Source organism: Delphinus delphis, chromosome 1, assembly GCF_949987515.2.
Source record: "Delphinus delphis chromosome 1, mDelDel1.2, whole genome shotgun sequence".
Lineage (NCBI taxonomy): Eukaryota > Metazoa > Chordata > Mammalia > Artiodactyla > Delphinidae > Delphinus > Delphinus delphis.
The window spans coordinates 89,272,650-89,561,007 of NC_082683.1; the positions used below are offsets into that span (position 1 = coordinate 89,272,650).

Here is a 288,358-nt window from a genome sequence, read left to right on the forward strand (position 1 = left end):
GGTGCCTATAGTAGAATGTGAATACAAGGTTTAAATGCTGCAAGGAGGAAGTGCCTGTCATGTTTCTAATAATATTAGCTGATGATTAATTAGCTAGTATCCTGTTTAATTTATTTCCTGCCTTACAACTCAGTAATGTCAGAGCACTTCTAACATCTCTATTTGGACTATAGCAAGCTTAAGCTTCAAAGAGGAGGTCTCAAATGAGATTCTAGCCCTTCATCTCCTTGTAACAGCCCTTATACATTGAGCTCTACAGTCTGCTAATGAGATCTAAATTGTGTCATTAGGCTGGTAGTTTGGTTTCATTATCACCAATTCTTTCAGTATGGCACCGTTAATCTTTCCAATTAGCCAAGGAAAATCACTGCCAACCAATCAGATAACTGGACTGATGAAAATGGTTACTCAAAAATTGTTACTCAAAATATGATAATTTGTTCAAAAAAGAAACAAAAAAGACATTAGGAAGGAATAACAATTCCAAGGGGCATGCATGGACATGGACATCGTTTTAAAAATAGGTCTGAATGTTGGGTTGGTTTGTCTTTGAAAATTCACAAAATAAAATATTTTCCGATGTTGCTAAGCTATCTTACTCTTTGAACACTTTCATCTTCTCTCTGATTAAGAAGGTATTCTGTACCATAGACTGTTACCTCCCCGCACACATGTATTTCACATGCTCATAATACACTTTCATTTTATAATGTTGTCTGCATCATCAAAGGAATATTAGTCCAGGCAAACCAAGTTTCAAACATGTTAGTTTTCTTTTATTGACATAATATTTAAAATTGAAACAAAGTTTTATTTCCTTAAAAAAAATAGAAGCAAGAGCTTCTTATCAATTGCCTGTGGTGCAATTCCCAGTTTCCCAGTTGTTCTTCACAGGAGAACATATCAATTTTGAATCAACAGAAATCTTTATAGGTTTCTAAATTTAACTCCAGATTAAATTTAACTCCAGATAAAAAATATGGGCATGGCCTTTCATGCATCAGGTTGCAATCATGTTGTAGAACCTTCTAAGGACAATGGCTCGTGGAAGAGCTCTTACTCATTTCATGGTTCTAGCCTCCCTAAGACCAACAGTTAATCATGCAAGTGACTGAAGTACAGTTCTTAAACTATGTTAGACAACCACTTTCTCTTGCTATGAAAAGAAATACCTTGTATTGCTTCAGCATTTACATATGGCAGGAGACTATTGAATAATGAAAAGAATTTATTACTTTAGCATTAGTTTTTCACTTTACTGGATATTTTATAAATACAAAATAGAGTTTTAGATCTTGATTCCTTTGTACATGGAATTTGAGAGAAACACACTTTCCTACTTAATGCCCTCTGTTTCTTTTGGTAAGGAGAAAATGATGACAAATTCTATCACCTATCCTCTATCATCTCTTTTCCGCTTTATTTGGCTTACTTAATTCCTTAAATCTTAACGTTCCACTACTATTTCTTAAGATACTTCTTCCATAACTCTCATTTATTACATGTTCTTCTATTGAAGTTACAAGATATTACAATAATAGTAGTACACTAAATCTCATATGCCTATATAGTGTTAGAATTATTTTCTCTAGAAAGAGACATTTTAAAGTAAGTTCTTCAATACTACCTTAAACTCATCTGGAACTAACTTCTGGAGAGTCAAAAGTTACTGTTTTGGAGCAGAACAAACCAAAGGGCATGGATTACTTACCTTGTATTATTTAAATACAGTCCCTTTGGTCTTACCTATCTGTTTATGCAAAGAATCTATCTGTCCAATATGTCTATGCAGAGAGTTAGAGAGGATTGAGAGAAAAGAGGATTTAATGGTATCAAGTGTCAATTTCAATGAGAAGTCTGAAGTCAGACCAAGAGATCTGGTGGGAGTTCCTTCCAAGAGATATATTTAAGTGGGATTTGAACATGGTTTAAAAGCTGTGATGAATAATTCTCCCAGGGAAAATGCATCTAATAAATAAAATTGCTAATTGAACTGTAATGCTGACCTTTAAAATAGTACACATGATTAAGTGCATATCATCAGAGTGGCCTTCCTGTCTAGATGTTAAGGCTTTTAAGTGTTTTATTCATCTCTGCTTATTGACTTTGGTTAATATATTCTGTGGATTTATGCTTGATGTATTCAGGAAAGTAGAAAAGAATTAACCACTCCTTAGTTTACTGTCAAGAATGATGAAATAACAGAGATCCACAAGCCTTTCATGGACTGCAGGTCTCACAGTGTTTTAACTATTTGGGATCTCTTCAGCAGTACCTCCAGTACAGCATCTTTGAGAATGAGTCTTATTTCTATTTTCTGAAAGGGACGCATGATGTCTTATAAATTTTACCCAAGAGGAACAAAATTCAACAAAATAGAATTTGATTGACAGGTACCAGCTAAGTACTTGGGAGATGAAATACAAGTGACTGAACTCTAAGAAGTGAATGATTGGTAAAATGCTACAGTTGTGGAAAACCAGTGGGTGCAGGAGAGGAGAAGGAGCGTCTCATTACTTCTCTGTGGAAAATGAGTTGACTAATGATGTTTGTAAGGATGTGCTGTATACCAGGGATATACATTTGCCAAATAGAATTCTCCCAACAACCTATGATATAGCAACTATTATTTTTCAAATTTGAATTGTAGAATCCTTGGCTTGCTTGGTGAAGTTAAATAACTTCCCCAAAGTCACAATGCTGGAAATCAAATACAGGTCTGAGAAGCTCCAAATTGATGCTCAGCTCAAGACTTTTTGGAAAACAAGGCAATACATTTTAATGAGTGAAAAAGAATAGGGATTGTCACTTAATGTATTGGGTGGGCCAAAAAGTGCCTTTGGTTTTTTAAGTAAAAATAAAAGACACATTTTTCATTTTCACCAGGAACTTTATTGAACAATGTATTCACCCTTCTGTTCCACTACTTTCTGCCATTTTTCAGGCAACTTCATAATACCATCTTCCCAAAACTTTTTATCTTCTTGAGGAAGAAACTGTTTGTTCCAGGTGCCTTTTACAGTCTTCCAGGGAATTGAAATTTTTTCCATTAAGAGAATTTTGTAAAGACCGAAATAAATGGAAATCTGAAGGCACAGTGTCTGGTGAATACAGTGGATGAATCAGAACTTCCCAGCCCAGCTGTAACAGTTTTTGTCTGGTCATCAAAGAAACATGCAGTCTTGTGTTATCCTGATGGAAGATTATGTATTTTCTGTTGACTAATTCTGTACAATTTTCGTCAAGTGCCGCTTTCAGTTGGTCTAATTGGGAGCAGTACTTGTTGGAATTAGTTGTTTGGTTTTCTAGAAGGAGCTCATACTAGAGGACTCCCTTCCAATCCCACCATATACACAACATCACCTTCTTTGGATGAAGACTGGCCTTTGGTGTGGTTGGTGGTGGTTCATTTCACTTGCCCCACCATCTCTTCCATTCCACATTATTGTACAGTATCCACTTTTCATCTCCTGTCACTATTTGTTTTAGAAATGGACTGTTTTCATTACATTTCAGTAGAGAATCACATGAGGAAATATGGTCAAGAAGGGTTTTTTTTTGCTTAACTTATGTGGAACCCAAATATCAAAGCGATTCGCATAACCAAGCTGGTGCAAATGATTTTCAGCACTTGATTGGGATGTTTTGAGTATGTCAGCTATCTCCCGCGTGGTATAACGTTGACTGTTCTCAATTATTGTTTCGATTTGATCTCTATCAACTTCAACTGGTCTACTGGACCATGGAGCATTGTCCAGCGAGAAATCTCCAGCATGAAACTTTGCAAGCCACTTTTGACAAGTTGTGTGAGTCATAGCACCTTCCCCATATATTGCACAAGTCTTTTTGTGCGTTTCAGTTGCGTTTTTGCCTTTCTTGAAAAATAAAGCAGAATATGCTGAAAATATTGCTTTTTGTCTTCCATCTTCAGTGTTAAAATGGCTACACAAAAATTCACCAATTTTGGGGCTTCCCTGGTGGCACAGTGGTTGAGCGTCCGCCTGCCAATGCACTGGACGCGGGTTCGTGCCCCAGTCCGGGAAGATCCCACATGCCGTGGAGCGGCTGGGCCCGTTAGCCATGGCCACTGAGCCTGCGCGTCCGGAGCTTGTGCTCCGCAACGGGAGAGGCCACAACAGTGAGAGGCCCACGTACCGCAAAAAAAAGAAAAAAAAAATTCACCAATTTTGATAAGTCTTTTTTAAATGCACGCTGATATGACAGCTGTCACATACAATCTAACAAAATTGTGGAAAGTGTCTGTAAGATGGCTACCAGAGCCATCTTATGGAAAAAAAGCGAACAAACCTTTTGGCCCACCCAATACAAAAGGGATGGAGATCAAAGTGAAGACAACAAGGAACAACTTCCACAAGGGTAGCATGAAGCAGGAAGCTTTTGCCACTTGAGATGCTTTCAGTCTCAGATTGAGGATTATTCTGTAAAGAACCAAAGATGTACATTGTACATTTCAGCTATGCACCATTTTAAAACTGCAAATAATTTGAATAGCTACCTTTATTTTCTACTTAATGTTCTAAGAAGAGATACACTTAAAGTCAATTGTCAAGTCAGATATGAATCAGCCTCTAATTGTTTTATATCTATTGCCTAGCTAACATTCTTTAAGTCATTTCCTACTCATTGCATAACTTAGCCTTGCCCCTTTTGATACAATTAAATTAGGATTCACTACGGAGCTTATACAACTACCACCTTCAGCTATTAAGAAGTCATTCAAGTGAGAATGGGGAGATTTTGATGCTGAATCATTTCTCATTTTGTAAAACCTATCAGAATGACCCATAAAGCAAATAGTGACCTATTTCAAGTGAGTTGTACAATAAAATTATTTGAATACAATGACAGTTTGGTATTTCAATTCAAACTATGCCCACACAAGTCCTGAGAACTGGTCTGGGTGTGACAATAGCATTTCACATGGTACTTTCTGTTCGTTTGAATATCAGAATGATTTGCCACAAACTTGTCATTTGTTTGCTCTTTTCGAGAGGAGGAAATTTCTCCCTCTAGTCCTCTTGAGTTCTTGTGATGGACTCATAAGAAAATTGACACAATACAAATTAACTGGAAGAAAAAAATTTAATTCTTGTGCACAGAGATCTCATAGAAACAGGACCTAAGAAGTGGCCAGAGCAGGCAGGTTTTATACTTTTATAGACAAAGAAACTAATTCAAGAGGAATTGACAAGACAAACTTAGGTTTGGGTGCTTAATTAGTAAGGAATTTAACCAGAATTTGGGCTTGGGTAGTAAATTAGTAGCAAAGTAACAAGGTTTGTTTATATAGGCTTATCAGTCCTGAATTCCCTATCTCTGGTGACAGGGGTGTCCCACCTTTGGATGCAGGCATTGCACTCTTCACATGGGAGATTTGTTTCCTGCTTTCAGGGGGACAGAGAGGAGGGTCAAAGTGTTCCTCTTGCTTTGACCATTTCTTAAGTAGCTTTAACTCAAAATAATAAATATGCCATTGAGGCATATTTTGAGGCAGGCAGCCCTGGACCCCAACAGCTCTGTTACTTATTGTTTAAGTGTAGAACAAATAATTGTGAACAGTGCCTCAGCCATAACTTATTAAATTGAGCCATAACTCAATTTACTCATGTTTGGAGACACTATTAGCATAAGAAATAGAGGAGAAAATAAAAATTTCTGTTTAGTTTCATTTAGACCAGGAAATAGCAAACCTTTTCTTGTAAAGGGCCAGTTAGTAAATACTTTCAACTTTCCCAAGGTTGGCCTTTGTCACAACCACTGGACTATGCCATTGGGGGATGGCAGCCATAGACAAAATATATAGGAATGGTTATAGCTATGTTTCAATAAAACTTTATTTACAGAAACAGGTGGAAGCATTTTGCCTCTGAACTATAATTATAATTTGTCAGTCCTTAACACAGAACAGCATGCTACCTATGGAAAAGATATGGTTAAGAATCTAAAAAAAAATGATACAAATGAATATATGAAATAGATCCACAGACATAGAAAACAAATTTAGGTTTACCAAAGGGGAAAGGGGAAAGGATAAATTAGGATTTGGGATTAATATAAACACACTACTATATATAAAATAGGTAACCAACAAAGACCTACTGTATAGCATGGGAAACTCTACTCAATATTGTAATAAGCTGTAAGGGAAAAGAATCTGGAGAAAAGATATATATGCATGTATATCTGAATCACTTTGCTGTACACCTGAAACTAACACAACAGTGTAAATCAACTATACTTTAATAAAAAAAAGAAAAAGAAATTGGAATTTTAGAAACATAAGAAATTTTAGAGGTTTTCTGTCATTCCTTCGTTCATTTTAAGGCCTGCAAAGAAGGAATGACTTGCCTAGAGCACCATAGGTACTCAGTCATAGAAAAAGGAGAATTCTGGTCTCTTAGATCACTGTTCATGCATCATGCATGCCTTGGTTGCCTCGGCAGCCACAGAGGAAAATGACATACCTGAGAGTGTGGAGGTACACCCTTTGGTAGCCTGGTAGTGCATTTTTCTGTATGTCAATATATGCAAAGATATACTAATTCAAAGGAGATATTTGGCAGGCCTTAGGGAGCCTCATTTTTTGTGGTCTGCATAGAGCTGCCTGCTCATTTATTCAGTTCCCTGAGCTGGGTCTCCTCTGTGACAGTCTCTTCATTTTTGCAAAAGATCACACAGCAGACATGCTCAGACTCAGCCCTTTCATTCAAGTATGTAGCCACACGGCTCACTCAGGCTTTGTGGTCTGTGGTACAGAGGCAGATGTTGGAGCGCCTTTCAAGATGAAACTTTTCATGTTTGGTGATAGACTGGAGTTGAGCTATTTTTAACTTGCAGTGAGTTCTGGAGATTAAAGCAGACAGTTGACTTTGGAACTAGACTTATTTTAGAGTAGGAGACTAAAAGTGGGAGCAACTTTCTTGCAATCTGTTTTTGCAAAGAAAATGCCTTGAAAATACTAAAAGCAAACTCAATATTTTGGACATGTGAATATGAAAATAAATAAATCAGTATAACATGGAAGTAGAAATTCTTAAGAAAAGAACAGTGAACATGGCTCTGATAAACATGGTGCTGATTAACAGTTATTGAGGGCTTACTATATGGCAGATATAGTTCTAAGTGCTTTCATATGTATTAAATCATTTATATTGTGTTCTGTACAAAACCCCTCAAAGCTCTCTATTATGTGCAAAACAAGTCCAAAATTCTTAACATGTAGATCAATATTCCCCCACATATATTTTTAGTACTTTTATTATTCTCCTGCATATGCCATATGCCTTAGACATTTGGTTTACTTGCTATTTTTAAAAAGCTTTTTATTATCTCCTCTGGGCTAGACACTGCTTAGGTACTGCAAATACAAAAAACAGGAATTACTTTTTACTTTTTAAGAGCTTATTGTCTAGCTGGGGAAATGTCTCTCAGCTATTTCTAGACCTTGTAAACTCAATTGGAAGGGATGGATGATGCTAAGGCCTATATTGAACTCTCACATAGTTAACTAGTATTGACCTGAAACGAATATATTGCCAGATATTTTTTTCCAGCAGAGATGGGTTTATTTGGGATCAGCAGAGGATTGCAATTTGGGGTCTGCAACTGTGGCAAGCCAACTGTGCCAGTCCCTGTGGGGCAAGGGAAGGGGAATGCTTTTATGGAGAGGAAAGGGAAGTTGGGAGGGCTACAGTAAACAAAGAGTCCATGGCTTTTCATTAGCTGAGTCCTTGCCAAGAAAGAAGAGGCATCTTTCTTCTTCCTCTTGGGCTGTGCTACTGTTCCAGGGCATGAGAACTGCCCCTTTCTGCTCTCCTAACTCTATTTAATTGAGATTTCTCTGTATTAATTTTTTACATTTTTCCCTTTTGATCACGATCTTTCTCTGAAAACATTGCTGATCAAGAGTCAGGTTTTCTAATTCAGCGGCCTTTTTCCTTCAATGTCAGGAAAAGCCTTTCCTGGATGGATTGCCTCACATTGGAGGGAAAGTGCATAGACTGGAAACCTATTAAGGTCACATTTGAGTAACAAAGAGGGGTAGGAGGGAGAACTCTCAGGCACTTTTTATCTGAAGTCCATATGTTATCAAGATCATAAACATCGGAGGTAATCTGAAGTGTTATGTCATTATCAAAAGTTTGGCAACAAACTTTTTAACAGGTCTAGTTTGGATATCTTGGGAAAGCAATATCATCGGAGGTTGTTTGCTTCAATTCTGGGAGATCATTACTTTCAGGTCACCAGATGATGTGCGGTCCAGTCAGGGTTTGGTACTTTCTTTAGGTGTGTCACGTGAATCCAAGAGTCTGTTCCTTGGAATTTGGCTACACAGGGTTGGTTAGCAGTACTTGATAGGGGCCTTTCCAGTGAGATTGAACAGTCCTTCCAGAGCTATCTTTTCCGGTTGTCAGCATCTCCAGGTTGCAGGGTGTGATGCTTAAGGTCTTCGTCTTTTGAGGGCATACTGTGAAAAGATTCCTCTACCAAAACATGGTTATTTTTTAATAGAAGCAGTTAGGCCTTTGCAACATTGAAGTATTTTCCCTTTTATTAGTAGTGGGTCAAATGAAACAAGAGCCAAGTGCATTGGGCGTCCGGTGACTATCTTCAGGGGTGAGAGTTTATTAGTTCCAAAAGGGTGGATCTGAGATTTAGAAGGATCAGTGACAATACTTTTGGCCCAGGTATTTGGACGGCCTCTACAAATTTTGCCAATTCAGTCTTAATAACGCATTAGTGTGTTTGACTAAACCAGAGGATTGAGTGTGGTAGGCACAGTGAAACTGGCCAAGCACCACAAACTTGTCAAAGCACATGGCTAGTAAAATGGATTCTTTGATCACTATGAAGTTTGAGAGGAGTTCCCCAGGTAGGGATACTCTTTTCCAAAAGACTTTAGCCGTAGAAGAGGCAGTAGCTTATCTGTAAGGGAAGGCTTCAGTCCAGTGTGAAAACAGACCATGACTAAAACATATTTACATCCATTACATGGAAGAAGCTGTATGAAATTTATCTGCCAGACCTTGAATGGTCCATTAATCAGTTTAAAATGTCCAAGAGCAGTACAAACAGGCTTCCCTGGTTTGTACTTTGGACAAGTGGGACAAGTGAGATAGGTGCTTTTTGTGGCTTTATTAATGTTTTCCCACCAATATTGATTCATGAAGGCTCTCATTTTGTTGAGTAGACCAGTGGTTTAATGCATGTTCAGTGGTGAAGAGTGGGAATTTTAGAGTCTTTGGTAAAACTGGCTTGATTTGGTCCAAACCAGAGCTTTCTCTTTTTATCAAACCAACAATTATTGAATTTCTAATCCTGTTTTTCTTTTTCTGAGGCCAGTTGTGGATCCTCTTTATCCAGTTTTCCTCAATTATAATTTGGGGAAATATCCCTTTGAACCATGAGATAGGTTTGACTGTTTTTCGTCCCTTTAAGAATAGCATTCCTTGCAGAAGTATCAGCAAGGTGATTTCCCTTAGCTTCCAAAGAGTCAAGTTTAGAATGCACCAATCTTAATTATAGCTAGAGTTGCAGGTAAAAGTATTGCATTTAATAATTCCTGAACATAGGGGCCATTTTAAATTTTATTTCCACTGGAAGTAAGGAAGCCATATTGTTTCCACAGCATTCCAAAATCATGAGCTACTCCAAAAGTATATCTGCTATCATTATAAATATTGGCAGTTTTGTCCTTGGCTAAGGTACAAGCCCCTGTAAGAGTGAATAATCCAGCCTGCTGGGCTGAAGTAGCCATAGGTAATGCTACTGCCTCAACAACACCAGAAGGAGTTGTAATAGCATACTTAGCACAATACTTACCATTGTCACCTTTTAAATAAAAACCATCAGTGAACCATGAGAAATCAGTATTACCCAATGGAATTTCCTATAGATCATTGAGAGGAGTCAGGAGGTGGTGCATCAGCGTTAAGCAGTCATGAAGGACTTTAATCGGTTGGAGGGAAGAAGAGTAGCTGGGTCAAGGTTATTACAGTGCAAAAGAATTATGTGAGGAGCACTTAACAAAAGGATTCCATAGGAGGTGAGGTGGATGGCTGAGAAATGTTGAGTGTGATGAGAATTTCAGAGAGCTTCTACTGCATGAGGTACAAAAATGGTTAAAGGCATTCCCACAATGATTTTCTCCATGGCCTTAACCGAAAGGGCAGTGGTCATAGTGGCTCTAAGGCGAGGGAGTTATCCCCACGCCAAGAGTTCAGGTGCTGGCTATAATAACCTATGGGTCGGTGGTGGTCTCCATGTTTTTGGGTGAGTACCCCAAGTCCATTCTCTTCCTTTTTGTATATTTAAAGGAAAAAGGAAATCTGACAGTTGGGATGCCCAAGGGCAGTGGGTTCATCAAGCTCTTCTTTAAGACCTTGAAGGCTATGTTGTCAGGTTCTGCCCATAAAATTGGATTAGGGTTGGTATTGTTGAGTAAAACATAGAGGTTTGGCAATAAGAGAGAATTTTACAAGCCAAGTTCAGCAGAGAAAAACCTTTCAGTTGGCACTTACTTTTGGGTTTTGGGAAACTTAGAACACCATGAAGTCTGTCTGAATCTAGGTGTAGCCCTTGTTCTGATATCAGATGCCCTAAATTTTCAACCTGGGTTTTGCCAAACTGCAAGTTTTCTTTGGATACCTTATGTCCTTTTAAGGCTAAAAGCTTTAGCAAGTGGATGCTATCTTCCTGTTAGGAGGTTTGAGAGGGAGAACAAAGAAGCAAATCATCCACATATTGCAACAGAGTAGAACCCCTAGGGAACTTTATGTCATCCAGATCAGCTTTCATGATTTGCAAGAAATAAGGACTCTCAGTTTAACTCTGAGGCATTACTGTCTAGGTAAATGGTTTTACTTCTCAAATGAAGGCAAAAAGGTATTGGCTAGCTTCCTCAACTGGAATACTAAAGAATGCAGTGCATAAATCAATTCTAGTAAAGAATTTGCTTCCAGTGAGAATGAATGTTAGTAGCATATGAGGGTTGGAAATAATGGTGTTGAGGGATAACAATGTTGTTTATTGCTCAGAGGTCCTAGACAAACCTCTACCCTTGGTCCTAAAGTTTCTCACTGGTAAAATGGGAGTGTTGCAGGGGCTCATACAAGGGATAATGAAGCCTTGCTTCTTGTCATCTTCAATTATGGACTTTATGCCTTGAAGGCCGCCTTTACTTGTAAGGTATTTATTGATTAATTCTGGGAGGAGGTTTTGAGGGGTTTATTTGAATTTTGATAGGAGGTGCACTGTGAATTTTGCCAACATCAGTTGGAGATTTTGCCCATAAGAAAAGTGGTAGCTGATTCAGTAGGGCAAATGATCAGTGATCCAGAATCAGTGTTGCCAGAAAATGACCTGGTGGTTGCCCAAGCCTGATCATGGGCTGGTCTGCTGGTTGTAATTCTAGAGACCTTTTAGTACTTTCCCAATTAGTGGTTTTCATCCAGTGTTGGGTCTGGCCTTGACTGGCAAGCATATGAACTAGTTGGTGTAAGTCAGAGAAGCGAGGTTGATAAGTTTGAATGACTGTATTAAATTTGTCAACAAATCTGTGAGGATCTTTGGTTACTTTAGGATAATATTTGTCTATGGCTTGTAGTTCAGTTTTAGTCCAGGGAGTATAAAAAATTGAGAGCTGAGCCTCTGGATCCTCAGAAGGCTTAATTTTAAAGGGACTGTTTTTGACAAGTTCAGAGGAAAAGGAGAAGTTTGGTGACAGACTTAGTATGGGGGATTTGAGAGAACAGTGGAGGTGTAGGCGGCATAGAAAGGAAGGAAAAAGATGGTGTCAGAAGTAGAGTCTGGCCTTGAGGAGCCCGGGAAGAGACAAAATGGTGCCAGAGGTGGAGTCTGAGACAAAGAAGCCAAAGAAGAAGAACCTGAGGCTTCAGGAGCCACTTTATCTTTCTTTGATCACTTGTTTGACTTAGTTAAAATCTTATTTTTCAGAGAGGCAATTTTAGACTCTTGATAATGTTGGGGAACCTCAAAATACCAATCGAAGTAAGCATTCCATTCAGTTCTGGAAATTTTTGAGCTATTGCAGTCCAGTTCATTTTTAAGGAAATTAAATTTGGAGACTTCAGAAGTAACCCATAATGGCCATTGATATTCTTAATTGCCTTTGGTCAGTTCAGTCCATTTAGTTAGAAATGTGCATAGGAAGGACTATGTTATTTAAACATAAAATTTTCTGGAGTAAGTAAGGGGGACATCCTCATAATACTTAGATAACTAGGGTTCCATTTCCTAGTTTTTCCTCTAGAGCAAAGAACAATTTTCAAACAGCTTACAGCACTAAAGGCTTAATTCAAACAACTTGTAAGCCAATCCCAGCAAGTCTTAAGGAGCCAGCTTGGTCCAGGAGGAGCCAGAACAAAGGCTTTTTTTGTGTTTTTTTTAAGCCATTCTCCAGAAGATAGCACTTCCAGAGGAATAGGCTAAAGACTGAAAAACCCAGTACTGTTTCAGAGGAGCAGCCTCTGTTCCCAAAGGAATGGGTGAAAGGCTTAGCCAGCTTCAGAACAGGCAGCGCCTGTTCCAAAGGAAATAGACTGAAGGCTAGCCAGTTTCAATGAAACAGTCTGATCTCAAAATCAAACCAAAGTGTCAAAAGAGTACTTGCATAAATATATCCCACATAAAGCCTGGAGAGCTTCAAATGGAAAGAGGGTGCGAGCTTGGATTCAGAGAAAGTTGTGCCTTCAAACTCCAGGGTCAATAAGAAAAGCAGTGAGGGACAATGGGTGGGTATTGTGCACAATTGTGGGTATTGCACCTGTTTTCTCACTAACCCCTGAGCCACTGGGAGTCTTCTTTAGTCCCTGTACAGGCCACCAAAATATTGACCTGAAACAAATAGACTGCCAGATATTTCTTCAGGAAAGGTGAATTTATTCAGGATCAGCAGAGAATTGCAATTTGGGGTCTTCAACCATGGTGAGTTTCAGGCAAGTCCCTGCACAGCAAGGGGAGGAGAATTCTTTTATAGAGGGAAAAGGAAGCTGGGAGGGCTACAGTAAACAAAGAGTCCTTTGGCTTTTCTTTGGCTGAGTTCTTGCCAGGAGAGAAGAAGAGTCTTTCATCTTATTGTTGAGCTCTGCTGTTGTCACAAGGTGTGAGAGCTCCCTTTCTGGTCTCCCAGCTCGATTTAATTGAGGTTTCTGTTTATTATTTTTTTAGAATAATAATTATAAAATAATTGTTAATCAATTACTATGTTTTTATCAGTTACAAGTTAATCATCAACTATATTTATTCCACATTTCTATCCCCTCCGTTCAAATATTAGATCCCATTTATGACTTGAACATTTTAAAAAGTACTATTGAATAGAAGAATACATGTTAGAAAGATATAAACTTCTTTAAGCTTATTCACATTTAGGGAAAGGGAAAAAGAAGTACATATGGAGAAGCTATTCTAAATGTAGGAGGAAACTAGGATTGAGTATTTGCATAAAAGAATGGAGAACTATCAGAATAAAAATGTAGTAAAAAAATAGAATATTGCAAAGTATCAAGAAGAATGAGGAATGAAAAAAGGACCTTTTTGTCTTTTCTCTGCAGATTAGTAGATTTGTAGTAATCGAAGCCAAATTTCTAGTGACTACTGAGGAAATGAGTGAGCAGGGTCTAGGAAGTAGTCATTTAAACAGCTTGCACTGGATGGAATTAGCTCAATATTAGCTTTAGGGGCAACAGAGGGTTTCAGTGTCCAGACTTTCAGCGTCTCCATCAGTTTATATTATCCACAGGAAGATCAGTAGGCTCTGTTTATATTAGATATTCTTTCTACATGAAACATTTGTATTTTAAAATGTTCTTGCCTTGATATTGTGAAGACACTATGGTCAATAGATCGAGTATATTTTGAAGAAAATAAACCCTACTGGACCCTTTCAAAAGATTTTGAAATTTTGGTTAATGATCCAAAGCCAGCTATCTTTAGGAATATGCAAGAGCTTGAAGCAGTCTATAGAAAACATAGAAGAAATAATGGTATTACTTGAAAGATAAACCTGACTTCTTTTTCAAGAGTTAATATACCAATAAATTCTTTGGACTAAATTTCAGTTATGAACATAGTTTTTTAAAAAAAGAGTATTCTTGCTCCATTCTCAAAGAGCATCATAACTCTAACACTTTTCTTTTCTTTTTTTAACTTTCCAAACACAGAGAACGTACAGGTTTCAAAAAGTACCAGGTCTCTAATTGGAGTCTCTTTGTTCACCTTAAGCAGAGTATGACTTAGGAGCAGAGCTGGCAGATGGCTGAATATTCCTCTCTTCTTTATTCTCTCATTTTTGGTAGGAGTAAATTAAAATTTAGCTCATAGACAACAATGTTTTTGGTAGCTGGGTTGTCTTTGTATTTCAGAATTTGGGGAGGGGAAGTTGTAATTGACATGTTTGGCTATTAGTGAAGAAAAGTTGAATTTTGAGATGTCTAAACAGCTGATTAAAAAAGCAGGGAATATCGAACTATTTGCTTAGTTTCCAAAGATTCTTTGTGACTACATGGTAGGCATCGTAAAAGTTTGCTTAGGGTTTCCCTGGTGGCGCAGTGGTTGAGAGTCCGCCTGTCAATGCAGGGGACATGGGTTCGTGCCCCGGTCTGGGAAGATCCCACATGCCGCGGAGCGGCTGGGCCCGTGAGCCATGGCCGCTGAGCCTGCGCGTCTGGAGCCTGTGCTCCGCAACGGGAGAGGCCACAACAGTGAGAGGCCCGCGTACCACCAAAAAAAAAAAAAAAGTTTGCTTATTATTAGGGCATGTAGTCTAACATGGCAGTATCTAGCCTTTAAATTTTGAGGGAGTTATAACTTTTCTTCAGAAGTTTGGAAACGTATTATCAAAGTATTATTTTGGCAGGACTAGTGAATAGCTGATGTTTTTGCTTAACTTGAAGTTATTCACTTTCTCTTTGGTAACAGCACCTTGATTTTCTTAGGGGATCACATCTTCTTCATGATTACTGCATGTTCATAAGGATCTGACTCTATCTCTGGGTTTATGGATGGACAAATAGACTATTGCATCTTCTGGCGCAAATGATTGGTTCAGGGTTAGTCATGTGACTTAACCACACCCAATAAAACTTTTCTGGAACTAGTAGGAAGAGAGCATTTTTCTCTCCACTAGTAGTTAGCAGTCAGGATGATGTAAGCTTGAACCTTCTGAGGGCTTCTGAAATCTGAGAATAAAGTCTTTAAAAAACAAAGCAGATGTTATGCTAAGTGAAATAAATCATATGGAAAAAGAAAAATATCATATGATTTACACATATGTGGAATATAAAAAATCCCAATAAATAAACAAAACAGAAACAAGCAAATAGATACAGTGAACAGATTGGTGGGTTACCAGAGAGGAATGGGGGTGGGGGTGGATAAAATGGGTAAAGGGGGTCAATTGTATGATGGCAGATGGAAACTAGAGTTTTGGTGGTGAGCATGCTGTAGTATATAAAGAAGTTGAATTATAATGTTGTACACCTGAATTTTATATAATGTTATAAACCAAAGTTACCTGAATTAGAAAAAAATCTGTCACCGCACAGTGTAAATTAGAAAAAAAATTAAAGAGCTGGGCTTCCCTGGTGGCGCAGTGGTTGAGAGTCTGCCTGCCGATGCAGGGGACACGGGTTCGTGCCCCGGTCCAGGAGGATCCCACATGCCGCAGAGCGGCTGGGCCTGTGAGCCATGGCCGCTGAGCCTGCGCGTCCGGAGCCTGTGCTCTGCAACGGGAGAGGCCACAGCAGTGAGAGGCCCGTGTACCGCAAAAAAAAAAAAAAAAAAAAGAAAGAAAGAAAGAAAGAAAAAAAAATTAAAGAGCTAATTTTGTGCTTAAAACAAAAGCAAAAGCAAAACAAAGCAGAGCCAAGAGATAAAGAAAGACCAAGTCCTGAAAACATCATTTGAATCCTGGAATCAGCCATATCTGATTTTACAACCATGGATTTTTTTTATTACATGAGCCAGAAAATTCTCTTTTTAGCTTAAACAACTTGAGTTAGGTTTTAGATATGTGCAACAGAGGGAGTTCAGACTGATACCAGGAAAGACCTTTCAGAAATACAAACAGCTACCCTTTTTTATCACCATTATTTAATTAAAAAAACATTTTCACAAAAGATAGGAAGAATTTATTGTCTTTTAAGACAATTCTTTAAGATAGAAATAATTTACTTTAATAAAATGATTGCTCTTAATGTTCTCATTTCTTGGCAAGCAAGTTAAAAACATATCACAGGGCACTGAGGAGCAGTGGGTCTAATAGAATAGTAATGGAATGGAGACTTAAGAGTCAAGGATGTAAGTCTCACTTCTACCAGTTAGTATTGGTGATTCTCAAGGAGTTACTTAAGTTCTCTGCATCGGTGCCCCCTCAGATTTTAACTGGAGTAAATGATTTCTGCATAGGTACCCCATATGCTCTTTATGAGGAGAAAGGTAGGCTAGTTTACATAAAAATGTTCAAAAGTTTCAAGTCACCATAATGCACATTTATTTCTTACCTGTGATTATGACTTGAGGACTAGATAAATTTTAATTTAATCTCTAGTGACTTTGGCAAATTAAGCTGTGCCTCTTCTTTCAGAGATTAAAACATTTGTAACAGTCACTACACTATATGCTTTCAAGTTTTGGCTAACATTTTGGGCACAATTTTATTTTGATATTATAAAGTGCACTTCTACTGAGTATGTTAGAGTTAAATGCAATAAAGTGATGTTTTTTTAAGAATGTTTACATTGTGTGAAAAAATGAACATATGTTTTATGGGCTAATTATATAATGTGTAGAAAAGTTTTGTTGTTGTTCATAGCTATGTGTTGAAGGATTGGTCAGCGAGCCATATCATAAACATTGTTATAATGAGATTTTTGTGCATGAATAAATCAAGCTATTTTCTATACTCAGCAGTTTTTTTAAAGAGACAGACTTGTTTTAAATGAATTTGATGACTAGAGTAAAACAGTTGACTTTAAATAATTTCAAGAGGCAAAACATCTGATATAGTGAAGTCCAGTGTTTCTTTACCAGGAGGCTATTCTCTTCGGCTTTGTTAATTTCAGAGTTCTAGACACTAGAGTGAGCTCCTGTGCATTCTGGGCCAAAGGAGAGAAATGTGGGTGTGTTTCTGTGGAAGAGAACCTGCTGCATAGTGGAGGACTTGCATCACATCCAGTCGCATTTGGCAGAAGTAAGAGGGAAAACAGGAAAGCAGATGAAGCAATTGCTGAGATTGCTCTTGATGCCCCCAAGCCTGCACAGTGTGTCTGTTTACATTGCTTACTGACTGCTTGCCATTCGGATGAGTGTTTCTCCTTCTCTGTTTGCCTTTGAAGTTTCCTATTGCCGGGACCAGAGGTAATGGACCATTTTGCACAATATATAGGAGCAAAGTGAAAGTAGCAGTTTCTCCTTCAGAAATCTACTGAAATATCACCTGCGGTGAGCATATGTTTAGCAACAACAAGGTCATATACTTGGCCATTTAAACAGTTTGATCAAAACCAAGGGCCCCAGTTTTTTAAGGGCTACAACTTCAATTATGACTTGGCCCAAATACTTCAGCACCTTTTTAATGCGGGCAGCTGTCAATCAGGTGGGCACTATTTCATTTTAATATTTTCCTGAATTGAGCTGATTTACTAATTCTACCGGTGCTGAATGTCTTCCATAGCTGTGCTTTGCTATATGGATTTAGCTGCTTCTAGGCTCCAGTGATAAATAGTGTGGTAGATAAAGCACGTGGACTCTGGAGCCATATTATCTTGAGGTTCAAATCCCAGTTCTAACACTAATTAGCTGTATGACTTCGGGAAACTTACCTAATCACTCGGTGCCTCAGTTTCCTTACATGTAAAATGGGGGCAAAGGCTGGTTGTGAAGATCAAATAAATATGAGTGACTGGTGTATTGTAAGGAGTCCATCAGTGTAAATTATTATTAAGATTTTCATTATTGATTATGATTAAACTTTGATACATCATTCAATCCTTTTTTGCTGATTCAGAAAAATTAATTATATCATCACACAATGATTCTGGGATGTTTATTGACTACATATGTTATGTTCATATCATTGTGATAAGTGCTGTTGAAGATAGCAGTGTGTCTTATGCAGTGTGTCTTATGCAGTGTCCTCTGTCTAGTGACTGGTAGAACTAATACTTGAATTTGGCAGGGCTTTTGACTGAATCCTATGCCCTCTGACTTACATGACCGTATGTGGCATAAAGGTAAATGTGATAGAAGTGGGCAGGATTGACATAGCTCAGTAGTGTGCAAGGGCAGCCTGGCTGATTCAGCTGGGCTTGCTGGAGTCATGACCACACAGCAACTCCTCAGCTATGTTTCTGCTCTCAGGGTTATCTTTGAAAATAATTTTTAAAAATTTCCACAGTGATAGTTTCTGGGGATATTCCCAAAGGGAACATGCTGTCTACTTTATTTACATTATAGGGCAACCAAGTGTCTATCTTACTTACAGAGATGGAAAGAGAAGCTTGCTTCAGTTTTCCTGGTGATGGACACAGCTTCCTAATATGGAAGGACATTCTGATTTTGTTTATATTTGTGATAGTCTAATTTAATTTCCTTTTCTTTCTCTTAGAAAGCAAAATATTCAAATCTTTCCTGGGGGAAAACGGTGAGGAAAAGAGTGCCTGTTGTCTTAGAGTCTGGTCTAAATCTTTCGTGCAGACTAGCCTGTGAACTACAATTGCTGCTGCTTCCAGGCAGTTTTGCAGGCATAGGAGATCTAAATTTCACATATCTGAGAAAATAAATTAGGGCCTTCTCCAGATGATGCTCCCCGAACTATAAATCTCCTTTGCAGTTTCAAATTCTATCTATATACCTTGGCATTAAAATTCATTCACTAAGGTAAGTTGGGCTAGAACAGGTGTAAGCAGTGATCACGGTTAATATAAAGAGGACAGAGAAAAAGAGATAAAATGGAAACAACAGAAACAGAATGAGGAAGCTGGAGAGAGTTAGGGGACAATATGAAAATAAACACAGAATGATTTATGTGAAGAATTTGGTTGAAGAAAGAGAGATGAGAACTCACGATTTTAAATCAGATCTCTTTATATGGATCACAGTGAACAAAAATGTGTTCAAATTAGATTTTAGCTAAGAAAGTAGATGCTGATGTTTAGCATTATTTCCTGAAGTTATTATTAACATCAACAGTAAGCATTCGTTTATTGCATCAAGGCCAAAATCAAGGTATTGTACTTGAAGCAAAGATGGGACTAAAGCATTGCAATCAAGGCTTTACCATCAGCTAAAGTTATGAGCTTAGACCAGTGGTTCTCAGGTTTAAGCCTAAACTGAATCATATGGGGGACTTCTAAAAACACAAATTACTAGGCTTCAACCCAGAATTTCTGATTCAGTAGGTCTAGAGAGAGGGCGCTAGAATTTACCTTTATGACAAGTGCCCGTGTGATGCTGATTGACGGGAGGCCATACTTTGTGAACCAGGGGCTTAGCTCATCATTGGGACCTACATGAGCCTCCTTTTCCTGAGGCAGAGAATGTGACAGAAGACTGTCTACCACTATAGTATTTATGTGTGCGAAGTCTTTTAAATGTATGTATTTTCTTAAAAAAATTTCTTTCATCTACATCTAAGACTATTTCATTGATTTGGCCTACTTTATTGGGAACATAATCAGATTATTCTAGTACACCAAGACTGTCAGTGGTAAATTCCAGTGTCCTCTTGGACATTTTGTATTATCAATAATGGACATAAATTTTATTATTTTGTTTTTTTGAGGAGGCAGAATATTGGCTCTCACTTCTTTTAAGATGATCTGTCTATGGCTATCCTTTCCTCTAGCTTTCTGATAGCTTTTGACAGTTAGGAAAATACTCTTGCATTAGGTGAATTCTGAAAATAATACTTCCACAGATCATTGATAATCCATTTTTCAACTTCTCAGAATTCCAGATCACCAAAAGGTACTACCCCTCCAAATAGTGTTATGTTTTTTACTTTTACACAAATTTATAAGCCTAAACACTTTACAAATGACTTATGGAGACTCCTGATTTAGAGATTATATGGAGTTCTAAAGGACAAAAATGTTATTAATTAAAAAGTAGTGGGGATTTGAATATATTATAATCTAATCCTCAATTCTCTCTCTATATATATATTCATGAATAAACACTTTAGACATCTGGGGAAATCAAATTATTATTTGCAGTATTGGAGGAATATTCTACATGTTTAAACACATTTTGAGTCACACTATGTTCTAGGCACTATGTCAATTGCTGAGGAAACACATTTAAATGAAAGATTGAAAAAAAAAAAAAGAAAAAAGGTTGATCCGAGTTTTTAAGAAGCTTAAAATAGATGAAGAAGACACAAATAACTAATTGTATATGATACAATGTGAAATCGTCAATGGGAGTATGTGCAAAATGCATGAGAACAGATAAATGGGTATAAAAATAGAGTATAAATGTGAAATCATTTCTAGAAAGAAATACCTCATAAGTTACCAAATAAGCATTTTAAATTATGTAGGCTATTCAAATTCATACAGACTATTAGCTTTGGTGGTGCTAAGCAGCAGAAATAAGAAACTGCCAGAAATTTCTAAGCGATTTTTGTTTTGCATATTATTGAGGCTTAAATAAGGATACTTACATTTTGAGTACCATATCTTTCCATCTATCCTTCCCTCGTTCTGAATGGGTCTACATGGTTCAATGTATTTGAAATATATGACCATTATAACTTACCATTATTCCTTAAATACATAAAGTGCTCACAATCTCTTAATCATAGATTTTTTGAATCTGGATTTAATAGTAAAAGTTGAAGCTGGAGGGCAAAGATGTTAAATTTAGTTCTTGAAACTATATAGTGTTGTTGAATATTAGAGCTAAAACTAAATTTAAGATCTTTTGATTTATAATATGAATGGAATTTCTGCCATGTGATATTGCTTCCTTTTGAAGACTGAAATGGAGTTGTGTTTTGAACATACTCAAAGAGGAGTAGGCTTCAGATGAGGAGTTTCCTAGGCCTGGAGTAGCAGTTATGTTGGTGAATGGATCTGGGTTGGAGAGTAAATTGTTTGAAAAGTGGAATTTGAATTAAAGTTTAGCAGTGAACCATGGAATTAGCCTCCTTTTAAGGAAATAAAGACTTTTAAAATTTTAAATATATTGTTGGAATGTTAAATTATGTCCTTTTGATGAGGGTTATCCCTGTTTGTGTGGTTTCCTGAACATAGCAATGGGTCTTTTCTTCTTCATTGACTAAGATGGAAGTTACTTGTTATAGACTGAATTGTATCCCCTCAAAATTCATATGCTCAAGTCTTAACCTCCAATGTGACTGTACTTGGAAATGGGGTCTTAAAAGTTAAATGAGGTTATAAGGATGGGACCCTAATCTGATAAGACTGATGTCTTTATTAGAAGAAGAAGAGGCACCAGAGATCTCTCTCCCTCTGTGTGTGCACAGAGAAAAGGCCAGGTGCGGACAAGCCAAGGAGAGAGGCATCACCAGAATCCAGCCCTCTGGCATCTTGATCTTGGACTTCTAGCCTCTAGAACTGAGAGAAAGTAAATTTCTGTTATTTAAGCTGTCTAGTTTGTGATATTCTATTATGGCAGCCTGGGCTGATTAATGTATTACTTAATAGTAAGAAATAACATATCTTAATTCTATCCATTTGACTTTATTGGTCTCTTTATTGATCTCAACATCTATATATTATGTGACTAGATGAGATTTTTTCTAAATGGATTTTTCTAAAAACATTTTTGAAAAGGACTTATAGGCTCCTTGGTTGAAAGGTTAGAAAGCAATTGTAAGAAACTGCCTTGTGAAAAAGATGGGATGATTCTCTATAATAATTAAACATGATGGACTTTTTGCCCTTGAAAATATCTAAATATTTATTCCCTGGATAATAAGTACTTCCTGGTGTATTTTAACTTTGTTTGCTCAATACACTTCTTAAATTCATATACAGCACGTGCTGTGACTAATGCAAACAGAGCAGCTATCAGATCCATTTCATTAAGAGATTAGATGGAGATGCTGTAAATTCCCCATGAAATTTTGATGTAGAGTTCATTCCTTAATTAAAAGCAAACAGCCTTGCTTTCTGGGATTAGACCACCTAATTATGTATAAAAAGAGAGAGAATATGTTGATGAAGAGTATTTGAGAAAAAAGGGAAGAAAATACCACCAGAGTTTGCCCTAAATAAATGCCATCCCAGACAGTGGAATACAAGAATTAAAATCAGAAGCACTTTTGAATAATCTATTCTTCAGATTCCCCCAACTCATGAAGAATAAAAGTCGCTAATCCTCCAGTGAAAGGCAGGAGTTGAGCTGATGAGACTTTGGGAAAAATTACAGATACTGAGAGATCGTTGATCCAGACTATAGAGAACAACTTGCCCAAATTTCAGGGTTTATTCTGACCTCCACTGCTAATTCGCTGCGTAACCACAGGCAAGTGAGTTAATCTTTCTGTGACTTCATTTATGCTGTTGTCAAATGGAAATAGTAACACCACTTCATGGGAATATTTGGAGGTTTAATTAAATTAGTGCTTTGAGCTTCTTAGATGAATGTTGCTATAGAGATGCAAAGTGCAATTATTGAAGTCATTTTTTCCTTTTCCTGTGTGAAACATGGTGATTGAAACAGATTTATTTTAATTGGAAAATTGACTAATTGTCTAAAGAAATGTTTCCTTATGGCATGTGATACATGTAACTATAGGTCAAACCTCTTTATAATGAGTTGGGTCATAATCTAACTCTTTAAAAAATTTTAAAAAATTTGTACAATTTTAAAGGTTATTTTCCATTTATAGTTATTACAAAATATTGTTTATATTCCTTTTGTTGTCCAGTACATCCTTGAGCCTATTTTACACCCATTAGTTTGTACCTCCCACTCTCCCATCCTATATTGCCCCTCCCTCCTTTCTCCATGGGTAACCACTAGTTTGTTCTCTATATCTGTGAGTCTGCTGCTTTTTTTGTTATATTCACTAATTTGTTGTATTTTTTAGATTCCTCATATAAGTGATATCATACAGTATTTGTCTTTCTCTGACTTATTTCACTTAGCATAATGCCCTCCAAGTACATTCATTTGCTACAAATGGCAAAATTTCATTCTTTTTATGGTGGAGTAGTATTCTACTGTATATATATGCCACATCTTCCTTATTTATTCATCTGTTGGTGGACACTTAAAGTTGCTTCCATATCTTGGCAATTGTAAATTATGCTGCTGTGAACATTGGGGTTCATGTATGTTTTTTGAATTAGTGTTTTTGGTTTTTTTGGATATATACCCAGGAGTGGAATTGCTGAGCCATATGGTAATTCTATTTTTAGTTTTTTGAGAAACCTCCATACTGTTTTCTACAGTGGCTCCTCCATACTGTTTCCCATCAACAGTGTACAAGGGTTCTCTTTTCTCCACATCCTCCCTGACATTTGTTATTTATGTTCTTTTTGATGATAGCCATATTGACAAGTATGAGGTATCTCATTGTGGTTTTGATTTCCATTTCCCTTATGATTAGCAGTGTTGAGCATTTTTTCATGTGCCTGGTGACCATCTGCATTTCCTCTTTGGAAAAATGTCTATTCGGTTCTTCTGACCTTTTTTTTTTTTTAAGGATATTATTATTTTTTTGAACATCTTTATTGGAGTATAATTGCTTTATAATGGTGCGTTAGTTTCTTCTGTATAACAAAGTGAATCAGCTATACATACATCCCCATATCTCCTCCCTCTTGCATCTCCCTCCCGCCCTCCGTATCCCACCCCTCTAGGTGGACACAAAGCACCGAGCTGATCTCCCTGTGCTATGTGGCTGCTTCCCACTAGCTATCTATTTTACATTTGCTAGTGTATATATGTCCATGCCACTCTCTCACTTCGTCCCAGCTTACTCTTCCCCCTCCCCGTGTCCTCAAGTCCATTCTCTACGTCTGTGTCTTTATTCCTGTCCTGCCCCAGGTTCTTCAGAACCTTTTTTTTTTTTTTTTTAGATTCCATATATATGTGTTAGCATACGGTATTTGTTTTTCTCTTTCTGACTTACTTCACTCTGTATGACAGTCTCTAGGTCCATCCGCCTCACTACAGATAACTCAGTTTTGTTTCTTTTTATGTTCTGCCCATTTTTTAATTGAGTTGTTTTTTTGATGCTGAGTTGTATGAGCTGTTTATATGTTGGATATTAACCCCTTTTCGGTCCTGTCATTTGCAAATATCTTCTCCATTCAGTAGTTTGTCTTCTCATTTTGTCAGTGATTTCCTTTGCTGTGCAAAGCTTTTAAGTTTAATTAGGTCCCATTTATTTATTTTTGCTTTTATTTTCTTTACTTTAGGAGAGAGATCCAAAAAATTATTGCTGTGATTTGTGTCAAAGAGTGTATAATCTAATTCTAAATTTAATGACAAAAAATGTAATCTGTGGCAAAAGACTTAGTTATTTCAAGAATTATTCAATATGTAAAAATTCTAATACCTTGAGGTAATAGCAGTGGAATCTGGCTTATAGTTTGGTCCACAAATGTGATGACTCCCACACTACAATTTATAGGGTTGATTCAGTTCCCCAGTTCTTTTTCTGGTAAATTGATTACTTTTTGCTTTTTGGTTTAAAAAAAAGAAAAGCAGTGCTGTTTAAGTAAGGAAGATGCCAACCTTCTGAAGAGAGGAAGTTTCCATGTGAAAATTTGTGTATATACACTCTTGTCTGGGGTATGATCATGTGAGCAAGTGGCTCAGGATAAGGTCACTGGCAGAGAGGAGGTCAAGGAATTGAGGGGCTTCAGTATTAGAAGATCATCTACAGTAGTAGTGTTAAAGAGAGTGACGGTAAAATGCAGAATTATGAAAAATAAGAGTGAGACCTGAGGGTCTGTAGATGATTCTACAAAGAGTTGTAACACGTGGTGAAACCTGGTGACAAGAGGTTCAAAATTGAGTTGTGGCACCATTAGGATGAAGGGACAATAAGTAGCAATGAAGAGCAGAGAGTACCCAAACTGACCTTCACACACAGGTGTTTGAGGACTGCTGGGAGAGGAAATAGCCCTCTTTTGAGAGGGGAAGTCATGTCCTTCAGGGAGAACCAGGTTTCTATTAGACCAGGTTCTGTTACTGAGCAGAGGTTTTCAGCTCTGATTGTGTACTACGATCTCCTGAGAAACTTTAAAAGCAATACTGTTGCTGAGCCCCATTTCAGACCAACTAACTCAGGATCTCTGAGGGTAGATCCCAAAGAACAGAATGAAAAATCAAACAAAAACCCAACAAACATCTCTCCAAGAAATTGAGCAAGGTTCAAAATCTAGTACCATAGCCATGTTTCAGTTTGATCAAGGTGAAGGGGACATTGAGAGTGAAGGTTAGAAAGGTAGGGGATTTTGCTATGACAGATTTTGAGTTCTAGAGGATGCTCTGAGTGGGAGTCAGAAGTCTGAAAGTGGATGTGCAATGCCATAGCAGATTGGAGTGACCTACAGTCCTAGGTTTCTTGGACAATAAAGATGTCAGACTTGACCACAGGCTGTGATCGTTGGACCGTGGGGATTGGGGAGGCAGAGAGTTTTTGCCAGGGCCACACAGAGTTCTCTGCCTTCCCTTTCACTCTTGCGCATTAGACACAAGGAGGATAGGGGAGGGAAAAAGCTTATTCTTAGCAATCAAGACCCCCTTTTGACCCCTGCCAATGGGAGTAGTGATGAGTTAAACCACAATCCAGATTACATTTTTTTTGTTTGCTTTATTTCTCACTTTTTTGGATAGATAACCAAAATGTCAACCTTGTTGAATATTTCTGTTTTTTTTAAAACAGCATTGACTAAGATACTTTATAAAGAATTGTGAATTCTTGTTTCATGGTCATCTCTTATGCTTAGGGAAACTGTATCTCAGGAAACCTATATCTCACATAGATGAACACGTTAGGCAGTAAAAATCCTCCTTTTACCGAAGGAGGATTCATTATTAGCTTGTAGTTTATAGATGGCATTCAGTAAAAGTGGAATTATATTGACACAGCCTTCCTGATGATGACATGAAAGGCAGGAGCAGTTCTCTCTGCTAGGGATTAAAGCTCAGCATGATTCTGTACTCTAGCCATTTGAATATCTATAAATTGCTGGTAAGATAAGACTTTACAACTCCTGTGTCTCTGAGGGTCTAGGTTATAGAAAAGAAAAATCTACAGTGTCAACATGAACTGAAGACCCTATATGGTTTAAGAATTTGGTACATCAATAAAGTGAACATAGCATATATATGTAAAGGATAACTTTTGGGAACTTATCTTCTTTTTCCTTGTTCTCTTTTTATACTATAGTACTTCTGTGGCATTTAGGGGAATCAGAACTTACACAGAACTGGAACATCAGCAAATTGTCCAGTACACCTAATTTAATCAAAATCAGTGCCTATGTCATATATAGCCCTTCAAACTTTATGCCTTCTTTACTCAACTCTGTTCCCTTAGGCCATTACATCACTCTCACAAGGCATTTATTTTATTTTTCTGGCTGAAGCAGTGGGTATAGGCAAAGCTCTACAGGATGTTTTGGGGAGACTCTAAAGGCAAGTTACTTATGACTGCAACAGATGTTGATGATTTTTAGGGAAATGCTGACTTTATATTGTGAATCTCTATCTCTCTTAGGGAAAAGTAAGGAATTTCCAGTTGCTTGCTAGCTATAAGAAGGGCTAAACAGCCTTGCTATAAAAGTGGAACAATAAAATTCTGACAAAGAAAAATCTAATGGCTATATCTCAGTTCTTATTAGAAAGCAAGTCTCTCTCTCAGTAGTTTAGCACTCCACGAGTATGAATAAAGGAAGCGATAAGAAATCCAACCCCAAATTTCAAAATACTTGTCTTTGTTATTTGATTTTTTTAAAAAAGGCTGACCACAGAAGTGCAAACAGATACTATCAATCTTTCCTACCATTGTTGGTCTAGCATCATTATTATTAGTAGTAGTGATAATAGCTATAGAAAGTCTTGTAATAAGCATATTGTTCCACTGTTACCTCTTGACCAGTAAAAAACTGAGGTATTTGGCTTGTGTTATTGTAGACTCAAGACTTGGAATTTCTCTTAATCAGCTACTTAATCATTTGTGTTTAAACAAACAAGTATTTAATTCTATTATGACTATAAATATAAAAAATTCAAAGCAGTTCAAAAGCTAATTAGGAAATAAGCAACTAAACTATATCAAACATTAAGATGCACAGTCTGGAGTTCTGACTGAGATAATTATTGATTTTCAACTACTGATTGATTGATTGATTCATTCAACCGTTATTTATTGGGATACTACTATATTCTTGGCACTAATTTAGGCACTGCAGATAAAAACATGATTAAGGCAACCGTGGTCCCTACCATGATGGAGCTTACTTGTTTGGCATTCTATGAAAAGTAGAGAAAATAAGCAGATTCAGTGACATGAAATTGAATCTTGCAGCTGCGTTTGATCAAGAAGCATTTAACAAAGTGGTCCATATCTGCCTCCTACTTTTATGAAATTCATGGCACACCTAGTCAAGTACTATGGACTGCAGCATTCATAAAAGCAGTCCCTAAGTCTGCCTTTAATTATCTTCAGTGTCCACAGTAATTAGTACCTAGCTTATTTAATAGGTACACCTGGAATTTCATAGATAGACCATACATATTTCCCCTGACTGAGGGGATGGATTGTCTCAATTTAGAATCAGCTTGTGTATAACCTAAACTTATTGTTTTCTTACTGAGCTTTATTTTAGTTTCTCCCTTTGTCTGATTTCTTTCCTTCCTTTTTTTATTACGCATTCTGATCCTAACTGTCCTCCCTTGTTTTGATGGAACTGAAATATTGGAGTTTCAAGAAGCTTTTGTTAGACATAATACATTTCAAAATCAGCCTAAAGAAAGCCCCAGGAAGGTTATGGGCCCCAAGGAGGAATTTCATTGTACTCCAGAGCTGTTTATTCTTTAACAAATAGTCCAGTTTCCTTTGGGGATTCATTAGAGGAGGTTCTAGTTTTTTTTTTTTTCTTTATTGTTATTTGACATTTGAAGTTAAGAGTTTTTTTGTTTTTTGTTTTTTTTTCCTGGCTGTGCCGCATGGCATGTGGGATCTTAATTCCCCAACCCGGGATTGAACCTGTGCCCCCTACATTGGAAGCACAGAGTCTTAACCACTGGACCACCAGGGAAGTCCCTAGAGGAGGTTCTATTTCTTAGAACCACTAGAAATTGTATCATTCCTCCAGAGCAAAATAAACAATGTGAGTTGCAGTGATATGTTGGTTAAAATATGGGGTTTATTTGAGGAGATTTTATAGCATCCTTAGTCAGCTTCTGACAAAGGTTGGTCTAACAAAACAGCTCACATATAGTTGGGAAAGTAAGTAATTAGACTGTAAGGTCAAGGACAAGGTTTTATGTCTGTTCGTTTTATAAATGTGACCTAGTCCTTCCCTGACAATCATTTCACCACATCACTGTATATTCCTGCAGAAACAAAAGCCACACATTTCCTTGCAAATTTGTCTGACTCCTGTTTTTCTTTACATTTTAATATTGATGCTCTGTATGGAATTATTTGGACTAAGTGAGCTTTACATTTGGCCAAGAGGCATTAGCAAAGATTCTGATAACAAGAGAGGAGTGAAAACATTCAGAATGTGGATATAAGCTTAGAGGAAAGAAGGCTTATATTATGCATGTAGACTTTATGACTGGGCCAGAGGAAGTATATTGGGTAATAATGGAAAGCACATTTGTAAATGACAGGTGGATTTAGTCAGAGCAGCCTGAAATTGATTTAATGGGAAACAGAAAGCTATGATTTCCTAATGAACAGGGAGTGTCATAATGCTTTATTGAGGTGAAACTGATGGAAGAATGCCGGTTAGATTTTGTGAGAAGAGATAAGAGACAGAAATATCTGCCAGCAACATTTGGCATTTTGTAGGTAGAAGATGGTAAGACCTTGTATTATTTACCTGTGACATTGGGGTGAGTCATTAAGATGGAAGAAAAATCCTTTGAAAGAAAAAACAACATATTTTTTTGTATTTTAGTGAGAGTTTGGGCATAGGAAATCAGGGTGGTGGAAGAGTTAAATATGTCTAGAAGATATTAGTGATATTATTGAAGAAATACAGTGATTTCGCTGGTCAAGTCAGCAACATAGAGAACTTACCATTTGCCAGGGAATACTATGCTAATAAATGATCCCAGGAGACTCAGAGTCCAGGATGGGAGGCAGACAAGTAAACAGATACTCACTTGTAGTAAAAGTGCTGTGATTGAGGCAGTTACCAGGTAATATGACAAAACAAAAAGGGAGCAAATAGCACAGCTGAGGGAATAGTTAGGAAAGCTTCCTAGAAGAAGCACAATCTAAGCTCATCTTTGAAACATGGGCAGGAATTAACCAGATAAGAAAGATACTACAGATAGTGCTATAGTGAGAAGGAATAGCAGGGGGAAAATGGTGAGGAGTGAAATCGAAGTATTTATTTGTTGAGGATGATGGAGGGTTGTGTGTATTGTGTTAAGGAGATTCGACTTTATTCCCTAGGGACACTTGTGTCAGAAAGATGAGCTCATTTATGGAAATGCCACCTTTATATTGATGGAGCATTTGCATAATAGGTACCACCTATAATGAGGGATCCCTATGGAAACCTCAAGCTCTAAAGGGCAGCTTTTGAAAACTACTGAGAGCCCAGTGCTTTCATTTACAGAAACCAACAAACTTGCTCAAAGACATGCAGTTAGATCTAATTTTAGAACAAATATTCTGCCTTCTGGAAGAGTTTCTTGCACTGCAGGAAGAACTGATCTTCACTAATGTTACTTAGAAGGTGCATTTACTTAGAACCATTGACAGATTAATGAACATCAGATTTCTTGTTCATGCACCCTCTGAAAACACAGAATAAGGAAGAAGGGGTAACACGTGAGAGGAGAATGATGACTCTTTCACTTTTCCCGGACCTGGTAGCACATGCCTCTTTGATAAAACCCTATTTGTTCTTCCAAGACATGTATTTCTAAGAGATGTCTTTACTTACAGGAGAAAAAAAGGCAAAATAGGGAACCTGAAACTGAGTGGGTGAAAATTTAAATGCTTTTTCCTTTTAAAAAAATGAGTTTTAAGGTGAGACTGCAAATGACCATGGTAGCTATAGAAATAAAATTTACTTTTGAAATAAAATTTATTTGAAGAGATCAGTTTAACCAAAGAGTAAATTAAGCTCCGTTTTGTCTTTATGCTTCTTATATTTAAAATCTGACCTTAGTAAGAAATGGAAATTTATTTTCAATACAATAAATTTGGAAAAGTTAATTTCTTAGGATGTTCTCAGAATGGAACAATGTTTTTAATGTTTTTAGATATAGGAAGGTGGTCACCTTGTCATTCAGTCTTATACTTCTTTGGTTATTAATGTTTACTGTGAGATTATTCTGTATCAGACACTGTGCCAGGAAATATAAGGAATATAACTCATTGTCCCTATGCTTGAGGAGTCCACACTAACTTGGAAGAAACAAATAATTAAAATGTGATGTAATAATTTTGATAATATAAGGTCAGTACTTTGAGAGAATGACGTTTTCTAAGCTTCAGAAATAAGGTGGTACTTTAAGTGAATTTTGAATGATAAATACAAATTTAGAGAGTAAGAGGTCAGTCTTAAATATGAATTATGAGGAAAGGTATAAAACCCACCACTTAATCTGACTTGGAAAGTGGGGAGCTTGTTTGATCAGGAAGTATTCTATAAAGCCATAGCTGATGGAAGTGGCCCTTGGCCAAAACAAAAAGTAAAGCTGATTATATAGGAGAGGAATCAGAGGTCAGTAGACAGAAGAGGTGTTTCCAAAGAGGGCATCTGTTTCTCTGGGCATGGAGATGAAGATTAGAGGGTTGATTGAATAGAGCAGGAAACAGTGAGTGAACCAAACAAATTGGAAGATAATGGTTGAGAACAAATATCTGGAATAGCATTGATTTAGATTTTAGATATGATTAGATTTATTATCATAGTAATCTGATAATAGAAGGGACAGGTGTGTTTAAAGAGCCAAAGGTGTGGTAGAAAACAAGGTTGTGGATGGGATGGTATTTTTGTTAGCTGGGGTAGGAAGGAAAAATAGATTGGGGGGCAGGTGAAGGAAATATAAGGATTTTGGTTTGAAACATACTGAGTGTGAGGTGCCTGTGAACTATCTATGGAGAAATATAAACATGGAAACATAAATGTTCTGTTTACTCATTTGTGAAATCAGATTGATATGTTTTGCCCTCCCTATTCCATAAGGATGTTGTAAGGCCTTACATGAAAGAATAGCAATGAAATAGCCTTGAAAAATGGAAAACAATGAAATGGAAAGGGTTCTTTATATTTGTTTAGTGTACATTTTCTAAGGAAGAATGGCAAAAAAAAAAAAAGCTAATAATAAATTAGTTATATATTTTAACCACTTTTCTGGGCCAGACTTTACCTGAAGGACAAGAATGTTATTTGAGTATAAGAACTCATTACCTATACGAAGACATGTTCAACTTCTTTTTCAATGTGTACTACATCTTCCAAGAATAGTTTCTAATGGAGTTTAATAAAGACATTGCACATATTTATTTTTATTATTTTTGGTTCATATCAGAGTGGAAGTTAATGAATGTCTTCTTAAGTACTTAGGGGAACAAAAAGAAATAAAACAAAATATCACTGATGGAAGCAGACTCAGTTATCTACTCAGCATGATTTTATCTGTATAAACATGACGAGTTATTTTTTTAAATAAAAATTATTTTTATTTTCTGTATCTGTTGATTACGTGCATATCAACCACAGTAGCTTCTAAACCAGGGCAAGTGTTACAGTCTTTTCTTTTGCTGTTTATGCGTTGCTGCGGTAGCTAATTTCAGAAGAGGAGTTTGCAGTTAAATTTGATGGAGCACACTACATCTCCTCAATTCCAGTCAGATTCTAATGGTGCTGCTAAAAGGCTGTGTTAGAACTGTAAGAGAATGTTCTCCAGATTCCAATAGATGTAGGACAGGCCTCATAATAGAGACTCTTAGCCACTAAATGTGGCAAGAGTGTGCTTTAAAGCTGGATCACACAAAAAAAATTGGATTTGGTCCAAATATAAAAAAAGTCCCTTTAGAGGTTTTGTTTTGTTTTGTTTTTAATAGGGAACAACTTAATCTTGGTGTTCTAATGAAGAAAAAAATTACAGGTAATACTAGGATGTTAATTTCTTTCCTCTCTGAAACAAGCTAAATTCTTGAGTATTGCAAGACAGATGACAGACATTCAGTGCTTGTCATAAAGATGCTTAATAAATTTGGGATTAAAATTTCATTGACATAGTGGTGATCTTTTTGGTCATGGCTTTCTTTGAGAATGTGATGAAAGCTGTAAGTCCCCTACATAAAAGAATGTACAAGCACACACTAAATTTAGCATATATTTTCAGGGAGTTCAGTCATCATCAGAAGTGTATCCTTGAACTCCCAAGTTAAAAAAACAAAAAATGAACAAAACAAAACAAAACAAACTTCTGAAAAGAGAAATATTAAGAAATATTTGATCCATGGATTTCTAGGAATGGAAAGGAAGAAGTAAAATTTTTTGTGTGGATCAGATGGTGACATTTCATTCCTTGACTGAATTTACCTTGACTATCCCACGTAAAGATCTCCTATCCCACCCTGCCCCCAGTAAACACCCAGTCACTCTTTATGAGATAGAATTATTCCCTTTATAGCAGTTAGTACAATCAAAACTTACTTTTCATTAATATTTTTGTTGCTGCTTGTTCTTACTAGAATGTATGCCCATGAAGACCTTTAAAATGGCTAATGCTTCTTTTCATCAGCTCAATTTTTGCTCCATTTTCAAGACTTTTGTCATATAGTATTTACTTTCTGATAGTGTCTGAATGATATGCAATATTTCCAAGTCTGAACTGTGGTAAGAATTATATTTTATGGCAATATTTTAATTATTTTTTTTAAAATGTGTGCAGTCTCTTCTGGGAAGACTATAGCTTTGGTAGGGATGTAACTTTGTACTGAACTGCATATGTGTGTATGGTTTACCAGCAGATTTCTTGCAGCTCTATTCCTGAGATCTCTTTCGTATTCACCATTTTGCTTCATATCTCTAACTATGAATAATGTTTTAAGATGGTTATAGTTATGAAAAGTACTCTGTACTCTTGACAAGGTACAACTTTATGTCCTTTTTCATATTATTTTCAAGTCATGTTTAATGTTAATTTATACTTGTAAAACTTATTTGGCAATCAATGAACTGAGCTTCAAAGAGGATACATCTTCTGCCAATTAGTTTGACGCTTTGGAGACAAGGCAGACTCCAAACATGATTAAAGTTGCTCTAACCCTGATGAAGAGGGATAAACTATATCACATAATATTAAGGTATGATTCAGAAAAATCAGCCTAGTAAAGTCAGTTCGGGGAGGATTTCTTTCTGACCGGTTAAATAGTAGAGTAAACGCTTTTCTTTATTCAAGAGATTGCCATCAATTGAATTCATTATTTGATAGAAAAATAACTAAAAGAGTTTGGTGAAGTTGGTTTTTCTTCCATCAGCTAATGTTTTCGCAGTGTTTTTTCTAGTTCGAGTTCAACAATTCAAAAGAACACATTTTATTAAGCTCAAGACCTTTTATGAAGAGTAACTGATTATGACAAACTATCAGCTAAGAGATTTACGCTGAGCTTACTTAATTTTAGAAACAGAAATCATTCCATGATCTTGATTTCAGTATGGATACAGCCTACTGAACTGAATGATATTTAGTGTCTCTGAGCCTTTCTAGAAATGACTGTTTCTAGCTATGAGCAGTCAGAGATTAAGGCTTTGTTTCAGCCTATAGCATCTAAATTTTAATTAATGCTCCCTGCCTATTGTGCTAGGTAGACCACTTTTAGTAGCTTTTCTCATGGTCCACTAATCATGTGATGATGGAGAGGCAAAGTATGTTTTGTCTATAAATTCACATTCTTTTATATTGTCATAGGAACTCAAATTGTACGTTTAGTAAAGGATATAATCATACCTACCTTGTCAAGTCAGCAAGATGCCATTTTTTATTCTTTTTCAAAAATATCCATATTTCTAGAAGGCTTGGCTTTTAGAAACTCTGTAATGTCAATAATTTTTCATATTTGCTCTAACTCGAAGGTATACTTTGAATTTTGCTATCAGTTTCATTCAAATTTAGCATTTGTAGAAGGAAACAATTTGGTAATCCTGAGTGCTCAGATAGGGTTTTAAAAAAATCTTTTTAAGGAGAATAAAGCTAAGGGATTATTATATGTGTGTGTGTATGTATATATATATATATATATATAATATGTATAATTATACATATAATTTACCTTAGTAGGAAAATAACTGGTTTCATTTGTTGATGAACATAAGTACAATTTTATATTTATACTTCTAAAATAATTCTGTTTGAAAAATTTGTAATTTTAATTTTGGTAGTAATTTTCAGATGTAAACGCCGTTTTCTTGTTAGGACTAAGAATCAATTTTATGAAGAAAAGATGTCATCAGAGAATACTATAGATTATAACGATGAAATGACTCTATGAGTATGATGATAGGAACCAGAGATTCTGAGTTCATGGTAAATCTTACCACAACCTTATCACTATATGGCATGTGGCATATAGGCACTTGTCATTATTTTCTTTTTTAATCTCTACATATTGGTAATGCACTAACACTGTCATTTTGTGAACTCATAGATGTAAGTGAGGTGCAAGTAATAAATATTATGATTCAAGTGCCACAAATACAAATGTCACACAAACATAATCAGACCATGATCATATTATTATTATTATTATTATTTTTTTGCAGTACACGGGCCTCTCACTGTTGTGGCCTCTCCTGTTGTGGAGCACAGGCTCCGGACGCGCAGGCTCAGCGGCCATGGCTCACGGGCCCAGCCGCTCTGCGGCATGAGGGATCCTCCCGGACTGGGGCACGAACCCGTGTCCCCTGCATGGGCAGGCGGACTCTCAACCACTGCGCCACCAGGGAAGCCCCATATTATTATTTAAATGACATGGAAGTTTGTTAATGATATGGTTAATTCAGAAAATTCCAGTTACACAGTTCACTTAGAATTAAAACTTTCTGAGCTTGGATTTCTTTATGGATTGGATTATGTGTATGATTTTAAAATAGTCATTATTTCCCTCATAAAATTTATTTTATTTGTTGGAGATTTTAAAAAAAGCAGTGATTAGAGTAAGTTCTTATTTATTTCAGGCACAAACTGATAATAATTTATTAAGAAAAATGCTTTTAAACTAAGTGTTTAATGCAAATTACATTTTTAAACCCATGTCAACCCCACTTCTAGTGACAATAATAAAATCTGTGCCTGCTCTAGCAGCACATACACTGTAACCTGGATGTGGTGATGAACCCTTACATAGAAAACAATAAAGTGCTTTACAAGCCGTACATCTCACAAAAAAGCTGTGATCATTGAGGTTTTGAATTTACGTGATATCATGTTACATTATTTTTTTAAAAAGTAATGAAGACCCAGATATCTGCTAGAGGCCGTATACTAAAAACTCATTCATTTCTGAAATTGACTTTCTTTCTTCATACAAACTCTTGATGTACAAAGTATTGACTGATTATTTTTGTGGTGTGTGTACAATGACAAGTGAGTCCCATAAGTTTTCTAACTTTCAGAAACAGAGGAGAACATATATAAATGTTTAAAAGAGAAGACAGCATTGCAGAAGAACCCAGAGTGGTCATTAAATCATGCTAATAACTTTTTGTAGGCAAAAAAAGAAATCTTTGTTAAATTTTAACAATTTTGAGATTGAGTTTTTCATACTACAGTTTTGACAGTGAGATATTTGAGAATGTTGTTTTACTTGTGACATTTGAAATGAATTACTCTTAAGTATTATTTCTTTATACAATGCCTTATCTGATTTATTGTATCCTTACTTTACAAAGGAAATGATGATATTGCGTATGTGTGAAACTAAACATTCACAACAGTTTAAGTTATATATTATTTATTATAGAATATGCTTTTTAAATTGTAAAACCAGCCCACACTAGTTTCCATAAAACTGCCTTAGGTAAGTATGTGGAAAGTACCTCCAAACTCAGTGATATGTTTTATATATATTGATTATATGTTTTTGGTGTTATTAACATAAAATATTATTAAAGCTTTATTTTTTGGTTACGGTATTTCTGCACACAATGAATCAGGGTAACAGGGGGTTGCTGTCCCATCTTGTTTTCTAAATTGGTTATTTATACAATAAACCACACAGACAACTCCCAAGTTTTCCCACAATTTTCTTTTGCACAGTCTTGCCAGTAGCTCTCCAAAATTTATAAGTCTAGATGACATTACAGAAATTTTATTTTTAAGAGTTTTCACATGTGCTTCCTGTACTTTTAGAGTCCTGACACAAGAAATTACATTATTGCCAGTTGTGTGTAAAATTTAAGTTAAAACATTAATATATTAATTATTAAAGAACAGAATTTGAATGTGTAATAAATGAGTAGAGTCAACTCAAGTCAGTTGTGACTCAACTGCATCTTTGCAAGCAACTATATGGGTTGCTTTCAGTGGAGTGATCAGAATAACTCATCCTTACTGAATCAATTTTAGGATTCCATGTCAGTAAACTGGGGATAAAATAAAGACTCTATTGTAAGGAATCTGGTTTGATTTTCTTTTTAGTTTATAATGCTTATGTAAAGGGGTAAGCTGAGAAGATACTTCCTTTTTGACCACTCTTGAATAGTGACCCATAATGATTACTGAGATTAAAGTTCAGTGTATTTTATAAAAAATATTACTTACTTTCACAGAAGTGAAGAGATACAGTTGCACAATGGTGGTTACAATGGTAGAAATACCTATTGCCAATAAAATGTTAGCAAGAGATTTAAAAATGACTGTACAGCACCGCATCAGAGAACTGTATAACAGCAAAATGATTAATAATATTTTCTCATATAAATAAGATCCTTAAATCGTTTTTAGAAATAAATGGGGGGGGGGAGTGCTTTTTTTTTTTCCTAATTCCTACCAAAATATTTTCTGATGTGGAGCAAAAGACAGTAAAAAAATGACAGAGTTAAAAAAAAAAAGACATTTCATGCATTTAAGCCACCATTAATCTCTGACTCTAACATAAGGCAGATGATTAATCTTTTGTAAAACTATGACTTTAGCCACTTAAGCTCATTTTAGTGCTTTTCATGACAAGGACATGATAGGCCTTGTAAATTTAGGAGTTAAGATGTGTTTCCAACAGGTTAGTTTATACAGGCTCAGATGTTTTTTGAAACACCAACTTTATAACAAAAAATGCTTTGGAGAAATGATGAAAGTTATTATAAAGAAAAACCAGAAGGGGTCCTATAGAGTTTATCACAGATGACACTGTTAGATCAATGAACACAAATTGCATTTGCTTATGTGTCATCCTCAGTCTTAATGATGTGGAAAAGGGTGACATTGAATAGGACCTGGTGACCATTGTTCCAGGCATAAAGAGCTCTATCTCTTGCATTGTAGTCAAGCATGGATATGTGAAAGTATTGGTTATGAAAGGGAATGTCCGTGTACTCATATGTGGAGGTTTTGGTGGAATAGGAATAATACACCTTGGCTCCAGTTAAGTGGGAGTTGGTGACATACAGTGTCCCACAGATCATGAAGGATTCCCCCGCACTTCTCTTGGGATAGCCAGTGCTCCAGCTCTTCATTACCTCCAAGGTATCTTTGTTAAGTTGGCTGATGACAATATTGCCTGCATTCTGGTTAGTTGCATACACAGCCCACAGCCCGATTTCATCAGCCATTAGGTCGATGTCAGAGAACCCACCCCATGTGTAAGGGTAAACGTTGTGAAAACCAGCATACTCCAGGCTTCTTTGGGCAAGCACTCTCCCCATATCAAAGCTGTATTTGATGATGATGTTACTCTGATACTTGTTAAAATAGAGTGAGCCATTGTAGACAACATGGTTAGTTCCTGCCCATTTGAACGGGAGGTTGTATGTCCTTGATTCGGCCCCGCTGACAAAGTCTGCAATTGATTTGTACTCACGGACAATTTTATTGTTAGTATAACTGTCCATGTACCAAACCTGGGAAGAAGGAAAAAATGGAGTAATTAAATTCTGTACTTTTTTGAGAATTCCAAAATAAAGACAGTGAGAATCAGCACATATTAATATCGTCATTCTCAGGCTCTGGAAGATTCTCTTACCACTTACCTGTTGCAGTTTGATAGTACTGCAGGCTTTGGCAAAGATAGTGACATGGTCTGTGTGGAAAGGAAACAACTAAATGTACTGCCTTGAAGTTGATTTGCTTTTTGTCCTTTCTTTTTTTGTTGTTTTAAAAATTTTTTACCATTCAGTGCATATCACTGAGTGAATCAAACATATATCAATGCAAATCACATCACTTTTTTCATTTACCTGATCAATTTGATTAGTAATAACTGCAAAAAATATCACGTTCAGAAAATTTATTTATTCCATCCCTTGCTCTGAAAAATATATGGCTTAATTTTGAGCATTCAACTTATATTTCCTTTATGGATAACAACCTTCTAGTAATACTTGTTCATTGGATCAGCTTATAGGTACAACCACCTTTTAATGAAATAATTTTACTAACTTAGCTACTAAACTTGCTTGGATGTAACCCTTGAAAATCCTAATGTGTACTGAGTTCTGTAATAGAACATAGATGGAGCTATGATAAGTCTCTAGTATATTGATTTTCATAATAGAGGCATTGCCAAATACCCTCTATGCTGTTTTCTTTAAAATTACCCCTAGATTCTAGGTATATTTTAGCTTGTTTAGTGAATTGGGTAGCTCTTGAGCTTTTTTACTTACTTAGTTTTTTTTTCACACTAAGGAGCAAATTCTAGAAGGAATGTACAGAAAAATTTGTATACTTGTAACTAGCCCTTTTCAAGAATAAAACAGTAATAACCAATAAAAAATTAGACTCACTATACTGATGAATTATAGGATAGAACATTTTACTAAAATAAGTTTGCCATGTATCTGTAGATATGTTAATATCATCAAACTGAAAATATTTGCAAACAGTGTAACACTTTTCAAGTTGAAACTAATATCCCTGAAAAATAATGGATAGTCTAGTAGGCATAAAGCTTAAATAAAACATAATTCTAAGCAAAGGCATTTGAGGAAGCAACATACTCTGTTATTTTTTTCAGATGCTAAGGGATCTGTCATCCAAGCGCCAAATCGGGTTCCAGATGTCTTGACTGTAACTGGGCCTGTGATTTTCATCAGTTTGCCACATGCTGAAATTAGAGTAACATGAACATGTTGGGTGAACATGGCAATAATTCCAACACACATACTTATACCAAGAGCAAAGAAAGGAATCCTAAAACAAAGCAAATAGAATTAATACCACATTCTGAATAAATGATCATTCATGTGGGATGCTATGCATTTAACTATAATTTGAAACATGAGTAGTTGCTTTTTCAGTGCTCTAAATCTAAAGTGTGGAATTTTAAAATGGGAAATTATTTATACAATCTGGAAAGAGATAAATGAGGAACGTCATTATCATTATACCAGTCCAGCTGCTGCTTCTAAGTAAAGAAGTCAGCAAAATTAAATTTTCCATGATGCTGTTTACCTGATCATCAGCTTCCCCTCACCTGACCCTCTCTGCTCATGCTTTGAGACTTTGGACTACTTATGCAAGCCAGAAAGAACTCTTGTTAAGTCGATTTTCAGTTTGTATTGGTAAATGAGCAGCTCCTGTGAAAGTTATATTTATAGAATATAATAAAAAAAATGTAATCACAATCTACCTGAAAGATGTAGAGTTTTGAAAGGTAAATGCCTTGTGCAAGCCTGATAGAGCAGCCCTAAAGATACAGGGAAAACCCCCCACAAAACTCAAGCCCTCATACCCTGTAGTCCCATGCAGTGAAAGATGTAGAGTATCAATTAATGTAATACATGATAAAAAACTAGTGACTTTCTTGAAAAATTATATTTTTATCACTCTATCTATGAATAAAATCTTAGGAAAAGCTTGGACTTCATAAATGCCAAAGTCTAAACCTAAAAGAAACCCAGGCATTTTGTGAGATTTTTACAACAGAATAATTTAAAAGTGATTTATCGTACACATTGTGAAAGGCAATATGACTGCCTGTAAATGTTGACTTTTGGTCTAAACAAAGAAATTTTCCTATCCATTTATACTCCTCTTTTCTTTGTGTTCTTTTTTTACTTTAAAAAAATTGTTCCATATGGCCCATGTTTCTTAGATCCTCCTCTGCCTATCCTTAGGACTGATAAATGTCTACTTAGTGCCTGTCAGTTCCTGTATGTTTGGAAGGGAAAGAACAGATCCCCAAAGCAAATAAAGGACAAAACTAATTGTAACTTAGGGCTTATCTTGCCTCATTTTTCTCTATGTGTGTTCCTCATAAGAATAATTTGTAACGGGCAGAATACTAAGCCATGCAGTTAGAAAGATGCTGAACGATAACATTATATTTTGTGCTATTGCTTCAGTGATAACTACACATTTAGTAATCTCCAGCTTTTCAGGAAACCAAAACCGAATATATTTTTTTCTTCTTTTTTGAAGAAACTAGATGTGATAGCATCTTTATATATTTTATATAAAGGAATTACTTTATAACTTCCTAAGACCTGTTAAACTGAGCAAATCAGAAGTCTTTGTGGCATTATCTATATTGAATAGCAAGATCTTCAGTTAAACCTATTTAGAATATATTAGCTCAACTTGGTATAAACACATGAACAATATGTGAATAAAATAGTATCAGTTTGAACTAGAAAAAAGTAAATGTATCCTGAAAGAATGTAAGTTGCGTATATTCGCTGAATGCACTAAACAAGTGAAAGTAATATGATCTTTAATGATGACCTACATAAATATTTCTAAATTCACAATGGTAAGTGCATGAAAATTTAAACTATAAGTATATGGAAATAAATAGAAAGACATTGCTCCCCCTAAAAAACACCACAAATAAAATATGTGACTTCTTCCTTATGCATGAAAAATAAATACTTTTGTTGACCAGAATACAAATAGCAAAAATAGATAAAATATGAAAAGTAACTGGCTAAGATGATGTGCTTTTATCTCCTTTATTTTGCAAAATCTCATTAAAATGATAGTAAAAGAGTAAAACATGGGGGAAAAACCCCAAAGCAAAGAGAATGGTACAGAGCCATTAGTGGAGAATAAACTTTTCGTTTTTAATAAATTTATTTATTTATTTATTTATGGCTGCATTGGGTCCTCGTTGCTGTGTGCAGGCTTTCTTTAGTTGCAGTGAGCGGGGGCTATTTTTGTTGTGGCATGCAGGCTTCTCATTGTGGTGGCTCCTCGTTGCGGAGCATGGGCTCTAGGCGTGCGGGCTTCAGTAGTTGTAGCACTCAGGCTCAGTAGTTGTGGCACGCAGGCTCTAGAGTGCAGGCTCAGTAGTTGCGGCACACGGGCTTAGTTGCTCTGCGACATGTGGGATCTTCCTGGACCAGGGCTCGAATCCATGTCCCCTGCATTGGCAGGTGGATTCTTAACCACTGCACCACCAGGGAAACCTCACTGCACCACAAGGGAAGCCCAGAGAAGAAATTTTTAACAAATTTCTGGAAGGCAAAAAGTGATGGAGAGTGGTAATTAAAGGTGTAGGATGAAATAAAATGCACTAGTGTCTAAGCATAGGAGATAAGAGCTGAGGATGGAGCTGCTCTGCCTTGAAGAGAAGTAAGGGACACCTTGCCATGACACACACGTGGTAGGAAAACTGATAAAAAGATTTACCATATATATTATGAATCTTTCCTGGAGCCTTGGGAGATATGTTTTCTATAAGTGTAGCATAGGTGGATTTTATAGTTGGATTTTTTAACCTAATGGGAGGAACCTTTGTCTTTTAACATAATATAGTTGAGGACTATATATGGAAGCAGCTCCTTAGAGGGCACACAGCCTTGTCTGGAAACAGTGTGGAGGAAAGAAGCCTGTAGAAGTTGCAAGGGTTCCTGATATACTAGGATGCTTAAAGTTGTCCTAGATCATTTTTATTAAAATCGTCTTTGAAGATGGTGGAGTAGAAGGATGTGACCTCACTCCCTCTTGCGAGAACACCAGAATCACAACTAACTGCTGAACAGTCATCGACGGGAGGACACTGGAACTCACCAGAAAAGATACCCCACATCCAAAGACAAAGGAGAAGCCACAATGAGACTGTAGGAGGGGCACATTCACAATAAAATCAAATCCCATAACTGCTGGGTGGGTGACTCACAAACTGGAGAACACTTATACCACAGAAGTCCACCCACTAGAGTGAAGGTTGTGAGCCCCACGTCAGGATTCCCAACCTGGGGGTCCTGCAATGGGAGGAGGAATTCCTAGAGAATCAGAATTAGAAGGCAGCGGGATTTGATTGCAGGACTGGGGAAAACAGAGACTCTAGGAGGGCACACACAAAGTAATGTGCACATCGGGACCCAGGGGAAGGAGCAGTGACCCCAGGGGACACTGAACCAGACCTACCTGCTAGTGTTGGAGGGTCTCCTGAAAAAGTGGGGGGTGGCTCTGGCACACAGTGAGGACAAGGACACTGGCAGCAGAAGTTTTGGGAAGTACTCCTTGGCATGAGCCCTCCCAGAGTCTGCCATTAGCCCCACCAAAGAGCCTGGGTAGGCTCCAGTGTTGGGTTGCCTCAGGCCAAACAACCAACAGGGAGGGAACCCAATCCCACCCATCAGCAGTCAAGTGGATTAAAGTTTTACTGGGCTCTGCCCACCAGAGCAACAGCCAGCTCTACCCACCACCAGTCCCTCCCATCAGGAAACTTGCACAAGCCTCTTAGATAGCCTCATCCACCAGAGGGCAGACAGCAGAAGCAAGAAGAACTACAGTCCTGTAGCCTGTGGAACAAAAACCACATTCACAGAAAGATAGACAAGATGAAAAGGCAGAGGGCTATGTACCAGATGAAGGAACAAGATAAAACCTAAGAAGAACAACTAAATGAAATGGAGATAGGCAACCATCCAGAAAAACAATTCAGGATAATGATAGTGAAGATGATCCAGGACCTTGGAAAAAGAATGGAGGCAAAGATCGACAAGATGCAAGAAATGTTTAACAAAGACTTAGAAGAATTAAAGTACAAAAAAACAGAGATGAACAATACAATAACTGAAATGAAAATTACACTAGAAGGAATCAGTAGCAGAATAACTGAGGCAGAAGAACAGATAAGTGACCTGGAAGACAGAATGGTGGAATTCACTGCTGCAGAACAGAATAGGAAAAAAAGAATGAAAAGAAATGAAGACAGCCTAAGAGACATCTGGGACAAAATTAAACACAACAACATTCGCAGTATAAGGGTACCAGAAGGAGAAGAGAGAGAGAAAGGACCAGAGAAAACATTTGAAGAGATTATACTCGAAAACTTCCCTAACATGGGAAAGGAAATATCCACCCAAGTCCAGGAAACACAGAGAGTCCCATACAGGATAAACCTAAGGAGAAACATGCCAAGACACATGGTAATCAAATTGGCAAAAATTAAACAAAAAAAAATTTATTGAAAGCGGCAAGGGTAAAATGACAAATAACATACAAGGAAACTCCTATAAGGTTAACAACTGATTTCTCAGCAGAAACTCTACAAGCCAGAAGGAAGTGGCATGATATACTTAAAGTGATGAAAGGGAAGAACCTACAATCAAGATTACTCTACACAGCAAGGAACTCATTCAGATTCAATGGAGAAATCAAAAGCTTTACAGACAAGCAAAAGCTAAGAGAATTCAGCACCAAAAAACCAGCTCTACAACAAATGCTAAAGGAATTTCTCTAAGTGGGAAACACAAGAGAAGAAAAGGATCTACAAAAGCAAACCCAAAACTAAGAAAATGGTCATAGGAACATACATTTCGATAATTACCTTATGCATGAATGTATTAAATGCTCCAACCAAAAGACACAGGCTTGCTGAATGGATACAAAAACAAGACCCATCTATATGCTGTCTACAAGAGACCCACTTCAGACCTAGGGACACATACAGACTGAAAGTGAGGGCATGGAAAAAAGATAATCCATGCAAATGGAAATCAAAAGAAAGCTGGAGTAGCAATACTCATATCAGATAAAATAGACTTTAAAATAAAGAATGTTACAAGAGACAAGGAAGGACACTACATAATGATCAAGGAATCAATCCAAGAAGAAGATACAGCAATTATAAATATGTATGCACCCAACATAGGAGCACCTCAATACATAAGGCAACTGCTAACAGCTATAAAAGAGGAAATTGCCAGTAACACAATAATAGTGGGGGACTTTTAACACCTCACTTACACCAATGGACAGATCATCCAAAGAGAAAATTAATGAAGAAACAGAAGCTTTAAATGACACAATAGACCAGATAGATTTAATTGATATTTGTACGACACTCCATCCAAAAACAGCAGATTACACTTTCTTCTCAACTGCACACAGAACATTCTCTAGGATAGATCGTATCTTGGGTCACAAATCAAGCCTCAGTTAATATAAGAAAATTGAAATCATACCAAGCATCTTTTCTGACCACAACGCTATGAGATTAGAAATGAATTACAGGGAAAAACACATAAAAAGCACAAACATATGGAGGCTAAAAAACACATTACTAAATAACCAAGACATCACTGAAGAAATCAAAGAGGAAATCAGAAAATGCCTAGAGACAAATGACAATGAAAACATGATGATCCAAAACCTATGGGAGGCAGCAAAAGCAGTTCTAAGAGGGAAGTTTATAGCTATACAAGCCTACCTCAATAAAAAAGAAAAATCTCAAATAAACAATCTAACCTTACACCTAAGGGAACTAGAGAAAGAAGAACAAACAAAACCCAAAATTAGCAGAAGGAAGGAAATCATAAAGATCACAGCAGAAATAAATGAAATAGAAACAAAGAAAGCAGTAGCAAAGATCAATAAAACTAAAAGCTGGTTCTTTGAGAACACAAACAAAATTGATAAACCATTAGCCAAACTCATCAAGAAAAAGAGTGAGAGTACTCAGATCAGTACAATTCGGAATGAAAAAGAAGTTACAACAGACACTGCAGAAATACAAAGCATCCTAAGAGACTACTACAAGCAACTCTTTGCCAATAAAATGGACAACCTGGAAGAAATGGACGAATTCTTAGAAAGGTATAACCTTCCAAGACTGAACCAGGAAGAAATAGAAAATATGAACAGACCAAACACAAGTAATGAAATTAAAACTGTGATTAAAAATCTTCCAGTGAACAAAAGTCCAGGACCAAATGGCTTCACAGGTGAATTCTATCAAACATTTAGAGAAGAGCTAACACCCATCCTTCTCAAACTCTTCCAAAAAATTGCAGAGGAAGTAACACTCCCAAACTCATTCTGTGAGGCCACCATCACCCTGATACCAAAACTAGACAAAGATACTACAAAAAAATTACAGACCAATATCACTTATGAATATAGATGCAAACAGAATTGAACAACATATTAAAAGGATCATACACCATGATAAAGTGGGATGTATCCCAGGGATGCAAGGAGTCTTCAGTGTACACAAATCAATCAATGTGATACACCATATTAACAAATTGAAGAAGAGAAACCATATGATCATCTCAGTAGGTGCAGAAGAAGCTTTTTACAAAATTCAACACCTATTTATGATAAAAGCTCTCCAGAAAGTGGGCATAGAGAGAACCTCCCTCAACATAATAAAGGGCATGTATGACAAACCCACAGCAAACATCATTCTCATTGGTGAAAAACTGAAAGCATTTCCACTAAGATCAGGAACAAGACAAGGATGTCCACTCTCACCTTATTATTCAACATAGATTTGGAAGTCCTAGCCATGGCAATCAGAGAAGAAAAAGAAATAAAAGGAATACAAATTGGAAAAGAAGAAGTAAAACTGTCACTCTTTGCAGATCACATGATACTATGCATAGAGAATCCTAAAGATGCCACCACAAAACTGCTAGAGCTACTCAGTTAATTTGGTAAAGTTGCAGGGTACAAAATTAATGCACTGAAATCTCTTGCTTTCCTGTATACTAATGATGAAAAATCTGAAAGAGAGACTACAGAAACACTCCCATTTACCATTGCAACAAAGAGAATAAAATACCTAGGAATAAACCTACCTATGGAGACAAAAGACCTGTATGCAGAAAACTATAAGACACTGATGAAAGAAATTAATGATGATACCAACAAATGGAGAGATATACCATGTTCTTGGATTGGAAGAATCAATATTGTGAAAATGACTATACTACCCAAAGCAATCTACAGATTCAGTGCAATTCCTATCAAATTACCAATGGCATTTTTTTTACAGAACTAGAAAAAAAATCTTAAAATTTGTATGGAGACACAGAAGACACCGAATAGTCAAAGCAATGTTGAGGGGGAAAAGCGGAGCTGGGGGAATCAGACTCCCTGACTTCAGACTATACTACAAAGCTACAGTAATCAAGACAATATGGTACTGGCACAAAATCAGAAATATAGATCAATGGAACAAGATAGAAAGCCCAGCGATAAACCCACACACCTATGATCAACTAATCTACGACAAAGGAGGCAAGGATATACAATGGAGAAAAGACAGTCTCTTCAATAAATGATGCTGGGAAAACTGGACAGCTACATGCAAAAGAATGAAGTTAGAACACTCCTTAGCACCATACTCAAAAATAAACTTAAAATGGATTAGAGACCTAAATGTAAGACCAGACACTATAAAGCTCTTAGAGGAAAACATAGGAAAAACACTCTTTGACATAAATCACAGCAAGATCTTTTTGGATCCACCTCCTAGAGTAATGGCAATAAAAACAAAAATAAACAAATGGGACCTAATGAAACTTAAAAACGTTTGCACAGTGAAGGAAACCATAAAGAAGACGAAAAGACACCCCTCAGAATGGGAGGAAACATTTGCCAACGAATCAATGGACAAAGGATTAATCTCCAAAATATGTAAACAGCTCATGCAGCTCAATATTAAAAAAACTAACAACTCAATCCAAAAATGGGCAGAAGACCTAAATAGACATTTCTCTAAAGAAGATATACAGATGGCCAAGAAGCACATGAAAAGCTGCTCAACATCACTAATTATTAGAGAAGTGCAAATCAAAACTACAATGAGGTATCACCTTACACCAGTTAGAATGGGCATCATCAGAAAATCTACAAACAACAAATGCTGGAGAGGGTGTGGAGAAAAGGGAAGCCTCTTGCATTGTTGGTGGGAATGTAAATTGATACAGTCACTATGGAGAACAGTATGGAGGTTCCTTAAAAAACCAAAAATAGAATTATCATATGACCCAGCAGTCCCACTACTGGGCATATACCCAGAGATAACTGTAATTCAAAAAGACACATGCACCCCAGTATTCATTGCAGCACTATTTAGAATAGCCAGGTCATGGAAGCAACCTAAATGCCCATCGACAGACAAATGGATAACGAAGTTGTGGTATATATATATAAAATGGAATATTACTCAGCCATAAAAAGGAACAAAACTGGGTCATTTTTAGAGACGTGGATGGATCTAGAGACTGTCATACAGAGTGAAGTAAGTCAGGAAGAGAAAAACAAATATCGTATATTAATGCATTTATTTGGAACCTAGAAAAATGGTACAGGTGAACCGGTTTGCAGCACAGAAATTGAGACACAGATGTAGAGAACAAATGTATGGACAGTAAAGGGGGAGAGTGGCGGTGGGTTGGGGTGGTGTTTTGATATTTTGGGAGATTGGGCTTGACATATATACACTGATTTGTATAAAATGAATGACTAATAAGAATAAGAAATAATAAATTTAAAAAAAAAGGGACTTCGGATCTAAGAGGGTTCAAAATAGCAGTGTAGGGAGATCCTGAACTCACCTTCTCCCATGGATACAGCAAATGTACAACTACATACGGAATAATTCCCTTGGTAAGGGACTTGAAAGCTGGATGAACAGAGCCTCCACAACCAGTGGTAAAAGGACAGCATTGAAATGGGTAGATAAGGCAGATGGGGCCTCTTGCTGAGGGAAAAACCAAGCACCACCGTGAAAAGCTTGTGAACCAAAGGTGAAGGGGACCCACTTCCTAATTTTTAAGCAGCTTCTGGAGGGGTAGAAAGCAATTGGGATACTACTTGGAGACCGAGACACTGCTGGGAGCAATTTTGCAGCCTCAGGCTACCTTGTTAATGCCTGTGCTGGTGGTTGCCATTTTACCATTCTTCCTCTAACCTGTTAGTGCCAGTGGATGCATCCCTCTGAAACCCCCACCCACCCCTGTGCCTTGGCTAGGCCTTATGGCTGACCAAGTAATATCTCTGTCAACCTGTGCCTTGCAGCAGCTGTGGCTGGGTCCATAGGTGTTCTAAGTCCTAGCCCCACCAACCAGTACATAGAAGCAGCTATGGCCAGGTGCCACAGCTGTTTCAACAAGCAGCCCTGTCCACTAGCAGGTCAAACCCACAATGATAGTGGGGTGCATGCAGCCCAAATAGGGGACACAAGTGAAGTGCCTAGCTCTGGTGGCCAGGCAGGATTGTGCCTCTGAACCCCTGAGGACATGTGCTAAATAGGGTCACTCCTTCAAGACTAGGAGAAATAGCTTATTTACCTAATACATAGAAACACATACAGAGATTTGGGCACAATGAGATAGAGGAACATGTTCTAATAGAAAGAACAAGACAGAGTCTCAGGGAAAGAACTAAATGAAATGAATGTAAGCAATCTACCTGATAAAATGTTCAAATTAATAGTCATAAAAATGCTTACTGAACTTGGGAGAAGAATAGATGAACACAGTGAGAACTTCATCAAAGAGAGAGGAAGCATAAGAAAAGTACCAAACAGAAGTTACAACTGAAACAAAAAAATAACCTAGAAGGGTTCGACAGCAAACCAGTTAAGGAATAAGAATGAATCAATGAACTGGAAGACAAAACAATGAAACTCACCCAGACAGAGCAGCAAAATGAATAAACCATTTTAAAAAGTGTAGTTACTGTAAGGGACCTTTGGGACAATATCAAGTGGGAAAACATTTCCATTATAGGCATCTCAGAAGAGGAAGCAAGAGAAAGGGTCAGAAAAATTATTTGAAGAAAGAGTGGCTGAAAATTTCCTAATCTGAGAAATGGAACAGGCATCCAGTTCCAGGAAGCCCAGAGAGTTCCAAATAAGATGAACCCAAAGATACACCAAAACACATAATTAAAATGGTAAAAGTTAAGCATAAGAGAGAATTCTAAAAGCAGCAAGAGAAAAACAACTTGTTGCATACAAGGGAAATCCCTTAAGTCTATGAGAAGATTTTTCAGCAGAAACTGTACAGGCCAGAAGGGAGGGGCATTACATATTCAAAATGCTAAAAGGAAAGAAACCTTTCAACCAAGAATTCTCTAACCAACAAGATTATCATTCAGATTTAAAGGAGAGATCAAGAATTTCTTAGATAAGCAGATGTTAAAGGAGTAAAATGTGTCATTAGAGGTATAAAATATGAGGGAGCATGAGTGTGAAAAAATAAAGATTTGGAATATGTTCAAATTTAAGTTGCTGCCACCTGAAGAAAGACAGCTATTAACATACTATGTTTTTATGAGAACCACAAGGTAATCACAAAGAAAAAACTTAACAGTAAATACAAAAAGGAAAATGAGAAAGGAATTTAAACATAACGCTAAAGATAATTGCCAAAACAGAAGGAAAGAGAGAAAGAGAGAAAGGAACAGAGAGAAGCACAAGAAAATCCAGAAACAGTGTACAAAATGGCAGTAAGTACACACCTGTCATTAATTACTTTAAATGTAAATATACTAAATTTGCCAATCAAAAGACATAGAGTGGCTGAAAGGATAAAAAAGCAAGACCCATCTATATGCTGTCTACAAGAGGCTCACTTCAGAAGTAAGGACACACACAAACAAGGTGAAGGGATGGAAAAAATATTTTGTACAAATGGAAATGAAAAGAATGCCATATTAGTCATACTCATATCAGACAAAATAGACTTTAAACCAAAAACTGTAATAAAAGACAAAGAAGGGCAATACATAATGATAACGGTAAATCTAACAAGAAAATATAACATTTATAAATGTATAGCCACCCAACAGAGGAGCTCCTAGATATATAAAACAAATATTAATGGGCTTAAAGGGAAAAATTGAAAGCAATACAATAATAGTAGGGAACTTTAATCCCCATTTACAGTAATGGATACAAAAATCCATTACAGACACAAAAATCAATAAGGAAATGTTGGACTAAAATGACACATTAGACCAGATAGGTTTAATAGAAATATCCCAACATTCTATTCAAAAGCATCAGACTACACCTTCTTCTCAAGTGAATATGGGACATTCTCCAGGATAGATCACATGTTAGGTCACAAAACAAGTGTCAATCAATTCAAGAAGAGTGAAATCATGTGAAACATCTTCTCTGACCACAATAGTGTGAAGCTAGAAATCAATCAGAAGATAAAAAGGGGAAATAATCATGAAGTAACAACAGCATACTTCTGAATAACCAGTTTGTTATTGAGGAAATTAATGGTGAAATCAGAAAATACCTAGAGACAAATGAGAATAGAAATATGACACACCAAAATCTGTGAGATGCAGCAAAAGTGGTTCTAAGGGGAAAGTTCATAGCAATCAGGCCTACCTCAAGAAACAAGAAAAATCACAAGTAAGCAATCTGATTTGACACCTAAAGGAACTAGAAAAAGAAGAACAAATGAAGCTCAAAATTAGTAGGATGAAGGAAATGATAAAGATCAAAGTAGAAATAAATGGAGTCTAAAAAAATAATAGAAAAGATCAATGAAACTAAGAGCTGGTTATTTGAAAAGACAGAACCAGCAAACCTTTAGCTAGACTAACCAGGAGAAAAAGAGAGGGCTCAAATAAATAAAATCAGAAATCAAAGAGGAGAAATTACAACTGATACCATAGAAATACAGAGGATCGTAAGAGACTACTACAAACAGTTATATGCCAAAAAATTGGATAACCTGGAGGAAATGGATACATCCCTGGAAACATACAAGTTTTTCAAGACTGAGTTATGAAGAAATAGAAAATCTGAATCAAAGATTACTACTAAGGAGGTTGAAACTGTAATCAAAAAGCTCTCAACAAACAAAAGCCCAGAACCAGACAGCTTCACTTGAAAATTCTACAAAACATTCAAAGAAGATTTAATACCTATCCTTGTCAAACTCTTCCAAAAAACTGAGGAGGAGAGAAATCTTCCAAACATGTTTTACAAAGCCAACATGTCGGATACCAAAGCCAGACAGGGACAACACAAAAAAGAAAATTACAGGCCAATATCCTTGATGAACACAGATGTAAAAATCCCTAACACAATATTAGCAAACTGAATCCAATAATACATTAAGAGGATTATACACCATGATTAAGCAGGATTTATTTCAGGGATGCAAGGATGGATCAACATCCACAACTCAATTAATGTGATACATCACATTAACAAAATGAAGCATAAAAATTGTATGATCATCTTAATAGATGCAGAAAAATCTTTTGACAAAATCCAACAGCCATTTATGATAAAAACTCTCAATAAAGTGATTATAAAGGGAACATACCTCCACATAATAAAGGTCATATATGACAAACCCACAGCTAACACCATACTCAATGGTAATCTGAAAGCTTTTCCTCTCAAATCAGGAACAAGACAAGGATGCCCACTATTACCACTTCTATTAAACATAGTATTGGAAGTCCTAACCCCAGCAATTAGGAAGAAAAAATAAAAGACAGCTAAATCAAAAAGAAAGAAGTAAAACTGTCACAGTTTTCAGATGACACACTACTGTATAGAGTAAATCCTAAAGACTCCACCAAAAAAAAAGAGAAAAACTGTTAGAATGGATAAATAAATTCATTAATGTTGCAGGATACAAAATCAATATACAGAAATTTGTGACATTTCCTTATGCTAATAGAGAACTATCAGAAAAAAGAAATTAAAAAAAATCCCTTTTACATTTGCATTAGAAAGAATAAAATACCTAGAAATGAATTTAACCAAAGAGGTGAACAAGCTGCACACTGAAAACTGTAAGACACTGATGAAAGAAATTGAAGAAGACACAAATAACTGAAAGATATTCCATGATCAAGGATTGGAAGAGTTAGTATAGTTATTAAAATGTCCATACTACCCAAAGCAATCTACAGATTCAGTGCAAACCCCTATCAAAACTCCAATGGCATATTTCATAGAACTAGAACAAATAATTCTAAAATGTATACAAAATCAAACAGATCCTCAATAGCCAAAACAATTTTGAGAAAGAAGAATAAAGATGGAGGTGTCACGCTCACTGATTTTAAACTATACTACAAAGCTGTTATAATCAAAACATTATGGTATTGTCATGAAACACATGCACACAGATCAATGGAACAGAGTTGAGAGCCCAGAAATAAATTCACACATATATGAAAAATTAATTAACAGCATAGGAGCAAAGAACATACTGTGGAGAAAGAATAGTCTTCAATAAATGGTGTTAGGAAAACTGGCCAGCCATATGCAAAAAAATGAAACTAGACCACTATCTTACATCATACACAAAAATGAACTCAAAATGGTTTAAAGACTTAAATGTAAGACCTGAAACCATTAAATTTCTAGGAAAAACTGTAGGTGGTAACCTCATTGCTATTGGTCTTAGCAGTGTTTTTGTGACTCTGACTCCAAAGGCAAGGGAAACAAAAGCAAAAATAAGCTAATGAGACTACATCAAACTAAGAAGCTTCTGCACAGCATGGAAGCCATCATCAAAACCAAAAGGCAGGGCTTCCCTGGTGGTGCAGTGGTTGAGAGTCCGCCTGCCAATGCAGGGGACACGGGTTCGTACCCCAGTCCGGGAAGATCCCACATGCCGTGGAGCGGCTGGGCCTGTGAGCCATGGCCGCTGAGCCTGCACATCTGAAGCCTGTGCTCCGCAACAGGAAAGGCCACAACAGTGAGAGGCCCGCGTACCACAAAATAAAAAACAAAAAATCAAAAAGGCAACCTGCTGAATGGGAGAAGATATTTGCAAATCATCTATCTGATAAGGAGTTAATATCCAAAACATATAAAAAATATCCAAAACATATAAAAATTCATACAGCTCAACAACAAAAAACAAGCTGATTAAAAATGGGCAGAGGATCTGAATAGACAGTTTGCCAAAGAAAATATACAGATGGCCGATAGGCATATGAAAAGATGTTCAACATCATTAATTATTAGGGAAATGCAAATGAAAGCCACAGTGAGATATCAACTTATGCCTGTTAGAATGACTATTATTGAAAAGATAAGAAATAACTGATGTTGGAGAGAATATGAAGGTAAGGGAACATATTCACATTGTTGGTGGGACTAAATTGGTGCACTCACTATGGAAAATAGTATAGTGATTTCTCAAAAAAATAAGAATAGTATTACCATATGACTCAGCTATTCTACATCTGGGTATTTATCCAAAGAGCATGAAAACACTAATTTGAAAAGATACATGCACCCCTATGTTCATTGCAGTATTATTTACAATATCCATTATATGAAAACAACCTAATTGTCCATCAGTGGATGAATGGATAAAGAAGTATGCACAGTGGAATACTACATAGCCATAAAAAAGAAACTCTGTCATTTATGACAATGTGGATGGACCTTGAAGGTATTATGCCACGTGAAAAATTCAGACAGAGAATGATGAATACCTTATGATTTCACTCATATGTGGAATCTAAAAAATGAAACAAATGAACAAACAAAATAACACAAAAGAAAACTGATAGATACAGAGATCAGATAGTGTCTCCCAGAGGGGAAGAGTTTACGGTAGGGGGAAATAAGTGAAGGGGGTCAACTGTTTGGTGATAGATGATAACTAGACTTGTGGTGATGATCACTTTGTAGTATATAAAGATGTTGAATTATAATGCTGTACCCCTGAAACTTTTATAACAAAAAATTGTTTAAAAAGTTAGGGATTCAGAAACATGAGTATAAAGGATGTCGCAAGTGAGATAGGACCCGGAAAACAAGAACACCACTGAAAGAATTGCTTAAGAGCAATTGATACCATATTCATCCTTGATGTGGGACCCCAGAAAGCAGTTTAAAAAATCTACAAAACTGCGTTAACTGCCTGATGAGACTTAGGCCAACTTATGAAAGCATTGGAGCTCCTGAACAAAGGTTCTTGCATTCTGACATTGGTAGTTTCCTTGCCTACTCACCATGGAATGAAGTGTCCATTCCTACCTAAATACAGAATTTCCAAGCAGATTTATTGTTCAGATCTTTTAAAAAATCAGTGGTTAACCAACGATTAGCATATGTTTTTGAAAAGCTTACAATAAGAATGACCAACATAAATGTGCAGAAAAACCAGACCACCATAAAAAGAGAATTCAGAGAGCAGAAGAAATCCTAGGGTCTTTAAAGAGATTTGTATATTGTAGACTATATACTGTGAAAGAAAAACACAAAAGATCTACTGGAAATTTAAGATATGATTTTATTTTTAAAAATAATAGGTTGGAAGATAAAAAGAGTTATCCCCCAAATTAAAAGAAAAAGATAAAAATGAAAATAAGACAAAATATATAGATGCATCTAGGATTGATCCAGAAGCTCCAACATCTGAAAAGCAGCTTTCTAGAATGAGAGGAGAAAAAGAGTAAAGAAAATTATCAAAGAAATTATTCATGGAATTTCCCCAGATACAAAACCTAAATATTTGGAATAAAAGTCTATACCATAATAAATGAAAAAATATTTACTCCTAAAAAAATTACTGTGAAATTTTAGAAGGTACTGAATGAAGTGAAGAAATTGGACCTTTTCACAGAAAATGTGTGACCTGGACACATGCAGACAAGAACTAGACTGACGTTAGCTTTCCATCAATACTGGATGCTTGAAGATAATAATCAGTGCCTTTATATTTAGGAAGAAAAATCAGGGGCAGATAGAATAAGGATGTATTCTGACTTGCAAACTTCAGAGTTTACCTACAATGCACTCTTTTTTAAGAAGTTACTTGAGGTTATATTGCAGCAAAATAAGCAAATATACAGACAGTGGAAAATCAGGAAAATATGATTTCTTGTTTCAGAGTGACAGCTGTGCAGAAGGCCTTGAGAACAGTTAGTCCAGAATGGACAGAATGTCTAGGAGGGTGGTCTCAGAAATAAGAGGAATTAATCTATAGAAATACTGTGTGAGACCTTCTAGGAAAAAACTGGTTATGGTGAAGGCAGTTATTGGAGTACATAAGAGGAGAATTCATTTGAACTTAACTCTAGTAACAGTCTCATTTGAATAGCACTGATGTGACATTTGACTTAGAGACATTGAAGTCCACCACTTAGCTTCCGAAGAACAACATAAGCATTGTGATAATAATGCAATCACTCATGTTTAACTTGAAGAATCAGGCTGTGAACTAATTACAGAATATTTAACAGACATTTCATCTGTTCTGTGATTATTGAAAAGACAAAATGTTTCCAACCATGATAACATAAAAGCATAGGTAAAGTTCACACTGTGAGAAAAGTAAAAACTGAAAGAAGAAATGATAGAAAGATGGGGGTATAACTGTCTTCGTATTTAAAAATATGGTGTTTAGAGAGTTTTCCTAGAGTTGAGGAAAAAATATTTAAATATAAGTGAATAGTTATGAAAGCATATTATGAGGAAACAAGAAAGAAAGTGGCTTTGGTTGGGCTATCTGTATCCTCACATTGCAGAGCAGAAAGTCAATAAACAATGTCCAAAACTGATAAACCAAAAAAAAGTGGAAAAAAGCATATTAACCACCTGAAGCCGTAAATTTAACCACCTGAAGCCCTAAAATTAAATGTGATTGCCTCTGGAAAGCAGAGCTGGAGGAGGAGACTGTTGCTTTTTATTCCAAGTCCTTTTTATTTAAGCATGTAATTTTCTAGCCATGCACATACAATATTTAATAATAATTTAAAAAGTTAAAATAGTTGTAAAAACTTAAAATCAGACATTAAATTTAAAAAGCAAAAATCACATTTATATACTGCCTATTGACAGATCATTTCCAGATTTTTATTTGTCATGCTTCCTTGCAGGTTTAGGAAGTAGGTGGAAATTGAAGATGTAAATAAGTCTCCAGAATTGGAAGCTGTGAATATTTTGCATTTTAATTTGGTTTCAGTACTGCAAGCACTAGTTTGAAATTGTGTTCTTTAAACTTCTAACTCTGTCTTACAATTGATAATGCAATCTCTCTAGTTCTTTTAATCTTAAAAAAATTAGAATCCACACTATGAATTTTAACATTCATCAGTTACTTCATATAGATGTTAAAAAAAGCTAATAAGTGATAACATTGGTTAGTACATTTGGAGGAGCTGTACTAAAAGATACTAATCATGTGATTCCAGTAGAAATGTTGTACATTTTATTTCAAAATAGTAAGTGATTATGACCTTGGAAAAATATGCTCCTGTTGAATAACTACTTTCTATAAGAGGAAAAATTAGTCTAAAATGTCTTGAAAAATATCCTTTAAAGATGAATGATATTTCATGGTCATTTGAAAAAAAAATACAAAGAATCTCAGACGCCAGTTTAAATTTGTTCTGGATATAGATTAATATAGTCCAAATATGAAACATAAACATAATGGAATGTTCATCCCCAGAAAACTTTATACCCAGAGGAAATGACCAAGTGGTAACCCAATCAGTAAGAAATTATGATGATGTCAGGTTGTTCTGTTACTAAAAATGAATAGAGATTTTGTAGTTACAAAGTTTGATACAACATTTTAGAGGGACAAACTGTAAAACTAAACCTCAAACTGTGGTTTTTAACCTACCTTATCATCAAAATTGGCCCCTTTGCCATAGGTGGCCTCTATTGCCTGAAGGCTGAAGCATAGTTTGGACAAAGCAAGAAGACACAAAGCTCATATTTCCCTCAGTCATATGCATATTTTAGATGTTGATTTGTTTTCTGGGTTTAAATGGGTTTAAATGATCCTCTGGATTCAGTTTATGTCAACATAACTTTAGTATGAATTGAGTTGGATTGGTTAGTCAAATCTGAATAAGAACAATCTCTGGGACTAGGATTCACACCATGAATCTCATGAATCAACATTTCCAGATACTGATAATGCATTGGTGGCTTGGGGTATCTTGGCTTCTGGGGTATTTGGCTCTAACCCAGTATTGTATCCATATGGCAAAGAGATACTGCTAAGCCTTGTAATGTTTAGGCCAGGAATTAAGACAGAAATTATACCAGAGGTTAAAGGCTTCTGACATCTCAACTAAAAATAAGTTTGCTTTCTTTTTGTAGCAGTAGGTTTTTCTCTGAAATATGGTAGAGGGTAAAATAAATAGTTATGATTTAAATGTAAAATAATTATTTTTTAAACAACCATTCACTAAGAAGTTATTATGTACCAGGACTGTGCTAGATACTGGGGATATAAGGTGAACAGGGAGACAAAATAGGTCCATAGGTTGTAGCTTCTTTAGACCGGTGAGTAGGGAAGACCTTTCAAAGAAGGTGATATTTAATTTGGGATCTAATTGACAACCAGGCAACCATGGATCCTTGAAGAGAAAGATGTTTAGTCATTGAATCAACCAGAAAAAGGTAAAGGATTTTAAAGTAATTGGAGGCATGGTTTAAGAAATCTGCCTGGATTTGAATCCTGATTTTCTCACTTATTCTCTGGAGGACTTGAACAAATTTTAACCTGTCAGTGTCTCGTGGATAACAGCAGTAATAATATCTAAGTCAAAGGGTTATTGGGAAGATTAAATAAAAAATAAATGCTAAGTGTTTTGATCAGTACTTGGTAAAGTTAATTGTCTAATAAATGTTAGCTACTATTATTGTTCTTGTAAAGGCCCTGGATTTGGATATGCTTGGTGAGTTAAGAGAAATTGAAATAAAAATGCAGAAAGCCAGTGTGTCCAGAACAAACTTGGAAAAGTAAAAGATGAGGTTGGAGAGTTGAACAGAATAAAGGTTTGTAAAATCAGAGTATTTGCTTTTTATTCTAGGTATGATGGAAAGCTATTGCAGGATTTTAAGAAGATGGGAAAGTGACAGAATGTGAGCTACGTTTAAAAAAAAGATCACTCTAGCTACATGTAAAAAATTAATTGTAGAGGAGATAGAGTGTAGGCAGAGAGACACATTGAATGTCATCACATTGGTCAGGTGGGAGATAATGAAAGTGGTGATGAAGATGGAGGAAAGTAGATGGATTTGGGTTATGTTTTTGTTTTGGTTTCTTTTCTTTTCTTTTTTAGATAAAGTCAGTTAGGACCAGGCTTTGGATTAGGCATTAGGATGAAAATTAAAAAGAGAAATTAAAGAAAATCTCAAACTGAAAAATAATTTAGAGATACTTGGTTTGTTCAGATGGTCAGATTGTAGTGTCATTTATTTAAATGAAATGCTGAGGAATGAATGGGTTTGGAAAGAAAAACCAAGAATTGGGCTTCCCTGGTGGCGCAGTGGTTGAGAGTCTGCCTGCCGATGCAGGGGACACGGGTTTGTGCTCCGTTCTGGGAAGATCCCACATGCCACGGAGCGGCTGGGCCCATGAGCCATGGCCGCTGAGCCTGCGCGTCCGGAGCCTGTGCTCTGCAACGGGAGAGGCCACAACAGTGAGAGGCCCGCGTAACGCAAAAGAAAAAAAAAAAAAAGAAAGAAAAAAAAGAAAAATCAAGAATTCACTGTGGTTTATTTAAAGTTGTTCATGATTATTATCCATGCCAGTAGAGATGTAGAGAAGATAGTATGCAGATGTAGGTAGGAGACACTCTTCTGAGACACAGTTTTGACAGTCTTCAGCACACTGAAGATAGTGAAAGCCAGAGCCTTGGAGAGAGGACATACACAAAGAAGAGGAAGGCATTTAGAACAGAGTTCTGGGACATCACAATATTTCTAGCACCCAGCAAAGGAGCCCAATAAGAAGCTATACATGGAATAGGAAAAATAGTGCAGTGTTAAGAAATCCTAAAGAAGAAAATGTTTTAAGAAGGATGATGTACTGACCTCTGGGGAATACAGAGGTGTCTAGAAAATCAAAGAAATAACATGGAATTTGGCAGCAAGGAGTCATTGGTGATTACAAAACTGAAATGAAGAGAATGTTGAGATCAGAAGCTGAGTTGGAGTTGGTTTTGAAAAGACTACACACCAAAGCAGCAGCTATAAAAGATTATTTTGAAGAAAAAGCAGAGAAAAGGGGGTGAAGAAATATAAGGTTGTGGGGAAATTTTATTCTTGTGCTGATGTTACTATTGTTGCTTAATAAAGATTTGTTTGCCTTTATAAATAATCTAGTAGAGAGGGAGAAACTTATGAAAGAGAATAATAAATGAATTTCATAAGCAAATGGTAGTTTAATCTATTTATTAACTATGCCTCTTTTAACAGTTTTGTTGTTGTTTGTCTCTGTGTTCTGACTTCCACAGTTTTCCAGGAAATGTTCTTTGTGTAGTATATTTCATCCAGGTTAGAATCCTGAGGTGGGTGTTAGGTGGTCTGGTTTCTAATCTAAGCCACAATATTAAATCATTGTGTAATATTGGATAATGTACTTATTCTCCAGGGTGGAGTTTCCTCATCTCTAAGATGGAAGTTCTGAAGCTTGACATTTTGTTACTCTAAGGGAGCATGGAATGGATATGGGATCAGTAGACATTTATGCTGATGGGGAGAAGGTGGTATTATTTGTGGTGGTTGTAAAACACACACACGTCATCAGGGTGATCATGATCATGGACATCATCATTATCTACCCTTACTCTTGGGAAGCAAAACACAGAAAGGGCTCTTGATGTTGATTTCTTCCCAGTAGAAGTTTCTCTTAAAAATAGTTATTAGAGTCCTAAGCTAAAATTCATCTTGTCAAATGATATTAGTAAAATTAGAGTTGCAGGAATTTATAAAAACTGGCCACTTTTTTATTTACAATTTGTGATAGTATTAAGTAAACACAGGTATTCTCATTCTAACAGAGCACAGAAATTATAAAGTAAAATAAACAGTGAAAGTCATTTCCATTTATTGGTTCCCCCAAACTAGCTTTTGTTCAAATACACATTATTTTTCTCACTTTACTTTCACTTTCTATGAGGACAAAAGAAGCCAGAAAGAAAGGATAATTTCCCCAAATGCGTGGAAGACAAATGTTCCTGCAAAAGTGGATGGCAAAGAAGGAAGCTGAGTCTTCCTTCATTGATTTTTTCCTGCTATGCTCTTCTGTCTTCAGTGAGACACATGAAAATATTAGCATTTTATAATATATTACACGTGCACAGTTCTGTATGTTCAGAAAATATACTGAATAGGTAGTTGAGAAAAGTAACCATTTTAATACTCTGATGATTTTGAAACATTAAGTTTTTTATCAGTTACAATCCATATTTATCAATAAGTAGCTCAGGAAAAGGTATCATTTGAGATTCAGCAGGAAGATCAGTTTGGATCAGTGAAGCATAAAAACCATCTTTTTGTTTATTTCTTTAATATATAATTGTACTTTGTAACATTGTGTACTAATAGCTCTGGATTTGAATCCTAAGGCCATGCCCATATAAATAAATTTAATGGAGTGGCAAATACGTTTATGAAAGAACGTTACTTCTTTTTACTTAAAGGCCATTGGAGAACTCATGTAGCAAGAAGTAGATATGATTTGATCTTTAAAGTCTATCTATTAAAGCTACTTAAAGTAAGTTTTTCTCTACCATACGTTTGATAGTAAAATCTATTTATATTATTTAACCTTTTATTTGTATGTCTAATCTTACCAACTATACTGCTGAAGGAAAGGTGGGGATAAGAATGAACATAACAGATGCCATATTGCATGGCATGGAATGAGTTTTCAGTGGGTGTCTGGTAAATGGGATCAAGAATAATATGTGTCTAAATACCTCCACCTTCCAAAGTTAACACAATTTTACTCTTAAATTTAAAAACTGCCTGAACTTTTTCTGAAATAAAGCTTATATTATGAACATATCTTTAAGGAGAAGCCTAACATCCAAACTAAATGGAGCAGAATTGCATTATGAAAACTGAATAATTTGGCTTGCCTCTAAAAACACAGGCTTTATATTGTTAAAAGGCTTATAGTTTAGTTGTAATCTAGGAAAATTTAGGACATTAAAAAGAAAGATAAACAGTAAATCAATTTATGGTAAAACAGGATATACCAGTTACCTCAAAAATGTGCTAAAATCACTAGGGTCTCGGGGTTCCAGAAGAATGAATCATCATCAGGTGCATGATACCAGAGAAATTGCATTCCATATTATAATCTGGAATTTTAGGAAGAATAGGACTTTTTGGTAAATAACTTATTTGAAGATCTACTCAATTTAATTTGAGGAGGTAGTCTTATAAATTTCTCCCATTATATTTCCAAGTTAAATTGCACTCTTATTCATCCCAGGCACACAGTTTGACTTTCCTGTTAATTCTTTCTTTCACTGAGATTTTCACTGTCTCTTGCTTTAAGTACTAAGTACAGTCAAATATCAGGTGTTTGGGGAATGAAATACTGCATTGCCATTGAAGAAAGAACAGATGGCAATAAAAACAAGGATTAAAAAAATACTGTGCTGCTTTTGTCTTTTTTTTCCAAAAGATTTTTTGTTTTGTAAAAGATATAGATGTTTTATCTTTGACATACACTGATTTATTTCTTGAAAGCAACATAAAGCTTTTTATTTAAAAAATAGTATTTGCTCTCAGAAACTCTGTAGACACCAATTTTTACCTTTTATGTTTCAGATGTTTTATCACAGTCTATAGAGATTCAACTGGAACAAGACACAGATGATCCCTGACTTCTCAGAGCAAGGACACCTTGTCTATAAGGTAGTGAAGATTAAAGAAAAGGAAATGGAAATTTTCTGTAAAATAGCTGAAGTGTCATGGGGGGGGTGCAGTGGGGGCATGTGGGAGACTGTGCCAGGGGAATTCAGCCATGTTTTAAGAAGGATGCAATCAGAGAAGCCTCCACAGAAAAGCTGGTATCTGGTCTATAAAATGAAAGAGGAAGCTTAGAATTTGGATAGGTAAGGTAGGGAGGAAGAGTGTTCCATGAAAGGGGAGAGGAAGTTCAGTGTCCAGGAGGTGAAGAAGCATGCACGATTGAGGAACTGAAAGGATTAAACTGACTAACACTTAGAGTGAGTGCCTGGTGAGAATTTGAGAGAAAAGGGCTAGAGTTAGGCAGAATCCATGTCATCAAGACAAATGAGGCAAAGCTATTTAGAATTAATTTTAAAGGAAAATCCCTTAAACAAGGTATAATATAATTAGATTTGCATGTCAAAAAGATTATTCTAAATTCCTAGTGTGGTAGACAGGGAATGACTTCAGGTAAGGAGAGTGGTTAGGAGGCCATTGTGGTAATCCATCTGAGAGGTGATCAGTGGTGCTGTGGACTAGGGTGGTGGAAGTGTGAATGCAGAAAAGAGGTGGTTTTGAGAAATTGTGAGGGAGAGGGGAGATGTGATTGCATGTGAGTGAAATTCAAGGAAGAATCAAAAGTGACTCTGACTTCTTTCTTTCTACAGCAGTTGGGTTCTGTTTACTGAGTTAAACTTACTGAGGTGTCCAGGGCATTTCTCTATTATTAGGTACCCAACAAAACACATCATGTGTGGGAAAGAAATCTCAGCCCTTGAACTCAGAAGGACTTGGGTTTAAAGTTGTTGCCTCCAACATGTACCTTTGGAAAATTAATTTAAGCTGAGTATCTATTTTCCATAAATTGCTAATAATAATACCTGACCCCGAGTTCTTAGAGCAATTAGGACTAACACACCTAAGAAAGCTGGCATAGTGTCTGTCAAGCAGTAGGCTCTCAGCATTGCTGTAGTTACCTACTTATGTGCTTATTGTCCCCACTATAATGCAATGCAAGTTTTCTGACGGTAGGAGGACACTGCCTGCTACTCATCTTTGTAGCCCCAAATACCTGGTTAAGTGCCAGTGCACACTGGGGAGTCAATAAATATTTGTTGAACGTACAAATAAGACTACTACCATGTAGACAATTTGGTTTCTCTTTTAAAACTAATTTGGCATAAACATGATAAAAATAGTAACCCAAGTTGAGATTACTTGTAATCTCAAATTTTGAATGCTGCTGTTACTTCTGTTAAACATGAAGGCTCAAAACTGTTTCTGTTAATAGAAGGATGCATCCTGTACTTTACTAGATGGCACCAAACTATTGCCCTAAAATAGAACTAACCCGAGGAAGTGTCGGGGGGGGGGTGGAGTTGGAGGGCTGGAAACCTGGAAAACCTGATTATAATCTACATTAAGTATCTATTGGTGATCTCAGGGGGTGTGCAAGAGCTTCAGCTGTGCTTTTCCAGTCAAATTCTCACATGCATACAATTACATTTTGCATGTCTAGGAATGTGATATGTTTTAATTAAACACAGGGGACTTTACTCAGTCCCTCATAGAGAAAATTAAGCACTTTTAGGAACGTACATTACTATACCTCATTCAGGCCACTAGGATGCATTTCTGTTGAAGCATTTTTTCTAATTTCTATTTTCTCTAAAACTTTAATTCCCTAGTAGAAATAAGCTGAATGGTGCCCTAGTGGTCTCAATGACTTGTGATTCCTTCAGCACCTTATTAAGTTAAACTTTGCAGGCAATGACACTAGTTTGTTTTTTAGTTTCTTAAAATTCATGTGCTGTGCACTGTGACATCTCCCCTAAAAGCAAATCCACTGAAAAGGTGAGTGGAAATGTATTCATCACGGCTGCAATTTTATTTTCTTTCCCCAGTCCATTTTTACCCTCTGCTAATTGGCTGTGTGTGTTTAGAGGCTTTTGTGAAGAATGAAGATGCCGTTGATAGATGAGCCTTACTGCACCTGTTGCTATATTGCTGATGTCATAATTATCCAATATCCCACTCTAGATCTGAGCAGCATAGCAACTGGATTTTAGACCTTTTTGGAACATTGAACCCCTGATACGTTTTTTTCTCTACATTTCCTGTGAATGGTCCTGATGTTATTTAACATCTGTTTTCTGAGTCTGTGTGCTCTGACATTTTGATATTCAGGCCCTTATTTATGAGATACTGCCAGGCATGGAATTAAGAGTTCACAGAGATAACTTAGTCCAGTCTGTACCAGTTTTCAGGAATTGTAAAATCTAAGTAAAATGTTAATCAAGTTATAACTTAGTACCACACAAAATTGTTTGTGTTTTCTTCTGTAAATAAATGTGCCTTATCAGGTACTTCCCTTGAAATTGGAGTAATTCTTTTTTTAATGAAAAATATGAAGATTCACTTATTTATTTTTTCAGGAACCATGTGGCTTTAGATTTCACAGTGTTAGGGCTGTCTGTCTCTACCTGGACATGTTTTCTACATTGTAATTAAGCATTGTGGTCCAGTTGATAGACATCCTCTCTGCTCAAGAGAGTCTCAGTAAGTGGTTTTGATCAATTGACATAAACACGGTATGATGGAGAAAAGTACCCAGTTCTTGGGACAAAAGCATAAATGAGTTAGAGTCATTGCTTGTGGCACTGGCCTCTGTACTAAGTGAATAGGGATTTGAGGGCCACTAATAATCTAAAGCATTATGATGTGAGAACTGTTTTCAGTATCTTATAAGGTCATATCAGTTAACTTAAATAGCAATCATCTCATTAAATAAGAAAATTAAATGCTAGTTTTATTGCTATTTGATATCTATATTGGTTGCTAGATTTAATATTTTTGATTAGTTAAAATAAAAATAAATGTTAACTAATTAATATAATTTATTTGACAGTCACAGTCTTTCAAATTTTGTGGTCCATGGGGGAAAATTAATAAAACAAATCTTTGACATATATTGCAGATCACAGTCCTGAGGCCTAAGGGCACCATAGAGACATTATCCATGGTTCAGTAAGAAGGAATAGGATGAATCTGTGTCTACTTAGATTAAGCCTCTTTGTCCCAAATATCATTTTTAATATTGTAGGAGATTCTGTGTTGGGAGTTATATGTGGATTAGTAAAAACAAATTGGGAGTTATGAAAGAGCTGAGAGGAATGTAGAATTTCCTAACTGTGGTGGACATTATTTCCAGCTAAGTAAACTCAGAGAGAGTGTATGTTAGAAGTGAAGTTCATTTGTAAAGTAGAGCAAATCCCAAGAGTTTTCCATGTTAATCCTTCAAAAACATAACTGGCACACTTTAAGGTTCAAGGTGATTACTAAGTGTAGAACCTTTCTGTTGCCTGTCCTTGTTTATTAGTTGAGGCCGTTTGCGCTAAGTAGGTGCCTGGACTTAGCATACAAAGCCAATGGCTTGGGTTTATTGTGAGATACTAGGAACGACAGAGTGAATAGATTCTCAAGGTCTTCAATGGTTCATCAACAACAAATGGACCTCTTCCAAATCAGATTAAAGCCCTACACAGATTAGTCCTATGTACTGTCATTTATAGAATATCTTTACCCAGATATTTTATGGGCTAATAAATATGCATTTGAATACTCCTTTGAACCCCTAAAGTAACTTTTAGGTATTGAGAGCACTAAAACAATTCTTGGTTTGGGATTTTCTTCTTGCCAGACATCATCTGGCAAGCTATAAAATGAATCTGTGCATTGAACTAAAATATTTATTTATTTATTTGTTTATTTGCTTATTTGCGGTATGCGGGCCTCACACTGTTGTGGCCTTTCCCGTTGCGGAGCACAGGCTCCGGATGCGCAGGCTCAGCGGCCATGGCTCACGGGCCTAGCCGTTCCGCGGCATGTGGGATCTTCCCGGACCGGGGCACGAACCCATGTCCCCTGCATCAGCAGGCGGACTCTCAACCACTATGCCACCAGGGAAGCCCCTAAAAGTATTTCTTGATTAAAAAAGAATAAAATATGACAGCAGAATTTCTTTATGCAGTAATATTTACCTATTTTCTGTTAGCAATAAACTCCACAACTTGAATTATAAAAGCACACCATATAAGGGAGTTTTTAAGTGCTGTATTAAATAAATGACTTTTCCCTTGCTTAATCTTAATCAGTCCTATGCCATCTTGACACAAATATGTAGCTAAAAGAGATCATTGTTTTGCAAGTAAAGGGGATTGTTCTCGGCTACTTGTTGAAATACCTAATATTTACTCTGTTGAAAGTTTAGAAATTGTTACTATGACTGCTTATAGAATTAATTTATTCAGCAAATATTTACTGAGAAACTTTTCTTAGTTTTCTAGGCAATGGGAGATACAGTATTTAGAGTGAATATCATAGACGTACTTATTCTTATGGAACAGAAGTCTAGCAAAAGAGACATCCAATAACACAAAATGATAATGAAACATGAAAAGTCCAATCATTGGTGAGATTTCAAGATTTGAGAGCACCTAGCAGGGATGCAGAGGACACATGGGGAGGGCAGTGAAAATTCAGGTGAGACATTACATTTAAACTGAGACCTGCAAAATGAATAGGAGTCTGTCACACGTGGCAGGTTTTAAGTATGTTTATTTATAAAGCAAGGATAAACAGGGGAAAGAGTGTTTCAGGAGAAGGAACAAACAGCTTCTCAATATGGCCCCATGGTTAGAGTGTGGAGCACATGTGACTGGGGGATAGTGTATGAGGGGAGAAATGGCAGGACCGAAGATGGGAGATGTAGGGAGTGCCACAATGAAGGCCCTCCTAAGCCATGGGCTGTATCGGACATAAGGGATTCATAGGAAATTTTAAATAGAGGAAAATAATTTCAGACTTGTACTTAAAAAAAATCCCTTTGGCAAAAAGGTGGACAGTGGGTAGAGAAGAGCAAGTCACGGAATCTATTGGAGTCATGATTATTAGGAGACCAGTTACAGGTGAAAAAGTATGGGCCTTGCATGATGAGAAATAAGGAGCTGAGGGTTGCTGCACGTGTGTTTAGCCTTAGGAGTTTACGTTACTGCCTTCTGATAAATTCTGTTAGATTCTCTTGGAAATCCTGAGATGACTGCAGTGGGGCCTCCAATGTGGTGATTCCCCACTTTGTTTTGAGGCTGTGATTACTGAACGCAACATATTGTATTTTAGCTATCTTTTTTTTTATCATTTGGATTGCACCTGTAAAATAAGTAGTCTTTAAAATATTTTTGTAAGTCATCCAAACTTTATTTTGTGTTTACATTTATGCTCTGAATGTTTCTTTACTAGAAATTGACTCTTTTTTTGAAATTCTTTACTCCTCTTCCCAGTTTATTTCCTATTCCAGGAAAGTTTTTCTTACCTTGAGAGAACACTTTCTATGGTTATTGAGTCCCCCTCACCTAACACCATCATATCACAGCATGTTAACAACTAAAATACTATTCCTAAATGGGTTTACAATCCCTCTTAGTCAATTCATGAACACTTATTTATTTCACATTGTTACAAACTAGTCCCATGATAACTTCAACTGAGTGGCAATGGAAAAGTTTGTAAACTCAGGCCACGTGGAACCACACATTTTAGTAGTCAAAAAGTAAAGTTCATTCCCCATGTCACGTGCTTGGCCCCTTGTAGAGTAGTGAATATGTATTTGAGTAGGTACCTCCTTTTTATTTCTTGAGTGGATCAGAGCAGCAGATGGCAGCTCTGCATAGTAGAGAAATTGTATTCATTTCCTTATCATTGCTGTTTCACATTTGGTCCCAGGGCAATGGCCTTTTCCCCAGTCTCTAACTTTCTCTACTGCCAGAAATGGCTTTCCTCTTCCGTGGCCACACAGTGATTGACCGTCACCGATAATCTGAAATAAAGCTTATTTCCATTAGTGTAGCCAATAGCATTGCTGTATTTGCCAGACCTCTTATTTCAAGCCACCGCGGTAACAGGGTGCTCTGAAAATCAGGCAACTGTTAGTCAGATAACCTTGAATAACCAGGCCTGCTTAAGCCATCAAGGAACACTTTTTTTTTTAACTGTTCTTTTTTTTTTAATTAATTTATTAATTTATTTTTATTTTTGGCTGTGTTGGGTTTTCGTTTCTGCTGGAGGGCTTTCCCCAGTTGCAGAGAGCGGGAGCCACTCTTCATTGCAGTGTGCAGGCCTCTCACTGTCGTGGCCTGTCTTGTTGCAGAGCACAGGCTCCAGACACGCAGGCTTAGTAGTTGTGGCTCACGGGCCCAGCTGCTCCGTGGCATGTGGGATCTTCCCAGACCAGGGCTCGAACCCGTGTCCCCTGCATTGGCAGGCAGACTCTCAACCACTGCGCCACCAGGGAAGCCCAAGGAACGCTTATTTTACACTTAGAAAGCAGGTGCTGGTTTCCCTAGAATTAGGAATTCATGACTATTTCCAAAATGTAAGAATGCAGTTGTCATTGAAACTACTTAAAAATGCAACCTGGACAAATGGACTGTTCTACTCACTTAGCTTTTTCATGCAGTCACGAAGTCTGGTTTCCAAGCTAAGCACCCTTTGATGTAGTTCCTCATAGTCATAGGCTCCAATTTCCTCCTGAATTCCAGTGAGGACGGCAGACAGATTCCGGATTTCCTCCTTGAACTGGGTGATTAACTTGGCATCTGTTTTGTACTGTTCCAGCACAGGAATCAAGGGCAGGAGCTCGTCCATCTTCTCTTTCAACTCCTGTGAAAAGCAGCCAATTGTATTCATGAGAGTCATTTAAACAGATCAAACAGCAACGTTCTTTTTCACATGATACTTAAGGGAGATTCTTAAGACAGATTCACAATTGCTTATTGATTTTTTTTTTTTTTTTTTTTTTTTTTTTGCGGTATGTGGGCCTCTCCCATTGCGGACACAGGCTCCGGAAGCGCAGGCTCAGCGGTCATGGCTCACGGGCCCAGCCGCTCCGCGGCATGCGGGATCCTCCCGGACCGGGGCTCGAACCCATGTCCCCCTTATCGGCCGGTGGACTGTTAACCACTGCGCCACCAGGGAAGCCCTGCTTATTGATTTTTGATTGAAATTGTGTATTTCGTGAGAATGTAAGTGGCTACATGATCATTAATAGTAATCCACTTATCTCAGCTTTTCAATACAAGAACACCTCTTTAAATGGTTACTTGCTTATGAAACAAATTGATCCTTATCATAATTACAAAACTTCCTATGGTAGCAGTTCGGGGTTTATGTACTATCTTGCTTTCTGGTGGCATTTTATAAAGTGAACAATGCATTATTTAGTTAGGAAATAGAAGCAGGGTCCATCTTCTAGTTATGAATTATTAGAAATAGGTCAAATATCCTGTTTAGTTAAGTCTATTTACCCATTAACTAATTATTAATAATATAGGGGTACTTACAGGAAATTTTGGATCCTGGAACAGCTTTTGCCTAACAGAATTTTTCCAACTTTGGGCTTCCACCACTCTGTCCTTCTACTCCTCCCTCTTTTTAATATCCTTCTTAGCACAGCATCATTAGGAAGGTAAGTTCAGCAAGTATAGTAAATCATGCAAAGCTTTTCAAAACTCAGAGAAATGTATGTTGCTGTTTACTATTTTGAATTATTACCCATTCTCCGACTTCATTTGCCTAAGCAAAGATAATTTAGAGCTCTTTATGTAAGGCAGAGTTGCTTACCAGTGTAGTGAAATTAACTCTTTCAGGGGCTAAGGTGCTCATAATTGATGTAATAAAAGAGCACAGAGTTGTTTGAAACTGAAACGTTGATTTTTGTCTAGAGAGCAAGAAGTATACTTTGCCAGCCCTGTTTCCCTCACTCCTATCTTGGGACTGAGCCAAACCTGCAGTTTCACTTTCAGTTTCTGAACATGTCACCTTTTTTTCCCTTCTTTTAACTTGGTGGTGGTGGTCAGTGAAAATATTTCATGAGTTTGATTCAGTTGTGAGTTTATTGCAATTTATCTCATTCGTTGAAGAGCTGTCACTGCTATGATCATAACAGAAACCATGCTGTATACTAACTAATTTAAGGAGCTGAAAATTGCATTTTACAATTACATTTAGAACATGTTATCACTATCAATGCATTAAAATAGCAGGAGCTCCCATTGCCACCCTGATTTATGGGCTTGTGTATCTTGGGGGAAATTTCCACTTGTTCTGTAAGATTGGAATGCTTAGAATTTGTCTGTACGTCCATGTTGAGTGGGAGGGGACAGAGAGTCTTAATGAGAAAGATTGATAAATATCACAGTCAAAAGGCAGAATTGCATAGCTTTGCTCATTTTAGTGGCTCATTTTGAAATAAACTTATTAGTTTGAGCATTTTGTGCTATCCCTAAAGGAAGACACAGTTGCTTCATTAGGATTTTAATGAGAAGAGTTCTGATGGTACCATTTGCTGCATATTATAGCAACTGTTACAATGAAGAGTTTTACATTCTACTATGGGAATATTGAAAAGAGAGTAATTCAGTGTCACAATTTTGGTGGCATTTTATTTCCCCTGAGCTAAAAATTATATATATGTGTGTGTGTGTGTGTGTGTGTGTGTGTGTGTGTGTATATATATATGAATTTTGGGGTCTTTTCAAAAATTTATAATTCAATTATTGTCAGTCAGTTCTAACTCTGGACACTTGTCAGAGAGCAATAGAAAGTCCAACTAATATACGTATCGAATACTTAAAAGATTAAAGTAGAATAACACAGATCTGTGCTTACTTATCCTTTCTAGAATTTCATTTTCTACTATGTTGCTCTTATAGCAAAGTGTATACCTAGACTATCTTACCCAACCAGGATTTCTTTATATAAGAATGATAGTCTCAAGTATGATAACGAGAACCAGCTTTTTTATCATAAAGAATATAGAAGACACAACCTACTTAGATTTTTTGATAAGCTGAAAAGGGTGTGCCAGAGGAGGATTTTCTTCCAATTTAAAAGTATTCTTCAATGTTAAACTTACTTTTGGAATGTTCCATTTCTTCTTCTCATATATGGCACCTCAGCAGCTGGAGCAAAATCTGACTCATGATCGGACTTGGTGAATAAATATATTCAACAAGCATATATTGAGCATTTAATTATTATTATTAAATTTAATTCAGAGAGCTAGAGTCTACCTGGAGAGGCGGTATAGCATTGGTATTAGGAGGCTTAACTCGGGAGCTGGACTTTGTAGTTCTGATATGTATTAGATATACGATCCTGGACCAATTGTGTAATTTCTTTGTACATCAGTTTCTTCATGTGAATGATGGGAATAAACACAGTGTCTACCTTATAGGATTGTTGTGAGGATTAGATTAACTAATATATAGTATATTTAAAGTGCTTGGAACTATGTGTTGAATATGTGTAATTCTTCAAGAAAATGATGTTATTATCATTATTGCTATTTGGAGTTTGACTTATACGTATAAATTCAGTATCCACGTGGATTACATGAACTAGGAAAATCAAAATCATCATGTTCTATGGTGCTGCCTAAAAATTAAGTTTTCTTATTGGTGGCTTGGCTTCTGCTAGGCAAACTTATAGAATAGGCAACTTTCTCTTTTTTTTTTCTCTCAGCCTTGTATCTTTTTGTTTCTTTGTCTCCTCTCTTCTCCCATAAGTTCCCATAGATGCACACCCATCATCATTTGTCACCAACTCTGCCAGCCCTGGTACTTGCAAGCTGTCCCTTGGCGTCACAGAGTTCTGTATTGTCCATCTGAACTTGAATGATTTTCACTCTGAGCCAGAAACCCCGAGCTTCTCTCCTTCTGTCCCCCTTCCTTTCTGGGAATGCTCCCTATGTGCCATAAGTACCGGCTGATCATTCCTACTTTGTTGATAGCCTCAGCATCACATCAGGCTCACGGTATTGCTCTATCGTCTACACCCTAACCCTGAATATTGAAAATAGACATTGAACATCTTTTGGTTTTCTTGATCTCCTCTGTAATTTAGTATTTCTGGGGAGGAAAGTGGGCACTAGTCCAAAACCATTTTCTTGAATATTGCCAAGCCCTGTAGCTCTTTACCTGAACTTCTCTAAACAAAATTAAGAAAAATTAATAATTCTTCCCTTTGTGCCATTTTGATGTTTATGCCTCTTTTTACTGTCAGATTTTACCTGCCTGTTTGTTAGTTGTCTTTCAAAGAAGAGAGATTATGCAGTATATACCCAGCAGAGGGCCCAACACTGCCTTGTACACAGTATGTGCTCAATAAATGTTGGTTAAAATTAATTTATTTGCTTTTCAGCCTTATACTCTTCTGTATACTCTTCTGTGTTTACCATTCCCCCATAATTTCTCTATTCTCCTAGTTTACTCATTCTCTTATTTCCAATAATCTTTAAATTTATTTTTATCTTCTAGGCCTTGCTATAATTTGTTATCATTTCTTAACCTTCTGGCTTTGCTTACTTCTCTCTTCAATTTAATCTCATGATTCATCACTTTAGCCCCCTCTCTTGTCAATACCCTGAACTTTCTTACCCTCTTGTCCTTCTGTTGTACATTTCTGGGAAAACTGTAAAACTGGTTCAGTGCAAGATTGTTTTTGATACCTTTCTACTCAGGCTCCCGAGCACCACTGAAGAAAACTACAAAACCATGCTAATTTCGGCCATATTAAACTGTGTCATGCAGAGACCCTGTTTCATGTCCCTGACTAGCTCCCTGCCAATCATAATTTTGTATGAAAAGCACTTCTAATGTTTGACCAAGAACTTGGATTCAGGCCCACTCCCTCACCATTAGCAGTGTATCTCACTTCCTAACTGACAGGGAAAGCAGAGGCTATTATGCTCGTAAAATCACAGTATGTTTTATAAACAGTGTGCTATGCCTTTGTAAGGCAGAGTATTTCTTTTTAATAGAGGTTCAAATGGCATTTTCATAGATTTTATTTTAATCTATGACAGTGTCATACATAGGTAATAAAAATCCACATAGCATGCTTAAAAGCATTGTTTCTCCATTTTCAGTGTTTCTAGATAATTACCAATAAACAGCTTAAAGTCTAAAAAAATGCTTTTTTTGTGGGACTTCCCTGGTGGCGCAGTGGTTAAGAATCCGCCTGCCAATGCAGGGGACACGGGTTCGAGCTGTGGTCTCGGAAAATCCCACATGCCGCGGAGCAACTAAGCCGGTGCACCACAACTACTGAGCCCATGTGCCACAACTACTGAAGCCTGTGCTCCTAGAGCCTATGCTCCACAAGAGAAGACTGCGCACTGCATCGAAGAGTAGCCCCCGCTCGCCGCAACTAGAGAGAGCCCGCGCTCAGCAACGAAGACCCAACGCAGCCAAAAAAATAAATTAAAAAATAAAATAAAATAAGTACTTTTTTGTATCAAATTGTGAAACAGCCCTTGTTTATGTGCTGTTAATAATGGTATTATTGCCTCTTTTAATAATTCATATTCTCTGTATTTCTCCTCATATTAGCAAGGCATAAAATCATCAGAAAATCTTTGATAAATTTAATTATTAATTTTCCTAGATTTACCATTGTCATACATATTGAAATGCCTTTAAATCTATCCAGAATCTCCACCTAGCTCTAGGAGGATAAGGCTCTTTTTATAACAAGTCTTCTATGCATTCCTACCAGCTAATGGTCAGTTTCAGTGGAGAGATTATTGATGTCCCCAGTGAATTTTGAACCTTGCATATATGGGCCGATGTACAGGTATTTCTAGCTGAGTGCCATGGTGGCTGTCCATCATACTCAGTGTCTCATTTGGACTGACAAGATTGCTGAAGCCAAACCTACTTGAAAATGCTTGGTCATTAGTGTCTTCCGGTCATCTTCAATCTGCCGAAACTTGACCTTCAGCCCTTTCATTTGGGTTTCCATTTTTAGAACATATTGGAAATCTCTCTGAGTTCTCAAGTTTAAGACTTCAATAGACTGAGACATGTTTTGAACCTGTTAAACAAGAACATTGGCATTATTGTCTGTTTACAGGTATATACAATCACTACTGAAGTAGGAAAAATGACATTAACATTAAAAACCGGAAGTGCCAAATCCATAATTGCATTTCCACAGGACATACTTTCAGAAGGCTAATTCTTCATGATAAACATTCAAATAATTTAGCAAAAGAAAACTGTACCTAGGCAGGAAATAATAAAATGGACATTCTAGCATTAGAAATGACTAAATATTAATAAGAATTTGATATATCAGAAAAATAAATTAAAAAAATAGAATATTCATTCCAGGGCTTAGTAAGCATAAGCTCTATCTATTAAATGTTAAGATAAGTTGTTTCTTTAAGTACTGACTGACTTCCTCAGGGTCTGGGATGCTTAGCAATTGTGGATGGTGGTGAAGTGTCCAGCAGATCTAGCATGCATTCATTCCAGTACAGTTACTTCAAGCTGCATCTGAAGTACTCCCAGGGGTGAGGCTGAACTGAGCAAGATGAGTGGTGGTAGCATTGGGACACCTCCTAACTCAGAGACCATACTGTTTAAGAGACTTGGAAAATGGCCACTGCATCAAGTGTTTGGTAGATAGGCAATAAACATATGTTAAGGTGATGGTACCATCCCAAGTTCATTGAGCCCCAGGCTATTTAGAAGTGGGAAATAGGTGACCTATAAAGCATGTAGAAATGAGGAAAGAAAGACTAATTCTTATGGCAGCAGAGTCTGGAAAACAAAGTGAAAGCCTCTAATAGGAGGAAAGCTATTAAATGAGTTGAGGAATAGAATATGACTAAACTAATTTAAAGGATACAATAGAGCTCTATACTTTGGTACTCACAGTATTGTCTACAGAGCAACAACGTTGGCATCACCTGTGAACCTGTCAGAAATGCAGAATCTTGGGGCCCACCCCAGAGGTACTGAGGCAGACTCTTCATTTTATCAAGATTCCCTAAGTGATTCTTATGTTTATACATTTTGAGAAACATTGCTTAACATGGAGGAATATACATGAGAAAAGTAAGTGAGAAAAGCAAATGTAAAGATCTTTATATAATTTGAATCCTTTTATTCTAAATAAAATTCACCTCTCTCCCTCTCTCTTTCTCTCACTATGTCTCACACGTACACACACACACACATAAACACACACTTGAGCACACTTATGTAAAAGAAAGGAGTATGTAAGCAAAAAACATGGAGAAAGATATGGAAGGATTAGAAGAATACATATTAGGTGGTTAAAATTAGTTTTCTGGTGGGGGGTGGTGAGGTGTGGGTGAGAGGAGAAGTAATAAATATTGTAGAAAGAGGTCCCTGGTAAATATTGTATATAAATTTTATATGCATAAATGAATACATGAAAGCATGGGCTCAAAAAATGGGATTTCAGATGAGTTTTACTTCATTTCATATATTTTTATGTGTTATTCCATGTATTTTAAAATAAGTATTATTTATGTAACACATAAAAAAGTTATTTTCATTGTAAAACCTTGTGAGTTACAAATAAGGAAGGGATTTGTTCAGAGACAATTTCTGTCATCAGGTAAGTCACAAAGCTAAGTGGACCAGCTAGCTTTAAAGAGCCCGTTGTCAATATATTCCTCAGCATTGGAACATTCAGAAAAGGCAGTGAATTCTGCTGCTTTGGCTTGCCTCAGTTCCTCCACTTGTTTTTTTTTTTTTTTTTTTTTTTTGTCAGAGAAGGTCACATTTTTCTGTTTCTTTTTCTGCTGTCTTGATCCATAGTCCTGTCCTTTATAAACCCTGTCTTTTCGGGACATACTACAGTCTAGCTTATATTAAATCTAATTGTGTAATGTGTGTGAATGGGAAGCAGAAAAGTGGCTGCCCTTCTGTAAACTCATTGAGGTTAGAATCTGTGTCTTATTCATACCTTTTATTCCCAAGACCTTACACAGAACTAGGCACAGAATAATTGCTCAATAAATATTTATTGGGTAAAATTATCTCAGGCTTCCAACAGTAGTAACATGTAGCAAGTATTTTAATATTTTAACAAAAGTATCTTTCTCCTGTCACTGGTTTAGCTATGGTATTACATGAGCCTCAAATGTTTCTTAATTTACTATCATTCCTACATTCAGAAAGCTTCATTTAAAAAAAACTTTGATGCAGTGCAGAATTACTGAGGCAACATTGAAAGCATGGTAACTGCATCTTGGATGAATGCAATGCTTTCAAAATAATTTTCAACTCCATTATGGTGAAGCATGAATAAAGAAAAGCCATTTGTGTTAAAGAAACTATCTACACATTTAAATATGACATTTATCTATGAAAACACGCATCTCTGGCATGTCCAATATTTTCCTAGGAATTCTGTGTACTTAGGCAGAATCCATACAATTAGAAAATGATAGGCAAGTGAGAGATCCTGGATAAAGTTAAAACAGCCTCTCTTATTTTGCCTCTAACTTACCCTGTCAATTTAATTTTCAACTTTGTGTTATGTGAAAATGCACTGAGAGAATTTTTGCTGAGACTTGATTGTGACCTTCAAGCAGAATCATGTATAATTATAAGAGCTACATTTGGGGTGATGGCTAGAGATGGAGCTGTCTAACTGGGGAGGATGGTTCTGGGCTGCCTTTTGCTTTTCCTGCTGGCTGTACCTAGGACTGTTCAGTTTCCCACTGGTTATGGAGACCCACTGAGAATCAGTTTCCTTGGTGATACTTGAGATTGGATCCCCATGATTACACTTGTGGGAAGGAGACTCATTCCTCTTTTAGTCTGCTTATCTCTGATGTCCTGCTATTCAGCTGTCTACACATGCCCCTGGGTAGACTGTCTACATAGTGTGGCAAGCTCATTGTTACTCTTCACTGATAATTTTTTGAACTCTTTATTTACCTTGGTTCTTTGTATAAATAAAACGTCTGAGGCCTTTCTGAACTTAAACACAAATTAACTTAGACTTTCACTCTCATTTATAATTAGTGTGGAGGCCACTTGAAAAAAAGAAGCCCTACAGTTCAGTATGCTTGGATAGCGTTGGGATTAACAAAAATAAACAGGGATTTCTTTACTGTAGGTCTTCACAGAACCTTTAGTATTAAACCATGGGACGGAAATCTTCAAGAGTTAAGTATCATGTACCGTGTTTCTTAAGATTATTTTATTGGAGGATGTCATCAGCATCCTATTCCAAAAATCACAGTTTAGGAAATATTGACCTAGACAATGCGGGCCTGTACAGAGATGCTACATAGCTAACAGACAAGCATTTTTTTTAAGTGAAAAATTTTAGTTTGTGTACACTAAGACCTGATGTATTGTGAAACCAATTGTAATTTTTCTAATATTCAGTAGTATAAATACTTATTCAAAATATTTGACAGAGCATCAGTTAAATAAGTGTGGGTACCACCAGTGGCATTTTGAATGACACTGGCATAGTGTTGAGAAAATGCAAAGTTGATCTGGTATGGCTCCACAGTCTACTGGTTGAGTGACATTGATAAGTTTTTTAGCCTCAAAAAACACGTTTCCTTTTATGTAAACTTAGAAGGGCAACAACCTCTGCTATAAGGTTTGAATGGAGCAGATACAATACAATAGATGGGAACTATTGTTATTAATATTATTCTCAATAAGAATATTCCCTTACTGTAGAATAAATCAATCCTTTAGTTAATAATGAAATGGGCTGCTTAACGGTCACGCTCCTATTTGCCATCTGGTACCTTGGATATTTGTAAAACTATAGAGAAGCCAGCAAGGGACTGGCTCAGTCTGCATAAGGAATGCTGCTTTCAGATGTTTTTTTCTTTGGGTCAGTGCAGCAAACCAGTGCTACTTACTTCCTTCAGGCCACTCTAAATAGTACACACAATTTATTATTCCTCTGTTTCCATAACACTACCAAATGGCGAATTTGATTGATCTAACCTGTGGTGACCTTGATTTTGTTAATAAATTTTGTTTTTTGTCATTTAGGTATTGATGCATTATTTTAAAACATCTTTATTGGAGTATAACTGCTTTACATTGTTGTGTTAGTTGCTGCTGTATAACAAAGTGAATCAGCTATACATATACATATATCCCCATATCTCTCCCTCTTGCGTCTCCCTCCCACCCTCCCTATCCCACCCCTCTAGGTGGTCAGAGTGCACCGAGCTGATCTCCCTGTGATATACAGCTGCATTTTTAAAGGTGTGATTTTCTAGAATTTCGTTAAAACGGTAAACAAATTGCCTATTGGATGGTATGGTCATATAAACTTCAATGATTGCTTCAATCAGTCCCCTTAGTTGTACTTTTCATACCTTATTCATCCTTTACTAATTCCTGGTTTTATCATAGCTCTGGAATACATTTCCCTCTGGACATGAAGAGAATAATATCCACTTTCTGACATTCATAGTTCATTTGAATTTTTCAGCTGATTTTTGAAGAAATGTCCAAGTCTATGTGTGGGTGTGTGTATGCAATGCTGTACTGAAAATAGTAACAGAAATAAGATTATCGAGTCTAAGAAAATGTTTCTCATCATAGTTGATGTAGAAAGAAGATATTTTTGCATAGAAAAGAAGATGGAGTAAAAAGTTAGTAATCTGAGAGGAAATACAAGTTAATAGAAAAGGAAAATTGGATTTAAAAGATGAAATCTTTTTACCAACATAATTTATTTCCCTAGTAACCAAACAATATTAAACTATATGTTTGAACTTTTTCATAGATATAAAGAAAATCTATGAAGAGAAGAATAATCGTAGTTCATATGTCATGAACAGTTTTAACAGTTGAGAGGCACGTTAGCTGGGGTCATTAACTTGAATGACAGTTACATTTGCTCTTGTTTAGGGGACAGATATTGAAGGAGCAGGGAAGACTGGATCTTTTTAAAAAAGAGACTTAAGAAGAGAGAGCAAACAGGTGATGATGAGTCCAAGGGTAAGGGCAGAAAAAGCAGACTAATCTCTGTATGAAAATATGAAAAAAAAAGTCTTCTTAAAATCTTAGGGCATCGTTATACTTCCAAGTAATGTACACTGAGGAAAGTTATTTTAATTATATGGCAGTGGAAGAGAATTACTGTAGCTAGACTTAAAATTGCATAAACTAGGGATGTCTGTATTAACAAATTCAGTGCTTTCATTTTTCTAGCTTCTCTTAATTTTCTGTTAAAGCTTCCTATTCAGTGCTATAATTGTGTAGATGATCATGGAAAGGATATTGCACAGAGTGAATTGTTGAGCATGATATCCTCTAAAAACACATACTACCTAATTTATCTTATTATCCCTGAAGATATTTAAAATTCAAATATGTTGTCATCCTTCCATCACTCTGGCCACCCCAGCTGTCCAACTATATTCAGAGGCCAACACAGTGGAAGTGTGAATGAGGAAATTGAAAGAACCATTCATTGTTTTTTTTTCCTCCCTAAACTAAACATAAATAACCTTTCATGAGATGACTTTCATCTGTGAAAGAGAATAAATCAAGGGCATTCTGCATTTGATTGTTATGGATCCAGCTTAAGTAAATTATATGGAGAGAATGCTATTGAATGAAATTGAAGAACTTAATGTTCAAAGGAATGACTTAGAAAATGATGTTAAATACTTGGAATTATTCATTATCTGTCCAGATAGCTTGCATATTGTATGCCATTATTTTAACTTCTCTGCAAGATTGTTAATGAGATCGAAAAGTATGAGCTCAAAGAGCCTAGTGTGATCCTGAAAGTTGAGGCTGAATTTCTGTCATTGAAATAACATTTCATACTATTTTCTTCTTAAGGAGAGATAGACTAGATATTAAGAAATATGACAGAAAACCAGTCTTAAGGCAAAATTGGGAAAAGTAAAAGTCATATAAATAGAACAACAGAGCAGGAATCTTGAGGTACTACTTTAAAGGAAGGGGAAAGCATTTATTTGAGAAGGGGTACAAAAATTGGAAGAACCCTCCTCACCATTACCTGCTTTCCCATAATTTCTTTTTCAAAGAATAGTATATTTCAATAAAAATATTCACAGGGGACAGAGGACACCTACCTTTTCCAGCAGCTGGCGAAGCTGCCTGCTTTTGGCATCCCGGGAGCACAGGTTTTGTTCTGGAGCAACCACTGTGCAAATGCATCGTCCATCAGGATCCTGTGCTGAGCTGTATACCTGCCACCCTTCTTTGGGACTAATCTGAGTCTGAGGAAATCAATAGCACAAAACACAGAAAACACAGACAAAGAGAGAAAGAGTGTGGGTTTGTATAATTGTAAGCAAAGCATGTTATTTTTTGATATTTAAAGTTTGTGATTTTATTCTCTAAAGTTAAAAAGAAAGAGATTAAATAATTCACATAGGCAGCACAGCTTCGTTCAGTTATACCTTCCTTTTCAGTGCTCAGAAGGAGAATCTTTTTCTTTTGATTCCATATTATTAACTATTTATTGATCCTACACCACTTCCTAATGCTTTCTGTCATATTTGGACAATTTAATGCAGCTTTAGAAGTATCCACTAAATATTCAATACTTAGTCACATATCACCAATCTTTCTACACAGGCTCTGTTAGCTTGTCTTCCTCAACAGTAAGTGGTAATTAGTAGTATGTATTTTTCTGATTATTACTCATGTGTGATATTCTGAAGCAAAGTCCTCTCCCAGAGAGCTTCCCATGTATTAAAGGGTCAATTATTAATAAAGCTGGAAAGGTATCACATGAGAATATAGGGTAAAAATAATTAGACCAGCATTGTTTTGCAAAGGATATAGAGTCTCAGAAGAGTTAAAGATAGTATTTTCGCATAGGCCACCGAACTGATCTTCCCAAATTACTTTTGTGCACTTGTCACCCAAACTCCCTAGAACCTTATCTTAAAGTGACATTCCTGTTCTCCTGCAGTCTGCCTCCTATTTATGTTTCTAGTTTTTCTGTATCTTCCTATAAGAAACTTCTTTCCAACCAAATTGGTCTTTTTGTGTCCTGAAAGCGTGCAACCTTGTTTCACATCTTTGTATGTTAACTCATTTTGTTCTCCTACTTGGAATACCTCTCTTACAAACCTTCAATTTACTCAGTCCTCATGGTTTCAACCTCTTCTGAAGGATTGTCTGTGTTATTCTTTAGGCACTTAATGTGTATTTTCTAGTATTATTATCTGTCTTTCATATGTCTTTTTCAATAATTAGTCCATATCCAGCTACAGGATATATTGGCTACTTCCTATCTGCCATATCAAGTACATTCTATCAAGTACAAAAATAAGTAACTTATTTTTTGTCTAGTTATTTTTCAGAAGAACTCTGCTTTGAGCATACATTCTTCACTATGCAATCAGAAGCTGTTGTGGATGTCTTAATGCACAGCCCAGAGAGACACTCATTCATTATTCCAGGTGCTGAGAGTGTCAGTGGCTTGACTCTCAACTGAGTTCTCTTTGGGGTTTGCTGAGGCTGAAGAATGCTGCCTGCTCAAGGTCAGACCCTGTTACACGGGATAGCTCACATCCATTGACTAGCTGATGCATGGGTACAAAGAACGATGCTAAGAAGTAGGAATAATTATTATTCCCATTTCACAGAAGAGAAAATTAGTTAACTTGCCTAAGAATGCACAGTTTGTATGTAGTAGAGCTATGTATGAAGCCAGAGCAGTACTGTCCAATAGAATGAGAGCCATGTGTATAATTTTAAATTTTCTAGTAGGCAGGTTTAAAACAGTAAAAAGAAACAAGTGAAATTACTTTTAATAATATATTTTATTTAACCCAGTATATCCAAAATATTATCATTTCAGCATGTACTCAACATAAAAATTATTCATGAAATACTTTACATTGCTTTTTTCTCCTTTTTTGTACACTCTTTGAAATTGAGTGTGCATTTTACACTTATAGCACACCTCAACTTGGACCAGCCACATCCCAAGTGCCCAATAGCCACAGTGCCCTCCTTATTGGACTGTATAGCTGTAGAATCTTGCTTTTAATTCCAGTGCTATGGCCATATTAATATGATGCTGAACATCCAGATAATCGTTCTTAAAGGTCAATCATATGGATATTGGAAAACCTACCTGACAGGTGTTACATAGACAGACCATCCAGTTTGCATCTGAGTTTCTTTTTCCTGTGGAAATATCAGATAAACCAGTGGGCCTCCTAGCTAAGCTCTGACTAACTTCTGCAGCTGGGATCTGAAATTCTTCAGTCTTTGTCCTTCCCTCTATGGTTTCCAGGGAATCAGCAGATAAGGAGATATTTCTTATATTATCAGGAGAAGAGGGAGATGAATTTTGTCTAGAAAAGAAGGTCTTTAATGACTCAGGCTGGAGGGGCTGGAACAAGGAAGGATGAAAGAAAGGCTGAGATGGGGCTAGGAACATGGAGGTGAATGGTGCCCAGCAGAGAACTATTTTGCACAATGCCCAGTGTTACTGGGCTGGTCTGTTTGCCTTTAGACTGGAGCACTTTGCCTGGTAGGAAGCAGATTCTTAAAAGGACTAAACCAGCCTGACCACTCTCCACAGAGCTGCCATAGTCTGTGGCATCTTCTGTCTTGTAATTTGCGGCAGAACAGATTTAGTCTCCTACTTATTCTCTCCCAGGCCCTAGCTCATCACATACCATCAACCAACACACAGATTTTTTCCTTTCAAGGGCTTTAGAGAAAATTACTGTAGGGTGCTTATAGGCATTCCAACAACAATCATGGGGAAGCTATAAATTATAAACTCACAAACTTCCAAAAGACGTCACAGTCCTTGTCCTTAGTCTCTAATGAAAAGGAAATGGTGCCAAACCTATCTTTTAGTCTCCTTTTTCAGATAGCTCATAGAAGTGTCCTATGCTGCCTTTTATTTCTGAGGTATTGGATTCATTATCATTTCTTTCTTTTGATTCCCCTTACTCCTTCTTTCTAGCATTTATGCCTGACTATGATTGGGACAGAAAAATGTACTTAGAATTATATATTGTTAGAATCAGATAAGATCATAAAGATAATCTTTTTATACTAAAGAAGAAAAAATGCAAAGAGATCATCTACAGAATAGAGATAGATACAGCTTAGCAGAGTAGTTTCAATGATGTAATTAAAGGTTTAAGCTGAGTAACAGTATGGAACAAATATATCTCGACATAGCCTCTACAGTTTCAACTAGGCTTTTCCTGACATTGGACACAAATCTCAAATATGTCAGAAAATTAAGGCTTCTCACTAGAATAAATTTAGCTTTTGTATAAAGGAGCAGGGACCACCCAATTATAATATTAAAATATCTTTAACAGCAGTGCAAATACTGATTATTAAAACTGGCATCATTAATATTGATGTTCGCTTGCCAGGTGTTTGGCTAACTAGTAAAGAGCTTATAATGTCAGGGCAGGGTGTCAGTTGCTCTCTGGAATGAGGGAAGCAGAAAAGGTGAATAGGGTTTGATGTTCATTTAGCATTCTTCCTGAAGTGTCAGCTTAATAAAAGTAGACTCCGGTTTTGTTTGTACTTTCAATTGTCTTCTTGTAAGAATTATTGAAAAGAGCCATGGCCTTATCTACTACAGAGTTAGTCTGAATGATCTCAACTATAGCAAGTTACCTCTCTGGCAAGAAAAAAGGTAACTCAAAAGAGAAAAAAGCTAGTATAAAAGATGAGTGCTTGACAGTTGTGTGGGTTTGATAGAGACTTCTGTGTCAGGTTTAGTGATAAAATAAAGGAAGCTTTATGAGCGTCTCTAGTGTTCTCTTTTATGGCACCCATATTGGCATTGAAAAGAGGATAAAAATAAAACCAGCTAAGACCTCAGGTGGAAAGAAATATTTAGATGGATTTTGGATACCAATGAGAAAAGACCTGCTCTCATTTTAACTTAAAAGAGCAGTTACTTAGGTGTCAGTAAAACTCATATAATAGTAATAGCAAACATTTATGGTGCTCTAGCCATTAGTTGGCAGTTCACATACATTACTGCCTTTGAATATCACAGTAACTCTATGAACCAGGTGATGTTATTCTGCCCATTTTATAGGTGAGGAAACTGAGACTTAGAGACAGTAAGGAACTTGCTCAAGGTCTTGTAGGAGGTAATCAGCAGAGCTGAGATTTGCACTTGCACAGTCTGATATCAGAGCTTGAAAGTTTAATCCCCATACTGCACTACCAGTTATCTGAAATTCCCTTTTATATATGATGAAGATAATTCTGGTAGCATTTTCTGAACTACCGTGAAGCTGACTACTTGGACCTGGAGGGTGCATATGGTTTATTGCTATCCAAAGCATTGCTGATCACAGTGATTACTGATGCAGTTCTCTTTGAACCTTTTGTGTTAATTAGAAGAACTAAATGAACTATTTAGCAGTTTTTAATATTACAAAACTCATGAAATATTTAGGCATGCTCTAAATAGAAGAATTAAAGTGATAATTTTAACAATTGGATTTCAAGTTTGGATTTTTTGCTTACAATTTAATTACAGAGCTATGCTTTATAAATACAAAGCTACTGTGTGAGAAATCTCTCAGAACGTCAGGGGCTTTGAACAGGAAAGAAAGATCCTGAAGACTGAGGTTAAAAATAAAAATTAAAAAAAATCTTGCATTTCAGCATGGTTTTCTTTTTATAAAACCCCTTCTCTTGTATTAGTCTCACTTCTTTTGAACCAACTACCCTTTGAAATAGACATTATCTTATTTACGAGGAAACTGAAACGCAAAGAACTGAAGCAATGTTTTCCAAAGTCACCCGTTTAGTAAATGTTATATATGGGACTTATACCAATTTTCTCCAGTGTTCAGATCAGAGCTCTTTATGTTCATCCTTTGCAGGTAGATTGCAGATAGATGGCCTATGTCCATTCACCAATAGTTGAAAAAACTTCGCTTTAGAGGAGATGCACCCAGCGAGGGCATTATCCAAACAATGTGGAAACAAGTAACAGTTGAGACTCCAAAGGAATAATTAGCAGTAAAGGCTTGGCGAGACACAAGTGGAGGGACAGGCAAAGGGACAGAATTCTGATTCTTTGAAGAGGACAGAATCACCTGGTTGAACATTGCTAGGTCTTATGTTTATGCTGAATGTCTGGGAATTTCATAAAAGTACAGACTGAGGCAAAGAAGAATAAGGGGTCAAGCTACTGAAAGGGGTGTACAAGGTAGGGGAAAATAAAGCAGAAAAAAATCCATTTACTAAAACCTATTCAATTTAGAGTAGGAGATACCTGATGATTTAGAGGAGATACCTGGTGAAAAGTCCTTATAAATTATCTGTCTGAGGATAGGTTTGGTCTCAGAGAATGAAATGTGGTTTAGCATGCTAATGACTTTAGTTGTGAAGAGAAGAAATGTAGGACAGGAATGATAGAGATGTTGACAGACCACACTAAAAGAAGCTGTGTTCTGGAGGATGTGTTAATAAAGATGTCACTGCATAGCAGTTTTCCTCCTATTTCTTATGAGACTAGTTGGAACTGAAATAAGAAATTTATATTCTTCACTCAAGGCAACCTCAAGGCTCTAAGAAAAACAACTGTAAAAACAACGACAAACAGTTAAACACAAAACCGAAGAACCCTCAAATTCAGGTTGGTTGATCATTCTTCTCATATTCTGGAAATCATAATGACTCAGAGTTGGGAGGGACTTAGAAGTCATGTCTGGTCCTATGTCTTTCCACTCAGTGACACTTCTCGTATGTATTCTCCTTGTGTTTCCGCTTGAACTCTGCATGATAAGGATTTCCCTGCTTCATAGGCAGCCCCTTCCATCGGTGGAAAGCTAAAGGACTGGCTCTGAACTTCTCTCTTAGTAATGTTCCCCCTTTTGCTCTCCTTCTGCTTTAAGTACTTAAGAGTAAAATCTACTCTCTTACCCATACCACAGTTCTACTCTAAAAAGGCAATTATCACATTCTCTGTGACTTTCAAGATTTACCATTCTGTTCTTTCATCCATTTCCTTAATTTGTTTAGTTGGTCTTTCACAAAATAGACATTGCCTAAGGATTAGGGGAAGAAAAACAGTGGTACAAAACAGAGAAGTCAGATATCTTCATCCAGGACTAAAAAAAAAAAAAAATTGGTGAGTTAAGAAACTTAGAGAGTATTGAGAGTTTGTATCAGAGTATTCTACTCATTATCCAAAACGTAAAACTGACTAAGGCATTGAAGTAGTTATTTATGAGGAGAAGCTGGCTAGACATTTGAAAATGTAGCAAAACAAATCACCGAAGCCCACAGGTCCCTTGGAGGCCTCTTCCCACCACAGCGGCAGGGCTGATTGAGAACAGCTGGTGTCTGCTAAATGTCCTCTGCTTATTTAATTATTCTTTTCCAGGTTCTTCCTGGTGTGGAATCCACAGTGTGAGTGATTTCTCAGAAGCTCAGCCTCAGGGGGAAGTTACTCTGCATCAGAGAGACATGCCAGAAGGAGCCTGAGCTTTCTCAGAGCCCAGGCTTTGTCTCTGCAGACACCCGCTCCTCCGAAGGCAGATGGGCCCAGTTATAGATTAGGAGGGGAAGGAAAGAAAGAGAGTGAGAGAGAGAGAACAGGGCCAAAGAGGAGGAAAAAGGGATGTTTCAAGATTCTAAGAGAAGCCAGAGGGCGTTTATTCCCCTAATAAGGAGCAGTGTTTAACTACTTACTGACAAAAATATCCTGGAAATTTAAAAACCTGTTTCAGCTTTTGAGACAATCAAACGTACACTGCCTATTTCAGAGGTACCTGCCATAAACAGATTTAATTGCCTTTAATGATTAAAACCCTATATTTCTTATTTTTGTTTTCTCAAGGTTATTTGAAACTACCATTTTAAAGAAAGACCATATTCATATTTGTGTAAATCTGTACTTTTTGCCATCTGCACATCCCACAAACACTCATAAAACAAATTTTAAGACCTACATTATTTATTTGTTCATTCATTCATTTTTTGGGGGGTATATACAGACTTGCAAGCACAGACTTTCAAGCTTATACCATTCGTACTGTCTAAAGTGAGAATGTAGAGTGAGAGAGTTGAGAAGGGCTGGACACCATAGCTCTACTTACTGGGAAGGGAACTGTCAGCCCTTCCATCTAAGGAAAGTGGAGTCCAGGGACATAGGAAACCACCTGAGATGGACAGAGAGAACCTAGTGTGGCACTAGGGACCAGGAGGGGCAAGGAGAGCAAAGGTGGGTGAGATGACTTCCCTGGTCAGGACTGCAGTCAGGTGACTTCCCTGGTCGGGACTGCAGTCAGGTGACTTGCTTCTACCCTTGATTCTGTCATTAACCAGAGAGGGGAAATCTCTTTAGTCACTTAAACATTTGGGGTCAGTCTTCCCACTTGCAGAATAAAGAGGTTGGATTAGATCAGTCATATTTCCAGCTAAGCTCCTGAGAGTTCTAAGGTTTCTGTGGAGGCATTTTGACCAGGGAAAGGGGTTGATTATGTGGGGAGGGAACAGATGATAGAGGCACAGTAAATGCCTCCCCCCAATAATTTATTATTTGACCCATGATCTGTTTTATATATTGGATTTCCACCTCAAGATTCATTCAACAAATATTTATTCTGAATGTATTACATAAGATTTAATTCTAAAAAAAAAAAGGCACTGCTGCCAAAAAATAGTGTAAAAATAACTGGCCTGGATAGTTTCTAAGATCCTTTCCAGCATTAACATTTAATGATCTTAATGTAGGAACTAGATTCATTCATTTCTCATCATGGGAATCCTAAGATATGAGCAATTATCTTGAATATTTAAGGTGGGGAAATTACTTCTGTAATATTTGGCACTTCTGTAAAACATGCACGCACACACACACTCATTCACTCACACTCACACACTTTTGCAACATGATTTCTCCATTCCAGTGAATAACAGTGTAAAATTTTCTGAACTTTATTTATTTTTTGTCACTCAAAAGGTGACTCAGTCGTGTCAGAACATTTGTAGACCATACCAATATTTTATATTTTTCAACCAACAGATTACTAATCAGAAGAAATCCATTTTCTTTAAATTACTAATTTAAAGAAAATGGATTTACTTTAAACTCATAAGAGAGCAAGAAGTTCTAAAAGAATCATGCATAATTTTGGAAAGTTGATTCTCCTCCATCAACAAGAAACAGGAAATAACCAAACCAATATCTGTAGACACAGAAATTATACATATCAGAACCAAGGTACCAAGTTTGAAACATAGCTTTTTCATGAATTGCTTAGCTAGGTTCATTTCTTGAAAGAGTTAATTCAACAACTAAGTTGTTAAAAATCACCAGGTACTTGAACATTGAGGAAATTTGGCTCAGTAAATATTAAATAATGTAAATTTCTTTGTTTTGTGATTGCTTATTGATGCCATGTCATGGTTTCTTTATAACTACAAATGTCTTTTACACCCTCCTGCCACACACATCAAATAGGGAAGGAGGGGAATCTCAATAATGGAGGCACTGAGGTACCATAAGTGGTTCAAGGGAGGTAAAAATATAAAAGCAGGTCAAAGTGTGCCTCACATGTGCTCTGCTGTTGCCCTGAGCACCAGGTTAATCTGGCAAATTATGTAATTAATTTGATCTGGCTCTACTCAGTTAATTACACGTTGATTGATAGAGTAATTATTATTAGTAACTGCAAACATATCTTCAAAATGGAGAGTTGCTTTTTTTTTTTCTTTTAAGTATCTGACTTTTTGTGATCTGTGGGAGCAGTCCAATGGTAAAAAACAGATAAACATAAAAAGGTAAAGGGCTCTGAATACTAATTGTTTCTGTACTTATTATTTGCTAGCAGGGAAATTGTTTTTCCAGGTTATTCCTTCTATTTGAATTTGTAAGCTTCTATTTGAAGAACCAATAGTTTTCATTTTTATTTGAAATATTTTAGAGTATTGCCAAATAAACCATGAGAAAAGACATTTGTTATAATGTGGGAAGGGTTAAAAAGCCACTAATCGTAGATGAATGAAGACTACAGAGTTAGACTTGTGACAGGAGAAGAGTTTATGAAAAAATTAAACAATACAGGGAGATGATTTTATCAAGTAAGTTTTCTGTTCGTGATTCTTAGCTCTCTTAAAGGATTTTTTGGTCATGCTTTAAATTGCTGAGTTTTTTTTTTTTATTATTCATTTATGTTTAAAAGAGGTTGGTTTCTCTGACTGAATGCATTTCAGTCACAGGAATTGAATTCCAAAGAAGAACCTGCTATAGTAAAACTAGATTAGCTAGAATATACCCTATAGCATATTCTGTAGGAAAAATTATGGGGATTTTACAGATGTTAAAAGAAGTAAAATAATAAGAAACAAAACATATTTTAAAAGAAAGAATTCTTCAAAACCTCAGAACAATATAAATTAAAGCTTTTCATTAAGAATTTGATGAATCTAGTATTTCCTTTCACAGCTAATTTCTCAGGCAGTTCGTTTATTCTTTGATGTAACTTTAAAGTGTTCCTAAAGGAACATCCATGACTAAAGTTACCACATAAATATTGTATTGTTGAAGAAGACCTGTAAATAGAGAAGCAAAATCTCAGCCTTTGCAGTTTACAAAATAAAGCCCACTGGTTTAATGCACTTACTTCCCAAGACGGCCAAACCCACCGGAGTGACTTACTAAGGTATCTGGCGTTGATAGCCTCGTGGTGTTCAGTCCTACCAAGGATGGGAGAGTTTGGGACATCCAGTTTGATATCATTGCCATGGTGCTAAGCACAGCGCCAAGCTTCAGCAGTGGAAGACTCATTGCTGTGGAGCTAATGAGTTTTCATAGTGACTGATTAAGATCCTGGTTCTGGGCTGGCAGCGGGAGGCGTGACTGCAGCACGCCACATCTACAGCATGAAAAGAGATCAACTTCCCAAGCTCTAATCATGCAGGGAAAGCTCACAGAACCTCTTTCCCTCACCCTCACAGGAAGTTCCCTGCTCTTCCCTTTTCCTCCTTTACCAGATACTTTGCTGGATCATCAAACAAAATATTCTTGATAGGGCTTCACTGGTAATTGTTAGAGCAGAGGTTGAAGGAAGGAGGAAATTAGAGCTTTTCCTGCTCCACTATATAGTCAGTTACCATCAACAGAGTTCGCTGCCTCTGGGATTTCTGTCAGTATAATCAGCTGCTCTTTATCCTTCATAAAAATACATAGCACCCTTAAATTGAGGTCTGTCAAAGCGCGCATTTCAAACACCAAATTTAATATCCACAGATTTCTCTGAGCATGGAAAAAGTGCTTTTAGACAAAACATGAAAGCAAAGTCTGAAAAGAATATCCAAGATGATTAGATAATTGAGTAAGAAATTATTTTTTATATAGTAACCTAAAATTAGCACTGTTGCCTCTTAAAAAAAATTGTCAGAGATTAATAGCTACTGCCTGTGGAGGACATTGCCCTAGGCACCTTACATGTGAACAGACAGAAAAGGCAGCCTTGGAGAAAAGCTCCTGATAAAGAAATTTCATAGGTTCCCAGTTTTGCTTTCACGAATGGATGCTTAGCAGTTTCTCAGGCACACAGCAAACTCAGTTAACTCTATTTTCACCTTGTGAAGAATGACAGACCAGTACCGCAAGTCTATGTCATGAGAGAACATGTGACATTAAAAAAGCACAAGACTTGGCTTCTGTGACTCCCCAGGGAGTCTGAGGTCTAGCTCCTTGTTCTCTTGCAGTTAGTTGAGTGACTGGCCAGTGAATTAAAACTCCTTGGCTTCACTTTTTTTTTTTTCCTGCGATATGTGGGGGGTGGACTCCCTGCTCTCCAAGGCTCCTTCCAGCTGTGAAATTCAATGATCTGTTTATTAGAATTCTGACGGCAAATGTATATATTGAATTTGCGGCTTATGGGTAATTTTATTATATTCTTTTTACAAATACTGCAAAATTGTCCACATCCAAATCTCAGGTCCCAAATGGAATAAATCAGAGGCTCTTGTCTTATATAATATATGTGGTTTAAAATAAAAATACAGAGAGAGGACATGAAGGGAAATGTGGGTGAATGAAAATTAAGTGAAAAAGAATCATATGAAAAGGAAAAAAATACTGTTTTGATTCCTTAGGAGAATTCTGGAATTGTTTGTATCTGGAAAGATATGCATTTTCCTTAAACAGTTTTGGCAGGAGAAATAAAGAGAATATCTTTAATAAAATTGAAAGACATATATATTTATAAAGGTGTGTGTGCCTTTATTCTTCAAAACAGCTTTAAACTGGGGTGAATACTGAGACTCTTCAAATCTTCCTTGCATATATTACCTTGAAATCCAGGCTACATTTTTTCTTTCAGAATACATCCAGATGATTTCAGCTGACCCTTATTTTTTAACCACAGTGCCCAGAAAACCAAATATTAGGTATTTTTGTCTTTTTCAAAAATCGTATCATATGCAAAATTTAACATAAAAGCACCATAGTTTATATATTAAACTTAGTATTAAATAACAGCATTCATAGAAAGGACTGTTAAATTTTACATTATTATTACAATGTGACAGTAACAAAAAGTAAAGTGGACATACAAATCTAGTTGTTTGAAAAATTACCAGGAACTCTACCTGACTTGAATAAAGGAGAAGAGTCTCTTTTAAGAGCTTAGCTTCCAAAATTGAAAACTAATATAAATGTAATTACTGGATAATTTAAGATGCCACATGGCAGATGGTAATTATACTTATTAATGAGCTATCAATCAACAAAATAATAGCTTCTTTAGAAGAATATAACATGAATGTCAGGGGAAACCAGTACTCTTATTTGCAAATTAAAAAGAAATGAAGAAATAAAGAAAAATACAGTATAAATGGAAAGCTTCTTGCAATTTCCCAGAGATGCAAATACCTGCACTGAAGAACTGAAAGAGAACAACAGTGAAAGTTTATGATTTGATGATGTTTATGAACAATGTAAAAGCTATAATGTGTGGTTTAAAAAAAAAACATTTAAATGGCACACATTGAAATAGAAAAGCTTACATTATAATGATTGTTAGTTATGGGAAATAAAATAGCTATGATTTGTAAAAGGTTAAATAGTTTGCATTGCTCTCATAATCTAGTAAATTGCTTTTAATTTCCATTTTATAAGTTGGGTTCTTGTTTGCAGATGGGGAAGCTGATTTTTCTATGTGGATGTAGCAACCTGTGTTCAGGGCAAGAAACCCAGTGGTTACAGAAGTCCCACAAGCATGGTGTGAATGTTGATGGAGTAAAGTAGCAAGAGACAAGGCTGGAAATACTAGCAGTTACCAACTCCCAGGGCTTCACGGTCAGCCAAAGATGTTTGGATATTATCTTGGATGCAATTCAAGAATTTTAAGCAAGACTGTGAAGTCATTAGTTTTATGTCTGAAATTATTACATTGGCATTTTCATGATGCAGGATAGGCTGATGGGGGTTGTAGGAACAGCAAAGCGTATCAGAGACAGGAACATAACTTAAGAGCATATTCTCATAGTTTAGGCAAGAGATGACGAGGGCCTAGAAAAAGAAACTGTTAGTGGAGCTCAAAAGGATGGATGCCGTAAAGAATTGGGGTGAAATCGATAGTGATTGAATAGATGTGAGAAGTGTGGGAGAGGAAGTTATTGATTAATATATTTATTCATTAGATATTTTATGGTAGACTTTTTATTACCCAGAGTGATTTCATGATAAACCTATATAGTAAATAATCAGTAAGCAAATAATTAATGACCAACAAAGACTTATAGGTAATCTTATGTAATATTGGCATGTGCTGTCATTGGAATTTTATTTTTCTTTGATCTGGAGCACGGAAGTTTAACATTGCTTTGGTACTCAGTACACTTGCTAGTCTGGGGACTACCGGTATGGTAGGTGTGTGTGTTGTTTTCTGGGGAACCTAGCTTGACTAAAAGAATAGGTGAACCAAAGTGACCTCTTGAAAAAACAAAGTAGACCCTTGCTAGCAAGGAGGAAAAATAGGAAGAGTGGCATAAAGTAGAGGAAGAGGCTTAAAGTTTATGCTAACTTCGTACTCAGTCACAGAGGATGAAGAGAATAATACAACTTTGCTGAGTGACACAAAGTCATTCTGGGTCTCTGGAACTAATAGTCCAACTCAAAATAGAGAAAAAGGACTGAGGTTCTTGCTTCTTCCTTCACTGAGAAGTCAAAGCAATTACAAGAGAACTTCCATAAGGTCCCATTACTCTACCTACCCACCTACCTCACCTGTGCCCACATGACTCTACTGTTCCACACATAAATTGTTTGTGTTCCTAGGTAAGATTGATTCCCCCACTCTGCACTAGATCAGTGCCTTTTAGACTATCATGCATAGGAATTACTAGGAGAGCTTGATAAGACCCAGTTTCCTTTGTCCCACCCTGAGAGTCTGACTTACTAGCTCTAGCACAGGGCCAAATAATTTGCACTTCTGACAGTCTCCTAGCTGATTCTCATTCTGCCATTCTTGGACCACCTTTGAGTAGACTGCCCTAGATCACATCCATCTCATCAACTCAATGACAGCTCTCTTAATCCTTTCCTCTCTTACTGAGATCAATAAATCTTCCCACTTTAATGGGCCATTCACAGCAGGATATAAACACCCACTTATATCACTCATTTTAAATACAAACAGGTAGACAGCAGTTTCCTGATCCTATTTTCTCTCCATTTATTTCCCCTATCACTCACTGTCCCTTTGCAGCATACCTTCCTGAGAGTTGTCTATACTCACCATCTTCAATTTCTCTTTCCCTAATCAAGGTTTTGTTCACATTTCTCTACTCCACTGATACGACTTTTATCAAGGCTACCAATGATACCATGTTGCTAAATCCAGCAGTCAATTCTCAGTCCTCAACTTTCCTGACCTATGAACAGCATTCATCAGACTTTTACTTTATCCTTCCTGAAATAATTTCTTCACTTGTGTTCAAGGATACCACATCCACCTAGTTTTCCTTTTACATTCTGACTTATCTTTCTCAGTCTCTTTTGTCGATTCTTCCTCATCTATATGCTAATGACTCCCAAATTCATTTCTTCCTCGCAGACCTCTCCTATCAATTCAGTCCTGTATATCCAATTATCTACTTGACATCTCCACTTGGATGGTTAATAGACATCTTAAATTGAACATGTAAAAAAAAATGAGCTTCTGATATGCCTTTCCCATCTCCAGCAAACAAAACAAAACAAAACAAAAGAAATAAACCAAAAAATTATATACATGCAACCATTCCTATAGTCTTCTTCATTTCAATTCCATGGTTGAAAAGTTAGATTTCAACCTTAACTTTTTCTTTTTTTTTCGCATCTCTTATCAGTTTCATCATCAGGTCTTTTCATCTCTACTTTCAAAATATACCCAGCATTCAACCATTTTACACCACTCTCAGTGCCACCATGCTGCTCCAAAGTCATCATCATCTCTCATCTGGTTTATTGCAAGAGCCACTGCTAATTGACCTTGTACCACGTCAGTCCTTTTTTTAACCCCCAACAGAGTGATTCTGTTAAATTGTAAGTCAGATTATGTTATTCCTCTTCTTAAAACTCTTTAATAGATTCCCATTTCACTCCTGGTAAAAGTGAGAATATTTAGCATGAACCATAAGGTTCTGCATGATCTGGCTTCCTCTTATTTCTCTGATCTCATTTCTTATAACCCTTCCCTTCACTGGAGTCACTCTGATTCTTCAGAGATGCAAGATAATTTTCCACCTCAGGGCTTCTAGTCTCTCAAATGTCTTCACACTTCCTTTTTGTTTTAATTCAAAGATCACTTTCTCATAAGATCTTTGCTGACCACACTATCTCAAATTTCTACACTTTTCATCTGATCATTTCATGTTGTCTTTTGCTGGTTTACATTTTTTCTCCTTAGAACTTATCACAGGTTGGGATCCTATATATTTTAATTATTCATCTTGTTATTTGTTTTATCCACTAGAAATAAAGTTCCATGAAAGCAGGAACATTGCCTGTTTTGTTCACTGGGGTATTCTCTATGCCTAGGAGAATACCTAGTACATAGCAGGTTATCAGTAAGTATTAAATTAATGCATAAATTAATATATTATTGTTTTGTTCCTGAACTTCCCTCATTGTAAAATGGAGACCATTTTAAATGCAAAAATTAAAATAGAGCCTCCCCCCTTTGTTGCAAAATGAGCCAGTGTAATATTGTTGCATTTTGCATGTGTGTTGTTACGTGTACATGATGAACGTATACCTGAGTAAAAAGATAGTGTAAACTTAAAAGTTAAGAATGCTTTTTCCTTCCAAATTTGATATTTAGAATGCAGGCACTTTTGGTCTAAGCCAAGAAGTACTGTCTCTCTTATTTTGACTTCTCTTGATAAGCCTCAAATCACTGGAACCCTGAATAAATATATGAAAGCACTCTTCTCCTCTTGCCTTTGGCTAATGAAGTTTGCCTCCAATAACATAGGGGAGGATGGAAGGGACTGTAGGCTATGGAAAGGATGAGTTTAAATAAAATGAATTGGAGAAGATGGAGATCTGAGTGTCCATTCACTCAACTTCCTTTCATTTGGCTCCTGGCAATCAATTAGGGACCACCTGTAGCTCCTAGAATTCAGTGCTTTGCCATTCTTGCCTTGAGGTTTCAGGGTTGTCTTAAAAGTGTTCACTAAAGAAAGAATGTATTGAGTGAAAAACATTAGCAAAATTCTCTAAAGGAGGGATTTCTGTCTTCTCATCTTTGCCTTCATCTGAGAAGCCGACTGATGCTCTATAAACCCGGGGGATCCTCTGTTGGCAGCTTTTGTTGCTACTTCAAAGGAGAAAAAAATGGATGTGTGCGGGAGGAATATATTCAGGGCAAACATGGTTTTTTGTTTTTTTTTTTTAACTCTGACTTTCTACTCAAACTTGAAGAAGTGAAAAAATATAAATCCAGGATTAGGCTAGAGGAAAGGAGGATGCAAAGTGGTGTGACAGAGAGACCCTCAGACTGTAAGGCAAAAGACTTAAATTTTGCATCACTTAGTCATTGCCTTGTTCTGGGTCGTTCAGCTGGGAAATGAAGAGATTAAATTGAATTTCCTATATAGTCCCTTCCATGATATAGTGCCATACTTAAGAGCTCAGCTTCGATCTTTGCAGTTACACAAGCCCCTCCTCGCTTTCTGCTCTGACACTACTGGACAGCTGGCTGTGTGACCTCCCAGAGCCTCGATTTCCCTATGTGTGAATCGGGGATAACAAGAGAACCTGATTCCTTAGGCATTTGTGAGGATGAAATAAACATCTACATATAAAGCCCTCATCACAAGATTTGGCAAACAAGGAGTTCTCTATCAATATTTGTCATCATTACTCTAGTGCAAAAGAAGTTTATGTATCTTTTCCCCATATTTATAGAAGAGAGAATAGAGATAGAAATTGTTAGCAATAAGGAGGTGAAGATCATCAAATTTTGTATAAATTACCAATGTAAAGGTTTAGCTTTAAGAGTTTTAAAAGAGTAAAATATTCTTGATTCCAGTGTGCTTGGTTCATAGGGATTGGCTGACAGCAGTATCCTAGAAAGGGTCTAAAGCATACCCATCCCACAGGCCAGCCTTGAGGAGCCACTTGTTTAAGCCTGTCTGCCTGGCACTGTTCTTAGAGCTTTATTTGTATGAATTCATTTAATTCTCACACAAACCCTATGAGGTTGGTATTGTTACTATAACCAGCTTATAGATGAGGAACTGAGGCACTGAGAAGTTAAGTAAGCTAGCCTAGGTCACACAGCTAATTAAAGGCAAGTTCAATATTTGAACCTCAACTGTCACATTCTAAGTATGCTTTTAAGTATTATGCACACACACACACACAAAACACATGCAATAACAGTATTATAGCAACTATTTATTTCAAGTTTAATCTGTTTTAAATAATTGGAATTATTTGGGGGAAGCATTGCAGTTTAGTCATTGCATGCTCTCAGTAAATGAATACTTAAAGCTGAGCACAAAAATTAAAAGTAATGTGTCTTACTTATTGAGTTTATCTTTGAATGTGACAGAGCCAGGTCAGGGAGTCACCGACTCAGGTAAGTGTTCAGTCCCTGCTTCATTTTCATTGGAATCTATTTTCAGGTTTTTCTAATTCCCCCAACTCACCAGGGCAGACAAGTGTTAAATTATTGCCAAAAGCTTTTCTGGAAGAAATTGTTTAGAAAGAGAGATCTCAAAGAGGTTGGAAAATTGCCTGGCGATCAGAAAGAAGACTGTTTCAGTGGTAGCGTGAAAGAATAAAATTGGATCTTGAAATGTGCAGTTTTCTGAAAGGTTGTTGTAAGTTGTTTCATAAAACTTATCTCCCTCTTGAAAGTTGAAATGTATGTTTAGCAGGAACCAAAATTCTGGTAGTAGTAAATAACCCCAAACATCAAAGTATAAAAGAAGATTACATTTATAGCTTGCTTTTTAACAAATTCACATAAACAGCAGGAGCTCTGCAGAGTTAATTTGTACGTAGCAGCATTAGCTACTTATTTGTCAGCATTGTCCCCTCATCAGTATGTGTAGTCAAAGTTGTTTTGTGATTTGAAAGAAAGCTCTAGCAGACAAACATAGTTAAACATAAATGTCTAAAGATCTGGACTTGAAACAAGTCAGGCAAGCTTCATCATTGAAAGAGTCGTGAGAGTTATGTAGTTTTATAAAAGGGGGTTGGAAAAACAGTTAAGGCCAGGTCATTAAAATAACCATCACATAGATGAAACTGTACAAGCTCATTACCTCATTTGCTTGTCCTTTTTTGTTTCAACACATTTAAGAACTACTGACCTTATAAAAACAGTTTTAGGAGGACAGAAGTAACTTGACTTACAAACAGCTCGCTTTGTGAATACTCATCTGAAAGGGGCCCAATGACATATATATGAACTTGACATGGATAAGTAAAAGAAAACTGTTGACAAAGGTTATCTCTTGTTATTGAAGTTAAATAGATGATTTTTTTCTGCTTCCTAATATTTTTTGTTCTCTCATTTCCCAGCTTAATTATGTATTATTTTCTGTTAGAAAAACATAAGCAGAAGTATGTCATTATTCTCTCATTGACTTTTAAAGGCATCGATCTGTTAAACATTTATTAAGTACATTCTTTGGGCCAGGAAGAGTACAATACTGAAAAATGCAAGATTAATGTGGTACAGCCTCATATTTTGGGTAATTTATCAATCTGAGAATGTAACAGACTATAAACAAATATGTACATATGAACTGAATAGTTCCAGTCTTACAGAGATATAGTGGAGGATTAAAAGAAAAGGAGATTGGTATCTTCTGGTGAAATGGTCAGGAAAAAGGTAGTGCTTGAGCTGGTTTTAAAAGTTTAGCTCTTAATTCTCTTAATTTTTAACTCAGGGAAATGGAAGTGTAGTTTACTATGGACCCAAAAATAAAATAAAATTTAAGTCATAAGGAATTTTGTGCAATGCTTCAAAGAGTAGAGAATTATATTCTTCAGCCCTTCCTTTGTCAATATGCATCATTTGTCCTAGTACATTTTTACCTCTCTTCCAATTAATAAAATAAAATCATGATATTTACTTAAATCATAATAATATAGGGCTATTGAGTGAACAAAGAGAATAGAAAAAATGAACATTATTGTGAAAACAGCATTTTCCTTGAGAAGGAAGAGAGGTAAATAGAAATATCAAAGCTCTTGAGGGACCTTGCATTATCAAGAAAATTGTACTTAAAATTACATGCACATGTCAACAGGGGGTAGTTTGAATTCTAATATTTACATATAATATGAGTCATAAAGCATATGGCTGAAAATTTAATTCTAGTATAGATGCTTCTTGTCAAGTGTCTGGTAAAATGTATGCAGATAGGGTATAGCATGAGGAGTGCTGGAATATTTGCCATTATTGAAAGTAGATTGTCTTTGCAGTGCGTTCTCTCTCTCTCTCCTTCCCTTCCCCTCCCTCCCTCCCTCACTACTTTTCCTTCTCCCTTCTCTCTCTACCTTCTTTCCTTTTTATCTTCCACCCTCCTTTCCTTCTTCTCTCTCCCTCTCCCTCCCTTTATTCTCCTTCCTTTCTTTTTCTCTTTCACTTTCACCTAAGTGTCCTGCACTGAAGTAGGATACTAGTATGGTTGCAAGGGCTCCCCAGGTGATTCTGATGTGTTCCCAATTTTTAACAGCCTAGGCTGTATGGCTACAATTTAAGCACAAATAATTCTAGTATTTTACACTTCAAATTTGGAAGTTTTACCTTTCTACTCATTCAACACTATTTAAAACAAAACAAAATAAACAAAAGTTCCCTTTTCTAAACATTCAAGCATGCATGCTTAGGCTATGTTTTACCTCTTACTGTGGTCGTAAGGTTTTCAAGAGGTTATTGAGCTTAAAACTGGAGACTGCTCATAACTACTGTTCAGTAATGGTAATGCATCATTCATGTGCACCTCATTTTTCTTCTAAGAGTGATTCAGAAACATGCCCATGATAAAAAATGTGTCCTTTCTTAAATAGTTTTCCTTTCAATAATATACTTATTAATATCAAACTACATGTATAAGTTAGTATTTTTCTATAAAAATTGCATTTAGAATTATTTGAGGAGCAACGTGTGTTTCATGGTGAATTACTTATGCATTCAATAGCGATTTATTGATCATCCTTTATATGCTAAACACTAAATGCTAGAGATCAAAGATTAATAAAATTCACTCATTTAGGATCTCAGAAACAAGAGAGAAAAACACATATAAAATAATTTCAATATAATGTGCTATGTAATTTGTACAAAATGTAGTAGGACATAAACAGGTTAGTAATGAATTCAGTTTGGGTGGGATAGAAAAAGCTTCAGGAGACTGTGGGTTTAGGTGGATTCAGTAGAATTTCCTAAGTAGATCAGGAAGGAAAGGCCATTCTACCCCAGGAACAGCATGTGAAAATGTACCACCAAGGTGTCAGAGATCACATGTTCTTTACGGAGCTCTAAGTAGCTTGGACTAGGGCCAGTGAAAAGCGCCTGGTGGGGTGGGGGGAGGGAGGAGATAGGATTGGAGAGGTAGCAGGGACCACCAGCTGGTGCTTGCGGCTCTCCCAGGAGATTAGATCTTACTAAAACTAGTCTTTCAAGAGTTGCAGGAAGGAGAGTGATAGCTAACTTGTTTGTTATTTGGGGGAAGATTACTCAGAAAAGGTGCAATAAATACTGGGGAGAGGGGTAAGGAGGAGATTGACAGCTGGGAGAGCAGTTAGGGGGCTGTTTGGATGCTCCGGTAAGAACTGAGATGTACAGAGGAAGGATAACACATGGGCTAGACAATTTACATAGAATTTTGTGAATTATTAGATGTGGAGGCTGACAAGAATAAACTCTAGATTTCACGAAACACAGTATTGCAGAAAAAGTGCTGGGGAATCATCGAGAACAGTGCTAAACATTAAGGTGCATATGAATCACTGGGGGGTCTTGTTAAAATGTAAATTTTTCTTTAGAAGTTGAGGGCAGGGCCTGAGATTCTGCAGTTTGAGCAAGCTCCCAGGTGGTCAGAGTGGCTGGTCTACAGACCACACTTTGAGGAGAAGGGGCCATGGAAGCCAACTAAGTGAAGGGCTGATGTGTGTGGACACACATCCTGTGTGATGAAGAAGGTACAACCAAGGAAAGAAAAAGGGTCAAGCTCTGCAAGAGAAGGGAGAGTGAGAATTCCCAGACACACATATTTCTCACTGAAAAAAGGGGTTCAGGAGTTCCCACCATCCAGAGATGGTTGTTAGCAGAAAGCAGACGTTTAAATTGAATACAGTTTAAATGGGCCCTAAAATTTCTTGAAAGTAAAGTTATAGTTAAAATTTTATCTTGGAAAAGAAAGATGAACACAAAATAAATTATCTTACAGTTGTGAGGATATATTAGCATGAATTAAGAATAGATGACGCTTTGTGTGTGTGTGTATGTGAGGTTAGTTTTAAAAAATATTGTCATCTGTTTTCACAGCACAATCATAAAGAGATTTGTTTTTGCAAAACTCTCCAAGGAGTTACCTAATTTTTTCAGGGCCTTTGATATTCAAATCATTATCTTTTAAAGAGCCCATTCCATAATTTCTCTCTTCAATTGTTAAAGGATATAAATCTGCCAGGCACTGTTTAATAATCCCCTTGTATTTTATCAGGGCAGTTATCTCAACACTTCCATCACTGCATGAAACCATGTGTCATTTGCATGATTTTGATTACCTTCCATTATATTTGCATTGAATAACATTGGATAGTTGCCATATATAAAAATCAGTGGTTTAAGATGGATGCCACTGTTAGGCAGTGAGGGATATTTTAGTGGGATCTGAGGGGTTTCATTTAAAAAGTGGTCATAATTTGTAAATATTTGAGTTTTGATGGCTGTTGCTGCCTTACGCAGCTTTACAATGGCAGGACTTGGGTAGCACGAACTCAGGGTTGACTACAGACTTAGCATGGGTGGTCACCCATGTACTCTGATATTGGGATGAGTGGAAACAGAAGAGGATGATGTTTTCACTTAATTCACTCATTTTAGGGAAGTAGTCTGTTTATGTGGAAAGGTTGATGCATTGTGTTTCTGCAGCTATGAAAATTGAAATGTGTTTGTTTGATTTGGTTATATTCTCATCCATCAGGGAGGGAATAATCAGGAAGTATCTGGAGTTCTGGGTACTGCCTGAAGTTACCAGTGTTAGAGTCTCAGTGAAGGCTCAGGGTATCCCCCAAACCCGGGGAACATACTGGATCCACAAAAGGTGCAAGCTAAAGGAAAAGCCTGAGAAGTTGCTGATTGGCAGCTGAATGAAAACAAAACTACCCATGTGATGGGGGTTGGGAGGTAGGGACACCTAGATTCTAATCCTAGTTTTTCATTTAAATTTAGCAGTCTGGCATACCTTAGTTTCCTTTTCAGCTCTAACATTCTCTGACTCTGTGTGCATAGTGTTAAGAGAATGGGTTTTGAAATCATATAGACCTGGGCTGGAATCCCAGTTCTGTCACTTACTATATGATCCTGACTAAGTTCTTTTCTGAACCTTATTTTACTGATCTTTAAATTAAGGATTTTAATATCTACTGATGAGCCCATCTGATAAAGAACATCAAGGACATACCTGTAGTCCAACAGAGTTAGGCTTATTAACTTGTCACATCAAGACAGGTGGCACACCAGAGGAACCATGGAGCATCTCACCAAGCAAAGGAAGACATAGGGTTAAAAATAGGACTTGAGGGACTTCCCTGGTGGTGCAGTAGTTAAGAATCTGCCTGCCAATGCAGGGGACACAGGTTCGAGCCCTGGTCCGGGAAGATCCCACATGCTGCGGAGCAACTAAGCCCATGTGCCACAACTACTGAACCTGTGCTCTAGAGCCCCCAAGCCACAACTAGTGAGCCTGCGAGCCACAACTACTGAAGCCCGCGTGCCTAGAGCCCGTGCTCCACAACAAGAGAAGCCACCACAGTGAGAAGTCCGTGCACCGCAACGAAGGGTAGCCCCCATTCTCTGCAATTAGAGAAAGCCCGCGTGCAGCAACGAAGACCCAATGCAGCCAAAATTAAAATAAATTTATATAAAAAAAAAGAGTGGACTGTTCCATTTTTACTGATCTAATTTCAAATAGCTAAGTTTCTGATAGTCTATGATTTCAGCAATCAAAGTGTCTTGGCCCTACATCCTCCAGTAAAATAACAAAAGCAGTATTTAGAGGTTGACTTAAGCTTGTACTAGGGCTTCCCTGGTGGCGCAGTGGTTAAGAGTCCACCTGCCGATGCAGGGGACACAGGTTTGTGCCCTGGTCCGGGAAGATCCAACGTGCCGCAGAGCAGCTAGGCCCGTGAGCCATGGCCGCTGAGCCTGCACGTCCAGAGCCTGTGCTCCGCAACAGGAGAGGCCACAACAGTGAGAGGCCTGCGTACCGCAAAAAAAAAAAAAAAAAAGCTTGTACTAATAAAATTAGACAATGCATGTGAAGTGCTGGGCACAGTCCTCTAAGCAATTACTACAATTATTAGTAGTAGTAGTAGGATTGCTTAGCTGTCCTTTCACACATAAACCTTCCCATAATAAAATTGGTGGTTGAGTTAAAAGTGCCCAGTCTTTAGTCACTAAAACACAACTTTGAAAATTTAGTAAGTCAATAAAGGGATTGAGTCCATTTATTTTAACATCTTTATTGGAGTATAATTGCTTTACAATGGTGTGTTAATTTCTGCTTTATAAATGAATCAGCTATACATATATCCCCATATCTCCTCCCTCTTGCATCTCCCTCCCACCCTCCCTATCCCACCCCTCTAGGTGGTCACAGACCGAGTCTATTGTTTTGACCTTAGAAGCCCAATGCTTTGAAAAGATGTCTGATTCAGCATAGTCACCTGTTGCCATTGAAAATACAGATTTCCCACTTGATCAGAAATGCTGCTCAAGGGGCTTGGAATGGAACATGTATTTGCACTTTTCAAAAACTCCTGGTTTTGATATCCAGTCAAAATTTCAGAAACATTCATATAACCAAAGAGGATGGGGAAGCAACGTCACAGTATACTATATACTATTCCCAAATGGTTAGGAGTAAAAATTTAGAACATCAAAGAATATGGCTTAAAGGTCATCTAGTCCAGATTTCGCTCAGTATTGAAATGCACGATGCAACATCCCTGATACCTAGATTTTTCAACCTGGATACTTTCAGTGTTGGTAAAATCAATCTTATGCTACTAGATGCTTTGATATTGGACATTTCCTATCATGAGTAAGTCCTTGTTGCCTCTCATATTCCATTCACTGTTCTAGTTCTGCCTTGTGTTGTATCAACTGTTGGTCAATATTATTATGCTCAGAACAGAATGAAATTCTCTGAAACATGCCAGGTTGGTCTGATCAGCCTAGATCAGAGAAGAGTAAAAAGCTTATTCATAACAAATGATGATACATTTTTTCTTTTGTAGGATTAATGAAATTTTTTGCAATTTAAATATATTATCCTTTCCTTTAAGAATTATGATTATAACTGACATAAAGAAAACATTTTCCACTCTAACAACTGATGTTTGTTAAAGTCAAGTCCAGTTGGACAGAACATGGTAATTTTGCACCTATTATAATGTATATCTCAGTGATGAATCGAGTTAAAATTTTCTCATCAGTCCACAGGATGATTTAAGATACATTTTATTTTTGAATCACCTTTAGAAGTCACTATGCTAGGGCTTCCCAAATAGCTGATCTAGAGAGAATTTCAGAGTCTTAAAATTTGGCTTTAGATCTCTAAGCATCTTCCTGATTGAGAAGTAGACAAATTCAGTGGGAAAACAGCTTAGAGGCCACCACTGCCTTTTCTCTTCTGTTTTATTGCTTTGAACCTTAGGTTAAAATTCAACTCTCTCCCCCTTCTCCTTACTCTCCTAGCAAACTCAAATATATTGGATTAGCTGATACACAATTTGTTAATTCAGGAATGATGTCAATATAATGTGAACTTAGATTGGTTCATACATGTTTTTTCCAAATTATTAACATTTTGCACCAAAAGTAACAGAAGCAAAGTATAGCAGCACAGCTGAACACAGCAAGCTGAAGTTACATGGTTCTTTACAGGATGATACTTTACCTAATGTCATGTTTCCTGACTTGATGTGGACATTCACTTTGTCCCTCTTGCTGTGGTGTTCCCAGATTGTGCGTTTTGCTCTTTATAGCTCAGCAGCCTCAATAGGTCCTTACCTCCCTTTCCATAAAGTTGCCTTCAAATTTTTTTGAAAGTTAAAATCCTGTGTTTACTGAAGTCCTTCCTTATTTATTAGAAACTAAGATATATTTTTAACTGTGTTAGTATGCTAGTACAGTTATTGTTTTGTAAGTTCTCTAATCAAATTCTGTAGGTTTGAGTGGTCTGATATAACCCATTATCGTGTAACCCTTGTTTTTTTTTTTTTTTTGCGCCATATGTGGGCCTCACACTGCTGTGACCTCTCCTGTTGTGGAGCACAGGCTCCGGACGCGCAGGCTCAGTGGCCATGGCTCACGGGCCCAGCCGCTCCGCAGCATGTAGGATCTTCCCGGACCGGGGCACGAACCCGTGTCCCCTGCATCGGCAGGTGGACTCGCAACCACTGCGCCACCAGGGAAGCCCGACCCTTCTTGTTTTTAATGCATGATTTTGGAAACATGATGTTTTCTTCAGGAATGCATATTTTGCATTTTATTTGCAGGGTGTTCAGGACTTCCCCAGCCAGAACTGGTGGAGGGACAGTATGGTTTGAAGGGTTTTGTGGGGCTGGGGTCCTCTAACCCTCACCCAACTCAGTGCCTGTGCCTCTTCTAACACAGACATTTGGGGTCATCCTCAACATCAGTGCCAATATGCCTCCCTAAATGTGAAAATCTAATGGCTGAATAGATGACACTTTTCCCTCTCAGGAATTTTAAGCCACCTCAGTACCACTACACACAGAGGCTGACCCATAAAAACAAATTCTCAGGATTCCCACATTTCTGTCCCATGTCAGTGGCCTCTATCCCATTCCACTCAGTCTTATCCAATATGGTTTTTGTTTTATCTTTACTCCTTGGCTTTAATTTCTTGTCTCAGGCCCCAAAGTTGATAATTATCTCTGTCCCCTCCATATGTGGAATTCACTTTGGCTTTCCTCAGGTGTTTGCACCATGAACTTTCTGTGTGGTTTCTTGTTTATTCTGTCTTTTCTATTCCAGTTCTAAGCACAATGGAGCCTTCTCGACCAGGCTGATTTCTCAGCAGTGTCTCTGGTTGAAACAACCTTGGCCAATCCTTAAGAGGAAGTTAGAAAGACTCTGTCATGGGAGCACAAAATGATATTTTTGATCCTGCGAGTTTACTTTCAAAGTCACCCTTACTCTCCAATAAGGCTATGTCTTTTCAGTCTTTATATCTGCAAAAGCAATCTATTTATTAGCACAAGCCCAAAGTGGAATTCACTTTATACTGCAGACTTCTAGGTCTTTTGTTCTTCTTTTATAATGTTTTTTAATGTTATTTTGTATTCTGGTAAGTTCTCCAAGTATGTAACATTATTCTACATGTGGGAGGATATTAGTATAGAAGGTAAAGGCTCATTAATTCTTTCAGATCAGTGGCAGGTCATTCAGGAATGTTTTGTGCCATATAACAACTTTCTACTCTAAAATCATTAGACTTTATCCCAGTGTATCTAACAGCCCCATAAAATCACAGCCTGGACAAATCCTGGAAGACACTGGCTGTGGTGCCATCAGTCCAGGGCTGGTAATGCTCACATTGACTCAGAGTTGGCAAGTTCAAGGACTACTAGGTCAAAACATGAAACTCAGACATTTACTTTACTAGATTTGCTTTTAAAAAGAAAATGAAGGGTTTTTATTAAAGTCTCTAAGAATTTACACAATACTTTTAGTTGGTTCAATGTTTATGTATTTGGTTAGAATCTTTCTCAAAGAGAAAGCTAGTCCAATGATTTGTCATTATGTGTAACAAAGCTGCTTGCATTTCTAAATGCACGGGAAAGAGAAAACAGCCATTGTATTTCATCAACAGAAGGAATCTATCAATATGTAGAGCACTAACAACCATTCATTTGTATATTTAAAATATAGCCAGATGAAATAAATTGTGTCTAATTCTCAGAAAACTGTTTTACCAGCCAAGTATATTTAAGGAAACACTATTTATGTTTGGTAAATATAAACAAGATACAATTATTTCTACTTTAAAAATGTAATTGCTGTTTTGGAAGTAGAAGCTCAGTACTCTTGTCTCAGTCAGTAGAATCACTGATTTTCATTAAAATGTATTTTTGTGCTGGACTTAAATTGAATAAAACTTCTTTGACTATATATTATTTATTTTACCAAAATTAAATACTTTCAATATCATTGTTCAATTACAGTAATTTACATGTTGAATCAATAGATAATAAAATTTTAAAAATATGTAACGCCACCTCTTAGCTTACAGTGATTAGTGCCTTAATCTAAATGCTTGACTTCATAAAATCATAAGTACTTTGTTAAATGTTATAGTATATTAGGAATGCAATCTGCATTTTGAAATCTGGTTAATGTTAATTTTAAAAATAGCTATAAAAGAAAGTGGGAAATTAAAGAGCATTTAATAGTATTTAATGTAAATTATGCAAATAAACATTCATCTATCCATATTAATGTTTTTATATATGCTACATAAAAATTTTGCAAGTTAGGTAATCATTGAAATGCAACATGTAATGACATGTAATGATCATTTATTTAGTCAAATATTTGAAGTAATTTTTTTATAAATAATAAGCAAAGCACAGTACTGGAATATGGCTTCGCTAATTTTAAGTCTTATATATGTGTGTGATTTAAAATATTTATTTGGTTTTACTATGTGCTGTGCCCGAGAGGAACCAAGGAAGTATATTACATTTTTTTTTTTTTTTTAACATCTTTATTGGAGTATAATTGCTTTACAATGGTGATGATGCTAGAGGACAATGCCATTCTTTAAAATTCAAGCACTTGGCTCTTTGCTTACATGAACAGTCGTGACTTTTTGGTTTGCCCTTCGTGCAGTCATGGGACAATGGTGTGACAACGCTTTGAAAGCAGTACTTTCATTTACAAGCCCCTACTACTAGCAGTTGTGTTACTAATACTTTACAACAGACTTTTGTGATTTGTTTGTATTGCTAAACCTGTTTTAATAATGAACCATTGGAGACCCATAGAGGTTAAAAACACTGTCACACAGCAAGGAGGCAGAAAAAAAAAAATTCAAACCTCTGGTTCTCCAGGTCTGGAGATTATAGTTACTGGTAACTTTATTCTTTGTGATCTTCTACAACTAAGACATTTTTGCTATCATAACTTGAGCACTGACCTAAAAATGATACACTGCCATTTCTATATTACAAAGGTGCCAATGTTCTTAATACCCATGAAGAGTGCTACTGTAGGAGTTTTACACCCTGGAGGCCGCACAGTGCTTATAAAGAGAATCTAGACTAGAATGTTATTCCTCAACCTGGTTGTTTTCATGTTAGGCAGTATTCTGTTTCTTGAAGAAGAATGAGGTCCATAATTATTTATCCCACCATGTTAATACAACTCAATGATAAAGAGCTTGTAGTCTAGATTTAGCCAGACCTAGGTGTGAATTCTGGTTCTGCTGCCTAGCAATTCTGTACTCTAAGGAAGTTATTTAACTTACGGATAACCTCAGTTACCTTATCTTTATATCAGGAATAAATACTACTACTTAGATGATAAAGTTATTGTGAGGATTACCATGGCATAATTGACCAGCTAAGATGCTTAGTGTAGTGTCTAAAATATACTAATATTAAAAATATTAGCTGTTACCAATGTTAAGATTCCCAAGAAATAGCACGTAGTCAGTGAATAATTGTGAAATTTTATTTGGTCAATTAAAAAAACAATTGCTTTACCTTTCCCACATAATGTGGATATTATGTCTTTGTACCTGGACATTTAAAAGATCTCTGAGATATCAGTAGCTCCAGGAATGTGGCTCACTGTTTTAAAACTCCTCTATAATTTATCAACAACATTGTGCTCACCTTTGCCCCTAACAATCTTCCCTGACACAGAGTTTCAACTATAGTGCACAACAATGGCCTCATTTTCCCTTACTGGTATCACTGAGAGTAGCGAATGTGAAATTATCCCTGCTTGACTTGGCTGCAGACAGCACAGTTGCCTCATCATACAAGTGTGGGATTTCCAGTTTTTCATAAAGTATATGTAGTCCCTGCCTAGCTTTCCAACTGCTTGTTCTACTTTGTCCTCACACATCACAGTATAAGACTCCCCAATTACTAAGTTTCTGGTTCCTCTGTGTCCTTAGATACTATTTCCTTCTTCTAGAATGTTAATGGACTTCTTACCCATAAAAATTTAACTCAAAGTTTGTTTTCTGTCTGAAGGTTTTCTCAACTCCTGCCCTTCAGCAAACTTAGGGGAGGTCAGAGAGAGATTTTCTTGCAGTGGTTCCCAGTGGGGGTAGAGGTAAAAAGACTCAGAATTACCTAGGGAGTTGTTTTTTTTTTTTTTAAGTATTTGTATGATAGGGGCGTTCCTTCCCACAAATGTTGTTGGAATGAGCACTAGAATGTGTAATATAAAAAATTTCCCAGGTATTTCTAATAAAGCATCCACTACTTCTTCCTGTAGCCTCAAAGAGAAGAACTGATTCTTGATTTGATTTTATGGCTCTCATACTACCTGGTTAGGGTATAGTCACATTATTTTATAATTGCTTATCTCTGTGTTTGTTACCCCACCAAACTTTTCAAGGGCTTTTCACCATTTTAATCCCAAGAAAGTATAGTACCTGATGGAAGTACCTGATGGAAGTTAATTGGTGCTTTTATTTTGATATGTGAATGAACATATTTTAGTACCATATTACTTATTTTATTGTCACTTAACTAGACACCTCAAAGTGAACAAAGAAAGTCACATTAATTTGTGTTTAGATCGATAGAGAGAAAAAATAGTCTATGCATAAAGTGCAAACACTTCCCTTCATAAGAAAGCCCTCAGGTCATCATCCACTTTAACTGTATACAGAACTATAAGGTTAGTTTGCTGGTGTTCTAGCTTACCAATTAGTAAATTGGATGTAAGAAAAGTGAATGGATTTGGTTGGAATCTTCTGCAGAAGGATGCACCATTTAGCAGCAAGAGTTGATAGTCAAACAGACTATCAATAACACAAATCCTAAAATAGACACCTAAAATAGCTGAAAAGTTTGGAGCGTTTTGATTTAACAATAAACATCTCCATAGATATGTCACTCAGGAGCAACAAAAATAAAACAAATGCATATTTATAATCATTCTAAGTTGTATTAAAATGTTAAATTGATTATAATAAATTGAAAATAGAATGTACATGAATATGCATTGATACATATTAAATGTACATCAAAATGTGTACATTGAACGTAGAATTTATGTTAAAATGATAAAAAATACATTTTAGCTATGTGTTAGAACTTAAGTAGCACACAGAGAAGTGAGGTGAATGTGTGCATAACATAATGTGATAAATGTTGCCATAGAAGAATGAATTATTTCTATGGGATCAAAAGGGGAGCTACTCACTTTGAGTTAAAGAGTTATGAAACACATGAGAGATGATGAATAAGTTGGTGTTTAAAGAATGGGTGGCTTTCTGGGTAGCATTTCACAGGAGTAAAATCAGAAGTACAAAGGAGAGCCTGGGGTACTTGGAGGAGTTAAGAAGCTCTGTGTTGTTGAATTATAGAGAGGTGAAGATTAGAGATGAGTTGGGAGAAGTTGAAAGAGATGGAAAAACTTGTAGGCCATCCTGAGGAGGTCTGAATCAATACTGTTGACAACAGAGAGGTAGCAAAGGTTTGTAGCAAGGTAGTGGTACAATTAGATGTATTTTTGTTGTTGTTGTTAAAATAAAATACAAAATGGAGACCAGATTTGAAAATTCCCTGAGCAGATAAAACCAGTTAAACCACATAAGGAAACCTAATTTAGCTTATCCTGCAATGCAAGTGAAACTTGGGTCATTTTTTGTAAATGCCTCTGAAAATCACAAATAAAACCTAAATTGTCTTCCAAAAATGGCATAAGATAACCACTTTTACCCAGTCCCCTGTCATTTGGAGAAACTCCAGTGCTATAACCAATGTTTGTAAAGAATAAACAGCCTCTGCATCTTCACTATGTTAAGTTGTCCTATTATGACATGCCTCTGAGCTTCATTCCACTGTTGGTTTGAAGACTCCCAGTTCATGAACTGTGCTTCTGTGCTCAATAAATTCTTACTAATCTGTTTTTTTTTTATTAATCTGGTTTGATTTTTGATAGTTTCTGGATTTTGACAGTTTGTTTTAGTCAGAGAACTCTAGTGAATGAATGGAGAGTGGATTTGGTAGGATGACTGGTTAGGTGACCATGGCAAGAGTTCAGGAAAAGATTTTTTTTTTTTTTAAGGTTTGAAAAGGACTGAAGAGAAATGATATATTAAAAAGTTATTTAGGGGCTTCCCTGGTGGCCCAGTTGTTGAGAGTCCGCCTGCCTGCCGATGCAGGGGACACGGGTTCGCGTCCCGGTCCGGGAAGATCCCACATGCCACATGCCGCAGAGCGGCTGGGCCCGTGAGCCATGGCCGCTGAGCCTGCGCGTCCAGAGCCTGTGCTCCGCAACAGGAGAGGCCACAACAGTGAGAGGCCCATGTACCGCAAAAAAAAAAAGTTATTTAGAAAGAAACGAAATTGAGTTATTAGTAGTGAGGTGGATGGACCTGGAGTCTGTCATACAGAGTGAAGTAAGTCAGAAGGAGAAAAACAAATACCGTATGCTAACACATATATATGGAATCTAAAAAAAAAAAAAAAAGGTCATGAAGTACCTCAGGGTAGGATGGGAATAAAGACACAGACCTACTAGAGCATGGACCTGAGGATATGGGGAGGGGGAAGGGTAAGCTGTGACGAAGTGAGAGAGTGGCATGTACATGTATACACTACCAAACGTAGGGTGGATAGCTAGTGGGAAGCAGCCGCATGGCACAGGGAGATCAGCTAGGTGGTTTGTGACCACCTAGAGGGGTGGGATAAGGAGGGTGGGAGGGAGGGAGACACAAGAGGGAAGAGATGTGGGGGCATATGTATATGTATAACTGATTCACTTTGTTATAAAGCAGAAAGTAACACACCATTGTAAAGCAATTATACTCCAATAAAAATGTTAAAAAAAAAAGTTATTTAGGGCTGATTGGAGTGGAGAAAAGAGTTAGGTGGAACACCTTACTGGAGAGAGGGAAATGAAGATGAGGCATAGGTTTGGACAGAGGGAAATGCATGCAGCTTGGAACGTGCCAATTATGAATAAAATACCAGTGGGACATCCAAGTGGAAATGTTTTCTAAGCAGAAATATGAATGGGAGATTTGGGAATTTGTTGGATCAGGAGATTCAGATTTGATCACTGTCACTCACAGGAATGGATGAATACTACCAAGACAGAACATACAGAATGAAAACAAAAAAGAAGATTATGAACAGAACTCTGAGATAGCATATCTTTAGAGATAAGCAAAGAAAATAGGGTGTCAATGTCAAAAGAAGCAATGTTGTGAAAGGTTAAAAGAGGAATAGGAGAGAGTTTTGTCCTGTGTGCCACGGAGAGAGTCACCTGTTGGATCAACAGTGTCACATGTTGCAGGGAAATGGAGTAGAAAAATGGTTATCCCATCATACAGTGTAGATGCCACTCACTAGTTTGACTGCCTTCAGTGGATTAGTAGAGCCAGTCATCTGAAGTGTGCAGATTGAGGAGCAAGTGGGAGATCAGAATGTAAACAACAATGTCAAGTCCTTTTTGCAGAAGAAGGGACTCAAGGGGAAAGTCAGATGAAGTTAAATTATATGTGGGAATATTCTTTTGATAAATAGTTTTGAGTGATTCTGAAATTTGAGGTTTTTCAACCAAATTTCTTACCCTGTAGTTCATTCAGCTATAATAAGTAGATGTCTGCTTGAAGTAAGTGCGATACTTTTCCTTAGAGTAGACTTGTTTTTAAAAATGAAAATTATAGATTTTCACCTTTTAAAAATAGTGTCTGCAGACACTAGCTATTTATCTCTCTTCCCTGGAAAGATCTCACTTGTTCTAGTTTAATCTCACTTTCCTTAGAAGTTAGACTTTCCAAGTTAAATGATGATGAATGATAATTATTCCTAATGAAATCTCAACTGGGCACCAAGAAGCTAGGCAGCATAGACTAGGGATAAAAACTATTATATCTTATTGTTTTGTAATAAGATAAATGTTATATCTTATTTATTTTTGTAATTATGATTAACATTTTGGTAACTTTTAAAATTCAAAAGCCTGTTATATCATTTTTGCTTTTGTATCAACTCTATTGTTAATTATCTCTCACTCTATATCTTAAGGGGTACATTGTGAAAAATAAATTTCAGAAAATATGGAAAACAGTGATTTTCAGAATCATTTTTTTTCCCAGAAAGGCTAATTTTAATTACCACAGAGCTATAGGTGCTACAGCTGAATGAGTGTATGGGTTACGTGGTCATGGGACACTCAAAAGCTGCTAGCTGAAAACTATGCTTCAGTGAATACTGGAAAGTTTGTAGATTTTCACAAACCAAAATAAGGTTAAGTCTATCAGAATATCAGTAAAATAGAATTCTTTCAGTATGAATAAATTTAAAGTAGGACTGAATAATACAAGTGTGATAACACAAATATGAGGAGAAGAAGAGTGTCTGGTGTCCTCTTGCATTTTCTGCAAGCTCCCCTTCAGTTGCTCTTCTGCGAATGTGTATTTGTTTATGAGGGCCAGAGGTGGAAGTATTAGCCTCAAGAAAATCCCTGAAGTGACTTAACGTTGAATTTCTGCTGTTTTATACATCACAATTTATTTTCTGTGGGGAAAATTGTCTTTGATATATCAAGTTCAGGCTTGTAAAATGATAGGCTAATAAAAATACAAGCTTATATATTAAAAATAACAAAAAATACAAATATTATAATCATATAAATCATTTGTGTAAGTTTTGTCCATTACCACAACAGGATATTTTAATGATGAATATCAAATTGGAAACTTTCCTAGCTTTTTATCTATTTAAATGTTCAAAAGAATTAATTTCTATAGGTAACTGTGTACACACACACACAGTGTACATGTGCACAGATGCAAATCAAAATAATTTCCAAGTCTGTTATACTTTAAAAAATAGATACATCTCAGACTAGCCCAGAAAGAAACCAGGAGAAGTTCTACATAACCACATGGGGTCCCTTGGTTAAAAAAAAAATAATGTGCTAGTACCTAATATTTTCTCTTGCAGGTTTCAAAGTCCTCTCATTCTAGCCTCAAACTAACTCAGAGTAGGACCCCACTTTAAAGAAAAAAAGTATTTTAGGAGGGTTGCAACTTTTCCATGGTTATGACAAGTATGTACAAGATCTTCATATTAAAATTAATTCTTCTGATTCCTAATGTATTTTTCTTTCCTAGTATTAAAGAATAGTTGAATGCAGGATCTTTGTAACCAGATATCCTTGGCTAAAATTCTGTTTTTACCATTTACTATCTTAGTTAAGTTACTAGTAGATCTTTTTCAGTTTTCTTTAATGTAGAATGGAGAAAATAATGGTACTCAGAGAGTGACTGGGTTAAATGATAAAATACTTGTTCAGCATTTTAATTTTGGCAGACAAGTTAAACACCTGTAATATTAAATATTATTTTTATTATTCCTGAATAATTTACATTTATTTATTAAAATAAGTTGTCTCCAAATTCATGATCTAGCAAAGAGAAAGTATCTTGACTTTTGAAATATAATATGCCGTCTTCAATCTTTAGTTTTTCATTTCTTCCTCTTACCTACATTGATCAGTATGTGTCGGCTGTCCTGAGAGCAGGGATACTCACCATACCTTTGTAATCCTCTAATTCTATAAATTGGGAAAAAGTTGGAATTCTTTTCAATATATTTTTACTGTCAATGGTTGTTCTGGAAAATGACTACTCTTCTGCCTGTTGACCATGTAGTTTTCAAAGACATTATATTTTGAACTATTACTGTTAGTAAGTAGACACATGTCAGACTAACCCAGAAGGAAGCCAGGAGAAATTTCAATCAATACTTCTTGAATTTAATGCTGTCTCCACTCCTTATATGCTATATTATGTTGGCTGTAGAGCTAACGCTATCATATCTGAAATAGAAGGTCTGATACAACTCTTGATCATTTTTGCCTGTATTGCAGGTAGCTGTTGCTATGGTTAATTTCTTTCTTGGATCTCTACTGTATAATAATTCTAATAATATAATAATGATTATGACAACAGTGACAAATATTCATTGAGCATCAGGGACTGTATTCGGAATTTTGATATATACTAAGTAATTTAATTATTGCAGAAATTGAGGCAAGTACCATTATGATCTTTTACAAATAAGGAATTTGAGGCTCTGCAATATTAAATACTTCACCCAGGGTCACACAGTACAACTGGTAGTATTCCATCCCCAGTGTTAGAATTGTTGTTCTAACTGCATTGTGATACTGTATGAGGTAGGAAAGGGAGGAGAAGGCAGATTTTCCCAAAATCTGACTTTAAGAGACAGGGACAGGGATCTGGTCTTACCTCCCCAGCTGCCTATACAGTTTCTAACTGTCTGGCCAGCCTATAAAATCTTCCAAGCCGATTTAAGTAATTTGTAGACATTATACTGAAAGTCATTGCAGAGCTTTAAATCCCAACTTCTTTTATTTGTGGATTAGACTTTCTGAGTCACAATGACTGTGAATCCCCTCATGACTAACAATTTCATTAAGTAGAATTATTTCTGACCTCATACTTCTTGATTAAATCCATTTAAAGAAACTGGTTTATGAAACAAAGTAATTAAATCCCGTATTAATGAAGAAAAATGGAATGACTCTGTATACACCAGAATTTTTAAATAGATAATCTCCCTTAGATTGAGAGGGAAAGTACTAAGATGTCAGTTGGTAAGCAATCTGAAAAAGTAATTAAAATACATATTGATTAAGGATAGTGAAGCTAATCTGTATGATATTGTAATGGTGGACACGTCATTATAATTTGTCAAAACCCATAGAATGTACAACACAAATAGTGAACCATAATGTAAACTCTGGACTTCAGTTAATAATTATCAATATTAGTTCATCAATTCTAACAAATGTACCGCGTTGTATCAGCTTGGGCTGCCATAACAAAATACTGGGTGTCTTGGTGTCAGAGATTTATTTTCTCACAGCTCTGGAAGCTGTAAGTCAGAGTTCAGGGTGCCATCGTAGTCAGGTTCTGGTAAGAGCTCTCCTGACTTGCAGATGACTGCCTTTTCACTGGGTCCTGACGTGGCAGAGAAAGTTCTGGTACCTCTTCCTCCTTTTCTGAGGGCACTAATGCCATCATGAGAGTCCCACCCCTCATGACCTCATCTAAACCTACTTATCTCCCAAAGGCCCCATCTCCAAATACCATCACATTGAGGTTTAGGGATTCAACATGAAATTCGAGGGGCACACAATACAGTTCATTGTATGCATTATTGCAAGATGTTAATAATAAGGGAAATTGTGCAGGTGTGTGTGCTGGGAAGTTGTATTTGGTAACAATCTACTTTCTGCTCAGTTTTTCTGTAAAACTAAAACTGTTCTATAAAATAAATTCTATTAATCTAAAAATTTGAAGTACATATTCTAGGACACAGGAAGATTTAAATGAGCAAACGTAAATCGCATACAAGAAGTGGCAATTTATAATCCCTATACTGAATTTTATAAAACAGTATTATTTCAAATATGCTGTTTTTTCTGTTATTAGACCATTTGTCCCCATCTTGTTAAATGTCCCCATTTAACAAGACCCCCAAAAATGTTTGCATGGAAGGGAATTGGAAAATATCATCAATGCTTATACCTAACTTCCAATAATCTTGTGAAAATGGCCTTGTCAATTTTTAAATAACTACAAGGAAAGACTTCAACGGCATCATTTAAGTGAGTGTCACAAACTAGATTTTAGTTGAATAACAAAACAATTTAACTTTGCTTGAAAAACAATCTGCTCAAAAATGAGGAAACTACTTACATAAATGACTGGTTTCCTCATGCTAAAGAGAATTTATCAGAGTTCTCTGATAGATTCAGTGTTGCTCTCCTAATTTATTTACTGTACTTCAGATTAAAGGATTTCAGAGGTAACACAAGGAGGTTGTAAATATTTAAAAGATGGAGACTTAGATCAGCAATTCCTAAGGTTCTCTCTGTTTAAAATGTATTTTTCCCTTACACTTAAAATGAAGATTGGGATTGTTCATAAATATTCATTTCATGAATATCTTTCCCCAACTCTCTTCCTATAGTGGAAGCCACCTACTCTGAGGAGCCTCAGAGTGCAAAGCATGTTAGAAGAAACTGGCATATGCCAGAAGGGAGCGGCGCCAAGTGTTGGATGCCTTCTCAGACTCCCTCCTCCATACAGCAACTCCAAAGGCACCTGGACAGTGAACACAGAGAAATGATAGGTGCTGGGCCACTACATAATGGTATGCCCTCTCAAACGCTTTTACAAACTTATAGTTTTTAAAGTATTTCTATATCCTCTGGGAGGAAGAGTGGCTAAAAAATAAACGTTAGCTTCAGAAATTTAGGGTAGTCAGTTAAATAGCTCTGGCTCTGTTGTTTTGTTTGTTTTAAGATAAAAATGAGTTTAAGCCAATCCAAAGTGAGAGAATTTTAATGTGAAAATTCCAAATTGCATATTGTCATTCATCTAGTTTATTAAGCTTTTCTATATTTCAGATTTTCATTTTTTTCATAATAATCATTCTACCTTAATTCTGTATATCAAATTTTTTAGGCGACTGCATGGTTTGTCTAAGGGTTTCAGCATAGGCTGTAACAAACCATTGCATCACATAATTGATTTTAAATTGCCTTGTGAGAGGTAGTGTCCTATAGTGGGATGAACATGGGATGAAGTTGCCATATCTGGATCCTATATCTAGTTCTGCCACCCTCTGATGTGTGAGATTTGGGTTAAAATTTTTGTTTCTCAAGAAACTGTTTACATGACATCTGAAACATAATCGTTGGTAAATGGATCCTTCATTGAGCCATTTTGAAGAAGAAATGAGCTTACACGTGATGGTTCTTTGTGAAGAATAAAGTAGCATGCAAAGAATAGTTATTAAATATGCAGATAATTACAATATTTGACAAGTAATGGCACAAGCCATGGTTATTTTTCATTTGTTGATAATTTGAAACAGTCTAGAGTTGAGCCAGAACCTTAAAATGTCAACCCCCGTTTGTTTAAGATAAACCCACAAGAGTGGCACCAGCAGAATTCAGTAGGGAAAAACTAAATCAGTCTCTTTTCATCCATCTTCCACCTCAGTCCTGACAGACTTCCTGACTCTGGTTAGGGTACCTTGACCTCTGTTTTATAAGGTGGAGATCAGAATACTGAACATGTATTTTGTTCTGGTTAAAGATGTTCAGATTTTATTGATGCCATTATTACATCTTAAAAACTAGTTTTGCAAAGAGCTGTATTTCTAAAATGGCATTAATAAATAAAACAAAAAATATGATCAGATGTTACCTTTGTATATTTTAATGTTTGTGAGAAAATGTTGAATAATCATTTTGAAATATGAGAAGGATGAGAAAATGATAAATAGGTGAAACTTATTCTGGGCTTGTAGATTTCAGTGCTACTTTTAATATCAACCTGTTTTTAATTAAATTCCCCCCAAAATTGTTGTATGTATGATAATCTTACTAAAACATGATCTTAGTTTAAGTATTTTAAGATAGCTTTGTTGGTTACATGGCACTTCAGTACTTAGACTTTTAATGAAATACATCTTTTTTCAGATTTTATTTATACAACACATTTTTCATTAAAGCTTAGTTGTAACTTTAATATCATTGTCATGAAGTCATAGGACTGTTCAGATTTCCTCAGAGTTTGCTGGATAAGTTTTCTCTGTTTGATAGTTATGACTGGTTTAGGATGTGTATGGCAAGGTGACATCACTTTAGTTGAAGCTCAGGAATTGAGAGGATCTCATGAGCATGCTCAGGAGGCATAGTGAGATTTAAGTGTCTTCTTCCTCAGTGGATGTCCCAGAGAAACTACAACTGAACACTAAGGCTTCCATTTCAATTCAAGAGTGTGAGCTTCTAGAAATTTACAAATCTTTGGAGAGACCCAAAATAAAATTTTATACCTTAGAAAGAGACAAAATATAATATTACCTAGAAAGAGAGGCCTAGACAATATTGTTAATTAAAGGGATAATATGGAGGATCATTTATTCAAATTATTGGTTCAGTGGTAATATGCTTCATTTCTGGGTATTGGCTGGTATGCTATGATGGTACAGCATACCTGAGCTAACCTTTGCCAAGACTGTTCCACTGTGGATCTTGTCAGTGTCAGAGGAACAGATTGTACAGTTACCATGGAGAGCCCACAAAGCACATAGGCATTCATGTATGTTGGTCAGCCCATTAAAGATATCATAGCAGAGAGAAATTGACTGCCAAAATATGATAAATTTGTATCCTGCACCAACTACAATTGAATAATGGTGCCATTTGTAGCACTGACGCTCTAACACTGGCTTTAGATTGGTGGTTGTAGGTAGCAGCAGGGATGGAAATAATAGAGGCAAGATTCTAGTGTCAACCTGGGCTCATGCCAGAAGCCATTACCTGTGAGCTACCAGCATCCTTAGTAGCTATGCATCTTCTGGGTCGATCTTTTGAGTAATGGCAGGAGAGTTCTAGGAAGCAAGCTCACGATGGTAGCAGAAAATCTTACTATAGAGCTTTAGAAAACAAAGGTAACCAGAATCCCTGAAAACTGATTCACAATTAGCCTCCATACATATTTGTTTGTGCTTTTAGGATCAGGTGTAATTTCATTAGCAGAGAGCAGTTATGCAAACATCATTCAGGTGAACCTCATTGCGAACTTTTATTAATCAATAATTATTGTTCCTCAGAGAAATCATATGAGCTGCATATATATTTATATATATAAACTATATATAAATATAGTTTAATCATATTTGTTGGCATATTGACCAGCAATGATTATGAAAGTTCTGAGGACTGTCACCAAGGGAGAAAAATGTGAAGTGGTAATTTGGAATGAGCTGAATTATCTTTTTATCCTTGAGGTTCTAACAAAATTAAAGGAGAGCTATAAAAACTTCATCAGAGGATGTCATGGGATCCTGGTGGACTGAGGTACCATTCTTTTTTCAAGGACTAATGAGAATCCACTTTTGTCTAAAACACGAAAAACATGCCTTAAGGTTTGTTTATTAATCACTATATTTTCTTTCCAATATCAGTTTTCATGGTATTATTTATGTGTGTCGCTGACTGTACAACAGAGTTTGAATGGTGAATTTCTGAATTTGTTCATATTTCTTCCTATTTTTCATAGTATCTGTATTTTACAAAATGAAAAACTATTCCTTAAAATAATAATCTTTCAACTCAATATTTTAGCATTTTGCTATGGTTTAAGTTATTTATTGCTGTGCTCTATATCATTTCATCTTCTCTTTCTAAAAGATTTCATTTGATATATGTTAGATATTTTATATGTCTTTCCTGGATTTAATGAGCTGTTTTGCCTTTTGATGCAATACATTGGGTCTGGTTCCAAAGTCCCTTTCTCCTGTCTTTCATCATGGCTGGGATATTACTAATTCACATAAGAAAAGAGGATTTATATAGAAGCCTAGATTTAGCTATGGATTAACTGAATGCCATTTTGATAAATGCAGTTCTGAATAGCAAATAGCCAGATACCTTCTATTCCATGTTCAGAAAATCTTAATTTATAGAAAACTGATACAAGGCCCATTTGGGAAATACATTTTCTAAAGTTCTTAAATATTTATAGTCAGCAGTAGCATGAATTTGTAAGAAGGAAAACTACTTAAATATCAAGTTTCTTCTAAATTGCATTCTTACCGTAAGGAAAATAGTACATAGTAGATGGAAAAAACTCAATTTTAGGGGATGTCCTCCGTCCCCTATAATCTGGGATTATAAAAAGAGCAGTTGATACAACAAACAGTCTGACATTTTACTCACAGAAATCCCATCTGTTTTTCTGTACTCTTGCCTAAATATTTAACATTATGTCCAGCTTTCTGGTGAAAACATGAAGGGATTATTAACAATTTCTTCACTGATTACTTTAGTTGTGAGCCTCAAGAAAATTCAATCCATATAATACAGTTTCATTAGTTTTTATGTACTGTACATAGAAATTTAGTCATATGAAATATTCATTATATATACACATACTTGATTTTGAGATACCATTGAGTATAAGATGCAACATTAAGATTAATAATGTTTTTGAAGAAAACTATATTGAACAAATATCAATTGTAAAATAATCCAATTTTCTGAAATGTTATATCCAAAAATATATGTATGTTAGACTCAACAAAAGTAGCACAGTTATTTCTACTCTTAGTATTGGTGTACATATATATTGCTTTTTCTTTTAAGAGTAGAGGAGCTCTACCAGTTCTGATATTGTTATGTAATCATATATTTTATGTCCATGTATATACTGGATTAGGGTAGCCCTAAAAATACTATGCGAACTTTCAGTGAAACTCCCATTCATGTCTATGTCAGTGCTGTCTCCCAATCCCGCAGCCATGGCTGCCTATAAGAGTATACTGATCTGGCACCATAAAAGCTTCTGGAACCTAGAAAACTGCTTTAGTTGCAGGGACAACACTGATGTGAACCTGGAAGGGCAAAAGGAGGTAAAGTATGAGAGTCCAGCTATGACTTTGACATCTGATGCATCTCTGTGCAGAAGACAGCAATCTAGGCCCTCTGGACAGTGCTAGGTGACATTGACCAATTATCGTTACCAGTAGTGAGCAACCTTATGAAGTTCTGACCAATCTCAACAAAGAAGGGGTAGCTGTCAAGGCTGGTGAAGTCCAGGAAAATAGCTGGAGATTTTGTAAAGTCCAACCTCCCATGAAGGAGTCCAATTATCCTCTCTACAGTGACACCAGTGAGGATCATCCCTATATAGATCACACTGAAGATCAGCTGCCCTTTGGTGAAAGCCTAAATGGTACTAAGGCCTGGTCTTACCCTTTTAGATAAATAGTTCATAAATCAAGAAGGTGATGTGGATACTGTGATCATAGATATGACAAAAGTCTTCAGGAAACTGTCAAATATCTGAGTATCTCTCTGAAAAAACCATCATGGGGCGGGGGTGGGAGTTGAATGCACCGACTGGTATTCCAGTTGTCTATGAATTAGACAAGAACTTGAAGTACACCATACCCATGCATTTCCTGGGGAACCAGGTAACTTTAGGTACAGCCGTGGAAGCTGTAACTGGTCAGTGCAAAGTCTGGAAGTTAAGAGATCAGGAAGACCACTAACACTAAGAAATTTCTTTCTATCTACTGCCCCATTCCTATCATGCCTCTCCCTTTATGTGTCACATAGACATCTGTCAGAAGCTCATGTTGGAGCTACAGATGAGAGAATAGAAGCTCCCAGTCTCATTTCTCTCCTGTTTTGACTATTCTGCCTTTTATATCTGTTCCTCTCAAAGAACCTAGTCAAAATGTCTTCTGTCACAGATTTTTAGTTTAAGGCTTTTGGTAGTGGTTAATTTACCATAGATCTTGCTTGAATGAAGATAAGGAATAAATAAGTCATGGGGATTAAGTGAGCCTAAGGTTATTCCTAGCAGTCAGCCCTACTTTGCAGTAACTGTCCCAGGGGCCATTAGCATACTAGAGAAATAGAAGGAAAATGTAACCTATATTTCAATTAAAAAAAAGAAAAGGTCATGTTTCCACCTTAACCTGAGAGGAGTCTGGCTGGGATCAAACCTGTTTACCTGCTGTATTTACTGTTTTTTGTTTTTAATCTATGTATATAAGTCAAAAGAATAGAAATTCTTTCCGGATTTCTACTGCCAGTTAAAATAATGTACTCATACAAAATTTCAAGCCGTTCCTTACTCCACTGTGATGTAAGCTCCCTGACATCTAAGTGGTAGGAGGAGTATATCCTATTTTACATTTCAGAATCCCTTCCTCACTCACTGTTATGTGGAAGGTGAAATACCCTTAATACTTTTGATAATGTCCAGTTATGTCACCTTTTAAAGTCATGTTCTAGTTACTTGGCTTTTCCACCTGGGTCCAATACCAGTTTTAGTACAAATACCTGTCACCCCCCCAACTTTTTTGGCCGTAACAGTGTGCACTGATTTAGAAGTTGTGTTCAATTACATATATTGTATGTTACTTTTATATATTTGTACATATTTGTTATATCTGCATTCCTAAGAATGGGTACTTTTAGAGTTACAGATTAATGTGTGAGAGACAAACAATTCAGGACTTAATACATTCATGACACTAATAATATTGAGAATAAGAAACAAAAGAGAAAAGGGCAAGGGAAGAGGTTCCATTTAGGCTTACTTCTTGCTGTCACTTTTTTTCCCCTGGTTTATATTGCCTCTCCCTGTCTTTGGAACCACTACCATCAAGAGCCTTACCAAATAAGCAGAAACCTAGGCTTATGTATTAACATTCATTCACAGCACCATCAGTGATCTAGGGGAATCTGCAGTCTCCTTGGCTTCTTCTTAAATATTTTGTTTTCTAGGTTCATCTCTGGACTTTCTGGAGCCCCAAACTTCTCCCAACATCTAATTTTTCCTGGTCTCCTTGGAATTTCCCTCTTTACTTGTTATCTGTTTTTTCATATTTCTCTGCCTGTATGTCAGTAATGCTCTTTTTTTTTTTCTTGGATAATTTGAAGAAGTACCTCAGTTTCCCTTAATATGTATATAGACATCAGAAACAAAGGAAGAGGTTGAGCCCTTGTCTAAACGCTCAATTCTTTTCATATAAAAGGTATTATAAAAGCCCCAGTTGAATTTTTGAATATTCAGAGTGAGGTCTGCCGCTGAATTGGGGATGTGAACAAGAGAGAGTGTGTACAAAATGGGAAGTTATTTTCCCCTGATTGCATATAAATATGGGAAGGTTTTGTGTTTATTTTTCCCCCTGAGATTTGGAATGGGACAGAGAAGAGAAGAGAGGTAAGGGAGGAGAAAAATGAAAGGCATGAGAAAGAAATATAAAAGAGAAGCCCAAATACTTTTAAAATTAAGAATAAATAATAATCAAATTTAAATTGATTGTTTTATAGTATTGAATCACACTTTTTGGCTCAAAGATTATGTATAGAAACATAAAGTCTTGGGAAGGGGTGAGGCTGGATGGTGGATGTACTTGTGTACATCAAGTACACAAGTAAGTTGGTGTTTTACATCTGTTTCAGTCCCAAGGCCAAAAAAAAAAAAAAAAATTAGACTGGAGAAGGAAGAAGTAGGATCAAGGGCTTGGAATGAGTTAGGACAGTATTTTCTGGATCTTACAGTAGAGGAAGATCCCAGCAGATAGTTGTGGTAATGAATTTTCAAGAGTGGACCTTTGCCCTCAATGAACATACATCCTAATGTTAACATTCTTGTATATTCTCCTACCAAATTGAAACTGGGCTATTTCCATGCAGTAAATAAAAAAGGTTGCAAGTGCTGTGGAGAAGCCATCTGAGATGACCTCAGCCATCTGACTGCAGCTGCATGACAGGCCCTGATTAAAAGCCACACAGATGAAGCCCATCAACTCACAGAGCTGTGAGAGACCATAGTAAATTGTGTCAATTTTTTAGACACTAAATTTATTAGATACTAAAGTTTTGGGATAATTTGTTATACAGCAATAGATATTTGTAGCTCACTCCTTTACCAGTTTACTTATGAAACCATATTTTCTCTTTGATTATTTCCAATTCATTCAGCAAACATTTATTAAGTGTCATATACTATGACAGGCTCTTGGTATAATAAGGTAAATAAAATATCATATCATATTCCTCCAGTGGATTACACATGATGCAACCTCAATTATATAATTCCTTCTCTTAAGAAACATTAAGAGGGAAATTAATAAATATTTTAGTACTTGTTATTGGCACAATAAGCTATTCTTCTGCAATAAATTAATTTAGACCTCTTTTTCAAATTATTTATAGATAATTTTTAAAAACAAACTATAATGCAGTAGGAAAATATAGATATAGTAGCTTGAATCTTTGCATAACCTCCTGGTAGGAAAGGCTTTAATAATCAAGATGTGAAACTATGAACCATAAGTCAAAAGATTTAAGTATTTGACTCCATAAAATAAAAAAAACTTTATTGTGACAAAAGATACCATATATATGACAGAGAAAATGTTAAAAATCTTTAATATTTAAATAGCTCCTAGATTTTTATAATCAAAGTCAAATAATCCAGTATAAAAATAGGCAAGAGATATGGAAATGCAATTCATGGAATGAAAAATGGAAAAGAAATAAACATAGAATAATATATTTAAACTCACTAATAGAAAGCAACTCTGAAGTTAGTTTAACTTTACGATACTGGCAGTCTCTTACACAGCTTGTTTTTCGGAGTAGAGAAGGGAAGGCATGTGAATTGCTAAAGTCTTTTGTAAATTCAGTGGTGTCTATTAAAACTCTACCAGCCCCACAGTTCAGACGGTTCTGAGGAAAAAAATCAGTAAAGAAGGATATATGTACTATGGTTACTGCTGTTTTTTTTCAAACAACATGAATGTCAATTAACAAGATAGTAATTAAGTAAATTATCATACATCAGTACTGTATAGCAGCATTTAGCCCTTCATATGAATGTGTTTTATCCAAAATTCTTGTTATATTTTTAAATGGAAAAAAGTCAAGTTGCAGGGTAATTATGGTATTATTCATTTTCAGTGGTTAAAAAATAAAGAGAGGTAAAGAAGAAAATGTATATGTAATAAATTTGTACAAATATTTGGATATACTGATCTAGCACAGGAAACTTTAAGTACCAATATAATTCATAGCATTAATTAACTAAAGGGTAAAGATTATAGGGAGTAGAAAGATGCTTACTTTTTTCTCTGTATACATGTAATATTTAAGTGTCTTATTTTTGTATTTTTGAATACTTTTTTATATCATTTGAACCAACAATTCCACTTCTCAGAAGCTATCCTAAGAAAATAATTGAAAATTCAGGGAAAAAGTGTAGAGAAAATACCTTCATCTGTATAACAAATAACTACTAAATTGGAAACACCCCAAAAATCTAATCAAAGGGGACTAAGTAAATCATGTTGTAGTGCTAAGTATGATATTCATGGATATTAAAATTGTACCTTTTAAAAAACTTTTACTGATCTTATAAAATGATTATAATATTGAGTGGAAAAAGGAAGATAAACATTGCACATAAGTAATAATATTAATGCTTAGAACACATATTCTTACACAATTATGTACAAACACATACATACACACACGGAATGGAAAACAATCTGGAAGAAAACTGTTGTGATCAAATATTTTGCTAGGATTAGAAGTGACATTATTTTCCTTTCACTTTTTAAACTTCACTGTAATTTCTGAAAGTTTTATAATACGCATCTAGTGATTTTATAATTTCTCAAAAGAAAATATCATAACCAACGCGAACACACCAGAATGAACCAGGAATTTTGTGAATTTTTAAAATTTTAAATGAGAGTTAGTTGATTGTCCTTCCAATCAACGTAAAACTTTGTTTCTGATATCTATATACAGGAGTTAATTATATCGCACACTTATACACCATGCTCATTATGAAGAAAACAAAATTAAACACACAAAAAAAACCTCATAAGATTTGTTTTCATTGTGCTGAGTATAGAGAAAATCCTGAATTCTAAAACTCAGTGAAGAAAGAACCATTTGAGTCACTGCTTAAATCATTATAAAAACATACTCAAGAAAAAATTTGGGAAGATAGAATTTCTATACTAATGAAAAGAGGTAGTGATTCAGCAAATTCAAGACAACAGAACAGATTATCATTGTTGAAATAAATTAATCTTCAAGCAGCAAATATTTCCACTTTCCAGATAAAGGCATGAGTCTTTCAGACCTTATTTAATACATATAGCATAATTTTAATTTAGCCAAGTATTTGAGTAATCTGAAAATTTGATTTAATAAAAGTTTTTCTTCCAGGAGTTTATTAGTATTAGCTTAGTTTTCATAGTGATACAATAAATGTATCTTCCCCTGGACATTCAAAACCAAGGCTGTTAAAGCAGCCTTGGACATTAAAATGCAAAGGAGGGAGGGGAGGGGAAGGGGGAGGGGCAGAGGGAAGGAGAGGCAGTGTGGAGCCCAGGAGACAGACAGAGGAAGAGAGAGAGAGGAAGAGAAAAGACAGAAAAAGAAGAAGAGGAAGGGAGGAAGGGAGTGAAGAAAAGGAAGGGAGGAGAAAAGATATGTGAACATACTATAAACCAAATTTTTCCAAGTAAAATTTTTCAAGTTTTTAGAGTAAAAAATGACTTTTTTCTACAAAGCTTGTATTTTGGGGAAAAAAATTAGAGAAAAAGAGTGATTGTTAGATAAATGTTTAACTTTGGTTTATTCTAGTTGAACTAATGTCAGAACCCTGCAGATAAGTTTTTGGTAGGTGAATGTATTACTTCTACCCAGATCTCAGAGTTTAGAAGGATGTAGCTAGAGATCTTAAACTTGTACATAATCTGCCCCATGAATCAGTAACTTAGTGTGTAAAGTATGTAATGCCTTCTTCTTCGAGTTAGGGCAATTGAAATCTTTTACTGAGATTCAAAGAGGAAATTTTTAAATGGCCATTGTTTGAAAGAAATAATAACATAACCTTATTAAGTATTCCATATAAGGAAGATAGATAATGTATGAATAACATGCTAGTTATTACTAGATGAATATATTAAACTAAAAGCAATACAAATAAAATGTAAGCACCAGAAGAAAAGAACAAAAATACTGATGATCTACTGACCACTGTTACTCATAGAAAGCAGTTTTTTATTTTTGGGTCAGTTTCTTATAGAGTATTCTCATTTTAAATGGATTTTCCTTTCTTTCACTTAGGTTCACAAGTTGATTCAATGCTTTCATGGTGTGATAAATAACAAAGACCAGTATTTATATGCATTAGATCATCTACATTAATGGCAATTTCATTTTCGTAAAGCCAAGCATGGTGCTTAGCTATTAAAGAAAATACATGTTAGTAGCAAAATTTCTGATGAGTGTATGCGAAGCTATCTACATTTAATATTCACTACTAGTGTTTACAATTTCAAGTCTGGCATGGACATTATTTACTATGAAAATCATGATATGTAGTGATATTTCACTGTGTGTTAGAATCATATGAAATTGCCATTTTTAAAAAGATCTAGGGCTTCCCTGGTGGTGCAGTGGTTGAGAGTCCGCCTGCCAATGCAGGGGACACGGGTTCGTGCCCCAGTCCGGGAAGATCCCACATGCCACGGAGCGGCTGGGCCCGTGAGCCATGGCCGCTGAGCCTGCGCGTCCGGTGCCTGTGCTCCGCAACGGGAGAGGCCACAACAGTGAGAGGCCCACGTACCGCAACAACAACAACAAAAAGTTATAAATGTTGAATATGGTCAGTGTTACATGGTTTCACTTAATCCTTATTGCTCACAAAATCTCAAATTTGCCTTTACATGCACTGTGGATGGTAAAGTTAGGCACATTCAGGACAGAACAATACTTTTAATTTTTTCTAATGAGGGGCTAATTTAATTATATAAAGCTCACAGTCCTCATTAGCACAAGCTTCATATATTCTATGTTCCTGCTGGATAAGAATGAGGTTCTACCTTGGATGAAACTATTTTTTTTTATTATTTTTATTTTTTTTTGCGGTTCACGGGCCTCTCACTGTTGTGGCCTCTCCCATTGTGGAGCACAGGCTCTGGACGTGGAGGCTCAGGAGCCATGGCTCACAGGCCCAGCCGCTCCGCGGCATGTGGGATCTTCCCGGACTGGGGCACGAACCCGTGTCCCCTGCATTGGCAGGTGGACTCTCAACCACTGCGCCACCAGGGAAGCCCAAGAGACTATTATTTTTAATGATAAATGATTCTGCAATTTATTTTTCCCACCTAAACTATACAGGTGTGCCAAGCTAGAGATGTACTGGGTCTAGCCTCAGTTCTACACCAGAATGTCTGGAGAAGTCTGGGGAAATGATAAGAGTTTTTGTATTCCCCCCAACTATTCTAATAACAGGCTGGTAAATATAAGAGACCCATAGCAGATAACTGGTCAAATTTATTGTTCTTTCAAAGACTTCATCCACAGCGGCTTATAAAATAGCAACCAGTGAACAACAGACTTTAAGTTGAAAGTTGCATATTTATCTAACAATCCACCCTTTCCCTGATTATTTTTTCCAAAATACAACCTTTGTAGAACGAAAGTAGTCACTTTTTCCTCTAGAAATTTGAAAAATTTTTCTTGGAAAATTTGCTTTACAGCATGTTCACATATTTTCTCCTCCCTTCCTTTCCCCTTCTCTCTCTCTTCTTTTCATTTTAATGTCCAAGACATTAAAATGTTGAAAGAAACCCAATAATTTTGCTTACTCATATTTTAAAACCGGTGACATTTATATTGCATACAAAATGCAGTAAAAATTTGACTGATGTCCAAACCATTTTTAACACTCATGAGTTGCTCTGAGCATTATCATGTCCTCAGTAAAGAAACCACAGAACCTGATAAAACCCTACAGAAGAAGGAATCTGTTTAGAGGCAAATATTTGTCCTCCCTATTCAACCTATAATTATTTAACAAATTGAAGGTAGTCGTTTTCATAATTTGCTATCATTTTCACTCAATATTTTTAGTGAAGTATAACAGAGAAATAGGACATGAGTTTTTTCAAATAGATTGAATGCTAGATTGTGTGTGTGTGTGTGTGTGTGTGTGTGTGTGTGTGTGTGCGTTCGTTCATTCATTCATTCATCCATTCATACTACTAATGAACCTCAATTCCTGAATGCTTGATCCCTCCTGTAGTGAAAAGGATCTTTACAGATTCCTGTGAACCAACTTTTGGTCACTGAAGAAGCAGTCAAACTGACAAGAATGAGCACGACCAACAAAGATCCCTTCATTTTTGCAACACATAGTTTTAAATTTGATTTTCAGAGTCACTTAACGGGAGGTATATCACAGAGAACCAGAAATGTAAGCTAAGTGCTCTACTAATGACATGTTCGAAGGGAAATGATCATTCCCAATTACTATTTGATATTTGTAAAACAACCTCTTGTGATATTAACAGTATATACTGTGACTTATAAAATGGTAGGCATATAAATTATCTGGTTTATTAAATCGGTGCTGATGTTTAGTCCTGATAATTTAGATCCTTAGAATAATGTTTCAGATGGATTGACTTTTATTCACTTTACTCTATGTAAACTCAAAGAGAATTGCACTTTCTCAAAATGTGCCACTTTGCTACTTTCCATTTTAAAGAAAAATAGAGTTTATAGCATAATAAATGACTATTTTAATATTTGCCTTTGTGTCATATTTGAATTCTTTTTAAAATTCATTTTAAATATGTTTCACAGTCCAGTGAATGTAACAATAATACAAATTGTAACTGTTATTCAACAACTTAAACTATTTGTTCCATAACAGTGTAACTTCAGGCATCTTTAACAGGAGTCACATGTATTAAAAAAAGCCTTCTTAAGCTTGTCATTAGCATATTTGGAAATGTTTTCCCCAATGGAGCTGGAAATATATATGGCGTAGAAGCACATGAGAGATTTCTTTTTTTTGGAACTCTCAGGATACAGAGAACATGATCCTAGTATTGAGCTGTTTACCTTTCACAGAGAGAATAAATATGAATACCAATAGATGTAAACACTCTGATTACTCTCAGGTCAGTAGCGGGTAGAGTGACTAAATAAGATGAATGAGCACAGGGTTTTAACATGTTTATCTGCAAACCCTTTTCTGGGAGTCATTATGCCCTTGTACATGCTGCTAACCTTTTATTTCTAACCTCAGTTAATGGGATTTATTTCTTCATGAGTTTTACCCTAGCCCTGAACTAAGTTCCTTTATTTGCTTATTTGCTTGCAATCTGTTGTCTTGTTTCTGGTGGATTCTGCTACAACCCCAAACCTCCAGTTCAGTTGGTAGAGATAAATTATGCATTATCAGTACATGCTGACCAAATTATTCTTTATTCAGGTTGGGATTTTGACCTTAAACATGTGCTGTGCTACTTTGGTAGACCTCAAGAAGATTTTTTTGCTTATATTAAAGTAGACCTAAATTTCAGGGTTTATTCATCATTTTCCAAGAGTTTTATAGTCACCCCATGTATTAATGACAACTTTTAACTTTCTTTTTCCTTCCATTGAGAGCTCCATCCCCTCCTATTGGGCCCAATTCTGGACCTCTGATCCGTATCATGGTACCTCCTGAAAGGTGTTGAACTGTTTGACAGGGTCCTTGGGGCAGTGGTTTACAAATTGTGTGGTTTCGCTGTTAGTAGGTTTATTAAATTAATTTAATGGGTCATGAATAGCTTTTGAAATTAAAATGGAATAGAATAGGATATCAGATAGAATTTGATAATTCTTACATTTCCAGTGTAGGTGTAAGAACTCTGAAATTTTCATTGTGTGTTTGTGTGTGTGTGTGTTTGTGCTTGTGGAAATGTATTACTTTGGTTTGTGTTTCAAAAGCATTAAAGCCTAGAGTAGAGTTTCTCAGGCTTGAGTCATCAAATGGACCCATTTAAAGGGTGGATGATAATGATGATGGTAATGATACTACTACTACTACTGCTAATACTGTGGATAGCACTGTTTACTTAGATTGACTTTTGTAATATAACATATGTACAAATGTATGCAGCAAATATGTATAAAGATTAGGAATAGATTTATTATTCATTTTACTCTTATATAACTAAAAGCCATAAAAGTAAAATTTTAAAACTAAAATAAAATTTAGATTAGTAATGTTAATGTTATTAATATAACTACTTTCTTGACTTTAAACTGACCAGATGAGGTTTAATAATATAAAGATATATTGGCATCTTTTAATTTTCATTTGCTATTGATTCTGTCTTTTAATTTTGAGAATGATTTATCATCCCCGAATCACTGTCCAGGTCATTGTAGTTATTTTGCAGTTTCATCAGACATTACTGATGAACTGCTGTAGCTGGTATGTTATAGAAAGAACAGCTGCACTTTGTACACTCAGTTTGCACGTGGTACTTATTGCAGTTGTGCAGGTCTTTTTATTCGTGTTTAGCAAGCTTATGCACTCTGTATCTATAAGGTATCTCCATTCTCTGATCACATTTTTCTATTGGAACTCTTGGAAAAAAACATGTTTTATATCATTGCTTGACTTTGTTTGAGCCTCCCTCAGAGCAAATGCAGTAAAAGCCAAAAACCCCCAAAAAACAAAAAACAAAAAAAAAAGGTAAATGCAAGCAATAAATCCTGGGTCAAAATTAGGATGAAAGATGGTCACAAGATGATCTAAAACATGAGTCAATTTCACTCCTTTTCAGTTTATCTTTGAAGAAAAATCACAAAAATTAAAATCTATCACTGAACTTTCCAGAGTATATTCATGGAGCTCAGGAATTCCTTAGACCCCAATGTGGAAAACTTTCCCTGGAGGATTTCTCCAACTTTTTTGACTGCAGATGGATATGTGTGGGGGGGGTGTGTGTGTGTGCGCGTGCATCCATCCCATGTGTCCCAATTGTCTGTAGAAAAATAATCTGTGATAAAAAAAATATTGAAAGAAACAAAATGGTAACAATGCATGGATTTATATGTTTAAAATTAACAACACCATCAACTGTCCTAAAATATATATCACTATAAAAATATTAAAAAATAAATACCACTACCAGCACAAGATAGCAATTATGATGGACTTGTAACAAAATGTTCTTTGTAAAATGTATTAGAATTCCAATAATTTATATTAACATATGTACACAATGAATGTTGTAAAATGGTTAAGTATTATATGGAGAACACTAAATTACAATGCTAAGTATACTCTACTCCCTAAGTTTAGTTTGTGAATGCCAAACCTCTATTAATTCTTTTAGTACCTTGCTAGTATAGCCCTCAAGTGAGCATGAAAGTGAATACCAATGCAAAGTGTATGAAACTAAAGGGTGTATTTTTAAAAATCAGTTTGAGCCATAAGAGTCCATGTGGGTGGTGAACAGTACATTAGGAAACACTCCACTAAAAGTTTAAATATAGTATTAGAAATAGCTATAAGTTTATCAAACTTTAGAGAGGTTAGAAAAAAAAGATTGTTCTACATTAAAACATAAAATTGACCTATAGCCAATTAGTTCTGGAATGTAAAGCTAAGAAAGAAATGAATATAATTCAGGCAACCCATCTGAGGCAAACAGGAAAATCATTATTTCTAAAGTAAATGCAACTTTTAAGATTATGATTAGCAGTTATAGTTTGTAAGATCATTAAAGAAAAAACTCATCTCCTGATTCTGTGGCAAATTTTTGAAAGTCCTTTTGAGATAAATCATATTAACAATATATTTCAATCGAGTATCTATTTAGCTTGAAAAAACCATACATATCTGAAAGCAAAAAACAGTTGTTTTTGTTTTTGTTTTTTGCTTCTTGTCATTCATTTACCTGTTAGTTTTTAGACAGGAAAAAATTTTCAAAGGAAATGAATCATCCTCCCTTAATATTTATCCATATCAGAAATACACTTAGCTTATCAAAAAAAAAAAGAGTTTTAGAGGGCTTATTCCGTATTTTCCATTTTAGAAGGATGATTTTTAAATATTTAATTTTTTGAGCAAGTATTATAGGAGATAATAACAAATAGAAGATCTCATTTCCTTCTTTGTCAAAGATTTTAATATCGAGCCACATTGCATTGCTTCCTAACTGTGATTTTTCTTGGAAAAGAGCATATTTACTTCACAAGTAGAAATTTTCCCTTAAGTTTATAGTTTAGAAGTAAAGGACCCCAGTTCCTAAAGAAAAATGTTTCTTAACTGTGAAGTACATTTTCAGACTATGCCAGGATATAGGGAAAAATAACAGAAAAGTTACAATCTAGTTGCTTGGCATTTTCAAATTACATCATAATTTTAAAATGACACTTTAAGGAAAGAATTTCATGGATAAGGATATTCCAGTTGGGAAAAGTTAATGGCAATTCTGTGTGTTTTGGCATTTGCACGTGCTAGACAAAAACAAATTTGCTTTTACCATTTCTTAAAGCTTCAACGACCATAAAAAAGCAATAACATACTTAAAAGTGAATGATTTAAAAGTGTTTAAAGATGATTCAACCTCTAAATTCTAACCCAAGTTAGGAATTCTTAGGTCAGATATATATACAATTTTTTTTAAGTGGACTTAATATGACCTGAGTCAAATATACTTCAGAGTGCAGGATAAACTGGAATATTCAGTTTAGCTTTCAGTGGTTTAAAAAAGAATTTTTTTTCAGGATGTCTTGTTGGAGTCTAATTATAATAGCTACATTTTTACTTACTATTGGTTAAACACATTATTGAATTTAATCTTCATAAAAACCTTCTGAGGTGGATTATATAATCTCCTTTTGACAGATTAGGAAGCTAAGGAAGCTTAGTAAGGTTAAACTGCTCACCCAAGGTTATGTAACTGGTTAAGTGGCAGGTTCAGGATTTGATTTTTTTTTTTTTAATAAATTTATTTATTTTATTTACTTACTTTTGGCCGTGTTGGGTCTTTGTTGCTGCGCACGGGCTTTCTCTAGTTGCGGTGAGTGGGGGCTACTCTTCGTTGCGGTGCGCAGTCTTATTGCGGTGGCTTCTCTTGCTGTGGAACATGGGCTCTAGGCACGCGGGCTTCAGGAGTTACGGCACATGGGCTTAGTAGTTGTGGCTCACGGGCTTATTTGCTCCACGGCATGTGTGATCTTCCCGGACCAGATATCGAACCTGTGTCCCCTGCATTGGCAGGCGGATTCTCAACCACTGTGCCACCAGGGAAGCCCCAGGATTTGATTTTTGACTGATTCTAAACACATACAATAACAGCAGCTTTACTTGTGAAGTGATTCAAAGTTTTGCAGTTATAGTGAGTGATTAAATGTAATTCTAAATGGTATTCAGACTTCTGGGTGTTTAAGTGATTATATTTAATACTGAGTGATTTGGGGAACTAACTTACATCAGCAAGTATACATTTCCCATAAAAGAAAAAAAGAACAGAATTGGATGATAAAAGTAGAAAATCCTCAACATATATTTAATTAATTCATTCAACAAGCATTTATATGGGTACCACAGAGTGCACAAAGGGAAAAGGCAGTTATATTTGGTATTTATTGCTGTGTAATAAAGTACCCCAAAACAGTTGCTTTTAAAAAATGAACATTTACTATCTCACAGTTTCTGTGTGTCAGGAATCTGTGTACACCTCAACCGGGTGCCTCAGCCTCAAGGTCTCTCACGAGGCCACAGTCACAGCTGGAATTGTGATCACATCTGAAGCCTCAGTGGGGGAAGATCTGCATCTGAGCTCCCTCGTGGGTATTGGCAGGATTCAACCCCTCACAGGTCATCCAGCTGATGGTATCGTTTCCTCACTGGCTATTGGCCTGAGACTGCCCTCAGTTCCTTGCTATGTAAGATTATACCTAGGGCAGCTCACAGCATGACAGAAGAAGAAGGAGATAATAGTGAGGCAGAGAGTAAGAATAGGTGAAAAAAAGGATCAACTCAAAAATTTACTTCAGTTAAGGGGTACATAATTTTTTAAACATTCTTTTAGCGGGTATATAAGCAGAAGAAGTTAGAATACCACTAAGGTAGTTAGAATATGAGGTAAGTCTCTTTGTAACGTCATATTGAAAGAGTAATCCTATCACTTTTGCAAATTCTATTCATTAGAAGAGAGTCACTAGATGAGGCCCATACTCAAGTAGATAGGATTACATAAGGGCATGAATACCAGATTGGAATCTTTGGGGACAATGTGGAAGCCTCCTGCCAAAGCAATCAATATTTGTTAATTTCCGGTTAACATTTGGCATATGAATTTAGAGTCTTATGAATTACCAAAACTTTGACCTCATGAGTTTAATCTATAGGAGTTCACCAAAGGAAATAATTCTTATCCAAGGATAATATTTAATTGTAAAAACTATATGTAAGCAATTTGAATTTTCAAGTAAAATTGGATTGAATAAATACATTTATATATGTTCAATATGTAAATAAATAATTTAAACTTGGAAATGTATTTATATACATATTTTACTTAACACTTAATATGTACATTTTTTATGTATTAAACTACATTTCAGTCTTTGCTTTAAAAGTTAGCTTTTTAGAGAGGACTTCTCTACCACATATTGGCCCTAGAATCTTAGGTTGTGGTATAGAAGTTGAATCATCACAAGAAATTTTAAAATCTTCATTTGAAATAGGATATTCCCTTACTCTGTTTTAATTTTTTCCTATTGCTTATAATAGCCTGACATTATATTACCCATGAATTTCCTTATGTTTTTGATGTTTCCTTCACTAGAATGTAAGTTTCAGGATGACAGGAAGTTTGTCTGCTTTGTTCATTCCTGAGTAGCTGTTATTTAGACAAGTCCATGGACACAGACTTAAGAAATGTTCACTGAAGAAATGAATGTAATGGATATACAGATTGCTAGGGAACATAGAAAAAAAAAGGTACCTAGCCAGCCTGCAAGTCCATGGCATGTTTGATCAGAAAAGTTTTCCCAGAGGAAACAATGCTTGAGCTAAAACATACTGGCGTTAGAGGAAAGGAAGGTAAAGGTCCTAAACTGATAGTGATAGCAGTCTGTGCATATGTTTGATCTTACCTAGAAGCTCATGATCTGGGTGATGTGGAGAAGGCATTCAGTGGGTTGCAGTTTGGATGTGGGGATAAAGATGGTGAAGCAAGCAAATTGAATGTTAAAGCAAGAAAGTACTTGGTGTGGGGAAATCAGGGGGTGAAAGGTAGATGGTGAAGGAAGTGAAGCCAGGGAAGAGGCTTATAACATGGAAGAAAATGGAAGCATTAGTGAATTAAAAAGCTCAATGAGGTCAAAGACAAGTAAGACAGGTTTGAATTTTGGAGATTATGATTGAGATATGGAACATGTTTGTGACGACAAAGTCAGAGTGGGTCATGGATTTGGGTACCTACAGTGGGTTGGGTTTGAAGGTTAATGGAATCTATGTTGAGGACATTCTAAAGTATTAACTTTATAGATTTAGTGAAAATTTCAAAATTCCTTTCAGAAGTAGATGCCTATATTTGAAGAAATCATTAAACATGTTTCAAAAATAAGGTTTCAAAAATACAAGGGGTGTTCATGAGATTTTTGGATTCTCTATGTCCTTTACTTCTAAATATCTTTTACCATATTCCTGTATATGTCTACTTCAACAATTCAATATATTACGATTTCTCAGAGCCTATTATGTGGCATGAGAGATACAAAAATAAATATGATAATATCTCTTCTTTTAATAAACTAGTTAAAAGTAATACTAGTTAAGGCAGTCAAACAACATTATAAGAGGTTTACATTATTTTGGACATGCAAAATAAACAGCTGTCACACCAGTTGGGAGAACCAGGGAGGACTTCAGGAAAATTATATTTGAGTGGCATCTTAAAGAATACACAGAATTTCATCAGTCATATAGGATGAGGTAGAATTTCAGGAGGAGACAAACTCTGAGAGAAAGCAGTAGAGATAAATGTGAGAGATGTTTGGGAAGGAAAAGATGGAGATGGGATGCTCTTCAATATATGGAGTATAGAGACATAGAGCTGGAAAAGTAAGAGAGGTAGAGAAGCAGGCTGCGGGAATAAGAGTTTGGACTTAAGTGTGTCTCTGATGGTTTGGAAAGAAGAGGTGAAAAATGGTGGTATTATGATTAGAAGCCAAATGGGGAGAGATTTCAAGAAGGAGGGCATGATAGGTGACTAGGAGGTCAGTAGTAGTTTGGAGAGAATAATTTCAATATTTAGCAGGCCTGTTAAATAGTACAGGTCCATGGTGAATTATGATCACAGGGATAAATTTGAGGAGTAAATAAATTCTGAGAAAGTGGAAGCATCAAGATGTGCTCTATTTCCGTAATTTTGGCAGCAAAGTAAGGAGACAGATGGTGTAGAAATTTGAAATAGTAGCATCACAAAGAGGAAATGAAGAAATCGAACATGTTTGCCATCCAGAGAGGAAGGAACTGCATAGTACAGAGGAAAAGCATGAAGATGGAAATGAAACTAAAAGGAACTAGGGAATTTAGACTAGACAGAGGTCAAGAGTGCGGGTAAAGAGAGAAATTGTTCCACGAAAGAAGGTTACAGTTACCAGTTATACAAAAAGAGAAGTAGAAATTCCAGAAATAAGTGATATGTTAAGGAAACTGCACTTGGTTCATCCTAATTGCTGTAATCAATGAAAAAAATTAATATTTATTTAGGGGTTGCTGTTTGCTAGGAACTGTACTTAATGGTTTATATGCATTAACTTATTTAATCCTTTCAACAGCTCTGTGGAATAGGTACCATAAATACTCTCATTTTAAATACAGAAAACAGAATCTTTAGAGAATATAACTTGTCAAGGCTCTTACTGAGAGGTAGATCAGTGAATCCCTGACTACCTTGCTAGGTGGGTATGTTGAGAACTTAAGTATACAAGGGATTTCCCAGCAGCTGTGGTGATTGACTAAGACAGCGTGGCTCTAATGTATTGTATTTAGTCTGGTTTTGTGACTTTTACCAGAAGAATTTGGAAGCCTTAGTAGAAAGAAGATAGTAGAGAATTTCAGGAATTGCAAGGAAAATATTGCAAAAGGATAGAGGGGAAGATAATTCTAAGGTGAGCATTGACATATATTTGAAATGACTGACATTGGAGTCCAGTGTGGGGTGGAAAGAAGAGAAGCCTTAAAGAAAATAGCTAGTTTGGAAGTACAGGGAATAATCAAGGGTCTAGACTTCACAAGAAGAACAAAGACAGAGTTAATTGGTATGAGAGGATGAAACACTGTGTTGAGAGGGATTTCATTCCTTCAGAAATACTTAAGTGCCAAATAGATGCCACTGTGATAAGCTCTTGGATGTACAAAGGTTAATTATATATCTGTTCTGCCTGAGATAATAGGTTTAATATGGCTGAAATAGATTGGAAATGGGGGTTGCTGTAGTCATGGAGCTAAAGAACGTGAGGCCAAAAATAGGCAGGGATTGTGGTCAGTGCATGATGTTAACTGTTGAGTTGATGAGGCTGATAATATTGACTTTACAAAGGTTAAACAAAATATAGTTTTCTTACTTTTGCTATTCTATGCTTGATTATTAGTGATGCTTAAGAACTTCTTGCTTACAGCTTCTGTTAAAATCTATGAATTCTCTCATTTCTTATCAAAGAAAAACAATTCTTGAAACTATTTTGCAAATTTATACTTTTGTATATTTTGATACATGCCTTTCCTAAGGGAATTTAGTACTTGAAAACCTCTTTGAAACAAAATATAATAATATTTTAAATAGATAAAAGGTTTTTCACAATAGTAATTCTTATGTATCACAATAAATTATTTCTAGTTATTTTTAATGATTCTCTGATTACAGTAAACAAATATGATTGTGTTTTATTTATCAATGTGCTGTAGACATAACTACACTTAACTGTATTTTTCTGGATTTAAATTCCTTCATTATTCAGAGGGCTCTGGATACACGAACAAGGTATTTCCTTTATTTCAATAAAATCAACATTTTTCAAACCTTTCCTTTTCTATAACAACTTTTATTCACTAGAGAATATGAGCAACTGTTGAGTATTTTTTTCTGTTGATTCAGTCATCATTATAGTTGTGAAGCTATAGTTCTTTATGTTGTATAGTCCACCATCACACATTTACCTGAAGAAACTATTTAGGATCATCAAAAAATAAATGGAAGAAGTTAAAAAAATATTCTTGAGTGATTGAAGATGGGAGAGGATATGGTCAGAGTAGATTGGAACAGAGCATCAAACCTAATCATGTCAAGCAGGACAAAAAAAAATCTTGACTTTATTTTAGGAACCAGTCAGAAGTTATTTGTAACATTTAGCAGGATGAAAGAAGAAAGGGGCATTCCATTCTTCTTTTCTAAAGATGCGGCTGCTGGCTACAAGTCCTAGCCTATCATGTGGTCCACAATTCTCTAGAAAGAGGGGATGAGACTGAATTTTCAATTTCTAATTTTTAAGTAACTTGGAATATATTGTTCATCCTTTAATATGTGGAGGAAAGGTGAATCTGTCTTAGTACTTGAATAAATGGTTGATAAATACATGAAAACTGCATTACACTAAGCAGTTTTGAACAGAATTGCTAAAAGCTATTGGCCAGCAATGCAATTCAATGGTGACAAATGACTCTTTTTCAGAGATCTTTCCTTTTTGGAAAATTGAAATTTGATGGCAAACAAGTCAAGGAAAGTAACTTTCTCCCTATTCCTGAAAATAACTTACTATTAGAAATCAGCCATCCAGGAAAAATAAAACTGCTGATATCAATTCTCCTCCCACCTGTTTAACTCTACTCTCCACAATCTCCCCAACCACCACTACCACCATCCAGCCAGTCTCCAATAACTCACTGTCAGTGTGTGGACACAGACAAATGTGTAGATTTTAGACATAAAAAAATGTAAAAAGTGAGGAGGCCTGAGGAGGTATTTGTTAACAATTCTTGTGCTATGATAAGGTAAAAGGAACCTTTCCATTGATTTCCAAAAAAAGTTTTTGTCATCAGGTTATGGCAACAAGGGATTGGATGAGTGTTCATGCATCATATCATATATTTTGCATATTTGACAGTTTTTATTTTTCACTAGTAAGACTTCATTCAGCTACTGTTACTTTCTGAGCACATTCTTCCACTCATGGTGAAAGTCTCCTTCTAGATTGTAACACTCTAATGCAACCAAGGAGCAAAATCTCCCCCGGTTTTTAAACATTGAGAGTAGTCTGAAGGTAGCCAAACATTCACTGGATTGCGATTGACTGCAAATGATTCCAGCTAAACTTCCCAGAACATCAAAATCTCATTAAAGCAGCCATTAAATAAGAATATCACTTAAGATACATGCAGTGATGGACTCAGGCCAAATGTAACCAGACTGGGTGTGGGAAACTGTTAACTCCTGCAGGTGTTGTATTGCTAAAAGAGTTATTTTATTTTAGATTTATTTACTTCTTGGGGGAAGCCTACAATTTGCTCTGTAAGGGTTCCCCTGCAGACTTAAGAAAGTTGTAAATTTCTCAGTGGGGAGTGATCATCAAGCTAATAGCCTGTTTCTAGGGAGTAAATAAAGCCTCTGGAAATTGACTGTATCACAAGGAAGAGGCACTGTAAAAGCTGTGATCACCTGCTTTCAGTATTGTGATTGGCCATTATTGCCTGAAATCACAGCTGCAGTCAATATTTTGAAGATAGTTACTGGCAGCAGCCAGGATCTGTGAGAACACTCAACAATTGGCTAAAAGTTACCTTTAAGATTTAATGAATAATTCAGAATGAAAAATAATCTGCCCCTAACTTGGAGCAGAAGAACACAATTCTCAGCATTACAACCAGGGAATGATCTATTCTCATCATAAATATTAACTATGTATGGGCTTCTTTTCCCTTTACTATCTGGTTAAATCAATAGTAATCAGTAAGGATCAAGGGAAAACATATACTTCCACCTCTCTTCCATTTTCTAAGTAGAGTGGGAATAAGAATGGATTTAGAATGCCTTCTCCTTGAGGAGCCAGGGGAGGAATAGCTCTCTTCTCCCCCATAAATTGGAGGTGTTTCCTTGACTGGTAAATTTATTCCACAGAAAACAGGGTCTAGGCTCTCTTAGAGAAATGACTTTTATAGCCACAGTTCCTCTTAATACTTTTGTGTTAAATACACTTGTAAAATATCTCTTATTTCTTACATCATTGCTAAATTATTTAATTGAAACAAACATATGTTAATAAATGACATGGTCCCAATTTTAATTAAAGGCCTAGCAATCATGAGAAAATTCAAATATCTGAATACAAGTTATAGGTTTCAATATTTCCAACTGTGCTTTGCTTAGTAAGTGTTCTTATATTTTATCTCATGTGTCTTATATTACCAAGTACATCATCTTAGAGATAATCTATTTTAGTGCCTTCATTATACATGTAAGAAAACTGAGACCCAATGAGCTTAAATAGTTTTCCATAATGAAAAAGATAATACTAAATGGAAAGCTCGGTGTAGGACATAGAATCCTTTGATTCTAGTCTAATAACCTTCCAATGATTATAAGTGATTCCTGCCATATTTTAAAAGAAAACAATAAAACCATGGAAAAACCTCACATTTTCGAGGTACCACAAAACTAGAGCAAGAATGAATATCTTAGCCTAAGCAACGGCAACTTGTAGGTGGAGATTACCCACCTAAGCTTTTGACGGAAGAAATGGAAATCTACTTCAGTCATTTGGAAATCTGACAGCTAGACTCACTCACTTGACTTACAATGATCTTCACCACCATCAGTGACCAGATTTTGAATATGACATACATATACATATGAACCATATATACACATAGATTTAGAATATGATATATATGATACATATATACACACATATGCAGCCATGCATGCATAAATATATATATGTTGTTTTTAAACAACTAGTAGAGGTCTTTTAGTGGAATATTTATTCATTATTTTTCATATTCACATTTTACATTTCTTATATTTTAAGCTCTTCATTTTGAATAAAAATGTTCACTTTTCTAACAATTATCTTGACAAATAAAAAAGAATTAAAATTGAACTAAAAGATAAATGTGACTATCTGACATGTGAGTTTGAACTAGGTTTCCATTATAATAGCAATTGAAGCTTTTAGTATTTTTTATAAAAGCAGTTGAAGCTTTCAGTGTTTTTTTTAATTTTTATTTTGCCATGGGATACAGATAAAATCATAAGCTGATTGAGATGTTTAGACAATCACTTAAATACAGTGAAAGGGGAAATGTAGAAGAATTTTAAGGTTTTTTTTTTAATCTCTGCAGATAATACAGTTAAAATACATCTGCCCACAATCACGTGTACCAATCACACATCAGTTATTAGGGTCAATTATTAGCACTATTTCTATATGTCCTAAATGCAAAATCATTGTGATGACAAATGCCATTCTCTGACCAGGTGGTATTAAATGCAGACAGTGAAATTCTGGTTTCAGAATTTGCCTTACTCCTGCTGACTGCTTGACATTACTTGATCTTACCTGTGCGGACTACAGAAAGAAATAACCTAGGTCACTCTGACTTTGATAATAGTTCCTGTGGTTTTAATGAGGAGAATTGCAGAAGTGACCCAGCCTACTCAGTAGGGCAGGCAAAGGTGGGTCTCCAGGTCGGTGCCAAATAACACATTTCTAAATATTCATTTTAAAGTTTTTCTTACATTACATATCATTTACATTACTGCAGTGTCAAAGCTTTTTTGGAACTTGTACCATTGTCTACCCTAAGGCTAACTTCTAATGAAAAGGGGCAAAAGTCCCTGTTAAATCTGGGACATTTTGTGGTTACCTGTTTTAAGCTCAGAAGCTTATTTTTGTAAAAAGAAGAAGATCCTTAGGATCTTTTGAAAGTTCCATTTTCTTAGGAAACACTTAGAAGTTGTACTAAACGATTCATAGTTTCTGTCCATGTCAAAGGAAATTTTCTATATACCTATCAACCTCCACTGACATATTGTTGTTTTATCTATATGCAGTCCTAGAATATATTAATTGTGAAAAAATGTTAGATGAAAATATAATATTTAATATTTGCAAAATCAGTCTACTTAGAATTTTCTTTCCCCACCAAATATGAAGATATGATTCAAAATCTAACACTCAAATTCATTTATTTTTACATTGTCTTCTACATGTTAAAAATGGATTTGTCTGCATAATTTAATCATTGCACATGACTGTGAGGGAAACACTTTAATCCTCATTTTACAGATGCAGAAAAATGAGTCTTAGTTTAAGTGATTTGACCAGGACTCAGTAGGCAAAATCCAATCCTTTCTCAACTGCCTTGCTGTTCTTGATTGTGCCATGTATTAGCACTAGAAGAACATCTGTAACTAAAACAGTCAAGGCTGACATGAAAAACAGTCCAGTCTACATCGGTAAATAGTGGGAGAAAGTAATGAAATGTGCTCTTGAATAGCTTTCCTCCTTCTGTTAGAAGAAGTCATACACGGGAAAACTAGCCAGGTTAGGTGGCTCTCAGTGGTGTAATACTGCACACATGAATGTGTTTTGGATATCTGTACAAGTGTTTTTGGTTGATACAATGAGGCATGACAGAACAGCAGCCTGGAATGGAAAAAGGTGGTAGTGAGTTGAATGAATATACCCAAGATATGTTCATGTCCTAAATCCTAGAACCTGTTAATGCTGCCTTATTTGGAAAAAGCATATTTGCCGATTTAATTAAGTTAAGGATCTTAGATGAGATCATCCTGGATTATCCAGGTGGGCCTTAAATCCAATGACAAGTGTCCTAATAAGGAGACAAACAGAGAAGAGGAGGCAGTGTGACCACAGAAGCAGAGATCTGAGTGATGCAGCAACAAGCCAAGGACTGCCTGGAGCCACTTGAAGCTGGAAGAGCCAAGAAATGGGGTTTCCTCTAGAGGTTTCAGAGGATTGTTCATACCTTGATTTCAGACTTTTGGCTTCCAGAACTGTGAGAGAATACATTTTTGTTATTTTGAGCCATCAAGTTTGTGGTAATTTGTTACAGCAGCGCTGGGAACTAAAATAGGAGTGTATCAGACAAATTTTGTGCCCTCTTTCTGCTCTGCCTACTGTTTTCTTCAGCCATTGCTGTGGATCTGCTGCCTCCATTCAGCTGTACAAGGTGTCTCTCACTTCCTGCCCCGGGGCTTCTTTGCTTTCACCTATGGGACATCTGTGGGAACCCACTCAGAAATTCTGATGGCTTTAAGTGGCTAGCCAACAATAGGCCACAGGTCTTTCAGATCGAAGGACACTCCTTGATTTTAAAAAAAAAAAATTCTGGAGCCCTCAAGACATTCCAAATGTTTAATAGGTATTAATATAGGCAAAAATCCTGGTTGTAATTATTTGATCCTAGAAATAGCACTATTTTTGTATAACTAGAAAATGTTTTGGCATGCTTTTAATATAAACTGAGTTTTCCAGTAATATATTCACCATGTAAATTGAAAGAAGAATGTATTTTGTTTGGTTTGGAACTTTACCAAGATTTTTCAACATTTTTTAAATTGCCTGCTAGTTAATCCAGTGTATTTTGTTGATAACAATATGTGAGTTGTCCATACTACACTCTTTTTTTTTTTTTTTTTTTTTGTGGTACGTGGGCCTCTCACTGTTGTGGCCTCTCCCGTTGCGGAGCACAGGCTCCGGACACACAGGCTCAGCGGCCATGGCTCACGGGCCCAGCCGCTCCGTGGCATGTGGGATCTTCCCAGATCGGGGTACAAACCCGCATCCCCTGCATCGGCAGGCGGACTCTCAACCACTGCGCCACCAGGGAAGCCCGTATACTACACTCCTGATTAATCTTCATTTGTAACTCTCACACTTATGATGATTACATAAGTATGTTAAAGCATCTGGTTACTTAACTATGTCTTTTAATATTGAAAGGCATCATTTCATTACTGTTGTCTTATATATCTCAATTATATTAGTTATGTTTTCTTTAATTTTTCAATTTTTTGTTATACTTTTAGTTTTAATTTTTTAATTGAAGTATAGTTGATTTACAGTGTTGTGTAGATCAACACAAGTGTACAGCAACACCTTCAGATTCCTTTCCATTATAGGTTATTACAAGATATTGAATATATAGTGCTCTGTACTATACAGTATGTCCTTGTTATTTATCTGCTTTATCTGTAGTAGTGTGTGTCTGTTGATCCCAAACTCCTAATTTATCCCTCCCCCCTCTTTCCCCTTTGGTAACCATAAGTTTGTTTTCTATGTCTGTGAGTCTATTTCTGTTTTGTAAATAAGTTCATTTGTATCATATTTTTAGATTCCACATATAAGTGATATCATATGATTTTTGTCTTTCTCTGTCTGACTTCACTTAGTATGACAATCTTTAGGTCCATCCATGTTGCTGCAAATGGAATTATTTCTTTCTTTCTAATGGCTGAGTAATATTCCATCATATATCTGTATATCTATGTCATCTAAGATCCTTAACTTAATTATATCTGCAAATATCCTTTTTCCAAATAAGGCAGCATTAACAGGTTCTAGGGTTTAGGACATATATATATATATATATATATATATACACACACACACACACCCCACATCTTCTTTTATCCATTCCTCTGTCAATGGACATTTAGGTTGCTTCCATTTCCTGGCTATTGTAAAGAGTGTTGCTGTGAACATTGGGGTGCATGTATCTGTTCAAATTAGAGTTTTCATTTTTTCTGGATATACACCCAGGAATGAGATTGCTGGATCATATGGTAACTCTATTTTTAGTTTTCTAAGGAACCTCCATACTCTTCTCCATAGTGGCTGCACCAAGTCATAAGTTTTTAAATTCAAGTATTGGTAGATTGTTATTTTGTGTGTAGGTTGATAGGTTATTTTTCTCAAAAGATTGCTTTGGGGTCATTAAAAGATTTGTAATAAAAAGGATATATATTAGTTTGGAAACTGTTAACGATCCTCTGAGCTAAGATAGATGTCTTTAAAGACAGACCTGATGTCCAGGTAAAATATAGAATCATCCAGTGAGGTCCTTTGCACCATGAGAGAATAGCATTTTTGAGGAAGACCATATCTGATCTTGCTGCATAATGTTGTTCTTTTCTTATCCCTTGTCCCAAAGAAGCTTCAACTCTACAGTTGATTGAGTACCTATAATGTAAAAATACATTCTGAATGGACTGTAAACAGTATAAATTTCAGCATTTTGTCCTTAAAAATTTATCAGCAATATAAATTACAAAACATATATGTATGAACTAAACTTAAATCATGGTCAACTGTGTCACTTTCCTGCCTTTCTTCTCTGGTTAGCATTTTACATGTCTTTTTATGTTTCTTTCTTGCCAGTGTTTTATTAGATTGTGAAGTTCTCAGGGTTTAGGACCATATTTAAATAATTCTCTTTGTACAAACCCTGAAATAGCACAATGCAAAATTAGTACTTTAAAATTCTTTTTGATGAGGGAGCAAAGTTGTGTCTAAATCCCTGATAGAAATCACCCCTATTTCCAAATTACATAACTGATACATTTAAAGCTTCTGATACGGAGCATTTAGTCAAAACTAAGATTCAGTGATGCTTTGGGGGAACTTAGAATTCCGGTGAGCAATTTTTTTTCAGGCACAATCCAGAAAGGATGTTCACACTATAGAGCTATTGACATTGTGATATCAAAATATTTGAAAGGAAAGCAATACAATGGCATAGCAACTCATAATGGTAATATTTTATGAATCTCGTTATTACTTCATGCATAGCTGCCCTGTGAGTAGAGGCATTATAAAACTAGTCAATGATTTACTCAGGAACTCTGGGTATTCTTTGAACAAAACAGAAGCAAATATCTGGCAGGGTGAAGGCATAAATCTCCTGCAACTTAAAATATATAAAGTTATATTTGGTAAATAGCAATAGAACATATTATATAGGCAGGGCAAAAGTATAATCTACTGCCACTTGAAATACATAGAGTTATATTTGGTAAATAGCAATTGAATATATTATAGGAGGAAAGGGTAGAAGCATATTAGAATGAGATTTTTAATTTAAATGGAGAAAAAAATAACCCAGGAGAATCAATACCAGAAGACCAGCACTCAGATCTGGAACTATGAGTTGAGACCTCCTGGCAAATTCAGGCTCTGTGGTGAAACAGATAAATGACTGGAATTATGTGGATGTGTTATTAGCCGTTGGTAGGGAGAAAAATGATTTACTTTAAGGACTCTGTTGATATGTCTAGCTACTTAACTATAATACAATGGAAGGAAAAGTGAAATTAATATGCTGTGAGGTTTATTTTTACACTAGTTACCCAATTTTAACTTCATAGTAGTCCTCCAAGGTTGTCAAGTGGGTACCAAATACTAATTGAGCACTTATTGTAAAAAGACAGTGAGTGATGAGATACAGACACAGTTACTGTTTTGAGTAGCTAATGTAAAAAAAAAAAAAGAAGAAGAAGAAGAAGAAGACTGTAATTGCCCAGTTCTTAAGAGTAAATACAGGCTAAATCAGATTAAGGAGCCAACGCAAAAGCAGCAGTCTGTGAGTTGCCAAGGGAAGATTTTAATTTGAGTCTCTAGAGATTTATTTGAGTCTTCATATTACACTGAACTGTACAATTTCAGGTTGCTTCCTTGAACTCTCTTCCATATTTTGAATTTCTAACCTTACTTATCTAGATAATTTCAAAAGATGTTTTATTTGAAAGTTCACGTTGTATTGTTATTTGCATATTGAATGTATGTTATTAATATTAAAAATATCACCAGTAGTGAAGCTTTGGCAATGAGGCATGACAGGCCCTCAGCCAGAGGAGAAAGGGGGTTCACTGAACACCCCTTGGTTCTGCTTGATATTCTCTTGGCCCATATATTTGCTCTAGTTATTGCTCTGGTAATGGACTGTGCACATATAACTTGACAGCATGTTTTCTAGGATGCATCACATGACTTTTATGGTTTTCCTGCCTTGGGGCTTCTCTACTCCTTTGGAATGCCTACGGGAACCCACTCTGACATTTGGACTTATATATGTGCAAATCTGGAAATGCAAGGAGTTAAACACTGCAAATCTTAACTAATGGGAGACCTAAGCCAGGGGATAAATACTCCTGTCTCCATCCCTTGTGTAAGCAGATTGAGGCACATTCAGCATGGCTTCTCAGAGGGTCTTCAACATGTCTGAGCCCCAGGTACCACTCATTTAATCTTTACAACAACCCTAGGAAGTAAGTTTTACAGTTATCCTTGCTTCAAAGATGAGGAAGTTGAGGTTTAGAGATGTAAAGCAAAATGCCCAAAGGCAAGAGTTTCTTAATGGAGGACTTGGGCTTTGAACTCATATCTATCGAATTTCATGGTCTGCACTCTTACTTACTGAAGCAGTGCAGCAGAGATGAATCTGTTGGCTAAAGGAATTTAGGGCAGAGGTTGAGAAAGCCATGGGGATGCCTACAGTGAAAAAGAAATAACTATACAGTTGAGGTACATCAAACCTTGTATTTTCAGATGTGGTATAAAATCCAGATGCTACCCTCTACCCACAATCTCTTACCTGCTACCTTCCGTGATAATTCAGATTTCCTCCATTAAATATTTATTAGATCTTCAAGATCTGCTAAAACAAGTACCTTTTAAAAAGTCATTGTAAATTAAACTTTAAAAGGGGTTTGTTGTAAGCTGTCTGAGAGCAATAGCTTTGAGAGAGTAGCGTACCAAAAACAGGAAAGGAGCTGAAACTAAAAGTGAAGGAGCTACAAAGTAAAATTTCACTTTCATTTATTCTCTTCAGGGTTTCTCCTATCACTAACTATAAAAAGTATGAAATTTCAAAGCAAAGATTCCACTGAAAGTGCTACCTTCTCCCTGCTAACACATTATAATGCCAATCTGAAGATTAATTAGTGGGAAGGCCTTCTGGTTTGAAAGTCTTGAAAGTGTTTTAGGAGCAATGCAATTTTTAAAGCAGTATTCCAAGTTTAGCTTTCTAACTTTAGTTAGGATATAAAGAAATAATTATATATCTGGCTTAGTCATAATTGCACCATCTTCCCTCTCATGAAAGGCTACAGATTATGTAACTGCAGCTATTGATTTTCCACATGAGACAGTTTAATGGAAAGGTTAAGAGGAAGCTGGATCAGCAAAGTTTGAGGTTACTAATTCTGCATTAAATAATTTGGGACTTAAACTCCCTCAACAGACAAGAAGCCAAGAATTTTAAAGAACAATTTCACTTCTTGGAAAAGGAATATTACTATTGCCAATCAGCAGGAGAGATTTAAAGCCTGGATTGAAATAAAAGACATGAACTTTATATAACGCTAGTTTATGAATGGGATGTTTAGCATTATTTACTTTTGCAGATTATAAAAGACCCAACTGCCACTTTACAGCTAACATTGTTTTTCATTGACAATTGACATTGACATTTGGAGTACTCAGGTGAAGGAAATGATGTCAGGACCATCATGTAGTAACTATTGGCATCAAGAGGTTACAAGTTCAATTCTTAATCCTAAAAATCTTATACACACACACACACACACACACACACACACACACACACACATCAATACCCAATAGTTAACTGTCAAAAATACTGATTCCCCAAGACCATTAAGTAGTAATACAAAGCAATACCTCCATCACCGTTAGGATCGGAGATCATCTGAAAATTTAGCAGCTGAATAAAATGATTTAAATGCTTCAGGAGAAGAAATGAAGTGGATGAATAAATATTAAAAAAGAGGACTAGGAAAGACCAAAACATTAGTAAATCTAGACATTGCTCACAGGACGCACAGTGAATATATGTCCAAATATATTCCTTGTATATTGAGTTAAGACTAGAGGCAAAAAGCTGAAAACCAAACATACGAAACTAAATATTTACAGTGATACCTTCATAAAGAATTCCCATTACTTTTTGTTAATATTTTCCAAGGAAGCTGTACATTACCAATATTATTTCCTTTTCAGAAAAAAAGTGAGATACACATAATTAAATAAATTGCTTATTACATATTGTAGTGAACTGACATCTAATAGCTCTTAGTTATCCTTCAGGTCTGCCCCCCTGGTGCATCATCATGAAGTCATTCTTGATGCCTTTGTCTGAACTGGGTTTTCTATCACTTGCTGCCACAGCATGCTGCCATACCCAGCTTCTTAGTATTTATCCCACTATTTTTGAAATTGTCTATTTAAATGTAAGACTCCTCTAAATACACTGGGGTGCATGATTGAGAATAATGACCATGTTCTATATATTTGATAACAACACTGCTATCTCAGTATTGCTTGTTGGATGGCAGTGTCTGGCATCCAAAAATAATTGTTAAACTGGACTGAGTCACAAGCTCAGGATTTAACCTGACCAATCGTCCATCCCTGACTACCCAGTTTTTAGAATACTATTTCGATAGAATTGAGTTAGCTCATTACTTTGGAGTGATATTCCAGTCACCTGTACCACCACAGGTATCACTTCCAATAAACTGTGATGCCAGAAATCGCTCAGGGGTGAGAATAGGCTGAAGCAGGGATCAAGTGACAGGATTTAATGCTGACAGTGTTTAATAGCTGAAGGGTGAAAGCCTACGTGGGACTCCTTTCAGCCTTTAATCTACTGTAGTGATCAAACAACAAAAAAGTTTTCAAATGGTCTAAAGCAAAAGCATGGACGTTATATACACATATACTCAAGGAGAGTAGATACAAAAACACATTTGACCATAAGAAGAGATTCGGAGGGGGGCGGGCCCAGCCGGAAATCTTAAAAGGCCTGGGCTACGCACTTCCCCAAGTCCCACGAGGCTGCTCATCATGACCTCTCTCCTGGGCTGCTGGTTGGAGCCTGACGATGGACGCAGGTGCCACTGAGGCCCGCGGGTACGGAAGGACGATGCCCACCAGGGGAGACGGGCTGCTGGGGTTACCACTTCTGCCACCAGGGATTCACACCCGGCCATGGTGGTTTCCTGTGCAGGAACTGAGAAACCCAGTGTTGTTTTACCTGGAGGCATGGCTGGCTGACTTGCTCTTCGGCCCAGACCGAGCCATAGTTCCAAAAATGGAGTGGATGAGCCTGGCCCTGTTGACGGTGGACACAGTTAACGCCCGGAACTTAGTCGAAATCACCGTCTTCGGATGGCCGGATGTACAACATCTGGTGAAAGTAGGCTCCTGAGCCTGGCGTCGAGGCACCAGGAGCATCGTGACTGAGGTGAAGGTCTTGTAAAACGTGCATGTGGAGGGAGCCACGGGGAAAATACCTGGTCGTACCTGGCTTCCTTCCAACCTCTCATCTTTCCACAACTTTGCAGTTTCCTAACTCCAGTATGCTGCATGTAGACCATGGGCATCCCTTTGTGAGAGGAGTCCAAGTAGGACCTTGGAAAAGTAGGCGGAGAGGTGATGCATTCAGGCCCATCACTACCCATGCCAGCCTCAGCTTGGTTATGCCACTATTTCCAGACCCTAGGTTCAGAGCTTCCACCATAAGAACTGATATCGTCAGCACCACTCCAATCTCTCCCACCCTTCCCAACCCTCATGAAGCAGTAGTTTGAAACAGCGAGCATCTTTTTCTTACCCAGCTGAGAAGCTGGTACAGCTTGAGGAGTTCTTGAAGGTCATGCATCACGTCCCCAGACGCCCCCCCAGCATCCTGTTGCATAAGTATTATCAAGAGCATGAGAATAATCCTGCTTCTGCTACTAAAGTTAAAGGGAAGCAAATATCCTTAAATCTCTGCACTTTTTTTTCTGTATCTTGATGGGTAGTGGTTTGATTATTTTGATGCAAACATGAGTTTGTAGTGCCATTCTACTAAATAAATGAATTCCTTTTTTTCTCCAATGGCATAAAGACATTTTCTCACTCAAAACTAAGCAAATTTATAAAAGATGGACTGTTCATTCATGTCTTGATGTGAGAGGTGGCTAAATGGCTGATAGGTGGTGGATTTATTTTTGTTTTTTTTCTCAGTTTCTACCATTTTGAAACCGCTAACCCTTTTGCTTTTATGGTCAGAGTCAGGCCCTCATGCACAGCGGGCAGAAATGCAGGGTCAGTCAGCTTTGGGTTTCTTTTGCAACATTTGTTCTCAAACTTTAATGTGTGTAAGAATCACTTTGAGAACTTGCTAAAACACAATTTCTTAGGCCCCTTCTCCACTGATTCTGATTCAGTACATTGGGCCCATGAATTTGCATTTCTAACAAGCTCTTAGGTAATGTCACACTTCTCTTCCGAGGTTCTCACTTTTAAGCTGGTAGTTTGCCCCCTGAGTAGCAAGGAGTGTGCCTGTGCATTTTCTTGGAGTGGAGCTTCCCACCTTGCACGTGGGTAGGCATTCCAACATGCAAGCAAAGAGAGGTGATCAGCATTCATTCTGCTGGTGCTGTGATTTACCAGAAGGAGCCAGGGTCCTGGGCAGCTTGTGCATTGGAAGGTGTCCTTCTAGCCCACTGTCCCCACCCCACCCCTCCCCAAACAGGTGTCCTGCATAGGCTGGGCTGGTTTTCCATTACCCATTACAATGGTATGACCAATCTGTGCAAAATAGTCCCAACCCCTTGGTGCTTCCACTTTCAGGAAGCAGAATCTTGGAGGAAAGATGACCAAGAATTCTGTGGCTTCAGACACAAAGTTGGAGTTGATTCAACTCATGCAGTTTCTTTACCCGTTAGCAGTAATGGATTCGAGGCATTTGCAAGGCTTTTAAACACACATATACACAAATCTTTGATTGCAAGTGATATTGAATGTTATTCTGCTTTACTTCACATGTTTGTTAAATGCTTTTTTACATTTTTGTTATTTTTTTTAATTAAAAAAATTTTTATTGGAGTATAGTTGATTTACAAAGTTGTATTAGTTTCAGGTGTATAGCAAAGTGATTCAGTTATATGTATATTATATATATAATATATGTAACTGAATATATATAATATATATATATATTCTTTTTCTTATAGGTTATAGTTCCCTGTGCTATACAGTAGGTCCTTGTTGGTTATCTATTTTATATATAGTAGTGTGTATCTGTTAATCCCAAACTCCTAATTTATCCCTCCCACTTTCCCCTTTGGTAATGCAAATTTGTTTTCTATGTCTGTGAGACTCTTTCTGTTTTGTATATAAGTTCATTTGTATCTTTTTTTTTTTTAAAGATTTCTTGTGTAAGCAATATCATGATATTTGTCTTTCTCTGTCTGACTTACTTCACTTAGTATGATCATCTCTAGGTCTATCCATGTTGCTGCAAATGGCATTATTTCATTCTTTTTTATGGCTGAGTAACATTCCATTGTATGTACATACCACATCTTCTTTATCCATTCATATGTTGACAGACGTTTAGGTTGCTTCCATGTCTTGGCTATTGTAAATAGTGCTGCAGTGAACATTGGGGTGCACGTATCTTTTTGAATCATGGTTTTCTCCAGATATATGCCCAGGAGTAGAATTGCAGGATCATATGGTAGCTCTGTTTTTAATTTTTTAAGGAACCTCCATACTGTTCTCTATAGTGGCTGTACCAATTTACATTCCCACCAACAGTGTATCCCTTTTCTCCACATCCTCTCCAGCATTTATTATTTGTAGACGTTTTGATGATGGCCATTCTGACCGGTTAAAACTACTAGTTGTTTTGATTTGCATTTGTCTAATAATTAGCCATGTTGAGCATCTTTTTGTGTGCCTCTTGGCCATCTGTGTGTCTTCTTTAGAGAAATGTCTATTTAGATCTTCTGTCCATTTTTTTGATTAGGTTGTTTGTATTTTTGATACTGAGCAGTATGAGCTGTTTGTATTTTTTGGAGATTAATCCCTTGTTGGTCACATCATCTGCAAATATTTTCTCCCACTCTGTAGATTGTCTTTAATTTTGTTTAGTTTTCTTTATTCAGTCCTATCATTACTTCTTTCAACTCTGAAGATAAGGATTTTTATTATCTGTATAAGCTTTTGTAACAAATAATGGTCCATTATAACCAATATTGTCCACCATTTTGCTTCTCAAATTTTTGCATATGAAAAATTTTTATTGTATGTAGTTAAACTATTTACTGTTTTCTGTGTGATTTTCCATCATCCCCACCTTTTACATTTACTCTTAGGAGCTCCTGCTTTGTCTTCTTTTGTAGGAATTTGATAAATATGCCTACAGGATTTTCCTTGTGGGATTTTTATAAAACCATTGAACATTTTTGACTGTTCAACATTTGTGGGAAAATGGTTATAATTAAACCTTATTCCAATTTTCCAAAAATTATCCACAACAAAGTTACTAAATGATCCTTTACTCTATCCTTTATATACATTAACATGTTGGAGTCCTAACCCTCAGTATGTCAGAATGTGAGTGTATTTGGAAATGCAAGAAGTAGTTAAGGTAAAACGAGGTCATTTGGGTGGGCCTATATCCAGTATGACTTTTTTTTTTTTTAATAATAAGAGAGCATATGGATGTACACAGGTATGTGCGTGTATAGAGGAAAGACAGTGTGAGGACACAGCAGGAAGTAAGCCATCCGAAAGCTAAGGAGAAAGGCCTCACAAGAAACCAAACCTACTGACACCTTGATCTTGGACTTCTAGCCTCCAGAACTTTGAGAAAATAAATATCTGTTGTTTAAGCCACCCACTTTCTTATTTTGTTACAGTAGCCCTGGCAAACTAACACAACATTTAATACAGTTAAAAAGAAGAGAGATTGGGAAATTTCTTTTTAGAATAGTTATTTAAATGCTTGACAGTTTGGCTAATGTTTGGATTATTCATCACTATGTACTATGTGTAAGGACACTACTTTTTAATCTTGATTTTATTACTCACTTGGCCTACTAAAGTCATCAAACATTAACAATTTTAAGAATTCCAAAAATTATGCACATAGAAACATTACATAAAGTAGGTTCACTATACATGGTACGCTGTGTGCATTCTATCTACACAATACATGTTGATAATTAATAGAATGTGTTAAAATACAAAGTTGTATAAAAGAAAGTCAATTTGATTTTTAAGTGGCAAGGAATAGAAGTAAATATCAATATTTTATGTACAATTGGGCCAGTATGCTATCAGGGTACAGAAAATACTCAAATGTTTTTGGTGTTCTTCATTTAACCAGCTGGAATTATTACTTTTAAAATGATGTCTTTTTGAAAATTTGCTTTGAATAATTTTTACACTGTAATTCTCTTAAGATCTGAACTGTCTGAAAGAAATCATCTTTAAAACAAGTAAAAGGCACTGATAAAGAAGTTTCTGTTGTCTTAAGGTAAATGATGAAGTATGCCATTAAACAATGAAACACTTTATCTTAAAATTCATGCTTATTTTTTAAAGCTTGATTCTCTACTCTTGAAAAACTTAAAGATAATAATCATAATCATTTGACAGAACTAAAAACACAATAGCCCTCCTCTCTTAGAAATAGCTCAAAACCCTTCCTAGAAAAGAAGTTGGCAAATATTCAAAACAGAGAGAAATTGATGAATATTAAAATAAAGTAATAATTATCTTTGCAAGGTAGAATAGTTTCACTTCCTATAGCTGGAAACACACAGAATTGAGGATGTTCCAGCTTTGGCATCCTTTCAGAAGTCTATTTCTATATACTTGCCAATTCATTGGGAACTTTCTATCCTGAAAATAGATCATTGTAATGTCCTCAGTAAGATGACCATTGTTGTGAATTAATGCCAGATTTATTTGTGCTATTAAATTATTATGAGTATTAGCACAGCTATTAATAACACCACTTTTCAAAGAGCTTTCATTTGTATTGCCTCATTTGATCCTTTCAGCAACTCTGAGAGGTACAAAGCACTGGTTATTATCATTCTTATTGTATATGTGGGAAACTGAGACATAAAGGCTGAATTGACTTTTAGGCAGTTACACAACTGGGAACAGTGATTCACAGATCAAAAATATTTCTAATTTAAAAAAACAGTGGAAATATTTTTTAAACATTTATTCTGGGTCATTACTTTTCTAGTAATAGTTCCTATGCATTTACTTTATATCAGATACTTTGACATACTTTATCTTTAAAAGTCCAAACAGACTTTCAAAGATAGATATTGCCATCCTCCTCTTCCAAGTGAGGATGCAGAGACCTTGAGAGGTGTGACATAATGGATTTTAAATTTAGGTCTATCTGAGTTCCAAGTTCAAGCTCCTCTGTCTGAGATATTACTTCATTTAATTCTCACTCTATCCCTCTGAGGTAAGTATAGTGTCCCTTCCTTTTTATAATTCTGGAGATGATCTCGGAGAGTTAGTATCACAAGGAGAGATTAGTTGAGGAATTGGCATTCTGGCTGGCTGAATTTTCAGTTTTCATGATTGTTGACAATACTTTTGAAATATATACATAGTTAAATTTCCTGCCTTACTAAATATAATATATTGAGAGCAATTGAAGTTTTTGTTGATGATGATTACCTTTCAATTTCTAAGAACTATTATTATTTTCATATTTTGTATTATTTTTCATAGATATTCAAGGCAACAAATTGGCTCAAATCTGTACTGACTGTCAGAGCTGACTGAATGTTGTCATAAAAAATAAATCATTAATATTGAAGAGTTTTTATGACTGAGAGATCTGAGTAATTGATTTATTATAAAGCACCTACTATGAGCTAGATATTAAGCTGTATACTGAGTATACATAGCTATATACTGAATATATACTGAGTATACCTATACGGAGTGTATACTAACTATTCCTATAGCAAAAAAGACATGTGAACAAACTAAATATGTAAGCTAGATAGTACAATATCAGGGGCATCAAAGAGTTATAAAAAAGATCAAGTGAAAACTTTAATACATTTTAGGTTTAGTTTGACGAAAAATGCTTCACTGAGCTAAGAATGATTTAATGTTGAATAACATGTCTAAAGGAATCACAAACAGGAAAGCAGTACAATATATTTACATTCTTTGTTAAATATAAAATCATCCAGATGATTTTTCAGCTATTTACGTTTTTTTTATAATTTGATAGTACAATATTATGTGCACTGGGAGGAGAGGTTAGTATGTTTCAGAGTTAAATCAAGTGTTAAGATCTCAGTGATTTTTTTTTTCTTTCTTTTTTTTGCGGTACGCGGGCCTCTCACTGTTGTGGCCTCCCTTGCGGAGCACAGGCTCCGGACACGCAGGCCCAGCAGCCATGGCCCGCGGGCCCAGCCGCTCCGTGGCATGTGGGATCCTCTCGGACCAGGGCACGAACCCGTGTCCCCTGCATCGGCAGGCGGACTCTCAACCACTGCACCACCAGGGAAGCCCTAAGATCTCAGTGATTTTTAATACTATGTCTAAATCACAGTATCATTTATTATAGTGACCAATATAGCAATGAAGGATTGAAATGGAATACAGCATTGTTTATGAAGATAGTCACAAACTTTGTTTTTTATAATAGGAAAGTTATTTTCAGAAAATACTTTTTTTAAAAAAGGTAAATTATTATTAAACTTCTATTTTTGGATATCATGCCAAAAATAAAAATAAAATCAATAAACATATTTTACAAATTGCAATAACTATTGCTGAAATTTTTTAAAAAAATGCTGTTACCTTATTACTTCTTCCATGATTAAAAATATGCAAATCCTAGAATGCACTTATATTAAAAACTTGTAGAAATCTAAGAGCATGTTTCTTCTAATATTCAGGAATTATAGTATCATGCTGAGTAAGAAAAGGTCACATAATTTATAATTCTCCAATGTGTCTTTCATTTATGTTGGTAAACTCATTTGTTTGAAAGAACAATGAGGATAAATACCACATTTTATCATTTTCCCCTTTAGGGCTTCCTTCTGCACAAACATTTTTGTAGTTACTGGTCTAGTTTTGATACAGTGCTTATATATTAATTAATTTTCCAAAGAAATTCAGCATTTATTGAGCAACTGTTATAAGCAAGGTACTATAGAGATCTGTAAGAAATACAGGGCTGATCAAAACCAGAGCCTGACTTTAAGGAGTTCACAGTTTATTGAGGGATCTAGACAAATATAGATCCCTAACGGTGTATTAGTTTTCTATTGCAACTAGAACAAATTACCACCAACTTAGTGACTTACGATAATAGAATTCATTATCTTACAGTTCTATAGGTCAGAGTTCTGAAATGGATCTCATAGAGCTACAATTAAAGTCTTAACGGGGCAGTGTTCCTTCTAGAGGCTCTAGGAAAGAGACTGCTTCCTGCCTTTTCCCTCTTCAAGAAGTTGTCTGAGTTCCTCGGTTGTGGCTTCTTTCCATCTTCAAAGCCAGCAATCATATCACTCTAGCCTCTACTTCCATCATCACATCTTCTTCTCGGACTCTAACTCTCCTGCCTTTTTTTTCATTTATAAGGCTGCTTGCGATTAAATTAAGCCCACCTGGGTAATCCAGGGTACTCTTTCCATCTCAAAACCTTAAACTTAACACATTTGCAAAGGCGCTTTATCTGTGTGAGGTAACATACTTACAGGTTCTGGGGGTTAGGATGTGGACATCTGCCTACTACATATGACTAAACATGGTAAATAGATTATATCTTATATTTTATATCTTAGGTGTGGATATTGACACACTCAAAAATTCAGTATTTAGGTTGTCTTAATCTATTCATGGAAAAACATTTAAATATTAATAGGGAAGATTATAAGGTCACCGTTTTAACATATTCAATTAAATAGGTGAAGAATATTTCCAATCTTAGGTTTCAAAAGGAGGAAGGAAATTTGTTGATAATGTGTAGATTCAGTTAATGGACTTACATAATGAATTTTCAGTTCACTGCTACATGCCAACTACCTAAACTTACCTTAATTTTATTTGCAAAGTGTTATTATCAGAGATCAAACAATGCCAGATATTAGAGCTTAATTTGATCCTTATTTAGCTCCTTGTGATGAATTGTAAAACAATGAAATAGTAGATTTTAAAGAAAATTTATTATCTGATATACATCTTTAAATAACTACGAAGATCTTTTAACTCAACATATCCCTTTACCAGACCATTTCTCTTCTTTTCTTTAAAGTAAAATGCCTTGATGTTGTCCCACTGCTTTATAAATTGATCTCATCTGCATCATATTTCCCATTTTACAGAAAATTGAACCCAAGGAAGTTAAGTAATTTTCCAAGGTCACATAAACCAGGAAGTAGGTGGACTCCAAAGTCTCCCCAGTTTTCACTTTGACCACTCAGGGGCAGAGCTTATTAAAGGTTGGTTTTTAGAAAAAAAAAAGTAACATGCCTCGAAAGAGTTTTCTGAACTTTTGGTCTCCAGTTCCTCTCTTCCTATTCTACTCTTAACCTGTTCCAGTCATGTTCTGTTCCCACTGCTCCACAGACATTGTTCTAGTTAGTCACCACAGTGCTAAATCAGAAGTCAAATCTCAGTCCTCATCTTTTGTGATCTCTCAGCAACATTTGATGCAGATGATCATTCTCTTTTCCTTGAAATGTCAATATTTTATTCATTTGACATCCAGAACTCTGGCTTTCTTGCTTTTCCTACTCTCTCACCATCCTGTCCTTCTTAGCTCCCTTTGCTTTTACCATTCAGCTCCCTGATCTCTGATGGTAGATTGTCCCAGGAATCAGTCTTTGGATTTTTACTCTTCTGTATCTTCTCTGCTCATCCCTAAGTGAGATTATCCAGTCTTAGAGATTTAGCTATTATTTACATGCTGTGAACCGCTAAAATTTTATTTCCAGCCTGGATCTATTCCTTGAGCTCCAAATTCATTTACCTAAACTCCCTACTTAATATCTCAAGTTGGATCTCCACAGGCGGCGTATGATCAGCTTATTCTAAACTGCATTTCTTATCTCTGTCCCCTTCTGTCACAGAAACAAGCAAAATTGCTCGAGTGACGTTCCCCATCTCAGTAAATGGCAACTCTATTTTTGTAGGTGCTCGGCTTAACCATGAATCTCAGAGGATTCTGTCCAGGCATTTTCTGGATGCCAGGTAGTCCTATGCATCAGACAGTGCCCTTTATTTCTTAGACATATTTTGGTAGAATGACTGACTTTAACCTGATTGCCCCAATGAATGCTAATTTTAAAATTTACACAAGGATATATTCCTTCCTGTGTGACTATTCCTTTGCTTTTGAATATTTGCTCCTGAATACAATAAGGAGGTTTGGTAGAATTTATAAATATTTTTAAATTCTCCTGTGGCCATGTCCTTTTAAATCTGTGTATTTATAATCTCAATCCAATTACTTATTTTTAACTTGTATTTTTGCACTAAATTCTACAGGGGAATTTCAAAACACTTCAGCACTTCTGAATTCTGAACAACCTGGAAATAGGAATGTCTGAAATATATTCTTAGCTCATCCTATGAGTGAAGTAATTAAAGTGTGGGTAAAATCTGTTTAAAGTTTATGTAATTAGAAAAGCTTGGGGGAAAAGTCCTATTTAAATCTAACAAGTGAAATTTCTGTATTTTAAAATTATTCACAAAAAGTCAGAAGAAAAATGGAGTTAATTATCAGAAAGACCTAAGAGTCTAAAATTGTTTAACTTAATTATCTGGATCTTCTCTACTTATAATGGCTTGAAAGTAAATATTTGGTGAATATATTTAATCATATGCCTTTGGATAGTAATTCTGACCCAAGTGTCAAGGATGCAGAGAAGTGAGGTAAGAGAGTAGTCAAGAAAGTGACAAAGTCTAGGTTTGAATCTGGATGATTATTTTAAGGTACTGAATATGCTATACTCATGCTCATAATAAATTGCTGAATATTTAAAGCGTTAGGTGAGCTTAATTGAGCTAGAGCATAAAAAATTAGAAATTTATAGCTGTAGGCTTAAGCCAATTAAGCTGCATCATACTCAGCTACATTTAGCTGTTTGGTCACAGACCTTCTCTCTATGGCAATTGAGATGGTACTAAAATAGGGATGTTACTAATCTATATCTAACAAGGTAGTCTCTGTCACAGAAAAAATCACATTTATACTATCTAGTCTTAAATCTCTTATCTTTGACAGTAAGGTTCAGCTCCCCAAATAATTTCTCTTCAGCCTGTCACTATGTTCATGTAAGCCTTTGATCAATAGGTGGTACAAGATGGCTTGGTATAGCAGAAAGAGCTATGTATTAAGACAAAAGTCTCCAGCAGAAGTCTCAGTTCTGCAGTTAAATCACTTTGTGACTTTGGACTAGTCATAAACTAGGACTTACAACTCTGATTGCAAGTTGGATGTAAGTCTTAAATGAGGTAAAATAGATAAAAAACTGAGTATAGTAACTGACATATTGGAGGTATTAGTCTCCTCCCTGAGTTTCTTCATTTATTTAAATAGGAGGATTAGTTGCAACCATTTCTGATATCTTAATGAATCTGTAAGTCTGTACAATGTGTTTTAAAACTAGCTGTTTACATTTCACATATGGTAGATAATTGTCTCTCAATATGGTAGGACATAAAAAATAGAAACTGAACAAAATTTTCTAACTTTGGTTTAAAAGAAAGCTTACTATTTTTGCATTTTTAAAAGGAAGTTCTTTAATTCTAGCATTGCCTTCTGAAAAACAGATACAGCAATAACCAGAAAATTGGAAAAATAATGTAATCACTTTGCCGATTGATGAGTGAAGGCCAGAGCATTTCTTGGGATTGAAAAGCATTTGAGAGCCACACTTAGCTTGAAATCTTTTAAAAATGATTTAGCCTTATTTCAAAGGAAGGATGGCTTTCATTCTTTACATATAACCACTTTCATTTTTTTTAAAAATAGATAGAAGGACTGAAAATGACAGTCCTCTATAACCCTACGCTGTAAAAGCCTAGAGAAGAATTGTGAGAAAAGAAGTAAAAACTACCTGAAATGGTTTGATATAAAATGGCATTTTTTTCTAACTGGGCTTTGACTTGTCTTTCAACTTTTTTTTTTGTGTGTGTGAAACACAAAGGAACCAGCTTTCTATTAATCTAGAATGGGTTTTTAAAAACTCCTTCTTTGAAAAATAATTCATTTAAACATTTCTTGGCAATACGGAGGAAGATATATCACATCACTGGAAACTTTCTTTAAGAAGCATTGTCTAAATTCAACACCCATTTATGATAAAAACCCTCCAGAAAGTAGGCATAGAGGGAACTTACCTCAACATAATAAAGGCCATATATGAAAAACCCACAGCCAACATCATTCTCAATGGTGAAAAACTGAAAGCAATTCCACTAAGATCAGGAACAAGACAAGGTTGCCCACTCTCACCATTATTATTCAACATAGTTTTGGAAGTTTTAGCCATAGCAATCAGAGAAGAAAAAGAAATAAAAGGAATCCAATTCGGAAAAGAAGAAGTAAAGCTGTCACTGTTTGCAGATGACATGATACCATATATATAGAATCCTAAAAAGGCTACCAGAAAACTACTAGAGCTAATCAATGAATTTGGTAAAGTAGCAGGATACAAAATTAATGCACAGAAATCTCTTGCATTCCTATACACTAATGATGAAAATCTGAAAGTGAAATTAAGAAAACAATCCCATTTACCATTGCAACAAAAAGAACAAAATATCTAGGAATAAACCTACCTAAGGAGACAAAAGACCTGTATGTAGAAAACTTTAAGACACTGATGAAAGAAATTAAAGATGATACAAACAGATGGAGAGATATACCATGTTCTTGGATTGGAAGAATCAACATTGTGAAAATGACTATACTACCCAAAGCAATCTACAGATTCAGTGCAATCCCTATCAAACTACCAGTGGCATTTTCCACAGAACTAGAACAAAAAATTTCACGATTTGTATGGAAACACAAAAGACCCTGAATAGCCAAAGCAATCTTGAGAAAGAAAAACAGAGCTGGAGGAATCAAGCTCCTGGAGTTCAGACTGTACTACAAAGCTACAGTAATCAAGATAGTATGGTACTGGCACAAAAACAGAAATATAGATCAATAGAACAGGATAGAAAGCCCAGAGATAAACCCACACATATATGGTCACCTTATTTTGATAAAGGAGGCAAGAATATACAATGGAGAAAAGACAGCCTCTTCAATAAGTGGTGCTGGGAAAACTGGACAGCTACATGTAAAAGAATGAAATTAGAGCACTCCCTACCAGCATACACAAAAATAAACTCAAAGTGGATTAAAGACCTAAATGTAAGGCCAGGCACTATAAAACTCTTAGAGGAAAACATAGGTAGAACACTCTATGACATAAATCACAGCAAGATCCTTTTTGACTCACCTCCTAGAGAAATGGAAATAAAAACAAAAATAAACAAATGGGACCTAATTAAACTTCAAAGCTTTTGCACAGCAAAGGAAGCCATAAACAAGACGAAAAGACAACACTCAGAATGGGAGAAAATATTTGCAAATGAAGCAACTGACAAAGGATTAATCTCCAGAATATACAAGCAGCTCATGCAGCTCAATATCAAAAAAACAACCCAATCCAAAAATGGGCAGAAGACCTAAACAGACATTTCTCCAAAGAAGATATACAGATTGGCAACAACACATGAAAGGATGCTCAACATCATGAATCATTAGAGAAATGCAAATCAGAACTACAATGAAGTATCACCTCACACCAGTCAGAATGGCCATCATCAAAAAATCTACAAACAACAAATGCTGGAGAGGGTGTAGAGAAAAGGGAACCCTCTTGCACTGTTGGTGGGAATGTAAATTGATACAGCCACTATGGAGAACAGTATGGAGGTTCCTTAAAAAACTAAAAATAGAACTACCATAAGACCCAGCAATCCCACTACTGGGCATATACCCTGAGAAAACCATTATTCAAAAAGAGTCATGTACCACAATGTTCATTGCAGCTCTATTTACAATAGCCAGGACATGGAGCAACCTAAGTGTCCATCGACAGATGAATGGATAAAGAAGATGTGGCACATATATACAATGGAATATTAATCAGCCATACAAAGATTTGAAATTGAGTTATTTATAGTGAGGTGGATGGACCTAGAGTCTGTCATACAGAGTGAATTAAGTCAGAAAGAGAAAAACAAATAGTGTATGCTAACACATATATATGGAATCTAAATAAATAAATAGTTCTGAAGAACCTAGGGGCAGGACAGGAATAAAGACGCAGATGTAGAGAATGGACTTGTGGACACGGGGAGGGGGAAGGGTAGCAGGGACGAAGTGAGAGCGAGGCGTGGACATATATACACTACCAAATGTAAAATAGATAGCTAGTGGGAAGCAGCGCAGTAGCATAGGGAGATCACCTCTGTGCTTTTTGACCATCTAGAGGGTTGGGGTAGGGAGGGTGGGAGGGAGAAGCAAGAGGGAGGAGATATGGGGATATATGTATGTATATGTATAGCTGATTCACTTTGTTATAAAGCAGAAACTAACACACCATTGTAAAGCAATTATACTCCAATAAAGATGATAAAGAAAGAAAGAAGCATTGTCTGATAAAGGCAGTCCATCTTTTAAGATTTGTGGTATAAGGACCTGTGGTAAGAGGATAATCAGCTTAAGGCTGCCGCTCAGCGGAAAATTTCCTTTCATGACTCTACGAGGACTATTTGGCTTCTTTAAAGCCTAAAGTCTTGTTCCCCACTGCCTTTTGTTTTAAATTCAAGTTAATTCAGAGCCTTCAAACTTTATTAAAAGGAAATATATTGAGTAACTACTATGACTTAGTCGTTATGCTAAATTTTAAAAATTTATAATATAATGCCATTTTTGAAAAAGATATTACATATAAATATAATTTATGTATAGAGAGAGAGAGAGAGAGAAAGAGAGAGAGAAAGAAAGAGAGAGATTAGAAAAAGTGGAAAAAAACGCATGCCAGACTATTGGTGGTAGTGATTTTGCAGAGAATGGCATGATAAATTTTCGTGCTATGCTATGTCTTTTCAATTTTAAGAATATAAATGTCTTCAGGAATTAGAAAATTATATCATTAAAACATTAGTAGAAGGCCATCATAAGAAGAGTGTCAGACATGAAGGAAAAGGTATAAACTTCATCAAAGCAGGCCCTGTTTCTATCTCGTTCCCTATTGTGTTTCACATTGTCTACCTCACAGAGACCACTTAATAAATATTTATTGAAGGAGTGAATGAACACATTAAAGAAAGCTGCCACAACTAATTTCAAGGTTGTCTTTAGAGACCACGTGAAATCTTTTCTCTTACGGGAACATTTACATTGTTAGACTTGAATAACATCTTTGATCATTGCCATGGGAAATAAACATATCTAAAATATGTTACAGGGGCAAGCTTTGGGAAGTATAGGGGCAAGCTTTGGGAAGTATAGTCATTCAGTGGAGAAAAACAAAGCAACATAAAGCGTGTTCATTTTGTTTGCTAGAATGGTTCTTTTTGCAGGGTTATAGAGGTTTATTGTGCATGACTCAACACACATTGCATTCGGGAAGATCTACAGAACGAGCAGAATAGATCCTGAGTCCTCCTCATCTACTTGTGTCTTCCTTTTTTGGGAAGATGTTTTACTGGCAAATTTAGCCAGTAACATTTGCACAGAGTATGTGTTTCCTTTTACTTAAATTCATAAGCACTTTTCTACTTTCTAACAGAGAAAACTTGACAAACATCTATTGAATTTTATAATTTCACCATCATTCTGATGTTTTCTTCTGGCACAGGGATTCTAAGGGTGTGATTAGGGGTAACTCTTTGTACAGATATATTTACAACTACAGAGGCAGCAAAAAATACCATATTCTGAAGGCCTATTTTATGCTTGTCACTATATCCATTTTCTAATTTAGTCCTTCTAAAAAAAGCCCTAATGGTGGGCATTATTGCATCCATTTTTAGATGGTGAAACCAAGGCTCAGAGATATAAAATTTACTCATAGAAAGCCCCTGTGGAAATGACTGACCTGAGATTCGATTTCTGGTAGGTGTGGATCAAAGCATCATTGCTTGTGTTGTTTTGTTTTGATTAGAATCCATTGTCCTTATGTCTTCACTGTAAAGATCTTGCACACCCTGAAACATTCTCATGGAAATTAGAGTACAGTCCTGAAATGCCAGGACTTGGATTGTATTCAAACTGTCACATGCTTTCTAGCTATGATATATGGGCCTGAACTCATTAGTGATGGATTCCTAGAGGCAGCAACTGTGCAGGTAAATCTTCTTAACTAAGCAGATAGTACATCATCCTGGCACTGTAAAATGTCATAAGTGCTCTCAGTGTAATCATCTTTTTGTTTCTTTGCTACATTTGGATGAGCAAAACCAGGAAGCATTAGAGTAATACCAAGTCCTACCAAAAGTATAGTCTAAATATAGAGGCATCTTGGGAAACCCACCTCTTGCATTCCACTAATCTTTCTTGAATCTTGATTGTTTAATGCCAAAAGTACTAGTTAAATTGCAGTCTTGTTCATTTGAATGCAGAAGAGTAAGTGTGCTGGGCTCTTACCTTTATTTCTGGTATCTCCATTCTGGCGGTCCCACATCTATCTCTACCCCGCAGGCTCCAGGAGCTTGGCACTTTGCCAGCAGTCAGCTCCTGAGACAGCCTAATGAAAGTTAATAGACCTCCAATTCAGGTAATTTACATGAATTAAAAATAACTTAGGAAACCATTTAGGGCTCTATAAAATCAAATTTAAAATACTATATGCAGAGGTCATAATAGTACAGTTCAACTTTTCTACCACACAAAAAACATAAAGTTTATTTGAAGTTCATCTGAAATATACAAATATTATCAGACAGTTGGAGAGAATAAAATTTTTACATGTCTTTGAAAAGTAAGTAATCCCAATAATGCTTTCTTGCTCAGTTTCTTCCAGATGTTCTAAGCTTGTATTTCAAGATTGCTTACAAATTATAAGGTACATGTAGAAAAGATTTTCAGCAGAGGATAAACTTATGAGAAACTATTTCATAGTTCCTCATAATTCTGCAAAAATTATGAGATAAAACAATACATAGACTGGAAGGAAAAAAGGTGATATTTGTTCAGAAACCAAATAAAATTCTATGATAGATGTAAGAGAATGGAAGGAATCTTGAATTTGCTGTAAAAGAGGTATAATAATATTACTGTTGAAAAATCATTTAATCCTTTCCTGTGCCACAGATAGAGCTACAGTCAAACCAATCCAGAGAGATTGCTGGGATCTCTTTTAAAAACTAAATTTCTCAATTTCACAAATATTTATTGAACTAGGCATTATGAATTCAAGTACAAAGATCAGTAGTGTGCTCTTTTGTCCTTAAGGAATCTTGAATTTAGTTAATAGATAAGGCAAGTACTGGCATCTCACAATGCAAGGAAGAATATAGTAGTGGCCACAGGCAATAATAAAATGCTCTGTGAGCTTTCTGAAGGGAAACCACATCATGTTGAAGTCTTCAAGGCAGAATGAGAAGATATGACTGAGGTTTAAATTCTGGTGGCTTTTCCATCTTCTAGTTCTGGGCATCTTCTAGTGTCTAGGCAAACTGTTTAACCTTTTGGAGCTTTACCTTTGTTTTCTGTAAAATGGTAGTAGTAGAATATACTTCATAAGTGTTTTACATAAGATTTATCTCACTTATTCATTTATTCATTCATACACAAGTATGCACTGAGTGTTCACTGTTGGCCTGGTTGTACAGCTGTACAGTGTATAGTGTGGGTGGGGAGGCAAAAAATTTGGTAGGTGCTTTGATAGGAAGTATTTGTAGGTTACAGCAAGACTTTAAAGAAAAGTGTGGTCAATTCCATAAAAAGAAGATCCAGAATCTCTTCATAGAGGAGGCTCCCATAATCCTTACTACACAGATGAGATAATGAAAGTTTAGGACATTTGAATAATTGTCCAACGTGTATATAGTTAGTTAACGGCTGAGCTAGGATCCAGTGCTTCTGAATTTTCACATAAAGCAATCAATTCTGTTTGCTTTGAAAGCAATTACCCACACAATGAGACCTAAAGGAAGCATTAATATCAATGGGAATGTGCTTTTTGCAATATCTCAGAGGACTTCAGACACATCGATATTTTGTTTTGTAATTGCTTTTTATAATTAATGGTATATCTTACTAACTCAAATAATTGTCATGCAAAGCAGGCTTTTAAATAGAATATGGAAATATTTAAGAGGTTACTTTAAAGTAATATTTAAGGTTACTTTCAAGGAGTTTTTGTCTCTAAGCCAACACAAATGGAATCAGCTGTCTCTGTATTTCAATAATAAGCTCTTCATGACCCCCAGTGAACTCACATTTTTATCCCATGCTAAGGCACTGAGCTCATAAAGATTCATAAGACCAAAAAAAAAAAAAAGGTTTTTTTTTCCTCTATTGTGTAAGACCTTTATATAAATCAACTCCCAGTGGGGAGAGATCTACTCTACTGTACTTTCCTTTGTCTCTTCCCTTTTCCATAGCTCTTACACAGTCTTGAGAAGTATCCCTCAGTGAGCACCTCCATCCTTCTTTCCCTCCCCTTGCATCCATTGTCAGTGTAATAATGTTTCATGTATTAGTGCACTAGCTATCATAAATATGTTACACAATATAGTCTAAGTTAGAGTTCACAGAGAAAATGAGATGAAGGTGCCCATAGCCATATTGTACAGAAGACTAGTTCTTAATGAGAAATGGGGAAAGATTGAAGCCTGCTGAGAATCCACAGGTGTTTTTTTTTCATCTGTTTCATATGATCATATGTTATCAATGTTTGTCTTTCTTATTTACTTAGTGTTTCTCTGACTTATCGACTTAGCATAATGCCCTTGAGGTCCATCCATGTTTTCACAAATGGCAAGATTTCATTCTTTTTTATAGCAGCTGAATAATATCACATTGTGTGTGTGTGTGTGTGTGTGTGTGTGTGTGTGTGTGTGTGTGTGTGTATTTACATCTTCTTTATCCATTCATCCACTGATGGACACTTAGGTTGTTTTAATATTTTCAGATAGAACATAATGAAAACACTAACTGGAAAAATACCTGCACCCCCATGTTCATTGCAGCATTATTTACAATATCTTATGAGCTCTGTAGTGGAGTTACTGGATTGTATGGTAGTTCTATTTTTAATTTTTGAGGAACTTCCGTACTGTTTTCTATAGCAGTTGCACCAATTTCGTTCCCACCAACAGTGCACAAGGGTTCCCTTTTCTCCACATTCTCGCCAACATTTGTTATTATTTTGGTGATAGTCATTTTAACAAATGTGAGGTGATATCTCATTGTGGATTTGATTTGCATTTCCCTGGTGATTAGTGATGTTGAGCCATCACATTAGTGATGTTGAGCCTCTTGTACCTGTTGGCTATCCAGATATCTTCTTTGGAAAATTGTCTATTCAAATCTGACCATTTAAGAATTTATTATTATTGTTGTTGTTATTATTTGCTATTGCGTTGTATGTGTTCTTTATGTATGTTGGATGTTAGACCCTTATCAGGTATATGAATTGCAAATATTGTCTCCCATTCAGTAGGTTGCCTTTTCATTTTGTTGGTTTCCTTCACTGTACAGAAGCTTTTCAGTCTGACATAGTCACATTTGTTTATTTTACTTTTGTTGTCCGATTTTAAAAAATCATTGCCAAGAATCATGTCAAGGAGCTTACAGCCTGTGTTTTCTTCTAGGAGTTTTATGGTTTCAGGTCTTATGTTCAAATCTTTAATCTACTTTGAGTTTATTTTTGTGTATGGTGTGAGATAGTGGTTCAGTTTCATTGTTTTGCATGTGGCTGTCCAGTTTTACAAACCCCACTTATTGAAGAGGCTGTTCTTTCCCCATTGTATTTTCTTGGCTCCTTTGTTATAAATTAATAGACAATATACATGTGAGTTTATTTCTAGGCTCTCTGTTCTATTCCATTGATCTACATCTCTGTTTTTATGCCAATACCATACTATTTTGATTACTATAGCTTTGTAATATAGTTTGAAATCAGGAAGTATGCTATCTCCAGCTTTGTTCTTCTTTCTCAAGATTGTTATGGCTATTCAGGGTCTTTTGCGGTTTCATACAGATTTTAGTATTGTTTTCTCTATTTCTGTGAAAAATATCATTGGAGTTTTGATACAGATTGCTTTGAATTTATATATCACTTTGGTTAGTGTGGACATTTTAACAATATTAATTCCTCCATTTCATGAGCATGGAATATCTTTTCATTTATTTGTGTCTTCTTCAATTTTTTAAGCTAATATCTTGTAGTTTTCAATATATAAGTCTTTCACCCCCTTGGTTAAATTTATTCCTAGGTATTTTATTATTTCTGATATAATTGTAGATGAGATTGTTTTCTTAATTTCTATTTCTGATAGTTTGTTATTAGTGTAAAGGAACACAACACATTTTTATGTATTTATTTTGTATCCTGCAACTTTACTGAATTTGTTTATAAGTTCTAACAGTTTTTTTGAGGGAAGCTTCAGGGTTTTCTCTATATAGTATCATGTTATCTGTAAATATTGACAGTATTACTTCTTCCTTTCCAATGTGGATGCCTTTTATTTCTTTTTCTTGTCTAATTGCTCTGGATAGGACTTCCAATACTATGTTGAATAAAAGTGGCAAGAGTGGACACACTTGTCTTGTTCTTCATCTTAGAGGAAAAGCTTTCAGTATATCACCATTGAGTATGGTGGTAGCATGGGTTTGTCATATATGGCCTTTATTATGTTGAGGTATGTTCCCTCTATACCCACTTTGTAGAGAGTTTTTATCATAAATTAGTGTTGAATTTTGTCAAATGCTTTTTTGCATTTATCGAGATGATCATATGATTTTTATCCTTCATTTTGTTAATGTGGTATATTACACTGACTGATTTGAGGATGTCGAGCCATCCCTGCATCCCTGGAATAAATAACACTTGATCATGTTGTATGATCCTCTTAATGTATTGTTGACTTCAATTTGCTAATATTTTGTTGAGGATTTTCGCAATTATGTTTATCACTGATATTGGCCTATAATTTTCTTTCCTTGTAGTGTTCTTGTCTGAGTAGCAGGATAATACTGGCCTTATAAAATGTTTTTGGAAGAGTTCTCCCCTCTTCAGCTTTTGAAATAATTTTAGAAGCACTGATATTAGTTCTTTGGATGTTTGGTAGAATTCACCAGTGAAACCATCTGATCTTGGACTTTTGTCTGTTGGAAAGCTATTGATTACTGTTGCAGTGTTCTTACTAGTAATCAGTCTGTTCAGGTTTCTTATTGCATCATGATTCAGTCTTGGTAGGTTGCATGTTTCTAGGAATTTATTCATTTCTTCTAAGTTGTCCAATTTGTTGACATATAACTGTTCATAATAGTCTCCTTTGTATTTCTGTGGTATCAGTTGTAACAACTCCTCTTTCATATTTTATATATTTGAGTCCTCTCTTTTGTTCTCTGTGAGTCTAGTTAAAGGTTTGTCAATACTATTTATCTTTCAAAGAAGCAGCTCTTAGTTTTATTGATCCTTTCTATCCTATTGTCTTTTTAGTCTCTATTTTATTTATTTCCTCTCTAATCTTTGTTATTTCCTTTCATCTAATTTTAGGCTTCATTTATTCATTTGCTTTTCTTTTTTATGTTCCTTGAGGTAAAGTTAGTTTGTTTATTTGAGACTTCTCTTGTTCCTTAAGGTAGGCATTTATTGCTATGAAATTCCCTCCTTAGAACTGCTTTTGCTGCATCCCATAAATTTTGGTATGTTACATTTCCATTTTGCTTGTCTCAAGATTTTCTTTTTAATTTTTCTTTTGATTTCTTCTTTGACCCCTCGATTATTCTGTAATGTATTGTTTAATCTCCCCATATTTGTGAATTTTCCAGTTTTGTTCTTGTAATTAATTTCTAGTGTTATACCATTGTGGTCAGAAAAGATGCTTGATATGATTTCTGTCCTCTTAAGTTGATCAAGACTTGCTTTGTGGCCTAACATATAATCTACCTTGGAAACTTTTCTCTGTGCACTTGAAAAGAATGTGAATTCTGTTGCTTTTTGGATGGAATGTTCTGTAAATATCTGTCCATTTGACCTAACATGTCATTTAAGGCTGATGTTTTCTTATTGATTTTCTGCCTAGATGATCTATCCATTGATGTAAGTAGGGTATTAAAGTCCCCTACAATTATTATATTGCTATTTCTCCCTTTCGGTCTGTTAATATGTGCATTATATATTTAGGTACACCTATGCTAGATGCATAAATATTTACAAGTGTCATATTCTCTTGTTGGATTGTCCCCTTTATCATTATGTAATGCCCTTCTTTTTCTCTTATTACAATCCTTGTTTTAAAGTCTATCTGTCTGATGTAAGTTTAGTTTCTCCAGCTTTCTTTTGGTTTCCCTTTGTGTGGGATACCTTTTTCATCCCTTCACTTTCAGTCTGTGTGTGTCCTTACATCTAAAGTGTTTCATTTGTAGGCAGTATACATATGGGTCATTTTTTAATCCATTCAGCCACCTTATGTCTTTTGGTTGGAGAATATACCCCATTTACTTTTAAAGTAATTATTAATAGGTGTGTGTTTATTGCTATTATGTTCATTGTTTTGTAGCTATTTTTATAGTTCCTCTCTGTTTCTTTCTTTTTCTCTTGCTCTCTTCCTTTGTGATTTGATGACTTTCCTTAGTGGTATGTTTATATTACTTTCTTTATATCATTTGTGCATTTACTATAGGTTTTTGCTTTGTGGTTAACATGAGGCTTACATATAAACAACTTATATCTATAACAATCTGTTTGAGGTTGATAACAACTTAAGTTTGATCCCACTCTAAAGCTCAACAATTTTACTCCTCCCTATGTTTTGTTTTTATGTTATCTTTTATATCTTTTTATCCTGTGTATCCCTTAAATAATCATTGTAATTATAGTTATTTTTACTACTTTTGTCTTTTAGCCTTTATACTAGCTTTATAAGTAGTCCACTACCTCTACTGTATGTTTACTTTTCCAATGAGATTTATTCTTTCATATGTGTTCTTGTTACTAATTAGCATCCTTTCTTTTTAGTTTAAAGAAGTCCCTTTAATATTTATGTAAGGTTGGTTTAGTGGTAGTAAACTCCTTTAGCTTTTCCTTGTCTGGAAAACTGTGTCTCTTTCCTTCAATTCTGAATGATAACTTTGCTGGGTAGAGTATTCTTGTTTGGATTTTTTTTTTTTTTCTGTCAGCCCTTAGAACATATCCTGCCAATTCCTTTGGCCTGCAGGGCTTGTGTTGAAAAAATTGCTGATAGCTTTATGAGGGTTCCCCTGCATGTAGCAAGTTGTTTTTCTCTTGTTGCTTTTAATATCCTTTCCTTGTCTTTAATTTATAATGTGTCTTCGTATGGGTGTCTTTTTTAAAAAAATTAATTTATTTATTTAATTTTGGCTGCTTTGAGTCTTCATTGCTTCATGCAGGCTTTCTCTAGTTTCAGCAAGCAGGGGCTATTCTTCGTTGTGGTGTGTGGGCTTCTCATTGCAGTGGCTTCTCTTGTTGCAGAGCACGGGCTCTAGATGCACGGGCTTCGGTACTTGTGGATCGTGGGCTCCAGTGCGCAGGCTCAGTAGATGTGGCACATGGGCTTAGTTGCTCCGTGGCATGTAGGATCTTCCTGGACCAGGACTCGAAACTGTGTGCCCTGAATTTGCAGGTGGATTCTTAACCACTGAGCCATCAGGGAAGCCCAGAGTGGGTGTCTTTAGATTCATCTTGTTTTCAACTTTTCTGGGCTTCCTGCATCTAGATGTCTGTTTCTTTCCCTAAGTTAGGGAATTTTTCAGCCATTATCTCTTCAAATAAGATTTCTGCCCCTTTCTCTTTCCCTTCTCCTTCTGGGAGACCTGTAATACAAATGTTAGTTCATTTGATGTTGTCCCATAGCCTTTTAGGCTATCTTCACTTTTTTTAATTCTTTTTTTTTCTTTTTGCTCCTCTCATTGGGTGAGTTCTACTGCCTTGGCTTTGAGCTGATTGATTCTTCTGCTTCACATAGTCTGCTGTTGAAACCATCTAGTGTATTTTTTAGTTCAGCTATTGTATTCTTTAGCTCTGTGATGTCTATTTGGTAACTTTCTTATATTTTCCATGTCTTTGTTGATGTTCTCATTGTGTTCATCCATTCTTCTTCCCAGTTTTATGAGTATCTTTATGACCTCTACTTTGAACTCTTATCAGATAAATTATCTCAGTTTCATTTGTTTTTTTCCTGAGATTTTATCTTGTTCTTATTTGGGACATATTCCTTTGTTTCTTCATTTTGCTTGACTCTATGTTGCTTTCTTATATCCAATAGATGAGACAACCATGTCTTCTAGTCTTAAAGGAGTGGCCTTGTGTAGGCCTTGTCCACGCAGCCTATTATATTTTTAAGAGCTTCCAGTAGTTGAGAATGTGCCAAGACCTATCAGTGTCCCATTGGGAATGATTTCAGCACCTAGATTCAGGCTGAGTGGAAGCCAGACACTCTGGCAGCAGTTTTTTTTAAGCCAAATAGTAACAGTCCTCAGGCCCACAGCATGAGCCCTGCTGGCCATCAGAACCAGGTGATCTGTGGGTGTCCCCTGATAGCCAGTTGTAGAAATTGGTGTTCCAGATGAGTGTATAAGCTCCTTTCTGGAAGGTAGTGGAGAGCTGGAGCAAGGCAGAGGAAGTATGCCAAAATGGGCTACATTTCTTGTGAACAGCTGTGTGGACAACTAAATGTGCATCAAACCTGAAGTAGGTGTTTTGACTTGTGCCCCTGATATAGCTTTGGGGGAGCTCATTAATATCTTATCCTAATAATAATTGGCAATCCACTGGGTTATGTGAGTTTGGCCTATTTCAGGAAAGCAGGCATAAGAAACTTTCTATAACTCTGTGAGCAACCAGTAAACAAATTCAAAATACTTATGGCAATTTATCCTTGCCAGAAAGCAACAAGGCAGCCTATGTCCTCATTTTCTTGTTCTCACATGGTCACTAAGGCAACCTACAATAATGGAACTGTTGTTTTTCACAGGGCATGAATGTGTTAATGTTCTTGGGAATCTAATGGTAAAATCTGCCTAGCATGGATTATTTTACTTATATGAGAAGTGCAGAGAGTGTTTTTTCCATGCTGTAAAGATTTCAAAAAGAAAAGAAACTGATTTTTAAATTTTGCGGAAATCTTATATTCTCTATATTGACTAGGTGCAGTGGTTTTCAAACCTTCCTGTGCATTAGAACCTCCTAGAATGGTATTCAAATTAGATTGGTACACCCACCTTGCATTCTCATTCAGTAAGGCTATTGTGAGACACAGGAGTATGCATTTTAAAATAGGATTTGGAGTTACAAAACTCAAATTTGGTGTCTAGCTTTGCTACCTATTAGCTGCATGTCCCTGGGCAAAACATTCAACATCCTTGAGCTTCAATTCCTTACCTATAAAGTTGGAATAATATTCATACTTAATTTACAGTATTGTTGAAGAAGTCAAAGAATAATATAATAATAGCAGCTAACATTCAGTGAGTTAATAAGTGCTTACTCTGTTCCAGTCAACTTTTGAGGACTTTATATTTATCTTCTTTACCTTCATCACAGTCCTCTGAGGCTGGCACTATTATTATCCCCGTTGTATAGATGAAAAGACAAACATATGACAATTAATTCTTCTGAAGTCATACAACTAGTGTGTGGCAAGCTAGATTCCATACCGAGGTAGTCAGACTTCAGAACTGGCATTTGTGTTTAGTGTATTATATTCTTTTAGTGAAAGAATAGATGTGACTATTGTAAACTCTATTTTAATATAAATATAATAACTGTGATATATAGTTTGCAAATATGGTAACCTCATGTACCTGGATTTCTTGATTCGTCCTAATTGTTAATGTTTGAGTATATTTTTCTGGTCATTCTGATTACATGACAAATTACCATAGAACTTAATGGCTTAAAACAGTCACACTGTGTACTATCTTTCATGATTGTTACAGGTCAGGCATTGAGACAGGTTACTAGGAGGATGGATTGTTTCTGCTCCATAATGTCTGGGCTCTCAGCTAGAAGACTCAAAGACTGGGAAATGGAATCATCTGAAGGCTCTTTAACTTATGTGGCATAGAGTAAAAGAAACTCCCTTTCAATTTGGCATGGAAATAATTTAGAAATAACATAATCTTATGTGCCCAGGCACATTTTTTTCCAAATATTTTTCTATATGTAACACATATCTGTAAAGTTCTAATAATATTATACCTGTATTCTAATTTTTCCCATAAAGCAAATAGGAATCATGTATTATAACAAGCTGTTTTTATAAAACATAATCTAAAAAAATCCTTTATGCTTTCTCATGTTTCTGAGTCTTTGTTCATTTATTTACACTATTTTTCCCCAAAGTAATTCCTACCTGTCTCCCAAAATATTTTAAATATCACTGTGTCTTTGGACACCTTCCCTGAGACTCACTGTCCCTTCTGCAAAGTTAGGAACACTTCCTCTGTATTCTCACCTTCACATAAGAACTTACAAAAATGTCCACCAACCTCACTTTGGTGGATGCTTTTAAAAGTCCCCTAGTCATCCAGCTATATGGGAATATCCTATCCTTTCATTATTAATAAAATGGCTCAATTGCACTACTCAGAGAGTAGCAATTCCAGTAGCTTTTCAGACGTTCTGCAAATTATCTGACGTGTGGTATTGACTCCAGTTTTCCAGCACTCCTCAAATCTGAAGCTCCTTATATTTTGTCTCCATCATTGCATTCTCCTCTCTGTGCCATATTGATCAAACATGGAACATATTCCTATCTCCTTCAATTACCCTAAGCAACACTAAGACAAAGCCATGTTGATTAGAGGCAGGAATAAAGATGTACTATGCACCCTGCAAAACACAAACCAAGAATTGGAACTGAGCATTAGGTAATTAACTAAATATTATTGTCTAAATTCCCATCAACTATATCCTCTCCTGGGGGCAATTTCTTATTTTCCATGTTCTTCCTTTAGTTTCAGCTTACTATTATCTTTAGACCTTTCTGTCTAGAACATCACTCCTCATACTTCTAGTTTCTCAAACCTGTCTCTCATGCTACTCAGATTCAGGTGACAACTCTCAAATATATATCATCTTTCAATATAGAGAAATGTATCTTTGTCTTTGTTTTATTCCATGCTAAGTCATGCGCTAGTCTAGGAAGATGGGAGAGTTGAGAGAAATCAAGGTTTCTTTTATTTAAGGAAAGCTATGAAAGAAAGTTTTAAACAGTATTTGATGTATAACAGCTATTCAAATGTAAAAAATGAGAGAATAGATGGATGGGTGAGTGGATGTTTTACTCTTTTGTATTATATGTATAATTTTAATGGCTACTTATTATTACAATCGATTATTTTGCTGTTTTTACTCAGCTTAGCCCCTGTAGTGGAAGATTTGGGTTGGTTTTACATTATGATAATAATATTAGTAATAGGTAATGTTTATTGCATGCCTACTATATGCAGACACTTTAAATGAACTTATGTAGTACTCACAACAAAACTATGATATATATGCTATTATTATCCTAATTTATACATGAGGAAAGTAAACAGCAGAGTGGTTAAGATCTTATCCTGCATTACCCAGCTAGTAAGTAGTAGATGATTTGAACTTAGTATACCTGATTCTGGAACTCCGTATTTATAATTTCATAAACTTATTTTCACACACCTATTTTCATTTTGCTTGTCTTTGCTCTGTTTCCTGGTGTCCTGTTTTGTGACTCAGCCTTTACTTGGCCACTAAGTGGTGACTTGACTGTTGCTAGTCTCATCCAGATCATCAACACAAACATTCCTTGTGTTATGCACATAACAGCACATGCTGCTTTTGCTAAAGAGAGAGCGAAGCCTTGGGCCACTGTGATTAACACAAGTTTTTGGAGTCGCTACTGAGTTTTCCCATTCACTCAATTTCTTATATTGCTCCCTAGAATGTATTAGAAGCAACTCTTATTGGGCTTACTTTCTCAGTTTCTTACAGCTGCCTCTCTCAGGGTATTTGTAACAAGTTCCCCTGAGGCTAGAGAGAATTCTAGTGCCTCTATCAAGTATTCATCCAGATCATTCTCCCATGCTGAGAATCAGTGTATTTGCCAGGATAAATCCCAGATGTTTTGTCTCTTTCTATCTAGGGTAAATTGCCTGGAGTCCTTGTTGAGAGACTGGTACCAGAGAGAGTTGTTTCTTTCTGTCCTTGTTTTGTTATATTGTCCTAATTTTAGTATTTCTTTTATAAATTATAATGCCAAGGTAGGCCTCATCTTGTAAAATTCCTGACATGCTTTAAAAAAACCCAGGGCTTCCCTGGTAGCGCAGTGGTTGAGAGTCCGCCTGCCGATACAGGGGACACGGGTTCGTGCCATGGTCCGGGAAGATCCCACACGCCGCAGAGCGGCTGGGCCCATGAGCCATGGCCGCTGAGCCTGCGCGTCCGGAGCCTGTGCTCCGCAACGGGAGAGGCCACAACAGTGAGAGGCCCGCGTACCGCAAAAAAACCCCCAAAAATCAAAAAACCCAAAGAACCCAAAAACTTCTTTAGAAAGTAAGGCAGTTCACAACTGGCACAAACACCATCCAGTACTATGGCCAGGTAAAGAGAAAGATCGCAGTTCATATACTAAATCGCTTAAAATTTTTATTCCCAAGAAACATTCAATTGCTTTTTTGTTTATTTGTTTGCTTACAGACTTCTTTGGGAACTAAAATTGGATAAAGAAATTATGTAGGGAAGTAAATGTAATTTATATTAGCAGAATATTTTGAAAGTAGCTTCTTACATTCATTTGTTCATCCAACAAATGTGTTCATTGCGCATTAATGGTCAGATATGTTGTGCCTACAGAGATGGTTATACATGGTACAGGTCCTGCTTCCCTGGTGGCATAGTGGTTGGGAGTCCGCCTGCCAGTGCAGGGGACGTGGGTTCGGGCCCTTGTCCGGGAAGATCCCACATGCCACGGAACAGCTGGGCCCGTGTGCCAAACTACTGAGCCTGTGCTCTGGGGCCTGTGAGCTACAGCTGTTGAAGCCCGTGTGCCACAACTACTGAAGTCCATGCGCCTGGAACCTGTGCTCCGCGACAAGAGAGGCCACTGCGGTGAGAGGCCCACGTACCACGGCGAGGCGTGGCCCCCGCTCGCCGCAGCTGGGGAGGACCCATGCACCGGAGACCCGGCACAGCCAAAAAAAGAGAAAAATCCTTAAAAAAAACCCACTATAGATCTAAATCACACTCTTTTTTAAGCACTTTATTTACAAACTTGAGTGTAAGTTCATTACAGCAAGGTTATAAAAAAAGGAAAATTCCAAAAACAGTGAAAAGTTAAAATCCTAGGAACATATTAAAAACTTTTAGAAAGTATATGATATTTCAGAAGTTATAATCTACCAAGGGGTAAAAATATACCTAAGTTAAAGTATAAGCAACATTTGTTAAAACTGATATATAGCTTTGGTTCAAATTAGAGCACTCGTATCAGCCTGAGTAATAATACTTCCAGGCTGTTAGAAAGAGCTAAGTAGAAGACAAGAGCTGTACTCCCTTACCCTTAAAAAGATAGCAGTAAAACTAACTCATGTATTGAATAAAACACTTTCTAATTTACCACATTCATATTCATCATCTTATTTATTTTTCACAATAGCCCTTTCAAGAAAATATTTTCGTCCCAATTTTGTAGGTGTGAAAATCAAAGTTAAGAGAGATGAAATCACACCCCAGGTCACAGGGATTTTAAACTTAAGTATTTTGGATTACAGTTACAGCCGCCTAGCTATGAGTATTGGCTTGTACTCAGAGTGTGTCTTAATAATTTAGGGTAATAGAATATTTGGAAAGCTAAAGAAAGTGGTATTCTCCCCAGGAAACAACACAGACATGCATGCATACAAAATTAGAATGTTCTTTCAGAAACACTTCTGAGACATATTCAGGGATACCCTATATATCTAAAGACTCCAGGATAAGAAAGTCAGGCCAAGGGTTAGTGGTATATTGTGGTTCTATAACATTTCAGTTTAATAAGTGAAGAGTTTATGTAAAAACAAAAACAAAATAAGACAACAACAAAAACAGTTTAAAGCCTTCCCCACCCCTGCCCCTTCTCCACATCACTGAAATTTAAGAATTGAGGTTTTTTGTAATTGATGTCACATCTTGAGTTCCAGGGAGATGTTACTAAGTGTTTCCTCCTAATGTATTTATATATTCACACCGGGACAAAGGGTTTTCTATAGTTGTTATTTCCTTCTGTGTATCCGCATGACACATCTTTCATCTTTCTCTGTTCCTATAGCAGTAATCTACATGATCACTATATGGAACATTTACAGATCCATTGTTTTATGAACCTTCTATGATTTTTCCAATTACTACTAGACAATTGACTGTCATAATTGGTAGCCAGAGGGTGAACTGTTCTTTGATGCATGTGGTACAATATGAGGGCTCTGAAATTATTTTCCTCCCACAGTTAATGAATAAATTACTGGAGAGATATCTTTGAATAATAGCATTGCATTAGAAGAAACCGCACTTCCATTCTTTCTTTGTTCTTAGAAAAAAGAGGGAAGAATTAAGAATGACCTTTTGTCTTTTAGCAATTAGACCATATTTTCCTCTTTGGTTAATAACAGTGACTGATAAAAGCAACTGCTTAGACCTTGGACACTTACAGCACCTTAGGATGGAAATTATCTATGGATGTCTGAGCTCAGAAACATGCGGGATTGGCAAACCCTCAGCTTTTTAGTCCCATGTCCCCTAATAGGACACTGGAGCATTGTGATGGTCTTTTGAATGTGTCAGCTCAGCTAGGCTACAGTCCCCAGTTATTCAGTCAGACAGAAATCTAGGTATTACTGTGAAAGTATCAATATATGTGAAAGTATATGTGATTATAGCTCATAATCAATTGACTTTAAATATGGGAGGTTATCCCTAATAATCTGGGTGGGCCTAAATCAAGCAGTTGAAAGACCTTTTTAAAAATAGAGCTGAGGCTTACCTGAGAGAAGAAATTCCACCTGTGGATAGTAGCTTCAGCCTATGCTGTAGTTTCAGCCTACTCTTCTTGATAGCCTGTCTGACAGATTCTGGGCTTGCCTAGCCACCCCATGATGGTGTATAGAGAATTTGTTGCAATAAATCTCTTATTTACCTCCTATTGGTTCTGCATCTCTGGTTGAACACACTGGAACATATATACAGGTATTAACTGATATAGAGCAGTAACTTCAGGTATCTATTTAAGTCTTCAGAAAATATACAAACTCAATGTAAAGAGTGACCCTGAGTTAGAGAAACATGATGATTCCCTTGTAGTTTTCAAAACATTAAACAGGTCTGGATCAGAGAACTGCTATTGTAGATACATTCTTTCTTATTATCCTCACTTAATTTGCAAATATATTATTTAGCAGTCTTAATTATAATATTTTCTTAAGTAAAAAGTACATAGATATATGTATCTATATCTGTATATCCTCTATTGTATATCTATGTATATATCTAATACCCCTCAACATGTATTTGCATAGGGATAGCCACAGAAGAATCAGTGATATTGTGTATTGGTATATTTAACAACACCATATCTGGTTAAATTCGTAAAACTCTAGAAATAAAATTTATTTGCCTCATATTACTACCCTAAGCTTATAATTAAGATAAGAGTTTTGCCCCTTGCAGCACTGACTAATAATTTATGGTAAAGTAACCCCAACACAATATTTTATTGAAAGTTATGTTCCTACTATTCTTAGTAATAAAAGAGTGGCTAGATTTCTGATGTCAATGTCTTTAAAGAATCTCTAGCTACTTCTATTTTGTATTTCATTATTGCACATAAATTATATATAATATTTGCCAATACCTAGAAAAATAAGCTCTGAGAATGAAATGATAATATCAACTTATTATGGATCAGAACATACACATAGAAATTTATATGTAAAAGTTCTTAATTCTGTAAGAATTGCTTATAAATTTATTGGATTAATAATCTAAAAAAAGATACAGAAATTGAAAGGAGTGAGTGATGGAGGTTGGTCAGAAGAAATAAGGAAAGAATGAGAGACAAACTTAAGTAGTGCCTGCTCAAGCACTGTTTAAAGAAGGAGGCTGGCTCATTGAGAAAATCATTTCTAAGCAAGAGTGAATGAATCTAACTCTTGTATTTTGATTTCACATGTTCATCTGTCCATCTTCCTCCATTCCTCATTCTGAGACATGCCAACATACCATTAGTAGTACCTGGGGTATATGCTGTTGATGATCATGTATTAAAATATATGATAATTAAATATTAACTATGTTCCAGTTACTGTGCAGAACACATATATGCCTTATACAATTTAAAGCTCACCCTATCATAAGAATGACTATCTTAATAATATGATATTATATATCATGTAAAATATGGTTATCTTAATTTTATAATTAAAAATAAGAGATTCATAGAAGTAACTTGCCTAAGATCACATAACTGATAGATTACCTGGGATTATAACTTTATGTGAATCCAGTGCTCATAATGAAAAAACACAAAAACACACAATAATGCAAGTCTGGTTGTGATATAGGATCTAATAGGTATATAACAGTAGACCATAAGAGCAAAAAAGGGAACTTCAGTTTCTGACTAAGTTGGAGTCGTATGGAACAGATTTGATAAATTTTAAAGTTGGGCAAAATATGTGAAACAGTGATTTTAACAACATTGGATGCCAGGTAACAAAGAATAATGATCTCAAAGAGACAGGGAAGAAACAGAATGAAGACTAAAATTATACCAGTTTATTGTTGTCAGAGTTTCCAGATTGTAGAGAAGGGGAAACCCAGGAGGAGTCCAGTGGACTCCTTGAGCTGAGTAGAGGAAACTGAGAATCTTGGAAGATTAGAGCTTGCTAAGTTGAGTTCTGTAGAAGAGAGGATTGCACAGAGAGAGAAATGTGTAGATTTGTAAAGTTGCACCTCAAGTATTCGGCAGATACTGATCAGCGCTTGCATCAATGCATGTGAGGAACTATCAGAGGCCAGAGAAGATGCTCAACATCATTAGTCATTGAGAAATGTAAATTAGAACCACAATGAGATATCACTACATACCTAGTAGAATGTCTAAAATTTTAAAGATTGACCATGTCAAATATTGGCAAGAATGTGGAAGAATTGGAACACTCATACATGGCTGGTGAAAATCTAAAATGGTAAAACCACTTTGAAGAAAAAAGTAAACATACACATACTATATTATCTAGTCATTCTACTATTAGGTATTTATGCAAGAGAAATGAAAGTATGTGTCCAGTTCAGAGACTTGTACATGAATATTCATAACAGATTTATTTGAAATAGCGAATAACTGGAAACACAAATTTTCATCGAGAGGTGAATGGATAAATTATAGTATGTCCTTACAATGGTGTACTACTTAGAAAAAGAAGGAATTAACTGTTGATAAACACAACAGTGTGAATGAATCTAAAAATAATAATGCTGAGTGAAAAAAGCCAGACCAAAGAGTCTATATGATATGATTCTATTTATATACAATTCTTGAAAATACAAAGTAATCTAATAGCTATAGGTAATCCTAAATAGTGGGATTACCCAAAGTAATCCGAATAGCTATAGGAAGCAGGACAGTGGTTTCTCAGGGGAAGGTCTGGAAGGGATGGGAAAAAGGGATTACCAAGGGGCCTGAGGAAATTTTGCAAGGTGATAGATGTATTCTTTATCTTGATTGTGGTGATAGTTTTATCAGGGAATACACATGTCAAAACTTACACAACTTATAAAACTGTACACTTAAAATATGTATTATTGTATATTGATTTTATTCCAATAAAATGATTTTAAAAACAAAAACAATAAACACACCAGCAACAAACAAAATTAAAAAAAAATACTAGCATAAAGGAAGATTGTGATTATAATGGAATGGATTGTAATGCAATGTGCTTCCTGTTGATAGTCTTGAGTCAGGGACAAGGCAAGAGTCTGGAATTATTAAAAATGGAATCTTCCAAAATTTTAGTATTGTAGGAGTGACACTTCTGATACTCTTCTTTCAGAAAATGCCTGCTGTGTATTCTTGGTACTGTCATCTGGTCTCAATTTAGTAACTTGGTCAGCATCATTCTCAAACCTTGCAGACCACCCAAGTATTGCAGTGAAAAGCAATGAAGCAGTGTCAACAAGAATCCAATTTGATCTGATATTTATCAAATGCATTTGAAAAACATTTGAAAAACAGTGAATTAATTCCCTCTGCAACTGTGAAGATGACCATGACACAAACAATACTATTGTGTTGGACACAATTTTAACTGCTTAACATATATTAAGTTATTTGATTCTCACAACACTCTTTTGAGATAAACACTACTAATGTCTTCTCAATTTTCCAGATGAGGAAGCTGAGGGGTAGAAAAGATATGGTAACTTGTTTCATGGTCTCAAAGTCAGTAAGGGCTGGGAATTGAATTTAGGCATTCCACATCCATATTCATTGTTCTTTTTTTTTTTTTTTTGACTTTTATTTTATTTTTTTATACAACAGGTTCTTATTAGTTATCTATTTTATACATACTAGTGTATATATATATATATGTCAATCCCAGTCATATTCATTGTTCTTAATTACCAAGTTTTTGTTTTCTGGTGCATACAAGTTAATTAATTTGGTATTGTTATTTTGAGCAGCCAACAGACTTCCTGAAAAAAAAAAGAAAAAGAAAGAAAAAGAAAAAAAAAATAGGATGAGAGGATGTGTTTCTTTCTTGAAATAAATGTGTGTTACAGAGAGGGAATTTGGTGAATGTGATGAATGTAAGGGAGGTAAGGAGATACATTTTTTTAATGAAAGTTCTGAGACAAAGGGATGTAATTTGCACAACAGAGGCAGTTTGCAAGGGTGTCAAGCAAGTCAGTAATGTTAGGACTTCATTTGGTTTCACACCTTTAAATAAACAGTCAATCAAGCCAGTAAGCTAATAAGTAAATAAATAATATAAAATTTCTTTAGAAATTACTTGATTCATTCAACTTTTATATTTTAGAGTAGCTGTCATTTGAAAGGCAAAGTTACAAAGATTATAAATGGCAATAAAGATTCAATTAATTAGGTATTCTTAGTTATGTTGTAGGCCATATTTTCAAAATATTTTCAAAATCAGAACCTTTCTCGTACTTTGACCGCCATCCCTCTAGACAAATTCATATTAACACAGATTTCTATTTTTTTGACCCCTACATCTCCCGTTATACTCTATTCTCTACAAAGTATAAAGAGCAATCTTTTTAGAATAATAGTTTAGATCCAGTCACTCTGTTAAAAGCCTTTGATGGCTGCAGTTTTACTGAGGATTTGATCTAAAATCTGCATACTGTGTTTAAGCCCACTTGGGATCTTGTTCCAGTTACCTTTCTGATAGCATCTCTGATTACTCTTCTGTCCTCTTCAAGCATACTTGTCCTTTTGGTGTTCCTTGAATACACCAACAAGATTCACCACTAAGCACCTTTCTTTGTCTTGGTACATGTACTCTCTTGCTTGCTTCACATTTCTGCTCAAACGTCATTTTAACAGAGAGGCACAGCATAACCTCAGTGTATAAAAATCACAAACCATTTATGATTTTTACCATTATCTCCACCTGGATAGATTTCTCACCTTACCAACCCCTATTGCTAGTGATAATATTTCATTATATTTCTTTTTAATTGACAACTTCTGTCTACCAGAGTGTCCTCTAAGAACAAGGGGCTTTCTCTGGTTTCTTCGTTGCTATATCCCTTAGAATAGAGCCAAACTCAGAAAAGGAACTCAATAAATATTTATTGATTGAATACGTAAATGAATTCCAGATATGCCAGTTACTGCAACTCAGGAATGTTATGTAAAAGCTCTATGTTCTAGCTTCTTAATTTACCCAGCAAGAAGCTAGAAAATCTAATCTGCAGTCTATTTTAGGCTAAATGACAGTATATGCTAAGGGGATACTTTAACATATAGTAAGCCTTAATAAATGGATCATATTACGTTGACAGTTTGGCCAGAAACTGTTTGGAAGCATAGCTTTTTAGCACCTTGATTTTCCTATTCTAAATTGCTTCAGTCAATTTCCTCTAATAAAAATCAATAACAACCACCACAAACATATATTTTGGAAGAGCAAATGAGACAAGTGAATAAATTTTGAAATAGCAATTGTAAATGCTCTACTGAGAATTTATAACTTATTTTTAACTTAAGTTTGTTTTCTATGCAGTAGGATATTCAAAGAAAACTGAAGTATTAGTCTACATTTTTGGGGAAAATATTATTTTAAATGAAATACAATGGTTTCTTTCCTATCTCAATATTCCAGGTACATGCAGCTTAGACCTCATAATAAGCTAGAGAGTGACTTAATGCATCATTCATGATTAGTTTGAATAATCATCAGAATGATCAGACGTTGGCAGGGGTTCCTGTAGTGAAAGGAAATGATCTACTGTTTGCAAGTGCCTCAGAATTCTGGAGGTTCTTAGCTGCAGCTGCTGCTGCTGCTTTTCTTTTCTCCACAGTTAGTCATTCTCTGCAGCCATTTATCTTGAATAATCCGAAAGAAGGAAAGGTCAGCCAGATTCAAGACTTCAAAGGTGCCATTTCCTTAGCAAACATGCTGTCTTCTTGATAGATTTTGAAATATTCTGCATCTATAAAGGGTTCATTCAGAATGATAAATTATGAGATTTTCCAATCTTTAAAATAAGGGTATGTTTTGAGCTTGTGTCAGCAAAACCATTCAAACTCAACTTTCTTTGTCCCAAATAGTGAAAGGATTCTTCGCTGAAACATATCTAAGTTTTATGGGGACAATAGTTTTCCATTTTTCTATCCTTGTATAGAAGTTAAAATTAGGGGTATTAATTGGAATAATTGTTTCTTTGAAGTAAAGCTAAAATATGTAGCTATTTAAATTTCTTAAAATCACAAAAATATTTTACTCATATATGTGGAATCTAGAAAAATGGTTTAGATGATCCTATCTGCAAAGCAGAAATAGAGACACAGACATAGAGAACAAATGTATGGATACCAAGGGGGAAAGGGAGGGGGGTGGGAGGAATTGGGACATTGGGATTGACATATATACACTATTGGTACTACGTATAAAATAGATAACTAATGAGAACATACTGTATAGCACAGGAGCTCTACTTAATTCACTGCAGTGACCTGAATGGGAAGGAAGTCCAAAAGGTAGGGGATATCCATATATGTATGGTTGATTCATTTTGCTGTACAGTAGAAACTAACACAACATTGTAAAGCAACTATACTCTAATAAAAATTAATTTAAAAAAAAACAGGTACCTAGTAAATATTTGTTAAATAAATGATTGGTGGGTCTTTAAAAAAGTACCCAACATTTATCTAGTTAATAGTTATCTATCTTTTTTTTAAAAAATTAACTTTCTCCCTGGTTCCCTTGATTATAAAGCATTGCTTAAACAGTACCTGGGCTGCACTATTTACCACCATAAACAGCTAATCTGCCTAAGAAACACTTACCTAGCTTTTAGGACAGCTCAAGAAAGACTGCCTCTCTGATTCCTTCCTTGCTCCTATACTGGACTGACTTGTTTACATATAGGTACTTCTTGGCTAATTTATCGAACACTTGAGTTATTTCATTTTTCTTGTTTTAGTTACCTACTATCTAATACAGTTCTGTATTATGGCTCAATAATTTATTTTAAAGCAACACACATTTTTGTGAGTAGATGGTAAATATAATGTCTATAACATTCAATGCTTATTCAAAAAACAGTTACTGAACATCTCCATGGAATGAAATAAGAACAAGAGTATAGGAGAGCTACTGAATCACAAACATATGCAGGACAAAACCCTCTTTCTCACAAAATTTTCACTTTAAAAAATAATGAAAACACTAAGTTCCATAAAATACATATAGGTTGGGATGATCTATGTACTTAACAGCATTTGTCCCATTGTTCGTTCATTCATTTATCTATTCACACTTTAGGTGAGGCTCTTTGGGCTGCCAAGTACAACATCTTCCCAGGCAATATTTTTTAAGAATGCTGCAACTGAAATCCATAAGGACTCTGGGCTTCACAGGAGACTGGTTACTCTCACAATCTCTTTTTTTTTTTTTTTTTTTTTGCGGTATGTGGGCCTCTCACTGTTGTGGCCTCTCCCGTTGCAGAGCACAGGCTCCGGACGCGCAGGCTCAGCGGCCATGGCTCACGGGCCCAGCCGCTCCGCGGCATGTGGGATCTTCCCAGACCGGGGTACGAACCGTGTCCCCTGCATCGGCAGGCGGACTCTCAACCACTGCGCCACCAGGGAAGCCCTCACAATCTCTTTTATGGTCTACAGCTAGTTCAATATGATAGCCACTAGTAAGTGGTGGCTTTTCAGCACTTGAAACATGTCGAATCTAAATTGAAAAGTTACGTTTAGTTGAAATGCCTAGTCTAAACTGAGAGGTGCTTTAAGGGTAAAATGCATACCGGGTTTCCAAGACGTAGTATTAAAAAATGTAAAATTTCTCAATAATCTTTAAAATTAATGACATGTTAAAATGACAGCATTTTGGACACATTATTTTAAATAAAATATATTAATGAAATTAATTTCACCTATGTTAACTTTTTAATGTGCTGGTAGAAAATATCAAATAAGATACATGGCTCATATGATATTTCTACTGGACAACAGTAGTCTAGGGAAGGAATTGGCAAACTATGGCTTGTTGGTCAAATTTGGTGCATCACCTGTTTTTGTAAATAAATTTTTATTGAAACACAGCCACATTCATTTGCTTACATATTTGTTCATGTCTGCATTCTCGCTGCAATGGCAGAGTTGACTAGTTGCAACAGATACCATATGTCCTGCAATGCCTAAAATATTTACTATCTGTCCCTATAGAAAAAAAAAAAATTTGCAGATCTCTGTTCTAGAAGACTGCTCTTCCATGATATCTCTGCTTCTCCCTGTGTGTCCCTTCTGCCTCTTCCTGCTATGAATTAGTCAAACTCCTTTGTAATCTCTAGTCTGAATTCTGGAAGAAAACAAAAATTTTGGTTTATCAAATTGCAATTGATCCTATTTGGTCAGAGCATTTTTGGCCAGGTTGTTTCATCCAACCTATAGATCAGATACTTATTTCAATCCAATATGTGGCTAACCCTGGGCAAAAACGCAGCCTAATATTTTTAGCCTTCACAGACATCTGTGAGCAGGGAGAGAGGATGCTGGGCCCAGTGTGTGTCCAACACATTTAGCCCTATTTTAGTCCCTGGGTAAGAAAGGTAAGTAAGAGAGTGACAAATACATATACAGATAGTAGGAAACAACCAGTTCAGATTCTAGGTTCTAGGGAGAGTCTTTAAGAGCAGTCTTTGGGGGCAGATGAGGGATTAGTTGAGCCTTAAGAAAGCAGGGGAAATTGTTCAGCTTTCTGGCTTCTTCCTACTTTGATCTTCATGAATTATAGTGTTATTTTCTTTAAAATTAGGTTTATTCCTAGGATACATTCATATTTCAGTATAACTATTAAAATATATATTCTAGCATAAATTTAAAAATGACTTTGGATTTCCATTTTAAATTATTTTAATTATAACACTATTTCTTTTGTAATTAAGAAGATTCACTTTGTTATAAAGCAGGAACTAACACACCATTGTAAAGCAATTATACTCAATAAAGATGTTAAAAAAAAAAACCTGACCAAATTGCCTACCCATTTGAATAGAATTGTAGCCCAAAAGCAAATTGCTTTTCCATCTAATATGACAGAATTAAACAAACCTGTCTACTTTCACTGTAAAAAGATTTACTTCAAATTTAGATGTAGGAATGTATAATTTCTTGGTATGGTTTTTATTTTAGAAGTAACATCAGTAAATGTGTAAAATTTGATAGTATAGATGGGTATATGTGATTATTGTGAAATCGAAATGAATTTCATTCCATTTCTAAAGACGTGTAATAATTTTCCTTCCCTGTAAAGAACACTCACACTAAAATGTTTTAATTTAGGTTTAAAACTTCCCTTAATATTTTTATAGCTTTCCTAAGATGAGTTCTTACCTTGAGGGTCAATAATGACTTTTACCTAAAAGCAACAACTCTACTTTAAATATTTCAAACGAAATGTGTCCTAACATAAAGGTAAACTAAATAAAAGGTAAATAACAATGTTTCTGAAGTTTAGTTAGTAGATAGCAGTTGACTCCTTCTCGAAGAGTGGGCCCACCCTCTTTATTCCACCCTAAAGGAGGAAGAGTGCATAATATAGATTAGTCAAAATTTAAAACATTTTATTGGGTACCATGCTAATAAGTGTTACTTTCAGATGATGTCAGATAGCTAAGTGTGACTGTTTTCAGGGTTGTTCCTTTATGGAAGTTGCCGTCTCCCAGTTACGTTTTGGATCAGAATGCACTGTGTTGTGGGGATGTGTGACCTTACTGCATACCAAACTCAGTTTGATTGCTGGAGATGGGGGAGAGGTAAGGAAGAATGAGCCAACCATTTAGTCTGCTTCATTATGAGGCTGTTTCATTTAGACCAAATAATATATAAAATAAATTCTCCACATGGTTCATTTTGGCATGCTAAAATTCTAAGAATCTAAGATTGAAATCTTAGTTTATAAGAAGAATGTTAAATTCTTTTGCTGCTGTGGTCCCTATATCTCCACTGGGAATTCAAAGGGAAAAAGAAGTGGTTAGATCAAGGCAGAATTCACGCATCCATAGGTTTGCTGAATATTATCATGATGCCACCTCAGCTATTCTGGAATTAGGAAATGGAGATTAACCCAGTTTATAAAAAATAATCTCTCATCCAAAACACTATTACCCTGGGTTATTTCTTGTCAAGTTATGACCCTATATCTCTTATTCCTTGTACAAGTAAGATTCTATTGAATCATTATACCTACTTGACATGTTTTTTTTTTATTTAACCTGCCTAAATAAGCTGCTTTATGGAAACGCTAAAGTTTTTAATAAACTCATGATTATGATCTTTGATAACTTGTCTTCAGCACTACTTGACTTCCATGTACACTTTTTACTGCTATTACCCATTCCCTGTGTATTAAAATGTTTTTGACTCTTGGTTTCTAAGACAGTTCCCCCTTATGACTTTTTTTCCTAGATGTCTAACCATTAGTACTCTGTTCATCTTGCTGGAGGCTTCTTACCCATTGGAGTTCAAAGGTTTTGGTCATTTATATATATATACCAGGAGAACCTCATTTTACCCAGTGCTCTTAACTATCTTCCATGTATTGATGTCTCGGAAATCTATGTCTTCAGTCTTGAAATCTTTGTATACTTAACATCTAATTGCTTCTTGAATATACCTCAGTTTCCTCAAATACTACAGGTACCAAAGTGAATTCATGATTTCTCATTACCACCACCTCCAAAGTCTGTTCCTGTACTCTTTATCTCAGTTAAGGGTATCACTGTCTACCATCAAGCTATAAATCACAGTTATTAAACTTTTATATTTCTCATACCACTCACCAAATTCTGTCCATTTTACCTCACGTTTCTTTCTTTAATCTGCCATCTCTCGATTCAACACAATCCCAGTTTTACATAAAACCTTTTCAGGATTTTTCTTGGAATTTTTTGTTATCATCCTTTTTCCATTCCAGTCTAAACTTCACAGTGCTACCATGGTATCTTACTAAAACAAAAATCTTTTTAAAATCCCCTTGTAGCTCTTTGATTATAAGATGAAATTAAAACTCTCTAATGTGTCATATAAAGCCATACAATTTGGTCTCGACCTATGGAATTAGTCCATCTCATCACTTATCACTCCAATTCATAGAACTATATTCTCCTACTGGTAATACTTCAACCTTGCCTTCCATTCTTGGGAAACATCTATTTGCCTTTCAATATTCAAATATTCTTTTTTTCCCTTTGGAACCCCTGCCAGAGCTCTGTCTTCTTTAGCTAGTGAAGCCATTCAACATTAAATATAAATTAGGTTTGGAAAGTTTGAGTCTGCAGGTGGTAGCTTATTTATTTAACCTAGAACAACTAATATCAATGAAAGGCCCTGATATTTTGAATGGCCATTTGTAGTTCTTCAAATGTCTATTTTGGTCATTTAGTGAAAAGAGCATGTAATTGAAAGTGGACAGATTTATTCAAACACAATTAATATAGTTTATATGAAATAAAGGGAAAAGAGAAGGCATAGTTTGCATCCTTTTGGTCTTTGACTATCTTAAGCCATTGCCTATACATAATCTTATCATATCCTATTACAGCAAATGCTTTATACGTCTGTCTTCCCCATTGGATGGTGAGTTCCTGCAAGACAGATTATTCCTCATCCTGGGACCTCTGGCTAACAAAGGAAAATGTGGCTACGGTTCAAACTGCAGGTAAGAGAATTCGATAATCTTAAAGAAGACTCATTAGAGGAAAAACACAGGAATGCTAAAGTCTCAATCTTTCTTTTCTTCTCACAAAACCTCTCCTGTTATGAGGCGTATAGGATTCCCTCTCTCCCTCTAAACAATAGTCCATCCCACAATTGGAATTCAGTGTTCATTAATAGGCCAAATAAAGCCAATTGCACAACTATCCTTCTAAAGACATTCTTTGGGAGGGGCTGTCATGAGGGATGCACTTTTGGAGGCCAGTCTCATATCTTTATTGATTAATCATAATGGGTGGGTATTCTGTGATTAACATCCTGTATTTTTTTAAAATTCATTTTTCATCAGCAAACCCTATAACTCTGTTCATATGTTACTTTTAAATTATTGTCTTTAGCTTACCTCTCCTAAACCCACTTGTGGTGCTGTTGTTTGGATTAGGGTGGGGTGGCAAAAACTGGAATGACTCAAATATATCAATATTTAGTAGACAAAATCAAGAAAAATGGAGGTGATAAAGGAGAAGGTGTCAAGAGTGACTTCTAGGTTTCTAGCTCACACAACTGGATGGATGGGAATACTCACTGGGGCAGAAGATATTAAGCCAAGTTCCTGTTACGGACTGGAAGTCCATGAATTTATTTTTGGATATATTAAATTTGAGGTACTTCTGACATACCTGCAAGGAGACATCAAATAGCTGTTGTAAATGTTGGCATAGAGCTCAGAGTAGGGTCAGTAGATGTAAGTAATTAATTAGCTAGCTAGCTGGTTAATTAAAAATGGCATTATGGCGTTTGAATTAATTTATTGATAAATGGTTGATATTGATAATTTATGAGACCTTACCATTATTAGTAAGAGCTCACAATCTTCAGAGAGACAGGTATATATGTGCAAAATATACAAGTAGTTACTTAGCCATACCATAAGTATTGTAATAGAGGAATAAACCAAACATCATGAGGCCATATAGAAGGAAGCAAATAATTCTGCTGAGTCTGGAGTATAAAGATGAGAAAATGTAATAGAAATCATGAAATTTCAGCTGGGTCTTGATAGAACATTGAACAGTGTCCTTCTTAACTGCCTCAATAGTACATTCCCAGAGGCATTAAGCTCATGGCATACTTGAGGACCAGCAAACAGTCCTTTTGGGAAGAATATAATCAGGAGAGATATACTTTTTCTGCATCTCTAATTGCTTCAGAGAGGAACCATTGAAAGCACTACTCATCAATTTTTCTCTTTCTGATAATCTTACATTTTGTAATTCAACCAATTCTTTCATTTCAACAAAATTAGGTTAATAAACGTCTATACTCAATTCTTTCCTTTTGTGCCTGCACTATGTCTGTGTAAATATTCTGTAGTTTTAGGCAGCATCTGATATAAAATGCCCATGTAGTGCTTCGGGAGGCTTGTTATCACAGTGCATGATTTCCAGTAGGAGAATCATGTACTCCTGATAATAAAAAAATATAGGTGTGCATTCAAAGGACAGTTCCAGAAATAATTACTGCCCAATAAGAACAAGGTAATTTTACAGCTGTTGTGTCAGACTTGGAGATTCAACCCTGGTGTTTTGATTGTTGAAAATGAGATATGTTTAAAGAACACTTAGACTGAATGCTCATATAATGTATTTCATCAGAGTGCCAGAGACAATGAAGATCAGAAGGCAAGTAGATTAAGAACCACCAAAGGGACAGTATGAAAGCCACATAGGAAACTCTGAATACAAATGAAAATCTTCACCGTCACGGTAAACTACACAGAGGAATTCATAGATTAAACATTTAAAAATCCAACTGAATCTTTGTTAAAGTATAACCTAAACATCTAATTGTTACTAATTTTATTGCCAAATATGGATGAAATAATAAAATGTATGATTAGCTGTTGCACCAAAGAATGGTACAGGGATTAAATAATAGTTAATGCTTAAGTCAGATGTACTTTCTCTTTCTGCCTTTGAAATTTAAGAAAATTATAAAGACTAGATGTTACATAAATGAGATCTCTCTGGGAAGAAGCTGAATAATTAGGAAGTGAAAGGATAACATTGTGGGTTCTTAAAAGGCTAAAGACTATTAAAATTGTGGGTTCTTAAAAGGCTAAAGACTATTAAAATTGACATATCACCAGTTCCAAGCATCATACATCAAGGAATGGTAAGCAAGTGAGAGTGGAAATTAGAAAAACTTCAGACAACACTTTCTTAAGTGTGTTTAAAAAAGATGGTAACAAAATGCTTGAATTTAACTTAAAACCAGAGAAAAATGTAAATGCACAGCAGAAAGGGATGCAGCAACTGTGAGATTAAGCAATGATTTATGTGGCTAAATGGATGAACCTTAGAGGTGCTATAGCATTCAGGAGACGGCATAGGTGGGTGAATGGTTTAGGTGACCTGTACTCTCTTTAGTTTTTGTGCCTGCATTAGCCAACCCAATTCCCTTAAAACATTGAAACTTTTAAACGTATGTTGGGAAAAACAGACTTTATGCTTTACTTAACATTGACAATTTGAAATACATGTTAATTGTATCTACTGCTAGCTTGGAATTTTTTATTGAATTCCATATTTTAAAATCTTTGCAAGTTTACTATGATGATATACTCTTTCATTTATGTAGCCCACTGTAATGGATTAAATTTTTCATAGTGGTTTTCACTACACTGTGAAGTGGTAGGCATAACTGACGTTATTGATCCCCTCAGAAAAAAATAGGCTCAGATAGGTCTAATGGTTTTCCTATCTCAGACAATTTATTAGTAAAGGTCAAGATTATTCACTAATTCAGAGTCCTTTTTACAGGACTGCATTATAGATTTTGGGGTCAGAAGAGCATAAAAATTGGATGCATTTTAAGTTTTCTTCAGGACATGTAAGCTTTTTTTTCATCAGAATTTTAGAATGTGGCCGTATTTGCTCTCTCTGAGCAGGCAATGAAGATTGGATTTGGAGAAGACATAGGAAGAATTTCCTGGCTAAACTGTGTGAGCATGAGAGTGGATTCTTGAGTAACATTATTTTTTCCTCAAATAGAACACGCATAGTCTTTTAACTGACTTGAGAATGCAATTTTGGGTTAGATAGCTGTAGAGCTTTCTATCAGTAATATGGCCCCAGGAGGTGCTCTGGACCCTCTAAGAACTGCATCTATCTGAGACTACAGGCTAGACATAATTTATACTACTTTCCTTTTCAGCAGTACTACAGAAATAAATTTTCCTTACTGTTTTAAATATGCCAGGGGTTAGAAGTATAAAGCTGAACTAGATAGGTCTCAGTTCTCAAAACCACATATTTCTAAATTCTTAATGCATTCTTCTTTTCCTCCCCCCATGCTTTTTTTCCCCTTTTACTTTTTAAAGGTTTGTTAAATTTAGAGACATAATGGTGGGAAAGGACTGGCACAACTGGGGTGTACTGCTCACCAGGAACTATAATAATAATAGATATACTTTAAGAACTACTTCTACATTTCAAGCACTGTGCTATACTTGTGAAACATTCACAGCAACCCTATTCAATGGGTATATAAATATCATCATTTCTTAATGTAGAGAATTAGGCTTAGTGAGGCTAACTGATTTATTCAGAGTTGGGTGTTTGAATCAAGATCAGTCTCCATTGTGTTGCAGTACAGAAATTAGACATTTTAAAAGGTTTCACAGCAAGATAGAATGATGGATCAATCTTGGATGAGGGGTAGATGGCCGCTGAGTCAAGACCTTAGAGGGTGGCATTAATCTCTATTAGTTCCTAGGAGTTCAGTCTGGTCTTCAGCTTTTTAAGGTCATAAACTCAGTTTTGTTAGTGCTTAGACTTGACTGAGCAGTTGTCTGCTGATACATGTTAACCAAATTCACAAGAGATTGACATATGTAATAAAAATGCAAATTTATAATTTCCCATGTGAAATATGGCAGGTGGATTGGATATTTGCATTGGAGTGACCAGTAATGATCAGAAGTTGCTTCAAGCAAGGGAAATCAAAATAAGATGACTTAGTCATATAATTCAAATAATACCAGTGTCGGATACCCTTAAGTCTCTCTATAGACGGTAACGTATACTCATGTTTCTGTTGTAAAATGATACTTGGATTCTTGAAAAACTCTGTATCCTGAAAAACTGTGTACTAAAAATTACAGTATTATGGGGAAAATGGGGTTGGGGCAAATCACCCAAAACCTATGTAATTGTGTATCCAGAACACTAACAAAAACAATAAATGGTACCTTGAGAGATTACTTGGATAACTTGGGAAGGCAGCTCACAATAGCTTCAGTTTGCACCGTGAGATACTATAAATGCCAGGAGCAACTGAGTGTAAATTGTGACTTGTGGGCTTGGGACAATGCAGATGGAAGCATAACTCAGAGTCACTATGTTTGCCATAACGGGGAGTACAACCTGCCACAAGCCTAGACCAAGGGTGGAGGTACATTTTACTGGGGAAGGTGACCTGGGTACAGGGGCTCATTATCATTCTAGTCTCATAATTCCAGCTCCACATGCCTAGAAAAAAAGCATTTGTAAAACATCACATTTCTGTTACATTAACATTATTCCTGTATTTGCCACTCACATAAGAGCTGTTTGGTGTTATAGAGGATGTGTCGTAGCAGAATGGTCTGCCTGTGTTTATACCCTTCTGCCTGGGCAGTTCTTGGGTTGGGTGTATTAAATTGCCTCAGTGATTCTCCTTTTATATTTATACCTGACTACTGGCCATTTCTTCATTTTAATTGATACATTCTTAAGCTATGTAGTATCCTAATGAGTATCCGTGTACCTCACTGTCACCCTCTTTAGATGGAAGAGAAATAGAGTTACTAGAACCCTAGAACTCTGCCAGTCCCACTGAGAAAATCCATAGCCCATGTTAACCAGTCTTTGCTTGAACTCTTATAGGGATGGAGACCTTAAATGGTCTATCCTTTCATCTACTTATAAAAACTACATATGCTCATGACATTTCTAAACTTTTGAGTGTTTGGAGAAAACATAATATATTTAAATGAGTCTTTAGCTTAAGAATAAATTGAATAGAAAGAAATTTCTGATTCTAAATATTGAGATACTATGATGAGATTTATTTGGATAATATATGTAGAATGGTCAGTGGCCCTCAGAGACATCTTTTTGAATATGTCAGTTTATCATAAGGAAGGCTCATCTACAAAACTGGTGAAGGAGGATGATGGGGGCAATGAAAATTTCACTGAAGTGTATTTTTACAAAATTAATGACTTGTAAACTTCTCAAGCAGTTAATGGTAATTGTTTTATGAAGAATCTTAAAAATAAACTAATTTTTATTAGATGTAATTTTACATCTAATTTGTACATAGAGAAATTTAAGTTGACTAAACTTTGTGGTTTAAGCCTTTTGTAAATTATAGTAACATATTTAAGATGGATACTGTATTTTTTAATCTACTTTCCATAAGATGTTATGGAAAAACCTGGATGAACTTTTTTGCCAAACCAATATTTAATTTTGCTTTCAATAACTTGATTCCTTGACCCTCTTAAATACCATGTGTCAAGCCTTCTTTGTTAGTCAGAAAGAGCAGAGCCATAAGTAATAATTTTTAATGTTAGAAAATATTTTTACTGAAAAAAGAAATCATTTTAAAATATTTGAGTCTATTAAAATAAAGACTCAAATATTTGAGTCTAAATAAAATAAAGTTAGAGATAGAAGAAAACACCTACAGAAGTAATTTTCCTAATGATCCTGGTCCCTGACAAATGGACTATGTAATAAAAAGCGATTAATACTGTTACTGTGATTTATAATCTTGCAGTGTTTCACAGAAGAATAGATAAAGATTTACTGCAGACAGTGAGGGGAGACCATACCTTAGTAAAAAGCAAATTCCCATCATGGGTTGGAAGCTAAATAACCAATATATTTTCATGACTGAAAGATATAAGTTATAAAGTGATCCAGGAAACTGGGCATAAACCTTCACACAAGGGTTTGGATTTAGAGCTAATATGTTAAAAAATTCTAAAAGAAAGAAAACTATATAGCAATATACACATTGAGGAATGTGGGAAGTTCTGTGAAGACCTCCAGATTCAGCTGCTTAGCTTCCTTTCACCTCTTCTTGGCTTCTTTTCTAACACTCATAATAAGCTCACTTTTATCTGTTAATACCCCTGTCGACTTTTTCATTTATTCTCCAGATTATCAAATTACTGACTTTTTTTTAGCACCTTCTATGAAATAGGTATAGAAGTATTTTCTAAAGTTAAATAAAAAGTTTAATGTTAGTCACTTCTCATCATTACCAGCATATTCTTATTTTTGAGGGGTCAGTGTTGGAAGGGGAAGGGGTGATGGTTAGAACTACAGGGATTGCAGAGTTTGCAGAGATTCACAATTCAATGCCATAAACACATACAGAATTTTGACTAGATGTTATACAACTGTCCCCTCACATTGTTTTGATCTGCAGTACATAGCAAAGCACTTTTCTTCTAGTAGAGACTTTGACAAATGATTAATTATTGTAAGTGATGATTGGTAAAGTCAGCTATGTTGTTTTCTTAACTTTATTAAAATACAGAAATAGCAAATAAAAGAAAAAAATTGCCTATAATGATTTTTGGAGAATAAATTATACTTCATTCTCTAACTGGTTTGTTGAACATAAATGACTTGTAAATTATCATCAAAATGCAATTTCTTCTTGAATTTTTATTGATCCTCAATCCTTTTTTTCAATGAGGGTGAACTTGTCTGTCTCAGAATGAGAAGTTTCAGTAGGTCCTAGAGTTTTTACATTTTGACAAAAATAACATACAGCTCTAAAATTGCTTCAATAACAAACACAATCTTGATTCAGGAATTAGCATGAACTTTGTAATGATCAAAGAACTGAAGCTTCTCTGTGTTAAATATTCTCTCCTGCTTCTCCACTGACTTCAAACAGGAAGTCTTTAGATAACATGGTTAGTAGCTCTCCTTTATCCTTCCAACTTGTTTGTCTCCACCCTTCAGAAATGGTTAGCTCTTTCCCGAAGTCGAAGTTTGAGGGTGGTGCGTAGAGGGGGAGCAGGATTAGCCAGTTTTTTCTTAACGAGGTGTCTCTGTGCTCATTGGGCTGCTAGTTAAATTTGGTACCACTTTGTGGGGATGCAAGTGATTAAAGCTGAATGTCTCATTGTGTGACCTGGGGTTTTTACAAGTTCCCTGGTGGGCTCTTTTTCTTGTAATTTAGTTGACATTAGTGAATGCACCCTGTGCAGAGTGGAGTTCCTTTCTCTGTCCTGGACAGCTGGCAGTACAACTTCATATCCATGTTGAAGTCTCCTCATATTTCTGGGCCACCCCATTGCATAGAACCCAAGACTCATAATGCATGTTTTCCCCATTGCCAAACAGTATGGGGAAGATTTCCATATATCCCTTTTCCTGAGAAACTCTAGGAGTACAAGCAAATTCCATTATCACTCTCCTTGGCCTGCTTCCAAAGCAGGTTGTTAGCTTTTCTCTTGTCCTCTAGATTCTTTTCAGGTAGGCCAACCCCAGTCCACAATCGGCCTCAAAAGGGTCTGATGCCAGTTTTATGTGTCTAATTGCAGAAAATTTATCTCAGCTCTGTAGGTGGTCCTTTTGAAGCCCCCTTTACCAGGATTTGTGTTAGAAGGTAGCATCATATGTATCTGGAGAGGGAGACATAACTCAGAAGAAATCTGTCCACTAGTTTTAGGTTTTATTGTTGTTTTTTCATTTCCTCTCTCAGACACCTTTTACACCCTTGAGCTTAATGAAGGATCCAAGAGATGTAAGCAAGTTTCTTTTCATCCAGTTCATGAGTTTTTCATGTCTTTTTAATATCCTTGGTTTTGATGAGGTGACCAAGAGATGGGAAGAGATTTTAATTCATCCCTTCTGTTAATTCCTCATATGGGGTTGGAGGTATACCTTGTCATCTCTCTTACTGGTTCCTCTGTTGAAATTGAGGAAAGGAAGAGATTCATTCTGGTATTTTTTAACACTGCAAACATAGCAGTTATTAAATGTGTTGTAAATGTTGATTTACAAATGAATTGATTCAACCAAGGATGACCATGTTCTAGAGGGCATGCATTCTTCTTACTCACGGTTATATTGCCAGTGGCTAGTACAGTGCCTGGAATGTATGAAGATTCAAAAATAATAGTAAAAACAAAATTTCTGCCCACACTTCATGGCTTTCACTGTGATATGGTCTGATCAGTGATTGTTTTTTCTCCTCAGTTCAGCTAACTCTGAGCAAGGCTTTATAGAAGGGATTCCTAAGTTAGTCTTGAAGCAGATTGTGGGTGGTGGTGGTAAATATATGTGAAAGCAGGTTTGGAAGGAGCATGGTGTGCATTTCAGGCCAAGAGATCAGCAAGTGCCAAAACAGGGGGAGGAACACCTTGGGGCCTTTGGATAGTGCTGGAGTGTGTGTCAGAATGAGAAAGCAGGGGATCAGATCGGACAACACTGTGGGGGTTTTATATGCCACATTGAAGAGCTCGCATTTGTCTTTAGGATAATGGGGGGCTTTTGAAAGATTATAAGTGGAAAATATGTTTTCATCAGTTTGTAAATGAAGGACTTAAAGAAGAAAATTCATTAATTTCAAGTATAGTATATTTTGAAACACTCATCATCAAATCAAAGATTTGTGTTTCTCCTGGTTACATATGTACAGCTTTGAATGGACCTTCACCATTATCAAGGAGTTATAATTTTCTGGCCTTCAATTTTAGAAAAAAAAAAGAAAGTCTTGCTTAAAATAAGGAAGTGCACATCTTCTTTACCCATTCATTTCTTGATGGACACTTAGGTTGCTTCCATGTCCTGGCTGTTGGAAATAGAGCTGCAATGCACATTGTGGTACATGACTCTTTTTGAATTATGGTTTTCTCAGGGTATAGGCCCAGTAGTGGGATTGCTGGGTCATATTGTAGTTCTATTTTTAGTTTTTAAGGAACCTCCATACTGTTCTCCATAGTGGCTGTATCAATTTACATTCCCACCAAAAGTGCAAGAGTGTTCCCTTTTCTCCACACCCTCTCCAGCATTTATTGTTTGTAGATTTTTTGATGATAGCCATTCTGACTGGTGTGAGGTGGTACCTCATTGTAGTTTGTTTTTTTTTGTTTTTTCGTTTTCTTGTGGTACATGGGCCTCTCACTGTTGTGGCCTCTCCCGATGGGGAGCACAGGCTCTGGATGCGCAGGCTCAGCGGCCATGGCTCACGGGCCCAGCCACTCTACGGCATGTGGGATCTTCCCGGACCAGGGCACAAACCCGTGTCCCTTGCATCGGCAGGTGGACTCTCCATCACTGCGCCACCAGGGAAGCCCCCATCATTGTAGTTTTGATTTGCATTTCTCTAATGATTAGTGATGTTGAGCATTCTTTCATGTGTTTGTTGGCAATGTGTATATCTTCTTTGGAGAAATGTCTGTTTAGGTCTTCTGCCCATTTTTGGATTGGGTTGTTTGTTTCTTTGCTATTGAGCTGCATGAGCTGCTTGTATATTTTGGAGATTAATTCTTTGTCAGTTGCTTCATTTGCAAATATTTTCTCCCATTCTGAGGGTTGTCTTTTCATCCTGTTTATGGCTTCCTTTGCCGTGCAAAAGCTTTTAAGTTTCACTAGGTCCCATTTGTTTATATTTCCATTTCTCTAGGAGGTGAGTCAAAAAGGATCTTGCTGTGATTTATGTCATAGAGTGCTCTGCCTATGTTTTCCTCTAAGAGTTTTATAGTGTCTGGCCTTATATTTAGGTCGTTAATCCATTTTGAGTTTATTTTTGTGTATGGTGGTATGGAGTGTTCTAATTTCATTCTTTTACATGTAGCTGTCCAGTTTTCCCAGCACCACTTATTGAAGAGACTGTCTTTTCTTCATTGTATTTTCTTGCCTCCTTTATCAAAGATAAGGTGGCCATATGTGAGTGGTTTATCTCTGGGCTTCCTATCCTGTTCCATTGATCTATATGTCTGTTTTTGTGCCAGTACCATACTGCCTTGATTATTGTAGCTTTGCAGTATAGTCTGAAGTCCAGGAGCCTGATTCCTCCAGCTCCATTTTTCTTTCTCAAGTTGTTTTAGCTATTTGGAGTCTTTTGTGTTTCCATACAAATTGTGAAATTTTTTGTTCTAGTTCTGTGAAAAATGCCATTGGTAGTTTGGTAGGGATTGCACTGAATCTGTAGATTACTTTGGGTAGTAGAGTCATTTTCACAATGTTGATTCTTCCAGTCCAAGACATGGTACATCTCTTCATCTGTTTGTATCATCTTTAATTTCTTTCATCGGTGTCTTATAATTGTCTACATATAGGTCTTTTTTCTCCTTAGATAGGTTTATTCCTAGGTATTTTATTCTTTTTGTTGCAATGGTAAATGAGAGTATTTCCTTAATTTCTCTTTCAGAATTTTCATCATTAGTGTATAGGAATGCAAGAGATTTCTGTGCATTAATTTTGTATCCTGCTACTTTATCAAATTCATTGATTAGCTCTAGTAGTTTTCTGGTAGCATCTTTAAGATCCTCTATGTATAGTATCATGTCATCTGCAAATAGTGACAGTTTTACTACTTCTTTTCCAATTTGGATTCCTTTTATTCCTTTTTCTTCTCTGATTGCTGTGGCTAAAACTTCCAAAACTGTGTTGAATAATAGTGGTGAGAGTGGGCAACCTTGTCTTGTTCCTGATCTTAGTGGAAATGGTTTCAGTGTTTCACCATTGAGAATGATGTTGGCTGTGGGTTTTTCATATATGGCCTTTATTATGTTGAGGTAAGTTCCCTCTGTGCCTACTTTCTGGAAGGTTTTTATCATAAATCAGTGTTGAATTTTGTCGAAAGCTTTTTCTGCATCTATTGAAAATATCCTATGGTTTTTATTCTTCAATTTCTTAATATGGTATATCACATTGATTGATTTGCATATATTGAAGAATCCTTACATTCCTGGGATTAACCCCACTTGATCATGGTGTATGATCCTTTTAATGTGTTGTTGGATTCTGTTTGCTAGTATTTTGTTGAGGATTTTTGCATCCAGGTTCATCAGTGTTACTGGCCTGTACTTTTCTTTCTTTGTGTCATCTTTGTCTGGTTTGGTATCAGGGTGATGGTGGCCTCATAGAATGAGTTTGGGAGTGTTCCTCCCTCTGCTATATTTTGGAAGAGTTTGAGAAGGATAGGTGTTAACTCTTCTGTAAATGTTTTATAGAATTCGCCTGTGAAGCCATCTGGTCCTGGGCTTTTGTTTGTTGGAGGATTTTTAATCACTGTTTCAATTTCAGTGCTTGTGATTGGTCTGTTTATATTTTCTGTTTCTTCCTGGTTCAGTCTTGGAAAGTTGTACTTTTCTAAGAATTTGTACATTTCTTCCAGGTTGTCCATTTTATTGTCATATAGTTGCTTGTAGTAATCTCTCATGATCCTCATTATTTCTGCAGTGTCAGTTGTTCCTTCTCCTTTTTCATTTCTAATTCTATTGATTTGAGTCTTCTCCCTTTTTTTCTTGATTAGTCTGGCTAATGGTTTATCAATTTTGCTTATCCTCTCGAAGAACAAGCTTTTAGTTTTTATTGATCTTTGCTATTGTTTCCTTCATTTCTTTTTCTGATCTGTTCTTTATGATTTCTTTGCTTTTGCTCCTTTGGGTTTTCTTTGTTCTTCTTTCTCTAATGCTTTAGGTGTAAGGTTAGGTTGTTTCTTTGAGTTGTTTCTTGTTTCTTGAGGCAAGACCATGTCTGGTGGTGTGTTCTGGGGTGTCTGTGATCTTATTATGATTTTAGGCTGCCTCTCTGCTAATGGGTGGGGTTGTGTTCCTGTCTTGCTTATTTTTTGGCATAGGGTGTCCAGCAATGTAGCTTGCTGGTCGTTGAGTGGAACTGGGTCTTAGAGTTGAGATGCAGATTTCTGGGAGAGTTTTCGCCGTTTGATATTACATGGGGCTGGGAGGTCTCTGGTGGACCAGTATCTTGAACTCGGCTCTCCCACCTCAGAGTCTCAGGCCTGATACCCAGCCAGAGCACCAAGACCCTGTCATCCACACGGCTCAGAAGAAAAGGGAGAGAAAGAAAGAAAAAATAAATAAAATAAAATAAAATAATTAACATAGAAAAAATTTATTAAAAATAAAAAATGAAAAAGTAATTTAAAAAAGGAAAGAAAGAAAGAAGAGAGCAACCAAACCAAAAAACAAGTCCACCAATGATTACAAGTGCTAAACACCATACTAAAAAACAAAGAAAAAAACAAAATGGACAGTCAGAACCCTAGTACAAATGGGAAAAGCAAACTATATATACAGACAAAATCACACAAAGAAGCCTACACATACACACTCAGAAAAAGAGGAAAATGAAAAAATATATATATAAAATTAAAAAAGGAAGAGAGCAACCAAATCAGTAAACACATCTACCAATGATAATAAGCTCTAAATACTAAACTAAGATAAACTTAAAACCAGAAACAAATTAGATGCAGAAGGAAATCCCAAGTCTACAATTGCTCCCAAAGTCCACTGCCTCAATTTTGGGATGATTCGTTGTCTATTCAGGTGTTCTGCAGATACAGGGTGCATCAAGTTGATTGTGGAGGTTTAATCCTCTGCTCCTGAGGCTTTTGGGAATCTGAGCTCTTCTACCAGTGTTCAGTAGGTGTTCTGTAGGAGTTGTTCCACATGTAGATGTAGTTTTGACGTATTTGTGGGGAGGAAGGTGATCTCCACATCTTACTCCTCCGCTCTCTTGAAGGCACCCCCTTCAGCTGTTATTGAAAAGTTTATGCCTAAAGCAGTGTTGGGGATGTACTATGAAAATAGAGTATAGGAGACAAGTAGGCATCCATCATTCTGGTCCAGGTGAGAGAAAATTGAGGTCCTGAGTAATTGCAGTCACAGAAGAATTGGAGTGGGAGGGCAGATTTTCAGTCAGAGTAAGGGTGCAGATATGACAGGGATTGGTGATCACTTGAATTTGGAATTAAATAGAGAGGGGACTTGGGATAACCCCTCCATTAGGATTTAGGATGGCATAGGCTTTTCTTCAGCTGTTTTCTGCCAACTGTGAAGAGGCAATTTATAAAGAAAGTAGTTGCAAAGACTTCAGAATGCTGGAATCCCATATTCCAGTCTTCTGTTCTCTGCTTTTGGTAAAACCATTTCCTTATTGTTAATTAGAGTATAGCCACACCTGTCAACAGAACTTTCATGACCAGATTGCATTCTTAATAGTTCACAAAGACACACATATTCTGAAGTGAAGTTTTGAAAACTTGGTTGAAGTAAAGCAAAACTTCTGCATTCAATTTAAATGCTTATTAAGTTGAATTGAATAAGTAATTCAAGGGAAGTGTATGATATTGTTTTCAATATTAAAGTTATATTTGAGGCCCAAGCAGACCAGCCTTCAGTGTGACCTGGAGCTGTCCAAGGTAGTAGTACAGTTCAAGAGCTAGAGCTGACAGAAAATCTCAATTTGGTCAAATCATTTTTTATTTATATTTTTTCACTTATTATAAAGCAAGTTGTTAGGAGTATGAAGAGTATTCTAAAGAGGAAATAAAGGACTATCTTTTATGTAGTTTAATGACAGAGGATGGATAATCTAATTTAGTTTTGCTTTAAGTATTTCAGAGCTTGTGTGTGGGTGTGTGCATGCCTGTGTGTATGTGTATTCCTAAATTTGATTTTAAGATAATTTTTTAAAAGTCAACTTTTGAGTTTATGGTTTAGTAAGTATTTTTTTTAACTGGACTTTTCTGTCTTTGCAGATCTATAATAGTGTGGCATAACTAGTATTTTTTTAAGTTATTGTTCAATTTGTTTCAAGTCCCTGACATTTAATTTTACTACTGTCCTTTTCCTCTGAGAAGGTAATGGTGATATGGGAACTACTGTTCCTTGGGCAGATCAAGTGTTTCTGTCTCATTAGAGGACGGTCCTGTGGTATTTCCAAGAGGCTATTTAAAACATCAGTTTATGTTGGAAATTGTGCCTTTTTGAATACCAAATATCTTTATGATAATGCTGTAGGTTCTGCTATTCTTCATGCATTTCAGTGACAAAGATGGAAAATTAGTGCATTGATCTTGACCTTAAAAATGCATTCCTTTTGCTACTTAATGATATTTTCCAATGGATTATCTCTTCTGGTTGAAATGTTTATTATTGTTCATTGTCTAATTTTTGAGATTAGACTTTAAGATGTTGGTCTAGAAAACATTGTAGAGATGACTGAGTTCAACCTCTTGAAATTCAGATGAAATCATTGGGGTCCAGAGTACTCAGTGAGGCATTACTTCTTAGACAACGTTGTTGACCCAGAGCTAGAACTTCAGTGCTCTGGAGCACAATCCAGTACTTTTGCCAGGTTGGGTCCTTGATATAAAAGATTTACAACTGTTCGAAATTGGAAGGTCTACATTCTGTTTTATGAACTTAATTATTTGCTAAAGTGATCTCTAGGCTTGGAGACTAAGCTGCATGGTTTACTGAGTTTACTGTGTGTACCACAAAAGTGAGTTTACAGATCTATCAGTCTCAGCTCCTTCAGCAGCCACTTACTGAGAAGCTACTGTGTGCGTCCTCTGGGGCAGTTGTAAAAATAAAGAAGATTGAATTTCTGGTTTTGAACTGTTCATGAGGGAATCTGACACAAATACAAATGACTCGAAAAAGATAGGCTGTCTAAATGTTATAGCAAAAATTAAAAACAGTGCTATGGGCCCATGGAAGAAAAAGCTAATTCTGTCTGGGCAGAGTGAGACCATGAAGGATCAGTAGGTCTTGAGAGTTAAAGAGTAGAAATATTGATCTTCTAAGGAAAATAAATATTGTGAAGCAAAGGAATAAAGACTCCAAAAGGCATAGATGATTTTGAAATAGTACATTTTTGATAGGGCTTTGGCAAAGAGTGTCCAGGGACTAGAAGAAGAAATGAGGTGACAGTGTGAAGAATTTTACATGGAATGCTACATTTTATTCTGAAGAAAATTGGGGATTATTGAAGGTTTTGATAAGAAAAGCAGACGAAAAATCAACTTGCTTTGATTTAAATGTTTTCCCAGGGTTTTTGAAATCATACAGCCTAAACTATCCACTATTACAAAAGATCACTACAGTCCCAGATTTTTTGTTCACTTGCCAAATCCTTTTCTACTCAGATTCAAGACCCAGTTTATGTTGCATGTATTCGATGTTTTTCTTGACCCTCTGAGAGTCAGCTCTTCTCATTTCTATAACTTGTAAAGGTTCTATACCACTAACAGATAATTTAGTACCTGGGACCTGATAGTTGCTTGGAAAGTATATGTCAAAATTAGCAGTTATTGCTCAGATTATTTTTACCCGCTGCAGTGTCAGTGTTTCATGCTGCTTTTCCAATGACTAGCATTTTACTATTGTACTTGTTAATGGTTTGTGAAAGAAATTCGTGCACAAATGCATGATTTAATAAGTGGATAAATGGGTCTTCTAGGGTTTTGAGTATTTCCATACCAATACATTGTTTAAAATCAGCCTGCTCATAACTATTTTTAGGAGCTCTAAATATTTTGATATCATCTCCCAGCTCTGTAATTTCAGAATTACAGAGGTAGCGCCTCAGGGTTCAGACACTTCAGTTGCACCAGTGGTACCCTCACTTTCTTTAGTTTTGGATGTTGCAACAATGGTTCTCCTTTCATAATTTTACCTTTATGCCACTGTGGAGATGTTTTAAATTTCCTTTTATTTAGGTGATAAGGACCTGTAACATCCTGTCAATTTATTATTATGTTTCTGTTTTTTCTGGGTTTTTTTTTTTTGTTTTTTTTTGCGGTACTTGGGCCTCTCACTGTTGTGGCCTCTCCCGTTGTGGAGCACAGGCTCCGGATGCGCAGGCTCAGCGGTCATGGCTCACGGGCCTAGTCGCTCTGCGGCATGTGGGATCTTCCCAGACCGGGGCACGAACCTGTGTCCCATGCATCGGCAGGGGGACTCTCAACCACTGCGCCACCAGGGAAGCCCTTTGTTGGGTTTTTTGATGCAAGGTGCAGTATTAATCTAATCCTGTGTCCACTAACACTACATAACCTTACCATCTCCTCATGCTTGTGCCCTGAGTTAGTTTCTCGACAATTTGCAAATGCTACATTGTCGTGCTATTTATTTATCTACTTTTTGATTCAGTCTCTGTCCACAACTAGATTGTAAGACCCATGAAACAGGGACTGTCCTAACACGCTCTTGAAGCATGGTCCCCAGAATAAGATGTAGGATAAATAGGAAATGAGAAACAACTCTATTTGTTCTTCAGGGCCCTCATTCTCCCTTTCACAAAGGAGGAAATTCAATAATAGAACATCATGTTTTTGTTGTTGTTCAGGAGGTTGATGCCACTGTTGATGACATGAGAAAAGCTCTGGCTCAATCCCCCTTACCGTGGAACTTGTCTAGTGAGTTGACTGTGACCTTACCTCAACCAGTGAGAAGCCAGTATGAGGTTATCAGTATATGCTCCAGGGAGGGTTGTGCTTTACAGATGAAAGTAAAGCATCCCTGCTCAACAGAAAGCAGATTATTTCAGTTATCTAAATTAATAACATATCCAGGTTTCTCCCAGGCAAATAGTTGTTATTTGGGGACAGTGGTGTGGATATTGTCAGATAACATTTAGATTAACATTTGAAGTGGCACAGCAACATACCTACATAGTCCCATGGCTAGAAAGTAATTATTGGCTAAATCACACACATGCTTTTAGCTTTTAAAATGAATTTAAGCTTATTATCTATGCACTGATGCTTTTACCTGTAAGGAACCATAAGCAATATCCTTTGGACATTAAAGAATTAATAGTAAAACATTTTTGAAAGGTTTTGTGTTTTTGAAATACGTCATTTTTCCTGTGGGTAGAGGGATTCACAAAATATCTGAAATAATTTGCTTTGTTTCCTAAGGTAACCATTTTTCTGGTAGCTTTCTGACTTACGGCCAGTCTTTTTTGCCAGAATATCAGGGTTTCTTGAGGACAAAAATAGTCTCATTTCAGCCAGCAGAAATGTCATTTGGAACTGCAAGTGACCATTACCACAGAAAACATAAACCACTTATTAATGCTTGCAACACAACAAGTAACACAGTGATTTCATAAGAGATTGCTTTTTCCATACAGATGGAAGTTAATAAAAAAGAGACAGCAGAAGGGAGAGGAAGGCAGCAGAATGTTATTGCATAGAAGGTATAGTCTTCAGGAAAAAAATATTTAGGAGAACACCAGGAGCATTGGAATATACATATACAGAGAGTTGAAAAAGGAGGGTAAAAATAATACATAAAAATGACAGAAGGAGCTAAAAAAAAAAAAAGGAAATGAAGGAAGGAAAATACAGGAGGAATGAGAAGCAGGATTTAAGGATTTGCTACAAGTTACCAAAAGCATAGTCATAGTTGTAGTCTAGTGGACATTATTAAGTTCCAAAGGGACATTTTAAGTTCTTTGAAAAATTAATAAGGGGAGGACAGAAAAGAATACAAGATTAAGAGACAGAGTCCACAAAATGCTAGGACGTAGTACAGTCAATATGTAGTTAGCAGTTTGTGGTTTTTTTTAACTTTTTCATTAGCCTTTTAAAATAAATGTACCTAATATATAATTAGATAATTTCAAATTACTCTGTTTTGTGGTTAAATTCCACTTAAGGAACTGTGACCTGATGTTATATGTAGGAGAATCATATGTGTCCAGGTGGATTGTAGTGACCATCTGATCACTGGATGGATGCCATGACTGGACAGATTATTGCTGATTTCTAGCTGCACCCACACCTTTTCCACCTTGTAAAAAAGCACAATTGGAGAAGGCTTGCATAATTAGTAACCTAACCAATTTTGTTCTATTCTGGCGTCTTTATTTTATTTTTTTTTGGTTAAATAACTGATACTTTATTTGGCATCTAATTAATCTTTGAGTTCTTTGATATATTTGATTTTGCTAAAGAGCTGAACCACAGTCAACTGAAATTTAGATCCGTTTGTATTTTTCTTTTCCTTGAGCACTTACTATGATTCTGGATAAATCCATGAATACAAAAAGTGCATAGAAGATTGGAACAAACTAAAATCACAGCATCTAGGGGACCTGAAATGAACATGTGCTTAGCAAATATTTGTTGAATTGAAATACATCTCAGAATTGGAAGGGACTTTAGGGACCATTTGTTAATCCAATTCTATCCTACTTTATGCAAAAGATTTTTAATACCAACAAGCAGTGTTCAAGAGATCAGAGACGATCTGTAAATGAGTAAAGATAGAACATATAAAATCGCCTCCTTCCACCCCTCTTTTGTCAACCCTATGGCAAATCACTGGTTGTTATTTTTTAAAATAACTGTGCTCTTGATTTATTCCTAAAGACATAGCCTTTTCTGTTTTGAAGAATGTTACTTTCTCTTTTCTCTTTTGGTCCCCTAAATATAAACGCTTCCACACCACTGTTTCAAAAGATAATGTAAGCTTTATGAGGATGAGGGCAGAGGCAGGAAGAGAGTATCTGGAAGGGATATGTATTTTCTGTTTTCCTAAGATATACTGAGAATAATGTAAAATTGGATAAGAGAAACTAGATGAGTAATGTCAGGTAACAAACTTAGCACATTTAATTAAGAAGTAGGACATATAGCACAAGCAATATTTTTTGAACACTGATTTACTGAAAAATAAGCAGCTGTTTATTCAGCACTTACTAAATGCCAGGCCTTGGACTTGGTGCTTCAAAAGATTATCTTATTTAACCTTCATTTAGTCCCATGAGGGCGGTATTATTTTCCCCACTGTATTAATGAGAAATGTATGATCTAGAGAGGAGTAACATGCTTCAAGCCAGACAAGTAATTTATTAAAATTTCAACCAATAAACATTATTTTTTGCAATTCCCTGTCATTTGGACCATGTAATAATTGTGACAGGTTAAAGGTGACATTTTATCATTTTAAAGAGGATAAAAGGAAGAAGAGGAGTAAGGAAGGAAGGAAACAAGCTTTTTTCAAATGTAAACGGAATTTTGCTGGGAAATTTAAATCACTCCTGTTTATTCAATTGATAGGATAATTTGAAAGTCATTTCATCTATTTTTGTAATAGCTTCTAAAGATCTCTCTTAGGCAAGATTCAAGTAAAATTTGTAGGACTAACTTAGATTATTATGTGATTTGGAAATAAGCTGCATTTATAAATATTTTGTAATTCATGCTGTTCACTTACTTCCATAGTTGATGTAATTAGTTTCAATTGTTGAGGTTTTACTCTAGTAGTTACCAGATGAAACTTTTCCTTTTTCATACACAGATACACATGCACACATACACAGGCACGTGCTTTCATTTTCCATTTCCCATTTCTTAGTTCAACATCGTTACATTACCTTACACCTTCTTTTTACTCTATTGTAATGTCATCCAATAGCAAGGGAAATGAGAATGTCACAGAGGGTTTTGTTTTTTGTTTTTGTTTTGCTTTAGTCACATAAAACTAAACTTAACATTTTTCTTCTTTTTTGTTTGTTGGATAATTAGAAAGACATCATATAATTGATTAAGAGCCATATGTGAGCCACGTCTTTGTAAGCATATGCTAGAGCAGAAGTAAATTGCTAAATATAGCAAACTACACATTTCTTTCCATTAATGTAGTACACTGAAATAAGACTTTATTTTGGTTTCAGGATTTATGGAAGAAACAAAAGTGAACCCAGATTTCCTGTGTGTTTGAGGCTGAAATAGCATGTCCTCTTGGACACTGGAAAACTGCTGTTTAGAACTGAGAGCCCCCATATAAGTCAGTGAGACAACTTTCTTGTAGTGCTTTAAAAATATTCCAAGGTAATTTTCAGGATAGAGTTTTGACCCATTACAGTTAAAATATGTAACCCTGTTTGCTGTTAGCTTTGCCATTCTTTCCTGGTTATACCATATCAACTTCTAAGGCTCAGTGGATGAGTCTTCCCTCGAGTATGATGTGACATCTAAGATAAACCTGGCCCAGGGTGAGGGGGAAGGGAGTGATACATCTTTCTACTTTCTACTATAATCTTTGTTGAATGCCCTCCAACTAGTTTATGGCTTTGCACATTCTCCACATCTGGAGATATTTGCACCTGCTAAACCTTTTCATAAAGTCAGTGAAAAAATAACTATTTCCTGGGGAAAACTCAGACTTGTCTTTCAATGTACATGAAAGAGTCATTATTGATTTACTGCAGACAGCAGCATGTGAGAAACTCACAATCAATCAACAGTGACATTCCCTCATGTCTACTCACTTCCCTGAAAATTTCTTTCTCCTTTTCACTTTTATTGAAATCTCAGGTTTTCCTCTGAATATGCAGCTGCTTCTAAAGTAATCTCAAGCCCTTTGCCACACTCCTCTATCACTAAGTGTGGCAGTGGAAAAGTCCTCATTGCTCCTAATTTTCAGGACATTCTTTTTGACTACCAATAACTCATTCTCACTTTCAGCTGCTCCCCATGCTTTCTACTTCACTGAGAAGATAAAAGCGATTACAAGAGCGCTTCCATGTGCTTGCACTTCCTTATCTAAACTACCAACAGCATTTGTACACGTATACTTTGTCTTTCTACTTGTTTCCGTAGAATTCTCTGTGTTCCTATTTAAAACTAACCTCTCATAGATTATTCCAATCAGCATTATAACATGGTGCTATATCTAATTTTAGATATCAGCAAAACCAAACATGTCTGATGCCATATCCTCCTCTAGGTATACCCAATTTCTCTTCTCTTCATAGCAAAACTCCTAGGAAGTCTTGTTTATATCTGTCATCTCAAGTTGCTCTTCTTCCATACTTTATTGAGTCCATTAGGATGAGGATTTTGCCACCATCTGTCTACTGAAACCACTTATCAATGTCATCAATGATTTCCATTTCTAAAGACTGAATAATTTTCAATTTTCATATTACTTAGCCCATATGAAGCATATGATAATTTAGTAATTTAATAAATCTTTCTCCTTGAGACATTTACTTCACATTGTTTTCAAGACAACATCTTTTTCTAGTTTTCTTCCTGTCTCATGAACTACTTCTCAGTCTATATTACTGGTTGTCCCTCTTTTATTTAGCTCTAAATATTTGAGGCTTAGTGGTCTGGCTACTTCTCTTGGTGATCCCCTCCAGTTTCATCGGCTCAAATACTGTCTAGATATTGATGATTCCCAAAATGATATATTCAGTCCAGACCTCTCTACTGGACTCCAAATACCAACTGCCTACTCAGCAACTCTACTTGGATGTCTAATAGACATTTCAAACTTATCATGTCCAAAATCAAACTCCTGATCTCCTCTCCCAGTATTTTTTTTTTGCATCTCAGGAGACATATTTCTTTCCAGTGGCTTAAGTCAACAACCTTTCATAACCAATTTCCAGTGCATTCACACATTCTGTTAGCCACCATCAACATTAACTTAGTTTTTTATACCACCTGGTCTCTCTACTTTTTCCCTTAACACTAGAAGTAAATTCTTCACACAGCAGCCAAAGTGGTCTTATTAAGACAAATGTATTTCATGCCCATCTATGCTCAAAACCCACTAAAATCTTCCCATCCCACTCAGAATCCAACAAACCACTTACAGGGATCCACATGATCAGGCCTCATTTTCTGTTAGTCTTCTCCTTGCTCAATTTCCGTGTTCCTAGTCTCCTTGCCCTTTCCCAAAATTGCCATGTATGCTCTTGCTTTTCTAAATATGTACTTAAAATTTCCTCTGCTTGGAATTCTCTTCTCCCAGATATCTTGTAGTTCACTCCCTCACCTTCTTCATGTTTTTGCTCAAGTATCACATTTACGGTGGAACCTGTTCTATTTGTCACTACCCTAGAACATGCCGCTGCCTCTCACTCTTCTTTGTTTTGTTTTTCTTCCACATAATGTACTACTTTTTGACATATATTTGCTTGTTTATTATTTTTTATTAGTCTGTAGTGTTATGAGGGCAGAGATTTTGTCTTGTTGGTCACTGCTATGTCTTTAGATTCCAGATAGTTCTAGGTACATGGCAGACATTCTAAAACTACATTGAAAATCTTTCACAAGTCCCTAGTGATGCACGTCATGAAATCAGTGATTGGCTCCAAACTTCTATAGCAGGCTTACCTTAGTCATTTTGTTGCCTTTGTTGCAACATGGCAACCCATTTTACATGTTTTGAACTTTGGGGCCTCAATTTTAACATTATGATGGGGTTTTATTGTATTTTTGGAATGAATAGAAGAAAAGAAGAAAGAAATTAAGTGAAAAAGGAAGGAAGAAAGAAAGGAGGGGGAAAAGGAGGGAAAAGGAAAAACAAGAAAGACAGAAGAAAGAAATTCCTCTTAGTCCAGGATGAATAAGCTTTGAATCATGAAAAAACAACTGGTCAATAGAATTTTTGTTTTTAATGAAGAGGTTTTTTATTTTTTTAATCTATTTATTTATTTTTAGCTGTGTTGGGTCTTCATTACTGCACACTGGCTTTCTCTAGTTGTGGCGAGTGGGGGCTACACTTCGTTGTGGTGTGTGTGCCTCTCCTTACGGTGGCTTCTCTTATTGTGGAGCATGGGCTCTAGGTGCACGGGCTTCGGAAATTGTGGAACTCGGGCTCAGTAGTTGTGGTTCACAGGCTCTAGAGTGCAGCCTCAGTAGTTGTGGCGCACAGGCTTAGTTGTTCCGTGGCATGTGGGATCTTCCCGGACCAGGGCTCGAACCCATGTCCCCTGCATTGGCAGGCGGATTCTTAACCACTGTGCTACCAGGGAAGTCCTTGGTCAATAGAATTTGAAATCAGTGTGCAACTTGAGTAAAAATTTAAGGTGATGCTAAATCGCAGACCGGTTTAACTAAGCCAAAATCATGTAGTAACCAGATGAAAATATAATACACCATTTATTTAGGGGAAACTATCCTGACAACAGACTTGTGACCAAACGATTCACAATAATTTTAATAATTGAGTAATAATAATTTTCATTCATGGTGGTGGTGATGCAATCCATGATTCAAAGAGTCTTCAGTCACGAATTTCATGGGAGCCCAATCAGCATGATATGGACAAGGCAGGGACAGATAATCAAAATAAAATTGTAGAGATCTTGGGGTAATGTATGTGTTGGGATTCTCAGTAATTTCTGTTTTGATAATTAAGATAGGTAGATGGTTAAAAACTAGCTTGGTAGATAGAGATGAGATTAGATAGATATAATACAGAGACATTTAGATATATAGCTATATAGATTGTTTTAAATTTTATTACTGTGATGACTAATTTTAAGTATCAACTTGACTAGGCCATGGGGTGCACCTATATTTCATCAAACGTTACTTTGGGTGTGCCTGTGAAGGTGTTTCTGGATGGCACTAACAATTGAATTGGTAGACTGAGTAAAGCAGATTGCTCTCCCTGATGTAGGTGGGCCTTGTCCAATCAGTTGAAGTCTTAAATAGAACAAAATGGCTGAGTAAGAGAAAATTCCTTCTGCCTAACTGCCTTTGAGCTGGGACATCAATTTTTTTTCCTGCCTTTGGACTCATACTAAAAACATTGGCTCCTTCTATGTCTTGAGTTTATAGTCTTTTTGACTGGAACTACACCATTAGCTCCCCTGGTTCTCCAACTTCTTGACTACAGATCTTGGGAATTATCAGCCTCCATAGTCACATAAGTCAATTCCTTATAATAAATATTTTTACATATGATGTGTGCTGTATTATGTACACATACATTTTATATATATTATATATATATATATATATATATATATATATATATATATATATATATATATATGTTTATACACACACATACATCCTGTTGGTTTTGTTTCTCTGGAGGACTCTAATATAACTACATTTTGTTTTGTTTATTTGTTTTGGGTTAAGGTAATTCAACTCCAGAAATATTTAAAAATCTGGTCAGGTTAAGTCTTAGACCCTTTAGGTAGTCATTTTTCTAAGAATTTAATGCTACCACTAGTTCTCTTTGTTTTTCATCTGCATCAGCTTCTCTTACTTCCCATATGATTAGCAGCAAAAGAGCTAAGTCACATAAAAACGTTCTTTAGTGCTCACATGCTCTTTTACATCTCTGTGACTTCATACAGGCTCTTGCCTTTTAATGGAATAACCATCTTTTTCCTTTCATTACCCAGCTGATCTTCCTTTAAGCATCACCTCCCTCAGGAAATTTTCTTTTATGTCCCAGTCTACTGAAGGTGTCCATTCTTTATGCCCTACTTGCATCCCATACAAGTCACTGTTATAAGACATATTACAGTACTACAATTATTGGTATACCTATATGAGTTCTCCAGTAGAAAATATTAAGATCGTTTTGAGAATAGTAACTGTGCCTTTTTAAAAGTGCTTTTATCTCCAACTCCTAGAACAGTGCCAGGTATGAGTATTTGTTGAAAAAATTAATATAATGTGAATGCCAGTGAACTACTTTATCATGTGTAATATTTAAGATCATTGATAATCATTCATTTCTGGACTAATTATTTTCTCATATTACAAATTTTCTTAAAGGTAAAAACAAATCTCAATTATTTAAAATTAAATTAGCAAATTCAACAACGTTTTTCTTGACTGCATGTAAAAAGGGTGGATCCTGCTTATAGTATGTGGAATGTTACTAAGCAATCGTCATATTTGACTGTGCCTTTATTTGTGTAACATGCATTGGTTCTCTAAATAAAATTGCTTTCAAAATCAGCACTGAAGACGTGCCAATGTCTTTAGTAAATCAGATTTGACTGATGAAAAAGAAGGAGCTGTCATCATCATTTTACTGAATCATTGGTAGAGAGTTTGTATTTTCACAGTAGATTATAAATCCAGGACAAAGAATCTGGAATCAAATGCTTTTAAAAAGTCCTATGCTGGCAAAGACATGAAATGAAATCCACTTACTTCTTAGGTTGAGGGTAAGATTCTATAGGCAGATTTTACCTAACAACAACAACAAACATCACTTTGTGTCTTACAAATATCAACTAGGGGACACAGTAACCTATCATGTAATTCAGTTAGGGTTATGTGTAATCTAGTAAGTCTTCTTTAGTAAGCGATTTTTAATTTCTATACTACCTTTATAATTTTTAAACCTCACTGTAATTTCATATCTATGGTCTTTCTAATCTTAATATTCACCAGTACAGACTGTAGCATTATTTGGCTGACTTACGTTTTGTATTTACATATTAATTATTATCATCTAGACTAATGTATTAGTTTCCTGTTGCTGCTACAACAAATTACCATAAACTTAGTGATTTTAAACACACAAATTTAGTATCCTATGGTTCTGGAGGGCAGAAGTCTGAAATAAATCTTATGAGGTTAAAATCAAAATGTCAGCAAGGCTGTATTCCTTTATGGAAACTACAGAAAAATCCATTTTCTTGGCCTTTCAGTTTCTAGAGGTGGCTTGCATTCCTTGGCTTTTGGCCCCTTCCTGCATCTTTAAAGTGCTTCTCTCTCATCTCTGCTTCTGTCATCTTCTCCTCTTTTTCTGACTCTGAGCATCAGTCCTTGCTCTTATAAGGACATTTTTTTGTAAAAAGGAAAAAAAAATGTATGTTTTTTTTTTTTTTTTGCGGTACGCGGGCCTCTCACTGTTGTGGCCTCTCCCGTTGTGGAGCACAGGCTCCGGACGCGCTGGCTCAGCGGCCATGGCTCACGGGCCCAGCCACTCCGCGGCATGTGGGATCTTCCCGGACTGGGCAGGGATCCATGTATCCTTTCGAACCATGTTTTCTCCGGATATATGCTCAAGAATGGGATTGCTGGATCATATGGTGGCTCTATTTGTAGTTTTTTAGGGAACCTCCATACTGTTCACTGTAGTGGCTGTACCAATTTACATTTCCACCAACAGTGTAGGACGGTTCCCTTTTCTCCACACCTTCTTCAGCGTTTAATGTTTGTAGACTTTTTGATGGTCACCATTCTGATTGGTGTAAGGTCTATCTCATTGTTTTGACTTGCATTTCTCTAATACTTAGCAATGTTGAGCATCTTTTCAAATGCCTCTTGGCCATCTGTATGTCTTCTTTGGAGAAATCTCTATTTAGGTCTTCTGCCCATTTTTTGATTGGGTTGTTTGTTTTTTGATATTGAGCTGCATGAGCTATTTGTAAATTTTGGAGATAATCCCTTGGTCGCCTTCATTTGCAAATATTTTCTCCCATTCTATAGGTTGTTTTTTCGTTTTGTTTATGGTTTCATTTGCTGTACAAAAAAGGGCCTTTTTGACTACATGATCCCATCAGAAAATGCAGGATAATCTTCCCATTTCAAGTTTCTTAATTTAGTCAAATCTACAAGTTCCCTTTGGCTATATAAGGTAACATATTCACAAGTTCTGTGGATTAGGATATGAACATCTTTGGGAGGACATTATTCTGTCTACTACAGTCCATATACTTTTTTTTCTTTCTATATTTAGCCACATAAAGAGTTGTAACTCAGTATTAGAAAATATCATTGGAAGTCATAACTCAATAAAAAAACTTTCTAATAATTATTTTTGATTAAAAGTAGTCTAATTACTTGAATACTGTCTCACTCCCCAATATTAGAAACACATAGCCATAAGCTAGCTAACCATCCATCAGTTATGTTATAGAGATTTTTGCCTTATGCAGAATTAAAATAGATGGCCTTTATATTTCCTGTAACTCTAAGAGTCTCTTTAACTATTGTCAGATAAAGACAGTAGATACACAATGTCGTTCACTCATTTGTTTTTCATTAAATCTTCTAAAGCTAATGGAATGATACAAAATAAATGTAAAATATGCTGTAATGCTTGGGATATGGAATGACCTTATACGTTTTGACATTTATTTTTTTGTGTCACTATGTGTGTACAACTGAATTGTTATAGTCTGCTCAATGACATAACTTTAATTTTCAGCAGTAAAGTAGAAGAAGCCTAGATTGTATCATTAATTTTAACAACCTGATAGTCTGTGAGCAGAAGGAAGGAGGATGAAAGGGTGATGAACTACATTTAGAAGAGATGAATGTGCCCCATTTTAGGATGACCTACCAATATAAAAGAGCACTTTGTCCAGCATCCTTAATTTTTACATGAGGAAATGGAAACCAAAAAAGTTTAGTGAGTTGCCCAAAGCCATACAACTAGATAGTTGCAGAGTTGATATTAGGCCTCAGATTTTCTAACTCCTAATTTAGTAGTCTGTTCACTCCACTGTGAACTTTCTAATTTCCTAATTATTATATAATTTGTTCAGAATTTGATATGGTTTCTCTCTTCCTTTATCTTAATTTTACATGTTAAATTAATGTTAATTAGGTTGAGTTCCTTGAGAGGTATCTTTTCCAAAAGCAATGACCATGTACAGATAGACAAAATGAAGTATGTTTCTATTTTATTTCTATCTGCAGTGTTTAGATGCAAATAAAAAAGGAAAAGGAATTTAAGAATGCTTTCATGCCTTTTTCTTCCTTCTATTTCTTCTTACCAAGAGATATTAAAGATCAGTTGAACTAAATTAGAGACCCTTGTTTTTTTTTTTGCGGTACGTGGGCCTCTCACTGTTGTGGCCTCTCCCGTTGTGGAGCACAGGCTCCGGACACACAGGCTCAGCGGCCATGGCTCACTGGCCCAGCTGCTCCGCGGCATGTGGGATCTTCCCGGACCAGGGCACGAACCCGTGTCCCCTGCATCGGCAGGTGGACTCTCAACCACTGCGCCACCAGGGAAGCCCCAGAGACCCTATTTTAAACAGTTAGTAATAGAAGGGCATCCAGGTCTCAGATTAATGAATGCAGTCATTGTGTAGGAGAGTGTGTATGTGTGTGTGTGTGTGTGTGTGTGTGTGTGTGTGTGTGTGTGTGTTTGAGTGTGTGGTGTTTACAGGGGGCAATAAACGTCACTTGAAATGGTTAAATAAGCATTGGCAGATGTGTTGTATATATCATCTTTAAAAGCTGCATCCTTGATGTGTAAATAAATGCTTACCTCCCCTCAATTTTTCTTTTTCTTTTAACTATATTTGAATGTGTTCACCTTCCTGCTCATTTATAATTTCCTCCCTTCTTAATATCCATTTTTATTTTAGGACAAATGTTTAGATTTGGAGTCTTTTCTTGCTTTTTCTGACAGGGAAGTCATCATGCTTTGGCACCAATGGGGGCACTACTAGTAAATATTGACTCCTTCAACCCACTTGATTCCTTACTCTCAAGTATCATATGCCCTGCTTTCAGTCACTATATGTTACAATAACTAACTACCTCTTTGGCATGAGCTTCATAGCACTCTGTACATTTCCTCCTACTTATCCCTGGAATCTTTTAAGGTATATGGCAGTCAAACTAGAGTCATTTTATTCCCTGACTTGGTCTAGCACTCAGCTTATTGTAAAGAAGAATACATCTGTAGCAAAATATAAATAATAACAAGTATAGTAAAAAGTCTTTAGTGTGTCTTGAGCTGGATAATATTTCAGTTTGTTTAGTACTACAATAATATGCACTAAGATGTAGTCATCGTGCCCCAAAATGCATGTAGGTGTGAAAATACTCACCAGATAAACAATTCCATAAGCAGCCATAGACATAGATCATTCCCAGAAGCAACGGTGTCTTTTGTAAGGCAACATTTCATCAGTGACATTTTGGTGCCAGTGAGTCAACATATCCAGTACTGATCTCTATTTGCAGAAATCCTGCCTTTTGGAACTGGTCTCTCTAGTAATGCTATTTAAATCATCAGGGGATAATGCTTCTTAATCACATTCAGTTTAGTTGGAAAAATGAAAAGGATCTTCTATTCAATTTATGTCCTTCCTATGGAGTTATCTAGATAGCTGTTTATTTGTGCTGTTGAAACAATTTTATTACTGATATTTCTTTTCAGAGCATTTTAACCTACAAAGTTAATTATAAAAATTTGAATTTCTGATTATATTTAATTCAGATAAATCTAACTCTACTTCTATTTGCTTTTAATCATTTAACCTTATTCTCTTTGGGAGTGTTGTGCTCATATAGTAATGCAGTACAAATATGGAGCCAATACTACTTATCTTCCTATTGTGGTATTATAAGAATATATAGTAAGATAATAATTTCAATGGAATATTTTAGATCCTTAAAAAAATAATTCAGTCCCTAAAAGAGGTGGAAAAATATAGGTAATATACTAATTTATCCAATAAGGTAAGACATTACATAAAATAAAGATAGTCAAAACAATAAGCACACATTAATAAAATGTTTAGACTCATAAATTTATGCAAATAAAATGGACACATAGATACACCAAGGAATAAGAGGATATGCTAACTTTGCCAACAAGCATCATGAAACACAGCAAGTAATTCACAAGAGTATTGAATTTGTAGCATCCCAGGGAGTTACCAAAAGTCAAAAATAGCACTAAGGATGGTGAGGTAAGACAGGAAGTTAATCAAAAAATTTAAAAGACATCATCTTGCAGCATTCTTCAAGATAAATAACCTGGTATGAATTCCAAACCCTTAAAAACAAGGTTCTTAAAATTTGTCTTACTTCCCTACCCCTAATATATTATCTGATGAGAGCATGGGCCAAAAACACAGATTATATCCATAAGTTATTTAGCCTAGGATTTTAACGTTTTTTCTTCATCTGTTCATTTGTTCATTCAACAAATGTTGATAAATATTATATCTGAATAGGCACTGTGCTAGCTGATAGATAGGAAATGATAAGATCATGATCAAGACACAGAGCCTGCCCTCAGGTACATTATAATTTAGTAGGGGAGACACAATATAATAAATACCCAGTTTTTTTTAAAAAAGAAAGTGGTAAGTATAGTAAGAGTGATTGGAAATAGAGTGTTTTATAAATCTTGGAGGGGAAGAAATACAATTCAGTCTGTGTTCATTGAACACCTATTCTGTGTCAGACACAGTGCCAGTGGCTGTAGATGTAAAGATAAATAAAACATCATTCTTTTCTTATAGGAGTTTTTAGTTGATCAGGATTATCTTCTCCTGGGGTGCAGGGCGTGTCAGGAAAGGATTTATGGAAGAAATGATATTTGAGTTGCATCTTAAAATATAGGTAAATTTTTGACATATGGAGAAGAAGGATAGAGCTTTCCAGGGAGAGGCAAAAGCATGAACATAGCAGCATCTGTGATCCTTTTCTCTGAATTTATTTTTATTCTGCTGAAGGCTTGGTATGAGAATAACAGAAGGCATAACTTTGTGATTATGCTTTACGACACCTTGTTTTTAAAGCACAAAAGATGTGTTTTTAGAAAAATCTATTGTTTTGACAATATTTTTGAGTATTTTTATTAGCACCATTTAAATTACTGGCACTATTGATAGAGTTGGTCTAATTTTGTTTTTGTGTCTTGGACCCCTCTTCCCCCAAAATGGTTTGCAACCTCTTGAGTAAGTAACACGTGAGTCAAAATTAAACTTCACTAAGGTATGGTGTGCAGGTATTTTTGAAATAGTGTATTTCTTCTTAAATATGAGGTGTTCATGGGTAGGGTCTATCCTAGATATTATACAATTGCTCTCATCTATTTTTGCTCTTTGTATGAGAGAATCAATTCTTGAGTTACTAAGGTGGACTTGCATTTGGATGAGCAGCGTCAGGAGAAATGCTGTTGTGTCTAATTAAGGGTCAGGTCTTTTCAAGGATTTTATAGAAGTTTCTATTGAGAAAAGCAGGGAAACCGGTATAAACAGAGGGACTGAAAAAGCAATCCAAGAGAAAAGAGCAAAGAAATTGTGTTCATAGAAATGGTCATTTCTCCATTACTGCTATGGTCTGAATGTTTGTCTCCCCCCAGATTCATATGTTGATATCCTGATGCCCAAGGTGATGGTATAAGGAGGTGGGGCCTTTGGGAGGTGATTATGTCATGAGAGTGAAGCCCTCAGGTCTCACAAATTTATGATCTTATAAGCTGTACTCTACAAAAGGATCTGTTAATTTTTAATGAATGATCAAATAGTATTAAACAGAATATCTTAGTCTGTTTGGACTACTATAACAAAATACCCCAGACTGGGCAGCTTATAAACAGATACTTACTTCTCACAATTCTGAAGGCTGGAAGTTCAAGGTCAAGGTACCAGCATGGTCAGGTGAGCTCCTTCTTCCAGGTTGTAGACTTCTCTTTATATTCTCACATGGTGGAAAGAGTGAGCTATCTCTCTGGGGCCTCTTATATAAGAGCACTAATCTCATTCATGAGGGCTCCATTCTCATGACTCAGTCATGTCCCAAAGGCACCATATATTAATATCATCACATTGAGATTACGTTTCAACATATGACTTGTGGGAAGGGGAGGGGGCACACACATACTGACCATAGCATAGAGTCATCCTAGAGTTTAACAAAGAAGTTTTAAGAACATGAAGATTTTTTGTTCTGGTTCTGCAAAAAATGCCATTGATAATTTGATATTAATTGCATTGAATCTGTAGATTGCCTTGGTTAGTATAGTCATTTTGACAGTATTGATTCTTCCAATCTAAGAACATGGTATATCTTTCCATTTGTGTCATCTTCAATTTCTTTCATCAGCATCTCATAGTTTTCAGAGTACAAGTCTTTTGCCTCCTTAGGTAGGTTTATTCCTAGGTATTTTGTTCTTTTTGATGTGATGGTAAATGGGATTGTTTCCTTAATTTCTCCTTCTGATCTTTCATTGTTAGTATATAGAAATGCAAGAGAGTTCTGTGCATTAATTTTGTATCCTGCAACTTTACTGAATTCATTGATGAGCTCTGATAGTTTTCTGGTAGCATCTTTAGTATTTTCTGTGTATAATATCACATTTCTGTGGAAACACAGAAGACATCAAATAGCCAAAGCAGTCTTGAGAAAGACAGATGGAGCTGGAGGAAGCAGGCTCCCTGACTTCAGACTATACTATAAAGCTACAGTAATCAAAAAAGTATGGTACTGGCACAAAGATGGACTTACAGATTAATGGAACAAGATAGAAAGCCAGAAATAAACTCACGCACCTATGATCAGTTAATCTACAACAAAGGAGGCAGGATATACAATGGAGAAAAGACAGTCTCTTCAATAAGTGGTGCTGGGAAAACTGGACAGCTACATGGAAAAGAATGAAATTAGAACATTCTCTAACACCATATACAAAAATAAACTCAAAGTGGATTGAGACCTAAATGTAAGACTGGATACTATAAAACTTTTAGAGGAAAACATAGGCAGAACACTCTTTGACATAAACTGCAGTGATATCTTTATGGATCCACCTCCTAGGATAATGAAAATAAAAACAAAAATAAATGGGTCTAATTAAACGTAAGAGCTTTTGCATAGCAAAGGAAACCATAAACAAAACAAAAAGACAACATAATGGGAGAAAATACTTGCAAACGAAGCGACCAACAAGGGATTAAGCTCCAAAATATTCAAACAGCTCATGCAGCTCAATATCAAGAAATAAAGAACCCAATCAAAAGAAATGGGCAGAAGATCTAAATAGACATTTCTCCAAAGAATACATACAGATGGCCAAGAAGCACATGAAAAGATGCTCAGCATTGCTAAGCATTAGAGAAATGCAAATCAAAACTACAATGAGGTATCACCTCACACAGGTCAGAATAGCCATCATCAAAAAGTCTACAAACAATAAATGCTGGAGAGGGTGTGGAGAAAAGGGAGCCCTCCTACACTGTTGACGGCAATGTAAATTGGTACAGCTACTATGGAGAACAATGTGGAGGTTCCTTAAAAGACTAAAAACAGAACTACCACATAATCCAGCAATCCCACTCCTGGGCATATATCCAGAGAAAACCGTCATTTGAAAATATACATGCACCCCAGTGTTCATTGCAGCACTATTTACAATAGCCAAGACATGGAAACAACCTAAATATCCATCGAGAGGGGAATGGATAAGAAGATGTGGTACACAAATACAATGGAATATTACTCAGCCATTAAAAAAAGGAAATAGTGCCATTTGTAGCAACATGGTTGGACCTAGAGATTGTCATAGTGAGTGAAGTAAGTCAGACAAAGACAAATATCATATGATATCACATATGTGGAATCTAAAAAAATGATACAAATGAACTTATTTACAAAACAGAAACACAACATTGTAAATCAACTATACTCCAATATAAAATTTAAAAAAGATCATGTACGTTCCTCATTTTACAGGTGAGAGAACTGAGATCATAGCTTTCCCAAAGTTATATGTGTGTGTGTGTGTGTGTGTGTATTTGTTACATAATGTATAATAAACATATACAAGTATTTATTATATATATATAATAAAAACACATATATACATATCAGTGGCAAATTAGGGATGAAAAATGAGGGACTTTGTCTGAATCCTGACCCTTTTGTTTCTCACTCTTGTGCTGCTTTCCCTCCCAACAGAGAATGGATCATCACAATAGTCATTTTCTAAGGAGAATTGTTGCAAAATTACAAGGAATAAGAATTTTTTTAAAAAAATAAAGGAGCACAGTACCATTTTAACCTTTTCAAGTTGCCAAGAGAAAGAATCAGAAAGAATATTTACATTCCAAACTAAATATTTAATTGGGTTAAGAAGGATGGAATAAAACGAGAGTAGCAAAGTCATTTGCACTTTCAAAACATAGGTGGGTTGTGTTGAGCTTTTCATTTTTTACCATATCCGGGTTTATTGGTATGTAATTACAGATCCTTGCCAGATGCCATCGATCCATATTTTCTGTTCTAATTTGAGTTGATCCTGTTGTACAGAGGATGTCTCTGGCATACAGGAGATACAGGAGAAGATAGATTTTTTTTTTTTTTTTTTTTTTTTTTTTTGCGGTATGCGGGCCTCTCACTGTTGTGGCCTCTCCCGTTGCTGAGCACAGGCTCCGATCGATCGCGCAGGCTCAGCGGCCATGGCTCATGGGCCTAGCCGCTCCACGGCATGTAGGATCTTCCTGGACCGGGGCACGAACCTGTGTCCCCTGCATCGGCAGGCGGACTCTCAGCCACTGCACCACCAGGGAAGCCCGAGAAGATAGATTTTTAAGATGAATTTTAAAGCAAATTCATACTGATCTCAGTTTATTTCTCTTGCTGTTTTTGCTTTTATCAATTTCATTTTAAAGTTATAAGAAAATAAACTTTAACTAGATTTATATACTAAAGCCACCTCTAGACAATTTAGGTCTTTCATCGTTTTGTTTTTAGCAATACCAAAACACAAAGGCAGTTACACATGGTATATTATGTTATGAAGCATATAACAATATAATTATTGAAATTCCCTTACTTCCCATTGTGTTTGTATGGCTTAAAGCAACTGTCTTATTTAAGGCAAGAGTTCTAATTGGCCGAGTTGTTTTAGATAGAAAAAACACTTTGGTGTTGAAGATTATTGCTGAATCATTGTTTCACTTTATGTCTGTAGTGTCAGCAAGTACCATGGTGATAAGTTCTTTAATATATTTCCAAGTAAGGAGATAGTGAATGCTTTCTCAATCTAAGCATGCTAGGGCATTTTGCAATATATTTATCACACAGATATGACTGCTTAAAAGTATAACACTCACTGCAGTGTGTGGCTATGCCCATGTCACCTCTTTTTAACTGTTCCCCAAGTGTCTTACTCCAGTGTAAATGTTCTATTTGAAATCTGCACAGTCACATTTATACCTCCTTTCTTTATAATTCAGCATTGCGGAGCAGAGAAATTCACAGTTCTGGTTCAAGGGATTACTGTTTTGTTATAATGTTCAAATAATGGTCTGCTAAAACTCTTCTTGTAAAAGAAGAAGAGGTTCACTCTCCTACTATCAAGGTCATTACTAAACTCTGTGCCTTCTGTTTAAAAGCACAGAGATGCCATCTAGCAGCCGCCCTCAGGAATTTCCTACACAGAAATAGTCCTTTCTCTATAAAACTGAGCAATAATTGAATTCTTACAAGCTTTTGGTTTTTCTTAATTTACTTATTGGATGAATGATGATTTGGCATATTGCCTGTAGTTCAGATACTCCATTACAAATGAAATTAATTAATTAATATCTCTTAAAAAGGGCAAAGGGATACACCTATGAGTTTTTGTAAATGGAACTGGAAATTTGTTAATATGATTTTAATTAAGAAAACATAATTCTCATGATTTTCTTGAGAGGAAAATTGATAATCTGTCTATGTAAAAATACAAATAATTGATTGATTTTTTTGAATTGCCTTCCTTTACTGAAAGAAAATACTAATCTTACCAATATTCTGGTATATTAAATGAGAGAAAAGAAAGTAAGTGGATGCTGAAAGTAAGTTCATCCTGTTAATATAAATGTTTGGGCATTTTTAAAAAAATTAACAATAAATTTGACTTTCAAGTGATTTATCTTGCTGTAAGATAGTGATACCTAAGCACTTTATAAAATGTCATATATGATCTGTAAGTTTCAGGAAGAATGATCATAAACATAAATATTATATAATCTTCCATGAAATGGAATTGTTACTGTTGTTAGAAGCCTTTTTGTTTCAGATAAATTAATATATAATAAGCATGCTCTAAAATTTAGATTTCCAATATTTGATATATGTGACAATCCTATACCTAAAAAAGTCTATTCAATTTTAATAGCTCTACTATATTGCCAGTTTGTGTGTATCCATGCATGATTTATGTGTAGTGTAAATATAAAATGCAATAATATAGAATAATACTTAAATGAATTCATTTAAAAGTATGATTTTGAAATATATCAGTCCTAACATTATAAAAATTTTTTTATTAGCTGTTTAGAATTTTTGTATATTTAAATTTCATCACTTATTACTTATTTGTCCACAAACTGTGGTATTTTGTGCTACTGTATTATTGGAATTTAATTTCAATTTTGCCAAACGTAATTTGCATCATGGATGTTAATTATTATCTAAACCCTTAAGTAGTTAGTAAAAAAATAAAATTTGAGAAAATTTCTATTTCATAACCTAATTGACAATCATTTTGAGAATTCAGTGGTGCCATTTGTGATTTGGGGGAGGGGAAATGATATAGTTTCGTGATTCTCAATAGTTTGATAAAACATAACAAAAGTAGTTTTATTCACTTTTTTAAACAAAATTTGTCTACTAGTCCAAAGACCTTTTTACAACATTAAAATCACTTGCTATGAACATTTTAACATTCTCTATATTGTCATATGTAGTGTATAACAAATACTATCTGCTGTTCTTTGCATACTGTATTGCAATATCTAGAAACTGAAAAGGACAGTTTGAAAAGTTAATGTATGCCTTTCCTTTCCTGGATTTCTCAGCTCAGTTGTACCAAACAGACAAAATTAAGTCTGAAGAAAAGTTTTCTGTTGTTGAATACATGGAAATAAACTTATTAATACTAGAAAAAGTCACGACTAAAAATAGGTCATTTATTTGGAGAATTTATCTCAATATTTATTAGAAGCTCTTCTTTGTTGATATATTTTTAATTTGGGAAAGAATGGGGTACAAGAAGTGAAGATATTTATGCATTTAAAGATATCAGAAAAATCAAATGAAACATGCAGTTGTTAGTAAAGCTCTGCATTTCCGAATTCATTTTAAAGAATGATAAAACTCACTTTAAGTCAAGTGATTTTTTTTGTGCAGTAACTCAGTAATTAGCTTTGCTTTTTAAAAATGTTTTACCAAGAATATTTCAGATGAGATATATAGTAGAATGTGTTCAAAGTTGTAACAAACATAATATAATGAGAGTGGCAATGGAATATGTTACTATAGATCCAGAGAAAAAAATGAAAAAGAAAGATTAAAAAATATGAAAGCAGAATCAACACTTTGTACCTAGATGTAAAATGCTTTAAAGCTACACCTTAGTGTATGAAATATCCCATTAAGGATATTAAGACAAAATTATTATTATTATTATTATTTTGTCTTAATATCACAACCATAGCTTTAAAAGGAAATGATCTTATTCTTATCAGGTCTCTCTAAATATGAAAGGTACACAGAAATAATTATAAGCATAGATGATATGATTCTAAATTTTCACTCTCTACTATATTAGGCCTAGAAATATTCAGTCAACCACAGTATTAGGCTATGCTTGGTTATATCTTAGTTCAATTATGAAAAGAAACAATTTCTCTACACTACACAGTTATTTTAAAATAACTTTATAATATTCCAAAATACAACTTTAAATGGTTTTAGAACATGACATCATTTCTCCTATTGTGTCAAATTGCTCTTGAACAGTTAAAGAAGTAAACTAATTTTTGAAATTGTATTTCCTTACTTTTTACTAGATGCATTATATCTTATTCCAGATAGTTATGATTTTCTTAGAATGCTGAAGCTCTCAAATTATCTCACTTTATCCTCAAGACTTTTCTCATACACTGCTGAAAATATTTCTCCATATTTTCTGATTTTTTATCAAAAGAGGTTAGCATTCACTTTAATTGCCAGTACTGGATAATTATCAGAGTTCAACAGATATGAGACAACTCATCCTTCCTATTGCCCTCCTTAGTTTGAAAGGATTCTCACTTCCTGTTTCTTAACACTGGTAATCAGAACTTCCTCAGTGCCCCGTAATTTCCTTAATGAAAAGAGAGAAACAAACACAAGCCCCTTTCACTAATGCCTCTCAACCACGACAGAGAGTGGAGCTCTGCTGCTCTGCCCTGTGTGTTACAAGCAGCATCCCAAATGTTTTGGACACAAACCGCAGCACGTCTGCGTTGGGAGTATTATTGACCAGGATCAGCTGGAAAACGCTTCTCTGCTTTCAACAAAGAAACGGTTCACCATCTCCTAATACATGATTACAAATTGCATTATTTTAATTGCTAAGTCCTTTGCATTACCCGTCCGACTTCAGAAGAGAACATTAACCACTTGGATACCAAATAAGCCAAATTCTCTCAAGAGCCGCATTGCCCGCTGCCCATACACGTTATATTCGCTCCTGGTCCCTCCCCCGCTCTTTCCGGGACTCTACCTTGTGGAGCTATTCCTCGGGTAGTTCACCTTGTTATCTTCCAAGCAGTGGGGATACGCCAGACACCACAAGATAGCTGGAAGAGCTGTCTTTCATGCTGCTTTTTTTTTTTCATAATTAAATGCATTTTTGGTCGGTCTGTTACATATTGCACATTTATTTCAAACAAGAGTTAAAATATTGCCCATACCTTGGAAGGGTCTAATCCAGCAAGCAAAGACAGCAGCAGGAGATTGAGTAGGTTGGATGCCGCCTGCATTCTGATCTGGATTTTTGCCCCTGTTTACTCTCTTTTATGTAGCCACTCCACTCTCACTGCAGAGACCTTTCCTTCGTCAGTTGCACTTTCTGCCTGCCAGTCAGAGCTGAGTGGAGACAGAGGCGGCGGCAGGAGCAGTAGCAGCAGCAGCGGTAGCAGCAGCGGCAGTAGCGGCAGCCGCCCTGGGGGGCGATCATTCCGCAGGCATTCTCAGGGCTGGGAGTCCGCGAGCTCTAGGAGTGGATTGAGCTGCAATGGTCGCTGACCGAGGTGCTGAAGCTCCTCCGAGCCGCGCGCCCCAATTTACCTTCTCTCCCGCGGCTATATAGCCAGACCACCTCAAAAGTTTTGACCCAAGAAAAAGATAAAGGGAGTAACAGCTGAGAGAGGTGTGGAGACCTGGACAACGGATATGACATCACTACAGCTCCTTGGGGCTTGGGGAGATATTTTGTGGGAAATTTGTTATCCAAACAAGGATTGCCTCTCCTGCTCCGGTTCCGCATTTGCTGGTATCTTGATCTTCAGAGAAGTAAAGTCAGCTAGATATAGGATTATGAAACAAATAGTGCCTGGAATCGTCTGCTGTCATTGACAGAGGACTTGATATTGTATGTAGTGCTTTAAAGAAAGTTTGCAATGTAGACTATCAATGTGTATTTTCTGTTCAAGGTACACAGTCTATAGTTATTATATATACATATATGCACTGTCATTTAAACTAGCCTATTGAAATAATCTATTTGGTTAAATATTCATGTGTTTTTTAATCTATCTAGGGCTTTTGGTCACCTAAAATACTACATATAAATAAATGAAGAGGCTTTCTTTTCTTTTTTTTTTTTCTTGTAAATGGGATATTCCACTAGTGACCCCACACAGCTGAAATCTCTCCTCCTCACACACAGCCATAACCAGAAATGTAGTTTCCCTGTCAACCTGAAGTAGAATTCAGTGATGGGTGGACAGTGGGATGGGAAAAGCATTATTTCTAAGCTTCCAAATACTTGTTTTCTAGAGCTCAAGAAAAGAGGTAGCTGCCTCACAAGAGCAAAGAAAGAGTAAATGACTAACTTTCTCATACACCTTTCATAACTTAACTATACTCAAGAAGCTTTTTTTTTTGTAGCTGGAAAATGTAAGTGTTTTCCATAAGATAAAAAGATGGAGAAGAGTTGTCAACCACCCTCTCATACAATTACACCACTAATGCAACTTGAGTTTTGTCTTCTGTTGATTTTTCTAGAAGTTATATTTCCTAAGGACTAGAGTATATGAGCTAGAGATATGGGCATTTCTTCTACATTAAAAAGAGGATAAATTGTTTGAGATATCAGACACATACTGTGTATAAATCTCTACAGTCTTTTACTGAACACTCTTCATGTATATATAAATATGTATATTTTAAATTCAAGAAATCTCAATTAAGATTCAAATACTTTTGAAAGTTATAATCCCCAAGGATTTGCATCACATTGCATCTGTTTTTATCCTGATGTTATGAATATGAGTGCATGTGTGTATGATTACTTGAGGCTTTTTTCCCATAAAACCTCAATAACAAGAAGAAAAATAAATTTGAAAATTTCTTTTGAAGAGGTGGATCACACATAAAAAAGAGATTGCAGAATAGCAGAAAGAAGGGGGAATTATTTGAGGGTTTTTAGTTTAATGATAACCCTAGCAATCGTAACCACAGTTTGAATTTCCATTATTTCCTAGCAGAAACAGAAAACAGAACTTTTCTATTGAGGTAATAGGTAAAACTACAGAGTTATGTCTGACACTCTTTGGGATAACTTTCTAGAGCATGTTTGAGGCTAACTCTGTCTTTCTCTTTTTACATTTGTTTCCCTATCTATCTATCTATCTATCTATCTATCAAGGGTAAATCAGGATAGAGTATGTTTCAATGATCCATACATAAAAATTGTTGGCAATTTTATTCTGCACCCATTTTCAAGCCTTTCAAATCATTGCAGAATTTGGAAATGAGTTTATAGAGGTACAGTAGCTGAGTGGTTATAATAGTGCATTAATACTTAATACAACATGATTGTTTGATTATTTGTTTTTACATATGCTTTTCATTCTTCTCAGGAATGTCTTCTACAATCTTTTTCTATCTCCACCTCTCAGCAGGCAGGGCAGCATACTTATTTGAGTACAGGAAACTGTATTTAACAGACACACAAAATATGAAAACATAATCATATGAATTTTATTACCTCAAGATCAACTGCTATTCTTTTAATGACATTAATATTTTTTCTGGGAATAAAACTTATTCTGATCTCAAACATGTATGGTCCAATATTAATGATTGGACCAAAACTACATAAGCACATTTTTTTTCCCCTTTAACTCTCCATTTCCCTATATTTAATGGTACTGGAAGATCATTTGTAACAAGCAGTTAATAAGAAGACAAATTCTATGAAAATGTGATACCAGATGATAAAACTTAAAGATCAAGTAAACAATGGATGGTAATTATGTTACAGATGAAAACAGATGATTTTAGCATACAGAAAACATACTTGCTGTAAGAGAAGCTTATTCATTTGTAGATAACACTCAAGTTTAATAATGAACCAAAAACTATTGATCATACCACAGAAAAGCAGAAGCTGTAGCTATACATAAATTCAGCCATACCCTGCTACTTCTATCTCTCTTTAAAACATAAAATAAAACTGCATAGTTTTTCTTAAACATAATTCTACTGTTTCTAATTAGTCATTCGTTTTGTAGTAAAACTTTCTTATTTCCTTACAATCAATCTGACAGTATTGTAGGCAACATCATATCTTATCTGTACATACCAATTCCTCCTTTTTAGAAAGTCCATGAAACTCTTTGTATCTTGTGTCCTACATTAGATATTCAAAAGAATTTTATTATAGAGAGGAAATGGTATAACTACTTTTGTTTTCAGTCACTTCAGATTGGTTACTGTAACTTAAATTGGTAACTGGAACTTAGAACAAAATGATAAAGTGTGATGCATAGCATAGATTTAGAAATATTGCAGTATTCAATACATGCATGAGAAAAATATTTGATATTTATGTATCTAATTAAAATTAAAGATCTATATCTACAATGGGTATAAAATTGCTTTGAAATTTATAAAGCACTACAAAAATTTTTAGCCAGTACTATCTACAGAGGCATACATAAAAATAAGTTTATATGAAATTGTACATATACAACACATAGAACAAAGAATGAAACTTTTTTAACATTTATGCCCAATATTACAAAAGTAAGTTCTTATTAGTGTATAATGGATTATATTGTTAGCTGTTTATGTATGTTAGTCTTCTTTTGATAAAAAACTTATATGATATACTTCTTTCATATATGTTATACTGCTTCAGCATTCCAGAGATGTTCCATTATGTTAAAAAATGCTGTTACCTATTTTGATTTTTATCTATCATTTAATATTGATGAACTTAGTTATTTTAGAAAAACATTTTTAAAAAGGATTATCCAGTAGGTTATATAAACCCTTGTGAAAAATTTCCCCTTTCATTATATAAATGAAAATAGTCTTTGAAACATTTCCTAAGGTCCTTGACCTGTCAGAGTACTGCCACACTTTCATTTTTTGCTCTCTTCTCTTTTGTTCTCTTTTGAGGTGACTTTTTCCCTTGTTTTTAAGTCATTTCTATCTAGATCCCCTACCTCTCCTAACTAGTCTGTCAAAATAGTACCTTAATCATTCTCTATTTATTATTTATTTGTTATTATTTTTATTATTTACTGTCTCTTTTATTAGAATATATTCTTCAGGAGGAAGGGTCATTGTTTGTTCTGCTCTAATTTAATCACCTAGAGTAGTGCCTGGCACCTGGTAGTCACTTAATCAGTAATCATTTAATGAATGAGTGAATGAGTGAATTTCTAACCCTAATACCTCTGTGCATGATATTTATATACCCAAGATTTGCTAGATGTCACTAACTTAATTTCTTACAGGAACTTCAGACTCAGTATATCAAACCAATATTTTCCTTCAATCATATTAGTTTGTAGCACAATTTTCTCTCCATTGCAAAGCAAGAAGCATGGAAATCACACTTGATTTCTCTCTCATCTTTATCCCTGCATTCAATCCATCAAAAATTCTGTTAAATTTTCTGCATAATATCTCTAAATCCTTCTTACTCCTCCATGTATGCCTAGGTCAGGACCTTATTTTATATGATGTGAATTATTAGAGTTATTTCTTTCCCTTTCCTTACCATCAGTATTTCTTTCTTTTCTAATTCCTTCCTTCCTTCCTTCCTTCCTTCCTTCCTTCCTTCCTTTGCCATTCAGCTGTGGTTGAGAGGGTTGATTTCTCTCTCTTCCAGCACCTCTGCACATTAGGAATCAAGTCTCCTTCTCCTGGTGGCTCTGTGACCTTAGTTTGTCACCTGTACCTGTGTGGAAGAGGAACAGGATGGGGCAACCCTTTCTCTTTTAAGGCACATCATTTCTTCTCTCATCCCACTGACCAGAATTTAGCCACTTGGCCATATCTAGCTCTGAAGAAGTCTGGATTTTTAATCTTCCTTCTGGGCAGCCATGAATAAAATAAAGACTGGGCATTCTGTTATTAGTTCTGGAGGTTGGAAGTCCAGGATTAACGTGCTGGCAGATTTGGTGTCTGGTGAGGACCCCCTTCCTGGTTCACAGATGACCATCTTCTTATATCTGCAAAATGATCCTTATTACAAGGACTCAACTCTGCCCCAGGCATTATGTCTCTTCTACTTTAAATCTGCAATTTATTATCCACACAGCACCTGAGATGGTTGATTTAAAGACTAATTTTGCCTTGTTGTTTCTTAGATTAAAGGCCTTCAATGTCTCCCTATCTTCTAGACAATCAAGTGAGGATTCCTTAAAGTGACTAATCCAGGGCCCTGCATAATATGGTCTCTTGCCTTTTTCTACAGTCTTTTCTACCCATTGTCTCCCAATAATTTCAATCCAGTAAAATTTTAATGTTTGTAGCTCCCTTAACATTTTTCTCTCTTAAAGAGGATAGAGAAGAACATTAAACATCTTTAATGGCATTTCTTTTGCCTGAACCCTTCTTATTTTTCTTCTGAGTTTCTTTAAGAATATTTTCTCATATAGAAATACTTTCCTGGGCCCCCAGTACCCTCTCTCAAGGTTTCTCTTCTCAGTTTCTTTTTTCCATAACATCTTGTGTGAACACTTTTGTCATTGTATTTACTACACTTGATTATTAGAATCTACTTTTGTGTCTTCTTCACTTGATTGTAAAGTTCCTACGGATGTTTAGGTTATCAATTGCCGTATAACTAACTCTTCTGAAATTTAGTGGTTCAAAAAATATCATTAACTCTCATGGTGCTATGATAATTCTCACTTGAGGTTTCTTGTGCAGTGTCAGTCAGATGGAGGCTAGGGTCATCTCACAGTTAGTCTTGGCTAGATATTCAAAATTGCTCACTCACATGGTTGCAGTAGATGCTGGCTGTCAACTGGTTGCTCAGGTGGGGTTGTTGACTAGATCACCTCCATGTCTTCACTTTATGTGGCTTACATTTCTTACAGCATGGTAGCTAAGTTCTGAGGGAGCATCCCAAGAGCTAGTATTCTTGAAGACCTAGGCCTGAACAGCAAAGATTCTTATGACCTAGACTTAGAAGCACAACAGTCACATTTGCAACATCTTTTGCTTAAGCAACTAAAGCCAACCCAGATTTAAAGGGAAGTAAACTAGGCTCCATCTCTTAATGTAAAGTGCAATATATGCATACAGGGAGGGAAGAAATTCATAGATGCTGTATTTGAAAATATATTTAAAAAGGGATCATTTTGCATTCTCATTTAAAATTCTCATGGTACCCCTACCAATCACGAATCTATCTGAGCTAGGATTTTTAAAAAAAATTTATTGGAGTACAGTTGCTTTACAATGTTGTGTTAGCTTCTACTGTACAGCAAAGAGAATCAGCTATGTGTATACATATATCCCCTCTTTCTTGGATTTCCTTCCCATTTAGGTCACCACAGAGCATTGAGTAGAGTTCCCTGTGCTATACAGTAGGTCCTCATTAGTCATCTATTTTATACATAGTATCAGTCATATATATATATGTCAATCCCAGTCTCCCAATTCATCTCACCACCATCTTTCCCCCTTGGTATCCATAGGTTTGTTTGTTTGTTCTCTACATCTGTGTCTCTGTTTCTGCTTTGTAAGTAAGATTGTCTATATCAATTTTTTCAGATTCCACATATATGTGTTAATATATGATACTTGTTTTTCTCTTTCTGACTTACTTTACTCTGTATGACAGTCTCTAGGTCCATCCACATCTCTACAAATGACCCAGTTTCTTTCCTTTTTGTTACTGCATAATATTCCATTGTATATACGTACCACATCTTCTTTATCCATTCTTCTGTTGTTGGACATTTAGGTTATTTCCATGTCCTGGCTATTGTAAATAGTGCTGCAATGAACACTGGGGTGCATATGTCTTTTTGAATTATGGTTTTCTCTAGGTATATGTCCAGTAGTGGGATTGCTGGGTCACATGGTAGTTCTATTTTTAGTTTTTTAAGGAACCTCCATATTGTTCTCCATAGTGGCTGTATCTGTTTACATTCCCACCAACAGTGCAAGAGGGTTCCCTGTTCTCCACACTCTCTCTAGCATTTATTGTTTGTAGATTTTGTTATGATGGCCATTCTGACTGTTGTGAGGTGATATCTCATTGTAGTTTTGATTTGCATTTCTCTAATAATTAGTGATGTTGAGCATTTTTTTTGAAGATGGATTTTGATTTGGATATAATTTAGCAGGGGTGAAGCAAAAATTCCAGTAAGAAGGAATTGCATATTTATAAACACTAATATTACAGAAGACTTCTGTTTCTAGTAATGCAAGACTAGATAATTTAGACCAACTCTTTCACTGAGAAGGACTGGAAGAGCCAGAGAAATATAAATATGACTGCTTAAAGGCGTTGGAGCATTATAATGACAATGACAAAGTATGAGACCAAGATCTGGAAGAGTGAAGAAATAGAAGAAAGCCCAGCACTTAGGGCTACATTTTCATTAAGAGCATCTGTCACCTTCAGAAAAGTCTACATGGAGACTGAGAAACTTAGCAGACCTTCTAACAGCCTCACAGGGCTAGGGTAACTCAAAGTAGAATTCCAGATTCTATCACCAAGGTACCACCCTGCAGTCCCTCCTTTTTCCCCTTCCTCCTGTCCTATCCTTATTTTGGGTTGAGATATGTAAGTACTAACACACCTATAAGTAAGGGGGAACCCCAAATAAAAGTCTTCCTGAAGACTTTTATGCACAGCTTCTGATCATCACTATCTTTAACACTGTATTAAGATGATATGGGATTACATATAACAATAGATCCCTGACAAACACAATCTTTTTTGGTTCTCATTCTAAACCTAAATATTTAGTTTTGTGTATAATTATTTTAAGAATGACTTAGCAGAATTTTGTGCCTGATTGGTTAGTGGATAATTATAGGATAATTGAAATTTTAATATTGGGCATTCAGAGAGGTATCGGTAACAAAAAAATCATAAAGCAAATATGTTGTGCTTCTTTTGGGGAAAGTGAGAAAAATGTTTGCTGGTTTTAATCAAGTTGAATTTGAGTTAATGAAAGGACATAGAGTCAGAAAAATCTACATTATATTTCAAAATGTAACATTTGAGTGTGGAAAAAATTATGGGTTACATATATGTAGAGGGAAATTCTGTAGTCCATGATTTATAACAGCCAAATTATACAGCTTAAAGTATCTCACCTTCTTATTATAGTTTTCTATTTATGTTCTTTAAATTCTCTTCCCTAAAGTACTTAATTCCAATTAGACAGCTTTTTTTCTTTTTAATAAATGGAACAACAGAAACATTTATTTTGATTAGATGCTCTGCTAAAACAATAAAAATTGAAAATATATGAAAAATTGTTCAACTTCACTAGTAAACAGGAAAATTAAAATTAAAAAATGAGATGCAATTTCATATTTCTAAATTTGGAAAAAATGTAAAAGTCTGAAAAGTGTTAACTGGGATGTGGGAAAATGTGGTACTCATATACTGCTAATGGGAATGCAATCTGGGAAAAAAAAAATCAATGGGAAAATAATTAAGTAATAAAGTTGAAAATGTACATAGCTTGTGATACAAAACTCATATTCTGTAGATACGTTAGAGAATGTGTCACACACGTACATAAAAAGAATCTTTTGCATAATTGCTAGTAATAGGGAAATCAGAAAAAGTGTCTAAATGTTTCTCAATAGGAAAGAAGAAATGAATTATTGTTATCCATCTTTAAAATAAATAAACTTGATTTAAATACATCAGCATAATAAGAGGATGAAGATAAAGTTGAAAATACAGCTCAAGTATGATGTAATTTATATGAATAAAACATGCAAAATAATATTACTATTGTTTGTAGACACTAATAATTATGAAAAATGTGTTTTGGAAAATAACAAACTATATTTATGATTGTAGGTACACCTGAGAATAGAGGGAAGTAATAAAGATTTCAACATGATTAGTAATGATTGATTTCTTTTAGATATGTCATACATATATGCAAACCATAAACAATTATAATACATTAACATGGACTTCTCTGTGTATTTTTTAACATTTTCAAAATTAATGTGTGAAGAAGACAATTAAATTTGTATGTATTAAGTGAAGGTAAGTGTCAAGAATCTCAGTGCATCATCTTATTAAATAATAATTTTGTAAAATTTTGTAACCACCGATGGGCAAAGTATATAGCAATCATCTAACTTTCGTATAACTAGAATCTCCAAACATCATACATGTCAGTTTTCCATTTAGAAATAATTTTTCAAGTGTTAGAATCTCAGATCATCCAAGGTTGCTGAAGGACAGTACCGTGGTAATAACACCATAAGCCACCATATGCAAATACATACCTTAGGGAAAGGGCATTTAAATTTTTTTTGTGTGCTCTGAAGACCTGTTTTCATGCTGCAGTGTGAAAGGGGCTGCGTCTACTTTTCACCTCAGCCATGAGCTTTAAGTATTAGGAAGTGGCTCCTTTGTCTAGGACCAGTTGACTCCTTTAGGCAAAGGGCTAGTTGGAATGGTAGGAAGGGGAAAGGGCTAGAGGTCTAGTAGACTGAAGTGGCAGAAAATATGACAGTGATGCCTTCTTTTGATATGTATTGCTAATTAGTTATTTTCCCAGTCATCACTTCTGTTTCTTTGGTGAGCTCCTTGAATTTGGCTTGTGGCATTTCACTATAATGAACTCTTGAATCTAGTTAAGAGTTCACCTTTCAATAGTACTGATTAGGAAAAAAAACCTGATTTTCAAAGGGAATATTCAAAGTGTGTAGCAAATATATGGTGCACACCTGCTGAACATTTAATTACTGTTGGTTGCAGGTATCCTGGGGGTTGGAGGGAAGGACAGAGGTCCAAGTGAAGGTACTGAGGCAACCCCATGTGTAGAGTGGCTGTAGGAAAATCCAGATATTTTTGGCATTATATACAATGATTACTTTTGGCTTTGTATACATAATATTTACATTATTAAATACTGATTACTTACCCCATTATTATGCCTTATATACTGTATACTACCAGTTGGTCAGCTATCGACCAATTGGTAGGAAAGTATAGAAAACCCAGCCATATTGCAACAAAGTATCCAAAAGTTCAGTTGCCAAAGGTGCAAGTTTGTATCATTCCAGGTTTAGAAAGTAGCAGGTATAGCCTGCTGTAGTGGGGGTGGGGGTGGGGGTTGCAAAGGACCAGATACATTACATTCAAATTTGCATTTTATGTCAGTATTTCAGCATCTGATGGGCCTTGCCAGTGTACTTGCTGCACATTACCAAGATGAATATTGATTAGTCCTGTTCACTCCCATCTCCTTGCATTTCCATGAGGAAGGGCTTTGCCAGAGAACCATGTCTGCTCGTTCTTCCTCCCCTTATTCACTTATTTCTGTGGGAGGAGGGGTAAAGTATCTGATTACTGAATTTGGGAGATGTCACTGGTCATAATCATTTAAACCCCTTCCTCTCCTTTTCTTTGAGATATGCCTGACATATAGACTTAAGCAACAAAAAGATCAATTGAGGAACAATATGCAGTCTGTATATCTGCCTGTAGAGTGTGCCAATATAATTGCAGGTTTTTGCAGTAATGGAACCATTTAATAGTGTTGACTTAGTTTAATGGAGAAAATACTTTTAGCACTGACTCCAGTGAGAGGGCAACCTTTCTACCCCATAGCCACATCATTGGCAGAACAGAAGGAGCAGTGAGAGCCACAAAGAGATGCACAGATATTCCATTAGATAAGGACAACTTTCCTCCATAGTAGCCAACAAGGGATATCTGTATAAAAGGGTGTGTTAGAAGAAAGTCCAGGTCTCTGACTCTTAAAATTCAAACGGAATAAATATAAAAGAGATTGAAAATTATTTGAAATCATCTCTAACAACCATGACAGGAGGACATCTTACATTGCATTCTCACATGGAATTAGAACTTCAGGGGACAACAAGGTGATCTGTAGAACCTGTGGAGAAAAGAAAAGAAAACCAATATGAATCAACTGTTTTTAAGCCCTTCCTACTTGCCCGTCACTGTGTTAAACCCTTAGAAGGATTATTTCACATCATCCTTGCAAATCTTGTTCTGTTCTAGTTTCCATTTTACAGGTGAAGGATCTGAGACAGAGAAAGTTTATGGCTTAACCAAGATCACACGTTTAATAAGTGAAGGAGTTAATGTTGAAGTCAAGCAATATAACTTCATAAACTGTACATTTCCACCTTCATTAGACTTTGAAAACTGATTTTATTTATTTCTTTTTGTCTGCGTTGGGTCTTTGTTGGTGTGCGCGGGCTTTCTCTAGTTGTGGTGAGCGGGGCTACTCTTCGTTGTGGTGCGTGGGCTTGTAACTTCGGTGGCTTATCTTGTTGCGGAGCTTGGGCTCTAGGTGCGCGAGCTCAGTGGTTGTGGCTCATGGGCTCTAGAGCGCAGGCTCAGTAGTTGTGGTGCACGGGCTTAGTTGCTCCGCGGCATGTGAGGTCTTCCAAGGACTCGAACCTGTGTCCCCTGCATTGGCAGGTGGATTCTTAACCACTGTGCCACCAGGGAAGCCCCCAGTAGACTGTCTTGGATTCACATTGCACTGGAATAACGACAGGTCTATTTTTCCACATTTCTTAAAGTTTAGTCCTCAGTGTACCAGCAACAGAATTATTCAAGACATTTTTTATTTATTTATTTATTTTTTGTGGCCTCTCCCGTTGCGAAGCACAGGCTCCGGACGCGCAGGCTCAGCGCCATGGCTCACAGGCCCAGCCGCTCCGCAGCACGTGGGATCTTCCCGGACCGGGGCATGAACCCGCGTCCCCTGCATCTGCAGGCGGACTCTCATCCACTGCGCCACCAGGGAAGCCCCAAGACATTTTTTTAAATGGCAGATTCCTCAGTTCCACTCAAGTCCTTCTGACATGGAATCTCTAGTTTTTAGCAAATTCCCCACATATTCTCATCCATACTAACAACTGAAAAACATTTAATTGAATTCTGATTAAAGATTCCAATATAGCTAATGAAGATACTATAATAATCCTAATGCATATTATTAATATTTTGAAGAATGATTATGCTTAATTGTAATCAAACAGAATAGTACTATCATGAAATTGAATTCAGGCAACTGATGTAATCTTCGTTTTTCTAAGCCCCACGTGTGCAGGTACATAGGCACAAAGTTCTTTTGAAGTCTTTTAAATCATTTTACTATATATTATCCAAGGGGACACAGACTGAGAGCTAAAATATTTCTTACTCCTACTAAGAGATTTCTCCTTTTTCTCTTTGATCCTGCAGGGAAAGAAAAAAATGTATGTACATTTTAATTGGTTGCCTTTTTACACAAAAGCCATATGTGAAAGTCATCTATACTTTAGAAACAAAATCCCACATTACGCCAAATATTTTATAACAAATGCTGAAGTGAGGAATAGGTCAGAAGCTTTACTTGGAAAAGAGCTAATGGAACAGGAGATACTTTGAAATTCAATTCTTATTAGGCATTTCTAGGACCTCTCTCTTTTGTTTCTTTACTTGCAGCTGTTTTTGCTTGTAAAAGTTCTTATCACCCAGATCAGCCTCAGTACAGGAAAAGGGGTGAGATGTCTTGAGAGGAGAAATCATAACAACCATCAACTGGTAGGTCAAGAGAAAGAAGGAAAGAAAAAGATTCCCCTACCACTGTAGGTGGCTACCAGCCACATTTTAGTGCCCAGTCATATGCCAAGGAAGTAAATGGAAACAAAAATTCAGAAAACACCTCTAGTAACTCAGTCTCTGTTCAGAGATCAGCATGATGGTACCTAACCAATGGCTTAAAAAATATATGGCATCCACTAACATGTTCAATCAATGAGACTTATTTACATTAAATAATATAAATAAGTTATGGGGTCAGACATTGGAACTTGGTGAATGAATGGTGTCAAGTTTGAGAATAGGCAGTTCTCGCTTTCTTGGGTAGTGTATAAAGATAAAAATGACATGAAAGCTAAATCTGCAAATAAATCCTAATAATCAATAGGAAAAAATACTATTATTCTATAACTTCTAAATATTCCTGTCAAAACATTAAAACTTTCTTACTGCTGGCTGTAAATGTATAGGGAAATAAAAATATAGTAAAACTAGTATGTATTTAGTGCACTGTAATTTTTTTTTAATGAGAAAGGATTTTATGTTTATAAAAAATTATCAAGAGTACTTTGAACAGTGTTTGCTTCTTCTCCTGGTATAACATGATAGAGTATTTTTTCTTTGCCTTGGAGGATTGTCATACTCCATTCTAAGTTTGAAACAACTTCCAAAATTTGGGGAGGCTTTGCACATTCAGTGTCCTGAAATATCTCTTAGAGTTGCGTTCATGTGAAGTTTTTTGACCTCACTTCCTCTCAAAGTCCTTTCCTTTTGTCACAATCATTTTCTTCCATTATGCCCATAAGTTCACCTTCACTAAGTTTCCCTGGCTGCTTTTCTAGAATCTCTTGAACTGTGGTGGTGTCAGCAATCCTGCAGTCAGATTTTTCTTCTGTCACTCCATTTACTTTGGATCTCATTTTCACTTCCAGCATTATCACTTTTCATTTCTTTTTTGTTCTTTCATCTTTACTGACCAGTGCCCTCTTTTGATTAATCCTTTTGTAAAATGTCTTGTGAGTTTATCACTGGGAAAATGGAGGCAACACAGCTGCACTTTTGCTGTGAACTAAATTACAGATTCACAGTGACCAGTCATTGATAGACTTTGAAAGAAGTGATGTGATTGATTACTAATCATGATGTACATCTATTATTTACGTAGTGATTTGTGGTCTGAAGAGACAGAATCAAATTGCACTTTATGTAATTAGAGCTAGTACAGCATGGTAAATGAAATTTGAACCATGTTTTTGAGTGACTGGTGTTTTTTAAACTAAATTGTGGTAATTGACATTTGTACACATAGAACCATGCAAAGATAGGACTATCTATACTATGCATGTTCCTTGAGAATGGAACTTCATAAATAAATAACTCATTTAGAAATGTTTAATATATAAATGTTTATATAGTGAGAGAATAAAAATGACAGTGTTAAAGGACAATACTTTTTCCTCTTTACCCGCTTTCTCCCTCACCCTTACATCTATCAAATTGGGGTGAGGGTCTTTGAGAAATAACATAAAAGGAGAGGGCTTTGTTAGCATAATAATGTGTCAAATTTCAGTCATATGATAAAGGTTTGTGTCCCCATAAACACTCCAGTTTTTAAAAAAGTTTAAGTTATTTCCTGAAATTACAACTTCAGCAACCTTGAAAAACATATAGCATGCATTCTCCGTGGAGGTGATATTTCCAGCAAGGGGGTAAAACTTGGCTTTAGGGGAAAGAAAATAATTTAGATATTACAATATATTTTGGCCCTCCAAAGCTCAATCTTAACATGACAAAATGTTATTCCTTAGTATTTTACCACACTCAATGAAAATTTAAATTGAGTTGAAATTTTCTCTTGAGAAGCAAAACTGAAAACGTTGAGAAAGATTGATCTATAGTCAAGCTTAGGCTGTGTGAGATCTGTGGGGGTGGAGCTGGAGGAAGGGTAAAGTAAATTTTAAAAAGACTAAACTAGATTAAGGAAAAACAAGTCAAGAAACCATTCTTGGTCATCTATTCAGGTCCATTCCATATAATCTCGATGGGGAGAGTAAAAAAAGTATTAGTACTATTTTTTTGAACCCTAAGTGTTTATGTCATTAATTAATAGAAAATTTTGATTAATCTGATAGTGAACTGCACCTGTAAGCTTTATCAGACATTGTGGAAATTAATTAAATCAGCAAATTAAATCAAATATTTAAATTCCTATTCTATATAAAGCCTTATGTTGTGGATGTTATAAAGAAAAGCCCAACATATAAGAACTATAGACTTACGTTGAGAAAATAGATATTAATATATGAAAAATTAAACAGTGTATGAAGACAAATACATTCCAGTGCTGTGCAAGATCAATTATTGAATAAATTGTTGATGCATAAGGGATCTGAGTTCAGGGGAATCCAAAATTTTTAAATTGATCCAGAAAAGCCTTGACCTGGACTTTAAAATATGTATAGTGTAGGTATAAGAATTTTAAAATGGCACAGAAAGAATATTAAAACAAGCTGTTTTTTAAAGGATGTATTTACTTCTCTAAAAAAATCATCCTGAGTATTTTTTTAAATAACTATTTTAGTGGGGTGCAGGTTATTAAATAATATTTTTGTAAATGTTCCAAGTCATGGCTCTCATAAAAATGTAAATGTGTCAAAGATTTTATTTAACTCATTAATTAATAAAGGAAGCAGAAAAATGTTGTAACTGGTTTTATGGAAAATCCACAAAGCAGACATATTTACAGGCCATTAGAAATCCTAAAATAAGTTTTCTTAATAGATACAAACTCTTTTTTTCTACAGTGGGGAAAGGAAATCAGTTGAACCTCCACTAGAGAGATGTTTCATTTCTATGGACAAGAATTGTTTGCATAGATATACATTTTTCTACAAATTAATTTCTGTCTCTCTAGGGTTGTAAAATAGCCTAATCAAAACAATGAAAGGCAAAGATAATCTGGACAGTTGACTAGAAATCTGTCCAAAGATTTCTTTAGGATAATCTGGAAGGCAATGGGGAAGTTGCCTTTTAAGTTTATAAAGCTTAATCTAAATACTAAGTGACTTGCAGTTTACAAACTGATTTTTAAAACTTTTAAAATTAGATGCCAAAATGTATTTTAGGAAAAATACCCCCAGATAAGCCTTGCAAGAGGCAGAGCCTAACCACTCCTTGGGACTACTTCTAGCTACTTGGTGAACTGGACATGGAATCACAGACACCATGACCTAAGAGTAATTAAACAACAATCAATAACTCCAAAAAGCTTATTTATAGCTTTTAAAGGATATAGTAATTCCATTAAGTGAACTTATTCTGCTCCTCTGAGAGTACATAGTTGTACATAGCTACTGTGTATTTTTCTTTAAGCAAAACTATTTGGATAATACACCAGAAGCACAGGCAACAACTACCAAAAAAGCATTTTTCACAGAACTAGAACAAAAAATTTCACAATTTGTATGGAAACACAAAAGACCCCGAATAGCCAAAGCAATCTTGAGAAAGAAAAACGGACCTGGAGGAATCAGGCTCCCTGACTTCAGACTATACTACAAAGCTACAGTAATCAAGACAGTATGGTACTGGCCCCAAAACAGAAATATAGATCAATGGAAGAGGATAGAAAGCCCAGAGATAAACCCACGCACGTGTGGTCACCTTATCTTTGGTAAAAGAGGCAAGAATATACAGTGGAAAAAAGACAGCCTCTTCAATAAGTGGTGCTGGGAAAACTGGACAGCTACATGTAAAAGAATAAAATTAGAACACTCCCTAACACTATACACAAAAATAAACTAAAAATTGATTAAAGACTTAAATGTAAGTCCAGACACTATCAAACTCTTAGAAGAAAACATAGGCAGAACACTCTATGACATAAATCACAGCAAGATCCTTTTTGACCCACCTCCTAGAGAAATGGAAATAAAAACAAAAATAAACAAATGGGACCTAATGAAACTTCAAAGCTTTTGCACAGCAAAGGAAACCATAAACAAGACGAAAAGACAACCTTCAGAATGGGAGAAAATATTTGCAAATGAAGCAACTGACAAAGGATTAATCTCCAAAATTTACAAGCAGCTCATACAGCTCAATATCAAAAAAACATTCAACCCAATCCAAAAATGGGCAGAAGACCTAAATAGACATTTCTCCAAAGAAGATATACAGATTGCCAACAAACACATGAAAGAATGCTCAACATCATTAATCATTAGAGAAATGCAAATCAAAACTACAATGAGATATCATTTCACACTGATCAGAATGGCCATCATCAAAAAATCTAGAAACAATAAATGCTGGAAAGGGTGTGGAGAAAAGGGAACCCTCATGCACAGTTGGTGGGAATGTAAATTGATACAGCCAGTATGGAGAACAGTATGGAGGTTCCTTAAGAAACTACAAATAGAACTACCATATGACCCAGCAATCCCACTACTGGGCATATACCCTGAGAAAACCATAATTCAAAAAGAGTCATGTACCAAAATGTTCATTGCAGCACTATTTACAATAGCCAAGACATGGAAGCAACCTAAGTGTCCATCAACAGATGAATGTATAAAGAAGGTTTGGCACATATATACTATGGAATATTACTCAGCCATAAAAAGAAACGAAATTGAGTTATTTGTAGTAAGGTAGATGGACCTAGAGTCTGTCATACAAAGTGAAGTCAGTCAGAAAGAGAAAAACAAATGCTGTATGCTAACACATATATATGGAATCCAAAAAAAAAAAAAAAAGGTCATGAAGAACAAAGGGGCAAGATAGGAATAAAGACACAGACCTACTAAAGAATGGACTTGAGGATACAGGGAGGAGGAAGGGTAAGCTGGGACAAAGTGAGAGAGTTGCATGGACATATAAACACTACCAAATGTAAAATAGATAGCTAGTGGGAAGCAGCCTCATAGCACAGGGAGATCAGCTCGGTGCTTTGTGACCACCTAGAGGGGTGGCATAGGGAGGGTGGGAGCGAGGGAGATGCAAGAGGGAAGAGATACGGGGATATATGTATATATATAACTGATTCACTTTGTTATAAAGCAGAAACTAACACACCATTGTAAAGCAATTATACTCCAATAAAAATGTTAAAAAAATGTTTTTGAACTGTCCTTCAAAAAATAGTATTAAGAGGGTGAAAAGGCAAACCATAGAATGGGAAAAAAATCTTTGCAAATCACAGGAGATTAATATCCGGAATATATAAAGAACTCCTACAACTTAACAAGAACAAGAACAAAAACCATATATACATTTCTCCAAAGAAGATACATTTCTCCAAAGAAGATATACAGACTGTCAATAAACACATGAAAAGATGCTTAACATCACTAATCACTAGGGACATGAAAATCAACTACTATGAAATATCACTTCATATACATTAAGATGACTCATCAAAAAAATAGAAAATTACAAATGTTGCGAGGATGTGGAGAAATTGAAATCCTGGTGCACTGCTGGTGGAAATGTAAAATGATGCAGCCGCTGTGGAAAACAGTATGACATTCATCAAAATGTTAAACGTAGAATTACCACATGATCTAGCAATGCCACTTATAGGTGTGTACCTCAAAGTATTGAAATCAGGGACTCAGACTTACACACCAACGTTTGTAGTAGCATTATTTCTGATAGCCAAAAAATGAAAACAACCCAAATGTCCATCAGCAGATGAATGGATAAATAAAATGTGGTATATACATACAATGGAATGTTATTCAGCCTTAAAAAATGAAATTGTGATAGATGCTACAACATCTATGAACTTTGAAGGCATTATGCTAAGTGAATACGACAGACAAAAAAGGGAGAAATACCATATGAGTCCACTTACATGAGGTACCTAAAGTAGGCAAATTCATAGAGACAATTAATAATAGAGGTTAGTAAGGCAGGAGGAAGGGAGTGGGGAGTGATTGTTTAATGGGTACAGAATTTCTGTTTGGGATGATGAAAAGTTCTAGAAAAGGATAGTGGTGATGGTTGAACAATATTGTGATTGTACTTAATGCCATTGAATTGTACACTTAAAAATGGTTAAAATGGTAAATTTCATGTTAAGTATATTTTGCTATTTATAAAAAAAGACCAGCCTGATGAACATTCTTTCATTTGAATATAATATTCCTGAGTACTGACCCACCACCAACTAGAAATATTTTATCAAGAGAGGGTATATTGACCATTATAAAATGGAAAAAAAAGTCCATTTCTTCCCCTATCACTTAGTTATACAGGGTTACAGAAGTTTTTACACTTTTTGCTCTTGCAAAACAATTTTTTTTGTTTATTTTAATTGTTATTTTCTTTTAAGTTCTGCCCTTAGGTTTTGGAATCAAATCAAATGGACTTTTTATATTCAGTGCTTCAGATTTATATTTGGGGTCGTCAGACAAGGGCAACCTGATACGTTGTGTTAATAGTAAGACAAATATTTCTGTAGAGAAGTAGAAGAAATCTTTTCCTTTAATGGACTACTTGCCACCTTAGTGGTATTTGCAAATCGTATTTACTACTTAGAGTTTATAATCTCTTAATTGAGTTTGAGCTTGGAAAGGGAGGAGTAGAAAGTCTGGTCACCAGCAACAGTAGCTTAATGCATTGGTTTTACTGCAAATAATGAAAAGAAAGAAGGCAGTTTCTGTACTTTAATCAAATTCTGCTTTGTAATGGTAGAAAATGTTGAAATGCATTTCTTATATACTTTCTAATAGTCTTGGCATGTTGGTTTAAAACAATTTTCCATGTTTGATTTTTATATACTGTGACCTAAAGGTTTATATCATCTTATTAAACTTAGACAGTTGTTTTAGAGCAAAGGCCTTTGGCAACCAAAACATTTAACCAAAAACAAATACAGAAAGAAATAAAAACAGCAAACTGTTATTTTTTTGACAACTTAAAAAAATGTGTCCTTTAGTAGATCAAGAATAAGATAATTTGAGGTGGGAGGTGATGGTTGCTGAAAACACTGATATCAGACGATATTAAGACACTCGGGCTATTCATACTCTACTTAAAAATGTTAATTTTAACAAATAAATTTAGACAACCAGATTAGAGCCAGTCTGTGATTAGAGGCATGTATTCTTAATAGAGAATCTCCTCCTTTCTCTAAAATAATTTAAGTTCTTTCATTTATAGGAACCTTAGTGTCATATATTTCTATATTCCTTAGCTATTACCTTTGAGTATTAACCGAAGATACTGCAATACAACCCCACCTCTAAACCAGGAAGAAGGAACAGTAATGTGTTTTTTCTTTTTGTAAATGAACTTATTAAAAATTTTGAGGTTACAGAGCTGTCATTTTTTTTAACTTGATACCTGGAAAAATACTTGAACAGACCATCAATAAACTTTGACAGGACCTTGATGATCACTAGTATTAGCTAATAATCAATATTAGCTAATACTTTGGTCCACCAGCATCTACATCTTCCTCTGATCCATGGTAACCCCTTGATACATATTTTTGTGGAGAATCTCACAACTTGATATTTTGAAAGTGTTTAATGAAGATAAAATGTGCTGAAGTTTTATATAGAGCTTGCCGTAGGGATGTCATAAAACTTCCTTGATTTTTTATGGTTCGTAGGGCTTGATGTTTGTCCCTTAGTTGTTAGTCAGACATGACAAAAAGTGACTGGCAAATTTTTAGGCTAATGAGGCAATGTCATGGATCCATTCTCTAATTAACTTTAATGTTTTGCAAGTCCATGAATTCAGGTTCAGCAAAGAGATTATCATTTATATAATTTATATAATCATGACTGAGCATTTAATAATGCTCCTTTGGTGAACCCCCATTGACTCCATGAAAAAAATATAAATCCTTTAGGATAGCACACAAGGTTTTTAGCATTTGGATACAACCTTGCTCTCTATAATCAACTATCCTAATTGTTAGGTGAAAATAATCAAGTTATATTGATTTACTTTTAACTTTTCCAAAATACCGTGCACTCTCTCACAACAGTTCTTTACACAAACAGTTCCTTCTACCTTGAATATCTTTTACCAACTTCTGTATTTGGTTTCACATCTCAATTTACTTCTTTCTTAGCCCCTCCAGGCTGAATCTAGCCCTTCTATGGATTTCTATTACATCCTAAGCTTGATTCTGCCATGGTATTCATCACATTTAATTCTAATCATGTACATGCATCTCTGTTTTCCTCAGTATACACTGGACACTTTCAGAGCCAGAAATGTATCTTTTACATCTCTTTCCACAACATTCAACATAGTGCTCAAAATAGGCACTAAATGAAAGATGAATGATTAAATGCTTTTGCATTTACACCTCACAACAACCCTGCAGGGCAGGTAGTTTTCTCTTATTTTACTTTTGAGGAAACAGATTCAGAAAGAACTAGTGAGTAATCTGTTTGTTACCTAAGGTGACATAGCTAATGAATTGCCAAATCAGAACTCAACACACACCCTCTGACTTCAAGTAATGCCACCATCCAAATAATTCCTTCAAATATGTGCCCAAGAAAAATAGATTTGTGTAAATTGCTCATTGCCCAGTTTTTGGCATTTAAAGATCATTTGGTATAGAAATAATAAATACCACTCTTTGTGTTTAGTTAGTAAAAACTATACTTGAGAAAAATATGTGGTTTATCCCTTATAAGTATCACCAGACATCTACCATATCTCAGGCAGAGGCTTTACAATTTTATATTGATTAGTCTTCTTTGCACTAATATACAGGTATCTCCAAAAATACTATTTTAAGTATTGGCTTTTATTTGACTAATTGTTCAGAGAAAACAACAGGAGAAAACTTATTCTTTTCTTTGTTATATTATCGAGCCTTTTGACTAAGAAAGGGTGAGTCCAGGTTAGTTTGTTTCAGGGGATGTTATAATATTTTATATAATAGAATAAATTAAATGTTATAACTTCATCTTATTATGCCTGAAACATCATAAACTGTCTGTTTATATTAGCTGGCTGTGTTAGTGAGGGTTTGGTAGTGAAAAATTATTTTTTGTCTCTTGTAATTTTTTTAATGGTTTGAGGCAAAAGTCAGCCAGAGAAAACAGCAGGTAAGATCATGGGCAGCTAACAACAGAAGACAGAAATTGAGCTAAGAGAGCAGGAATTTGAAGAGAATATAGGTACACACAAGAAAAAGAAAGCATTGCCCCTCAACTTCACCTGGCATTGAATCCCACATTCAGGTATCTGTAGAAATACTGGGAAGGGTACTGGACCTATTGAAATTTTGTTGGAGTGGAGTTTGATTTTTTTCTCATGTGAAGGAACGGTTTTTAGGTTATTTGTAGCAGAAAAATACTCCCACTGAGAAAATTTAAAAGGCAAAAAATCATCTGTCTAAATATATCTGAGAGTTGTATTTAAAGATACAGATAATCTATAACTGTTTTCCCTTGGTGGTATTTGCCAGGTTTGAGAATTAAGAATCTGAACTTGGACAGATGTACTGCTAGAACAGAGAAACCAACTGAGCTTTTGGCAGTTGTATGGACTTGAGGTGACAAAATAGGAAGTCTGAGTAGAATCAATGAACAGCCTGTTTTCCCTGGCAGACATTTGCTCAATTCTGAAGCAAGGTGGTAGGACAATCAGATAAGCTGAAGACTTCTGAAAAGCAGAGTGGAATTACCTGTAGTCTAACGGTGCTCAGAAGACAAAGATGTGCCAGGATCCAGGAACCTACTGAAAACACCAGTTGAAAGCATGAAGGATGTTATCTAAAAAACAGGGGAAATGTAAGAGTACAGTTAGTTTTAGAAAAGTTGTAGCCTGGACTCAACTCAGCTCAGTCTCTAAATTAAGATTCAACCCACCTGTCAATTTATCTGTGTAGTGGAGAAAGTGAACCCACTCTGATGGAAGATAACATTGTTTGGAATCTCTAGACTCTGTGTGCACTATTCCTAGCATTCAATCAAAAATATAAGGTATGCCAAGAAAAAAATAGATAATGGAAACAGATTCATATGAATAAGATGTTAGAAATAGCAGATAGGGACTTTAAATGACTTTTATAAATATGTTAAAGTAGAGAAAAAAGACTGACAAAATGAATTAAAAGATACAGAATTTCAATAATAAAGTGGAATCTTTAAAAAAAATCAAATGGGCATTCTCAAACTAGAAAATTACAATGTTCAAAATTGTGATCTCAATAATTGAGATTAACAGTAGACAGGAAACAGCAGAAATCATGTCAGTAGCTCAAAAGACATTTCAATAGGAAATCTACTTTCTGAGGTAGAAATAAAAAATAAAAAGAAAGGAGAAAAAAAGAGATGGTAAGACATATGTGGGACACATTCAACCATATGTGTATTTGGTATCCCTAGCATATATGTTGCTGGAGTCCCAGAAGGATAGGAAAGAAAAAATGTGGCAAATGTAATATTTGAAACAATGATAAAAATTATATAAAACTGAAGGAAGATGTCAACCAACAGATTCAAGAAGCTCAGTGAATATAAAGCACATCATAATAAAGCTGCTGAAAACTAAAGACAAAGAGAAGAATCTTAAAACTAGCCAAATGGGGGAAATTATTTTCAAAGGAACAATAATATTTCTAAACCCTAAAGATAGAAGCCATATAACAGTGAAATGACACCTTTAAAATGCTAAAAGATAATTCAGATCAAACTACAACTCCATACCCAGGAAACAAAAACAAAAAACCTCAAAACTTTGGAAGTCAAAGGATAAGTAATTTACTATTCAAACCTTAATCACTAGGCTCATGTAGATGTATTGCTGACAAAACAACTGTTAAAATGCATCACTGCAAATTTACAGGAGTTTGTTTTCATTCATTTAGCTGTCAATCCATAAGGAAGATAAAACAATTCTAAATGTATATCACCCAATAACATAGTTCTAAATAAATAAAGCAAAAATTGACAGAATTAGAAGCAGAAATAGACAATACCATCATCAGAAATGAAGAATTTAATGTCTTTATTAATTGCTGACAGAATAAAATGACAACATCTAAACACAGCTTATAAACTGACCTAATTGACATATTTAGAAAATGAATCCACCAATGACAAAGACTATATTATTTTCAAATGCATGTGTAACTTTTACCAAAATTGATTATATTCTAAATCATAAAGTCTCAGTAGTTCAGAGTATATTCTCTGACCTTAGTGGAATGAACTAGAAGTCAATAACAGAGTGCCCAACTTCTTGAAAATTAAGATACACTTCTAAATAATTCATGGGTCAAAAAGAATTGCAATGAAAATTAGAAAATATTTTGAGCCTGATGATGACAAATATGTATATCTAACTTGCACACAGCTAAAACAGTCACAAGAATGAAATACACATATTAGGGGAAAAAAGGCTAAAAACGAATGATAAATTTCTATTCCCCAAAGCTAGAAAAAGCATAGTAACTCAAAGGCAAAAGGAATAGAATAAAGTAATAAAAGTAGAACAGAAATCAATAGCGTAGAGAATGAATGTCTAATAAAGAATATATCCAATCCTAAATTATGTTCTTTGAAATGATTGATAAATTTATAAACTCTTTAAGACTGATCAAGAAAAAAGGAAAAGGACACATTTTCAAGATTAGAAATAGAAAGGTAACCTCAACACAGTTTCTACAGTCATTAAAACACTATTTAGGAGGTGATATGAACAACTTTATGCCAACAAATTTTAGAACTTAAGTGAAATGGACAAATTATTTAAAAAACAAAGTTTTCTAAAACTTCTAGAACATGAAATAAGAAATATGGTTAGTCTTATATCTGTTAAAGAAGCTGAAAGTCTTACTAAAAACATTCACTGAAAGGAAATTCCAGGCCCATATGTCTTCTCCAGAGAATTCTTCCAAATATTTAAGAAAGAAATAACACCAATCTTATCTTAGCTTATAAAATAGAGAAGAACATTCCTAACTCATAATGGAACCCAACACTATATGGAAAACATAATACATCATGAACAAGTGGAATATTTCAGTAGTGCAAGGGTGGTTATCCATTTGAAAAATCAGTCAAAGCGATTTAAACAATAATAAAGGGTTACCTCAGAAGTTTTATTAATTTGGAGATACTCAGATTATTCATAGAAAATGTGCAGAAATTGCCTTCCTGTAGCCCATAGTTATTTAAGCAGATAGATTATCATCGATATGATGGTAAGGGTTATTAAGAACTGACATGAACAAAGAGCTGTGGAAGCTTATATTTCCTGGAGAAATCAGAGAAGACATTATCAGAGAACAGCATTTAAATCATGACTACATTCCATTATTCAGTCAGTAATTATTTATTGAGTGCTTTCTGTGATTCAAAATGGACTAGGCAATAGGGAAACAAAGATGAATAAGAACTAGTTGTATTGTAAATCTCTTTAGCTATACTTATCACACGTTTAATATTTGTCTTTATTCATAGAATACAATCTTTTTTTTTTTTTTTTTTCCGTTACGTGGGCCTCTCACTGTTGTGGCCTCTCCCGTTGCGGAGCACAGGCTCCGGACGCGCAGGCTCAGCGGCCATAGCTCACGGGCCCAGCCGCTCCGCGGCATGTGGGATCTTCCCGGACCGGGGCATGAACCCGTGTCCCCTGCATCGGCAGGCAGACTCTCAACCACTGCGCCACCAGGGAAACCCTGCCTTATGATTTAATGGTTGCCAGAGTTACTATACATAATAGGAGTATGTGTGTGTATGTGTATATCCTTAAAATATGACCACCTACCTTTAAAAGATATTATAGCATTATATGTAATTAAATACTCTAGTAGGGCATACTTCCGTTTCCCCCTTCTTATCTTTGTGCTGTTCTTATTATGAATTTTTTCTATATAAGTTATAAACTTTCAATATAGTGTTATTAATTTTGCTTTGAAAAGTAAACTATCATTATTATAATAGTATATAGAATAGAATAGAATTATTCTATTAACCATAGAATAGTATTATTCATTCACATATTTACCATTTTGGAAACTCTATGTTCAGCCTGAGTAATTTCCTTTAGCATTTCATGTAGTGCTGGTCTGATGGCTCAAAATTCAGTCAGATTTTGCCTGTCTAAAAATGTGAATATTTTGTCTTTATTTTTCATGGATGCTTTGTTGCAAACAGTACTTAGGTTGACAATTTGTTTTTTTCCCTCAGCACTTTAAAGATGTTGTTACATTGTCTTCTGAATTGCATTTAAAGAAATTTGTGTTATTTCTTACCTTTGTTCCCCTGTCCTCTTTTCTCTTTGTCTTTTAAAAATTTCTCCAAATTCTCATATGTTAGACTGCTTGATATTACCCCACAGGACACTGGGCATCTGTTTATTTTTTTTTCAAGTCTGTTTTCTCTCTTCTTCAGTTTTGGTGTTTCTATTTCCTGTCTTCAACTTTACTAATATTTTTTCATCCTTTTCTAATTTTCTGAAAGCCCAGACAGTGATATTTCATTCTGATATTTTTTGGCTCTGAAAGTTTACTTAGTCTCCAAGTCCATCTTCATAATTTTTATGCTTTACTCTAAGTAGTTGAATATGTCAAAAGAGCTCATTTAAGGTCCTTGACTACTAATTATATCTTCTTTAATATATTGAGTTTGTTTATGGATTGATTTTTCTCCTAGTTATGGGTCATGTTCCTCACTTGACATAGTTTTTTATTAGATGTTGGACATTTTGCATGTATGTTGTTGAGTGTCTGGATTTTGTGGCTTTACTAGAGACAGTGTTGAATTTTGTTCAGGCAATTAATTAATTAACTTGTGAATCAGCTTGTACCTTTTGAGAAGGCTTCAAAGACTTTGCAAAGTTTTAATTATTACTTCTTTTGTCTAGATGCTTATTTTTCTCTTATCTATATGGTGGCTGCCAAATCCAAAGATGTAACTTTACCTCAGCAGGATGCATGTAAGATATTTTGAGGAAAAAATTAACTTCAGATTCCAGATCTTCTTGGTACTGCTACCTATGGCTGTGTATCTGTCTGATGTGTTTTGATCTTTCCTTGCTCCTTCCAGCCACTCTATCTTCAGCCATCTGCCTTGTTTTCCTCTTTGATATGTGGGTACTTCTGGTTTGAGGTTGCATTCAAAATATCCTATTATTTTGACCTATACAATCCCTATACATACTAGACTTTTGGTTTCTCAGTGGTTTCATGATTTGACATATCTTCTGACTGTAAACTTCCAGGGTTCTATCAGGACCCTACTGGCAGATTCTTACTGAATCTTCTCATTATCCTCCTGAAAACCAAGGAGAGTAATGAGGGTAACAGTGTCTTCTCGCATTTCTTTTTCCAAATAGCATTCACATTTTGGAAAACCAGAAACAGATTTTGTGTGTGTGTGTGTGTGTGTGTGTGTGTGTGTGTGTGTGCGTGTGTGTGTGTTTTCTCCACTTAAAACAATTTGGACTCCTTGAAGTACTCACTGATTCTAGGTCCTGGGCAAAGACTACAGAAAAGGAGCAGAGAATGTCTTGTGCCAGTAAGAAGGAATTTTTCAGACTAATAGGGTCATGTCGAAAGGACATAACAGCTCATATAAAGAGGCTCTCACTGGCCAAATGTGGAGCAATTAGAGGAATTTAAGTAATAATGACTGTAATTGAATAAAACATGTTGAATAAATAAAAAGCAGTTTGTTCATAAGATTACCTAAAGAAGAAAAAGCCAAAAAAAGCAAAAATTAAAAAAATCAAAATACACTACCAACTGATGGTATTACAATATCTAAGGGAATTGAAATGTTACTGATGCGTTTAATTTCTTTGATAAATTCATATTGTTTGCTATCTAAAATTACATATCTTATGAATTTTTTCTCATATCTTCAGGGTCTTAAATGAAACTCTTAATCACCCATCTGTAGTTTCTTTTGATTGACCTTTCATGTTATAAAAACAAAATACTAACACAAAGAAAAAACTTACCCTATCAGTTTATTGGTGTAAGCTTTTATCTACTGACAAATGACATATGTATTCTGTTAGTAATAGTTAATAAATATGAATATAAAATAATGGTGATACTTACTGTGCTATTTAAAATGTGTTAACATTTTAATAGTGTTATCAGAGATAGGCAGTATTAAATGTGTGCCTCAGAAATAATTTTGATCAAGTAGATAGTTTATTCTTTGCTTTTCTTTTTAAATTTGCATTTGTTTTTATTACTGATAAGCCATAGTGGCAAGCAGTACTTATAGGAGCTTTCAATTATTAGCTTATCCAAGACAAATCTTTTAAAAATTCAGTTGGTTTGTTAATTGTCACTGTTAAAACACCATGACTAGATAACCTTCTCATCCATTATAGTTATTTATCCCTAAAGTTCTGCTTTCAAATTAGCAAACTATTTAATGACTGTATCAGTTTAATTTCAGGAAGCAGTTGTAAATTCTTAAAAGGAAACAGATGTACCTCTTTATGCCTAACCAAAGTTGTATAGCAATATAAAATCTGACACCTCTCATTTTCTTTTTATTCTGTTACATTTGTAAATCTTTAAACAAATTGTAGATTTACTTTTTCACTTGTTCAGTTAATCTTTCACATTATGTTATAACTCATAGTAAAAATGGCTACTATGCAACCTGGTAGTTACATTAAAAGCCTTTGCTATAGGGAAGGGAAAAATGTTTCAATTTTTCAATTCTTCAGATATTTAGTAAAGCTAGAATTTTAAAAAACACACATCCAGACTATAAACTCTCTTACAAAATACACTTTTATTCCCTTGAAGGCTATTTTGAATTTTTCATTGTATTTTTTTATATTGAAAATTCCAGAAAGCATCGTGTTCATATTTCTCAAATTAAACCAACAATGTAATATACCTTAAAGCGTCTCTGCCATGATTACATTGTAAACTCATGCTTTTGTTCTGTAGAATTACAAAGAAATAATAGAGAACTACCAATTCCTATTATAATTTTATTTAATTTGTAGCATAAGATCAAATTCAATAATAATGTAATTTCAATTTTTACTTAACTTATAATGTCTGTGTTCAATAAATAAGCCCACACAGTTTTATTGTAAATAATGACATAGTAGTGAATATGCAGAAGCTGAAAACATTGTCTTCAAGAAGCTGCAACTATACTGAAAGTAACGCAGTATACATTTGTCAAATGAATGGTAGACATAAATATTAGGCATCCAGAGGTGATAAACCTGTGTTAATATAAATAGGACTTTGCAGGGTGAGAACAACTGAACAGGTAGAAAGATTGAGGGAGGGCAATCCATGGTGGTAGTGTAGGTAATAAAAAATGAAACCAGACTTTTTAAGGGTGTTTTGAGGTGAAAAATAAACCTGTTTGTCACAAAAAATCATGTCAGCAGAGAGATATTGTGTGTTGGGGGAGAAGTTGGCCAAAAGAGTGGAATATTAGGTCTGAAAAAGAAGATACAATCAAAATATGGAAGATCATGAATGGTACACTAAGAAATTTGAAACTTACAGGTAATCAGATGCCAGTAAGCATTTTAGAACAGGTGTAAATATCTGACAGTTCCTTAAAAAACTAAAAATAGATATGATCCAGCAATCCCACTCCTGGGAATATATCTGGAGAAAACCATACTTCGAAAAGATATATGCATCCCAATATTCATTGCAGTGCTACTTACAATAGCCAAGGCATGGAAGCAACCTAAATGTCCATTGACAGATGAATGGATAAAGAAGATGTGGTACATATATATATACAATGGAGTATTACTCAGCCATTAAAAAGAATGAAATAATGCCATTTGCAGCAACATGTATGGACCTGGAGATTATCATACTAAGTGAAGTAAGTCAGACAGAGAAAGACAAATATCATAGATATCACTTATATGAGGAATCTAAAAAATGATACAAGTGAACTTATTTACAAAACAGAAACAGGCAGACTTAGAAAATGTATGGTTACCAAAGGGGAAAGGTGGGGGGAGGAATAAATTAGGAGGTTGGGATTAACATATATACACTACTATATATAAAATATATAATCAACATGGACCTACTGTAGAGCACAGGGAACTCTACTCAATACTCTGTAATAACCTATATGAAGAAAGAATCTGAAAAAGAATAGATATATGTATATGTACAACTGAATCACTTTGTGGTACACCTGAAACTAACACAACATTGTAAATCAACTACACTCCAATATAAAATAAAATTTTTTAAAAAAGAACAGATTTTGTATTGCCAAGTTCTCTTATAAGAACTTTAAAAATAATAGCCATTTAATCTTTAACATAATCATGTGAAATTAGATATTAATTTTCTGTAATTTTCTGCACTGTTTATATAAAGAATCTGAGGCATAGGGAGGTTAAATAACTTAACCAAGGTCACAGAGCTCATAAATGGTAGAGCCAAGATTTGAACCAGGCAGTGGCGGACACAAATTGTTCCTCTTAACCAAAATGCTGTATTGCTACGATTAGAGCAATTAACCCAAAATATGTAAAGCATAAAGATAACTCATTCAGCAATATTTTATAAAGCAAAGAATATATACATGTGGAAGAAATAAATGACCTGCCCATAGTGACTTGGGCAGTTAGTGCTGGACTTATCATAGTGTTAAATTCCTTACTCCAAATTCAATGTTGGTTGATCAGTTCTTCTATAGATGATACTTTATATGTTCCAATAGTAATATCTGTCCTTCATTACTTATATAAGGGAATGGATTGATTGTACGTCACCTTATTTATTATTTTATTTAGGTACAATCGATTTATATTAGTTATTTATGTTAGTTTCAGGTGTACAACATAGTAATTCAAAATTTTCATACATTATACTCCATTTAAAGTTATTATAAAATATTGGTTATATTCCCTGTGCTGTACAGTATATCCTTGTAGCTTATTTTATACATAGTTGTTTGCCCCTCTTAATCCTTGTCGCTCCTGTGTCCCTCCCCACTCCCCTCTCCCCACTGGTAGCAACTAGTTTGTTCTCTGTATTTGTGAGTCTGTTTGTCTTGTTATATTCATGTGTTCGTTTTATTTTTTAGATTCCACATATAAGTGATAACATGCAGTATCTGTCTTTCTGTTTCTGACTTATTTCACTAAGCATGATACCCTCAAGGTCCATCCATGTTGTTGCAAAATTTCATTCTTTTTATGGTGGAGTAATAATCCATTGTATTTGTAGTTGACATTATTTGAAAATAAAAATAAGGTCTAAGGCATCTTTTGAGTTCTGCCAGAGTTTGACCTAAGTCATATTAACCAAAAAACTGAAAATAAAAATAAATTATCCAGAATGTAATGAAAAAGGAAAAAGTTAGACCACAAAAAAGAAGAGTCTAGGTACATATTATATTGAAAAGTTTTGTTTTAATATATCTCAGGAATAACAGAATTATATTCATTGGTCGTTCAGAATTGCCAGATTTCATATTTTCTTGAATAAATATCTTCTCTAAAATCAGAGTACATAAAAGTGTTTGTATAAACATTTTGTAGGATATTAAAAGTTTTTAACATTTTCCTGTCTTCTAAATGGTTATTTATCTATTAGGCTGTGCTGTTTTTGGCTAACATAAGCCATAATCTTCAACCCACTTATGTTAAATGCCTGTGAATATGTTATGATATATGGTAAAAGGGACTTTGCAGATGTAATTACGTTTCTAATAAATTGACTTTAAAATAGAAAGATTATCTTGGATTGTTACATGGGCCTTTAAAAATGATAAAAGAGGCGGAAGAGGCAGACAAAGATGTGGTGAAGAATAGAAGATAGGAGAGATGAGGTACGAGAAGAACTCAACCCACTGTTGCTGGTTTTGAAGGTAAAGGGGGCCATGAGCCAAGGACTCAGACAATATCTAGAAGCTGAGAATGACCCAGCCTATAGCCTGCAAGGAAACAGGGATCTCAGTGCTCTAGCTGCATGGAACTCAATTCTGCCAACAATCTGCATGAATTTGAAAGTGGATTTTTCACCAGAGCCTCCAGCAAGGAAAGCAGCCCTGCTTTCACCTTGATTTAAGCCCAGTAAGACCCTTTTGAACTTTTGACCTAAAGAACTGTGAGATAATAAATTCATGTTTTTTAGATTATTAAGTTTGTAGAAATTTGTCATTGTGTCAACAGAAAACTAATGCAGTTGCCCTCTTCGTTGCAGGCATTTGTTTGGACTACTCCAGTTGCCTTCAGGAGAGTTTACATGGAATAACCTTACATTTTCTGGAACTATATCATAAAATGTAGAGATTATAGAGATAATAAGAAGGCATTAAAGATACATTAACACACATATTATTATTATTTGGTTGTGGTGAGAGAGAAGAAATATTGAGCACACCTGGTAGACGTAGAAAAGTTGCAGAAGAGTAGGAAGGTCAAACAAGTGTAAAAGTGCTGTGTTAACTTTTAAGTGTTAGAGAACTTCCAAGAAATATTAGGGTGCATCATACTTTTATTAGTTACTATATACTTAGGAAACCTTCATACTACAAATAATCCAGGATTTTCCATTAAAATGAGCAAACATTTATCAAGCAATGTATCATATTACATATATAACTTTTATAAAGTTTGCACACTACTTTTCCGTGTGTTGTTTCATTTGATCCATACAATAATCCAGGTAAGTAGGTGTTCTCTTTAAGGGACTAACTATTGTGTTGATGACAAAATTAAGATAGAGACTTCAAGTAACTTCTCATTGTGATACAGCTTTAAAAATGAAGCTGTAATTCAACCTGAGTTAAGAACTTGATTTTGAATTCGGGTTTTATATCTCAGAGTTGAATTCAGAACTTGAATTCAGTTCTTATATCTCAAAATATACATTTTAATAAGAACCATGGCATTGTGCCATTCTGTTGTCACCACTGTTAAGGAGACTTTTTCTGGGTGTTCAGGGGATTATATACAAGATTACTCTGTTAAAAAGAAAGATACTTGTATTATTGGTCACACAATTGCCAAGGAAATAAATCATTTGATTAGACCCAGATATGAATAACCTGGGTAACAAAGGCCTAAATTTTATATAAGAAGTTGCCTTAATGAAAGGTTTAAAATTAATTTAGAAAATAAAGAGAACTACATCTTTAATTTAACATCATCTCCACTATAACACGTTTATATTCCTTTTTAGGGGATGGTGCCCATCCAAGTCTTGCTTTAGTATAACTTAACTGAGATTTGCTGAGTGTTCAGATCCAAAGCAACTCAGCCAAAACGTAGGTGCGTCACTGAAAATGAATACAGAATGTAATCTCTTTGTCAGCTGGCAGCCATTCTGGTCATTTAGAAATCTTAAGCTACTAGGTGTTTATGTAAACTTGGTTTATATATTTTCTCACTCTCCCTCAGTTGGTAAAGATCAAGTTTTTCTCACATGCTGTCCCTTAGTCAGACAGATACTCTTCATAAAAAATCAAGAAGTAAATTATTTGAATCATCAATTTAAGAAACCAGAACAAACTGATCTTAATGTCGTCTTATGGTAAGCTACAGAGTAGACAGCAATAGCTAAAAATAGCTGCTTTATATGGTCAGTTTTGCACTAGTGAAAAGAAAAATAAAATAACTCAAAACAGCTAATTATTCAAAACATTATGCCTATTTATATTTGGTATCTTTTTTCTTGTGTGTGTGTTTACTTGGGAAATAAATATAGAAATTCAGTTCAAGATGGCAGACTGAACATAATGTGTTTATTGCTTCTCTCACTAGTGATTCTCTTAAAATATATAGGATATGTATTTTTTAAGGATATTGTATAAAGCAAGAGGAGCAGAGATATCAAAGAAAATGAGGTTTCAATAAAACTGTGCAAGAAAAGAGTTAGATAGAAGAGTGTTAATAGTGGAAAATATGGGAGAGAAAACTGCAGCCTTTCAAGAGAGGGAACCAGAAACATTCTTGTGTTGACCGAGTGAGCTCCTCTGCCTGTTGAAACTCCAGCAGTGGGTGAATACAAAGGGATGTATAGAGGAGAGCCTGCTTCATATTCCTCTCACATATCCCTGGCCCACGGAGCAAAGGAGCCTGATGATTATACCCTCAGGAAAAAAAAATTAAAAAGAATGTTCTCTTAAACATCCAAGAAGCATCTTGGGAAAAAAGAGAGAAGTTAATGTGAGTGTTGGCAGAGCAATTAACGTCTCCTCAGTTTAGCTCTTTACACCTCCACTACTCTCCTGCACCCCGGAACACAGCCACCCACCTTCTCACTCTGTGGACTGTCACACGCAGAACCCCCAGGTTTCCTATTTCCTTACTATTTTTCAAAATGATTTTATTTTGATGGACTATCTGATATGTACAAAATAATAAATACAATGCAGATAAATAAGGTACTACAGATAATAACAGAAGCTAAAAACATACAGTTACATAGACCATGACTGTCTGTGCTTTTTCTCACATCCTATTCCTTTCTACCCCAACGGTACTCACAGTTCTGAATTTTGACTTGTTATATATCAGTTTCACAATTGTTTTGCTATTGATACTTTAATAGTAAAACCAATGTATCAGTAATTTTTCTTAACTTTATGTCATTGGCATCATACTGCACATATTCTTTTGTTACTGCCCTTTTCACTCATGCATGTTATATTTTTGAGATTCAGCCATACTGCTGCATGGTTCTGTAATAATTCCCTTAATTTGAGTTATAGTATTCCACTGCATGAATATGTTGTCAAGTTGTCATTTACCTATCATAGACATTTGCATCTTTGAGGTTTTTGTCATTACAATACTGCTAATGAATGCTTTTGTATATGTCTCTTGGTGTATTTGTGCAAGTACAAGATAAATAAAATTATTGGCTCTGGGCTTCCCTGGTGGCGCAGTGGTTGAGAGTCCGCCTGCCGATGCAGGGGACACGGGTTCGTGTCCCGGTCCGGGAAGATCCCGCATGCTGCGGAGCGGCTGGGCCCGTGAGCCATGGCCTCTGAGCCTGCGTGTCCGGAGCCTGTGCTCCGCAGCGGGAGAGGCCACAGCAGTGAGAGGCCCGCGTATCGCAGAAAAAAAAAAAAGAAAAAAAAAATTACTGGCTCTTGTGAAGTTAGTACTGTTGACTCTATGATATAATGTCATATGTGCTGATAAATGCTTCATTCATTTATTCAAGTGTTAAATTTATATTTATGAAGCATGAATTATCTGCGAGGCACTGTTCTAGGACCTAGGAATAAATCAGTGAGCAAATCAAAAAGAGAAATCCTTGCTCTTATTGGAACTTATATTCTCTTGACCAATAGTACTGTATAAACATTTCTGTTATTATGGAATTGTCTATGTTTTTATTTTTTGCCAATATGGTTTATATAAAATAGTATTATATTGTGTGTTTTTAAAATAATTTTAAAAATAACTTTGGGAATAAATAACATGCATTAAACTGTACATTTTTAAGGGTACAATTTGATATTTTGACATAAATATATATTCATGACACCATCACCACAAACATGATAATGAACATATCTATCACCCCCAAAATTTTTATCATGAAACTTTGTAATCTCTATAGGCCAACTCTCATTTCCCTTAATTTCACATACAACCATTGATAAGCTTCACTGTACACTAATGTGCATATCCTGGTATCTTATATAAATGGAATCATAGAATGTGTACTCTTTTCTGTCTGTATACTTTCACTTGGCTTGGTTATTTGGAAAGATATACATGTTGTAGCACACTTCAATAGTTTATTCCTTTGTATTGCTGAATAGTGTTCCATTGTATGGATATAACTCTTTGTTTATCCATTCACTTGTTGATGGACATTTGAGTTATTACCAGATTTTGTCTATTATGAGGCAAGCAGCTATTAACACTTGTACGTGAGTCTTTGAATGGACATGTGCTTTTATTTCTCTTAGTAAATACATAAGATGGCTGGATAATGTGGTATGTTTATGATTAACATTTTAAGAAATCGTAAAACTATTTTCCAAAATGGTTGTACCATTTTCCATTTCTACCAGTATGTATGAAAGTTCCAGTCCCTCTACATTCTCAGAAACACTTGATGTGGTCAGATATTTAAAATTTTACACATTTTGCTAAGTATGTATTATGGTTTTAAATTGTATTTCTCTAATGACTGATAGTGTTGAGAGTCTTTCATAAACTTGTTTACAACTGTATACATTCTTTGGTGAGGTGTCCAGACTTTTTCCCCAATCTTTAATTGAGGTAGCTATTATTTTATTATTGAGTTTTGAGTATTTTTTATATATTCTAGTTATATTTTAAAATCAGATATAAGTTTTAAAACATTTTCTTATCATTAGCTTACCTTTTCTTTTCCTTAACATTGTTAACAGAGCAGATATTTTAGTTTCAATAATATTTAATTTGTAAATTTGTTCTTTTAAGGACCGTGCTTTTGATACTGTTCAAGAAATCTTTGCCTGACTTAGATTTCCTCCTACATTTTCTTTTAGAGGCTTTATCATTTTATACTTAGGTCTGTGAACCGTTTTGAGTTATTTTTTGAGTATGGTATGTGGTATGAATCAAAGGTCTTTCTTAACTTTGTGTGTGTGTGTGTGTGTGTGTGTGTGTGTGTGTGTGTGTAGATATGCATTTATTCCAGCATCATTTATTTAAAAGACTTTATTCTTTTTCCACTGAAATACCTTTGTACCTTTGTCAAAAATCAGTTGTCCATATATGTATGGGTCTATTTCTAGCCATTCGCTTCTGTTCTTTTGGTCTACCTTTGCCCGTATACCACACCATCTCGATTAGTGAAGCTTTAAAATAAGGCTTGAAAACAGATAGTATTAGTCTTTCAACTTTGTGTTTTTCAAATATATTTTTGTCAATTTTAGGTCCTCTGTATTTCCCTATGAATTTTAGAACTATCATATAATTTTTTGACAAAGTAGACTGCTGTGACTTTGATTAGGGTGCATTGCATATATAGATAAATTTGAGAAGAAATGAAATCTTAATATTATTGAATCTTTAGACATGAATGATATATATCTTTATATTTATTTAGGTCTTTAAATCTCTCAGCAATATTTTTTAAATACCATTGTACAGATTTTTCATGTCATTTGCCAGATATATTTCTAAGTATTTCATATTTTTATGGTATTGTAAATGTTATTTTTTCTAATATTCAGTGTACAGTTATTCATTACTAGTACATAGATATACGATGGATGTTTCCTTATTGACATTTTATTCAACAACCTTGCTATATTCAGTTATTGGTTCTGATAGTTCTTTTTTTGAGGGTTCCATTGGATTTTTTTTACAGAGACAATCACACCATTTAGGAATAAAGACTGTTTTGATTCTTCCTTTCCAGTCTGGATGCTTTTTTTTTTCTTTTTCTTGCCTGGTTGTGCTGGCAAGTTGTACAATGTTGCATAGAAGGAGAGAGGGCAGACACTATTTACTTGCTCTTGATCTTAGGAGGAAAGAATTCAGTCTTTCACCATTAAATATGATTTTAGCTCTAGGATTCTCCTAGATGCCCTTTATAAGACTGAGGAAATTTTCTTTTATTCTCTTTTTAGAAATCAGGAATCGATGTTGAATTTTGTGGAATGCTTTTTCTGTGTCTGTTGAGATGATCATACGGGATTTCTTTTAGTTTGTTAAGAGAATGAATTACATTTATTAATTTTCAAATGTCGAACCAACTTTCTATTCCTGGAATAAACTCCACTTAGGATATATTATTCTTTTTAGACATTGTTTAATACCATCTGTTAAAATTATAACTTTTGCATCAGTGTTCATGAGAGTTACTATATTACTCTGTACTTTTCTCTTTGAATGTATTTGGTTTTGATTTCTGGCCTCAAAGAATGAATTGCAAAGTTTCCCTCCTGTTCAGTTTTCTGGAAGTGTTTGTGTAGATTTGGTAGTTTCTTTCTTAAAAGCCAGAAAGGAAAGGAGAACCTCAGTGTTACAACTACAAGAAATGTATTATGCCAGCAACATAAATGAACTTCAAAGTAGATTCTTCCTCGGAATTTCCATGTAAGAACTCAACCAAGCAAATACCTTGATTTTGGCCTCATGAATGCCTAATTAGAGGACCTAGCTAAACCTGCTTAGATTTCTGACATATAGAACTGTAGGCTAATAAATGGTAAGCTAAATCTGTGGTAATTTGTTATGCAACAATAGAAAACTAATAACTTCCAAGAATGTTGGAAGTTTGTGTCTTTCAAAGAATTTGTTGTTAAATGTAGTAGCATAAACTTCTTCATAATATTCTTTTATTATCATTTTATATCTATAGAAATAGTATTTTTTCAATCCTGATATTGTAATTGTGTCTCCTCTCATTTTTTCTGGTCTGGTTGTAGGTGGCAGATAGCCCCATTCTTCTACAACTCCTGGTATACACACCTTTGTGTAATTTTCTCCCATTAAGTGTGGGCTGGGACTAATGACTTCTTTCTAATGAACAGAGTAGTGCAAATGAGATGAGATGTCACTTCTAAGATTAGGTTACAAAATGTTTCTGGGTTCTATCCTCCTCTCCCTTTCTTCCCATTTCTTTGTTTCTCTCTCTTTCTCTTTCCTTCTACCACTTTCTCCTGCTCTCTCTCTTTATCGGGCCTCATTCTGGGAGAAACAAGATGCCATATTTGGATAGCTCTATGGAGAGAGGCCCACGTGGCAAGGAACTGATGTCTTTGACCTACAGCCAGTGAGGGTGTGAGGCTTCCAGTAGCCACACGAGAGACTTAAGAGCACATTTTGCACACAAGTCAAACCCTGAGGAGACTGCAGCTGTAGCCAACACCTAGATTGTAACTTTGTGAGAAACCCTGAGCTAGAGGACCTTTGTTAAACTATGCCTGGATTCCTGACCCATAGAAACTAGGTGATTTAAAAAAAATGTTTGTTGTTTCAAGCCATTAAGTTGTGGAGAAATCCATATATATAACTAATACAGATTTTTGTACTGGGAGTAGAGTGATGCTCTATCAGATATCTACATGTGTAGGGTCGCTTAGGAAGCTGGTAGTGCATAAAGACTGGGAAGGATTTTCAGCATAGTGTTAGGAAAATCCTAAATTGTCTTTACTATAAGACAGTAAAAATATGGAGGTGGAGAGCCTTTCCAGGGAGAACTTAAAGGGAAATGAGAAACATGTTCTTAGAAACTGGAGGAAGGGACATAACTTGTTATGGAGTGGCAGAAGCTTAACAACAGGATCTACTTAATGAACATGAAAAGTAGAAAGTACGCCTAGTAAGTTGGGCGATATGGCTAAGGAGATTTGCAAGCAAAGAGTTGAGGGTAGATGTTGAGTGGCCACAATACCACCCTAATATTTAATGATTCACTAATAGAACTCACAGGACTCAGAAAAAGCTTTTATCCTCACAGTTACAGTTTATTGCAGTTAAAGGATACAGATTAAGATCAGCCAAAAAAAAAAAGCAAGGGTTCAAGAGAAACCGTGCACTAGCTTCCATGTGCCCTTTCCCAATGGTGTGGTATGAATGTGCTTAACTACACCTGAGGTGTTAAGAATAACATCTAAGGAGGCTTACCTAAGCCTCCTTAGAGGCTTGAATCTGATTTATATGATGAGACTTTGAGCTGATGCTATAGTAGGAAGGGATTGAATCATTAAAGGACAGAGAAAGGACTGCAGTAGACAACCTATAAAATGGCCTTTAATGATCTTAACTTGCTGGTGTTCACAGCCTTGTGTAATCCCCTTCTCACTTGTATGAGTTGGGCCTAGTAACTTGCTTCTAATAAGTAGAAAATGGTAAAAGTGATGGGGTATTGCTTTAGAAACTCAGGTCCGAATATTCTGGCTTTCTTTTTGCTCTGTTGCTATCATGCTCTCTCTTTCTGTCTCTGAGCCCTTGATGGGAGAAACAAGACTGTGATAAATATAATTCAGAAGTGCTAGGTGCTAAGTTGGCATAAACTAGGGACTACCAATTCCATAATACAGGGTTTTTCAAACTCAGCACTATTGACATTTTAATATTAGTAAAAGTAACTATCATTTATGAAGCATCTTGTATGTACCAAGTACTTTACATTTATCTCCAGTCTTCCAATAATATCTGAGGTGGGAATTCATATCCTCTTTTGGAGATCAGAAAATTGAGTTTCAGTGAAATGAGGTTCCCATAGTCACCCTGATGGCAAATGGTCCAGCAAGGATTTGATTTCTTGAATGTTTGCCTTGATCATATTCTTTGATAATACACATATGGACCACAGTCTCACCAGACTTAATATTATTTTTTGGCATGTTTAGTTTTTACTCCTAACACCATAAATTGTCTAAATTTCAGGATTAATTCTTACTCCAACAGATATTGTGTTAGAAAATCATTGGTTGAATTAAAAACGTGTGTAAGAAACAAATTCTTCTTTCCTGTATTACCCGTGGTGGATGCTTAGTTTACTTTCCTAAGTTCCTTATCTTCTAATCATAAGATTTCCAGTTTAATTTTCTTACTTGATACCCTACCTTCTTGCTCCTGCTGCTGGTTATAGTGCCACTACTACTTTTGTTTGTTCTTATTTTAACATTTTATTATTTTTTTAAACTTTCTTAATGTTTCTGCAGCCGGTTGTGTTCTGCTGCCATCCAGCCGGGTGTCTCCTGGCTCCTGCTGCACTGCTTTAGCAGTGCACAACTCCTATATGCAGTGCTCCTCCTTTGTGTTCACCAGTTTTAGGCTCCATGCTCTCTGTACACATGGGCTTCTAGGCACCCACTGAATTCCAGTCTATGATCTCAGATTTGCCTTCACTTTCCGCTTGGTTTTATTCCATAGCTGTCTTTTGCCAGTGTCCTTATTACTGGGCTCTTCGAAATTTCTTTCCCTTTCCATTGCCACAGTATGCCAAGAATTTACTTCAACAGTGATGATCATCATACACGAGAGAGAAGTAAATAAGGATATTTAGAAATAAAAATCAAGTTAACTAAATTTATCTCAAAACAGGTCCACTTTGGGAAGCAGGATACATAAAAGAGTAAACTATGTTACTTATTTATGAAAACTGATAGTCCTCAATTTTCAAAGATGTTCTAGCAGGTGAGTAGTGTTATTTAGTGCATCAGGAGTTGTAATTTACTTAAAGAGACTGCAGGCCTATGAAAGTGAATGTGTCTCATGATATTGGGCAAGCTTTACTAACATCAGTATCACTTCTAGAATGTTATGACTTCCATGAAATTGAATTCTTAGCAGCGTTATATTTTGTTTTCTCTGTGTGTTTATTTTAGGGTAGAACTGAGAATCATTACATCAGTTGAACCCTCTTAGTATCACATAAAATGAGCAAGTATTAAAATAAAAAGAATATAACCTACCACATATAACATATACTATTGCTTTACCACTTTTTTACAACTCAGCATTTTGAAAATTAAGTACTGTTATAAACCTTTTCTCTCATACGTATTAAATTTGCCATTGATGCTAAAATTATAATGATTACTTATTGATGCTGTCTAGCATAATTGCAGTGAAGAGTCTTGCTGTGGGCCAATTAAGCAGGAAATGGTAGAAACAGTTTAGCTTAAGACTCTCAAAAATGACACTAGAAATAGATATAAAATGACAAAGACCAAGAAAAAAGAAATCCATTGACAAATAGAATAGCAAAAGGCACGTTATAATATAGACTTAGTGTAACAAGTCATTTTATACTTGAATTCCTCCTCCATTAATGCTGATGAGTTTTGAAACGTAGTTTTTGAGTAATGGCAAGTGGAATGTTATATGTAGACATAAGTTTTTAATCGAGAGAGTGAGTGAGCGAGTGAGCTGTTGAACTAATTGAGAACATCTGAGGATGTTAAATTGTGTCTCTGTCATTTCTCTTGGGAGTATACTAGCATCTAATAACAAACTGTGATGGATATAATGTATAGCTTAACTTGTGATTGAGCAACACAGTTGACATTTTCCTCATGACACAGAGGTGCTGATTTAGAAGTAGAGGTTGTCTACAAAAATTTTCAGAGATATTTATTTTTTATTTAATCTTAAATGATAATTAAAAATTTCTTTTCTTCAGTGAAAAAAGCAGTAGATGTAGAAAAGTGTAGAAAATCTAGTGATCATATCAAAACAGAAAAAAATACCATTAAAAGATTACTACTTTTATAACATATGAGTGCAATTTATGTAAGTCTTGTTTCTAAGTATTTTTCACATCACACACAGATTTAGGTATCATAATTTTATGCAAGTAATAGTAAGAGTTAATATTATTGACTGATTTCTATGTCAGGAATGCTGTAGTCACTTTATATGCAATATTTCATTCGTTGCTTACAACAACCTGATGAGGTAAATCATATGATTTTCCTCATTTTATAGATAAGGAACCTGAGGTACAGAGAAATTAAGTAACTCACCCACCCAACATCACCAAGCTAACTAGTAGTTAATTGAGATTAAGGTCCAACTCCAGAGCCTAAGTGTGGAGCTGCTATTTACATTACATCATATTACCTTCATTTAAACAACTTTAAAAATCTTTTAAAAATATTTTTTCATGTATTGGGTATAATATAAGGTATTACTGGAAGTACACAGCTTACCTCATAGTAACTCTTTTATTGAATATTTAGGCTATTTTCAATTTGCCACTATTACAAATAATATTTCAACAAAAATTTGGGGCAAAAAGTTTTTCATTATTTCTTATGGTATTTTAGAATAAATTACTAAAGGTACATTTAATGTGTCAAAGGTATAAACATGTTCAGAGTTTTAAAAACATTGCTGAATTGCTTTGCAAATGTATTTTATTGATTTAGGCTCCCACCAGCAAAGTGTGTGACTGCCTATTTCTCAGCAGCTTTACCAGCACTTCAGTGTGATTTGGAGAAAGCTAGAGATCTTTCTGTTTCTGCTTTGCAGTGAGAGGGCATGGTTTTTCTTTTTTCTTTTTCTTTTTTTTCCTGTTTCATAAATCTTCAATTGCCTACAAAAAGCTTAGAAAAGAAAGGACATACAAAACACTCAGTAGGAGTACTTTCTACTTAGGAGAATGCCAACTAGATGAAAAAAGAATTTTAAATAAACTCTGATTTTCAGAAAACAGAGGTTCGTGTTAATTGATATTGATCCCACAGCATTCATTACTCTGACATATAGTGTGAGATTAGCAAGGACAATTAGCAATCAGTGGTGAAGAGTCATGTTGCTTTATGAAGCTGTGTTTTTGACACACACATCTTTGTGGAAATGGTGACTGAATTGTGCAGAAAGTAGTAATGCTGCAAAGATTATGAGACAATCACAATGGGTACCTTTTCTGTTTCTTCGGAGGTTAAAAATTGCTTGTCTGCAATAAACTGGGTTTGATCTTCTTCAGTTCCCAGACTGTTAGGTTGTGAAGACTGAATGATCTTGATCCGCTCACATTCCCCACCCCCTCCCATCCCCACCAAGAATTACTCAAGGTTTATAGAGCATGGGTTGGAAGACACAGACTTTTGGCGCAGTACTGGTATCTACAGCTGTGAACATATAAGGATCCAGTATATTTCTGAGGGTGTTACAAATAGCTACCCTGTTTTCTCCTGAACGGTTTCCTCATTTTAAAACCCTTGCAACTAGCATTCTATTTTGAAGTACAGTTAGACTAAAATGTAGGATCCAAGAAAGAGGAAAAGGTAATGAAAATAAATTATAATATTTGTTGGGAATGATTGCCACAAGTGGTAACCAACCACAGCTTTCTACTGAGGACTACTCAGTACCCGTCACCACACTATGTGCCTTATGATCATTGCAGCAAGCTGGTAGATATTACATACATTACACACTTAGAAACAAAGATTAAGAATGGTACATGACTGACAGTCACATGGGTAGCAAGTGGCACAGTGAGGATTCAAACCTAATTTTTTTTTTTTTTTTTTTTTTTTTTTTTTTTTGCGGTACTTGGGCTTCTCACCGTTGTGGCCTCTCCCGTTGCGGAGCACAGACTCCGGACGCGCAGGCTCAGCGGCCATGGCTCACGGGCCCAGCCGCTCCGCGGCATGTGGGATCCTCCGGGAACCGGGGCACGAACCCGCGTCCCCTGCATCGGCAGGCGGACTCTCAACCACTGCGCCACCAGGGAAGCCCAAACCTAATTTTTAAAAGTTTTAAATGTCTTGATTTTCAAACTCCCGTGAGTGAAGCCATCATTTACAAAACTGCTATCTATATTTGACTATTAAGAGCTAATATATTTTAAAATTGCATTGGGTATGCACTAAATGCGTTTTGTTATACACATTTTTTGAGAGATAACTTGAATGATGCCATGAGCTAGAATAAAAGCCCAATAGTTAAGCTCCCAAACTCTCAAGAGAGAAAGAAAAATCAATTATCTTTTCTAGTACATATTTTCCTTTGTTTAAATAATTTATATATCCTCTTTGTTTTATTTTACGTGCAGTATTTTATAACTTTAGACATCTTATTTCAAGTAGATTTCATTTTTATTGTCTTTAAAAAATCGTTTTCAGTCCCAAGCAAATCATGTTTTGCTCAACATCCATTTTATGCATGGGGAACTTGTGGTTGTACTAATAGTGTTTACATTTCCCTAATTCAATAATTAAAGTTTACCTGTGCTTATTTATTTATTTCCTATTCTTCTTCAAAAAGACTTCTACTGAAATTATCTTCTTTTACTAAAAATAGCAAAATATGAAGATGTGAACTTCATATTTTTAATTTTCTGATGATCTCTCTTGGTAGTCCCTTTTCTAGTGTGTCAGTTCACCATTGTATACACTTGCTCAAACAGGTAACATCCATCCTTTACCTTTTTTAAGTTATTTAAATTTTAGCCTAATTATAACTATGTCTACATGCCACAACAATGATGGGTTTTGAACTATCTCCATTGGTAAGTTTTAACTATCAGTATTGTTGATACATTAGTCTTTTGCTATCTAGAGGCAAACTAGATTAATTCAAGAAACCCAGAATGTGTTTTTTTTGTAGCCTACAAACACTAAGAAATTTTAATATGTATTGCTGTTCAATAAAATACCTTTATCCTCTTGAAAATTAATATATTTGAAAAGTACGTTTAAGATACCAGGTACCATAAAATATACAGGAAGTTTCTGTCCTTAAGAGTTGTTTTTTTTATTTTTATTTTTAAAAATATAGTCATTATATTTAGAAATGTTATTATTTACAGTGATTTAATTAAACTAGTAAACGTTCCATTATAGTTTATTGAATTGAAGGTGATCAGTGGACAAAATAGCATTTACAGCACTCTGTTTCTGATATGGATTTAAAGGGATACCTCATGGGGTGTGCTTAAGGGAATAACTGCTAGCTTATTATGTAGTTGTCTAAAAATCAAATACAGAATACTATGGGGAGATGTAAAAAATTCTTTTGAAATGTAGTTTGTACCTTATGAACCTAACTCATCATTATAACATAGGGCTCTTGGCGAAAAGTCCTCATCTTGAATCTTTGTGGAACTGTTGATTTTACTCTGTCTCTGCCCATGCCAAGTTCTTTTACTGATGAGGGAGTATTGAATCAGCAGTGCACACCAATGCACTATTATATCTAGAAAAAAATGCAGGCTACTTAGAATTATTTGGAATTTAGGTAAAACAATACGTGAGTTCAGTATTCCTGGCAGAATAATTGTAAACTGACTTTTCATTAGTATCTGTATATTTTTATGTATTTATATAGCATACATATAATATATTGAAATATTATGCATTTATATAATATATTACTATATTTATATTATATCAAAGTTATTAGGCATATCAGAAGGAGAAATAAAGAAAAAAATCTCTTTTACAATTGCATCAAAAAGAATAAAATATCTAGGAATAAATTTAATCAAAGAGGTGAAAGGACTTCCCTGGTGGCGCAGTGGTTGAGAGTCCGCCTGCCGATGCAGGGGACGCGGGTTTGTGCCCCGGTCCGGGAAGATCCCACGTGCTGCGGAGCGGCTGGGCCTGTGAGCCATGGCACTGAGCCTGCACGTCCGGAGCCTGTGCTTCGCAACGGGAGAGGCCATGGCAGTGAGAGGCCCACGTACCACAAAAAAAAAAAAAGAGGTGAAAGACCTGTATATTGACCACTACAAGATATTAACAAACAAAATTGAAGAAAACACAAATAAATTGAAAGATATTTCTTGCTCATGGATTTTATGGAACCCCCCCAAAATCCCTCAGATAGTCAAAACAATCTTGAAAAAGAACAAGCTTGAAGCTGTTATGTTCCCTGATTTCAAACTATATTACAAAGCTACAGTAATTAAAACAGTATGGTATTGGCATTAAAAACAGACACATAGATTAGTGGAACAGAATAGAGAGCCCAGAAACAAACTCACATGCATATGGTCAATTGATTTATGACAAAAGAACCAAGAATATGCAATGGAGAAATGATAGTCTCTTCAATAAATCGTGTTTGGGAAAATTGGACAGCCACATGCCAAAGAATAAAACTTGACCACTATCTTGCACCAAGCACAACAATTAGCTAAAATGGACTAAACACTTGAATGTAACACCTAAAACCACAAAGCTCATGGAATAAAACATAGGTGGCAAGCTCCTTGACGTAGGTCTTGCTGATGATTTTTTGAATCTGACACCAAAAGGAAAAGTAACAAAGGCAAAAGTAAGTATGTGGGACTACGTCATACTAAAAAGCTTTTGCATACCAAAAGAAACCATCAACAAAATGAAAAGGCAGCCTACCGTATGGGAGAAAAATATGTTCAAATCATGTAACTGTTAAGGGGCTAATACCCAAATATATAAAGAACCCACACAACTCAATGGCAAAAAGAAAAAAAAAAAGACAATCTGATTAAAAAATGGGCAGAAGATCTGAATAGACATTTTCCAAAGAAGACATCCAATTGGCTGACAGGCACATAAAAAGATAGTCAACATCATTAATCATCAGGGAAATGCAAATCAAAACCACAATGAAATATCTCCTCATACCTGTCAGAGTGGCTATTATAATATCAAAAAGACAAGAAATAACAAGTGTTGGTGAGGATGTGGAAAAAAGGAAACCCTTGTGCACTGTTGGTGGGAAGGTAAATTGGTGCAGCCACTGTGGAAAACATTATGCAGGTTTCTCAAAAAATTAAATATAGAACTACTATATGAATGAGAAATTCCGCTTCTGTGTATTTATCCAAAGAAAGCAAAAACACTAACTCAAAAAGATATGTGCACTCCCATGTTTGATGCAGCATTATTTATAATAGCCAAGATATGGAAAGAATCTAAGTGTCCATCGATGGATGAGTAGATAAAAATTTGTGGTATTTATACGATAGAATATTATTAAGCCATAAAAAATAATGAAATTTTGCCATTTTTGACAATGTGGATGGACCTTGAGGGCATTATGCTAAGTGAAGTGCATTAGGTAAGTCAGACGGAGAAAGACAAATATCTTATGATATCTCATATGTGGAATCGAAAAAGAATAGAAAAAAGTACTGAGCTTAAAGATACAGAGAACAGATTGATGGTTGCCAGAGGTGGGGTGGAGGAGTGGGAAAATGACTGAAGGGGGTGAAAATGTAAAAAAGGAAACAAATTAAAAAACAAAACAATAACACATATTTTAAAAACCCCAAGCAATGAAACAGATATCTATAAATCCATGCACAAAATGTCCTTAATTTTACTTTATATCTTTCTAACAAGTTTAGTTAGCTGGTTTCCTAACCCATAATAAATTACTAGTTAAAACATATATTATGGGCTTCCCTGGTGGTGCAGTGGTTGAGAGTCCACCTGCTGATGCAGGGGACACGGGTTCGTGCCCCGGTCCGGGAAGATCCCACGTGCCGCGGAGCGGCTAGGCCCGTGAGCCATGGCCGCTGAGCCTGCGCATCCGGAGCCTGCGCTCTGCAATGGGAGAGGCCACAACAGTGAGAGGCCCGCGTACAGCAAAAAAAAAAATATATATATATATATATTTTAGGTATAAATCTTACTTTTTGATTTTATAGCAGCACCTATGAATATGTGGTCATCTGTCGTTATTGCTCTAATCTACTTTGATATTGAACTATATTTAAATATGGTGGCATATCTCACTATGTATAGTGAGTACAGTTTGTCGTATTCTGGTGCCATTTCTAAAATGTTCTATATTCACTGGACTTTATTTCTACATTGTGATGTTTGAGGTTTTGATAGACAAATAGAGTTGTGGCTGGGATTTGACAAGTTATAAAGCTGTAATCTAGAGAATTTAACCTGAAAGAAAAACACTCATAAATTATAAACCAGAATAGAAAGAGCATGGTCAGCACCTTTTTTGGATTTGCTTTATTCACTGTTCATTTTGGCAGACTCATAAGTGTTGTACCTAAAGGATTTAAAACCTCACAACCTCAAAAACGATATGCCCAAACTTTTAATTTCTAAAGACAGTCAGTGGAAAAATTAAACTATTCCAAGTATTCTTTCTTACCTACAGTAAATCAGGCTTCTTCCTCCCTCCCCCTATTTTCTTCCCTAGGATACTAATGAAAACAGGACACATAGGGCATTTTGTGAACTGGTAAACTTTAATATCTATCTGACTGTTTTCCTTTTGACTCACTTCCAAACGTGTGTCTCTCTAGTTTCTCCTGTATACTGTATTTCCTTTCAGGTGGTCTTGTATTTGTTTCTGCCACAGGAAATTTAAAGCAAAGAATTCAGGTTCATGAAGGATAAGATCATGCCAAATCAATCATTCAGACATTCAACTAGTTGTGTTTCATCACCAATTATTTAATTAGAATATTAATATCACAAATATTTCTTAGTATAATTTTCTGTAAAACACTGTGTTAAGAATTTCTGCTTTAGGCCATGGTGGGATATGAAAAACTGAATTTACCCTTACACTTACAAACTAGAAAACTACACAAAATATATGAAACAAGGTTTTCAGCTATTGGGCAGCAGGCAGCTCAGGACTGTGCTCAGGGAAAGAAGGAAAACAGACAAGGTAAGCCTATGATTACTTTAACTTATTGCCTAGAAGTAGGTTCCAGCTAGCAATTCAGGGAGGGAGAACCTAAACAAATCATTGGGGGGGTCACTGAGTGGAGGACAGAGTCAGAATTTGGGGAGGTCAGTTTGTGGAGCAGAGTACCAGAGACAAAAGAGTTGCTCAGAGAGAGAGAGAGGTCTAGAATGAGTGAGAGTGAGCGAGTTCCGATCTGCAAAAGGGTCCTGGAAGGACCCTTGAGCTGAGTACTCTCTGTATGAGTAGGCACTAACCAACAGAAAGCAGCAGACCGAAAAATCTCTGGGGCTCTCATAAAACTGGGGATGGTTTATTTTCCCAGCAGTCAGCATGTTAATACTTTGTAGTTTCAGGGCCTTGTATAGAATCCTCAGGAGAGAATTGCCCTAGCTGTGGGGCTAAATAAGCCCTGCAATAAGGTTTCTCTGGACATGACATACCCTATTAAAACTCAACATGAAGGCTGAAAAGGATTGCGTTAATTCCAAGTAACATAGCTGTGGTCCAAAAGAATACCCAGTGATTTTTAAAGGAATACAGCATTGAGTGCTCAATACTGTTAAATTTGCAACATCTGGCAGCCAAATAAAATATTACAAGACATGGGGAGAAGCAGCAAAATATGACTCACACATAGGATAAAAATCAATCAATAGAAATAGACCCAGAGGGGCTTCCCTGGTGACGCAGTTGTTAAGAATCCACCTGCTATTGCAGGGGACAGGGGTTCGAGCCCTGGTCCGGGAAGATCCCACATGCCTCGGAGCAACTAAAGCCACGTGCCACAACTACTGAGCCTGCACTCTAGAGCCCGTGAGCCACAACTACTGAGCCCAGGCACCTAGAGCCCATGCTCTGCAACAAGAGAAGCCTCCACAATGAGAAGCCCGCACACCGCAACGAAGAATAGCCCCCACTCGACGCAACTAGAGAAAGCCTGTGAGCAGCAACAAAGACCCAACACAGCCAAAAATAAATAAATAAAATAAATAAATTTATAAAAAAAGAAAGAAATGGACCCAGAAACAAGTGAGATGATGGAAGTAGCAGACAAGGTTGTTAAAACATATATGAGTATGTTCCACATGGTCTAGAATGAGAAGAAACACATGAATAAAATGAGGAAAGAAATGGAGGTAAATGGTATTTCTAGAGATGAACAAGTAAAATACCTAAAATTAAAAATACACCGAATGGGGTTAAAGTGCATTAGACATAGCAGAAAAAAAGAACAATGAATTTGAAGACATAGCAATAGAAATTATTCAAACTCAAACACATATTAAAAAGACTGAAAAAACTGGACATAAGTGAATTGTGGGACAATGTGAATCTAAAAGCAGTCAAAGAAAAGCACTGTGATAAGCATTGGGCTCTTGCTAAATGCCAGATTCTGTGATAAGCACTTCACATGTATTTCATTTACCACTAGGAGGTGGGTACTGCATTTGTCATCATGTGAGGAAAGCATGAAATCATAACAGTGACTTTAAGCAAATGTTTAATTATAAAACAGAAATGTTATTTGTAACACACCTTAAATTTTCACAGATTTTTTTCATGTTATAAATTAAAGCATCATATGTCTTTTGAAGCTCAAAATAGAACTGAATGTTAAGCTGGATAATTATTATTAACTACAAGACATTAAGAGTTTTATTTAAGGTCAGATAATTAGTGGAACCAAAAATAGAAAGCAAATTTCCTACCTCTTTCTTATTTGCTGTTCCATTTCTACGAACCCTGCCACTGTCACAGCAGGTCAAAAAGGGAAAAAAGTTTTGGCTAAGATAAGGAAAGCTTTACAGATGAAGTTGCATAAAGACCAGTTTTTAAAACAACCATCAGAATTCCACAAGTGGAAGAAGGAGTATAAGGCACTGCAGGCAGAGAGAACACTTGAGGAAAGGCACAAGGAAGGAGCTCTCCAGATCCACGTAACAGGCAATAGATAATATATGTTGGCTGAAGCAGCGGTTTCACAGAGGGACTTATTACAAGAAAGCCAGAAATACAGGTTGAAACTAAATCACTGAAAACTGCAAATGCCACAAAATGTAATATAGAAGCATAGATATCTAAATCTCAGCTATCTGAAATCTGGCACTTAGGATGTTAGACCCCAGGAAAACCTTCAGCCTTAAAATCATCCCCAAAATTACCCTTAACACCAAGAGATTATTGAGCTTAGTTAAGAAGATTTTATTTATATCTGGTACATCTGATGATCATATAAAAGGAAACGTGCTATTTCACAGAGTGTAAAAAGCCCAACTGTTTTACCTATAAACCAGAAAGAATGGGAAACGTGACACTGGCAGGATAGACAAGCATGAAGAAAAGCCAAAGGAAGAGATGTGAGGCGGTAATGGCATCAATGGAAGCTGCATTAATATCAGCGTTTATTAGAAACTGATGGAGGCCACGGGCAGAGGTTGTGCCTGCAGCAGAAAAGAGACAGTGTCATAAAGGGACAGACATAGAAGAGATATGGTAAATAATAGTCACCTACCGTTCATTCATTTTTAAATTCTTCATTGAACTATTAAATCTGAAATATAGAAGTTATATAGAGTATCAGCTTTTTCCGTTTCATGAAAACACACAGAAAATGGTCTCTTCCCTGGTTTCTATCCAAACTCCAACTGAGAAAGGTCAGATTTAGGAAAGAATTTTTAGACATATGCAATTTAATACTCTGAGGTATTCTTGCTTCGATATGACCACTATCAGGCTACACGTACCAACCATGTTAACTTGGCTCCACAGCAAAATCCCTTTCATTATAACTTGTAATTTTATGCTCTTGGGTATGATTTTCGTTAGTAGCAGCTGTTGGGTGGACCCCTCTTATCTTGTCCTTATGTTTTCCTCAAGAAAACTTCCACTACTGCTCCGTATTGAAGCAAGAATATTTAATGATATTAGCCAATTTTCTTTACCTTTTCTTCTTACTCAGTTCTCCACATAGGAGTGATTATAGATGAATAAATTGGCAAAAGTGCCATTGTTTTGTTCACACATTCTTCTTTTGGACAGGTATTAAAGAGGAATCTTTTGTGGTTTTCGCCTCTTTCTCCTTCAAAGCAGCTTTTCTTGGGTTGTCAAACTCAATTAACCAGACTGTGCTCCTGCAGATAATGACTATAGTTGTCTAGCTGCCCATACAATGTCTATGTGGGTAAGACAATCACTCCAAAACAGTACCAGAAAGATTATTCAAGGCACCTGAGTCCATCTGAAGGCTCTCATCCTCCTTAAACTCCCATTTTAGTTGGATTCAGTTCACTACTGTATTTGCTGCAAAAGTGTAGGGGACACTTTATCATATCATTCAACTAGAATCTCCTATATAAAGCTGTTCTTGAGATTGGTTTAGAATTCTACCAGAAGGAAGTCAGTGTTTCTCATGAATAAATGATATGCTGCTTCATTCTGTTTTATGCACAAAACAATATACCAAATTGTGTTTCTTTTCTTACTCCTCAAATTTGAAACTCACCGCAGCAGTTATGTTGATACATGTTTTAGTAGTGCAGTAGCCTCCCTTTCCACGGTTCTGTTTTTACATTTCTATTTTGTCATTTCATTGTTTATATTTTTGCTGTTAGTAACCTCAAATCCTTTGTTTAAAGAGTCGGAGTGGATACAAATGTAGTTACAATTCAAATTACATCAAGTGAGGGTCCACTCAGTGCTTATCATTGTCCTAGCCTCTGGCAAACTAAAATACAGAAATGTTGACACATTTTACAGAACTCATAGTTCAATTTAAAAGGTAGGCATGAGGAATTAATAATTATAAGGCATTGTTATAGTGTTTTATACAAAGTTCTATGGGGAAAATGAAAGTACCTTATTGCTTAGGAGATTGGGAGAGTTTTCTTAGGAATAAAGACATTTTATTTGATGAATAGTAGTTTTACAGAACATTGAGAAATGTATCTCTTAAAGACCTGTAAAGAAAGAGAAATAGATTTATTTATTGAAAGTATGTGATTATGTAAGGAAAATGGGTGTAATTGTAAGCCTCTACACTGTGGGATGGGCTGAGACAAGATTGTAAACTGCAGCCCACAGACCAAATCCAGCCTGTGACCTATTTTTACAGGGTCATGAGCTAAAAATGGTTTAAAGGTTGATGAATAAATGAATAAATAAATGTATGTATGTGACAGAGACCATATATGACCTACAGAGCCTAAAATATTCATTATTTAATATTTACAGGAAAAGTTTGTGAGACCCTGGTATAGGGTATAGTTTGGTAACTGTCCAACAGGGGTAGAAAGTGAAGCCAGAGATTTTTTGAAAAAGTCTTATATAATATGCTAAGAAGTTTGAACTTCAGCCTAAGAAAATGGTATGTGATGTGGTGGTTTTGTAATGTGTTACCTTGGCTAGAGTGAAATACATACCCCAGAATTTCCTTCTCTATACATTTCCAGTTAGGATAGGCCATAAATGGGAATTTTGTGCAAGATTTGGAGGTGAGAAGTGAAGCAACAGGCATTTCCTAGCTGGCACATATTGTCTCCAATCTGCTGTCTAATCCTGTCAGTGTGGGGTTAGCAGGCAATCTTGTATCTGTTCAACCTTCTCCCGAATTCTCCTTCAACTTCTTTGACTCCTGAGACAGGAGGGCATGTAGCTCCATGATGAAGAAACCTTCTGTTTCTGAAGTTATGTTAAATGTCAAAACTAAAGAATAAATGTTACCTAGTGTCAGGTATACATAAATGTTTTCCTCTGATGATGAAAAATATAGGCTTTGGATGTTTTCCTTAAGAAAATTGACCACAGATTCTTGAAAGGTGTTACCACTTCTTTATAACCAGGTCAGATGTGCTTCAAATGACCTAGAATAATAAGTGCAGGCTCTTAAGAAGGAGCTTGTTTTTCATGTGTTCGTGTATAAATCAGATGCTGTTTTAAATGGTGCTAAAGAGTTAAAGAATATTTGAGAAAGCCATTTGGGGAAAGACAGTTTTGGCCTTTGACTGTCTACTTAAACCTGTGAATACACACACACACACACACACACACACACACACACACAAAACTATGCTATGAAATTTTGGAATTTATGCAACTACTCATCTTTCAAGCAACAGTTTGAAGACAGAAATTTCCAAGAGAAAGATTGAAAAATATATAAAAAGATTAAAAAATGTTGACATCATTTTTTAAGAAATCAAGTTCTAGTTTCCATTGTAGTTGCTACACATTTAACCTCATGTACAATACCATCTCCAGCTGAACCGTAACGCTCCACTGGAGTGCACAAGAATAACTAACGACTATAATGAAGACATTGAATCATAAAGTAAAAGCTATATTATGTTATTTGGACTCCTTTTAGGAAGGAAGGGAGATATATAGTGGATTTAACCATGCTTTCTCCTCAATGTCTCAAGTGAGTCAGTCATTAATGAAAGATTTTTCATTGCTAAGGTTTTACTTTGTATTTTACTTAATTACTTAATTCACATCTAGTCAAGGGATACTAAGTCATTAGCTTTAGATTGGTGCCTGTCCTTTTCATAGCTGGGAGTAGAATCTTCTCTGAAATCCTTTAGCATTTTATCTATATCTCTTTAATGGCACATGCCAGTTTAATCCTAAGGTTTTAATTCCTTGTGTAATTACTTAAAACTCTCAGATACTTAAAGATCCTTCTGTTTCTCATATGTGTATTTAAAGAGTACTTTAATACATTATGCTAAAGAAAAATATTTGTTAAATACTTTTTACTATCTGGTATTATTGTAAATTATTTTGATATTTGATTGCTTTGAGTCTTATAAATTGTTTATGTACAACATATATAAGAAGTGTGTATTAAATGCATAGACTTGAAAGTTTCCAAATTTTGCCCAATTACAGTAGTCTATATTTTTAGCCCTATTTTAATATAATTGATATTTTCCTTTTTCACAAGTATAAGCGAGGCTAAGTGATAATGTTGTAGATTTAGACTCAAAATTCCACTAAAGGTTGGAACTTTCAACATGCATTAGAATTAAGTTTTTACCTTAACAAATGTTTCACACCACAGGATTTATTGGTATTTTAATAGACTGAGACGTTTGCTTGTGTTTTAATGTCTCAGTGGAGTTAAATCTCCAAATCAATTGCCAATAGTTGAGATACAAATTTTCTACTTAAAATGCACTAATCAAAGTGCCCTTTCAATTCCTAAAAGACTTCAATTTACAGTAATGTTATTTCACAAAACTTGGTATCAGTCATTATTTTATTTTCATATTTACATCCTTGTCCTACTGCCCATTCAGTCTGTGGAATTCTTAAGGTAACTGAGAACTATAAACCCAAAGTAAAAGCATTTATCGTTTTTCATTTCTACAGGTGTTAAGTATGATGGAGCTAGACAGTTTTTCCTATAATCCTTCATCCTTAGGGATGCCTATCAAAGGTTAGAGTTCCTTGGGAGGTTAGTGGAAGCGCTATGTCTAGATGAATTTCATGAGTAAAGGCAGACTGTACAACTTCCAGAGATTTATTTTTCAGACAATGGAATTGCTTCTTTCCTACCCTCCTGCCAAACCAATAAATTAAGTAGCTGGTATTCCCAGAGTACTTCTCCTTTCCTTCAAGATGATTGTTCATTAAGATGTCATCTTTCACTAAAGGATAACATCTGTTTGTTAAAGTATGAAGCATGAAGCATTCTCTTATGTTGATGGATCACTATGACCACCAGCATTCAGGACTTGACAACCACGCAGCTCCTCCAGGGCTCCAATAGCCATGGGGCTGCCCATTGGTTTGGATAATTTGGACTGTGAAGATGGTGATTTAATTCACAATTCTTAGAGTTTCATGCTTCAATTTTTATAACTTCAAAATAGTTGTAAAGTTTCCCAGTACCACCAAAGTTGAGGTCACTTAATTTATACTTTAACCTTCCATTTCTTCCCAAATCCTGTGGTTAAGCAAAAAGAATATAAGGAACTCTAATTCAATGCTGTGAAACTCAGAATAGTCAGTTCTGTCACATTTCCAGAAATGATCTTTGAAAAGGAAGTGTAATATAAGAGATAACATCTGGCTTGGAGACCAGTAGACATATTTTTAAATACCAGTTCTTCCCTGTATTAGTTGCCCTTGGATGTGACACTTAACTTCTCTTGAACCTGTTTCCTCATCCAGAAAATGGTGATAATAATACCAATTGTACAGGGAGTAAATTTAAAATAATGAATATAATATACCTTCTTTCCCATTTCAGTCCTTGCATTGTTCAAGTCTGTAATCTTAGACCCCACATAAAATCTATCAACAAATCATATTAGGTCTACCTTCCAAATATATCCATTATTTGATCACTTCTTACTATTTCCACCACTACCATTTTGGATCAAGACTTTATCTTCTCTCACTAGATTACTGTGATAGCCTCAATATATTTTCATGCTTCAGCTGTTTCCCCATATATAGTCTGTTCTTCAGACAGCAGGCAGAGCTATTAAAAAAAAATAAGTCAATACATGCAACATCTCCTCTCAAAATCCTCCAAAGGCTTCTTCCTGTCTCAGCACCAAACTCCTTAAAATGTACCTCAAAGCCCTATATGATTTGGCCACATTTTACCTCTCTGGCCCTCCCTGTTCATTCTATTTAAAATTGAATCAGCTTTCTCTGATGTATCTGTCCCCTTTTCTTGATTTATTTTTCTTCCATAGCATTTATCACAATCTACCAAACTGTACATTTTATTTTGTTTATTGTTTACCTTTTCTTTATATCAACCACTGTCGTGCACCATTTCAGTTTGCTCAGCTGTTTTGCTTTCTTTCCCCCACTCCCAACCTCTGCTGCTTGGCTTATACTTCCCAATAAATTACTTACATTTAAACTTTCACTTAGGCTTTGTTTTATTGGGAAAAACAGGCTAAGACAATAGTATCCAAAGTTGCCTAGAAAGCTGAAATTTGGAGGTGGATCATTGATCAGTATATGGCAGTAAGAAACTTGCTGGGGTTAAGTGGGGTGCTGAAAAACCCTGGGATACACACCAGCTTTACAATTCATATTATTCTCAACTTTGATGGATTGGGATGAAGGAAAAATAGTAAGGCATTATGTTACACTGTGACTGTGATACCTGGGAAATATAGAGGCGATAAATATTGCAAAGGCTGTGGAGATACTGGCACTGGGATCTTTGGAAAAAAAAATCAGAGACTAAATCTCATAACCATCAACTGAAGAGTAGCAGATCTCTATGGCAGTTTAAGGAGAGCTTCATCTCCTATAGTCTCAAGACAGACTGTATTGAAACTCAGGTCAGGATCTATGTATAAGGGAGGCAGAATTGCAAAGGAGATAAATCCACAGCCTTGACAGCTGTCATTTTTTCTTGTTTCTTCTGCTTGGTTAAGACCTTGATAGGAAGAGTAAGATTTGGGGAACAGGATGGGGACATTTGATGGATGATTCCATGGAACTCAGACCACTAAATTTCCCTCAACTCTCTATGCGTTGAAAAAAAGATCTCTGCTCCTTTACAGAGGAGAGAAATCTCCGCTTTCCTGGAGACCCTTTAAATACCTCAGCTGAAGCAGATACCATTCAC

General features: G+C 35.7%; 1 protein-coding gene across 3 annotated transcripts; it reads right to left on the reverse strand.

Annotated features, from left to right (window-relative positions):
• Positions 1-36,469: 36,469 nt before the first annotated feature.
• Positions 36,470-231,758, reverse strand: OLFM3 (olfactomedin 3). 3 transcript variants are annotated; one of them, XM_060006418.1, is made up of 6 exons: positions 231,389-231,758; positions 80,274-80,420; positions 74,075-74,230; positions 68,797-69,016; positions 39,393-39,499; positions 36,470-38,297 (listed from the first exon to the last, which is right to left on the reverse strand). In XM_060006418.1, the coding sequence occupies exons 1-6, from the start codon at positions 231,455-231,457 to the stop codon at positions 37,620-37,622; spliced, it is 1,377 nt and encodes a 458-aa protein (XP_059862401.1). In that variant the 5' UTR covers positions 231,458-231,758; the 3' UTR covers positions 36,470-37,619. The 3 variants fall into 3 exon arrangements, with proteins under 3 accessions (XP_059862401.1, XP_059862402.1, XP_059862400.1); XM_060006419.1 differs by lacking the exon at positions 231,389-231,758 and adding an exon at positions 231,199-231,224; XM_060006417.1 differs by lacking the exon at positions 231,389-231,758 and adding an exon at positions 89,831-89,959.
• Between the last annotated feature and the right edge of the window lie 56,600 nt (positions 231,759-288,358).

Coding starts and splice junctions, on each gene's coding strand:
- OLFM3 (XM_060006417.1), bottom strand. CDS start 89,959: ATGAGTCTTCCACTGCTGAAGCTTGGCGCTGTGCTTAGCACCATGGCA. Junction 80,421..89,830: donor TATCAACGCCAGATACCTTA/GTAAGTCACTCC, acceptor TGATTTCCTCAG/ACTCAGATTAGTCCCAAAGA. Junction 69,017..74,074: donor TAATGACCAAGCATTTTCAA/GTAGGTTTGGCT, acceptor TGCTTTTCACAG/GAGTTGAAAGAGAAGATGGA.